Raw genomic sequence first — 288,358 nt, 5'->3', positions numbered from 1 at the left:
AGGGGGGGGGGGGTCTCAGTCTCTTGTGGCCCCTCCGTGTGCAAAGACAATCGTTGAAACTGTTATCCAAGTCAGGGGGCTGTCTTCACCCCCCCAGCTCTTGGATCCCCAAGTCACGTCAGCGCATTTCTATTTAGCTAACACTCATTTGTTTTGACTTATCTTAAGTTAAGATTCACATTATTAATCACTTTCTATCATCCAAGAGACCTCCTGTTAATTTTTAGTTTACAAAGGATGGTCTGAAGCACTTGGATGATATGGAGTGATTAATAATGTGGATCTTAGCTTAAGACTAATGATAATGACACTGACATCAGCATGGATGATGAGGTTTAGTCCATTTGCTCACATTCATTAGCATCGTTAGAAATAATGCTGAAGTTGAGTAATTGCTCCCGAAGCACAAATTATTGGTGTCTGGAAAAGTAAAATGTTTGCATTGTTCAACTTCAGTTCACAAATGACTTTATTCTCCCTAACTCATGATAATTACTGTTTGATGTCATTTAACCCTTTTGGCTGATGGATTATCTGCAGTAGTCAGTACCAGCAGTAGTATTTGGTACATTTCTGACATGCTATGGCTCTATAGTGTTCTCAGAGAACCTCCCAAATCAGACTCATTCACTCAACTTATCCTGGATCTGACTTGAGAGTAACCGCATTTTAGTCCGAATTTTAATGTGGCGACGCCGGCGAGCTAATTCTGGCAGGCAACTCGAGCTGCGCTGCGCCAATCATGTGACATACATCATGTGACATTGTGACATACATCATGTGACATTTCTCACTCTCAACCACCATCTATAATACCCCCCCCCCCTTATCAGGTGGTCTGTTTAACCAGAGAGACATTTCCCATCAACCCCTCTTGCTCGCACTGCTGCTGCAGTATTGCCACCAGTTGCTTCAGCCCCTCCACCACCCCAGCATCCACCTGTAGGCTCCAATGGGGGGGTTACAAGTATTTGCTCATCACTCCCATCATTCCTGTGTAATCATATGGGGGAGTGATTAAGTTGGAGCCTAGACGCCAAACACTAAATCTGTTGTAATAAATACATTACATGATCGAACGTGAGTTGTCTGACTGGACTGCTTTTCTTTGATATTATTTAACACTGAAATAATGTAGTTGAAAACGTTTGTCTTTTTCTTTAGTTTAATATTTTTTTGACTGTACTTCAATGCTGTACATGTGGCCGGTTTTCTTGCACATTCAACTCCATAGTGTCCTAGCCTGCATAATAAATGCTGACCTGCAGACAGAGCCCACTGAGTCACCTGCGGCTGTGCTGCGATCTGCGTCACAGACCTTTAGAAAATATTTAAATATATTGAGAAGTTAGTAGTGGGCTCTTCGCACGCTAAATCAGACAAATTTTGAAGTCGTTATACGATCATTTGTTTTTTCCATTCCTGGCAATGCAGATCTTTTTTAATTTAAAAAAAAATCTTGGGCTGGACATCGGGGTAGCGTTCACAGTGAAGATTGGGTCATTTATAAAGGTGTTTGAATGTTCTTTTGTATATATGTGTGTGTGGGTGTGCGTTCCCAGGACTGCAAATATTGTATTTAGACATTCTCTGTCATCTTCTTGTTTGCCCTCTAATGTGTATCTGCAACGCTTTAGGAAAAGGTCAGTGCTTCTGTAATGCGTTGTGACGTTACTGGGATCGATCTGTCTCTGAGCCCTCGCGATCCGTGTGTGTGAACGCAGATTCATCGTGCATACCGACGCTTTGTATCCAAGAGACCAGATTTGTCTTTATCTATTATTGTAACTCTCATCCTGTTGTTCCATGGCCGCTGCTGCCTCTCCACACCGTGTCTCTAGCTCTCTGGCACTCTGGTTCGAGAATCCATCCTGCAGTTGCCTCTTCTACCTCCTGCTATAAATACATCCACGGCCCACCAGCGGCATGCTGTACCAGGACTGCCTCGGCTCTGATGCACAGAGGCTGCTTCCTCTGTCTGCTGCTGTAGCCCAGCAACTCAGGAAAACCCGACTGATCTCTGGGCCAGAATCTATTCTAAACAGGCAAATCCTTGGTAAGCCCCTGGCCTCAAGCGGCCCGCGGCCATTTTCTACAGTCTGAAGTAATTAGGACCCCTAGATATTTGCAAAGGTATTTAGGGTCTAATTGAAGACCCCTGGGGTGGTTATTCCATTTGATGTTTTGCCCGGCACATTGCCTGTGTGAAATTCCCTCGACTGGTTTTGCTGATGATTCCTCCCGAATCTGTGTATGGTTTTTAGAGAGTGAGAGCTTTTTGTTTGAGCGAGTGAGTTTTTGCGGTTGTGTAAGCAGCGCACACACACACACACTTACACACACACTTACACACACTTCCCCAGGACTCCCGTAGGTGTCCCTTCTCTGGCGGGGAGCTGGATGTTGTTCCAAAACGGAGGAGGAGTTGGAGGAGGGGAGTTTGGGAACTCGTCCAGTGCTCTCTATCCTTTTGCTCACACTGATTTAAGCAGAGGATTACATGGCACAGAACAGTAAGGGAGGACACCTGGCCAGGCTAGGTGTTTGTCATCATGTTGAAATGGCCTCATTGGAAGGCAGACAAAACCACTTGGGCTCAAGGCAGTGTTGGGATTGTGTGGAAATATGCTACTGTTTTTTTTCCCTCTGCTTTCTTGCTGTTTTCTAACAACGCACACTTTCGCAATTGTTGCTGGTTGCTGTGATGTGTCTGTCAAATAATGGAAGCCGAAGCGAACACTTACTTAATCAGCAGAAAATGTCTCCTGCCCTCCCCGTCGTTTATTTCCCATCTCGTCCTCCCCCTCCTTCACCACCACCACCTCCTCTCCTGCTTCTCTTTTCACCCGGACCCCTCAGTTTATTTTCCTCAAGTTAATAGTCTCACGTTGGCTGGAGAAAGAGGATAGCCTCGAAAACCAGTAGAAAAGGAGAAAAAGGGAAAAAAAATTAAGAGTGGGGGGGGGGGGGTGGGGGGTAAAATAAAAAGTGAAGCTCAGTTTGAGATCGGCGTGGGATTTCAGAGAGCATTTTTTAAGAGGTGAAAAAGTAGGCCTGTACCCACCAACAACTTTACTTTGATATTTTTCTCCCTCTGCTCCCCTACCCCCCCAATCCCGGCTCCCGGCTCCTCAGAGAATTTCAGACATTTTCAACTTCTTGCAGTTTATTGCAAATTCTTGATGCATATGCATTTTCTGTATTGTATACAAGAAGAGAATCTGTGTGTGAACTGACTTGGGAGGCTGACGAACTATATGCACTGAAAGATTGTGTTTGATTAAGTATTCATTTACTTTAACAGGCACAGCCTTTTACATGTGTGTGTGTGTGTGTTTGTGTGAGTAAGGGCATTTTAAATCTCTGATTCATGTGTTTTTGTGATCATGTGATGTGACTTGCATGTACTTTGCGTGTGAATTACTTGGCCATTTGTTGGCTAGCTGTCTTCGTTGGTGCTGGAGGGGTACTGTAAATGGAGTTTTTTAAGTGTTTTCTTATGCTCTTGGAAATGAGGTTGATGAATCCGAGATTTGTTTTTGAACAAATCAAGAACAGTGAGTTTGAAGGTGCTAAAATATTCCATAAACCTGAGGAGAAACTGCAGGGTAGATGTGATCTTTTGACAACCATGACACATACAAAAAATGTTGATTTCTCCACCCAACCAGTTTTGAACAAATGTTGCACAATGCTTCCTCTAGGATATTGGACAATCAGATTTATTTAGCTCTTATTAACTGATACGAATTTGGATTGCTCCATTCCACTTTAACCCCAATGTCCTGCCTGTCCCTGTGGCAGGTGAACTGGTGCCACTGCAAAATGTACATAGCATCATTAAAGTAAAGGTCTATTTAAGAAAAGGAGAGATGGAGAGGCCACCTTAGTTGACCCAAATGCAATTACACCTCTTGTTTATCTTACTGGAAAATCTCTTACCTTGTCATTACTATTGCGGAGGGACAGCGTTGTACGTTTCATTAGGCAAAATGTTACATGTGTTGAATGATTGGAGAGATACAGATTAATCTCTCTGGCTCACTCTGCATTTTTTCTTTCAAGATGGAAACTAAGTGGTAGAATGAGAACTAAGATATCTGCCAACCAAAGAACTCTAATGAGAACACAGTGTTGGTCACACACATTCAGCACGGCCTGTAGCTGGTATTCATGTAGGCATGTGTGTGTGGGTGTTGTACTTTATTGTGCTAAAAAATCTTTGCTACATTCAGAATTAAATGTTTATCGCCGCTAGTCACTGAACTTTTGCTCTTGGATCCGGCCGAAGGGAACAAATGAATGTTTACCGTATCCCTGTCCAAATATCAATTGCAATATTTATCAGAATAATTGCAGTGATGTTTCGTTGCCCATTTCGTGCAGCCCCTACTGTGTGTGCTTTCAACCTCCCTCACATCTGTTTTTTACACACTCCACACACGCTCGCAGGCACCAAGGTTGTTTGAAGAGAGTGAAGGTTCTCTTAGGGTAATGTGTTGAACCCGACCCAAACGCTGATTCACTGACAAAAGTGATAGATCAGTTTACTGGCGAAGACAAACTCCTTACACACTACACAGTCTGTGTGTGAAATCCAGTGATTCAGCCCACCACCACACTTAAGGTGCCAATTATGGATGAATAACAGCACCGACAATCAGAGGGAGATGGCAGGAGAGCAGGAGTGGGGCGGTGAAATTGAACGAGGCCGAGCTTAGACTGCAGTAAGGTGTGAGGAGACAACTCAGTATGAGGCCTGTCTCTAATGAGGCGCTTTGTTTAAGCGATTAAACTGCAAACAGACTGAGCACAAAGAAGAGTTTTCTTTGTGCCCAGCCTGCTACTTATTTTTCTACTCTATCTCTGATTGCTGCCGTGCTACAGTTTCAACCTTTCAACCTGTGTAGCTCATTAAAGCTTTTACATTTTTTTGCTCCACACACCTGGTGTTCGGTAGATTCTTCTCAAAATCCCTCCTTCGGGCAAAGAGAGACATTATTATGTTTTACAGGAGAAACAGTTGGGTGTTATTCAACCTCTGTGTATTTAGCATAATCTTGCAAATTGCTTCTACTTGCAGCTCATGAGCTGCTCTTCATGGAAATATAAGGTGGCGATTTATCATCACTGGTGCAAACTGGTCCAAACATGCAAAAAAGACTTTAGCGTTGTGATGCCAACGTATCCTGGATATGAATGCTGCTATCTATGGGGCCAGAGTCTGCCTCGTGATTGGGGGATGCAGCCACAATCCCCAGGCCGATCCCAAGTCAGTCTCACCTGTCAATCATGATTTTTCACCCTGTTTTTGTCGCTTCAAATAACAGAAAAATTAACAAACGTCAGTATAATGAGAACTACCTAAAAGAGAAAAATGTATTTAAAAAATGTATTTGACGTGGACTGTTATTCCACAAACATGGAGGAGGTTTATGACTTCCATTGCAGACAGCCTCTTGGGGGCAATCTAGCTGCTTTGGGTTCACTTTTGGGGAAGTTGACCATTGTAAAAAAAACATGGTGCATTATTAAAAGCAAGACCATCACATGTAACCCACACACACACACAACCTCCTAACACAGACAAGTGATTATATCCACAAGCTCTAGCCACACATTTTTTAACAGCCAGCTCCTGCATTCAGTTCCCCCAATTACACCAGCAATCACCTGAGGAGTGAGCACCCTGTCACCAAAAATTAATGCATACGTATATATGTATACGTCAGCCTCACTGTAGCTAAGCGTTAACAGGGGGATAAGGCACAGTGTAAATATTGAGGGAAAAAAATGTAATACTGCTGGATTTGAGTTAAAAAAAAGAGGACAGCGATGAATATGATTTGACTCCTATAGTAATGATGGATGAAGCCCTGTGCAAGAGTTCATCCAACAAGTTTACCGTTTGAGACATGGCAGCAGGTTACAGATGATTTCACCTATCCCACATTTGTTCTTGCTGGATGCTATTTAGGTGTAGGCCATCTTTAATATGAGAATTTACTTTAGAATATGTAAAGCTAGATGTATGTAGTACCTCAGACAGTAAATCCAAGGAGAAAACATCCTCATACTCAAGACACTCATTTTGAGATGCTAATCAAGTGTTGTCAAAATAATAAAATCAATGGAAAGTCCTCAAGTGTGTCTCTGAAGAATCCCCCTGTCTATATTTTACATCTAGTGATAAACCTCAACGGACTGTTCTGAGCACAGAGTGATCACAGTACTTTGGATTTACAGTGGAGCTCTGCACACTAAAGTTTGCCATGTCCTCTGGTAAAGCTATTAAGGAGTTTCTGATTACCTGTGCAACATTGTTTCTCAGAGTAACCTGGTTACTTAACTGTGTGGGGCCTAGAGGCTGCCTTTTTGTGTGTGTTTTTGTATGTGTGCGTGTGTATGTATGTGTGCACGTGCGTCTGCGTGTGTGTGTGTGTGCGCGTGTGTTGGCAGAGGAGGACCAACTAACCTGATACACAGCCGGGGAGACTCTTGACACCAGTGGTTCAGGAGCAAAATGCAAACGCCACAGTTGTCTGCTTGACCGCAGCAGGAAGCTCTCTCACTATATCCCTGTGTGTGTGTGTGTGTATGGTTTTAAATCTTTCAGCCTGCGTAGTGTGATCACATTTGGACTGAATTGATGACTCTAATAATTGATACTATGCTTCCTGTGTGTGTGAGGAAGATATGGAACTGAGTAGAAAGCCTCAAACTGGCTTTTTCTTGCTATATTTAGCTGCGTCTCTTCATATTTCGTCCTTAACTCTGTGACTCTGGTGACCTAGTTAACACGTTATTTTGAGTAAAAAAACTCAGGCTGGCCCCCCCAATGGAGGAAATAACCAATCTGCAGTTTTGAAACATCCGCTAACTGCTTGTATGTGTGTGTGTGCGCGTGTGTGTGTTTGTTAGAGCTGTTGGAAGACTTTGTTGCACCAGTAACTCTCCTCTGTGATTTGAGATGCACAATCATGTGTGTGTCTCTACTCTCCAGACAACAAATTTGCCACTGATTGTCAATCAATTATTTGTACAGGGAGAACAATTAGTGCAGATAAAACCCAACAGTAATTACTGCTGCTCAGAACATGACTTATTAAGATGCATTAAAATAACAGAACAATGCTGTCACTGTCATCTGCAGTGAATTATCTGGAATGGTGGTCTAGTTTTATTATTGGGCCGGATGATGATTTATGGTTTGGTTGTGTGGCTGGCTGACTGGTTGCATTGGCTGAATTTTTTACTAGTTCGGTAGCCTGCGTGGTTGATAGCATGAGGAGCACAGCTACAGATGGAGTGGTGGGACGTTGACTGGTTGAAGAGTTGGATAGTTGGTTGGTTTGATTTTTGGGTAGTTTGAATTGGTGACTGGTTCAACTGGTAGGGTTGTTAGTGGGTAACTGGACATGACTTATTGGTAGATATGTGGTTTGGTTGTGTATTGGATTGGTTCATTGCTTAATAGCTGGTGGATTGGTTTCTGATTTGTTGTTTGACATGTGGATTGTTAATTGGTTGGCAGGTTAGCTGTCGATCAAGAGGGTCTCAACTAAAATGGAGCAAGGCCAAGTCCACTCAAAAAATATAACCACAATAATGTGCTGTTTGAGCCATTCCTCGACTTTTTCATAGAAGATGAAGCATGAAGTCTACAATTTCCTGCCAAAATCATTTATATATAATTTCAGAATTAACTGCAGAGCTTATAAAGCTAATCACCTGCTTTTACTGAACTGCTTTCACTGAACACTCTGTGCTAATATACTAGTTCATTATGCCACAGATCTGAAATTTTAATACTGAAGGTAGATCCATTTCACAGTCTATAAACAAATATAATACACGCAAAGGAATGAGAAGATGACCTTTCAAAGTCTGTCAGCATTTTTCTCTTTCACTGTTTTTTTCGTCTTCCTCAGCCCATTTCCATTTGGGTTGTTCCGTGAGATGGCTGTAAGTTTACATGGGACCAGGTCCAGGATTTTCCTGCCAGCTTTTTCTCATTATATTGTCAAGAACTTGTACGTGGCTGCACAGAATGGCAGCTGAAAGGTGGGGTACACAAGGAGGAGGAGGATGGGAGTGGGCTCGCTATACACTTAAGCGCCTAAATCTCATTAGGGGCCTGCATCTTGTCTTGTCAAAGCCAATACTTCTGTCGCTCTACTTTCTCCTTACCGCTAACTACTTCACTTCTCCTTCTCCCTTCTCCTCTTTTGATTCTCTCAATCCCACCACCTACATAGTTCCGTCTTCCACTTTATAATGCCCTATTTCCAGAAACATATTTTTAACAAATTGCTACTAAAACGAGGGGACTTGGTTTTACCGTCTTCATAATCTCCTGTTGTTGCTTTCCATTTTTACACTTATCCTTCCGGCTCCACCCTCTGCTCATAGTTCCTGTGATACCTTCATCTCCAGACCTTGTTTTTTCTCCTCAGACAGATTGATAAGTTGGTGACCAACACAGCTTGATACTCTGTCTGACAGACGCACCGTTTTTAGCCTCAGGGACATAGGTGGCGTTGACACACACCAGACCGGACCACTACCCTTATCTCAGTATCAACATACACAGTCACTCACACACACTCCTCAAGGGACTATCATGTAGAGCGTAAAATCAGCCGGCTTTCAACCCTGCCCACTGTGGAATTTACAGTGTTGTCAATAATTCACACACCCGCAGACACAACCTGAGATCCATCTTTCTTGTCCCCTTTTTTTGGTCTCCTGCTCCACCTCTCTCCTCCCCGCTCTCCGTCTCGGTTTTTCGATCGCTCTCTGTCAAGTCATCAGGACACCAATCAGGTTTCTCCCGCTGCAGGACCGGGGAGTCAGAAGAAGGAGCGAGGAGGAAAAAAGAGAGATGTCTTATTATAGATAACAAACGAGGGATATAAATACCTCTGGGGGCGGGAAGCTTATATAAGAGTCATGATATGTCCGTTGGCCTCTTAGCCTGCCTGTGCACGAGTGTGCGTCTGCATCTGTGTACATGTGTGGCTTTACCGTAGCCTTGTTTATCCGCAGCTCCATTATAGCCTTGCTCGCCTCTACGTACCACCAGACCCTCGATAAAACTCTCCCATTAATGTAAGTGTATTACTCAGGATAATCATACAGTAGCAGACTACTTGATAGTCATTCACTCAATTAGTGTTCACATCCTGCAGTATGCCTGAAGCATCGCTGAGTGGTACATTTTCAAGATGGTATTGATACAGGGGAGGATGAGGGGAGCCAGTGAATTTCACCAGCCATATCTGCGCAGTGGACTGACCTCCAGAAGGGGTGTGTGTTTGTGTTTATGTATGTGTATTTGCGTTTTCACTCATTATGTTGTGTGTAAATCCCCATGTGTGTGTGAAATTAAGAAATGTCTTACGGAAGCATAAAGACAACCGGTCTTTTAACCGGTTCTTGTGTATCGATTGCCATATGCAACGTGTGTAAGCTAGTGCCCTCTCATTGCAACCTGTTCCCTGGGCGGCGATTGTCCTGTCATATCATAGCAACTGCGGATTTTGGCGGGAATATTTTTTTTCTGGGGGGATTCAACAAAACAAGATAAAAAATGTTTTTCATGCAAGTCCAAGTCGGACTATTTTAGTCAGGCAGCCACATTGTGTCATGGTGGAATGGACCTCAGTATTTTAGCGTGGTATAATGTATGTAGCCTTCAAGCGAATAATAAAGACTCTTTTAACTCGGTTCCTTTTTGAGAATAAGTCAGCTGGACGCATTAAAAAGGTTCACTGGTTTCAGGGATTTCGACCAGTTTATGGAGCTAATGTTACAGCTAATAAAATCTGGCAGTTATGATTATGCTGGCAAAGTGATGATCACCGGCTAGAAATGAGAGGCCTGCTTTTGTCTTCCTATGAAATCAAGGACCCTTTTTTCCCATTATAGGGTGAACCGGCCTCTATTTTGTATGCAAACTCTGTGTATGTATGTGTGCTGTGTGGGAAAGAAAAGCTTAAAGAGCAACCTAAGGAAGGCCAGGGATTAATGAGGAGTAAATAATCCTCGTATATATTACTGCAGGGACCACCCACAGCCCTTATATGCAAAGCTATAGTGTACAAACAAATAAAGGTAAGGTGTATGTACGCTCGCGATGTGGAGCTGGGTACTGGTAGACTGTGTGTATATTGAGTATGTGTTGTCTGTGTACTTACTTTTGTCATACTGTAATTACACTGCTTTACTTCAGTGCCCTTTCGCAGCAATTTGTTTTGCTCAAGCAGTGCATCTGACATGACAATAGACTAACACGTACAAACACACACGCACGCCATCAGCTCCTCTCTCCCTCACGACGCTCGGCCCAAATCACTGTGACATTTACAGTTTTGCAGCCATTAGAGCTTTGTGTCCCAGGGGTGACTGTGTGATACTGGCTGCTCCAGAATCAGATCACAGCATTCAGAGAAGGTGGCCAAGCCTCTGCCTCCTTGTGAGACCTACACCTGCTCAGGAATCAGCTGACGAGTGAATGGGATCAGGTCCCGCGAGCCTGGAGCTTACCAGATTAAAAGGCGGTTACAAGGTCGTGTGGAACAGGTGTAATCTGTTAGACTGGCAACTAGAAAAATGACACAGATCAGTGCTGTAGCAGCTGATGATAGGGTCATCCTCGGGAAATGGCTGTGCAGTAGGAGCCTCTTCTTCCACTATCACATGTTCTTTGTGTGAGGGTGAAATTGAATATGTGGGTTTGTTTCTGTCAGTTGCATTATTCAGTGATAACAAATGGAAACGTTTGATTTTTAATTTTGAATGACATTCATTAAATTATTTTAGTGCAGCCCCTTCACTGTTGCTTGATGTGTTATACACCAAAACCAATAGGACATTTAATGGCATAATAGATGCTAAAATTCCCACCAGTTACAATACATCTGCTCTTATCTAACTGTGGAAACACCTCTGGTTTTACAGCAATGAAAAGTCAAAACGACTGCTTGGTGAATAGTAGATTTGGTACACGTGTCACGGTCCTGGTGTTGAGCAAGCTGTTTCACTCGCTTATCTTAATGGGACATTAAATGGAAGAGAGGCATCAATATGTCGTCAGTTACTTCTGTGCTTTACCTGCTGTAACAAGTCCAACTGTCTGCTGTAAAAAGTCTTATTCAGGCCAGGCAATCGTAATACAACTGCAAATGAAATATCTAATAGTAGCACTCAGCAAAACCAAATACATTTTGAGTTATGAATAGAAAAGTATGAGTGGCCATACTGACAGTTTTCTCTTTTTAGCAAACTCCATATACTTTTCCCAGACCAAATGCTGGTAAAATCCAGGAGAATGAGAGAAAGGTTTTAAATGAACACGATCTGGAGATGTTGTCTCTGAGAACATATCAAATTGAATGAAAAACACGTGTATGGTTCAACAACAGCTTTGTGACTTTGTTTAGGGATTTGCATATTCAACATCTTAAAGGATTTCATCAGCGATTGTACGTTAACATGGATGACATGGCTTGTTCCACTATCTGGAAAAATTGCTAAAATATACGGAATATAAAAGCTACCATATTGCGGAGTCTATTTGTTAGCAATCGGTGGATGACTTGACAAATCATGAGTGAGTCTCAAGGCAAATTTATGCTTCTCCGTTGTGACTGACACGGACAGATAGGACCGCCTTCTTTGCCGTGGAACCTCTTTTTCTCTGATTATTCCATCTACACGTCGCCATGGCGGAGAGCCTACGGATAGCCATTGGCTGTGATTGGTCCGCTAACGACAGCATTTCGGAACGTCATCATTTCCTGACCTCAAACTTCCTGTTTCATTTCCTATATTTAATTCCACGGCTATCATGAGAATGTTTCTCAAACACCGACAGGTTATAAGCAAACACTTGGTAGTAGTTAGTATCCGGAGTCCCTGCTGACTGTGTGTGGAAGCTGGGGGAGAAGCTAGCTGCTTCTGTGTAGCTTCAAGCTGTTGAATTAGCAACGGAAAACAAGACCGGGGAACCACTGCGCTAAGAAACGATAACATCAGCATTTTGACCCGCTGGGTTTCACTGTATGTGTGAAAAGCCGGGAGAAGGTAAATAATGTACGTGGATTTCTTCTGAGAACTCATGTGGTCGGCTTCTCTAAGCTTGTCTTCCGTTGCGCCACCTACTGTTCTGGCACCCAATTGTTTTCAGCAACGGAGAACCATAAATCAAAGTGTCAGTCTGATCCGTCCGTCCATCGGACTCGGAGAAGCATAAATTGACCTTCAGTTGTTAATCTAACCTATAAAGTGACAGAAACCAGAAAATGATTTCACATGTACTTTTCATTTGTTACATGTCCCATCTACTATCATGGCAGGGCAGGATTTCTAACCTATACTGCCGCCAGCCAACAGATGGCGACTCTGATGCCCTGGCTGTTCCACTCCGGTAGCAATCATGTTATCCATCTTACTGTTGATGTTTTTCAGCTGTTGTTGTGCGAAACAATGACGTTTTGTATCAAGTTATTAAGTCCTATATTCCCTCTCTTTTCCTACCGCTGTACCTTCTATAACAATTCTAAAAAGGAAATATGTGGCTGTTCAGCTGCAACATGCCTAATTTACTAGCATTCTGCAAACTTTGTCTGCCCAGCATTTGGTGTTGGGCAGGTGTAGGTTGTGTTTGAAAACGGCTGGATCATAGACTCTGTATGAAAATGGATGTAGACTGGTGACATAAATATAGACGTGATTGAAACCTGTATTGCAGAGGTTGATGCCGCTGGTTGAAAGACAGAAGTCTGATTCTCTAGAAGCCTGTGTGACAATGGCGCTGAAATCAATGAACATTTTCCTCAGGAGTTTATGGTCTTGAAACTCAGTCTCTATTTTCAAGTCTTGTTCAATACACCATGATGGTCTAATGAAAACTAAAATGGATGATATAGCACCGTAGATAACTTGTGATTGGATATGTGGTGGAAAAAAACATCTTGTAGTTTTAAGTTAACAATCACCTCAACATAGTGTTCGTTAAAATATGAAAAAGTATTCACACTATATTTCACTCACTGCACATGAATACTACTCACTGCTTCAGATGAAGTCATGCTAGATAGGTAACTGAACTGGCATGAGAGAAGTAATGAAAAAAGTTTGAGAAAGTAATAAAATTTCTATATATATATTAAAAGCCCAGCGTCTCACACAGGACCGACAGCTCAATAGAATATTCCAAAATATACAAAACCTGCATCCCACACAGACACAAATGATACCTCAATGCGAACAGCCCCGACCCTCATCCTCTTCGTCTTCATCGAGCATATTGCTCTCTGAAGCTCCCACACATTCATAAATGTGACAATATCATTTCTGGGAGACAAATGTGTGCACTCCACCTTAGGGTGCAGACCATGCCACGTGCAGGGTGAGGGAGAGAGCGAGCTCTGCTTTTTGTCTTGATTAATATCTTCTCTTCGTCACCACTGTATCATCCTCCCTGCTCACTCATTCCCACTCTACCCCGTGTGTGTGTGTGTCTATAACAAGTGTGCTTACTGTTGCATACTCTTCTCTAAGATCTGGTCTTTATTAGTCATCATGATACCATAGGCTAACACAGCATAGCTTGGTCTGATATACGAGCACATGGGGAGGTCTCACTGCTCTGTGTGTGTATGCGTGTGCGTGTGTGCACACTCTGCAGTCATCCATGGTTAACTATACACAATTAACAGATGTAGACTGAGAGGCAAACCCTGTCTGAGGTGTGTGTGTGTGTCGTAATGTGAATCAAGCTATTACTGTACATTTGTTTGCGCAGTGTTATCCTGTGTTATTGTGTGTGCTCTCTCATATTTATGCATTGCGTAGTTGCCAGTCTTTGCCAAATGTTTGGCTCTGGGTTTGTGTGTGTGCTGTATGCCTGTGTTTTCTCCATGTGTGTTTGTCAGTAGTGGTACGCTGGGCACACACACGCACGCATGCACACACACACACACACACACACAAAACACACAGAGTGCAGGGAGGGGAGCCTCGTTGCTTGTGGTGTCGGTGTCCCTCGTTAACTTGCTCTGTTCAGGATTTCCTACAAGATGTGGCTACAAAACCAGTTCCAGACTCCTCTGTCTCTTTCTTCCCCTCTCCCTCCAATTCCTCCTTGTCTTTGTCTTTGAGCACGAGAGAGAAGTCTGGTTCTAATTTAACGTACTCCCTGGCTGTCCTCTGGGTCCTAACTCCCCTCTGTGTTGAGGCAGCCCGCCAAGTGCCTCTTTAAGAAAAACACAAATTAAATTCATAAATAAAACCGTGTGCCTGTGGCTCACAGGGGAGCGCTGGCTGTTTGCTTTTATACCTTTCTGCTCATGTACTCCTTTTTCTTAATGTATCTAAATGTAGTTATTGTTCACTTGTACTGTTGACTGTCTTAGAGTGTGTTAGGTCCTTATAATGTTTTGTTATGCCTGCAGAGCAACATCTGATAAAATGCTCTGGATAAAATCAATAACCATTATTGAGTTTTGTGTCATGAATAAGGGATGGGAAGGAGATCAAATCCTCTCTTATGGTTCATGTAATTTTATGTCTTCATTGATAAACTGTATATCATACACTGTAATTTTATTACATATTAAACTGCTAATGATTTTGCAGATAAAACAACAGATATACATGTCTGTCTCTTGACAGAAGTAAATGCCTAATCGATTAATCCCTAATATTGATGCAAAAATCAATTATTATAAACAAGACCTCGTACAACAAGAGCTTTTAAATAGATACAGTGAATTTCCATGCAATGGATTACAGTTGCTTTTATCAGTTAATCCAATATCTTAAATATCATATCTAGGAGAAACTTGGTTACAGTTTTCCAAGTAGGGGATTAAGTAAACCTGCAGGTAACCAGCTTTCCTATAGTATCATAATAAGTACGAATGCAGAGTAAGCAGATCTTGTCTTTCTGTTCTCTTTCTGTCATCAGTTTGTTCTGACAGGCACAAACATGCACAGTTAAAATACTCGCTGCTGACCTGCTCTGTATTGACTTACAGAAAACAAGAGGTTACATTCCATGTAGCCTCTCAGTAACCTGGATCAATAAGTGCATACAACTGCAATAGTCAACAATATCCCCTAGAAATTCCATTTATTTTTTTAATATCCTCCTAATCACGTTTTCAAGATTGTAATGAAATGAAGAAACTTTTAATGACAACATCTGCCAAGTTGCAAACTCCTCTTATTGATATACCATCCATCCATCCAGTCTATCACACGGCCAACATATGAAGACAAACAACTATTTACACTCACATTCAAGATTCTACATGTGTCAATTTAGAATCTCCAATAACCTAACCCCAATCTGCATGTCTTTGTACTGTCGGAGGATACCAGAATAAACCAAATGTAAAGATTCCAGTCAAACTGGGATATAAACCATGAGTCTTCTAGCTGTCAGATGACAGTGAGAACCACTGCAGCATAGAAACTGCGCCCATCCAACACACAATATCTGCTAAATCCTTTCAGCTAATGGCAGCATGTTCCGGCTTTCATATCAGGACATCATCAGGTGTCAGACACAGGCCTCTGATGTCACATGAAAACATTTCAGGTTTTAGGAAATGTATTATAAAACGGCTTCAGAGAAAATATCCTCAATCAAATCTAATTATCATAATATAAACCTTATTTCTTGGAGACTGGGTTGAAATGATGTCTGATCGTATATCATTATATTTTCCAAATCTACCATCAACATTCCATTGTCAGATCAGTATAAGCACTCTTCACTGTAAATTCATCCCTGTTTCACACCTGAGACCACATCTCTCTCTCGTCTCATTTGCTTTCGTCAACATTTCAGCTTGTTACACTCAGTCAATGCTTTTCTCTTTGGCTTTGTTAAATGAGCCCATATAGATAAACTTGTTATTTCCGTCCGTCTTTGCCAAGTCAATCTGGGACACTCATCAACTACATTACGGTAGAGGACATGACCTCAGTGAAGCCATGGTGTCTCCATCGCCACCTGGTGGCATGCTCCAGTATAGGTTATTAAATCAGAGTAGTGGATGGGACATAGGTCAATAAAAAAAGTACATGTAATGTTTTCTGAAAGAAGGTTTCATTTTAGGAATTTCTTATCACACTATTGAACTGTATGGTCAGGTGTTAATTTTATCCAATATGTTTGGTTTTGATTACTTATTGGTTGCATGTATCTATGGGACCTCACAACGCCAGCAGCAGCTCAATCTCCCAATCGCTACTGCGCAGACTCCAAATGCCTAAGATGGGGCATGTTCATATACTGGATATTTTAGTTTGATGTCTAAACAGTGGGAGGAAGTGGAGACACATCGTCCATCTTTATATATGGTGACACACAACTATTACATGAACATGAGGTCAGATAAAAATGAACATGCATGCAGTGAATAAACTTGCTGAGTCTTCATTCCAGATGCTCATACACGAGTAGGCTGGGAAGGGTTCACAAAGATGTCTGCAACATAGGTAGCAGGCAAGCCGGGGTGGGCAATGAGCACCAAATTAGATGTGACTGACATGGTTCTTTGTACTTGTCAGGTTTTTGAAAGATTAGATCTAAACTCTCTTTCAGGCTGAGCTACCCCATTACCCCATTCCTCTATTTATCGTTGCACCAACCTCTTACAGCAAACTGCTGATGATTCCTTCTTTGGTACCCACCTTTCGTTCAGTTATAGGCCTTTAGTTTCTACCACTCTCTCAGGATGTTTTTATCCATCACACACCCATTGCTTTCTCCTCTTCCCTCTTACGTCTTTTCCTCATTTGTTGTTGCAACAACCATTGCCGGATTCGAATGGCTTTGATTGAAACTACTGAAGGTGATTGAGAGAGACTGACAAAGTCAGCCATGCGGGAAACATCATCTCGGTCAGCCTCCTTTATTATTTTCAGTCCCGCTGGTGAAACAATAATGTTTCTGGCAGATTTTGACACTCGAGGAAGAAACAGGGGGAAAAAAGGGGCTGCGCTGAGGGAATAGAGAGGAGATAAACGGGAAGTGGAGTTAGAGTTTATATAAATGTGATATTTGTGTTGCTCCTTCAAGGGGCCGGAGGTCATTTCTGGTGGTTTGGTTCAGCGGAGCAGCTCATTTCTCTATTAGGGAAGTTTATCTCCCAGCATAGAGTGAGGCCTCCACTGTGTCTTCATAATGTGGACTGCGGGGATTATGCCCACAGTTAATCTGTGTTGAAAAGCTAATGGTAATGCTGACCAGCCACAGACGGTCTGAGAGTTTGCATTATTGAGGACCCCAACGTCTTTGAACCAGGACTAATTGGACAAGTTCCATATGATCCCTTGACAGCAGAATGAGACCTTTATACCAAGTGTATCAACTTTGACGTCTGACACCTGATCCAAGCTGCCTGTCCGCACTGAAAAGAGCATGATACGTTGACTTCAGGATAATGACCTGCTGACATAACTTTACCATTTAATACACAATTTACTCCGCAACCCACAGAATGTTTGCTTAACAGCATGGAAATGATATTATCAGTCAAAGGTCACATTGCTGCAAGTTTGGGTTTTGGTTGCTGGGTTTATTTTTGGTTCCAGGTTGGAAGAACCGCATAAGTGATTAGCTTCGAGCACAAAAAGCCAGGCATTTTTGTTTTCACATTCATGTTTTCGGACAGATTATAAACAATGCTGATTAATCAAATTCCCCAGTAATTGTTGTAGTTTTTTCTTAACCTGTGATATGATAATGTCATGCTGATGAGCAAAAAGATGAAGTATTTAGTCATTCATAAAAACTCTCCATTCATATTCCTCATGTTAGGCTGACCGTCTGACGTTCCCCTCTAGAAGAAGACAATGCCTAAAATTAGAACTTTATTCTCGTAATATTATGAAATTATTCTTGTAAAATTACGACTTTATTCCATCAAGAAGGAATCAACTTTAAATTCAGAAGTAATACAATTCTCATCTAGGCTCAAGTCTGTTTTTTTTTCTGATTATCTGCCCATGTGCAATCGCTGTATGATTTTGACTTGGCACACCTACAGTACATCAGATGCATATTGAATTCAGCCTCAACCGTGTAGGTAGGGTAACAGTGCTTGTGTTTCAGAGTCATGGGTTTCTCCAGGGTCTTTGGGGGTGGCCCGGTATAATTATGACTAATTGTGCAATTTCCCCAGACTTCAATTAACTCTGAATTATCCCATTTAATGAATGCATGAGAATGTCTGTGGTAATCATGAGTGTCATCTTTACACCATTATCATTTCTTCACGTGCGTTGCAGACACTTACAGTTCAGCAATGCAACTTTTCTCATATGAGGGTTCTTTAGGGCAGAGCTTTATCAAATGGCCGACTGTTATACTGTTTTGGGATTCAGAACAAGTGTGATTGGAACGCTGCTTGTTATGATCTACAGAGCAGAACCAGGGGGATTTTGTCTAGTTACACAAGACCAGAAACACCTCAGTCAGCACTTCAATCACCAAATCTGGAGTTAAGATATTTTGACATGACAACGGTGAGAGATCTATCTCCCTGGGAATAACTGTGACTGGCTGTTTGACTGCGATAACAAACTGCAATGACAAACAGGGAGTCGGATCACAGCCTGTCGCTTGCAGCCACAGCTGCTTATAGCCATGTGTTGGAATCACACTGTGCTGATGTTGTACATCGGTTTGGAAACAACTGCTTATTATTGGAGATAAGGCTTCCGCAATGTTATTTGGTCATAATGAGCTGCCAGTCTGATGAGTGAGACTGAGGCCTCTGGACACTACAAGCACTCTTATGAATCAGGCCCTGTTCTGAATTATTCAGTACATCTTTACCCCAAGGACATGGAGAGGGAGGAGAAAAGGGGAAGAAAAGGGGAAAGATATAGAATGACCACCTGGGAAAAAAATGGAATGAAGAGAAGATGAAAAAGTGGAGGGAAAAGATAAAGGGCAGGGCAGAGGTGAGAGACGGCAACACGGAAAAGTGCTCGAAGCAAGGACAGGATGAAGGGAAGATGAGGAGATATGGAGGGAGGTGTTGGGGTTTTCCTCAGCATGGATGAAAGGTTCATACATTCTGTGATGCTTTTTGAAGCAGAACAGCCCTTATCCCTCACTGTTTTGGTTATGCAGCACTAGGCTCGAAAGACGATTGGTCGGTTCGCCACTGAATTCTAACAACTTGATGAATTGGCATGAAATTTGCACAGACACTCATAGTCCACACCCCTGCTGACACTGCTGGTCCCCTGACCTACAGCAGTACCATGAGGTCTTGATTCCCAGCTAGTGGCTGACTGTAGTATAGGTAATAGGATAGCCGTCTCCATGTTAATAGATGGGACATGGACCAAACTAAAAAGCCAAAGTACACATCATTGAAATAGGATGAAATAGGATATGAAAATCAGTTGATCAAGGAATTTAACATGACAACATTTCTGTGTATACCACTCTCACATAAATACGCTCTATTACACCCGCAAACATGTCTTAACACTTTCATGCTCATTGCATGATAAACCAGTATTTTATAGGTCACTAAAGACTTTTATTTTGAAACCACCCAATAACCGCATCAGAACAGTTTGGTTATCTGTACAATGAGTATTTCAACTACTTGTGTGGCTTTAAACTCACAGCTTGTTCTAAGAAGGCTCAAGTCTCTCGCTCAAGAACCTTTCAGCTTCAACCTCTAACCACTTCAGCCTTTTTGACCTTTGCTGACAAGCCGCAGCTTTTCTCCAGTGACCAATCTTTAAAATTGATCCTGAATCAATCCTATCTTTTCAGGCATTCTTATTTCCTTCTCTTTTTCTTTCTCAGTAGATTCCCCCCTCATCTTTCTAGTATGCTACCCTCTCTCCTCAGGCAGGGTTGCTATGGTGATGTGAGTTTTTTATATACCGGGAGCTTCTTCCAATGTTTTTTCTTTTCTCTCCTCCTCATCTTACTGGTTTTTCTTTGCTCTTTTTCCTCTGACTGGCTGCTTTCCTCTGCAGAGGATGCAGCCATTGTTTATCGGAAGAGGGTGGAGGTGTTTAGCTGCTGTGATTGTGTGGGTGTGGTTGGACACAGAAAGGACAGGTGTGTTTTTTTCTCCCTTTCTCTGATGTCTTCGAAACTCTTCCCTCACCTCCACACCTTCCTCTCCTTCTCTCCTTTCTTGTTGTTGTTGTTCACACCGTATTACCTTCCCCTTCCCTTAGCGTTGCACTTTCCATCTCCTTACCTTCGCTCTTTTCTTTATCTTATTTTCTCTCCTCATCCGTCCTCCCACAATGTTTCTCTCAGCAGCCAACCAGCACATTGACATATACAGTATGTGTTTGTGAAATTCACCAGAGTGCATGCAGAGGGGTCCAGCAGTCGGCTATCTGTGTATCCGTCAGGGCTTAGTGGGTGTGGCACACGGCACACCGGGAGACAGGGATGGAGCGAGGGGGAACAGCGAGGGTGGGGGCGCAATTTAAGAGAGTGAAAAGCGTTTTTTTTTAGAGGGAAAACCCCGTCTAGGGAGAAATGTAGGAAACAAAGTTTGGCATAGGCAATCTAAGATGAAATGAAGTGAGCTGAGTCATAAGAGATAAGATGAAGATGTAACTTAGTTATTCCCTTTGGGGAGATTTGGTTGCGGGCAGCGGTTCAAATAATTTCACTGAAGAGAAATTGTAGACGAATAAAAAAAAAAGCAGCAGATGAAGTACGCAATAGAACAGAACATAAACAATTTGCCAGATGGGAAGAGATGATTATATAAGACGAATTCACATTTATAGGTTTATTGCACCCACAACATAACGTATATAATATATTGAGTTATCATCCAGATTTAATGCTCAACTTGTGACTTTCAGATCTTGCAGCACAGAATCAACTTGTATGACTACAGCATTATTACACTTTTATTATGATCATGTTTATGCATCCACAGCATTTGATGGAGGTCAGTCTGAGACGGCAAGATTGTGGTCTGGTTTCTGGTTTAATACAGGGAGAGTTGACAGTGACCTCACAGAGTTAATTGCTACCACAAGGAGGTTACGTTTTCACCCCTGTTTGCTGGTTAAAATTGAAGGGTTTAACACGTAAAGGAAAGAAGACATTAACAGTTCTGATGTGGATCCCGATCATTTCACTTTCTTTAACATTTCATGATTGCACTTTTTTACATTTTGACCTCTGAAGTAATTTGTGGGTCTAAAGGAAAAGATATGAGATATATTTAGGAAACTGATATGAGTGTGAAATTTGGTGCAGCTGGATTGAAGCGTTCTGTTGGGCCATGGCGGGGTTTGTCCTGTAGTTCTTGTTCGATGCAAAACCCAGTCTCTAATGCTGACTTGATATTTCTGTCTGAATTTGTAGCAAATTAAGTTATTGTATAGCACTGTGTTTTGGTTGACATTGTCCCTAGTTTTTAATTTATAATTATAAGGCTCGGAATGTGTTTTTGCTGTCACAGCACTATTTGGCTACAGAGCCTTTGCTTTTTCATATATCATTTTACAAACCACAAGATTTTGATCATTAAAATTACGAGACAGGCTTTTAGAATGAAAACTAAATGATTATTATTGGCAGATGATCGTTAGCCTGAGCTTCCAGGTCCATTTTCCAAAGAGTGAGATAACCAAGACAGACATACACACCTTATAGCACAAACATCGAGCATTATCATTTGTTAAAGTTGAACACTGATGTGTGAAAAGGATGTTGCAGACATTTAAACTAGCACCAAAGAGGAAATCCTGACATAAAGTCAATTTTCTTTAGGGTGTTAATAGATGCTGACACGACTGAACTAAGCGTGTTTTACCGATAAAGGAATTCAATACCAGGCCTTTGATGTAACAAAGGATTTTTGAGGTGTCTTTTTCCCACGAAGAAAGATGCTCTTGTGAAGTATGACCCCAAACCAGTACCCCTGCCAAGTAGGTTATGTTTTGTTTTTGTTTGTCAATCTGATTTATGGCAGGATTACGCGAAAACAAGAGGAGGGATTTCCACCGAAGTATGGGTCAGCGGAGAAGCTTTAAATTTGGCTGCAGATCCAGGAATTTTGTTTCCCTTTTCTCCACAGCATTTCCCACAGAAGTCATTCACTCTTTGGCAGTAAAGGGGGTGCAAGCGCACAAACTTTGCTCTCACACGCACCAGATTCCAGGTATATAGACTAAAGAGTGAAATACATATTCTTGCATCAGAGAAAGAACCATGTTACATGCCACTTGCCTGTACGTGCACAACTGCAGCTGAAAATATGAGGGCTGTAAAAACATTATGGATAATAGCAAGCACAAGCAAATAGCATCCCACACAGCTACACACTAAACCTTGTGATAATGTGCTCCAATGTTGAAGAATCTTGTTCTTCCAAAGATGTTTTTTCCTTCTGAAATGATATTTCAACCTCACTATATTCATCACGGCTGCTGCTCTGCTATGCAGACAGCTGAACAACATGAAAGGCCTTTGCCCATAAGACGAACATGTGCGTGCACCCACGCTAGCACGTGTAAACACAAGCAAACAGACACAGGGAAGCAGTAGCTAGCCCTCTTAGAGCTTTGGATCAAAGCCTCATGGTTGTCTTCTTTTAAGCTTGTGCAAACATGGACAGGAGGTAAAAGTGTAAAATGATGGCAGGTACGGAAAGCGTACGTTCATCTGTACCTTCAGGTGATGCTAGTTGGTTTGTGTGTACATTTGTGTGTTTCCTACAGGAGCCCATTCAGCAACAATATAGCCCTTTAACCCCTCAGAGCCCTGAGTCAGCAACATCACTGTCAATGAGGTTGAGGAATATTAGAGCATGTGTGTGGGTGGATGGTGTGTGTGTGTGTGTGCTTTCTTGCGTTTGTGTAAGTGATGTAGGGACCACTTGTTTCATGAAATATGCATCATTGTCATGCGAATGTAATGAATGATTGAGTACGTGTTTGGGATGTGTCTGTGTGTGTGCGGGATTTTCTTCTTTTGTTCCTTTATTATTGATTACCCTTATTATTTGCTCCGCTTCCTTCCGTTTCCCACAGGCGCACACACACACACACACACACACACGCACATGCTCGCACACGCAAACATCATCAGAGCAGCAACAGACGTGGCAGCATCTGTTTTGGCATAAATGATGGTTCATGAGAGACAGAGAAGGAGATGTGGAGATGGATGCGAGAGGAGCTCTGTGTTAAATGAAAAGGAGGATTTGTGTAAGATGGATGACTACACACAGATTTTCACAAATTAGTCATCCAGTGAGAACGAAGCCTGAGAGCTGCCGTTACCCTCTCTGGCGAGAGGTTGAGCAAAAGATTAGAAAACAACTCATTTACATTTTTTGATGATGAAGTAAGATGCGAGCAGAAGGAGCTGCTTTTTGCCCTGATATGCTGTAGTTATTATATTCTTATATAACGAAGGACGTCTTTGGTTAAACGGTTGGTTCCGCGAAATTACAAAGAAAACATACTTGCATTAAGTGGAATGTAGCCATGCAGATTGTTCTGGTTTTAATTCTCTGGGTTCTTTGGAGAACAGTCTACCTCGCCATGAATGGAGGTGAATGAGTGGGACTAACTCCAATAGAAAAAAATCTGCATACTTTCCTTCCATGGTTGAAGGCCTGGACAGTGTAACCTCAGTACTTTTTATGTACCAAAACAAAATGAGCCTGCAGCAGATTATTGAGATATCAAGATTATGTGATTAAACATAATATCGAGTGCTGAAAATTGGCTTAAAAAGTCTGGTCTGCTGATTTGTAATCCTGTTTACTCGCATCCATGGATTCAGTTCCTGTCATTTCCTGATTCAAATCAAACATTTGCCAGTTTCAGAGGAATGTACAGAGACTCTCTCAGGGCTGCTTGACTTTAGAGTGGAGCGCTGAGCCACACTGGAAAGTCACATCGCTGCTGCATATTTAAACGGATCTGTGAGCACCACAAAATACGTTCAGTGGTAAGAGGCGTCCCGATGTGGAAACTTACTTATTAAACAAGTAACCATGGCAATGCTGTAATGTAAAGTCACTCACTTTAAATAAAGGTCATGCATTTTAAATCATTACCAGCAGTAGCGAGTATCAAGAGTTATATTGGTGTTATATCATTGGTTCATAAGTCATTATTTATGATGCATTAAGATTTCATCATGTTCATGTTGTAGCTTGCCCAGGTGGGGCTAAATTTAAAACTCATACTGTTAAAGGTGAAAATATTATTCAAATGTAAATACTTTAATAACAAAAGTAACCGTAACTAGTTTGTTGAAAAGAGGTAGTTGAAGGTGGAAGGGAAGTGGAAACAGAAATGTTCTGTATTAAAGTACCTTAAAGTACAGAGATGGATAGCTCAAAACATACTAGTATGATAATCTAGTATAATATAATGATCTGGCTTAATTTTTATTAACTTTAAGAAAAAAAAGCAGAAGATTAAGTTTTTGTTGTCACAGTTTTGTTTATACAAACATTTGTTTTTGTTTATGTATGAAAATTGAGATGTAGCTCTAGTACACGATTGTGCATGTCCACGTTTGTGTGTCCGTGTGTCTGTGTATCTACATGTTTGTGAGTGTGAGGGATTGCTTGTGTGAGATGACACCATCATTTACTGCCACTGAAAACCTGACACAACCAAGCTGTCTCCCTGACAAACTGCACAGGAGTGCTCTGTATGGATGGTCATTCTTTTTTTTGCTTTTCATTATACATATGTACAGTATATGTAAATGTGTGTGTTGTCGAGAGAGTGCAATGTATGGTGTGTGTGCCCTATCTTCTCCTAGCCTTTACACCCTTCTTCCATTGTGTAACGACGTGGTGTGTCTGTGTGGCGAGTCTGCCATGCTAAGTATACCTGAGGGAGCGGGGCTACACACACTGTACTGTGTATCCTCGCTTTATCATAGCTGACATGCTAGTGTTGGGAGAGATAGAGAGAGCGTATCACTAAGCGAAGGCCTTGGTCGACCCCTAACTCACTCGCCAGGCTATGAGTTCAGCGCTACTGCGGGAACACAGTCATCCATCACACTTAACTGCACACAAACTCAACTCATGGATACACACTCTTCTCATACATCAGTGGAGGGAAATACATATATCTTAAGATATACTTTTTAACCGTAGAGGGATACTCACAGACCCAGTGTAACATAAAAGTAAATAAACACACACAAAGGACACACACGTAAAGTATTGGAGATTGTGGCGATATTCATCTTGTCACCAAAGCAAAATGAAGAGTTGAAAGTTGAAATTCTTTCACTGTCAGCACTGGCTGGTGGTGTGACACCCGTGACTACTTGTGGTTCCAGCATGAATGTTTTAAGAATAATTTTTACCAGAATTCCGTTTGTTGCCCTGTGTGTCAGGCACCTGACGGGAAGCCAGGCCCCCACAAACCGCACTGGGCTGTGGGGTGACTTTGATGTAGTGGCCAGTGTTGGTATTGAAATGTACACCCTGCACCAATAACCTTTCCTCAAACACACAATCATTACAGAAAGAACAAGAAGCTTATTCTTGGAATTACCCACAGCCCCAAATGACTCTGGTTATCACCAGGGTTTGATCCATTAGGTTGAATAAATAAACATCTGTGGAATTCCACTTCAGGTGTTTGAATGCTACTTTTATGCTACTTTTATTCCCTTTACTTCACTGTTGAGGCCCTTGTGGTTTGGAAAGTAATCCCATCTTTAAAGAAATTCAACGTATTCACTGCACAAATGATTTGCATCAGTAAAAAATTTTTTTGTGGGAAACATAATTCTGCTCAGATCACTCTAAGGAATCATATGGCCGAATGACCATACGTTATATATAACTGTCAATGTGCTGCATTCATTTCCCCACAACATATAAACTCCTGACAACTGAATCACAGATTTTATGAGTATGTGTCAGAAAATCAAAGCACAGATCTACACAGATGTGAAAGAAGCCAGGCAGGGTTTTCTATATTTAACTCATTTAACCTTTGCCTGTTCTTCCTATCACCTTACATCACATGGGACGCAGCACTCCGGTGTCAAAATCCTATGCTTTGTACGCCCAGTCGTCCAAACTGACCTGCTGTGACTTCTGTAAGCTACAACAATGTCACACTTCCTTTAATGGAAAAAAAAAAAAACGTTTGGAACTTAATATGGGCAGCATCCACAGCAGATTAACTCCAAAATGCATTTGGCAAAGCAAACCAGACGATGTTTTTCACAGGAGGCAGGGTTGTTGAAGGACAAGAGTGGAAAGGTGGATGAGAGGACAATTGAGATGGAGATGATCTGTCGGGAGTATGAAGGTGAGAAGAGTACAACACTTTAAATATGGTGAGTTAGAGATAGCTGCTGCTGGTAGCCCACCGCTGCTCTGTGTCAAACAATAAAAGTCGATTCATGTCTACATTCCTCAGCTGCTTGTAAAACCTGCTTGCTTGCTTTAAACGACAGCGCTGCCTCTTTCCCTTCTCAGGCCTCTCCTTTCCTTCATCTTCGTCTTTGTATTCGTTTTCTCTTACCTCTCCTCCTAGCACCGCTTAGCAGATGTACACACACAGGTTGTAGGCTCAAACTGGTCCTCACAAAGACAGCTGTACAAGAGCACACACACACACACACACACACACACACATACAATCTGATCAAATCATACCATGATATCAGGAAATACCTCCAAGCCCAGAACGTTCCTCTGATAAAGTCAGTGTGCGTCTATATTTCTCCTTTGCTTTGTGTATCTTAGTGCATATGTTATGGTATGAAGCACACGTCTCAAGCCAGTCTGAGACCCTGCTGCGATAGGTGAAAGTATTGTTAAAGAAAACCCATAGTCCAAAGTAAGGGGACATTGAGTGGTTTCTGGCTGCAGCGCAAGAATAACAAGTCATTTCGGTGTTTCCTTGGCTGGAGGGCAGAACAAAGCAAAGGGGATCTAATCAGCCTCATCTCTGCTTCATTCATGGCCCGGACTGACTCATTTAACATTCTGCGCCTCTCTGCTAGCATGAGCCTCCCGTCGATTTTGGCTGAAGCGGCGCAGTCCGATAGAAGCAGCAACTGAAGTCACATCCCTGCAGAGGAATAAGACTCACTGAAGTTAGGAACTGGACACTTGTGCAGGTTGTTGCCCAGCCCTACTTACACCGTAATAAAAATGATTTAAGTCTATGCTGGTACCTTTAGTCACCCTTATGGTGAAATTGTTTTTCTACAATTTAGATGTGGCATTTGATGTGTCAAAAGTCAGTTTATCACCAATGCAGAGCACTTTAAAATGCTATTTGGTGTCTTTTGTGGATCTGGAGGAGCTTTTAAAAGTATTATCTCAGCTCAGGCTTAGAGATTGCTTCTTTTTTATAGAAAGCCTGGATTGCAAACTGGGGATGAAGAGTTTGAAATGCAGGTGTTAATCAGACAGAGCCTGATAATGTGCTGTACCAAGCCATTTACTGTGAGGTTGCACTGTGGCCCAGCAGTGCTAACCACGAATGTCAGCATACTTACATACTGGCAATCTCCACTTTCCTAATTTGCTATCACAATGCAGCTTAAACTGCATTTAAATATGGATGAAGTGTGTCTACTTCCTATTCACAATTCATTTCTACTTCTTCCTGTTGGTGTTGAGGTTCTGCCGATACAGAAGCTGAACCAATAGTGAGTCAGTCTCAACTATCAATCATGACGTTTCACACTGTCAAACCTAGCATACTGGAAAATGAGCACTTCAGAACTAGCTAAAATGACGGAAACCATCTTTGAGAAAACAAGTTCTTTTGACTTTTTAGTTTGGTCTACGTCGGCTAACATGGAGGAGGTGAGGGTTTATGACCTATACTGCAGCCAGCCATCAGGGTGTGGTTTTAGTTTATTTACAGTCTATGCAGTGCCGGCAGATTGAATGCAATGACAATGCTTTTATTTACCAATGATAAATGCAAAGGCCTGTGATCAGAGGGCTTTATGGCGTATTGGTAATTTATTGGTAAAGAACACCATTAAATCACTGATGTCCTGCACTGGTGCTCTGTACTCAGCGTCCAACCCAACAGAAAAGACAAACTTATAAAACATCACACGTCGGTGCAGAAGATAAAACTCTACTTTTTGCATTTTTACAATTTCTTCCTTCTGTAGCTTGGACAACCTGTCAAAGCGACATACTATCTTAGTGCAAGTGCCCAGTTTGAGCACAAGCAGAGCAGGTCTCTGCACAAGCACGAGCTATTTAGGTTCAAGTGCAGGGTAAGAGCATTACAAAATCTGAACATGAAATCAACAAGTCCTTCTCTCAAGCTGAAAGACCACGCTCTTTAATACCGATTGGAAAGAAAAGCCCCACACCAGCTCTGCAGAGATCCTTTGCTTGAATACTTGTCTATAGATTGACTCCCGTGGTGGTTTCACTTAGTGCTCTACCATCAAACGCATACAGTGGGATATCGAGCGTCTTTGCTATTGTTGTACGCTGTGCCTGGATACACTTCCTGGTTGACTGGTAGGGGGATTGGGGGGGGGGGGCTGTGCTTTGTCTGAGGGCAGCTCTGCCTTGGATCACTCTGTTTTTATTATGTGAGGAAAGCATAGTCTACTGTGTGTGCGTGTGTGTGTGTGTGTGTGTGTGTGTGTGTGTGTGTGTGTGTGTGTGTGTGTGTGTGCGTGTGTGTGTGTGTGTGTGTGTGTGTGAATGTGTGCATGCTTATTTTTGCAACATACACCCTCCGCCCCGCCTCCCTTTCTCAAACTCTCCTATGACCAGCCTTAAATTACTGTCTGCCAATATTCTCATCCTGTCCTCCCTCCAACCCTTCCTCAATTTACTCTTTCATCTTCCTCTCTTGCATTTCCGCTGACCGCGTTTGGTCTTTTTCTTTTTTTAATTCAGGACTCCCTCCTTCTGCTTTACCTTCCTTTTGATTCTCTCTCCTCTCTCCTCTCCACTCCTAAGATCCGTGGCGGTGCAGGAATTTCTTCCCAGCTCCAGTCCACTAATCAATTACCCCCTGACTCGGTCACTTCCCTTTCTCCTTCCTCCCCTCACATCCCATCTCTTCTTCACTCCCTTTTCTCTACCTCCACGTCTATTTGCTGTGCTTCATCTTCCCATTTTTGCACAACGCTGCAGCACATCCATGCCTCTCGCCTCAGCTGTCATTGCCTCCTCTCCCTGTCCAACTCTTGTACTTGTCCTCCTGCTATCTCTCTCATTTTCCCTCATTATGTCATTGTTATCTGCTGATTTGCTCCCTCCCAAACCTCCCTATCCCTCTCTGTCCCCACCTCTCTTTTTTCTCTTTTTTTCCTGCTGGCTGTGGGTTGTATGGGAACTAGTGGGGAGGCTGTGGTGGATCATTTTGAGTTATAGTTTTAGAGGCTGAAGGAGTTGGGGCAATGGGAGAGAAGAGTAGCTTGATGAAAAAAAACACAGAAGAGGACAGCAATATTGAATAAGTTGTCAGAAGATTTGACAGAGCAGACCAAGGGAGAAGACATAGAGAAGAGGAGGTGAATGAGTGATGGCTCACTTCATAACAGCTCCTTTTACCTCATGGTCAGCCCTCAGGACAACCTGTCTGAATGAATGAAAAGCAGATCTCCAGAGATATAGGGATGCATGAGGATGGAGGACAAGAGGAGAGGGAGGCAGTGCCACAGTGACACAGTGCCCTGTGTTGGGGAGATGGGGAAAACCCCGTAGAGGTCCCCGTGTGGCGTGAGAACCATGTGAAAGCTCCAGACGGCAGCCTGCAAAGATCCTGCTCCGAAGGCAACAAACCCAGAGGACTGATCTCTGGACATGTTTCTTTGCCATTGATTCATGGTGTGTGGATGCCACGATAAGGAGATGAATTGAAGTTTTGATCATGAAATAAGCAAAGGCTAAAAAACAACGAGTCCTCCACAACAAAAGATAAAAAAGGTTGTTTGTCATTGCTTTTTTAAGATTCCAATACTGTCTTTGTTTTTGACCTGGTGCCTTCCATTGCACTTGGAAACTAGAGGGATTACTTCCTATCTCACCTTGTTAAAGAAAGCCCCTCCAAAAAGACGACATCATTTAAGTCGTTTTTGGGTCATAACAAACAAACAGACAAACTGAAACTGATGAAAACATAACCTGTTAAAGCTTTAAGGTTAGGAAAAGACTGTCATGGTTCGAAGAGCTCAGCCCAACTGTAACAACAAACAGGTTGTGCCAAAGTCATAAACTTGGCGAGGCAACCTTTCTCCCATGATGCCTTGTGGTGCGACAATGCCATATTACTTCCACTTTTATTTCTGAGACTTGAAAGGCTCTTTTAAGCTCAATGCACAAACCATGTGCCTTTTAAATCAAACATGTATTCCCCCTATGACAGTGAATTTCTGCAGCTGCTCCACAATAAAAAACACCCTGTGTTTTTGCCGTTTGAATGCATTCAATGTGAATCATCGGCAGTAGGAAATATTCAGTTTTCCTTAACTTTCGTAACTCAACACAGCTCTGTTGTTGCTGTCGAGAGAGATCGGTGAACAGCGAGGCTTCGATCAGTGACACAGTTATCAGTGACACAGTTACACAGTAACGGCGATGTTAAAGCACGTCCATGCACTGTTTTCAACGACTTTGTGTGTGTATCTTTTGCAGGAATTGGAGACTCCGCTTGTGACATAGAGACATAAAAGCAAAAACAGTGGTCGTTAAAAGATCCTGAACAAAAGACCAATACTTTTCATTTTTCCTATGAGGACAATCACAAGCACACAGCTCAAACCTGCAACTTTTACAGGAATTACAGCATTTTCTGATCCTTTTCCACCTCTTCTGAGGATGCTACAACATCTCCTCACGATTAGAAGTTACTCATTTTACTCTACTTGAATAGAATTTGTCTGCGCCGAGCCACTAAGTTCATTAGGATTTTATTGACATAATGTACTTCTTTCAGATCACACTGGGTAATTATAACACATGTTGACTATTTTCCAGGAGCATCAACATTTTGGCCTCGTAGCTCTGGAGCCGTTACCAGCGAAGCGGTCAGTCAGCCAAGAACCAAAATCTGGCTTTACTTTGTGCATTTTGTAATTTGCTAAATTTTCCACTTAAAACAATATGGTTTGAACTCTTTCCTGTTTGCTTTTTGAAGTCATAAAAATAATTTCCAGCAACGTCCTGAGAACATTGTGGTATCTTCTTTGTACCTCTGCTCTTGTAGATATTTAATAGTAAGTCTTTCATAATGTCAGTAAATTGACTTTACTTTACTTGATTTTAACTTCCCACCACTGCCTCTTTTTCCTCCGTTTGCCCTTTTTATTCTCCCTTCTTTTTTTTTAGGTTTAAACAGTATCCTTCCCTCTCTGCCTTAACCCCTTCTCCTCTCTCATACTCCTTCTCTCACGGGCCTTGGGCAGTAATGTGACCCCCCTCCGCCATCTCTCTCTTTATCGCCACGCAAACGTTTTCTTACATTTTTCGTAGACCATATTGCAGCGATTTGCGCCATGCTCCCATGATCAAAGCGAAAGTTCAGTTTCATTCATGTCCCTAAGAGGGTCATTTGAATCATTGCCACTTTCTCTTTCATCTCCATGATCCTCCCACCTCTTTTCCGCTCTCTGTCTGGCTATTTAACTCATGGCCGCTCTGCTACTTGTCAGTGAATTTAGATTTCTGCACCCCATGTCGATAAATCTCGTCCCCCCCCCCCCCCCCCCCTCACTTCCCTTTTTTGCCTCTGTCTTCAGTCAGCTGAGTAAACACAGTCGGTTTATCTAGATTATTTGACGTCAGCGAGCCGTCCCACAACCTCCATCATCTGCCTCTGAGGTCACAGGTCATTATGTCTGGTCCCCCACCACCCATCCGCAGGACCTCTGAGGAGGGACGTTTAGTTCTGTCCCGATGGGAACGGCCCATGCACAACGGCAAAACAGCCTTAAGATGAAGTTGCTCCACTAAAGTGCTAAAGCAGTGTCCATGTTTATCTCTCAAACATCACATCACGCAAAACAATGTGAAGCTGTAGCCTGGGGAATATGAAAAGTGCTTTGATGCTGACAGCCGAATCTCTGATCCGCATTGACTTGATATATAAAAAAGGTGACACGCATTCCTTGATTGGCTCCGTCAGAACCACAGATAGAGGACAGCTTGATTTATAACCTGGGAGTCTGTATGAAGAGAAGAGATATTTTGGTCCAGGGGAAGTGTCACACAGAAAGTTTTATCTCCTTCCCCATGACTTTGGAACTTAAAATGCCTTCTTTGTCCTACAGCCCCCAAATTGTGTAAGTGGGCTGTATTTCATTTCAAAACATTTTAGGGTTTATTTTCTGTTGATGCAAAATCTAAACGCCAATTACAACCTTTAACCTCAAAGGCACATAAAAATAAGTTACTGCTGTTAGACCGAGTCTTGAGAGCTATGTTAGATGCTGCGCAGTTAAAAGGAAAGGGATTTTTTGGGGGATAGCGATATATCTTAGTGTGAATGTGAAGTGGACCTTAACCTTCTCTGCCTGTAAAAAGGTTAAAGCAGTGCGATGTGGCGAAGGGGTGCATTCTGTTGTCGTGCCTCTCGAAGTGTTATTGTGTGTCCCTCGGCTGCTGCTCTTTATCTCCACCTAATCACAGCAGCCTCGACTTCAGTGCTTCACTTCCAAACACTCACCACACTGTCCAGGCCTGAGAGGATCTGCTGCTGATAACACAATCACACACTCACATACATGCACATATATGCACTTAAGAATAAGTATGTCTGCACAAGGATACGCAAATATACCTCCAGACAAACACTTTGGTGCACATGCTTGCATGCATGGAGGTAAAAAAATGCCAACCACCTCTAAATGTGATACGTGTGCCCCTTGACACGTGCACGCACAAGTGCCAGAGAGGCTCAGAGAGGCTAATAAACTAACCACCTACTATCTGAGAAGGAGTGTGTCTGTCTGTCTTTGTGTGTGTGTGTGTGTGTGTGTGTGTGTGTGTGCGCGTGCGTGTGTGCATGAGTGGATGTCTGTGTGATAAGTGAAGTAGACTAGAAGTTCAGCCCTAATCAGAAGCCGTCTTTCTATAATGGCCCCCTTCACTCTCCACTCTGAGCCCCGCCACAACTCCACAACAAACACGCACCCTCTCCACGGCACCAGACAGACACACAAACACGCCCAATTGTGATTGGACAACAGATAAAAGAAGAATTCGACACACTGTTTCAGGATAATAGGGTAATGGGTTTGTTTTAACCATTTCAGACATCGCCTGTTGTTGTTAAGTTATTCGGTCGTTAATATTTACAGACTGATAGAAAATAAGTATTTTTTTTAATAGATTTGTGTATCCAAATCCTTCCAATGAAAATGGCAAATGTCAGTCTAAAAATAGAGGAGAGTGTCTATGTGAACCATGCTGCTGGACTGTCTATGGCCTCGGTTTTGTTGACTAATGTGAGCATCAGTTGATCAGTTGACAGGAGACAAATCAGCGATAATTTTCCAAATTGACTTTTTCTGTCATTATTAATGACAAATTACAAAGTGATCACCTCCAGAATTTATGCTTTTTCTTTTTCTTAACTCAATTTAGCAGGTGATTGATCAATCAGGAAAGTGTTATTTGCAGCATCACAAAAAGTATTGATTGGGCAAAAGGTCTCAATTCAGCTGTGTTTTTTTTATTTAGATTTGCCCATCATGCTATGCGTGTTGGAAAAACAAAATCACATGTGTAATTATTTCCGTACACCAATATTCAGTTACCCTGAGCAGTCTTCACAGTTCGGGCCTAAATCTGGTCAACCCAGAAAACAAAGTCAATACGTATCAGAGGAAAGAAAGGAAGGGTCATTGACCTCTTTGGGTAGATAACAAAGAAGGCCTGCTGAGCTGGCTACTTGCTCAACCTGTTTGCATTGTTACCATGGACTCGCAGACAACTGGATTCATTTAAGGTTCTGAGAGGAATCTCTAAATTTGATTATGCATCGCTGGAAAGAGTAGCTTGCACTGATTCCAGCAGCATTTGTATGACAGAGGTATGACTCTGAGAAGAGGCTCAGAGGGTTTGATTCATGATGGGTTAAGAGAACAAAACAAATAGACTTTTTAAAGCCCATGACCACCTTTAGAGGAGACATATTATGCTTATGTTCAGGTTGGTAATTTAACTTGGGTTATCACTGGAAAAGGCCTACATGCTCTAATGTTCAGAAAACTGCCTCTGTGTAAATCTCTTTGGATGTTTTAGCTCCTGTCCCTTTAAGGTCTGATAAAGCCCAGTCCGCTCTGATTGGCCAACTAGCCAACTCTGTTGTGATTGGTCCACTGCTTCCAGTGTGTGTCGGAAATGTCAGCCCGTGCTCCCACTTCACCTGGCTTTTTTAGAGGGTGTACGTTTTGCATATGTGTGGCACTGTGCTGACATGTGACATCACAAGGTACCCAGAAATTTGGGTTAAACTTCAGGAGCAGCATTGTCTGTGATGGAGAGAAGCTTCCTTTACCTTGGACTTTGGGCTTTATGGGTTACTATACTTCTATTTGACTATTACCTAAATGCAAGAAAAAAAAAATCTTCAAAGAATACTCACAAGACACACTTTTCGGAGATTAGATAATACGAAGCAACCCAAACTGTAACAATAACAGAACTATCATCCAAACTATTTGCTACACACGACACAAACACACAAACACACATACAGACTCACACAGTGTGGGAATGTTTGTGCCAGCACCGAGCGTCTTGTGCTGTGTTGATGTTGTGATTATAGGGGGTGTTTAAGGTTGAGGATGACTCATCTCACACACACATGCTCACGTACACACACTGCGCACCCACAGTCATCTAGATAAAGATCATCGCTCACTCGCCCTCTCCTCCTCCCTCCTGTCCTCTGACACTGCTCACAGCTCACTGGGATTTATACTTGGCATATCACTGGTTTGAACATCTTCATAGAAACGCTTTAATCCTAAATGTGACTCGGGGAGGAAACACAACAGTAATAGCAAAGAGTCAAATAATTGTAATTGTTATCAGCGCTAGTTTTAAAGTGGTATTTTATCTCTGAGCTATATATGCATTTCATAAGAACAAACTTAAGTCATGACTTGACTGAAAGGGGACTTTAAGTTTGTTCAGTTACCAAAAAGCTATCTTCCTGTTCGGCTCTTGTCCCCACATGTCTGCTTTGTTTAGTTTTCAATCCTGGGAGGGTTATTATTCACGGACATGCCTAAACTCTGTCGGAGGACTGTTCTCAAGATGGATCGCTCCTCGTGCTCGGCCTGTCCATTTGTCTAATGCTCCTGTTCTCCTTTGCTCCTCACAATTTCACTCCTAGGTGATCATGTATTTATGTAGGCATGTATACACACTCCACTTCACACCTCAGCCCTCAAGCCTGACTAAAGCCCCTGCTGATAGAAATCAAGTTAGAGTGTAGAGTCTGTCTCCCTGATGGATTTCACATCTTTTTAACCTTTTCAACTCTGTACGGAAACCAACAATTAGCCGATCTTCACAAACTCATGATTTCAAACGAAAGACGTTGAACAGGCTGAAAACAACAGTCACGGACATTTTTGATTTCATGTAACTTTGCAGTCACACAATACATGTGAAATGAATATTTCACTTGCTGTAAACATCACATAGTGTCAAAAGATGCCGGACTTTAATCCAAGATGTCATTGCTATTGTAAAAGTTCCCTCGCAGAGTTTTGGCTAATTCCAAACAGACATGTGAGGTCATTGCTTCCTATTCAAGAGGCCAGGGATTATAAGGAATGTACAGTGAATCTCATTCTGGCCGTGTTTCAGTGCAGGTATAATGGGACGATGTAGTTGCAGCTCTTTTTTTAAGTGATTGAAAGGCTTTTATTTATTGCCATGAAAACAAGCAATTCAGAACTTAACAGGCTGCATGCTGAATGGAAATCGATTGGACGAATTGCAACAATTAGGCATATGTGTGTATCCGGTTACCAATGGGACTTAGCTTTACCAGCATCGCCTTGGAAATTTTGTTTCCCACAACATTCGATTTAATTTGTGTTAGTAATGCACACTAGTACACAGGCTGTATTGTAATGCTTGAAATTATTGTAAGCTTGTATGTTTAGCCTATATCGACTTTTCCGTCTAATCAATTGCATGAGATAGTTTTTTGGAACCGCAGCTTGGATCATTGTTCCAGTTCCGCTGTCTGTCTTTACTCCCATCCGAAGCTGCAGCTCAAATCCCACAAGTCCAGTACACGTCACTATCATGCGCTAAATCAGTAGTGTTGCTCCTTAGATCCAACCAGGCCAGGAGAAACCACGTGAAAGGAACCAAGGAAAGGGAAATGGGCATTGCAGTGGACAGATAGAGGGGAATGCGCCACAGAGTCCCAAACAGTGGGAAAGTCCTCAGGGAGAGATTTGTTGTGCTCTCCACTGCTTCGCTTCACTTTCCCTGTGTCTCACTCCTTCCCTGTCAACTTCTATCCTTCCTTCTCTTGCTCCTTCTCTCTCTCCTTCTCTCTGTTTGACTTCCCCGGCTGGCCTGTGATTTGTTTTGTTCTCATCTAACGCTATCTGCTGCTATTCTCAGAGGCTTACTGCCTACAAGGATGGACGGTGTGTATGTACTAGCCTTGAGTGCGGCATCACATCAACACTGCCATGGCTGACTGTGTGTGTATGGATCTCTGTGTGTATGTCTGCTGCAGTATAGGCCGAGGGGGTGTCTTTGAGAAAAAAAAGGCCAGTGAGACAGAAAGCTGGCACGCAAGCATGGCTTCACTTCACATTCACAAGACAATTTTACTATCTACTTGTTGACAGGAACTCTCGAGGCACCCTGGGAGTGAAGGTCCGACTTGGAAAACAGTAATTGAAAACCCCTCCACTCGAGATGGTTTCCCGCTTGGAGAGTGAATGTCAGTTTTCAGCAGAAACTGAGAGCGGCTAAGAGTAGTAATCTCTTTCTGTGGCAGCCATTTTAGTGGCTCCTCTCTTCATGGTGGCATTGCGGTGCAGTCCCAGTTGATTAACATGTAGTCAGTAGCTGTGGCGGAGTCCCCCAACTGTCTGTGAGCCACTGTGCAAAGACAAGACACAAAATTGGGTAATATATGACTTCGGAGACCTGAGAGTGGTTAGAAGGCGGGGCTTCATTGCATGTTGAGAATACAGTGCATATGGTTTTGATTTGGGCTACATGTTGTTTTTTTTCCCCGGGCCGGAGCGAAGACACAGACGCTCAGCCACACACGTGCAGATGCAAGCAAGCAAACTTGGAGAAATATGCACACACACACATGCACACATGCGGCTATTCCACACACACTTAAACTAATCAGCCCCTCTAGAGCACCATGCTTGCCTTTGAGATCGCTGTATTCAGTTATCCCTGGCCTTTGGCTTTCTGACCCCACTCCGGCTGGTTCCTGATGGCTGCTCTTGCAGTTAATTGCAAGTCATGGTCAGTGTCCCCTTATTGAGATTCCTTGATTATATATCCTGTGCCTGCCATGGCCTCATTACTTTAATAGGCCCACATTGACAACTATACATTATAACAGAGCACTGAGGATCTCAGTGTTTTCTCTGACAGCTTTTGACTCTTCCTGGTTGTTGTAGTCCAACCTGAAAGAGGACTGCACTGGGCTGAAGTAGTGGAAGCTGTTAATACATTTTATCAATAGAAAAAAGCGATTTGTGAATAACAGAGATTTTTGAAGATTCATATTCTATTTTTTTTTTTTTAAATGAAAGCTAGGTGATAACTGTAAAATCATCTTTGCTGGATCAGAAACAAACATTCATTTCGATGATTTATTTTTGGCGAGCAATGGTTGTAGAGTATGAAGAACACGAGAATGTACTGTGGAGAAAACTAGGAACAATAGTGAAATTTGATAAGTAGGATGTGCACATTGACTGAGTATAAAGATGCACGACATGTCAGCTCCCCAAAAGAGAAGCCAAATTGTCTTGACTGCCACCTGGTGACTGGCTGCAGTATAGGTCCTGAACCATGCTTCCTCCATGTTAGTGGACCAGCCATGGACCAATCATAGATAACAGTGTTTTTCCATCTTTATTTACATTCTGTTAGGGCTTATCACTTTTTCCAAAAAAACAAGTTCGAAGCTCAGATATGACTTAACACGCAATGTTTTCTTATTCTTATTTTATATTTCGTATGCATTTGAATACCCTGATAACTCGAAATCTGTCAGCGATGCAGATTTTGATAGGCCAATCAGTTTAAAAAGCCTTGCAGTTGTTCGACTCATCACACAATGTTTCTATTGGATAATTCAGCAAAAAACATTATAAATAAATATAAACTATAAATATGGAACAATATATTTAAGGTTATGAAACATCACTTGGTTAGAGATCTATCGTTATGGTTAGGTCAGTGGTAGGCTTGGATACTCGAGTACAAATGAAAATATTAACTACAGTTGTTCAACAGGACACACACTGCACAGTGGATGTAGGTTGTGATGCACTTTATTTTCTGTCATGAATGAAATTCTGAGGTATATGTGTGGGTCTATAAACTTTGATAATAAATTTCACTTAAAAACAAATTTACATGCTTAGAAATGTGTGGAAAAGGAGACAGAAATTTGAACAGAGGCAAGACCAAAACATGAGGAGATATATCAACCACTGTGAAGAATTGTTGAGAACATCCTCTGGCTATGACACAAGGAGTTCAAATGATTGCGAAAGACAAAAACACAATGCAGACGTCATGGTCACTGTCCTGTTCTACAAAGAAAAGTCAGTGGTGGAGGGACATTACACGCCACAACTGAGCATGAACGTAAAGAAATGGTGCCCACCCAAACTGTTGAGAGAGATGGCTTAAAGGCAATGTTTAAAAGACTGCATTCACAGTATTCAATGCCAAGCCGCAAACGCTTCACACAAAACAAAATCCTGAACTTGTACAGCAGCTGCTGTGAGAAAGAGGAGCAAATGGCACAAACACACACTCACACACATCAGCTGTGCAGTGTGATATCTTCCACCAACTTCAAACTGCCTCCACAACCACTGTAAAGTATATTAATGTCTAATAACTGCAGGCAGTACATAATTACACAGTCTGGTATGCATGCATTTTAATGTTATTATTTTGAAAAGTGCAAAGAAAGTGCATCCTTAATCCTTAGTTTTACTGTAAAAATATCAAAAGATGGCTTACCATTCAAATTAACATAATGTTGCTTTGTTCTTTAGATTTTGACATCTGTTGAAGCTTTATTCCATTAAGACTCCTCCTTGATCAACTGTGGTTTGGATTTGTCCTCATTTGTATGTCATAATATAAGTTATTACTGAGCAAGAAGACAATTAGATAAAATAAATGGAAAAAACAGATCCATTAGCCAACTGGAATGGGTAAAAGTTCACTAAAGGAGTAGTGAATGAATAAACAGATTTAATTAAAGGGTAAACATTTTAGCTCACAGATACAAATATAGAATATGTGTATGTCATAGATTAACAGTTGAAATAGCAAACATTGAAAAGTTTGCTACTTGACTAAGAGATCGTTGAAAATGGTTTAAGCGAAGTATTTCGCTTAAAGAAATGGATAAATCAATTGAATGTTAGCTAATGAATAAACAAAGTAGGAAAAGTTCCTGGATAAATGTTGAAAAAAGCAAGTAATGAAATTATGGCTAATGGATATATTGAGTAAAAGTCAAAGATAAGGTTGAAAATAGTTAATCATTTTACAGATTTGTAGCTTTTTAGGTATAACTAATGAGACATGGTTGAGATAGCTTAAAATAATATCAAAATAGTATAAACTTTTCTAAATGTAATGGACAACTCTTTGAAACTGAAAATATTTTAATTGTTATAGTAGAAAAAGTTGGACTTGAAGTGACGGACGAGTGGTTGAAAGCTTCTACCACTAATTGTATGAAATTATAAAACAACAACCAGTGATGGTTTGGCCATGGAGTCAACCTTTGTATAATTAATAGTTAAAATTAGGTTTAAAATCAGCTTAGAAGTAAAAAAAATATGATGGGAAGTGCTAATGATGGGTAACCATGAGATCATATGTATAGGCTGTGGTGTATGTCCGCAAAAAGGGCCTCGGCCACTGATGTACAACATCAAACCACCACGGCACCAGAACACCCTCTTGTGAGAAAGTTAATAGAGTAGCACCGCCTCTTCAAAAACAACAGTGGGAGGTAACTGGGTCAACAATACACACACATTCAAACACTGTCTTCAATGAATTATTCATCTCTGCCTCATATTTAAAAGGAAAAGTTTTTGTTTACTCTACACCTGATTAGCCACAGTGGGGCTGAATTATTGGCAGCGGAAACTGTGACTACTCATTTAATAATGTCTCGCCCGACAACATTTCCTGTCAAACATCACACTTTTGTTCCAGCACCCAACAAAGTCAATATGATCTTAAATTATGCATTTGTGTCTGGATTGATTGGATGGTCGAAAGGCCTGTTCTTTTCACAGATTTTATTTAAATCCTACCGAGAAATGTGTGAATTATTCTGGAACATCAGTTTGCATAAAGAAGCCAGCGATATCCACAACACAATAATTAGGAAGAGTGGTTCGAAAGCCACATATTCATGGTTTGTTTATACAACTTACCGTAGATCTATTTTGGTAGTGATGGATGTCGAGTCTCGAACCTTGAGTTGGACCCTCAGGTCTGTGATTGAACACAAAGCCAAGACCAGTTGTGGCTTAATGCATAATGCATAAGGCTGGAAATATTCTGGCCTTTGCTCAACATGACTCGCTTTCTCTCACAACTGCTTGTTGACTTGTGGAGAGGGATTTGGACGATACTGCTGCCATTGGGTAATTGATATAGTTGAAGAGCCTGGCAAACAGACTGTAGGTTCATCCAAATTTCATTAGAGGAAAGGAATAGAAGCATAACGGATAAGGATCTATAGCATCGGCCATTTGGCGTAGATATCATCTTGTATTGTATTTAATAGTCCTCTGAACAGATTTGAAAGATGTCCAGTGCCTCATTCCGAATATTCTTACTGCCCTTCCCCTTCAGTTGAAACCCAGTTTGAGAAGATGGTTAGTGAAAGTCTGCTCTTTCATCATTCAGCCCATTTCCAGTTAAGGGTATTTCAAAGAACTGGTCACAGCTTAGCCTCAAAGTTGTGTGAATCAAAATGGCCAGACCTCAGTGATCTCGCAGAATAGGAGCATGTGAAAAAAACTATATGATAGTAAAAATCTAGCATATATGAAATTCCTCGTTTTTTTCACTTAATTCTCTTACTGTCATGATCCAGTCATTCAGATTGGACAGTACGAGTGCAAAGGCTCATGGGACCTTTAAATGACCTATAGCTAATTGTAGCTCTCTTTATTTTATTGATGCTGTCTTAATGCTCTGACCTGGTACATGTGGTTCTTATGCTCCTGAGCTCATGATTACACTGAACTGTGATGTTTACTGATAAGGTTGCCACCTTGGCTGCTGGGTAGGGTGTGATAAGAAGTTAGGTAGATGCTAAATAAATCAGGGAGCAGGTTCTGAGTGAAAATCATATTCTTTGTCTCGCTCCAGTTTCCTCCCCTCGCAGGGTCGCCACTATATTTATGCAGGGGTGTGCTAAGGCTTCATTGTTCAAGGAAGTCGTTCTGTTGTTTTTAAGAGGCTAGCTGTTCATTAAGAGGACGTCTTCAGTCCAACAGGACGCAGTGGGAGCAACACACAGAGTCTTACCCCTACATGCTCCTGCTCCACACCAGAAACCAATCCCCTGTCCATCACGTTTAATCTTCATAACTAGTCTCACGTGGCTCAACACAATGCATTCACCTCCACCCTCAACTCTTTGTCTTCGTTACCCCTTTCTTGTTTACCTCAGTCCCCTCCCTCCACCTTGCCCACTGCTCTCAGATCTTTGTTTCCTCGCTGCCTGCCTGCCCTCCGTCTGATCTCACTTGTTTACCGACCCAAAGCCTTATTATGTTGGAGGTGAATTTTAAAAAGCTGTCCAGACGCTGGTGCATTCCCAAAGACACAATATGTAACAATTCCTCATTAAAATGTCTAAAAACAACTAGACCATGGCTATGCCCGTCTCTGCTATAACTTTCGGGGGGAAATGACATATGTCAAAGGAAAAGGTCACAGCTAGCCAGTTAGCCAGTCTGCAGTTTTTTCCTTCCACTGTTTGTATTCGTCACTCAAAATAGATTGCCGGTGAAGACAACAGCTCCCACGCCGCTTCACCAATTCATCAAACTTCTTCTTTTGCTATTGATTTGATTGAGTGACCCCTTGTGGCCGAAGTTACATATTGTACATTTAAATGGAAAAAACATTCATATAGAAGTGCCGATACAAATTGTTTTTACAAAGGATCTCATCATCAGCCCTTGGGCAGAGTTTTCATCCGCTTAAAAAAAATCTGATTTTAAGATTCATTGCTCTAAAATAACTGATTGTATAAGATACTTATTTTTCCCAGTTGGATGAGGAAGCGTTCGTGTCTTATATCGTTCTTGTTTCTTAAACCGTGGTTCTGTCGGGGTGGGTGGCAGAAATAAAAGGCCTGAGCATTGTTTAGCATTTGTTTGTTTTTGTTAGCCGACAGGGTTGAAGGGGAAATCAGATGAATAAATAGCTGTTGTTTGTGTTCATAGAGCAAAGCCATGGGCTGCCATCGGTTCAATGTTTCAGCTTTTAATTCCTCTGTTGTTTTTCAGCAAAACAAGCACTCAGTGTTAGAGAGTCAGCCTGCAGCAGGAGAAGCTTCTCTGCAGCAGGAGAAGCTTCTCTATCTCACAAACACACACGCACACACACAAACACACACACACACACACACACACACACACACACTCTCACACACACACACACACGCATATACCATAATTACCCATATTTACCACTAACCTTACCTTTACCCTAACTTAAACATAACCATACTCTAACCTTGATGCATATCTTTACCTTTTAATGTAATAATTTACGTTATGGGTACTTGAGGTAACCACAACATAAATAAAACCTATAGACCATGCACATGCACACTCCTCTCCACCCTCAGGATCTTCAATTCTTCACATGTTAATACTGGAAATAATGATTTGTGTTATTTGGACTCCATTTAAAAAACCTTGATTTCAAATGTTTTTTCAATCCAGGTTAAAATCTAGATTTTAACCTGATCGCAATTACACCTGATTGTGTCCACACAAAGATCAGATTAAAACCTGATCGCTCTGTCCAGCTCACATTATAACAGCAAACAAAAAAAAGATGGAAGAAGAAGAGCAGAGGATGGTAACTGACTCTGAAGCAGCTAGATCGTGTTTGTTAGCTTTTCGATTGGTTTTGTATTAACTCCATCCACAGTTGTTTGTGGTTTGTACTATTTATTTTTACTGATGCCTGTTGGTTTGGGAGAATTGTGTGTGATAACCTGTGTCTGCCCCTGCTGTTGTGGGTTTTTGTGTACTGGCAATACAAATGTGTTTACACTCTTGTTATATGTGGTCAACCTCTTTTGTGCAATTTGATTATTATTATTATTATTGATAAACTTTAATATTAGGGGGTGAATGGTCTAGATAACGACGTTAGCTTTTTTCTTCGCCTGATTCATTTGAAATTTGTACACAAAGGATTTGTGTCCCTTTTTAAATCCTTATCCTGTTGTATTAACATTATATTAAATTCCCTCGGTACGCTGTGAAGCTTCAATTAAAATTCAGCTCAGCATTTGAAAATATCTAATTAGAGTGTTTCTTTATGGATGTGTGGTTTTCGGGAGTGGAATAAACACATTTTTTGTCAGTCTGAAAAACGTTTGAGATTCAAAGACACTCTTCTGTATAGTTCAGGCAAAGTTGAAATTGTTGAGATGCTGATTGGTGCAGTCGTGGCTGCTTTAGTTGTCAACAATCTTGATTTTGGTTCAGAGGTCTGGCTGCTCTCTGCTCCCTGTGTGTTAGTCTATGTATGTTCTGTATGTGTGAGTGTGGAGCCCAGGTGTGGCTGGGGAAGTGAGACCATTAGCATGTTCACACCGTGTCAGAGTTGCTCCCCTCTGGGACAGATGCAGGAGACTGCGGCCTTGCTCTCTATCTCTCCAAGAAGAAAGTTAGCGCTGCTGGCTGAAAACATCATTAGTTTCTTGCTGAAAAACTATTTTTCTTGGCATTTGACTTGTTTTTTATACTAAGACATCACTAGAGATGACCGTACAGTAATCCCTGATGGGCTTCTGGGACACTGGTGCTGTTATTTAGAAAAACTATTTCAGTGTGTGTTCTAAATCTACCAATGGGGAATGGGCTGTTTGCTTGGCCTGTGTTAATGCTGGGTGCAGTTTACTCAGGCAATTTACAATACACATGGCTGGTGTGAAGCCAACAAGATAAACTGTTCACAAGATATGCGTCCCACATACAGACAGGCAGATGTTTGAGGAATTAGTATGTATAAGTACTACAATCAATAATGGATTCCCCCGATTTAATGCATAGTTTTCTTTTTAATTCACCAAACAACACTCAGCTTGCAAACTGCCAGCATCTTTCAAATCTAGACATTTTACGAGAGTCCCTGTCAATCCCAAAGGTGCTCTCTTTTGTCTGATTACTGTATCATTAGTTACTCCTAATAGTTTTTTCTCTGATGTAAAGCGATCTGCTGCCTCTGCACCCAATTCACCCTGAGAGATCAATGAGTCAGCTTACATTACCTCTCTGTTGAAATAAACAAACAGAGAGAGGTTGCAGGCTATTGGCTGTTGGACAAATTAGAAAATTCACTAACCCAGTGGATTGGGGTCAAGGGGCGTGATGTGTGTCATTTGCACGGTCATGCTCGCAGCCCATCTGCTATATGAATCATTGTCACGTTACATCACAGCTGTGAGATATGTCTCTGTGTGACAGTGTGGGAGGAGAGCTGTGTTTTGGTATGGGAAAAGGCAATATCCACGCATATACAGTATGCTTGGCTGCAGGAACATGGACGAGTCTGCATCCATAAGGGGACATTTGCATGTACAAAAAAAATATGCACTCAAAGAAGAGAGCACACGGCAGCAGCTTCCTCAGGAAATTCGAAGTAAAGTCAAGTCTGACTTGACACGCTCAAACGGTGGAGTTTTATGTAAATCAAACTGGATAGAACACAGAGCTCCAGATAGTTATTTCTGCTCTAAGTATGCATTATCCAAAGTGATGAAGACAGCTTTTCAGGTCGCTCCCGCTGGAAAATACTCAAGACACCTTTGTGTGTGTGAATGTGTGTGTGTGTGTGTGTGTGTGTGTGTGTGTGTGTGTGTGTGTGCGCACACCCACCCCCAAAAAGCCTCTGTTCTCTTCTAATTGCTACTTCCCAAAAAGCTGCTCGTGACAGTTTTACACAGAGTTTGACAAAAGCAGCGGGGAGAAGTGAGGTAAGAAGGAGGTGGCGGTGCTGCTGCTGGAGGTGGTGGTGTGTGAGGAAAAAAAGAAAAGGAGGGTAGAAAAAGAAGTGTGAGGTTGAATCGCAACGACTGGACGTCAATATCGTTTCCTTCCAGGGAAGTGATGCTGGCTGCAGTTTTTCCCCTGAATATCCTGGTGCTCTGGCATCACATCACCGCAGTGGCCTCCTACATAAATGACTCTGTTCTTGAGCATTTTCTGATTGATGCCAGTTTTATACAACAGCCTCCCCTATACTGCGCCTCCTAGGTTTAAAGCATAAGCTGCATTAATGTGCCCTGTGGTCCACTCCTACGGCTAACCTACTCATTTGATGGTATAAAGAGCTTATAAGAGCAAATAAATAATACATCTGCTACAATCCACAAAGACTCAGTAAAGTCAACCTCAAACAGACTAGTTCCATTTTAGCTCTTTAAAACACTATCACATGTATTTTAAATTTTGAATACCAATAGATGTTTATACCCACATAAAAAAGACCATACCAAAACAGCTTGATATGAGTTCAAAATAAAGCACAATGGGGGAGATGATATTTGGTATATATACAAAATCTGCATTGGAAAAAGTTGTATAATGGAAAGAACCCTGGCTGCAACATAATTCGTTTGACTTTTGTTATAATCTAGTAGTAATCCTTGATGATCCTACAGAATAATACTAATTCTGTGACGGACAGGCAACAAATGCAAAGATTTTAGGATCGGGGTGATGGGTATTCTCTTTAACACATTTTTAAAGTGCAATATCACTCTGCTTTTTAACTCGTGTTTCTCCTTATGGATCATTTTCTAATTTGGTTTTATTTGCTTGTATTCCTCCTTCATCTGTGATCTAGTTGGCACTCGGCTCATGTCGTCCATCACAGTGTTTCCCCCGTAGCCCTCAAGGTTTGAAGACAATATGAATCCTTGTATTGCAGAAACAAAGGTCAACACTTTGTTTTTGATTTTTTTCCCCGGCCCATTTCCCCCCAGTTTCCCTTTTATCATCAATGTCCCAAGTGAAGTTGTAATAGTTGCTAGATTTATTAGCTTAAAGTAGCTGATAACAACTTTTTCCAAAGATACTGTCCAGAAGAGGACGGCTCCACACTGTCTTTTGTTATTTTGATTATATCTTCTGTTACACTCTGCCCCTTTCCAATTTTTTGATCCTTTTTCCTCACCCTAGTCAAGGACTATAGGGTATGTCGCACCTTGTACATATTCACAAATGAGGATTTGTGAATATGGGCAATACAAATTAAATTTGATTTATTGAGTACTGCACCCCAGAGGTTTGGAGAGTAACAACTTAGTTTTGACCTTTCCTAGCAATGGCTCATAAGTGGACATCAAGTTTATTTTCTTTAATGGTTAGTTTGTTCGGATGGAACACGCACCTCACATGAATAACCCGAAATCAGCTGTCACCCTGTTCTGTCGTCCGCTGATTCATGAAAACGCAGCTCAGTCTTCCCGCAGGTTTTCAACCCGGCTAGCAGTCTCTGTGTGTGGGCGACCGTCATCGATTCCGCCTGCGTGTGTTGAGGCCTCTCTGGTGACTCCCACCTGCACCCTCCCACTCTAACTACCAATGTGTAAACCCCCTTGTAAAAGGAAAAAAAGGGTACAGAGCAGAACAGCGATTAAGCAGTATGATTTGCAGGGGGTTTATTTGTTGTGTATATTTGCATACAGAGTTTTTATTGAAAGAACACACAGTACTAGGCAAAGGATCCATTACTGTGGTTTATGAATCAACTAAAAACAGACTCTTATTTTCATTTTTGTTAGTTATTCATTTTAGTTAGCGCTTTGTATTGGTTGTTCTGCACTAACCTGCTGGTACATTAAAACTAGGAGTCACAAGTTCTTTTTTATGATGTTTTCCCCATCATCAAGCATTTTAGAAATTAATTGTGCAATAGTGCTGAAAAATGGCATTTTATGGGGAAAAGGAGTGGCTAACAGCGTGTCTAAATGGACACAGGGACATTACAGTGAGCTCAGGACCGCAATTAACAGCAATACAATGGAAATCCAGGTTAAAGATTTCAACAGCGACACACACACACTTGTCAGAGCGACCCGGCCAATGCCAGCAGGCGGAGGAGGCGTGTCAACGAACTGAAGGGCAGTGAAAGAATTAATGGAGGGCTATAGAGGAAGAATGGAGGAGTGAGTGCTGCTTTGTGGTGGTCGGTGACTGACTGCACATTATCTTAATTATCCTCTGTCCCCTGATATGAATTTGATTCTGTGTAAACAGCCCAACTGGCAATAGTCGTCTGTTCCCTCCCTCTCCTCTCCTCTCCTTTCCTTCCCCTTTCCTCCTTTTTTCCTTTCCTCGTCTGTCCTTTTTAATGCATTCCTTCCCTTTTCTCTCCGCCTTGCCGTCCTTTCCTAATTGCTTATCCTCTCTTTGCTTTCCCCCTCTTTGCTTTCCTCTCCTTTCCTTCCCTTTTCTCTCCCTTTCTCGTTTTTCCTTTCCTCGATTTCTTCTTCCTCATCCATATATCTCCTTTCCATCCTGCTGTACTTTCCTCTCCTCTCCTGCTCTACTCTTTCCTCTGCCTTCTCTTCTGTCTTTTCTCCACACTCTTCTTTGTCGTGCATCCCTCTTGTCTCCATCACCTTTTGTCCGCCTCCTCCTCTGTATTTCCATTTCCCTCTTTGCTTTCCTCTCCTCTCCTTCCCTCATAGATATATGATTTGTATTTTTACGAAAACCCTATTATCTCCTGCATATGTTTGTGTTAACAGACATCATTCTTGTGACTGTGTGTGGGAATGTGTGCACAACTGACACAGTGATCTTGAGTGACAACAGGTGCCACAACCATTGCTGCGAGTTGAAGTCAATTCAGATTGATGACTGCTTGGCTACTTTATATGTGTTTAGTTGGTGATTATACAGTTGATTAGGCAAACATGAACGTTTGGACTGGTCTATAACCCAGTGTTAACATGAAAGGGATTTACAAATTGGAAACATAACAAGTGATGCTCACTCATCTATTTGCAGTTATGGTTTCAATGATGTTGACACAACTTTCGCTTGGTTACTTTGATACTTACGACTGAGAAACACAATGATTCTCAATTCCCACAATTATATGCAGGGTCTTTTCCTCTGATTTTAATGTGATGTATGGGTGTTTACTTGCGATGGATGTCAGGGATATTTAGAGTTGACTCAAAAAAGGAAAGAGCCTGGAAGTTCCCAAACTGTCGACCCAGCCACTGCTGCCGCTGACCGCCTCGATGAGTCTGTTTGATAATGAGAATTCTAACAGCTTGTCCTCACTGGTGTCTTTGAAGTTTGAAATAATTAATAATAAGCCATATTGCCCTGCCCTTTCCAGCTGCATTTTCCACTTCATCGTCACTTGTATTGGTTCTAATGGTGGATTGCACCGTCTAGCTCATCACATCAATCAGTGACATCCTGTGCAATATTAAGCTTCTTATGTGTGTATATAGTCTGGTGCTCAGTGGCATGATGAGGTGATCAGGATCAAGCTGTCTCCTGTGTCTGTGTGTGTCTGGTGTTATCTAAGCATCTCCTAATTATTCTAATGTCACTATCTGCTCCTGAGCTAGAGTAAAACTGTGAGAGATCCGGCAAGTGTTTACGTGATTCACACAATGATTTCCTTTCATACTGTCTTTGCATTGAGCATGATCATTGATACACAGACAACATACAACGCTATCTATGTTAGTGCAGAGGGACAGTGGTGGAATGTGTGTGCTCAGGCAAGACACCAAAGGGAAAGGGATGGGGAAGACAGGAACATCCGTACGTTGGAGCATCCACTGATGATGGTCTAGTGAGCATCAGACTGAGTCTTTCTTGCTTCCTGTTCTAAGGCAAACACATGTGTCTGTCAGTCTCTGGAGCCACTTTGGTTTGTATTAGCTCAAAATGTTCTTCTATTAATATTTTATGTGCTCCTTTTAATGCAGTCTCTTTTGCGTCCTACTTGTAAGGACGTATGATTGTCATGTTTTCCATCTTTTTTCCATTAGTGTTATGGTTCTGACCATATGACGGGATGGCTGCATTCTGCCAAGTTTGTGGCTGCAGTTTTTCATGTGTGCGTGTGCGCGTGTGTACACATCAGAATTAACGTGTTTTATTCCAAAAGTTTGATTGCCCATATTTGTGGCTTTATGGATGATCTCAGCATTGCGTGCTTTGTGGGCTTGTGTTGATGTTGTGTGTGTGTGTGTGTGTGTAAGTGCGAGATTGTGTATTTGAATGTGGGTGTTTGGAGAAAGCATGAGGCAGGTTTTGGGGCCAGCGTGTTGTGGTGGAGCATGGCCTTTCTCCAAAGCCCTGTGGCTGTTGAACTTTTATGGAGAGTCAAATGCAGCACAGACCTTTCACTCTATGCAGTGCACATCACACACACACACACATACACACACACACATACACACAAGCACGCGTATGAACAGCAGCAGCAGCCCAGCCTTCATTAGAAGTGCCACCAGTAGCCAAGCCTGCAGCCTGACACTTCAAAGAGCTCCCTCTCTGTTTCCCTTCTCCAGCCTGAGCTCGTATTCTCACTTTTTCGGGGCTTGTTTTCTTTCTCCGTCCCTCTGTGGCTTTCTTTATAATTTTCCTCTTTCTTCTTCCACTTTTTTCCTGCTTATTTTCTGCAAGGATTGTCTATTCACTTGGTGGAACCTGCAGGGAAAACACTTAGCTCTGTGTGATCTCTTAAAGGGGCACTTCAATGAAAACCTCTCTGTCGTGTTTTAAAGAGTTTGCTCATGTCTGCTTGAAAGGTGGCCCCTAAAACGAGTTTGATCCTCCGTGGAGGACAGTAGCTGTCGTCAGAATGGATTCACAGCTCTTTGTGGCCCCAACAGCGGGCACAACTATTTCATTTGCAAATTCTATGTGTTTTTACAATGCAGGAAATAAGGCACACAGTGACAATAAGGTCAATCTTATCTATCTCATTGTATCATAGTGAGCGCTGGACTGTCACTCAAAAGAATGCATTTTTTTCCATTCACTTCCTCCTCACATCTGTTAATATTGAAATTGGATGGTGCAACATCTATAATCTGACACCTCAACTCTGTTTTGTTATCATATAATGGATTGGTTGATCAATTAAACATTTGACACTGACTGGAACATACATAACACATGTTATATACATAATATATAACACATTTTATAAGTGTATACGCACACACACAACCACATCTAAGTTTTTGCTGAGAGTAAGTTGATAATATCATTCTTGGAATATCGCTCTTGTATGTGTCCATTAAATACAAAGCTATGGCCAGGTTGCAATTAGCATAGCTTAGCATAAAGACTGAAAACAGGGTGAAACTGCTAGCGTGTTTCAGTACAAAGGTATTAAAACGATGGGGAAAATCTGTCATATATATCATATATATATATATCTATATGAGTTTGTGAAATTTGGTACAGCTTGATTAAATTTAAGGGCACTCTTGGGTTATGGCAGAGGTATCTGCTCAACTGAGACGATTCTAGTTTTAGATGGAATCTTCGATAAGATGTGTCAGCTGTGTGATAGGTTGAAAAGGATGGAGGCTGACGGCTTTAGTTAGGATTCGTCAGCACTGACCAAGAATTATAACATCTTTAAGTATAAAAATGCAAACACACACAGAAGAGATAGAGACAGATTAAAACTCAACTCCATATATCTCTTTCTGAGGGATGAGCTGGGGTAACAGATCCCCACTTGGCCACAGACCAGAGACCAGATATTGATTAATTGTGCATGATGCGGTTAGTTCCCAGAGAAATACAGCCTCACACATGAGCACTGCGGCTGTAAGCGATACTCTAAGTGTTATTCCAGGGAGGGCAAGTTTCACCAGGAGTGTATAGACAAGTGGTAAGATAATGGCACGCTATGATTCTGTTAGCACTGGGCATTTCTGATGGATTTCTGCACTCAATTCTACGATGAATCACCGTCATGCATGATGGCAAGTCTGGCAAGACAAAGACTGATATCGTGGCTGTGTGTTGAGATGATGCAGTGATGTGGTGTAGCAGATGCAAGTTTAGAAATGTTTTTATGAGCAGAATACAGGTGATAGAATATGGTTGTGGAATTAAATCTTTCAAATGTTTTTTAGTGTTTGCATATGATCCTGGTGATCAGAGTTCAGCCAGTGGCCATGTGTTCTCCAACTGTGTGTAGTCAGCATCTCTCAGACCAGGGGGAAAAACTTTGGGTTTGTGTCAGGGAGATCCCAAATGTGTGTGTGTGGGTGTTTATGTGTGAGTCAGTGTAACACAGGGGGTAACCCTGTGATATGCCTGAAAAATGCTGCTTTTGTTGCAGTATCATTATTTGCTTATTATTCTTTTCCGCTTTTACCTCCTCTTATTCCGTGCTCCCTCCTTCTATTCACCTTAGGGTATTAACGGTTTTGCTAATTGTGCAGAATATTTCAGTTGAACGCTTGTGTCTGTGTGAGCAACACAAGGGGGGGAAAAGGGCTCCTAATTAGCTAAACTTTGAAACTTTGGCCACCATTCCCTCTTTTTTTACATTCCCCCTTGCAGCCCCTAGCTAGCTGTGTGTGTGTGTGTGTGTTTGTGTGTATGTGGGTGTGTGTGCGTGTGTGAGCATGAGCTTGAGGGTTTGGCACTAAGACGACCAATTAAAACCAGTGCCGGCAGCAAAGGACCAATGGGAGCAGGGCGCCAATGCACTTCCCCACCGTCGATGTGGTAACGCGAACCAGATGGAGCTGGGCAGTGTGTGTGTGTGTGCATTTGTGCTTGGTCTACTGTATGTGTTTTAGCAAATGCGTCTCTGCTGATACACACTCTCGCGTAATGAAAATTTGTACCTTTTTGGAAGAAGAGATGCCGAGCTTGCAGTTTTATTTATGTGAGAACCAAGGGGTGTAGGAGAAGCCCGTAGGAGGAGAAAAATGTGCTGAGAGAAAGAGAGGTTTCCCTTATCCCCCTCCAAACAACTTCTTTTCATATAGAATCTTTCCATTTTGGCTCCATACAGAGGCAAAAGGCTGCACTCTGTGTTTTTTAAGTCAAAGCATGGTATTGATGTAGTTAGCGTGACGAACCTCTCCCATTCTTTTTAAAGTCACAACTCAGTCAAAACAGGAACACACATCATAGTCATAAACATCCTGTTGAAATTAAAGGAAAGTAGATTCCAGAGAGTAGACAGAGAGTACCAGCCGGCTGATGCTTCATTTTCACAAATCTAATGACGGGTATGCAGTTCATGGCTTACACACTAGATCTTCTCTCAAAATCATAACATTTTGCCTTTTTGATTATTAAAAAAAGTGATAGATGTTCATGTTATACATCTGTGACCAAATGATCCCTTGCACAGACAAACAATGTGCAGTTTCTTCACGAATCAATGATTTCTATCATTAGGGGTGTGGTTCTGTAGATTTTGTCGGTCATTTGGTCTGGTTGAAATATGTAAACATATTGATTGATTTATATGAAATGTTGCACACAGAGTAAAACAAAATAAGTTAGATTTACAAACAAAAAAGTATTAATTGCGTCACAAAAATTAGGTAAACTTCAAGATATTGAGACTTGCAGTGTTTTACTTGTTTTTTGTGAAGTGATGAGTGTCAATTTGTTGTTGTTAAGAAGAATCAAATTATTTTATTTTACAGTGCAGATGTCAATGTGTTTCAGTGTTTGATTGTTGAGTCAAGTGCTCCCCTGACTTTTCATCTATAGCAGTTACAAATACTGGTTAATAGATATAAAGCTAATCAAACAGCTCACTTCTGTGGTTTGAATTTTATATCAACTCAAAAATGACCCGTCTATGTTATGAAATTATTTGTTCTCCCGTTTTGAAGCAGCAGTGTTTTTGGCAGGGTGACGGGCAGCGGGCGCTGAAGCCTGACTCTACCCTCCTACTTCATTTGCGTTGCTGTTCTTTAGCTTTGCTCAGAGTTTACCAGACGCCTGATGGAAATGTCTGACCTCCCCTCCAGACCAGCAACTTGAAGATGGTGTTTGGAGATGCTCTCAGCGCTGTCATACTTTGAGGATGATTAAGCCCTCTCACAGACGCACACACTGTAGCTCTCTGCTATATGATGAATCGTATGCTCTCACAGGGCAGCTGGAGTTGAGATATTAAGCTTAGTCTGTGTGTGTGCCAGTGTGTTTGTGTTGGCGTGAAGTGCCTGGCTTCTTTCTCTTAGCTGGTCCTGTTATAGACTGTCTGTGGCTCTCAGGCCAGTACTGAACCATTTCTCATTTCATCAACAACAGCAATCACGGTGGCTGTCTTTGGCGTTCATTACTTTCTGACTTTCATGTCTTTATTTCCTTACATACCTAAAATCTGCACGTCAAATCACAGCTCTGCACTCATCCTTTGACAGATATGTCACTCTAGTGATGAAAGACCTTAAGTCCTGACAGGTCTAAGTGGCCCTGTATGTCAACTGATGCGCCTTATTTGACTGATGGTGGCAGATTTCATTAGATGATCGATGGTTTGGGGGTCACAGGGGCAGGATGAAGAAGTCAGAGACGGAGGGAAGCAATGATGTATGCATGCTGGGGAATATCCTCAACCAGTCCTGCGATAGCATGGGAGCACGTGTGCAGACAGGATGATGCAGGGATGGATGGACAGAAAGAGACAGGTGGTGAAAAGGAGGGAGTGGGATGAATAGAGACGGAATGGAAAGGCTAGATGGAAAGTGACAGTCAGACAAAGGGGTGGAGGGATTTTCAACTTCATCATCCGTCTGTGGTTGCTCACGATGGATAAGACGTGAATACAAAGACTCACAACCTGCTAGAGTGCGGAAATTGTATCTATTTGCAGCATTATTACTTTAACTGGCCTCTCTGGGAATGTCTGTCTTCCTTTGTGAACCTATGTAAATGTGTTATGCATCTTGACCTTTCCCAGTACGTTACAGTAGATCAAATTCATAATTTTGTGTCATAGTTTCATTGAGATATTGCAGTTATCTTAACTTACGTTCTTGTGTGCACACAAGGTATTTGCATTAATTTGAGGCATTAACCTGTATGTAGACTCTTATATTGTGTCAGACTGTGTCAGCAAAAGTGAAGACACACATTCTTCACATGACTAGAGCCTGTGTTGTGGGCAGAGAGACCACCATGGCATCCATAGTGGCTAGGGCTGCTCGATTAATCGAAATTTAATCGTGATTACGATTATGGGGTCAAACGATCTTCAAACTACTATAATCGAGTTGAAACGATTATTTGGCATTTTTTTCGAAAGAGACGCGCATGCGCAATTCAGTCCTTCCCCCAAAGCATTCAGCGGCCCAGCTGATTGGCACTCACTCTCAAGCAGCAGTTAAGTTAAGGAGGCGAGTTGTTTGTGTGGTGATCGGCGGTGAAAAAAACAGCACGAGGGGAAAAGCAGGGAGGGCAGCAGCAGACCATGTAGCGGCCGTGCCGCCCACCACTATTCTCAAGCGCGCTCCCGCCTGGCTGTTCAGGCCGCTCAGCCGGTCAGAGAGTGTTAGGGTTGCCATCATTAAGGGTTTGAATAACCGGGCACCAATATATATATAGAAAGGAGGAATAAGACAGGCAGCCGTCCTCAGTGTTTAACGGAACCGGAAGTGATTAAAAGACTAAAGCATAGAATTCAGAATAAGGGCACATATTAATAATCGTTTGAATAATCGTGATTTTGATATTGTCCAAAATAATCGTGATTATGATTTTTTCCATAATCGAGCAGCCCTAATAGTGGCAGCATGGCCTCTTCCGTCTGTTGTGAATAAAGCACTGTCATGGTGCACAACCATTTAGACTCATTCAAGCTACAGGCTGATGATGGTAGCACCTTATTTGGGTGATTACACTGCGTCATTTAAACAGTTATTAGACATGAATTCTGGAGAATACCCTGCATTATGGGGTTGGGACTTTCTCAGGAGTTTGCCTTTCACATATGAACAACTCGGACACCTTCACAACAACACCAAAATCTCAGGAGCGTTCAGGTGAGGGGTGGCGCAGCAAGCAGGAGTCAGTACGTAACGTATAAATTCCACTGTAGAGATTACGTGTTTCAGTTTTGTGTCATCATCAACCCACCCACCTGCTTGCAGTTAATTCTCCGATGTATCTCCTGCTCTATTCTCACTAAGGATCTCTCTGACATTCTTCAGAGTTTTTACTAGTGGGCTAGAAGGAAAACGTCTGGAATCTTCTTCAGCTACTGATATTTAAAATAAACATTTATGTTTTCACATACAGCTCATTTCTGGAGATTATCCAGAGTTCAGTGCAATATCTGAAAGCAGCTTGAATTTATAAAGCTCACTGAAACTTGGTTTCAGATTGTAATTGTATATTCATATTTAAAGTTATGATTATGATCCTTAGGTATTATCCTTATGTAGCCAGTGTACTTGTGATGTGATTCGATTAGAGTGACGTAGCTGGCAGCATAAGTAAACATCCACATAACCTCCATATATACCTGCATTCTTAGAGAGCACAAGACATAAATCAGCCCCTGGATTAAGCTTTACAGACCAAGGTTAGAGTCGTAGCTCTCAAAACATCCAGGTTTGAAGAAGGTCCCGGACAAGGGGGAATCTCATAATGTTCCTCTGTAGATAATAGAGCTGCAGGACAGGGAGTTCCTGGGTTTGGTTCAATATTCAGTAACAAGAATGTTCAACCACAGCCTTGTTACTTGGAGAGGCTTCTGCTTAAAAAGCCAATCTGAGTTTTCCCAGTAAATGAAAGAAGGTTCCTTGTGTTTTTTTGCCGATTTCCAGAAGAAAAACTGAATTACTTGCAACAACAGAAAGAAACATTCAATTCCGCCGTCCTCCCCTCTTCTTGTCACATACTGCTGCTCGCTCCCTCAGCTTGTTATCTAGCACCGCTTCAGAGTTTCCAACAGGCCTGATGGTAAATCCTAAAGCTTTATGGGAATCCTCTGTTAATTAGGATGCACCTTTCTGTTAGGTGTATTTTTGATTTTTTACTCTGAATCTGGCTTTGCGTCGTGGAAATCAATTCTAGTAGAGCTCATGGAATGGAGAGAGTTTTAGTCTCTAAGCTTGTTTTATCCCTGCAGTTGAAGTACGCTGTGCGCCTGCAGCCCCTGCAGCTTCATACCTGCTGCCTCCACATCGCTGCTCCCAGGAGCTGCCCACACACACACGTTTGCTACCTTAGAAGAAAAGACAGAAGACTGATTGTTATGGTGTAGTGCTACATGCAAATGTTGGCAGGGAGTGACTTCCATCAAACAGTCGTAATCTATAAGCCCCTGGTTTTGGCTGCGGCAATGTAAAAGCAGCCTTGATGTTGTATCCAAAAGTAACCGATCAAACATGGAGTGGAGGCTGATAATTTAATGCACAAATATTGAGGTGATAAGTAGGTGTGCATGAATGTTGACATTTTGTATCGTAGTTGCTGGGTGTGAGAGGAAAAAAAGCTGTTTCCGCCCTGCATATACATACACACTCCATTTATTTCCTGAAATAACTGTTGCTACAGCATATCGAACTCCAAGTGTGTGTGTGTGTATGCGTGTGTGTGTGTGTGTGTGTGGATCAATAGCATCCACCTCCTCTGAATGAAATGATGCAGAGATTAAACCACTACTTGCTCTTTTTTCTAACCAGGGAAAGGGAGTGAAAGGAGGAGAGGTAGGGTGTGTGATAGAGAGATATAAAGTCCCAGAGGAGAAGAAATGGACCAGCGGTTTAATGAGAACCCTGGCTCTTATGCGAATGGGAATTGATTACCGCTGCCGTCTTGTCAGGGGACACTTAACTCTGACAGGAGGATGTGTGTCCGTGTGTTTGTTTGTGTGCTTGGGCATGGATGGCGTGTTTATCACTTGTCATTGTAAATGGTCAATCCACTGTTTCCCCCATCATCGTCACTTTACGAACAAGTTCTAATTAGACTTTTGTCAGCGCTGATGAATTTTTGATGCCTTTGCCAAGGTACACTTTCTTTTTTTAAAGTTCTTCCCACATCGAGGACCAGCAAGAAAAAATAGCCTTGTAATTGTGTGAATGTTTGTGTGCAGCCTAGTCAGTTAGCTTTGTCATCTCATGTTAGCACAAGCTAGTTATAGCTTTTGAGTTATGGTGTGTGACATTTAGACAATGCATTGGTCTAAATGCACCGGGCCTCCCTTGATTGATCCGCTCCATTGTGTCACCGCAATACACAGATCTATGCCCTAAGACCGTGACAGTGGGCTGAAGTATGATTACTCCACTACGGATAAACAGTCTTTACAGATGTAATCATGTACATAATTGGATAAACACAGTGATTGAATATGCACAAACAGTACCGATAATTGACAAAATATTTTGTCTAATGAGGCAGGGGTTCAAAAACGATTACAGTGAAGCCCCAATTAAACACCAGCATCATCTTGCAAAGATTCATGAAATTGATCTTTATGGAACATCCATTCAGTAAAAACAAAACGCCAATCCTCTCATCGCATTTTCCCCCCACAAATTGAACCACCCTTTAAAAGTTAACATAGTGACCTTCAGTGCTCATTTGCTGATGGATCACTCATTAGGAACCCCATTAGCTTCCGGTGTCTGTGTGATCCCAGTGAATTAGCTGCAATCAAGTCGTCTTACTGATGCTTATCTGAAACAACTTAATAGGTTTAGACTAGCTGCTGCCGACACTCCAATTAAGAGATGTGTGAGTATCTTCAGCGACCCTCGCCTTTAGAAAATGCAGTTGAAGCGACGATTTCTCATTTACATGAGGAAACTGGAGGCTTGGATGTTTTCATGGTGATATGCTAAAGCACCTTGTTGCAGGGCACAGTGGATTTGCATGTGGCCAGTTGTTTGAGGTAGCCAGGTGTGTTAATGTGAAAGGCAAGTAGGTGAACTAAACAATAACCCCCTTTTTTCCCTTGGGAAAATTAATATAAGAAAAAGTCGGAGGAAAAGTTTTCCTGCTTGAAAGGTAAGCCCTTTCATGGGGGTTTCTAGGTGTTCTGTGATCATTTGTTATATAGGTAGCCATTGCTCAATTTACTCACTTGCATTTTGCACATAGCCATCGACATGATGTGTATTTCCTTTTACATTCAAGGATAAACAATCTGCAGGCTTTTCTTTTAGGATTAAAGGTGATGTCAAATGTAATAATACACAGAATCATCTCTTGAATGATGTTGAGAGGCTCAAATTGGTTTTCTCAATGAATAATTTGAGGAAAATAACATTTTAGAAATACACCTATGCTTTCTGGGTAAGATTTAGTTGAGAAGACTGATAGTGGCTGCTGTGTGCGTTAAAGACTGAAAACAGCAACAAAATTCACCCGCCAACACCTCAAAGCACCTTAGATTATACGTTGTAGGTTGTTTGGTTAATCCATATAAAGACCCAACTGTGAAAACAACAATTTGCTGTTTCATTGGGGTTCATGTTCCGGACTATTACATGGCCGGAGCCAGTAACTTGTAGTCTCAGCTGGTTGCATGGCAATAAGTTCTGCTATTCATTAGTGAGCTTTAAAAGTGCTGGTAGGTGGATCGTTACCCTTAGACAAAGCTAAGCTAGCTAGTTCTCCCCTTTGTTACACACATGAGAGGAGCTTCTTTCTTAACATCCCTCACAAGCAGGCAAAGAAGTGCAGATCCCAAAATGTTGAATAATAAAACAAAGAAGGAAAAGCAGTGTTTCTCGGTCTTATGCCTGAAACGTCAAGTCTGTTGTAGCTCTGACCACCCCCAGCAGTGATGTCACAGTGTACCAACACACCCTTGAGTTCACCTCTACACTGCTGCCGGAAGATCAGCAGTTAAACTGCTAGAGGTGAGCAAAAAGTGGATAATCCCTCTTAGGCGGAGGTGGGGAATCTCGATCCTGTGGGTTTGATAATCAAGGCCTCGTCTACACTTCTACTCATAGTTTTTTTTTAACTGATATTTACCACTCTGTTTTTAACAAATCTCCAGCCACACGACCTTTGACAAATGGTCAATCAAGCATGGTCAGTAGTTGGCGATAAAGTGTCAACAATGATCCATCAAAAACCAGAGAAAAAAAATCTTGGATGATGCAGACCCCTTTGAGTATTGGCTAACCAAACGTATAGCTGCTATATAGCTGCCGTTGGTATTTCTGGTGCATGTTCATTACACAGACAACATCAGGCATCCACACAGGAAGCTGTGACGTCACTGTTTACCAGACTCTCTGTTAAAGATGTATACAGAGACACAAAAACATTTTTTGTAAAAATTGCTGTTTATGTGATTAAAAACATAATTTTTGTTTTGATCATGAGGTCCTACAGAGAGGAAACATTTTTTTTTTAAATGTCCCTTGATTGCTCTTATTTAATATTTAATTCAATAGTCTGTTTGTGGTGGTATTACTTGGTCAAATCATTCCTCCTTTTCGTAATTGCTTCAAGCTAACACAAGACTAGAATAAGAGTTAAGAGCCCAATCCTCTAAATGATATTTTTTCGTGTGAAACTCTTTTTCTATTTCCCTCCCTTAGTTCTTAACAAGCTTCAGCAGAGGGACAGTTCCCTTTTTCACAGAACAAGACCTCTATGGATTCTGCTTCCTATGTCTTATTTTGACATTGTTAAATGACTTGAAATGCCTGAAGCAAATCGTCAAACTATAAAAAAAGATACATTTTAGAGACATACACAACATTGCTTATCAAGTCAACATTAATACACAACAATGCGTTTGTACAGTCTTTCTATTTTTAGCCTAAACTGGGTTCTTGCAAGAGAACTCTTGGAAGAGTGGTCTCACAATTAAGCCTAAGATGATGTCTTGTCCTTAGGACAAAAACACTTTTATACACACACACACACACACACACACAAACACACACACACACACACACACACACAAAAACAGCAAATAATAGTGGGATGCTGCAGTTATCTGGCTCTTTTGTAGGACATTAATGGCTATTAGCCAACCGCTGGTATTTACTCAGCGCCCATTAGATCTGATTGTTAGCCTATGTGGCTAATTAGCATTCCCCAGCTGGCACTTTCCCTCTGTTATTAGGCTCTCTTATCCACCAGCCACAACACCAGCGAATCTAACTGTAATGTGCATCAAACCCCGCTGACATCCATGTTCGGCTCCACGCCTGTTAGCAGCATCGCTAATGATGTTCCACCCAAGCTCAGCCACTTTGACTCAAGGCTGCTTTTGATCAGTCCTGGTCGCTTACCATCCGGTTACATATCCGTCATGAAACCACAGCCTGTTGTTGCAATCGACAGGTAGGCCTGCATTCAAGTGCATCAAGCGAGCGGCCAACGCTCCAAAGTCCACGTGTTCAATCATGAATCCAAACCATCTCTGGTGGTGTTGAGACCTGTGGACTTTAACAGGTGTCCGCGCCACGTGTCTCAAATCCTCACAGAAACACTGCCAAAAACATAGCACCCCACATCAAACCAATGCAAATCAAACAGGTGGTGAACCGTTTGGATTGAAACCCTCTTGAGGACAATAGACCAAAATCATCGATGGTGCGGGAAACATCTGACACAGTCAGAAGTGTAGTGTTTAATGTAGGAAGCGAGTGTCATCTGAGGTGCTTCTGTGTCTGTCTCTGTGCAAAAGTTTTAATGGAAACTAAATCACAACTACAGAGACACGCAGGTGTAAGAAGCCACAAGAGGGAAGTGTGTTTGTTTCTCCCTTCAAGCAAGATGCAGCCTCATTAATTGCGTTTTTGTTATCGTTGCACAAGTGAAGTGACTGAATGAACCAAACTGGGTAGGTAGCAAACGATATGAGCAGTTTGTGTTTGTTAAAAAGAGGGTGTGCCGGTGTTTGTTGTGGAAGCAGAGAAGTACAGATCTGCTGGGCCCTAATTACGCCGTCTCGCTCATCTCGTCCTGGGCTCTTTGCTTCTGTGTGAAAGGCACATTGTTTGTGCTGCGCACACCTGTGAAAGCATCGGCCACTTCACACGGTGCGGCGCGGGGTCCCCGGAGGGCCGACAGCTCCTCATGTCTCTGTACTCTTTGTTTCTCCTGCCCCTCTGTTTACTGATGAGCTCCTGTTGCTCCTTTCCATCTCACCTGTTTTGCCCAGTGTGTCATTGTGGTGTAATATACTTTCTATTGTGCTTGCTCACAATGTTATCATTAAAAGAAAGTTTTAAATCAAGTTACAGTAAATATGGTTGACAACTTTACGACCTAATTTGCAAAAAATTTGAATAAAAATAAGGATTGTGTAGTTTTTGTTAGTCCTCGTTTAGTCACTGGGGACGTTTGCTGTATCGCAGCAAAGGGGACAGCGATGGATGCATGAGTAAAAAAGTAAATATGCATTAAAACATGAGGAAATACAGAAACAGGAATAATATATGTATACAGGATAAATAGAGAGTAGATGCTTGAAGCGCTGATAGGGGAAATAAACTACTGAATAACTTGGCTGCTTAATAAAAGCCACCCTGTATTTCTCCATCTTTAAATGTCAAATAGTAAAGTGTTCCATTTGCACTTGTAAATCTTGCAGTTCCATTAAAGTGCAAAAAGAGCTGGTGAAACAACGCTTATCGCATGCGTGCATATTTTGTCTTTGAATCTCGTCAGCTTGCGTTGGCCAGCTTTATCCAACAGAGGTATGGCAGACTTTACTGCATCCAATAATAAAACAACAACTGTTAAGTGGAACTTCACGCTTAGACTATTTAATTAAAAACCCAGGATGTTGCATTAGATGCAGATGGGTAACAGAATTGGTACACTTTAAATAGCATGTTAGTGGAATCTTTAAATGGCTAATCTAATTGCCCACACACGGTGCATGGACAAACTAAGTGTACCATTGGAAGCACTTTGAGAATCTTCAAAGGAGGCCTGTGTTTTCCTGTTAATCCCCTGCACCATTCTATTATAAAAGAGTTCAACTAACAGAGAGGAAATATCCTTTTCAACTTACATGCAAGTTTGGGTGGGAGAAACTTTCAGCAGGGTTTAGCCTGGGTTCCTGAAAACAGTTCTCAAAAACAAAGCTATTCAATATGGAGACAGAATATCACGCTGGTTTCACTGCACAAATATTGATTTCACTAACTGCATTCAAAAATCATTTTGGTCCAATTTTCTTCCCCTCTTTTTTTCTCTTCTCCCTCTTTCTGTCCATCTCTCACCAGAGTTGTTGCGTTTTGAGTCTCCCTCCTGATTTGTTCCCTATTGTTTGGATTTTCCTCTGTCGCGCTCAGCTCTCTCCATCCATCTTTCTTTCCATCCGCATCTTTTTCCCTTGGCGCCTACTGGTGTTCCCTCATTACAAGGGCTCGCCGGCAGCTACTTCCCGCTGCATGACTCTGTAAGGGCTGCACTTGGATTAGGTGTGTGTGTATTTTTCTGATTTGTTGTCAATGGAATTTTTTGGGGCTTATTTTGCTCAAAGAATATTACAGATCTTGCATTATTTCCATTAACTGATGTAACATTTGCACTCAAGAGCGTAAGCCCCATCTAAGCTTGTCCTAACCTTTATTAAATCCCATCCCAGTCTTTATAAATAGGAACTCATGTCGTTTTAATCAATCAGAGCACCCGCCGCTGCTTTGCAGAATAATCATTGGTCAAACTCGCAATTCAAAAGAACATGATATTCCTGCTGCGTCTGTGTGTGTGTGTGTGTGTGTGTGTGTGCTTGTGTAATCACGGCCATATGTGTACACATTCCTGTACTGTACATAACATCAACACAGTTGCAGCTTTCGATGCCCAAACACAGTGATGCCGACTCCGTCGCCATAGACACCGGATCTTGGCCAATAAGAAGGAGCTGCCTTCTCGGGACTGTAAACATTTTCTTTGTTGTCATGGAGAAGTGGACCCTGTTTGCATGCCGCATATTTGTTTTGATTTTTATACCAACCGTGTGTGTGTGTGTGTGTGTGTGTGTGTGTGTGTGTGTGTGTTTGTCTGATGCCCCAATGTGCACGAGAGAGCAAGAGAAGGTTTGGGGCTTCTAAGCGTATTAGTAAAAGCAACAATTAATGGCACTCACAGTGTGGTGCAGGAATGCTCCTGCAAACTCCACATGCGGAGGTTGTTGTTTGGAGCGTTCATGATCACAGCTTTGTGTTGGCTCACAGGTCTGGGGGAGGTTATTCGGGGTTGCTGGTTCAACAACTGTTTGTTCTTGTTTGGCTTTTGACGCATGCTTGAACTTCACGACAAGGACATCACAGCTCCAGTAGGTGAATGCCGTCAAAAGGAAGCTTATATTTGAAGATTTAAATTTGCTGTTGTTGCCCTTGCAAGTCCTTCTTTTTAAGAGTGGAACTCTCTCTCTCTCCTTTTTCTCTCTCTTTCTGATGTCGGCGAGAGCCAAACAACATAGACCGGGGGCTTTTCTAAAGCTACAGAGAAAGTTTGAAGTCATCCGACACTTAATATCCACAATGAATTCCTTTTCAGATTGGCAAAGCTTTAAGAGTCACTGGGGTTTACAGGCTCTTTCTCTCTCTGCAGTAGTCCTTGCCCACCTCGCTCTCCCTCTCTGAGAGGCCTTTGGAGCCTATAGCTATGGCTTATTTGCTTTGTATAATGGGCCGCTCAGTGCCAAAGGATTGGCTTGGCTTGGAGGGGAGACCAGAGGAGAGAGAGGGAGCTCTGCCCAGTGAGGACTGCTGGTCTGGGCCTTCGGTTCCCCAGACTTCTGCTATAATGATTCAATGTGTGTGTGTGCGTGCGTTTGTATTATGAATGAAGTAGTGGTCACATGCGGCAGCCAAGCGGAGATGGAGGGATACTTTGAGTGCCCTGAGAACCAGACAAAGCGCAGAATGCACCAGACATTACACCACCCTCACTGGCCCACTTATTATACACTGGTAGACAAATATATTTAGAGACTGTGGTCGTACTTGTGGTATTAACCATGTGGAGGAAAATATTTATTTATACTGTCATGTTAATGGGACTTTTGTTTTGTCACAATGCTTATCTTTCCTTTAGATTTGTTCTTATATTCTTATATTATTTATAATGTGATACTTTGCTGCTGTAATACAGGAACTTCCCTGTTTGGGATCAATAAAGTATATCCATCGATCAATCTATCATCTATCTATCCATCAATCCATCCATCCATCCATACATGCTTTGCAGTACTATATACAGAGTTAGGGCATCTAACATATGCATTAATTCATATAAGGGGATAAATAAACTGATTTATTTATGATTTCATTAGTTGATGATGGACACATTTATTCTATTTATCTATTATATCAGTTTTAATATGATTTTCTGTTGTAAAGCAAAACTTCCAAAAAGTCACTGTCTTCAGCCTCTGAAATGTAAACGCTTTAGAAATGTCTCAGTGCAGTTCAGATAAATATTTGGCTTTTGAAGTGCTGACAAAACCAGCAATTGATATAATTTAACAAAACAACATTAACAAGCTGTTAGGGTGAGAAACCCAACAAACAATGATGCAACGTACAAAAGCTTAAAGAAATCAGTTTTACATCAGAAGAAGCCTGTCAACAAGTTTGTGTGTGTAATTCTTTATGCAATCTGTTATTATGTTCCTACTACCTCATTGTCAAAAAATCTTAACATCTGAAGTGTATTTTAATACCTGTGTTAAAAACTGGCCTATTCACTGCTGCTTCTTATTGTCTGATGAAAGCGGTGGAAATCTCTAGGCTACTCAGGAAATCGATCATAAAATATAAATATAATATTATAATGTTTATAGCAGTGGTCAGTGCTCTCCACATTGATTTGACATTGACTCAGTTTTTGTCAGGGTGGCTCCGCCCCGGCCCCCATTGGCAGCATTGAGGGGCATTACGCCGCTGGTTGACAAGAGTTTTTTGCTTAAGGAGGACACTAGACCGTATCTTAAACGTGCGTCTGTCCTGATCCTGAAGCACTGATAAAGAGTCGTCCACGTCCGCGTCACGATGCATAAGACTCAGCTTTTATTTCTTCTTTTCTTTTCAAAAACAGGATGTGACTTTTGAAAGTGTTCAGATGAGAAAACCCCACTGGACAAAGATCAGTGCCAGAGTGTTGCTGTTCTGTAGCTGACTGACATTCGAACAGTTTGACCAAATTATCCTTACTGAACCTTTTCCTGAGCTTTTAACCATAACCCTTTTTCTTTTTCTTCAAGAAACAGGAGTAAGGTGTCATAATGCTCTGAGCTCTAATCTGCTTTGGGATTAAGTTATCACTATAGCCAAACGTAAAACAAAAAAAAATGAAAGTATGGAGAACTTCAATATAAACCCAGAATTATACACATTACCGACACCATATCTTGGCATTGGACTTTTTCCTCTGTGCGTCTTGAGCATGTCGTCATTGCTGGAGTTCCGACATGCTTTACCGACATTAGCGCTGATTGCTAATGAGCTTTTCTAAATATTTGAACTTCATCTCACGCATACATATCCTGTGTGTATGAGCGATTAAATGTGTGCTCATTAGTATTGTGTGCGTGCAGACTACAGTAGCGTGCCTCTGCTAACCTCCATAATATTAGCCTGTGCTCTGTTTTCCGGGGCCAGATTAGCCGCGTTGATATAACTGGCCTCCTGTTGATCATGCTGATTCTGGCTGTGCGCCGCATCTCAATTAGCATATTTCTAGTTATTTTTTACATCCCCTTTCTGAATCTTTTTCTTCATCACTCCCTTGTTATAGCATGCTGACCTCCTGCTAACCTGTCAGTGCGGCAGGAGGTGTGTTTTTCTCTCTCCCAAAAGGATTTAGGCCTATTTGTTTGCTGTGGCATTTAGCTGGATTTCTTCTGGCACGCATCTACTGTATGTGAGTGTGCTTCTGTGTGCTCCTGTGTGTGTGTGTGTGTGTGTGTGTGCATGCGCGCATTTAATGCTAATTTCTCTGAATGGAAGCAGGTCTGGAAATAGCTCTGCTTATGAATGAAATGGCAGTCGTGGCAGACTCAAGACTGGGCGAGAGAGGTAGACGGAAACGGACAGGGAGACGGAGAGAGGGAGCGATTCAGTAATTGCTTAATTAATGAGAAGCTTCAGGGAATTGATCTTTGCCCTCGCTCATCTCTCTCCTCTCTCCTCTCTCTCTCTCTCTCTCTCTCTCTCTCTCTCTCTCTCTCTCTCTTTTTCAGTGTCATCCATTACAGACACTTTCTGACAGACCAGTTGAGTCTGAGACTTTGGAGAAAGTGTTAATGTGTCAAACCTATAAAAGGTCAATCAGCCAGGAGCAGCCATTAGTATTGAGATCATATTCTGTGTTTGTGTGTGTGTGTGTGTGTGTGTGTGTGTGTGAGTGTGTGTGTGTGTGTGTTTGTCTAATAGTGCAGTGTTGTTTGGTTTGTGAGCTTCAGTTTTGAAGCCTCAAGTTTGACATACAGCATCTTGGTTTTTTGGAGGCAATAATTACTTAATTGGGATTAATGTTATGGTTCATTGATCTAACAACGTGTAAGTCACACTACTCAACCAGGCGGGGTTTGCTCTCTCTAGGTAAGCCAGTGTTAACACCACAACTTGATGATATGATGTGTTTTTTGCAAAGAAATAACCTCACTGTCTAAAGGAGATGTAAATGGGATTTTTGCCACTATTAATGGCACTATTAATTTGTGCTGCTTTCATTACTGGAGACGACCTGAGCAGCCAAGTTGGATTTTGAGGTCAGAGTTTCAACACCATTTAGCCTCACAGGCCCTTCAGATCAATTATTTATCCCTTATTTCTCTTTCCCGTCCCTCAGTGCTTTTAGCCTGTGTAATTGTCTCTCCTCCCACCTCTTTGTCTTAGTTTTCTTTGCATAGCGTTTTCTTTTTTCACGTCTTTGCTCTGTGTCTGTACTTTGCCAAGGACCACGCATTAGACACGAGATGTGAATGTGTGTGCTCCCAAAAAACGCACATCGTATAAGAGTGATTTCTGTCAGAGGTCGTCTTTACCTGCAGACAACTAATATATATATATATCCTCTCTGTTCCCCAGGGCTGTCAGAGATCACACTCACACATATTGTATGGCACCTGTATACACACTCACAGACACACACACACACACACACACACACACACACACACACACACACACACAGCCTGTAAATCTCTGTCAATTAGGATGACAGATATGTTGCTCTATCCTGTCTGACAGACAGACACACACACACACACACAAAGCACTTCCTGGATGCAGGTGTCTGTCTCTCTGTGTGTGTGGGTGTGTGTTTCAATGTTGCTCTATTTGAATGTGTAAAACAAACTGATTTCTTTTATTTAACATTCTGTACAAAAAGGTCTCCCCACACAATGACTGCTCTTTGGTCAGTTCAAACACAAGTCGAAAGGACAAAGTTTTCCTTCTGTGACGGAGCTAAAATTAACTTTTATTTATCATCACCATAATCCTCACACCTAACCCTTTAAACACTTTAAAATATATCAAATAAATGTTCATATAATAATAAAATTCTGTTGTTATCCAGCCTTTTAAAGTCTTTGCTGGGTCATACAGAATCATTGTGGTCTGCCTGTATGTCTTAGTGTGTGTGTGTGTGTGTGCCTGTTTGTGTGTGTGTGTGTGTTTCTGCTTGTTTGTTTCTCTCGCTCAACAGATTAAACGTTTCCAAGTGGTTGATAACTTAACTCTAACCTTGTTCTCACTCCGGTTAAGCAGTGTAATATAATCCCTCTCTTGTCAGCCTCCGAGCGTGAACAGCAAAGCAGTGTAATCGCTGCTAAGGAGAGCCATTACACTGGGCAATGAGTATAAATGGCATGCGAGAGGTTATGTTGCCAGTGCAGAGCTGCTGATCAGGCAATCTTACGCCCGTGCTAAGAAGCCTTTTACTGAGCAAATAATGTACATCATAAAACTATACTGCAAAGATTAGCATATTTGGGGCTGTAAATGGCAGCAGGAGCGACTGTACCAGTGTATGATATACTGTCGTCTTATCTTTGTGCCTTCCTGCTGACTGTGGTGGAGAAAGTGATATTTCCTACTATTACGTCACCCCAGCAGCTCCGACAAAAGTGTGAAATCTCTCTCCCACTCCCTTTCCCCCCCCTCTCTCTTCTCACCGCTCACATGTTGGCCCGCTGTCATTTAATAGGATAGCGGAGCGGCGTTCTCTGTGTGCTAGATCTTAGTCTTTTTGCCCCTGCAGGTTTAAGATTAACTCACAGTCACGCTATGCTGTTGCCTTCCCATTATGCACCAATGACCTGAAGCGCATCAGTTTCCAGGGAACTGAGGTGTGACTATAAGACAGCTGAGATAACAAATCAGGAGTTTTCAGCCGGAGCAGCAGGTTGAGAGGAAAAAGACACTTCTCTCATGGTTACTGACACGGATGTCAGACGTGTCACAGACTTTCAAAAGCGTGTTGAATCAAAGTTCCGCTGAGGAGCTGCGACAACTCTGCCCCATCAGCTCAGCTACAGACAGCACAGCAACAGACACGGGACTCCACAATACTTCCCAATGAAAGCCCGCGTTGCCTAGCAACTCACAGTCCGCAGTGGCAAGATACAGGGGAGTTTCCTGGCTGATGAAAGAGATGTGTGTGTGTGCGTGTGTGTGTGTGTGTGTGTGTGTGTGTGTGTGTGTGTGTGTGTGTGTGTGTGTGTGTGTGTGTGTGTGTGTGTGTGTGTGTGTGTGGAGGAACGGTTTGGTGTGGTCCCCCTTGGCCGCTTGCACCTCACATGTTGAACTCACTTGTGAAAGCACGAGGCAGCAGCTCGCTCGCCGACTGCGTCTGCGGCTGAAACAATGACTGGAAACTCAACCGGTATTTGTTTTTAAATATTGACGAGGCACCCGGCTCGTGAAGTCAGACATTTTTTTTTTTCTTTTGCTGCTCTCACATACAAATTGATCTCTGCACACAGTTCCTCCTGAGAATCCCCGTTGTGTTGGTGCACTGTACGCATCCATATTCATGAGCCGGGAGCAAGAAACAAAGTTGCTGCCTATTCCAATGGACAGCGTCTTGGAGTAAGGGCTGAATTTGTCAATAATGTAGGCTGGTAAAAGTTTAATGGTGTTTGCTGTCGTCAATACCCCCCCCCCCCCCCCATGGGAAATCATTAGGAAAGTCATCTAACACACACTCACATATTCACACACTGTGGTGAAATGTTTTTTGTAAGGACATTAAAGTGATTCGGATGCGTGTTCAGCTCTCTCTCTCTCTCTCTCTCTCTCTCTCTCTCTCTCTCTCTCTCTCTCTCTCTCTCGTGCATCTTCCTTCCCCTCGTCTTTCACATTCTTTCACATTTCTTCTCTCCGTGTCATCTCTCGCCACACATGCTCGGTCTCTCGCATATTCCTTTTTTTCCTGTTGCACCCCCCTCCCACTCTCCACCTCCCACCATCTCTCTCCCATCCCCTCCATCCACCCGCTTGGTTCTTGCCCGTTTCTTTTTTTTTTTTCTTCTTCTTCTTTTCCTCATATGGTAGGCACTGATACAGCTGGTGTAACGATATGCTGCCATTTCCCTCAGCCTCCTAACTCCCAGGCTCCTGACTCAGGCCTCTGATAAGCCGTGTCAGCGCGCGGTTGGGATATACAGCGTTAGGACCAGCAGGATTTTCCACGCCACGTGTCCGGACGCCTCCCTGTAACACGACGGCCTTCTCGCTAAGAGTTGCACCGCTCAGTGTGTCGCCGAGGCAGTTCATTTTCAAGCTTGATGCATATTCAATGTGATGAAAATGAACTGCAGTTATTTTGCTTTTGTGTGTCCGAGGAAATGTCCAGTATTGTCAGTCTGCATGTCGCCTGGTCTTCTTCCTCCCTAACTTTCTAGGTTTCAGAAGAAGAACACTCAAACATTTTAAAGACACAGACAGGGTTTCTATAGCAGCCAGTTAACCCTTAATATATGTCTCTAGTTAACACGTGGTCATAAGAATGAACAGTAATGAGGCTCAGGTGGATTAGGACCATCCTGTCTCCTAGAGGCATCAGCAGGTTAGGTGAAAGACAAAGAGGTAGAGTAAGGATAAACAGCTAGGATTTTAATGTTCACCTGCTCAGAGCTGGTAGAGGAACACGACCAGAAAACTGCCTGTTTATCTGATGATATGGCATTTCTTCATGGGGGGGCGGGGGGGGGCTCACCAACCTAGATAAGCCGATGTAATGATGTGAATTCCCATTCGTCAAGAGCATGCACACCACACTCACACACCGCACTATGACAGTGACGAATCGCACATTACAAAGGGGCTGCTGCAGTCGCTCTCAATATTTCATGAACATCCTTCCTCTTTCAGTTATCTGCGTCCTTTTTTAAATCATTTTATTCTGGCGTGTTCAGCTTCTCTTCCTCCGGAAAAAAAGTTTCATTGCTGTCAGCCCCCTTCCCAGAAAATCGCTGGTGTAAGGTTGTACAGACAGAATACTGAAAGAGGAGGGGGAAGAAAGTGAGATGGAGTTTGGTGAAAGGCGGGATTGATATGAGACGAGCAGTAAAGGTGAGGGAGCAGCAGCAGATGTGTCTGACTTGAGAGATGAACCTCACTTTTCACCCAGAGCTACCTTCCATCGTGTTTTGCACGCCTTCACATAGTTGCTGGGTTTTCCTTTGCTCCTTTGTAAAGTTTCCTCTCAAAAGATATGGAAGAAGGTTAAAACCTTCCTGTACAACGCAGCAGGAGATTTTCCGCTCTGACTTATTCTGTGAAGATCACCAGTGGCGTAGGGGAGGGGCCTGCAAGCGGCGCACTGCAGGGGGGGCCCCCGCCAACTTTTTGAGGGGGGGGAGGCCTGGGATTTTGCACTACGCCACTGGAGATCACTACGCCACTGTTGTGTGTCAGAAACGACATCTACCAACTCCGACTGAACTATCTGGAGAATCTCCTGTTTTTTTATTTCTGATAATTGGGTCGTTGCTTGGGGGCTGGCAGAAGAAACTCCAGAGAGAGCCCAGAGCATCTCACTCGGACATTTGCATTCTTACATACATGCACAGTCTGGACATTACAAATAATGTCAGGAGCATAACTGAAGTTCAGTGCATGTCTGAAAGAAGGTTAAGACAAAGAAAACACAGTGTCCATTTTATAATCGTTACCCCAATTATTTCCTCTCTTAGGACTAACTCCTGGCTGAATCTAAGTGTCCAGTCTCTCTCACAAAGTCCTGGCAGACTTGATCGGCACGTAAACCTGACCAAATTTCACCCAAGGAGAAAGGGCTTTTATTTTTTAACGGTGATTAGTAACAGTTTTGGAAGGAGCTGTCAAATGTCCTGCCAGCAGCGGTGGCAGATCAGGAAATTCTCATTCGGTGAGTAATCACAAAAAAAGAATTTCATCATTTTCATTTTGAGCAGCCAAATCACCAATTCAAGACCACCAAGGCCATCCAATGCATTTTCTGTGGCCTCACCGCTCTCTCTGTGTGTTCATTTGTGTGAGCCCTGATATTTTTGCATGAATTGCCTGTGCATGTGAGTTTCATGCAGAGCAGAAATGTTGAGACAATGTGTAAAACCATGGATAACGTGGTCTTACACAAGACTGGATTTGTGAGCTTGCAAAGCACAACGTCTCTTTGAGTCTATGGCACAGAGAAGGTCCCCTGCTTTGTCCAGTTGCTAGTTTACTGTTTGTTTCTAGATTAGTATCATTAAGGGCCCACAGCTTACTTTTGACCCTTACATGACTCTTTGGTCGTAGTTAGTGGTCTCGCTCATATCATTGGCAACGACTCATGTCTCAAGTGATGTTTAATAGCACGTTTTAGCCCCCCCACATGAGATGGAAGTTTGCAACAGCCCAGTTTATGTCTGGCAACTAGACTGCATCTTTTCTTGGGCCCCTCTCATCCAGTAAACAATAAATCTACTAAAACAGAAACCACACTCTTCCCACCTAAACCTGTTTTTCTATGTCTCTGCTTCCAGCTGTCCATATCGTCTTTCTGTTACAGCTCAGTCTACCTTATGCTTCAAGTCCCACTGACAGCTTTTAGTGAGGGAATGCGCACACACACACACCCACACAAACACAAACACTTTGTGACGTATGTTTAAATGTCGCTGCACCTGTCCCACCTCCTACTCAGCTTCCCAGCTGCTTCCCTGAGCCAGGGCACCTTACATTCACCAGCAGAGCGGGGATTGGCCTTTGGCAGGTTTGAACTTCATGGCAGAATGAGTTTTAATCATGAATAGACGCCCTGTGCACATCCTCTGTAAGAAATCCTCTGCGCTTTGATCTGAATTCCTTTCATGAACGTAATTGGGAGATCTGAAACCAGAATTTCCACAGGTTGCATCAAGCAGCCGGTCTCGGCTCCACACTGTACACAGTAGGCAGTGTTCCTGCCTTTTCTCCACGTTATTTTTTTTTTTTTTTACTTTAAGTTAACAATTAATTGCAGCTACTAATTGTGAGGACATGTTCAAATGGATAACTGTGGAGGAAATATATGAGTGACTGTGAAAAAAAAAAAAAAAAAATGACATGTAATGTGATGAAACCACATCTTTAAAATCGTGGATCAAGTGCAGCAGACGTGCTCTTTGTTCAGTTCTAAGGCTTGAAAGCCCTATTTGTTTGAGCTGAACTGTTTAACATTTTTACCTCAAGTTTCTTGGTCATTAGGACGCTTTCATACCAACCTTCTTTGAAACCGGCCTTTAGACCTGTGTGAAGCAGAATACCAGGTGTGAAGGGGGCCTCACACCACGGTCCTGTCCGATGGATCGAACTTGAGTCTCTCCAGAAGAGGTGGTCCGGATCAAATTGAACCAGGGTTTGTCTCCTATGTGGCACTTTTATGGGACAGTTCAGGCTCTCTTCCTTTTAACCAATTGCAGGAAGTTGAGAACAAAAAGTTTAATTTTAAACACAGTTCTTTTCGTTAAACAGAGGTTTGGGAACTACTGCATTTTGTATTAACATCACAGCACGAAGTGCCACTGACGGTCTTTAATGAGCGGAGCGGAAGAACGATAATTAACTTTAGAATTGGGATCCTGTGTTATGACAACGATATTGATTGACAGTTCTACTCATTTACTCAGAAGTGAACCATCTAAACCGATGCTTTTTTGTTCTGAAAAAACAGCTTTTACAGCAGCATACATTTCACCCACAATGCCATGCAAAGTGCACCAACTAACCATAAAAATATTTTCTGGTAATTTTACACTGTAAAAATACATGAAATACTAGTGGTGTACTGTATCTAACCGGGGAGAAATTAGATTTGCGTGTAGGTTTTCCACATAAAGTTGGTTATACATTTTTTTTTTCTAGGATGCATTTTGACAGTTTTGGGAGTGATCCATATTTTCATAAATCTGCTCCAGCTCTCAGTGCAGCTGTGCTATCCCTGCCCGTCTCTGAAGGATATTGATTTTGAAGAAAGAGCATACGAAAAGCCTTCATGTCGCATATGTGGAGATGGACTGAGCAGAAACTGATGCAGACCCACGTCCTGGGTTAGTTATAGTAAACACAATTATTAATAATATCTATTCAGAGAAGCGGGTCTGTATTGATCCCCCTTGGACCGCGTGCGCACCTCATCTCCATCTGCTGTGGACTCATCTCCCCACTCTAATGTAGGATATAATAAGGGAACTTGATGAGATGAGCCAAAACTTTTTGGTGTCAAACTTTATATTTTTTTGTATCTATTTCTGGTGCTTGTGTCCTGATGTCTGGTGTCAGATCATTAGTGGACAGTAGGTCGATAAGCAGCGTGATGCAGAGTGGCAGGGGAGGATATAGGGTTTGATATTGTTTTCCCTTCATTAGGCAAGAAGAAAGGGACCTAAAATGTGTTTGTGTGTGTTTGTGTCTGTTTGTCTGTGTGTGTGTGTGTGTGTGTGTGTGTGCATGTGTGTGTGCGTGTGCGCTTTTTTGCATGAGAGAGAGACGTCCCCATGAGGGAGGGAACACAGAATACTTTTTCAAGGTGTAGATGAGTTTGATATTGTTGGCTCTCTGATGAAAGCATTGTTGTGTTGGTTCGGTGAGTTTGCATGTGTGCGATTGTGTGTGCCTGTAGTGTGGGAGCAGGCTTCTTGCTTTCAGGCTTTTGACAGAGCATATCCGTGTGTATCTTTCCTCTAATTGAATCCATCCCTTAGGGCGTCACCGCTTGTTTATGTGCTGACACCATGAAGGTGTGTGCGTGTGTGTTTGCTGAAGGCAGAACACTACAAACATTTTCCGTATTGTTTAATTATAGCCCACCAGCTGTAGAGACGGAGGAAGAGAACGAGAGCAGGAGAGGAAGAGTTATTGATTAAATTAGTGAGATTATTCATATTCAATGTTTGGCTTTTTCTCCATCCCTCTGCTGTCCCTTTGATGACTTTCTGTTTTCTAAATTGTCGATGTAAGACCACAGTCAAAAACTTCTGAGGGGCACCGATTCAACTTGTCTGCCTTTTTTCACTCGTGCGCCGAGGGCAAGGAGAGTATTCACATGACTTTACTCAGCTGCCATTAAAAATAAAAAGTGTCCTTGCTTTGTCAGTTGGGAAGGAGAAAATCTACTTCGCCTTCTCTCTGACCCTGATTAAAAAAATCATGCTTCCTCAGCTTGTTTCGAGCTAATTTCATGCAAACAAAATTCACATTACGTCTCCCTCAGTGTATTAATTACCTGTAATGACTTCAATATATTGCTCTGTTTACTAGTCGTGTGTAAATTACTTCAATATTAGTGATGGCATCAGAGTGATACATAGAAACTGCAACATAATAAAGGTAAATTCTACCTCATAGAAACACAAGTGCAGGTGAATTAGGAAAATCTACTAATGCCGGCCAACGTGGCAACAGGGTAAACCAAGTGAGACTGTAGCAGCAAACCAGTGAGCATATTGAGTAAAACCTATGATATATTATTTAACAAAAAAGCATTCATTCATATTTCTTCTTACCAAATATGCACTCTCGTTTACTTCTGTTTTTGGTTTCCACAGATCTATAAAATAAATAGGACATTTTTCAGGAAGGCTGCTTACTGTCAGTCTGCTGGGCAGGTGGCGGTGAACAAAGTGTCTTTAGAGCCCTTTCTGCTAAAAAAAGGGGGAAAAACAAGTTTCACGAGAATATTTAGAATGAACGAAAATGGAATAGATCCAACTGTGAAATCCAAACAATGCGCCAAAGACGATGGCAGCTCTGTAGAGCCGAGAGGAATCAGGTGTTAGTGACTCCTCCCATATTAAATGAATCATGTTATTCACATAAAAAAAACATTGATTCAAACTAGTATAAGCAAATGTTTGTTTTATTGCCAGCTATCTTTTAAACAAATAACAGAGGATGTGTATTTTTCGAAGATGAACGTGGATTTTGATAGTGATGTGTTGTTGCTTCTTGTGAAAGTTCCGTAGTCCGTCTTTGACCGTTGTTTGTCAATCAGCTCACCACTCAGTTGTCAGTCATCCAGTTTTTCTATCTCCCCAAACCCCAACCTTTCGATTTCAACAGATTCCTGACTGCAGTGAGATAGCCGCCTTGTTAAATAACAGACCATGTGATGCCTCCAGTGATCCACTCTGTGCATAGCAGCAGAAACTAATGACGCTCGGCATCAGTATTTATGTAGACTCTTGACTGTAATGACTACCTTTTGTACCATGGTACTGAATGCCAAGAGAAAAAATGGTCATCCAATGATACATAATGACTTTGGAGAGTTTTTGGCATTCAGGTTCTCTCTCAGTGCATTATATCTGCCTGCCGATAATAAATATACAGGAAGGGAGCATCAAATGTCTGATCCAAAGTCTTGGACAACTCTCTGACTTTAAATCAAGGCACCATGGACTAAGTACAGAGTGTTCCCAATCCTCAGTGCAATCATTTCTTGTGTAATTCATTCCACATTCTACTGCTTTCCTGCCATACTCTTTACTTGAAATCATATTTTTTACATGTTTTATCTCTTTTAACTACATTTTAAATGAAGACAGCACAGATCCTCATATTTTCGAAGGTTCACACTGACTCTCCATAATCCCCCAAACTCTGTTCATCTGCTACACCAGCTCCTCCATCACATTCTGTCCCTCATTATGCAGTCTGACTCTGTACAGAAACCCAGCTGAACCGGCTGCCTCTGTACAATACACCCCTATTTCCTCGATGTCTTAGTTGTATGTGTTATTTAATGATTTCCTTTGAATGCTAATGTGAACTTGTTCATGCTGACCTGGTCACACTGAGGGGATAGTAAGCCATTAGGTATTTTCCTTCTTCTGGTCTTGTGTTAACACAGTTTGGGCAAAACCAAATATTGAAACTTGTGCATTCATTTGATAGTGACTCGGGACATGGGTTCTTACAGGCAGTCTGTCTCTGTAATAGCACTGTGGTGTGTTTCTGATGTGCTCATGTCACGAGTGTTCCACTGATTGTGTTTAGCTTTACTTTTGCATTAGTGCATTGCAGATGGATAACCTTGGAAAACATCCTATGGATAAACATATTCAGTGATCCTAGTTTACACGGCAATATTCATACAGTTTAACCGTGACATTAGAAAAGTAGGCCTGCTAAATTGAAAGTTAACATATCCTAAAACATTAATGTAACACAGATGAACTAACCCACTGTGCAATTTATTATTTTAGTCTTTATTGTGTTTCCATTAAAAGTTGGCTGTGAAGGCTAAGATATAGTGGCATTGGATTAAGATAGATTTTCACACAGAGCTGATGTAGATTAGAATATATATTCTGGTCTGTTAGTAAGAAGGAAGTGCAGTAATTTATCAGAAGTATTTATAGTCAAGTATTATTTCTGAGCAGGAACTACATCTTCCTGAATAAGCCTGTGAAGAAGTTGATGTTTTCCTTTTTTCTAGTTGACCGAGTGTTTTTCTGTCAGGTTTCTTTACCTCGCCTGTAGCCCGTTTCATGAACTGAAACTTTCCTGAACTAAAACACCTCAAAGCTCAGCTCGGGTGAAGGTTGATTCTGTCAGTAACTTACAAAGACAACCCGTGCAGCTCATTATTTTTAATCAGCCCCACCTTCTCAGCCCTTAACTGCCACCACTGTGTGTCGGCAACAGTTTGCGTCCCCCAAAACTTTCAGCGCCACCGCTCTCACACTACAGGTCCGATAGCCGGAGATTTAGTTTCCTGTTTAATGATCCCACTCTCCATACTGACTGATCTTTTTAATTACATCCCCTTGGACTCACAAAACTTTGTGCGCATCCTCAAGTGTGTGACATAATCCTCCGCTGCCATCTTTACCCAAATGATGCCACTGAGGTTGCTTCTGGTCACAGACTCGTATAGCCCTCCATCCTGCATCTATTATTCAATAGATCCTGTTCAATACTGTATTGAAACTCCCACCAAGTATCACATCTCGGCCCAGTGTCTCTTGGAATTACATTTTAATTGGATGACTCTGCAGCGCAAGATTAATGTCCAGGGCCAGTGTTCAGGGCCGGCACAGGAAGCAGTGTGGCCTTTGTTTCGCGAGGTACAAAGAAAACGTTTTGGGTTGGTGGTAGTGGATGAGCACTGACGTTCACAGAGGAGAGAGCTGGTTTATTCAACATTAACAATTGAAGCAGAAACAAAGAAGCTGAAGCCGAGATTTCTTTCTCAGGGTCGGGGTCAAGCCCAAAAAGTCTGAATGGCAATTCCGATTCAGTAATTCAAATGCAATTCAGTAATGCAACCTGACCATCCAGGGGTAGAGGTTTAACAGTAGGCTATCACACAAACTAGATGCAAAGGGAAGGCAGGTGCTCACGGCGCACACACACCCACAGGCCCCGGGGTTTTGGCCCTCTCTGCGATTGAGTGTGACCCCCCCCTGTTTTATGGTATTATGAGAATTGTTTACAGAAATTTTGTTAGTATGAAACAAGACTTTGGCGGGCCGCTCTAGGCAATTAATGGGAAACACGGCTACCTGCCTGGTTAGAGAACCACAAACAACGCACTTGCAGCATTTGCCAATACACTACGCCTCACATTCCCTTGCTCTTATTGGTTGTCCTCTTAGTGACCAGTGGCATTCAAAAGTGAAATGAGTAGTTTTAGACTAAATGTTAAATGATCTGATGATGATGTGTTTCTTAATCAGAGGGATCGACAAAGAGTAAGGACTGGGAGAGCTGGGGGATGCGTTGCACGGTGGCCGTTTCACCTCAAGTTCAATAGGATGATCCATAAATAAAAAAAAAAAATTTAAATTCCTGCTGTACATTATTAATTCGCCTAAAAGACCTGTGTCAAGCTGCAAAGTTACTTGAGGACTGATGTACAAATATGGCCCTGGCATTTTTTTATTCTCTGTTTTACCTTCTGCCACGATTTTATGAACAATAATGTCTGGTTAAAAAAAATAACTTTACAAATCATTACCTTCCCTGTTGCTGTTCATCCTGCTGTTATATATATAGTTTGATTGTGTCAGTTTGGGGACCATGACGACCCAGCTGCATTATGGGTCAGCGGGATGAATGAGCAAGTGGAGGCTAATGCGATAAAAGACGGACAGGTCGTTTGTCCTCACCATGGTCCTCACAGCCTGCGCACTTTAACACACATACACAGATGTTAAGCACATACACACACACACACACACACACACACACACAAACAGACACTCACACTCACAGAAATTTGGATGAGAAACGGCCTGTTGTGTGTAACATTGTTTACCCGGCGGTTTACAATGTGTTCACTGCTATGGACGGAATAGCAATCCATATATCTGTGCATCTATTAGTGTGTGTGCGTGTGTGTGTGTGTGTCTGTCTATTGAATAAATGTCAGTGTAATCTGTGTTTATTCTCAGCACTGATTAGCGTCACATAGCTCATCTTGTCGTTTAACTTAACCACATTAGAAATGTCCACTTTGACATTGTGGTCATTCAATTTCGTGCGCTTTACATCAATATGTCATCACACGCCGGATGTTTCATCCTCGTACTCTATGCTTCTGTCACATTCTCTTTAAAGTTTGAATTCAGAACCTTTCCCAACAATCTTAACATTTTCCAACAGGCCTCATTCTGTTATCCAGAAAGATCCAGGGTTGACAGGGGGTAATGAGAGCAATGGCTGTCACTCAGAACAGCTTCTTCCTGTTTGCCTCTGTACAGTTGTTTCTTAGAGAAGTTTATACATTTGAATGAGACAATGAGGTCACTAGAGAAAGAAAAAAAAATGCCTTTGTTCTGCTTGTTATATGTTTTCTGCCTCCGTTATATTCCTTAACTGCTGTCCACATGGTTTGAACGTGCGTCCATGTTGGTGATTCTGCTGAACTGTGTGACGCTGGGCATGTTCCATCCCTGCGAGGACAGCGACTGCAAAACGGAGAGGTGCAGGATCCTGCAGGTAAGACCCATCTTTCTTTCAATTCTGTGATTTTGTCTTCATTTCCTGAAATACAGAAAATCTGTGAAAAGGATATTTGACTTCTTCTAGAACAAGTGGTGACAATGCAAAATGTGTTACTGTCTGTACTCTGATGTGTAATCCCAGGTCAAGGGTCATAATTCTGGATTTTACACTTCCCACAATGCAACATGTCATGTCTCATGACTTTATCATGTCATGAGACCCTGCCTGCACCCTAAGCATCAACATCCATGCACCCGGTTTGAAACAAATGCTTTCGGCTACGAGTTTGCAGTCTATGCAAGCCTGAGCTCAGAAAACATAAAACCTCTGTTTCTGCAGAGTTTGCAGGGATCTTCTTATCTCCTAAATGTATTGGAGTGTCCCTTTTATGAAATATATGTTTAGTAGCGCTGTTGGTATCATAGTTGGTCTATTTCACCACTGAAAAACAGTAATCTTCCAAAAGTAAGCTATATTTGAGGTGTCCAGGGAATAAATCACATTAATTACTGCATAGTTTCTGTTAATCTGTCTTTACCTTTATTTAATAAGACAAGCACAACCCACTGAAATGTCTCCCAGTGTGACAAGGAACAAACACATTAGAGGAACAACATGCATGCACATAGTAGATAATGATAACAGATGCAGAGTAATGGTTGAAAGGCACAAACACTGTTTGCTTGTCAGACTATAGATGTTAAAGAAAGCAGGAGCACTGAATAACTGTGAGATGAATTATACAAAATATATTTTATAAAAACAACCAGTCTCAGAGAGAACTACTGAAACACATATCTGGCCTCTGCAGCTCCCTCCATTTGAGAATAAATAACACCATTGTGTGGAGGCGTTTCCATTAATTTATAGTCCTTCTTTAACCCAGCAAACACTAATGGAGGAGAATAGGTTGTTGTTGTTGTTTTGCTGTTGGATGGGGAAGTCAAGCAGAGTGGGGTGCGGTAGGATTCGTCTGTATTATCTGGCACCGCTCATCTTCTGGATAATATGTGATTCCAAATAGACTGAATCAGAACAAGGACCTCTTATTTTCTTGTTCACCGACTCTGTGGAAAAGAGTGGCTTTGTGCGTTTGTATGAATAGAGCCCCACTGTTACTACATGTTTTCTTATACTAAGTTCATTGGGCTAGATGTTTACAATCAGAAACATTTCCCCGTGTAATTAATCAAAGTTAAATTATCTCCAAGATGCATTTTGGGGAGAATTTAATATTTTTCTCTCATGTTATCAAAACACTGTTTAAGAGAGGAAAGCAGGCAAAAGGATAGGAAACGACATGAGGGAGGGGAGAGGAGAGGAAATTAGAGAAATAGTAGAGGAAAAGAGCGAGATTGGAGAAAGCATGTAAGAAAGGAAAGGGAAAACAAAAGTGAAGGAGAGGAATGGAAAGAGAGAAAAGAGAATGGGAGTGAGAGGAAGATATAGAACACGAAAGGAAAATTATGGAGAGGGGAAAGAGAGACAGTGAAGAAGAGGTGGGGGGAAATATGGGGCTAAGGGGAAAGACAAGGGAAAGGTAAAACCACAGGAGGAGAAAACATGAAAGCTACTTTGGAGAACAGGACGGCCTGAGATGAAAACCTGAGGAGTCGACGTTTGCAGTCTGCTGTTGCTATGCAGCCTGCGCCCATCGACTTCCTCCTCCTCCTCGGCTCCACATTATGAGATGTGGTTTAATCCATCGTCTCTCCTCTCTGCAGCGCAGATACATGTCGAGCCTCGAGGTTAAACGCATTTTCATAATTCCTCAGTGCCTCCTTCAATCTCGCCTACGGCTCCCCACATCGATATGTTTCGAGAGGTTAAAGGTTCACAACCTGCAGCCTTTATGGTCCTATCTCACGCTGTATGACAGATATTGACTCTTCACATATGTACTATTCACATGTTCTCATATTTTTTGGAGCTTCCTTTGAATTAATGACCTTTGTACATCAAGTAAATGATGGTCTTTGATAGCATGATCAGTGTTTCCCATTACTTATCTAGACTGTGGCAGCCCAACATATTCTACTTTGTCTCCAGTGTGTATACTGTGTACTGCACAGACTGGGTCTCACAAGTACACATTACAGTTCCTCTGCCCCAAAGTGTACAGGATCATCTTTTATTCTATTTAAACCTATAGATCATATTCACATGGCGGCCATTTCCATCTGACGGCACTGTGCCGTAGGGTTCAATCTAAGTTAATAAGTCATATATACTCAGAGAATCTGACAGCTGTTTTATTTTCAAAGGTCATTTCACAGATTCCTAACGGTGACCATTAGAGCTGCTTTTATTTTGAAATATCAATGCACATACACATTTTATTTAAAACTGTTAGCAAAAAATACTGGATGTATCCAAGCTAGAAAAGTAACATCTTTTCACCTGACCTCAGAAATATGCTTGTTATGCCAGTAGGGTCATGTCCCGTTATACACACTGGAACATGTTTCTGTGTATTCTTCATACACGTTACATTGATGCAAAAGTTTGTTTCAGGTACTTTAGCATTGGAATTAGCATTTAGATAACAAGCTTGCTTCCCATGCATTTTTCTCGGAGGCTTAAATAATTGTGTTTCAAAAGTGAATTATTATCTCAGTACTAGAATCATCACGTAACATATTAAAATTATGTGTGTTTGAGCGTATATCTATTGCAGTCTTAGAGGAAATAAAATGTAAGTAGGTAAAAGTTATTCATAGAGCATTTTGCACAGACATAAGTCACAGTCCTTTACAGCGTAGCATTCAAAGTTCAAAGCTAAAACAATATAATCCTATATATGTCCTATAGCACAACATTAATGCCACTGTGCTCCACTGTTATAAGGGCCTGAACTCTCAGATCCAACACGGCCATGCTAGCATCAGGGCTAATGAGGGAGCCCAGCCAGGTTCTCTGCTCTGCTCTGTGATACTCGCTAAATGAGCTCTCATCTCCCGACACAGGTAATGACTACTGCAATGATCACAGGCCAGTCGGAAGCTGCACGGTAGATCAGAGAGTTCACCCCCGCTCATTGAGTCAGTCCTGTTGAAAAGTTGAGGCCTTTTTTTTTATTTCTTTTAATGATATACTTTTAATGACACTCAAAATCCATTTGAAATGTGTCAGATTCACCAGTGCATAACATCAGATCTAATCTAATTGTGAGAATTTTGCCTGAGAGACTTTAATATTCTACTTTCTCCTCTTATAAGAGGCTTAATGTACTGGTGTTATTCCATTTTTTGAATTATGCAACAATCAAAAGACTGGGTGATTTTAAGGAAATGGAAATTACCTTTCTTTTTTCATTTGAGACTCTTATCCAGTATACACCACCACTCAAATGCTAGTTGTGTGTCTCTAGTGAGGTAAGTGTCTGTCAGATGATATTTCTATACTAAAATGTCTTCAGAACTAGTGGATGCATTGCAATTATATTTTGCATAGTCATTCCCTTTGCACAAAGGATTAATTCTAATAACCTAGCTGATCCTTTGCCATTTAATCAAGCACCACCATACGTTTATTTCACCCCCCCCCCCCGACATGCCACTAAATGTCGAAAAAAACTTAGCCTTTTTCCTTTTTTCCACTAACAGACATTAAAATGCACATTGCTACTAATTTAACCCAGCTAAACCAATAGAAAACAACATAATACCACATCAACTGGCATTTCATATCCAGTTAGAGTGAGAGATTAAGGAATAATTTAGGCAATGGAATTGTTTCTCTGACTATATAGCAGTTTTAATGTTAAATATCGACTCTATTTACCCCCAAGGAGAGAATTCATTAAAGCCCATTCTGCTCTGAATGCGACAGCAAGAACAAATTTAACCCTCAACATGCCCCCCAAAGCCGCTACAGTACAATAGTATGTCTATGGAGAGCTAATAACATTATTACCTGTACAATGGGAGCACTGGGTCATAGAACAATGCACAGAGAGAGAAAGATAGAAGGAGAGAGAGAAGATGGCCGGCAGAAGAATAGATTTAGATTCTATGTTGAGATGGAGTTTCCTACAGTTGTGTTCAGCCGGAGTGCTGCTGCTGTATGGATCTACTGTTGAAGCTGTCAGGTGTGAATGGAACACACACACACACACACACACACACACACACACACACACACACACACACTGTAGTTCACCCCCCACACACACACACTGTAGTTCACCCCTATATCAGCCTGGCATGTGTCTGGAGGATGAAGAAACGTCAGAGCTTATGTCTGTGTGGTGATGGAGCTGAAAAGTCTTTCTCACAATAGTATCTCCCTCCACCTGTGTAGAGTGGATCTCACCTGAATGGCAGATTACAGTCAGCCCGCTGTATTGTCCTCACCACGAGGCATGCACACCGCCTTCAGGGGCCTGTATGGCACTCCGCCTGGCTGTGTGCGTGTGTGATGAAAGCATCTGACCCCTGTCATAATGGCATTCAGACTTGTGACAGGCAAAATTAGCATACATAGTGGCTAGGATTTATTTTCAGGAGAGGGTGCAAAGCAAATGTTTTCACCAATGAAAGTGATGGCACCTGTGTTTTAAAACACATGCACACACACAACTCTATGTATAAGTTTCATTTATATCTGTTAAGATGCCCTTCGGTCCAGAACACAAGGGTCGACTTTATATGTTTCTATTTTTTGTAAAGGAGGGAAAGGAAAAGTCCAGGCACAGTGGGTTTCTGCTGAGAGGATAAATGCCACCATGTGTAGCTATAAAGATTATGATGGTACCGTATTGTCATTCTAATTGGAAAATCGTCTTGCATTACCGCAGCACCATTTACAACATCACATCAAATCTGCTTTGACAATTGATGATTACATCATAACACATTTTCAAGTTCCCCTAACTTAAATTTTCTAATTAAGGCTAATCCATTTAAGTTAAACATTTGGTTTTTGGTTAATGTTGTCCCCTCTTACTGTCTGTTGGTTACTCAGCTACCGGCCACTCGGGTCATACTGTTCCCTGGGTAAACCCAACACATATTACGACTCTGATCGTTGCATTTTTGACACAGTTGTATTGTCATAGCCTGAAACCTTCATTCATATATAGCCTTGGAAAACTCATTGAGGAGGAACTCTTATTGTCAGTGGTGCCAAGGTACAGACATATTATGATTGCACAAACAAATCAAATAGCCATTCAAAACAAGAATAAAGACTCCATCAATTTCAACAAGGTAAAACAACTAACAACAAATTAAAAGTGTATCATTCAATACTCAAATAAATACATAAAACAAATAAAAAGATAAGAGAATTAAAGGTGACAAACAATCAATTCATTAGTCACTAAACATTGGAATTGCATCAGCGGTAATCCAAAGATTTATTTATTAATTGTATTGAAAAATGACACGTTTGACACGTAAAGATGTGTTATGTCTGAAGTTAAAACTCGATGAGACACTGGTGTGGATAGCAGCCTGTTGTCAGTGGTGGTATTCCTCAAACATAACAGAAATCTGAGATATCAAGTGTAGTTCACTACAGAGCTATTCATGCTAAAATAATAATTTATTGAAGCTTATCCCGGATACGTTGTACATATTAACAAAGTGTTTGGCAACGGAATGTGTGCGATGTGTAAAACGGCTACCAAGTACCCCTGCTGCAAAAAAGCACGGCTGCAAGATGGGGCTACAAAAGCTTTATGAGTAAATGCTGAATGAGCAGTAAGGTTAAGTAGGCAACATTGTGATGTACAGTATCCAAAGTGTGTAACTGACTGTCTGCCCATTAATATCATCACTGTGCTCTTTTATGCAGAGGAAAACTGCTTCAACATGTCTTTTTCAAGTAAAGAATCCAATTTATCTCTAAAAAAAAAATCAATCTCAATCTCACTTTGAGTTTAGCACTCAGCATTCGTGGTGAAGTGCACTTGGAGCATTAAGGCTCCCCTCAGGAGGTGATGAGAGAAGCATCTTTAAGTGATTATCACCAGGAGGTCATAAAAAGTCAGGGTTTGGTCCAAGTCCCAATAAAAATAGTGAAGTACCGAACAAAATAATAAAAATATATACATTTTAAATAACTTTGAATTGGCTAAAGCTCCCATCCTCAAAGGACAAGTGGAATAGAAAGATGGATGGACAGATGGAGAAATGCATGGATGGATGCATGGATAGCCTTGACATAATCAAACTACCTGTGGTTGTTGTAAAGATATTTTGGAAGCACTTTCAAAATGTTCGGTCAAATACCAGAAAAGATGGACACATAACAAGTAATGATCTTTATCCTGAAACTGCTACACTGATATTACTCAGCATCATACGCTATTGGTTGACATTAATTCCTGCTTATATCTAATTATGGAAAACCATGAATTCAGGGGTCAGAGGCATTACAGACATCAGGGAACTGGAAGTCATCTCACTGAAAGCAGGGTGGAAGCCTTCTTGCAGCAATTTTCCGACTGATTGCTTATTGTTTACCCACGGCTGCCCGAGCTAGCTCGAGAACACATGTTGCCATGTGAATCATATGGAGGAATGTTTGGTTGGCCTGCAGATCTGGATTGTTTGTCAAGAGCTCTGACACTTCACGATTGGGCGCCATGCTGTATCACATAACCGCTTTGACACTTGGGGAATTGCGGGTGAGCCACGTCGAGCTATTAGGGAGTGTTCTAAGTGCACTCAGCATTAGTGATAAAATGCACTTAAGGCATAAAGGCTTCAATCAGGAGGTGATGAGAGGGCATGTAATGTTGGCACCTGCTTGACACGCATATAACATGTAATAGAGCTTGCTGTGCTTACTGATGCGTGTGCGTGTGCTTGCGTGTGCGTTTCTTCATCCTCCAGACACATGCCAGGCTGATATAGGGGTGAACTACAGTGTGTGTGTGTGTGTGTGTGTGTGTGTGAACACTCCTTGTTCGCAGGCAATATTAGAGCTAGTATGGCCGTTCACACACAGGACTGTTAAGCTGATGTGTTGTGTCACTATTAAAGTGGGGAAGCTCGTTGACATCAGGAGAGAACTTGTGTGAGGGTTTATCCGTGTCTGTACTCTGTAATTATGTTAGAGTGAGTCACACATATGCTTATAGTCATGCAATTGCAAATAATCGTAAAATGTATTTAGCAATAACGTGAAAAATGGCACATACACACAAGCATGTACACACTCTACCGCACCTTTACCCACACTCTCTCACATTAATGTTGGAGACATAACGGTAGTTATTGTTGTAGTGGTATTACTTCCAGTGTGAGGCAGTGAGAGAAAATGATGAGAGGGTGATACAAAGGAGTGCGATGGAAGTCAGTGCTAGACAGTAAGCGGAGGAGGAGGAGAACCAGTAGCTCACATACAGCCGGATTTTCATCCAGTTGTGTGCTCTTTTTTTTTTCACAGTTGCCATACAAGTGTAATTGTATTGAAAAATGCCCTGTTTGACACATAGAGATGTGTTATGTCTGTAGTTAAAACACGATGAGCCACTGGTGTGTATAGAAGCCTGTTGTTTTGGTCGCCTGTCGTCAGTGGTGGTATTCATAAAGCATAACAGAAATCAGAGATATCCTGTGTAGGTCACTGAAGAACCATTCATGCTAAAATAATCAATCATCACAAAGTGTTATAGCCGTGAAGTAACAAACATAAAATAACAAAGTAGGTAAGTGCTTTCCAAAATGACTTGTATCATTTATTTTCTATTCTGCTATCACACAGAGCTGGAGCCCGTCATGCAACACTTGATATTGACACTTGAATAGCAGAGGGAAACTCTCATCAAGCAATATTTTTATGTTAACTCAAAGTTGAATCATGCTATCAAAAAGTTTGCAAAAAAAAGCAAGATCATCAAACTGTCCAACCCAGAGCTTGTTAATTTCCTTAAGCACAGATTGTGTTGGACTGTAATTCATCAGGCCAGAAAACGTACTCTAATTAATGCTTATGTTGCTTTTTGCTTATTATGTAACAAGGTAGGCTTAAATTTAAGCTACCATGACACGTACAGAGAAATTCTCGTATGCTACATCTGCTCTGAAACGATATCGACTTTCTTTTGCTTTAACAAGCATGTACTTTATTCTCATTATGATCCTAACTACAGTAGCTTTGATTTGAGGACATGGTTTCCATATGCAACAGGTGTAAATAGCAGTTGATAGATGGACCAACAAATTAAAATAGATAGTTGTCATTGTGGATGTGAAGCTCATCTGTCACTGACTAATATGGTTATGTTTACTTATCTAATGACGATTTATTTAATATATAATGTTTGCAATGATAGTGGTACATACACTCTTTGCAACAATGAGCCACTGAACATACTAGCAATCCAGCCAGTGGGGGGAAACACATTTTTTTTATCATGTATAGTATAGAGTATTGGACTTTTGAGAGGCAATTTAATAAATTATACGTTCTTGCTAGGCTAACGTTATTTGTTTGACAGCAAACAAATAATCTTGTCATTCAATATTTAACACATTTACAATTCTACTATTGACCACACACTATAACTGTATGACTCGTATCTCCGTTAGAAATGCCTTCACTTCCTGTGCACCAGACAAACCCTGTAAAAACCAAACAGACACTTGTATTATTCACAACACATGTACATTCTTAGTGGTTTCAGATAAATTTAACATATTTATTAAGCACCCGTGTCATTATCTGATTTGCTTTAACAATATTTGTGCACATCCCTCAGTGTTTCAAAGTGTTTTAGATTGGACTGACTCTGTTATTTGTTGGCTCATTTCACACTTCTGTGAGTGTGACGCCGAATGAAAGACAATTTTGCGACGCTTGTCTGAGGCGGGATTAGGCTGGATGATATACCGTAATTAACTTTTCTGTCTTGTTGTCACATAATGCGAAAGTCTCATTAATCCTTGGAGACATTCCAAAAGTTGCGGACAAATTTCCGGTGGAGATAAAATACTCTGTCTCTCTCTCTCTTTGTGTCTTTTGCAGGGAGAGAAAGCAGCTGAGGGTAGAAATTAGGGAGTGTGTGATCAGTGAGCCATTCAGCCCAGGTCACTGGTGTCTGTTCCCTCAGAGGCAGGCGTGTGTTTGCGTTTGTGTGACTGTGTGTATTTGTGTTGAGCTTTTCTTGTCTCCACATGGAAATATATCCAGCAGATCCCAGTGACAACAGACCAACACATACAGTATTTCTGTTTTGGTAAATGTACAGCTGTGAATTGTAAGCGTAATTGACTGTAATCAGGCTGTAATTGATGTGGAATTTAAAGAGCTACTCCTGTATGTTTAGATATTAGATCTGATCAATGTTCGTCGGGACCATGCGTCATGTGTCACACTCCACTGATCTGCAGTACAAGTTTCAAGGAATCAATATCCTGATTACAGAGCTAGTGTTACACTATGGTGCTGCTGTGGGGAAGCCTCAGGCCAGCATGTCCTGTTGACTCTGTAGAAATATAATGTCTCAGCCATGCATAGAGTGTCTTTGCATGCACGTGTTTGTGTGTATGTGTGTGTGTGTGTGTGTGTGTGTGTGTGCGCCGATCGACATTTGCTCAACATCAGTTTATTTCCCCGGAGACTTGGTCCCATGTTGTATATGTTACAATGTTCATGTATGTGTTGTGTTATCACTGTGTAGACGTATGTGTGTGTTTACAGTACTCTGTTATCCATCATTCATGACCCAGTGTAAAAAGTATCTTTTGAAGAGGTGATTCCTTACATGGGGGGAATCACCTCTATGTAAGGATGGCTCATTGTTGCAAAGAGTGAATGTAAGACTGTCTTCTCGGAGTTATGTCAATTCTATGAACTTTTTTAATTCATTCAAAGTAATATTTACTTAATTTGAGTGGGCTTTTTACAGTATTGATTGAGATACAAACTTCACAGCTAGCATGATAGAAGTCAACTATTTGCTGTGACTGGTGTCTCCATGTCTGGACGGTAGCTTCAGTTCACTGACCCTCTCGTGCTTTTTCTAGATTTTGTTGTAACATATTGTAATTTGCTTCATTTGTTGTCAACATTTTATCAGGCCGAATATAATATGCAAAGCATTGCCAGCAGGCCAAATAAAATAGAGAATATGTTTTCCTAAGTGATTGTCATATTTTAACCATCTTACTTTCAAACAAAATTATCTTTCCCCCCAAAAAAGTATCATCTACATGTGTCCATAGATGCTTTCCCCACAGATTTCCCCATGTATTCTTAAATATATGTGAAAAACTGAAAAGGAGATGTTGAGTTAGCTATAAAGAGGTGAGCAAGACTGAATACTGTATGTTCTCTTCTACTAGTGTGGCTGAATTAGGCTTTCAAAGAAATCAGCTATAAGTTACAGTATTCCCTTAAAATATTCATAGTCTAGCCACACAAACAATACTATGTTGATGGTGGAACTTCACTTTATTACTTGATTATATATCTAATTTAAGTCATACAAATATAAATTGTTTTCATAAACGCATTTAATACTGGAAACAGTTGCACGAGGTCATGTACTTTGACGCTCCGGTGGCCTACATAGAAAAGTTAGTTCCAACACAGTCCAGATTAAATTTAGATCTTTTCTTGTTTGGGGATCATGCACCGCTGAACAATTTGCTTTGAGCTTCTTCCGTCTCTTTTGGAGTAAATGAGTAGTGTGTTAAACATCTGGAGCGATGCACTCTCCGGTGATAGAGCCAACCCGGTGCAGCTGTTTGCTAAAGACACCCTCTGTCTGCTAAGTGGTATGTCCTGAAAACAGCCAGTCCAATATGTTGAATACTATCTGTTGGGATTTCTCGGAAGACTCCATTTATGCTCTCCAAAGATGGGATGGATGAGCATTTTAGTTGTTCGTGCGCACGTGCACATGTGCACACACGCACACATACACACAAACACACTGACACAAACGAATACACATTCCCGTGTGAACCTCTACAATTTCACTTCAGAGCAATGAGGGGCTAGCGTCTGCCTAAGCTAACAGGATTTGATATATTTATACATTTTCTGTTTTCATGTTTGGATGATTCATCTATCAGTGGGTGTCCTGTGCCTTGATCTCCTTCCAGATTTTTCATTTTATTTTTCTTTAACTTTTTCCCTCCTCATCTCCAATTACTTCTCTTCTGCCTTTGTAAATTAATTTATTGATTTTCACATTTTGAGAAATAAGGTTATGTGGCTTTTAACTCCGGTCCAACTCCCATCCTCATTCTTTGTTCTTGTTTGCTTCTCCAGTCCAATCCAAGCACAGCCAAAAAGTCAGTTGAGTGATTCGTGCAATGAGCGGCTTGTTCGATGTTATTACTTTATGTGCTTTGGATGTGAAACCATTTGTCATTGAGTGTCTGTTAAAAACAGAATGATTGCAAAACCATCATTAGGCCTGTGGACCTGTGCTGTCAGCGAGCATCTGGTTTTCTGAAGTGTCCTTGAGCAAGACACTAAATCCTTTGTAGCTGCAAGGGGGCCCTTATCACTTATATTGTCTTTTTCCCACTGGGAGCCTGACCTTCCAACAGCAGGGCAAAGATAAAGAGGATTCATCTGCAGTGATTAATTAAGTATCACATCAATGACACATATTCTTAGTTGGCTTTTGAAACATCAAATGTGACAGATATATAAGCCCAACTGATCCAATGGCATGCGTATTAAAATTAATTAAATTATTAATTAATTGAATTAAATAAGCCAATCTCATAGACTGTTGCTCTATCTCCAATCTATTAGACTGATAGTCAAACGTTATTTATGTCCACAAAAACGTATACTGACATCCATGGTTCCCAGAGGATGTATATAAAATGACCAATCCTCCCAAGAGAAATAACTGTATTGATTTACTATTTAATTGTTTTATTTAATTTTAATGAAACCTTTATATAAATGCAGCTGTCATCCAAAAGCAGGTTAACCTTTTTTTTTGATAGCAATAGTTATCAAATGCTAAACTGAGATGGTGACCGTTAGCGTTCTCCTTGTGAGCATGTTGGATCTTAGCTCATCGCAGTGTGAAGCCAGACTATAGCTTCACAGTGCTGCTAGCATGGCTGTAGCTTCTTGAGCTTGTTCAACTGTAAAATGTCCTGCTGAGTACCAGCTGTACCTTGCTCTTTTTGTAATGTACAGCCTTTTTACATTCAGGTCCTGGATAAAATGTATTTTTATGTATGACATTACAGTTTGGAAGATAAAGATAGCGCAATATTTATCTCTATATACATTTTAAGCAATGGTAAAAGATAGTGGTTTTAGACTTTCGACAGCATACCTCATCCTTCTCATCCCGTGTGCTTTCTGTTTGAATCACTCTGCAGGATTTCGACGACTTCATCTTTGCGTTCTTCGCCGTTGAGATGGTGATCAAGATGGTGGCTCTGGGGATTTTTGGCAAGAATTGTTACCTTGGTGACACATGGAACCGCTTGGACTTCTTCATTGTACTGGCTGGGTGAGTTATGCAATTACACACACAATAACACATGCACAAACTCACAGGTGGCCAAGCATAACCATGCAAAAACACTGGAGGCTCGCACAAGGCACGATAGGCACTCACATCACACACATGCAACAAATTTCAGCAGTAATGTGCAAGTCAGGGAGTGCGCGGTCAGAGTCACGAACAAAGAGAATCCAGAGTGTAATAGATTTTCAAGCTTGTAAATGTAATTGTGTCACTCGCTTCCAACAAGCTGCAGGGGTTGTCATTAAAGACATTTACCCCAAATGTCCTGTAAAAGCCTTTGAAGTAGAAATTGGTAGCAAGTTTCCAGTGCTAAGAATCTGTCAGAACAGTGTGAGAGATCAGATTTTAAGAATTTAGAGTTTGTCTTTTTTAATTAGACCCTGTTCTGCACATATAAATCAATAAACACAAACACACACACACACACATACAAACACACAGTAATTTGATTAAACATGTTACAGAACATAGCCTGCTGGTTTTGATCTGACATTTTCATCACACTACATCCCCTGCTGGTTTTTAATGCCGTCCTTCTGCCACAGCTTCTGTTGTCCATCAGTGGGAAGAGGACACATTTCCTTCTGCGTGCGTGCCTGCGTGCGTGTGTGTGTGTCCTTAAGCAGCAGAGATGATACACTTCACTTACTTTTTTTGCGGTCATACACCTGTGAAGCATATCATATGGGTTTACTCTTAGCAGCACCTGTTTTCTATAGAGGCTGCCGCCTTGGTTTTCTCTGTGAGGGAAACCCTGAGCTGTCATTCATTTCATTCCTTTACTTCGCTTTTCTGTGCTTCTCTCTGAATCATACACAGTTTAAGCTGTTTCCACAAGAAGGGACTAGAGGGGAAATACCTTAATGTCTGGTATTCAGGCATTAATCTATTGAATTAGGAGAAAACTAATTAGAGGATGTTAAATGTAAGATACATTGTATGTACCTGCATATTGATGAAACTAATATATATCTGGGGGGAAACTGGGTAATTTTAACAGTGCAGAATAGGACATACTGTGTATGTGGATTGTGGATCAAGCCTAATTACATGAGGGTTCTTTAGAAACAAGTTAATTCTGACTGTAGCTGGTTGCAGTATGTTTCATGTTCCTTTAACTATGGATTTTTCTGCCAACATATTATGAGTTATAATTTGTTTTAAATGTCTGATAATAGTGAAAAATGCATTTTACATGTAAACATATGTATACATATATACTTTTGCTCGTGAAAATACATTACAAATTATGCTGGGTTCAGCTCACGTTGTATCTAGTGTCTACTTTTTAATGGAGGTAATTGTATCATTTACTTCAATGCGAGAGGGCTCCTGCAAATGAATGAATCTAACATCCCTATGTACATAATTTATCATTTGGTTAAACTATTATTTTAACAAATTAATATAGTTTTGTAAGATACCACATCACATTGACACAGACAACAGGAAACCACAATATGATATAGTGGGGGCTTGCTAGTCAGTGCAGTCGCTGCCTCAAGTTACTCAGTCACCAAAAGAGATTGGTGTATCAACTTTTACCCGCAGTCTGTACATCAAGGCATTTGTAAGATCAACAGTTGTGCATTCTCTGCCAGTAATGTGCCCATAACTGCAGATAGATGCCATGACGGTGTCTTACTAAATGGCTTCCTGTGTTTAATAGCACACTCTTTGATTTGTATTTAAAGACACTGCCCTCTTTATTGATTCAGTTTTATCGCGCTCATCAGGTTTCACATGCAGCTCTGTCACTTCTCGAACGCCCTTGTCCAGAAGAGGCCTGCTTGATTTGCTCGCCCTGATGCACGCAACCTCCCGTGTTGTGTGCAGCCTCGACAGATCCTCATGTCAACATTAATCCTGCCTCCTTTTTTATCACCAGCCTGATTTTTGAAGTCACACTTATGGGACCACATTTCATTTCATATCTAAAAGGTGTTAGCATTTGTCATTGAGTAGTGCAATATCCGCTGTGTCATGTGCAACTGAAAACGGCTTGCACATGTGTCAGAGGGTTCCGATCCCAGGTGAAGATATATGGACTAAAGCAATATCTATATCACATGCTTGACTTCAGAGTGTAACATTAATTGAAAGTTCTGCACCGTTGTTGCTGTTTCTTACGACCAGCAGTGTGTGCACCATGCAACTGTGTATCTTCAGATGGAGTAAGCCAGGGACTATTATTACTTCCTCCTTACTTTCCCCTCACCAGATTTCCCCTGTCACTCTCCGCTCTGTAGAAATGTCACAAAAATAATTTATGGAAAAGGGGGAGTGTGTGGGTATCAGTGCATGAACAATATGGAGCGTGACAGCAAACATGGCCGAGGAAATAAAGTCTGTGTGTCATGGGTTGCACCATGTTGCCATTTTTGAACAAATTAAAAAGAAAAAAAAAGAAACTCATCTTTACAGGGAGCCCCCAGCCACACGTAGACAATGGTTACCTTGGTAACGGCTGGTTGTCGAGCATTTGATACATCCTGGCAACAGTGGTTAAGTGTGCGGAGGAAGGCTCGGATGAACAGTTTGTTTGCTTCCAAGACGATAATTACAGCTAAGCTGCTTTTTCAGCAGGTCTCCGATCCTAATCACCTCTCTGTCAGGAGCCAGACAGAAAGAACTGATGGAGGGATGCCTGTACGAAACAGGTGGAGTGTGGAGAAAGAGATAGACTAGTGAAATGTGCAAGTAGGGATTTTTCTGCCAAATGAATGGTGGGAGGAGGAAGGAGGGATGCTGTGCTAGACCTACATGAAAAAGAGAAAATCAGTAGATAAGAAATTTTTCTTGTGAAAGATGAAACTCCCACTTGATAAATGAAATTCATCAATTCACATAGTGTTTAAAACTCAAATCATTTCGCAATTGCATCATCTGAAAAGCCCTCACTGGCAAGACCCTTTTGCCTGATTTTCTCATGTGGTTCACCTTATGTTTTTTTAATTCTTTCTCATCTATCGACTCACCTTTTTTGGTCTTTAGCTGCAGTTGTGTGAGGGGTGAAATAGCTAATGACATGCAGCGACTCTGGTTTGGATACGGTTTTCAAATTAAAAGGCTAAATCATCCGATTATTTTGGTCATATCAGGGGGAAAAAGCTGCCTGTACCCTGGGGTAAGTAAACTCAATTACATTTTAAGACTCAGTGCTAGATTGACTGACTTGTTAAGTGAGTGTTTTCATTTATTTATGTATTTATTTATTGATCGGTGCAGTGGAGCCCCAGTCAATAGCTGAGGGAATCTAAACAGCAAACTGTGCAGGCTTGCTGTAGCAGACAGGGGATCCTATCCCTCACACATCGATCCGCCTCTGCTCTCTTTCTCTCTGTGGCTGGATTCCTCCTGAAGAGAGACAGAAAGAATAATTGAGAAGGAAAAAGAAAGAGTGAGTGCGGAGTAGGAGGAAGGGTGACAGATTGACAGAAAAAGGCAGACAAAGAGGGAGGAAGAGAAGCAGAGACTATTGGGTCGATTCCTTCATTGGACTCCCTCAATATTTAATCTGGTCTGATATTTGAGGAAACCTCAGATGAAAATACTAATTTTGTTTGTATCGGCCAGCTTTGCTTTGAGGCTATGAAACATGTTGAAATAGGTCATTCATAGTAGGTTATCAATAAACCACCTCTGAGTCTAAAAATCTGCTTATCCAAGAAACAATATTCTATGTAAATTTGTTCAGAGTATTGTGATGAATTCTCATATATCACAACGAGCTGTTATAATTGCTGAAATTATACAGCGGCAGTCATTCAATACATCCAGTCATGACATATTACAGGCCTTCATTCACTACCCACTGTACACTGCATCCCTTACTATACATCTAACAGTATAATTAATCAATGGTTTAAGAAATCTAAGCTTTTGGTATCTGTTAGCGTTTTAGACTTATTGACTTATAGCTCATTCCTGTTGCCTTTACATATGAAGTGATAAAACCGTTCCAAACAATTTAACCATCACTTCACACACTTCCCTGCATCCTTTACGTTGGCACGGTTGTTAAGCAATACAAGACTATCTGATTATTATATAAATGGCAACGGTGGTAGTGGAGGTGTTGCATGTCCCAGTGCTAATGTAAAGCAGAATCATGTGAACCCCTGTAGTTGTTTTGCCAACTCTTTAAGGCATTTACCAGAACCTTTTGCTGTTGTTGAAATCCTTGTGTTTTATGGTCGTTTGCCTGAACTATTGGCTTCACTGGCCTTTTTTATTTGAAGAATCTTTAGACGCCAGAAGATATAACATTATTCAATAATTTTACAAGGAATTCAAAGAAAAGTAATAGATCTGAGTCTGCGGCCATACTAGCATCTCTATGAGGCTGCACTTAGCTTAAATGTAGATTTAAACAAATGCTGACATCAGCATGTTGTAAGGCGTATGTTAACCTTGAGTTTAGTTAAGTTTAGTTTTTTAGCCTGCTAATCTTTGATAGCATGGGGATGCACTAAACACAACGTGGAGCTAAGGCTGATGTCTTCAGTCATTTACCAAAAATACTGTTTAAGTAGTTAAAAGTAAAGTTGAAGAGCATCTGATGAAAAGTGACAAGACTGTCAAAGCTCATCAGAAGGATTCATCCCCAGGAGACCTTCGACTGTCATGACTGACAGTATATAATTTTATAATAAGTTCTTCAAGGAAAGTCAATCTATGCAGACACCTCAGGCATCTCACGTACTTCAGACCTGGCATACACAGTATATACAGAGTGTTCCAGAGATGGCAGATAAAGGTGAGAGGTTTATTGTTTGTTTATGTTATCTGCCAGTTTTCCTGATTGTGTTCTCTTTCTCTCTAGGAAGGAAACATATACAGGAAGCTTGGTCATGAATCTTGAATATTAGAATAGTCTCAAACAAGGCATAAACTGCACAGTGTATCCATTATCCTGACCATGAGCCCAGTCATGCAAGGCAATTACATGAATGTATCAATGTATCATTATTAACGTGATACATCGATTTTTTTAAATACAAGCTGAGAACCTTGAACAGGCTTTAAATATTCAACACATTTGATTGGATTGAGTGTCACTGAAGAAGGTGAGAGAGGAGCCTGAACCTAATCCTGAGCGTCATCTCTTCTCTTGATTTATTGATGAGTGTTTGGAGAAGATCCAGCCCAGTCTAGGGGACAACTGAAGGAAAAAAGTGAGTAGTGAGAGAGGATGAGTAGAATAAGTGATGTTAGGAAAGATTTGAAGAGGAGGGGAGTGAGAAGAAAAAAGTGTAACAACGGCTTGAGGTTAAAGTTTATACAGGTTGTGTAACCAAACCAAGGATACATCCATACAAACATGTTTCAGTTTTAAAACCGATACAAAAAAAAGACAATATCCGTCCATATGAGCTTTTATAAAAGAGCTGATGCAATGTCTCTTTAGCAATGAATTGACAGCTAGCATTGTCTGTTAGCACGAAAGCCTGTTTTGTTTGACCTGAGTATGAAACCAATTGTTGTCGTTATGTCGATTTTGCCAGCAGCAAGCGTTGGGCATGCCAACAGTCAAGCGATAACGCATCCAATACGTTAGTTGGCGAAAACAAGCACAAAGACAGAACATCACCCAGACATGCAGAAACTTTAAGTGTACTATTTTGGGGATTTAAGTAGAGTTTTATCTGTGCTCGAAACGCCAGTCAGGCAAGGTGATACATATCTCCCACTCAAACCACTTTTACATTACACATTTACTCACATCTCTGTTCTGTATAGGTTATTTTTGTCATAATTTTGGGACAGAAAACAGGCAGTTTACTTGAACGACCAACAATTCCTTTAATTTCAAAGCAGGGTCAGCAAGAGAGAGAGTGAGATGCTATTGTTGTTGCCGTCCAGACAGAGGGGACACAGACAGGATACAGCATCCATGAGCAATGATGGCCATTAAACAAACTGTCCGCTCTCTGTGAGTTCACAGTTAGCAGCACTAGAGCTGTTCTTGTCCTGGCTGTCCTTATCCACCCGGGCTCTTTTTCATTAGCTGGATTATCTCTGTGCTGCAAGTGGGTGAGCAGATCAGCCATGGATTATTAGTCGGGGGTGGTTGGTTGTGGTGGTAGCGGGGTTTCATGGGAGTGAGTGAGTGTATGTGTGGGGGGGGGGGGTGCTGGGAAGAGAGATAAAAGATCTTAAGCCCAGCTTACTTTCTCACCTACATGCACCTGGCCCCTACCTCCAAAGTCCGACATTGGAAATGAATGGATGGAAGCTATATGACCGCCAAACAAGCACTTCTGATGGAATATAGTGGCACCTTAAGGACACATTTTAAAGACAGAACAGCCTTTGTGTTAGTCAGAAGACACAACCCAGAACACACTACCGCCAGTTACTGTAGAACCCAGTTCAAGTGGCACTGGAGCATAACAATGACCACTTTAAGAAAGGCTTGTGAGGTTCATTTTATACCATTGATGTTTCAGAAAATGCCTTTTACAAGAGTTTTAAGACTGGAACTAAACTGGCCGGTTTCAAGATGATTCACGACTATAAAACATTTGATTCGGTGCAAAGCAAATATTGGAAAATGCTGCGTACAAAATAAATTTAAGAGTTAAACAATTTACCCAGTTTTATATTTATTAACAGCTTTTCTCGCACTTGCAGTAGTGCTCCCTGATCCTCGCAAACAGACTTTGATGTGTAAAATCAGCGAAGTTACCCTTTAAAGCCCATTATGACTGATTTCAAGTGGCCAAGGTATCAGCGGGATACCAAGCTCTGCAGCTTTCAAATAAAACATGCTTGTGATTCGTCGAGAACTGAAAGAGAACTTCCCTCAGGCAGAATCAAATTCACAAGAAAACTGGTTTGTTGAGTTTGATTTTGTTTGACCTTTTAACAATTGGTTTGAAAAGAATAAATCATATGCAGGGAACACCCAGCGGCTGTCGACTTTTGCAAGGATTTTTGAAGACATAACTTGCCACAGCTTCAGAATAACGACTTCCTGGAGGTAATGATAGTAAGCACAGATTTTTTTTTCTACAGTCAGTATTAAACATCAACTGCTTTCATTAGTGTCTTTCCTTTTTTAGAGTAAACTGTACCTCATTGCCCAATAGACAGACAAAGATAGAGGATGCAACAATGGCATGTTGTAGTAAGATGTCTTGTTTGGTCGAGTGTTTGTGGTCTTATCTGAGTGCAGTTTTGTTTATAAGACCTATGACATGTTTGTGTTTGGGGCGCAGGGAAAATGAGAATTCCCTCACAGTATCTGACTGTTGCAAGAAAAAGACAGATATTCTATAATCAAGCATGACTGTGAAGAACAAGTTAGTTAACATTTGGGTCAGATAAGCAGCAGAGTGGGTGGATGACAGGACGTGTTGCTGATGAAAGGGTTTCAATCTGATTCAGCACGAAAACACTCCATCTGTCTCCGCTGTGTTCTGTCCCCTCGCTCCACATCTCAGTGATGATACTACATACACGGAAATTAATTTTATCAGACTTATGTCCTTGTAGATAAAAGCAAATAATCTTATAAAGGGGGGGGGGGGGGGTCATCACTAATGTGAAGGTCAATAGAATGAAAGGACAAAACTTGATGTAGCAACAATCACTATGTCATTACCTAATTTGGTGAAGACAGTGGGATCAAGTGGCCTGTTGTCTGTGACCAAACTAAAAGACGCTGCAAGTCTTTGAATAGTTGAAGGACACAGACTAAGGTGGATTTATCACCATGACACATTTTTCATTGCACACATTTACTGATAATATAAACGGCAAAAAACAAATGCAGCTTTGGAAAACAGATTTAATAAAAAAAGTATATCCTTCAGACATTGATTTTAGAGAGTCCCGAAGCCATTTGTCAGTGTCCTGTGCAGCCAAGCTCAATGCTCATCTTATCAGTTATTCAGCAGATGTATTGCTCGTGTTATTTAATTCAGCAACTGATAAAACAAACACCCCGTCCTCCGATCGAGACAGAAGTTGTCGTATCCATTCTGCTTTCCTCAGTCCATCCGTCATGATTTGCATGAAAATAGTCAAATGTAAGACCAAGCCAGAGAAATGATGACAGAATAAACACCAGTGAGATTCCTTTAATAGCTCTCTAACCATTGTTTTTAGCTAGAATTAGCGCTTATCGCTTGCTCCTTATCCTGTTGTCAGACATGGAACTGGCAGCCACAGTCAACATTATAAATGTGCAGTGGCTGCAGGAAGATGGATGGGTGGAGTGACTAAGATGGACACAAGATGGACACACAGATAGATACAAGCGGAAAGGCAAAGGTTAGTCAAGCATTAGACTTGGGCTGGATAGGGTCAAATGTTAGACACTGTCAAACATTGCTGAAATGTAGTTTTTACTTTTTGCCCATTATAGGTCTGGGGAGCCGTGTGTGTGTGTGTGTGTGTGTGTGTGTGTGTGTGTGTGTGTGTGTGTGTGTGTGTGTGTGCTCGCTCCAGGTGTTCCAAGCTACAGTTGCCTTTGTTTTGGAGGGTAGTTTTGCTGGAATTTTGTATGTATACCATTCATCAGGTCCTTGGCTGATTGGCATGAACCCACACATTCACCCTCTGAGATAACAGAGGACGAGCTAAGAAACAAGCTGTCTACATGCCCAGGAGAACGTGTGTGTTTGTGCTTGTGTGGTGTGGTTTTGTGTAAGCTCTATATTATAGTGCTTTTTAATGCTTGACTTAAGTGAATATCATAACATTATTTTGCCGGTTTGACCTTGTAAGGATCTTTCCATATCAGGATGTTCACGTGTATCACATCTGAGTGTGTATGACAAGATTTAAAAAGAGTTTTTCCTCCTGGACTCCGTCCCCATGTGTAGATCTGCTTTGAGTGCTTCAGTTTGGGAATTCTCCTCACGCAAACTCTCCCTAAGGTTGGGCCTCCCCCAGTCCACTTCTGCTTCTCATTTCTTCGTCCTCCTCCCGCTGCCCTTACCCGTATCAGCATCATCAGCACTGGCATGGACTCTGACGAAAACAGCGCACGACTTCCTCTCGTTTCCAGCGTTTGTTTGATACACTCCATTTCTCCTAGGCTGTTTCTTCATTCCAGATGAGGCGAGATGGGTCAGTTTTCACTCGGCGAACCGAACTTCATCTGGCTTTCATCAGGGGCAGCAAGTGTTTTTGCATGGACTATTTTTCAACAGACATCATTCATCATCCGCTTTTGAGATTGTTTATGTGACTCTGTCCGATGAAAAATTACCCTAATATTTGTATTGTATTACTCTGGGGATTTATAGCGTGTTTGTGGAACTCAAACACGAGATTTCCCATTGGAATCCTAACAAAGTTACCATAAATTCCCCGTAGAGACTCTACTGCTCAGCACTGAAACTGACATTTATCGTAGCCTTTATCTTCTGCTGATATTTTTCAAAGGTTTCTCATGTTGTTCTAACTAATCAGAAGCGACATCATAGATGTTGTTAGCAGTAGCACGTGCTATAAGAAGATAAAACAGCAGCTCAACGTTTTGTGAAATGCACTTCTTTAGGTTCTTGCAGAGAGATGGCTCACATTTATATCTTGTTTATAAGACTTTATCGATAGTTTAGCTTGGCATGGCACAAGCAAATTGAAACCGATGTAAACAGCTAGTCTGACTTCATATGATTGTAAGACAACGTGCCAAGGTGCTAAAACTCAAATTTTTACACATTGTATCTTGAGTGGTTGTGCTTTACAAATCTCCATTCTATCTAATAACAATAAAGCTTATCCTGTAAGAGTGGCTGGTCGCATTTTCATGTTCATGTTTCTGAAGTGCCCCATTCAAAAGGGGATGGTTCGTGAATACTTCCTCAGGCTCAAGCGCAAATCTGTAGGAATCTTGTTTTGTTTTGGTAAAAGCTGAAAGTATTTCCTTTACAATAACATACATAATAGATACAAGCTGCAGATCTCTAGTGCCAAGACACTGGAATCATGGAATAGCTTTGAACTCAAAAGATTTAATGGTTTCCAAATTAGTTCATTAATAAGATTGATTTTCTGTGCTTGAATTATTAATGATCACCTAATAAATGTTGCTATAAATCTTTGATATAACCATTGATTATCATTGATTGGTAAATTATTTCTTTTCTCTGTGGTTGCTTGAACTGAAGCAATAGTGAATTAAAAGTGATTGCCATAGACGGACTGCAATCGCTGTAAACAAGATATCCTGAGCTTTAGAGATTACCTTTAGTTATCCTCAAGATCTTCCCTGTTAATGCAAGTAAGACATAAAACTGTTTGGTTCTTCTCTCCTTCTTGTGAATTGACCTTTTAACTCTAGTATTAGTGAAGTGCTCCTTAATGTTACCTCGATTTCTGGTTCAATAGGGTTTTTCCTATTATACTCTTGGTAGGGTATTAACATCTTTACTGGAGTATCTAGTTGTTTTTTCCTTCTTAGTAATTTGTTTTCATTCATTTTGAGCTGGACGTCCATGATAGCCTTTGCACAGCTCCCTGGGTTTGGATGATTAGCTCTCTCTACTGGTGATCGGGCGGCATCTCTGTGCTGTTCTGTTGGCTGTTTACCCATTTACCTTCTCGCTCTGGCCTGCAGGCCATTTGTCAGCACTTTCTGTGTGTGTGTTTGTGTATCTGTGTGTGTAAGGGATAGAATGTGTTTGCCTGTTTCAGTACTGCTTTGTTGTAGTAATGTTGAAAGTGTTCAAACTGTATTGGGACACCCTTAAGTTTTAAAGGGAACCACTCACACGTTTGAACATTCCTTAGAGGAGTTTCTTGCACTTAAGGTGACCGATAGGCTGGTCCACACACAAACACACACTCACGCATACACTGTCAAACATGTGTTGCGAATTTGTCAGACAGACACACTTGGGGTCGGTGCGAGGAGGGAATTCCTTCATCTGCACGCCCCTGCACATGTGCTCAGCATCTGCTCCACACACACAAACGTGCAAACACACAAAGGAGAGAGAACCATTGTGAGAGGAGATGATGATAAATACTGATCAAGAAACAAGAGAAATTGTTCTTTTTTTCTGGCGTTCCACAGTCTCGCTCTCCAAGCGCTGTCCTTCTAACCTCCCATCACAGCCTGAGAGAGTCTCCAACGAGCTGCTGGAGAGGCCGTTAAGACTAAGCCGTCTCAAGGTTACGATGCACACTGATCCGATGCTTCTCTTTAATGTACTGTGGAAGCCAGTCCTCCTCTCAGTGACGAGTGATTCGCCCGCTCTTGACATTTTAAAAGGGGATGCATGGATGCCGTTTGCTTCTTTGAAGGGTGATGAAGGAAGGGAACATGTGAATATCAGGCATGTTTGCCACACAGACATTGTTGTGCTCTGCATACAAGCACATGCAGAACCTTCTCTGAGGTCCTGGTTAAGGTTAGGGCACTGAGCTAATTGAACATAGACCTAACGGAGTCAGGACATTTTGTGAAAAGTGAGGACATTTTGGCCGGGCCTCATTTTCTGAGCGATGTTTAAGGGGTTGTTTGGGGATTAAGACTTGCCTTAAGGGTTAGGATTTGATTTGGGTATTGGTAAGGGTGGGGGGCTTTGGAATGCATGATGCCAATGAGTGTCCTCACTATGGTAGAGGTACTCTGTATATGTGTGTCTGTGTGTGTGTCGTTTCTCCAACTCTCTGGACCTGTAGCTCAGTTAGCTTTGGAATGAAAGCATACTGTTTGCCAGAACACAAAGAATGTAAATCCGGGACTTCAGAGGATTAATTACCACTTACCCAGAAAGAGAGGCAGAGCATGTAATACATATGATATATAATTAGGTACATGATATTGCCTTTGTGTTTTTTGTGTTTCTAATCCCAGATGATTAAGCAGGTTCTGCTGTGTGCGCTTTGGTAGTAATGAAATAATCAAATTAGTTGTGTTTACACATGTTTTTTCTCTCTCTCTCTCTCTCTCTCTCTCTCTCTCTCTCTCTCTCTCTCTCTCTCTCTCTCTCTCTCTCTCTCTCTCTCTCTCTCTCTCTCTCTCTCTCTCTCTCTCTCTCTCTCTCTCTCTCTCTCTCTCTCTCTCTCTCTCTCTCTCTCTCTCTCTCTCTCTCCAGGATGTTGGAGTACTCCCTCAACCTGCAGAGTGTCAGTTTTTCAGCAGTGAGGACGGTTCGTGTGCTGAGACCACTGAGAGCCATCAACCGAGTGCCAAGTGAGTGCAGACGTACTGGCCCCTTCTTGCTGCAGCTCTCTAAACAGCCTCAGGATCTGAGAACACAGTGTCCTCTAATATCACAACACTTTTGGCTTCCTCTGTAGCCAAACACACGTCTTTTGATCTGAAACTAATGCCAGACTGTGTTTAACTTTAAGGTTGGCTATAGATGTAAACCATTGTGAGTAATTCTGGGATTCATTTTATGTTGTCTGTGCAAGTTTGAGGTGATAACCATTGAATTAGTGCTGTGCAATCTTCGAAAAAATCTGAATGAGTACTGTGCATCAATTATGTAAGACTTTGCAGATCATACCCTGCATCTTAAGTTGGGATCAGTAGCTTAAAGCCCACGTTGTCCACGGCTTTGAAGCACACCATGTTCTAATCTAGACAGAATGTGAGCACCTCTTTTACATTGTTTGCTGGTTTGGTCATATTTTTGGACTGCTATAATGTGCTAGTCCAAAAATAATCTGTATAAGTGTATTCGAAAGAACGAGTTCGCAAAAACAAGCCAGGCCAAAATGAGCTTTCCCGTTGGGTTGCTGCGCTCACTCTTCGAGATACGGTGAGTCATCCTGCATCTTAGCATCTTAATCATCCAGAAGGGGCTGGAAGCAGGTGATAGGGACATTTGGGATACCCTACTTGGCCGGCTACCTCCGCAACATGAGCCTGGTTAAGCGGAAGATGATGAATTAATGGATGGATGGATGGATGGATAACTCAGGCATTGAACCTCATAAAGAGAAAAGAGCCCAAATAGGCAGAGACTGCAAAACTTTTTGACTAGTATTGACTAGCTGATCCTGTTAACTCAGGCTGGGTTGCAGAATATATCAGCTGCAAAAATGTACCTTTTGTAAATTTAGGTGAATTCCCTTCCTCTGTCATGGTACGTGCTTTAAGTTGTGATCATGCAGGTGGACTGAATTCCCACACATACTTGGAATGTAGGTCAGGAACAAGCTGATCCATATTTGCCGTCTGACTATCTCTGTGTTTTGGCTGTCCCCGGCCACACACTCAGAATTATATGCAATTTTCCAAATGACCGCCTTTTATTAAAGGACTGTAGTTCATAGCTGCAATCACGCACACACAGGCCACCCTGCTCATTCATCACGATGCAAACACACAAATCCCTGAGATGCTTGCTCCATCCGTCATCCATAACACATACACACACACACATATTTTCCTAACCCCCCCAACAGTTACATACTCTTCCCCCCTTTTCTAAAATCAATCTCCATTAGTGTGTAGAGTGTAATCAGCACAGCTTGAATTTCCAGCGTGCACATTAATGTTTAAATAAATCACAAGAGTTTTTGTACCCACCCAACAGTCCACTCAGTGCGTCCGTCCTTACTTGAGTCCATCGACTGCATTGCTTTACAGTGAAATGCAGACCCTAATTAAGTCATTAGCTTCTCATTGAGGAGATGCGAGCCGAGCGAGCAATGATCAGGACGTGTGTGTGTGTCTGTTGGTGTGTGTGTTTGTGTGTTAATGCAATTGTTTATCCCATGTAGTTACATCAACCCTTCGACCTTCTCTTCCGTCCTTCTTGCGATGACCCTTCCAAACCTAATCCGTAATCTAAACCTCTTGCCAATCAAGGCCATCACAGGGGCCTGCTGACGTTCATTAGGCATCAGCATCATCAGTGTTACGCACACACTGACTCGCTCTTGAGACATCCAGCCATTGCTCAGACTTATCACAAGACTAATGGTGCCATTCATGTGTGTATGATTTGGTGTGGTTCTGGCCCCGTGGCAGCAAATGTCATTGGGTAGATTTTAGGTGGTGGTGAGGAGGGGGTGCTCCATTGTATTTGGTGCGGTGGAAAATGACTTCCTCAACCCCTTCATCCCTGTAGCTGCGTTGCTCTGCAGAGGGGGAGTTTATTGGAGGATCGTTAATAATTTAAGGTTCATACCACAGGGATTATGTGCTAAGATTTAAATAGTACGATTCAAATAATTGATCTAGTTCATGTATGTGTTATTTCGTTAAAGAAAGTGTCAGTATAATTATAATATAATATACCATAATCTTTCATTCCATTTTCAAATATACCTGTTTTAATCTGACTAGTCAAAATACAACACCATAATGACGATTTCAAACTTAATTTAAGGTATCTTAAAGTTAGATAAATTTAAAACATTATGAACCTGAAGTCAGAATAAATGATAGGTATCAGCAACTGAAATTAGACTAATAATTTAATTAATTCAATTCCAGAGTTTAAAATTTGAAAATCATATCTGGAATCAATTTTGGGGGAATTTCTTTGTTTATTTTGTTTGGACATACTGCTCAGAAACCCAGTTTATTCTACACTCCTCTTCAAACTGATGAGGGCCTAATACTTGGTGATTAAGTGACATTCAGAGCTCAGGTGTGAAACAGCTGGACACTCCAAGGGTTGAGCCACTTGGCACATCACCAGCAATTAGCAACCAATCTATGTAATATAGCCACTAGCACAGTCCACTGAAGAGACATGAATCAATAATGCTGTCATCCGTCTGGATACCTGCAGATAGGATGTCAAGATCTATAGGTGGAAACAAAATATGAATAGATTTGCTTTGATGTCAATGTAGTGATCTAAGTCATTATCAACACAATACAGATATTCGGTACATATTCATTTAAAGACAACCAAGGCTTATGCCTTATCAGTTCGTGTACAGGTCAGCAGGTTCATTCAAACAATCAGTCCAAGGTGGTGTAAACTTTCCACTTGAGATTCATGTTGATATTCGTCCACTGCTGCCAAAAATGTAAGACATCTGATCCCGGATCAGCAGATATATAAAGTGTAAACTGTTAGTACTTACATCCCTCTGCTTTGTCGTCTCCAGCGCCCCTCTCTCTCTGTCTGTTACCTCTTACCTTAAGTCTGTGTTGGACAAGAAGGCTGGAGCTTATCTTAAAACTCTATCTTTCACACACACACACACACACACAAACACACACCATCATACACACAAACACACAGCCTTAGAGTTGCGTTAACGAACACATTGTTCCTGGCCCTATGTCCACGTCCTGGCCTCTGACAGTGATTGATGCTCTATCACAGGCCATCCGGCTAGTGGAAGTGACAGATACATTTTGCAGGCTTCATCCACCAACTGCCGACGAAACCCAAAATTCCAAACTGTGTCACCATCACATCATGGCCCATCCTCTGCCACCCGATTGGCTGTTACCCTCACATCTTATTTTGGCCCAGCCGGGGACCGTGTACCGGACCTGTCATTGGCCTTAAAGCTGACATGACAACCAGTGACATGGCTCTGTGTTGGTCTTGATATTTAAAGACTGCGAATGGCCACTCCTGTGTCCACAATACAGTATGTTTTTCTATATGACAGAAGAGGAAGGAGTCATTTGTTTATTGAACACTGCTCATTGCTTTGAAACAGATATGGTGATGCGTTGAAGTTGTTTGTATGAGTTTGAATGGGTAGGTGTGTGTCTAGTACAGAGCTGAAGAAGAAAGAAATCTAAATGTAGATTTACCCAATTACTGAGAAGCCAAGCCTTATTTTGTCTTCCCAGAGTAAACAGTGCTTCTTCTAAATAAAACTGCAAACTTCAACATTTAGAATATACCGTCAGCAACTGCAACTTAAGTAACCTTGATTCAGCTCTAACAATATGCAAATAGAAGTGAGGAGCTGCTTTAATGGATTTTATTTTCAGGCCTCGAGGCGCTGAAACCTAGAATACCGACTTAAACCTGCTGATGTATAATTTCAGCAGTAAAAGTGCCATGTTATACAAAGAGAAGAAAAATAAAGTTTGTCTTTCATCCTGAGGCTAGAGTCCCACATTTAACAGACACAATTTTGTTCAAGCCAAAACTATTTTTGGAAGATAGAGGGACCTCAGGATGATGGCTGCTCATGTGCCAAAGTGTCTGCTTTGGAGGCCATAGCAGCCAGCTGCAGTCTGTATTTGCAATTCATTACTTGCGTCCTGGCTAGCTTTAATGTGTTATCCACCCCTGGTGTTAATAAGAACTAGGAATGAGTTCCTTAATGCTAAGGCCAGCTGGTGTTAAAGAAGAACTCAACTGACTTTACACATAAGGTTTCATCTTGGGCTCGGAGACTGTACATTTGAATCAGAATATACAAACAGTACAGTTACTGCATCTGCTACCATTATTAACAGATACTGCACTGATCAGTTAGCATTTCACATCTGTGTCTTGAGGTTGATGTGAAACTCGGAGCCAAACCTATCTGGCATATATCTCTGTGTCGCTAAGATTTGCATTTCAATCCAACCCAGATCCCAAATTATGGCTTATTAAGCTTTATATCACTAAATAATCAGTTAAAAGGCCAGATAATGCAGTGCAATGGCAGTTTTCTTTGATATATGTTCTTCTTAATAAATTAAATAAAATTGACAACCTGAGCACAAAGCTTTACACAACACATTGACCTAAACCAGATATTTTAAGCTAAAGGTCTCAGAGTTCTGTTATTATCCCTCAAACTTATCAGGGGGCTCGCTTGAACAGGAAGACATTGTTTGGAAGTTTATATATCATTATCTTTTGAAAATGTTGTAATGATTAACTTACTGTTACACACCATGAACGTGAAGCGTCTTTATTAAGCATATGTCCATATCAATAGAGGAACATTACTACACTGCTGCTGTTGCTGGTGTATTAATGCCAGCAAGTGGTTGGTGGAAACCACGTGATTTGGTCATGGTGGTCATGAGGAGATGTTGGGTTGCATGATAATAGGTTTGCGAAGCTGAATGACAGAATTGCAACCAGACACTGACTGGTAAGGAACGTGGCCACAGAGATCATTGGTGAGGGAGCTGTGAAAGTGAGGGTTCTGACGTTTGTCTGCATGTTGAAGCAGTGCTGATGGAGGGAGAATACCTCAAAGGGACGAAATTAAAAGATCTTCCCTGCTGAACTTAAGCCACAGCTTCATTGTTGGGTGACTAAGCGATAAAGGAGGCTATGATTCAACTGTACTTAATTGAAGAATCTGAATATGCTGCATCAAGTTGGAGGGCAGTGGTGACACGACAACCTGCAGGCCCTCAAGTGAACAACAGACACAGTGGAAACAAACAATAACATTCTGTCTCGGACTGGATGAGTCTTGATGACACATTCAATACTGTGAATAATGTTTGAGCGAGGCAGTGTTGATTGACGAGCCAAAGGCAGCGTTCAATAGGTGATTATCACAGATACACACACTGAAACTTCTCTGTCTCAAAGAGACAAAATCCAGAATTCTAACATGCCGTTATCACAAACAGCATGCACCTACATACACATAATTCTTCACACACTTTTGTGCACGCAGTTCTGCAATGCATGCTCGCTCACGCTGTTATGTTCACTCATGTGTCAGTGATGCAGAGTGTTTCATCCTGTTCTCCACTCTTTGTTGTGTTTGAGTAGCTCCAGGTTCATGTACACTGTTTTGTACTTCCGCCTTGATGAGCCCTAAAGGCGACGAGAACACAACAACATCACTACCTCCCAGCTCGTGCCCTCCTACTTCTACAACACATTATTTTCCTAACCCTCACTGCTGCAATTAAAGAGCTTATCTTCTCTAAGCTGTTAAGAAAGGGTTTTATAGCAGGGACAAAAATCACCACTTGACTTCTGCTGTTTTATTGTGATGGAAGGGCAAGAGGGAGAGCCCAGAGGACTAATGCGTGATACCGGGGCTCCTTGTTTTGTCAGCGGTGCAGAAGAAAATTAAAAGCTAATAAGTTTAAAACAAGATCAGAGGAGGAAGCTGCTTGCCAGAGAATTTATGCAAAGAATGTTACGGAGTAATTCTCGCTCTTCAGTCTTGTCAGTCTGTTTAGAGCCAAACACAAAGGATCTTGTTAAACAAACTCAATATGACAAGACCACCCCCAGCAGCTGTTGGCAGAAAAGTGACATTTTGTTGCTCACGGAAAAGCAAAAACTACTTCTGTTCACAGTCCAAATTCATTATCAACTGTTTTAAGATGTGGCATTCTATTAAAGTATCAAAATTTTTTATCTAATCACTTGGAATCAGTTTTAAACTAATGACTAATGTGTAATTGTGCATTATACAAAATGTAAAAAAAAAAAGCAATTTTCAAACCTAGATAAATACACGTTAGTCTTTCTGTCGCCCGTCAATGGTTTCATACCTCTTTGTGCATTTGTCAGCATTGCCGTGGTCCAATTGAAGTCACATTTTGATGGTAAAACTTTTACATCTTAGGGGTTCATTTAACCAGACAAAGGATTTTAAGGACAATTTAATCTTTAAATTGTTTGACATTTTCTGTATAACAAAACAAGGTAGTACAGTTAAGCCATTTAACAATTGAAATAAACCCTCCAGAAATGTCTGGAGCAACTGACTTGGACATTATTGTACTCACATACAGCCCCTCTGGATACTTTCAGGAGAAAATCTGAAATTTAGTCCAGCGTCCGTAGTATTGAAGCATCTGAACATGATTGAAAGATCTTCTGGATCTCCCGTATGGAGAAACAGGTGTAAAGGTCTACAAGATGAAATCATTCTTCCTTTCTAGTTTTTCTTTTCTTTACATGGAAATTAATGCTTTTATAGTTGACAATTTATTTGTTATGCTCAGTGTTTGGTAAGTGAAAGGTTTGTGTGCCTATTATTTCAGAATGACTTGATCTGTTTTTGCACCTGTGTTTCATTGTGGGTTTATTGGATGAACACACATTCTTTAAAAAAAGACTTGATGAATCAGATCTATTGGAACAGAAATAAGTATATAAATGATTTAAGCACAAAGCTATACTTATTCATGTTTGATAAATAAGTCAGCACACATAAGTAGATCACTTTCATACGAACTGGGGAGCAGAGAAATTGGTGAACTCGCTTGGGCAAATAAAACAGCAGATCAACAAAGTTCAGATGAATTGTCTGCCCTCTTTTCTCTCCATCAGTTTTCATCTCTCTCCGCGTGCTTCAACTTCGGGTGACACGGCTCGTTTATGCAAAGGCACATTTCCATTTCAGGGACGTCAAGTGATCTCTGTGTGGAGTCTCTGACATAGAGCTGGTAACTATCCATCCACTCAGAGCAAATAAGAAGAGAAGCGGGTGTACGCTGGCCCTCGGCTCACAGAGCCCATTAGCACACAGTACACAGATTACAAAGCTGGTTGGGCTCGACCTGGACAGGAGAGCCGGTGAAGCAGACCTGATCTGCCTCCTAACAGATGGCTCCCCAAATCACACAGAGCCACCCGCCTGCCAGCCATGTTTGAATGGAGTAGCCGCCCACAGTGAGGTTGGAGAGGGTGCACCGGCGGAGGAGGAGATGACTGATATTGAATATGAAATGTCGATCACTTGGAATGAGCACTCTCCTCGGGTGGGGAGAGGCCCAGAGGATTGATTCTCTTATCTCTTCAGAAAAACAAGATATTCAGGTTTGCTTGCATCACAAAACAATGACCTGATATGTGTCTCACTCCCCGGTGATTGTGTTTATTTGATGCCTTGATTTAAACCACCCTGAAAATGGAAAACGACAGCCACAGCAAATATTATACGCCCACACAACTCAAGACCTCTCTGTAACTGCCATGACTCTTACTCATGTATTAATATAATATTCAGTGTTCTCCCAAAAGGCGGACCTCCCCCTTTTGCAGCAGTAGGTAGACTAGAGAAGCTTCAAGACATATAGTGACATTCCTTGTGAAATTATCCGGAGTGGCTGTTTGTGAGAGCTTGAATGTCCGAGTCAGATAATCTGGGCAATATCTGGAGATTTTCCTGACAACCCCAAAGTAAAAGCTCCATGTGTGGATACATATAATTCCAGAATTAATCGATAGTGGGCCAGTTGATGTTTCTAGCACACGATTGAGAGAAAACTGAAAACTGTTTACTTCACCTCTGCCATCGCTCTGGGTCCGAGCTCATTTTCATTTGGATCTCATTGGGCCACTAGATGATGCGCATGTATAATCTTGTCAGTGTTTATTTGCTATTCCAATAATCAACAGTTGTTAAAAGGAAATTAATGCAGCAAGAAAAGAATCAATCTGGCAGCAAAGAGAAGTCGTTGGTCAAATGGAATAAGTAATGCAGGGAAGAAAGTATTAAAAAAGCATGGCTTTACAAATGTAGGAGAATTAATTGAATGTGCTTGTCGCCTTCAAGGATGCATTGCTCTTAATTTGGGTAAACATGAGTTTGTTTTTAAAATCTATGTGGTACCTCAAAAATATTATCCTTAAAATGATAGTGACAGCTAGTCAGAGGAGATTCAGAGGACTGTCAAATTCAGACCCTACTCCTCTGTATGATGAATAGGCAAAGATGATGGGGATGATTCATTGTGTGCACTGCATGAGTGCAGCTGTCACAGGCGGGAAGACCGGCATGGGCATTTTTAGTATTTAATTGTTATTTTGCAGCTGCTTCCTTGCTGTGTATGGCAGCGTATGGAATCAGTCAGTGGTTGCTGGTCCTGCAGCAGACACAAATCTGAGTTGCAGTCTCTGACTCAGGCAGCGCTAAGCGGCATCCTAACAGCTCAGCACATTACGCTCTTAGGGCAATCCCTCGAAGGAACTGCTGCTTAATGTGCGCACTTTGTCGAGTGTGTGTCCATTTTCCGTTTTGCCTTAACGGTCAGGCAAGGATTTGTGTTTATGTATGTGTGTGTGCGTGTGTGTGTCTGCTTGCATTGCTCATTAATGACCCAAAAAAAAAGAAAGGGAGGAAGAGAGATGCTGTCGAAGTGTGTGAGCCTCCACACGCGAATGTAGCACCGTGCACATTCTCTGTGAGTTCAGGCAATTCTGTTTAACAGGTTTCCTATCGAAGGGCAAGCTGCAACAAATTGCCACCGGTAGTGACTCACAGTTTCATTTTTACATAACTCCGTGTCCGTCGCTTGTAAACAGCCCTGTTACAGAGCTTTTCATATCTTTTTCACAGTGGGATCATGAGAGATAGGAGAAAGCTTTGTTATAATCCACTTGGGATGCACTCTGGGATCATATCATTGATTGTAGTTAATGATGGCTGACATGACTGGTCCCCAAAAGTGAAGCCAAAGCATCTCTATCACCTCTTGGTGGCTGGCTGCAGTGTACGTCATAACACTCCTCTATGTTTTTGAATGGGACATGGATCAAACTATAAAGTCAGGGTACACACAAAAAGCATATTTTCTCAAAGAGGGTTTAAAGGACAAATGGTTTGAATGAGTTCCATTTTTGTCAGTTCACCACTGTTCAAAACATCATTGCATCCCCGTGAGACCAACCTGAATAATATTTTTGATGTCTTATCTGCTCAATCTTATTGCACTTCACCTCTCATATCCTGTTTGGCCCTTGTCCTTGACTTAACTGTCCGTCTGGAGTTGAACTAGCCCCTTACCCAGGGCATTGCTTAAAGGCAAGTACCTGAGTTTAGTTTTAATTTTGCTTTTCCTAGCTAACTACCGTCCTGTTTAACTTGCTAACTGGTCAGAGCTTCTCCACCACTGTTTCACATAGCTAACGGGAGATTGTTTCGCCTGCCAACAATCAACACAGTTTTTAATTAAGCCAGGGGTATAATTGGTAATGCTCACTTTAGTGATGCTGGGAAAACAAGGATAAAAGTTACGACTGCCAGCTGAGACTGACTCATGACTGGTCGACCTGGCCCCTGCAGTTACATCCCCTGATCCCTAGTATGCAGACTACAGCTCAAAACAAGCAAGATGGCAGCGTTTCGTATCCAGGACATTTGGGCTCCATTGCTGGGTAGTGAAACATGTCATCCATCCGTCTTTAGATTGTATTATGCCAGTTTACTCCAAGCGCTGTGTGCAGTGAATATTATGGCAGCTTTTACACAGTATAACTTTAAAACAGTGTTTTTCCTGAATCTTGGATTCCATTCAAAAGTTTCTGTTTTCGGCACTGTCACTTTCCCTGGGACTCCCTACTCACATCTTTCCCTTTGCAAAGATGATGGGTAAGTAACAATCCAAACATGCATGTCATCCCGTAGATGCTCCCCACTGCCAATCATTCTTAAATCTTTCAGCAGTACCTCTGCACCACTCCTGCCTTTTGGCTTCCTTCCGTCTCTCCTGGTTGTCTTCTTCTCATTTCTTTTCCATGTCGGAGCAAGTCAGAAAAATCCTCCCGCTTTCCTTTCCATCTGCCAACACCAAAAGTCTCCCTCTCATTGTTTATCTACAATAGAAAAAAGGAATCTACCACAATCTCTCTGCAAATATGTGAGGTTCTTCATGCAGATTGCATAGCACAGATGAAATATATGTGGATAGAATTTTACCTAGCATTTTAAACATACCATGTCAATACATGTCTTTCCTTTGAGGCAACAACTCTAAACCAGGGAGGATCGCAATCAATGCCTCATGTAAAATCAAACAAAACACTTTCTATCCTCACGATTTGTCTATCCAGAATAATGTTTGCAAACATCCATGATTTTGTGAGAAAAGCACATGTTTGGTCCAAATCATCGCTGCTTTGAGGGCCAGACACTTGCTTTTTTTCACACAACTTCATGTATTAATGGCTATTGGGAAGTCATGAAGATTTCAACAAATGGTAGAAAGATAATAAGTGTTTCAGAAATAACTAACCAACCGTAACTTTAAGATCAGATGATCAGAAGAAAAAAATCATGATGATCTACCTTCAGACTGAGATCTTTGAGTTTTCAAAGAAAAGTATTGTAACAGTCACTTCACAGGCTCTGGCTTGGGGTCCCTTTGACCCCTTGGAGTGTGCCTATTGGACTCACTCAGTAGTTAGTGTGTTTGATGCAGTAACAGGCCTCTATTATTCTCCAATTTTGGAGAGCAAATTACTTTTTCATCCACTCTCTCTGTCTTGCTGTGTTTCTCTCTTCACCTTCTCTGTATCCATGTGACACCTCTACAGATAAACGGATAGATTGATAGATAGATGGATAGATGGATGGATAGATGGATGGAGGGATGGATAGATAAAAATATAGCAATTAAGGAGATGTGTGTGAAGATAGGAGCAAAATCTGCGATGTAACTACAGAGGGACATGGTCAGATTTTGCAGAGGGAGCGTGTGGGTGGTTTGAAGTGTGTGTGTGTGTGTGTGTGCGCGTGTCACTCAGAAAGTTGGGGAATCACTGTCCAGAGCTGAGAGAGTCAGTGATGTCCTGTATGAAAGGTGAAAAACCAGGCTTTTTACTGTGCTGTTAATTCAGAGCAAACTGTAGGAGTCCTGCAGATACACTCGCTCACTGCTAACAAATCACTGCTCTTCCGCTTGACTCAGGACTCTTGTGTCATATCCAATTATATATTTTTAACCTTTATTCATCCAAGGAGGATGTTGACGCGTGATCTCTTTTTCTGCAATGGTCTGCTTGATATTTATGCACTTACACACAGTCACCTCCAGTAGCAAATTAATTTAACAACATGCCATCACTGTGCACTACTAGAGTCTCTTGTGCTTTTCAGTATCTTGCTCCAAAGCGCTCATTGCAATGGTGCTTAGATTAAATGTTGTCTCATCGTATTTTATTAGTGACATATACCACTTTCAATAGTGTTATGTAGCAGACTACCCCTGGTGTTCATCCTTCATTGTTTTACTGTGGTGTGTCCCTGCTTCATGAAAATGATACGTCACTATTGTTCAACTCCAACTGAAAACAGTTCAATGTGAATTCTGGATTCTGTGTTAATTTTGTCTGTATTTGTGGAAATTTTCAGTTCACGGATACGAAACAGACAAAACAGAGCAGCACCAGAGCAAATCATGGGGCAGTGCAGCCAATAGTTCAAGCGAGACAATCAAAGAAATATGGAAGACATTTCAACAATGGCCCGTGCAGAGGGACAAACAGCCTTATTATTAATGCTGATATTAATATTCCCTTCTCCACCGTCGCCTTGTTTGTTGTCAGAAACTCTTGACTGTATGCTGTACTAAAGTGGATGTATTGCAATGCAATTTAAAGGGGGCAAGGAACTATGTCGGACAATTACATCATTGGAAATGAAAGTAATTATCTTCACTTGAGTAACAGCAGCATAAATAAGGGCATAAGAGCATAACTCCCATAGCTAATGTTATTAAAAATTGTTTCGCTTTAGCTATTAATGTGGCGTGGTGTCCTCCTGTGTTGCTGTCCCTGGGTTGACTGAAGTGAATTCTTTGTTGTGGCATACCTCTAGTTACAAACATGTATGTCAGTGGAGAGTAGTATCTGCCAGTGGAAACATGTTGGATAAGCTGTTTACCCAAGCTACACACCACAATTAAATAATAACTGTTTGATTAAGAATTACCATATGACAGAGGATTAGAGTGATTTTCCCAGTAGTAGACCAGTGGAGCTGCAGCAGCAAAAGCCAATGCCAATGAGGTTTGATACAAGGCACTGGAACAAGAGGGAGAGAAAATAATGTCATTCCTTCATTGTATTAATTTAATGCCGTAGAAACCTTCCCACTGACAAGGAATTTCATTCTGACAAAATGAATGTCCCTCATTAAGCTCTTGAAATACGAAACATAAAACACTGAGAGGCTACTTTCAGTAAACTGTGATGGATGGAAGGCTGATATCACCATTTACTGCAATTATGTCTTTGTCATTCAGCTATTAAAAGTGTCATACATTTGCTTGAATGAGGCATGTTACTGAAATGTGCACTTGTCCCTGTAAGTGTGCTGTAATAGCCCTGCACTAGGCACCGTGAATATCTGTAAATTGAGAGATTGGAACTTGGATCAACTGGTCTTTTGAATGAAATACCCACTTTTAATGTCAGCTTTGAAAAACCTGTTGCACCGCCACTTGGAGTAAAAGAGGTTTGACTTTCAAGTCAATCAGTAATATGCATCTAATCCTGACAAGCTCTTATCTGTGTGTGTGTGTATGTGTGTGTTGGCATACTGTGCTCTCCAGCTGTTTGACCCTGTCCTTGTCCCTCAGGTATGCGTATCCTGGTGACCCTGCTCCTGGACACCCTGCCTATGCTGGGCAATGTGCTGCTGCTCTGCTTCTTCGTCTTCTTCATATTTGGCATAGTGGGCGTCCAGCTGTGGGCCGGCCTGCTCAGAAACCGCTGCTTCGTGGAGGACAACTTCTCCTTGTGAGTTCCACAGTCTCTGGGTTGATTTATTGTCTATATGTGGCATTGCGTTTTAAGTTAGTGACAAGAATACATAAACACACACAAACACAAAGACACATACACACAAACATACCGTATATCTAGATACGCATAAACACACAAGCCCCGACCTTGAGTGTTTTGCCACCTCATAATCCTCTACATTTATTTAACAGCTGTAGATTTTACATATAAAGAATCATTTTCAAGCAATGTTATAATTTTAACACTTACAAGTGTCATTCTGCATAATGAGCTTTTGATACTTTCAGGCCCGTTTGTTGCTACTATTGCTTATACATTTTATTTTTTCCATCTCTGATTATTGATCAATGCAGCAACTTATGAAGCATTCAATTGAAACGTTATTGTATATTGTATATTGAAAATTGAAAACTTTAGCATTGATGATTGTAAACATGTATGTGTGGATGTTCAAACTCTACAGTAAAAGCAATTTTAATGGTCCCCAACACTACAAAAAATGACTATATAAATGCAGACTATTCACTATTTGGCAAAGTAACTGCTTAGATCAAATCTGAAGTGACAATATCACGAAGAAAAAAACAGCTGAAAAATGCCTTTACTCTCAATGGAGGGTAGTAAAGTATTATACCTCAAGTACTTATATTGATCAAATTCGTATTTACTTCAAGGGGGCACAAGGTGACGGGATACATCTATGTATGTATGTCTTATTTTACCAGTAGAGCCCAGGTGAACAGCTGAGATTGCCAACAGGTCAAGGCAAAACTATCAAGCAAACCTTAACCCTGCACACTAAATTAGGTCATGCACCAGGGTCAATGAGGTTGGTGATTATAGTGTCTCATCACAATGATGAATGGGACAAGGACAGGCCCTGGTATAATGAAAAAAGACCCCATGGTATGTGGAATATGGACACCCATGACTTATTCATGTTCATCTTGGCTTCATATCTCTGTAGAGGATTTATGACAGCTCACAGCTGTAATTTAAATTCACGCATACTGGCGATGGTGAGGTAGCACATTTTTCGTCATCATCATCATCATCCGTTTTCAGAGCTACTTCATAAAAGTGGAGTTCTGTGTCAGATGAGTGTCATGCAGGTCTGGTTTAATATCTGCTTCATTATATCACCGCACCATGTTCTAGTGCTTTGGCAGAGTAGTGACCTTTGGCTGTTGGCTGGATTCACATTAATACTGTATGAGACTGATGACATGTGAGAGCACCATTTAGCATCCACAGTCCATGCAAACACTTTATTATTCTTTGTATTTATTATTTTGAACAGATTGAACCCAATCCTAAACAACCTTTTTTTTTTTTTTTTACAAAATATCTCTTTCCAGACAAGAACACTAAAATGATTACGAACGCTCAAACAATAGCCGTCAATAATGACTCAACAATTCATCAATTACCAGAGAACGTTGTGAGCCTGCTAGTGAGGTTATTCTCCTGTCAATCTATTTAATGCTGATTACTAAAAAAAACAATGGGGGGGTGTGCAGAGTAAGTTGTGACGCCATCGTTTCCCAAACATTCCGTTTCACATGTACACACAGATACACAGGAAATTGAGTTTTTGAAAATCTGAGGAAAATGACCAAAATAGTGTGGACAGAAAAAAAGCGTTTGTATAGATCATCCCTACGTTTGAATTAAAGAGCTTTTAAGAATATTTGAAGAAATTAGTAAGTGTGAGGTGACGTTGATCTCTCTCACACACACACACACACACACACACACACACACACACTCACCAGTTATTCTCAATGGATGAGTGCACTGTAGCAGATAAGCCAAACAGTTGTGTCCACAGAACATACTCATTCATCCAACTCTCACCACATACAGAGAGGTCTCTCTGGCTCTTTGGCCTCAGGTTTGTCAAGACGATTACAGCTCTGCTGATTATAGTTGCTGATTGAAAGAAAATTAATTTGTGAAATCAGCTGCTGGACTTTTGGATGGAATTAAAACCTGCAGAATTTTTGGGGCTTCAAACTTGATCGATATAAAATTCTGCTCAAAGTTTGAATAAATCTAATCAGGAGCATTTCGACTTGATTGGTTCAATCTGTCTGCAGAGGCAGTCTGCACCTAATCAGTTGGGCTGGTCTCGGTATGAACAGTAGCTTTAGATAGATGGTGCTTTGTAGTAGGATTGTCGTGGTAGTCTTGGTTACTGATGTAACAAAGTGTTTCATAGTGTCCCCAGATTACATTTCTCTGCCACCATTTTCTTTCAATAAACATAAAAGCAGTTCTGGTTCATTTTCACTCACCAGCATCTGGAAGTAACCTTTCCACACAAACACACACACTTCGAGGGCACTACTAGACTGAAGCTGCCCACAGCGAAAAATCTAACGTTAAAGATCAAAGTTAGTGCTGTACTGATATTCAGCTGAGACAAGTCATTTCTCATAAGTTCAGGTCAGGCCGCCTTGGGATCATGTCAAGTAAATCTAGACAATAATGGACAATTAAGCTTTAATATTTTGTCTGGTGTGTTCTGTAATGACCAATTGGTGCAAGAGTGAGATAGACTCCTTTCAGACCTGCTTTTAACATCCGTCATCAGCAATCCCTTCTCAGTGTTTTTCTTGAATTGGTAAATCATTTTTTTATAGCACAGACGCGGAATCGGGTAAAAACATAATTATTTGGTCTTTGTGATTATCATGTCATGAGATCCGATCTCAAATAATAGCAGGAGACACAATCGGGATGCATATAAATGTCAGGTGTGAACACACAAATATAACGCTGGTGTCTTGTGATGGATTTCGAGGGACGGATGTTCACACCAGAGCTGAACAGGGTATAACAGTCTGTAAAATATTGTATGAGTCAATTCAGGCAGATGGAAAATGTTTTACCTTGATAAGAACATTATAGGTCGACCAATTTGTGGTCAAGTATAAACTTCCAGAACTTTGTCTGGTCTTATGACCCAGACAAACCAGTAATCCTTGCAATTTCCCCTGTTCTGTCTCCTGAAAGCCCTCTGTCTGTGAAGTCGGAGAAGTTACCTGAATACTACCACACTGAGAATGACGACGAGAACCCCTTCATCTGCTCTCAGCGCCGGGAAAATGGCATGAGGGACTGCAACTCCGTGCCTAAGCAATATGAGGGAGGCCTGCAGTGCAACCTGGACATGGACTTTTACAACAGCACCGACAACACCACTTGTGTCAACTGGAACCAGTACTACACCAAGTGCACTGCTGGTCAGGTCAACCCTTTCAAGGGAGCCATCAACTTTGACAACATCTGCTATGCCTGGATCGCCATCTTTCAGGTCAGACAGCTCATCAAGCCTCCAGAGTATTAGGATTTCAAAAGAGCATATGAAGTGAACAGTTTCTGCTGCACATACAGTTTGGTTTAGGTGGAGCAGGCTTGTAATTCAAAAGGGGGAGAAATCGCCCCAGTGGCTGGTGTATCAGAGGAATGGGGCTTACAGGATTAGCAAGTTACCACAGCCACACCAACAGACCGCAGTTTCATTTTTCCATGCCATTTGTTTGCTATCTCCACATCTTGTGAAAAGCCTTTTGTTGGAGTGTTCATTCATTGCTGTCCAGCTGAAGGGGGTAATTTTGGAGGATGGAAGCCATATTAGAGATGAGTTCTCCAAGTGAAGCGCATAAGAGACATGTTGAGGATGAGTCCTCCGCTGAGTCTTGGCATTCGCAACACTGAACTGTGAAATGTGGTGTTTTTTAAACTATATTTTAGTTTCTGTCCAGATTGTTTTATTGTGTTTATTTTTTTTGTGTTGTTTGATAATTTATTATTATCCTTTATCTTCACTGTACTGTGTTTCTCTTCAGGTGATCACTCTGGAGGGCTGGGTGGACATCATGTACTTTGTGATGGATGCTCACTCTTTCTACAACTTTATCTACTTCATCCTGCTCATCATTGTAAGTGCGGCTTTATGGAGCCACCAGCTGTGGGCTAGTGATTGAACAAGTGGGTCAGTGGGGGGACGGGTGTGAGAGTATCTATCTTGAGTGAATAACAATGTCAACTGCTCCCCCTTGTTCTCAGATTGGCTCATTCTTCATGATCAATCTGTGCCTGGTGGTCATAGCCACTCAGTTCTCCGAGACCAAGCAGCGGGAGAGCCAGCTGATGAAGGAGCAGCGGGTGCGCTTCCTGTCTAACGCCAGCACTCTGGCCTCCCTCTCCGAGCCAGGCTCTTGCTATGATGAGCTCCTCAAGTACCTGGTTCACGTCATCCGCAAGGGGGCCAAACAAGTGGCCCATATCTGCAGGCTCGTGGCTCGCCGCGCTGGGCTCAACATAGCTGCCTCGCCCCTAGCCACGGAGCCACAACGTAGCCAGAGTCGGAGAAGGAGGAAGTCCTCCAGGCAGGGATCCATGTCTATTCATCACATGATGCACCATCATCACCACCACCACCACCACTACCACCTGGGAAATGGCAGCGTGAGGGGAGGAGTGAGCCTCCAGTGTATGGAGGGTAGGGATGTGGAAGCTGGAGCTCATAATAACAACGGAGGGGCTCTTGTTGCAACAACTGGCAGTAGCCATCTTGCTTTGGGGCCACCATCTACTTTGACAGCAGCCACTTCTGATTCAAACTTAGCCACTTTGTCCAACCCTGCTGCAGGTGCTGTCGGTTCAGCTTCAGTGTGCAGTGTATTCAACGTAGAAACTCTTAGCGTTACCCCATCGCCCACATTCATGGGGCCAACTCCGTGCTCCTTCACCCTGGCCCCCGCTCCTGCATCAAGGGCCATGAAAAGGAATTCCGTTCCCTTCGCTGCGCCAGGTCCTAAAAACTATCCCACCCTACAGGCCCGGGTCCTAGCAGAGTCCAGACGAGGAAGTCTTGCAGCCAGCACTTTGACAAACATCAGCTTCAACCTCAATATCCCACCCATGCCCCTGGGGAGACGGCCATCGACCCTGGTGGACACACACAACCCCACAGGTAGACACCTCGACACAAACAAACAGGGATGAACTCCAACAGCACAGTCAAGCAAAAATAAGTACAAACGTTAAAAATGGTTAATTAGCCCCCATCAGTAGCTCCATTTCCTTTGAGTTGGCTGCGTTGGATAGGGTTTGCTTTGCCGAGCAACTGTCATTAAGAAAAAAACCTGGAAAGCATAATGGGGTTTGAAAAAAACAAAGAGTATCTCATTAACTCAGAGTTAGTGTTTAATTTTTCAATTTCGGTGTTGGAGTAAGTCAAGTGACACACAACTGGAAGTGTTCCGTTTTCTGCGGTTGAGTTGTCGTGATTACACTTCAAACTACAACACAGTCCAGAGTTGTTGTTTTGTCCTTTCTGAGAAACAGAAAGAGTACTAATGAATATGAATCCCTGGTGCCCGAGCTCGCAGGCAGCTTTATCTGCCAAAAGGCCAGCTCTGTTCAGGTTGTGCAGATGGTAAAAATAATGACTCCCTTCTCTGTTAAGTTTCAGCTTCTGACCTCTGTTGCTCTGCTGCAGCCCAGCTCTCCTGCCAGCTGTCGGCTCGTGACCTCAGCACCACCAGCAGCACCATAGACACCGCCGCTTGGACATTGGACCCCGAGAGCTGCCCCTACTGCGCCAAGGCCCTGGCCAACGAATCGGAGGGCGGCATCGATACACAGGGCGACTCGGACAGCGAGGGCGTCTACGAGTTCACACAGGACCTCCACCTCAGGGACAGAAGAGACAGCCGTCGGCCCAAGAAGAAGCAGTGCAGCCTGGGCAAAACGGCGGGGAAGGTCGTCCACTTCTGGAGGCTGGTGTGTGACACGTTCAGGAAGATCGTAGACAGCAAGTATTTCGGACGTGGGATTATGATCGCCATTCTGATCAACACTCTGAGCATGGGGATCGAGTACCACGAGCAGGTTAGTGTGCATACGTGTCTCATTATTAAAACTGGCGAAGTTGAACACAGCTGTTGGATGACGCTTCACTGAGATGGTAGCACACGCAAATGATTACACACAGTTTCTAATGAGAATATACAATGATTAATAGATGTTACGTATGATAGATTGTTGGACGGTACCAGCAGATCATCTGTGTACTATTGTGTAATTCTTTGTAATTGGGATTGTGTAAGCTACACTGCTCCCACAGGCCCAACTGGAATTCCTCTTACCTCTCTCTGGTCTCTTTTGTTTACACAAGCATGATTGCAGCCAAGGAGAGAAAGAGAGAGTTTGTGAGGAAACAGGGAGAGACAGACAGAAAGAGAGACAAAGGTGATTCAAAGGGTGATTCAAACATCTGTTAAAGATTTTCTTCATTCACACTCTGCTGTTCTTTCCTCCAGGGATTTTTCTCTTTCATCCCAGTAAAACCTGATATTAACCTGCAGTCCATATCCGGATAGGCTCTCTGGAGTAACAAAAATGGCAAATTAACATGAGGTGTCAGTGCACGGAGAACACATCGGGATAGGAATGCTATCAGATCAGCTGAACCACATCTGGAGGTCATCTGACACTTATTGTGAACACATCTCATCAGTGTGTGAATGCAACCTGTACAGTCTGAATTACTAGTCTCAATATCTGCCCAACCGTTGGGGAAGTCACTGAACTCGCCTCTATCATAGAACGATGACTGTCTCAGTAGAATAAAAAGGTACAACGCTTGTTGTAACATTGTTTCACCTACTTTGCCAGCTTCTCCTATTGCACATGCAAATACAAGTGTGTGTTTAGATACAGATGGCATACAAGGTGTAAATGGACTGTGTCCATCCATCCATCCATCCTTGATCTAAGGTGATTATCCCTTGAGGATTTCTTGGGGAGCCCGAGGCAATCCCAGCTGACAAAGTGCAAGAGGCCAGGTACACGCTTCGCCTCTGGCAAGAGACAAAGACAAACAACCTTTCACATTCATGCAAACTCCACACAGAAAGACCAAGGCCAAATTGGCCTGTGAGGCAACAGTGATAACCACCGTCTTTGTTGCATGACAATGCTAATTTGGCTCCAACTGTATTTGGTTAAACACATACATCGCCACACTATAACGTAATGGTCAGAATCTAAAGTCAAAAAGTTACATTTGACACAAGAAATGACCAGACATGGAGCACAGCGTAAGTTCATGCACAAAGTCAAGCTCAACCACAATCAAGTATGTCAGTTGACATCAGCATATCTCTGTGTCTGACAGCTCAGCTGATCCCCTCCTATACATTCAATAGGCAGAGCTCATATTGCACGCTCTATTTAAGCTGCTTATGCTCTTCCTGTTCCCTCTGCGATCCACTTCACAACCCCCCTCCAGCCCAGCACCTCCTTTTCATACTGAATCTGACCTAATCAATGTCATGTGTCGACAGTGATGCTCTGTTCTGCGTTGGGGTGTTTTAGATTCTGCTCTCCCAGCATCACTTTCATTTAAGGCTCAGGGTATTGTGGGGAAGTTTGCTCTCCATACCTCAGGCTCCCTGCGGATGCATATGGAAGAGCAGGGAGGTTCCTGAACAGAGCTCTACAGCCAAATATAACTTATTTCAATTATTTAAATAAAATTAATTTTGACAGCCTGTGGAGGAGGAAGTACTCAAACATGTTTCGAAGTGAAAGTACACATAAATTTATAAAAATGAACTCCAGTAAAAGTAAGTCACCACTTTAAATTTGCTACTTGAGCCAAAGTACACACATTTAAAGTACTAACAGTATAAAGTGTAGCCTAATCTTTAATGCCACAGTCTACTGCATCAGTATGGTTGAGTCTCGGCCACCTCAGAATCTGTTTCAGGTGTTTCTTCACCAGTGATGCTGCTGCAGGAGACAGGGTCTTTGTTATTGATAACTTTTAAAAATATAAAAAAGAAAAGAATGTGAACATGTGTATTGTAAAAATATAATGGAGCAAAAAAAGAGTTGGCAGTTCGCTGTGGAAAAATAACTAAATACTATAATGAGATCGAAAAAGGAACTACATTTAATGTGGATCAGCCCCGTCAATGTATGTGTATTGTAGGAGACAGGGCTGCTGTAGTGATTGAGTTTGTTAATTTGCAGGAAACAGCCTTTGCTATCATCATTGCTGTGCGGGAAAGGTGTGTGGTAAATTTCTCGCAGCGATCGAACGTTACACTTTGATTTGTGTACATACCGATCATTCGTGTTGGCACAGTTCAGTATTTTTGTGTAAGACATCTTGCCAAATGCACGATTATGGTTTGAGGTGAGCTGCGTTATTGTGTCGTGTTTTTGGCACAACACAATGGCGATTGTGTATAGAGTTATATAACGTAAAGTGAGTGACAGATGTGTGTGTGTTTGTTTGTGAATGTGTGTGAAGGTGTGTAGTAGGAGATTGAAACCTGGCTAGATTTACCAGGGTTATTTTCTGATCCCTGACCTGTTGCCTGTAATCATATCCAGATGACAAACATCCTCAGTACACACACACCACCTTCTTTTTATTGCCGTTCCTTATTCCCCTTTTCCTCTTTCCTTGTCTCCTTCCTCCCAATCTTTCCCTTGACCTTCCAAACCTCTTTCTTTTCCTTTTTTTTATTCTTTCTATCCCTCTCACCTCTTTTGTCATGCTTGCTTCCTGAATCCTCCCTCTTGTCTCCATCTTCCTCCTCCTCCTCTTCATCTCCCTACTTTAACCCCTCTTTCTTCTCCCTCTACTGTTTTCTCCCAGTTTTGTGTAACATTGATCCCTCAAGCCTCCACACAGGCTTTTAAAATATTTTACTGAGTTGCTCTATTGATTGTTAGCCCATCGCCATCCCAGAGAGAGGAGGATCACCAAGCCTCTGTATGTCTCTGTAACTTTGTCCGCATGGATGAGTGGCTGGGTTTAAATTTCCATACGTCCTTCAGCCAAGTTTTTTTATTGGAACTTTTGCACACAGTGTATATATACCCTGTGCAGCTGCCACTGCCACACAGTGCTTTGTAGCTCCACTTGCTGTGGTCAGCATTACACAGCTTGAATATCGGATTACTGTCATACTCAGTGCATCAGATTTGTAATGCTCAAACTAACGGTGGGGTTAGCCTGATATGCTAATGGTGTCACCCAAACAAATCTTTAAATAAGCCCATACTTTGATGCAACTGGCCATTGGACACAGCAGTATACTGTAAGTGCTGAGGGGTTGTAGCCTTCCTGGCAAGTTAGCTAAGGGTTTGATGAGGTGGTTTGCTGTGGCTCAGGGTCGTCGTTTAACCAGAGGGTCGATGGTTTGATCCCAGTGTTATCCAGCATTCTGAAGTGTCCTTTGGCACGATATTGAACCACCAAATTGCCCGCGACGGCTTTGTCGACAGTGTAAGAATGAATACATTTTGATGGAAAAATTGAAGTCTATAGTAGAGCTGACTGAATGTGTATGTGTGAATGCAACTTGGCCCTTTAAGCACTTTGAATGGTTGATAAGCTAAAGTGTGACATAAATACTGACCATTTTCCCTTTAAATGGGATGTGATGATGTTTTCCCAGTCTGTTTCGTTGAACAGCTTTGATTAAGCGTCCCTGTGATCCAAAGCTATGAGGAGTTTTGGTTTGGAGCAAAAGGGGATTAACTAAAAGTGACGCATGGTGCTTCAAAGTGATGGTTTGCCCTCAGCAAGCGCTTGTTTGTTCGACGATGGATGTAAAAGTCTCGCCTGCATATAATAATTCAAATGAACACTGTCAAAATATTGTGCTTAAGGTTACCAGTAGAATAATGGTGAGGCCATTCTTTACATATTAAGTAAAATACCAGAGTGAAGGCTTATCAAAAGGGTCATTTTTTATCTTGAGCTATATAAAGGAATCAGGAACCTCTGACCTTTTAGCTTCACCTCTTTCCTTCTTATTTGACTTTGCTTCCCAAAAAATCCGACTACCAAAGGAGAGCCTTGACTTCTTCATGATGTACTCATGCAGCAAGTTAGCCCTTAAAACTTAAATCATTAAGAAACTACTCCCTGTAGCCGCCTCAGAATAAAAGCCTTCCAGAGTGTTTTATAGGAGCCTAAACCTCTTTCAATTTTTTCTCATGGCTGCACAAATTGAATTTAACTCACTGTCCACTCAAGTTTCAACCATTGTTGTGAAGCATATCCTGCTGGTTCAGACACGTTTAACTCAGATAAAAGGTGAGAAACTGTCTACCCTATAACATGTCCAGCACACATGGTGCAAGATTAGCCTCCTTTTGCAGTTGTGTTTACGGCCAACCGATCGTTTAATATCACAGTTAATTGTGCTTTAAGCTTTGTTTTGGTTTCCATTTGTTCTTGAAAAAAATATATATCTGGCCGCTTTATTTGCTGTTTGCTGTTGCTAGACACAAGGGTGATGAGGGAGTGAGCGTGAATCAAAACAGTTCATTTGTGGGCTGTAAAACCAAAACATGCGGGATATGAATGCGGCCATATTGTGTTAATAACATCATTTGGATCCTGTTGATGCACTCGACCACTTGTGAGTCTTTTTATTGCACCAAATAGCTAATTAAAACCAAACTTACTGGGAAAATGAGCACTTCAAAATACATCAGTGTGCTATCAAAAACCTAAAATTACTGAAATCATCTCTGCGAGAAATTCATTTGACGGGTACTTTGAGTTTTTTAGTTTAGTACATGTTCCATCTACTTACTGTTGGAGGCGGGGTTTATTCCCTATCTGCAACTAGCCACCAGGTGATGATCAAGATGCTTTGGCTTCACTTTCGGCGAGCCGTCATGACACCTATCCTTATATACATCTATCGTTACATACATCGTTTGGAATCTATTCTCTTATAAATATATATACAAAATAAATGTGTTTAAGTTCAGATTAAATAAGTCCCTTTTTGGAAAGGAATAACAACAAAACACAATTCATCATAACAACACCAAATATTAACATTTTATCAGCAGACATTCTTGGGATTGGCACTCAAATACAATGTCACATGTACCTGTTTCCACTTTGCATCTGCGATATAAACTTGACCATAACTGTTACTGTATATAGAAACATCTGTGACAGACATGTCTTATCCTGATAGCCATCCGTTTGTTTGCAGTTGCAGGACCGGAACCCTCACTGCACATGATACTTCACAGAGCACCCTGTCTGCTTCCTATCTCTTAAAAGCACACTAACAAATACGAACACACAAACACTCAAACCTGCACAGGAGACTTTGCTTACATGCCCCCTCAGCGAGGGCAGCAGCAACTGCAAATGTAAATGAGCGACACAGGGATGGAGGGATTAATAGATATTGTTTTGAAGACAGAGTCTAAGGACTTGAAGGTGAAGGGGCAGAAGGGACACTGCGTGGAAGAGTGGAGGTGGAAGGGTTTCACAAGTGAGGAAATGGCGTCTGCTTTGTCTCTCTTTGCAGTTTAAGAGCATTTCCATCTATGGTGGGGCTGATGGAATAGTTGTCGTTATGCCAAGTATGTGACACAGCCCATAGTCTATTTACTTGGGAAGGTCAACCTCTCTCTCACTTTATATAAGAAACTTCCCCTTGACTTTAAGGCAACAGAGACGGCCTGCTCCTCTTTCTTGCTTCCTTTTTCTGAAGCTCTCCTGTCAGCCTTTCCACTCCCTTGGTGAACGGTGCTGATGCCAAAATAGCTTGTGGAGAAGTTAAGAGGCATAGAAAAGACGGAGGTGTCAAGGGATAGGTGGGGTGAAATGTAGTCTTCCTGTTTTGGAAATCGTTGTTGCTGCTTTACTGGAACCTTTTCAGCACCGAACATGAATGTTGATTCAGTGTGGAGCTGTAATGTGGGCACAAAGTGGTAAGGAGTAACTTTAGGGTCACTTCTTCTACACATTTCCCACAGGTAACTTTTGACTTGTTAACCTAGAAAGATATTCACTTGAAAAGAAAATGCAGCTAGTCTTGAAACCTCTGAGTGCGGTTAAACAGGGATACCACATGGTACTGTTCAGTATAGAATATATTTCTTTGAGCCTTTCTCTGAAAATGGGATATTTTTGGATTTAGCTTAAAAATTGACATTATGGGCGCAAATACACTCACCCCAAGTGATGATATTTGTAATACTATGATGTACAGAATCGATTTGCGAAGCTCAGACACTTTGACTTGCTTTGTGTCTTGCAGCAAAAACATTGAACAATAAGTAACAATGCAGTAAGCCAACCCTGATGCAAAACATCATGCTCTTTTTGAAGCTACTGGAATACGAGTGGTATTCAGCGGTGGTTGACTGGACTTGAACCTCAGAGAGATTTCCTAAAGAACTATGCTCTAAGGCAACCATTAACTATGATACATGAAGGAATAACTTTTAAATTTATGAAAGCTGTTTAACCTCCTGTCTTGCATCAGTGTTTGTAAAATGCTGCCTGGTGGAGTGCATCAAATGTCGGTGGCAGTTGTTAACAAAGAGACGAGAACCAGTTGTACCTGAAGAGTCAGCCAAGCTACTTAGGCTGAACTAAAAGCTAATACCTGCATGCTAACATGTATGCTCAGAAGAGATTGCTGATGTTAAGCATATTATGACCACATTCAGCATCTTAGTTTCATGTATTACAATTTAAACATTTGCTTATTATAAATGTACCTACTGAAGTAAATGTCAATCGTTATTAAGGTATATGTCCATGAACCAAAGCATTGGATTGATACAAACAGAAATCTTTCCCTACAGAAAGCTTGTAAACTTGTGATGCCCAGAGACCAGATGAAGTGTAGCATAAAGATCTTGGATCAGATTTGTCAGTGAGGTCGATATGGTTTGATTGAATGCTGTTGTTAATGGGAACGGCACGTTTTCCTGTGGTTCGGCCACTTTTCTGCCCCTGGTTGTGTCTCTCTCGAAAAGTAAATGCGGTCTGACATTTATAGAGGTAGGATTAGGTTTGGTTATTGCAAGGAAATGATGTACATGTTTAGTGTGTTTATACTAGGGCTGAACGATTTGGAGAAATAATCTAATAGCGATTCTTTCCCCCAAAATTGCGATTGCGATTTAATATGCGATTTTTTTCTCCCAAAAAAAATATAATGAATGATTTAAATATGAACAACAAAATATTAGATACATTTACTGTACAATATTCTTTCCCACATTTTTATTTAACTACTCATTACAGCAACAAGAAAAACAAATCAGTGTGCATTTAAGTAATTTAATCAAAGTCATTGTAAGTATAAACACAAGGATTGCACTTTCTTTTTTTATTGTAGGTGTCTTACTGCTCCCAAGTCAGTAACATTTCCAGTGTTGGGAAGTTTGAAAACGTATTCCGTTACAGAGTACATGCCCAACCAATTTGAGTAACGTATTCTGAATACTTGGATAACTTCCACATTGAATTTATTTTTATAAGTGTTGGAAAGCGGCGTTGTTATAGTCAGTGGAGCAGAAGCAGTTTAAGCTCTGTGTCCGCGGATGCGGTGGGCCAGCTGGATGCGCTGGAAGGGCAGCTTGCGGATCAGCAGCTCCGTAGATTCCCGTTCATGTCCGGGTGGTCGTGCAGCGGTATGGAGGCGCCGGGCCTCAGCAGGAACACCCCCATGCTGAACACCTCCGTCTCGCAGATGTGCATGTATGTGACCCGGGGGCTCTGGAGCCCCGCCGCTCCGAAGCACGGCTTGCTTTTCCGCGGAGTGATTTTCAGGTCCGCCGCCCGCACCGTGGTCAGCAGTGGCATGAGCTCGCTCTGTGAGTCCGCCACGTCGGCCCATCACTTTTGAACCCTGGTGAAGCAGGCTTGCTTCGCTATCTTCTGGATCAGAGGAGTTTGTGGTCCCGCGGCACTCTTGCTGCGGGTGAGGACAGCAGCCCAGAGCCCTACTCTCTTTCGCACGTTTTAATCGCGCACACTGCGATTAGAAAATCGCGTTTTATCAAATCGCGATTTTATCACAAATGCAATTAATCGTTCAGCCCTAGTTTATACAGTATGTGTTTATAGACCATTTAATGTGTTCTCCTGCTGTGTCATGTGCACACAATCACACACACACGCACATGTGCTTCTACCATTTGCCAAACCAAGGGAGACAGCAGAAATACCGTTTTGCTTTGCTTCTTGCTTCAACCAGAGACAATATTTATTCAGCTTTTATCCTGCCTTGCCTGAGGAATACAGAGCTGGCAACAGAAGACACTGGCCCCCCTCCAAGACTGGCATAAGAAAAGGGTTTTTCAAATTTGAACAATGGTGAGACGTAGAGAGCAATACAACAGCTCCTAATCCTGGTTTATAGAGGGAGGGCTTTTCCAGTCCAGAAGGCCATGAAATCAAAAGCGGAGAATCAATGAAGTGATCAAATGTTAGATTCAGTTATTTCTTGGTTCAGTGAGATGTCAAACATCATGCTGCCTGCACGTAGCAAGTTCCACTTTTCTAGCTCCAGCTGAGTCTCCCATTTGTATTCCTTCTGCGTTGTCCCTTCACACAATGGTTTTATCCTATCTTAATTTTTTTTTTTATTATCTGGGTTTACTTAATGACCCTTCTTCTCTTTGTAGTTATGTGTGCTGTATAAAATGCAAAAAATAAGTGCCAAAGACAGAAGGGATTGTGGTTTAAAATCATAAAAATGTACGTCTGTTGTTGATTAAAGCTTTTTTCTAAAGTTTAGTAAAAGTTGAACTCTCGTAGTCAAACACAATAGATGCACAATTTAGTTGTGCATCAATTTAGTTGTGCATCTATCGAAAAGGCAGTCTGTTTGTGTTGTGGTGTTATTTTTATATAAGATAAAACTATCAGTACCTTAACTATTTATAATAAAATATTGTATGGCAGCTACAAACATAAGTAAGGTCATGTATTTAATTTGTAAACAACGGAGGCCATAGCATTGAGTCAAGTGGCACACTTTCTTACTTTCTAGAGGATTGTTAAAATAAATCAATTCTCACATTGGAATTTGGTTAGATTTGCTTGCTATACAGCAAACTGACATTTTTACTTGTTTTTCTGTTTTACATTTCAGTTTAAAGCTCACTTACCCCATATATCTTGTTTGTTTTAAAAAATGCTTACATTATTATTGCATTAGAAGATACGATTGTGTGAAAATAACAGATAACTGTTTTACATTGGTAAATGTGCTCAACTATTTATTGGCAGCCTGACGTCTCCGCTGGCCAAACTATATCTCAGTGCATTCAGAATCAGAATCTGAATCAGAAAGGATTTATTGCCAAGTAGGTTTACACCTACCTGGAACACCTAACCACCCATACAAATATAATTTTACCTTGTTTTTGTACAGTTTTATCAATGCATTTAATAGGTCATTAGCATTCTTTAGAGGTACTGGTCAGTGGATTTCTTTACCTTTGGCCAGTTAGGCTAGCTGTTTCCTTGTCTACCACATGTTATTGCTACCTTAAGATCACTAAGCAGCTTAATTGAGTTTGATGTTTATCAGAGAGATACCATGGTGGTTAGGGTTAGGGTTAAGCAGGGTTAAGCAATAAAGCATATAACTGTATACCAATGTATTAATTTAATATTAAGAAGGGCAAATGATAATTCCTTGTTATGTAACAAATTAGCTGTGATCATCCTCATTGTAGCTTTTGTAACACCATGGTCAACTTTGGAAATATCCCAAAAGCCACATTACAATCTTGATTATCATCAACCATTAGTAGTCCTTCCTTAAATTATTGGAAGGTGCTGATGCAGACAAATCACGCAGTCATCTGCCACGAATCATCATTATTCAATTAAATTGTATTTGTATAGTGCCACATCAAAATACACATTATCTTAAAGCACTAAGGTCAAGACCTTGAAAAAAAATATAGAGAAACTGAACAGTTCCCACCATAACCAGCACTTTGGTGACTGTGGAGCGAAAACACTCATTAACTTGAAGAAAACTCTAGCAGAACTCTGTGGTAGGCCTTGACCAGTTGGGCTAGGCAGAGAAAAACGGAGAGGAGAGGAGAGATGGGTGGAAAAGAGGGGAGAGAGAAAAGAGAGAGAGAGAGAGAGAGAGAGAGAGAGAGAGAGAGAGAGAGCAGGAAGAGTTGTGTTCCTTGGTGTCATAACTGAAACAATAAGAGTAATAATTATGGATGTATAGATGTTATTAATGATAGCAGCAACAGTTCATATAATAATAATAATAATAATAATAATAATAACAATAATAATAATAATAATAATAATAATAATTATAAAGATTACTGTTCATTAACATAAAATCAGAACCAACCAACCAACCATAATGGGGAGTGAATCCTTCTCCATTTCCTGCTTGAATTGTCCTCTTCCACAGCATGCAAAAGCAAAGCTCTTGATTAGACTAACACACACACACACACACAAACACACACACACACACACACACACACACACACACACACACACACACACGCAAACGCACACGCACACGCACACATACCATGGTGCTGCATCATTGACAGTCTGGAGCAGAGCGGGGCCGCAGCATCCCGTTTAGATTAGATCAAATCAGATTAGGTGACATTACATTAGGGCTAACCAGATTACACTATTCCTCATCCAACACACTTTACCTCCTAATGCTCCTTCAGCCTCATTACCCAGGACACAACCATCGAAGGAACCAATTAGAAAAGCGAGAACGCCTTTCTCACTTATGGACACATTCATCTCTCTCTAGGTTGTGTGTACACCCCAGTGGTCATCAGTCAATTAAGACATGTCTCCAGTTTGATAAGCTAATGCCTGTGGATCTTTGGATGACAGTGCATGTGTGTGTCTGTATCTACACAGTCGGGTGTGTTAATTCTCCTCTGTTAGTGCTTTTCTAAGTGGGCAAAAGGCTTTTATGGTCTCACTCTTTCGCAGTATTCTTGCATGATGTCTGAGGAATGTCCATTATACAAGCTGGAACAATAGCAGAGCAGAAACTGCAGGGGGGAAATAATGACCTGATCCTGAGTCTTAAGGCCAGATGTCTGCAGTCCAAGTCTCACCTCATAAAAAACTGTACTCCTTGTCCTGGCTAATCAACTGCAATTAATATATGGCTTTATGTGTGTGTCTACACTCGTGGTTTCGTGCGTGAGGTGGTGCAGAACTTATTTCTTACTGTATGTATGCATACATGGTAATGAGTGTGGAAGTAGAGCTCAGTGAATAAGTTTCTGTGTGTTGTCTTTGGATGTGTGAGCTTACATACTTATTAGTGGGGTTTTGGGTCTTTGGGTACACCTCTATGTCTATTTGTGGAGTGTGTGTTTCTGCACGTGAGGGCATTCATCTGACGGCATACACACAAACACCCAAGTGCCCCCTGCATTTGTTTACCCTTTGAACTTGTTTTAATGGCACAATCAGTGTTTGCACATATGAAGGATTTGCCGCAGCCAAACCGACACAAAAGAGCTGTGGGATCAAACAAACAGATTTGTCTGTGTCTGTGAATCTGATGACAGACACAAGACACACTGGCGACGACAAAGAGGGGAGATGAAACCGAGCAAAGCTTTTTTTTTCAGGGTTCACTGACAGGAGCTGAGCTACAGGCTGTGGGCAAATTATTATTTTTTTAACAAGGAGACAAGAGGGGGAGATGTCTTCCCCTCTACATATCCTCCTCAGTGCTTGTTTAACATAGCAGGTGTGTGACGGTGTGTGTGAATAGCAGTGGCACCATCTAGGAAATTCCTCAAGTTTGGAACATTCACACGCCCTGACTTACAATGACCTCAGGTTTCATGCATGTATCGAGTTTGCTTTACTCTGTGCTTGGATAAGTTTTTTCAGTCAGTAGTTTAAAGTTCGTCAGCTATAGTGTTGAACATGCTATAGTGTTGAACATGTCTCTTCACTAGTTCTGATATTTAAGGTTAAGGTAAGACCTGGCAACGGCATTAAGCCAATGAATGTCCTCACTAATACAGAAGTACAATAGTGTGTGTGTGTGTGATTACTTAAAAGCACTGTGTGATCTGTTTCAGATTGAATTTGAAAGTGTCTGTATTAATTACAAAGTATCCTTACATTTGGATCTGGAACCAAACCGCCTAAGGGTATTGGCGATCCACACCCATATACCATGTTCTAAGGCAAATGATATTATGATTAATGTTGTTTAAATTCTGATAAGCTGGCAGTTTCAGACACTGCATTAATCAGGACCTCAGGTATGTCCTCAACATAAAACAACCAGCATTAATCGTTAACATTTACATTTTCCTGACCAGTGACCTGTCTTGTGGTCGTGTGAATAATCTCCTCGCTCAATAGCAAAGATGGAAGCGGTATAATGCTGATGTAGTGCTGCATACTATTTTAAGGTTTTGGCTCTGTGGATAAACTGGACTGCATACAAGTATTTCATTTCAGATAAATTCAATAACTTCAATTATTGCAAACTTTAAACAGTACATACTGTATAAATTACCCCTTAAGTGGATCCTGCTACTTTAAAATGATGGATCAGTTGAAAAAAGTATTTTTAACAGTTGAATTTTCACTTGATATTGTGCTCACATCAGTAAAGAGAAGTGGGATTGACTTAATTATTAGTAGGACTTAATCTGTGCCTCAATTCAGCATCCTGCGTAAAACCCGGCAACGGCTGCATCCTCCAACGCCAACATGGACCTCTTCGACCAAACCGAAATGAGGCAGTCTAGTCTTAAACATCATATGTACAGCAAAGTTAAAACAGGTCATTCTGAAAACCCAGCCGTTTCAGGCTGTGAGATATGGTGTAATACTGGGCTTCAGTGTTGCTGGACTCGTTGCCTGAGGGCCTAAAGCTACATTCACGTCTTATGGGAATAATAACTTAACACGAAGCAACAACTTGAAAGTGCCGACTTACTCAAGCTCAGTTAAAACTGTCAGACTCTCTTATTGAAGTACTCCATAGGCCGTGGCTGCTTTTGACAATGTAACACATGGACTCAGTCAACGGCATCAACTCTCAACCCCAAAGCTCCAAAAAGTAGTTGCTTTGCAGCTGTGTCACTTTTGTGTTCAGTTTCAGTTGTTTATGTTGGCTTAAGGTATTTCTTGCTTCTGAGCAGTTATTTTGCAGCAAGGGGGAGACTCTTCTGCAAAATGTCAACACTTCAGTATTTATTAACTACTGCAATTTCAACAAATTAAACCAATGAGAAGTATAATGTATACATTGAGGTTATGTTTACACCCCTGGCCATTTTTTTGTTGGTTGCTTTGTTTGTTGGTAAGCAAGATTAGAGATTCCCCAACTTTTGGTAGAAAGAAGGATCATTGAATTTAGTGGCGATCAGGGTTCAGGATTAGATTATTATATTACATTACATGTCATTTGGCTGACACTTTTGTCCAAAGCAAATTTCAATTAGTACACTCAACATTTATGAGGGGCCTTTTTTAGGGGTTCCGCATCTTGCCAAGGAAGCTTCAGCATGCAGATGGGGAAGAGTGGGGTTTGAACCGGCAACCTTCTTGTTGGAGAACAACCACTCTACCCCCTAGGCCACACCGCCCCACGCAGATTATACATTTTTTTTACTTTAAAAGAAAAGGCATTTTTCAAAATGTTCACAGTTTTCACAGAGAATAGGAATGAGCTCTATAGTGCCGTTCTTTCAATGTTTATCGCTGCCGTTTTGTAAGCGCTGTCTTCTCCCTTAAGACATGAAGGCAGCAACGGGGACACCATTTCATCATAACTGACTCCTCTGTCACCGTAATTGGGAAAACTGGTGCTGTAATGCGGCAGAAGCAGCTGTAATTCAACTCCATGCCAGCGTTGATTAATCACTTCTCAAACAGTCGTGGTGTATAGTGATTAGAGGCAGCCCACTTGGACAGGCTTAATGACACACACTGTGTTTACATAACGTTACTTTACCTCGCGGTTCAGCCGGGGGGTAATGTTTCTGCTGGAATGAATCTTCTATCGAAAAACACATGCGCGCACACACACACACACACACACACACACACACACACACACACACACACGTTCAATTATATGACAGAGCACATGGAAACACAGATCAGGCCTTCAATACTGTCCTTTCAGTGTGAAGTGTGTGTGGATGTGTGTGTTTGCATGTGTGACACCATGATTGAGCTGTATAAACTGTTTAATGCACAGAGATGATAGGCCTCATGATGGCCGGGGTTTCCCACAGTCCACTGGCACACAACCCCATCCCTGCTGGCTCTTCTCTCCTCGCCAATTATTAAAGATACTCGTATTTGGATACGCTGCTTCTTTTATCTTTTGGATCTTTTTCTTGTCTGTCTGCTTGTTCTCATTGCCTGTTTTTCTCGCGTATTCTTTCCCCCCCATGGCATACACCCACGCTCAAATGCTTTCTCTCTCTCTCTCTCTCTCTCTCTCTCTCTCTCTCTCTCTCTCTCTCTCTCTCTCTCTCTCTCTCTCTCTCTCTCTAACACACACACAAACATGCGTGCACCCACGAGCCAGTTGTTTGATGTGGATGTGAGTGGCAGCCCAATTCTCTGATGAGCTCTGAGCAGACGTCCCAGGCATATTCAGCTGCAGCATTGTGCGATTGTATGTGACAGAAAGTAGCTGTGTGTGAGTAGACAGATTTGTCAGACCTGAATTGAATTTAGTCATTGCCATATTGCTTTGTGCACATGTGACACTGCAGGTGTTGTTTGCCGATGCCGGTTGAACAGCTTGCTTCTCCCCCGCTCTCGTGATTTCCAGGTTTTTGTCGTTAGTGTGGATCAGACTCCTGCACTGGTTCATTTTCTGCAAACCTGCACACACAGAACTCAGTCACTCACCAAAAATAAGTTATGTCCTCCTTGTCCTCCCATTCTGGTAGTTAAGCTGTGTGGTTTTGGGTCAACACAGCTGTCAACATGTTTCCTCAGACAGCGTTTGTAGCTTGTAGCTATCAAAGGCTTATCAATTGTTGCACTTTTTACAAGCAACAAAGCAACAAAGAAAGTATTAAGTATTATATTTCCAGTTTATTGTAACTGCTACTTCAATGTCAGGTGTGACAGTTATTTAAGTGTAGGTGAAAAGGTCAAATTTGACTTACGCATTAAAATAATTCCTTGCAGCTGACTATAGGTTTTTTGTTTTAAATCTTTAAATTTCTCCAGAAAAATTTATTTGAGTTGTTACCTGAAGCATGCAATTCATAATTTCTTGCCAATATAATTTAACCCGTTTTATATCTTAATTGTTGGTTTCTCCTTCGTGACTGGTGCAGGACTATAGTGCACCGTGTACGATGCTATAAAAGAACTTCTCCTTCTTTTTTCTCTTTTTTTGCCTCCAGCCTGATGAGTTGACCAACGCTTTGGAGATCAGCAACATCGTGTTCACCAGCCTCTTCGCTCTGGAGATGCTGTTGAAGGTTTTGGTCTATGGGCCCTTTGGCTACATCAAGAACCCCTACAATATCTTTGATGGCATCATCGTAGTCATCAGGTGAGTAATGATTTGTTGCTGCTTCATCCTTGCCTCCCTACTCATTGTTACTGCTTTTAAAGTGTTTCCACTGGGAATACATATCCTGATGATCTTTTACATACCATGGTTATTATAACACATAAAAAACATATTGTACTTTTTTCCACTCGGTTACAAGTTTGGAAACAAGGTAAATGCATGGTCAGTAATGTAAATAATCTGTCAGGTTAAAAATATGATTAAATTCATTATAACCATTGAACAAATATGTAAAACAATCTAGTTTATAAAAAAGTAATCTTATTTTACCTTGTTTACGTAATTCTTTGGTGATAAATGTAAGCATTAACAGTTGATCGCTTCAGTCTCCACTCACGTACCTCAATGTAGTAAAAGTTCCCTCTGAGGAAACACATCAAACGCATCACATCGCTGCCACACTTCTATTTGGTGTAACACATAAAGTTTAAGTCACATTAACTTCCCATCCAGCAAACTTTACCCAAACAGCTAGTAAAAACAATGTGATATCACCATCCTGATGGGGGTAGTAAACAGAGTGGTCAAAAGCCATAAACAGTCTCTTAGTGTGATGCTGCAGTCTGCAGTGTGGTGGTGCAATGCCGTGGTAAACACAGCGATGACACACCACTGAAATAATGGCTTCCTCATTTAAAAAGAATGTGAGCCATTATCTGTGAATCCAGAAACTAAAGTTCAGTCGTCAGTTTCATGGGTTTCAAGTTGAACAGATGGATAGAGCTGGTATTAACTTTTAGTTCCATGTTGTTTGCCAAATACACAGAAGCACTTTGTCCCATATATGCCTCATCCCTTATTGTAGCATACACTGTATATAATGATGGGCAAACGTCTCCACTTCCTCCCTCTATACAATACAAATGATCCCATCCTGCCCATTTGAAGCAAGACTCACAAGTCTGAACTGTAGCGATCATAGGATGAAGCCACAGCAGTCACTTTTCACATTTCACTTTGTTTTTATATATACTTGTGTGTGTGTGTGTCTCCTCAGTGTTTGGGAGATTGTGGGTCAGCAGGGTGGCGGCCTGTCGGTGCTGCGGACGTTCCGGCTGATGCGGGTGCTGAAGCTGGTGCGCTTCATGCCGGCCCTGCAGAGGCAGCTGGTGGTGCTGATGAAGACTATGGACAATGTGGCCACCTTCTGTATGCTGCTCATGCTCTTCATCTTCATTTTCAGGTAGACCGGGGAGGAACAAGCTACCTCACATTCTGTCTTAGGGCCCGGTCCCACATACGCAAATACAGGCAAATATTGCGGTCAAAGTTCACCCATTGCGCAAATGTTTTATTCAAACCCTCACTCTAACAGATTGTAAGTGAACAGGAGCCAACGTCTCAAAGACAGTGAAAGAAAACACACAAGTTTAAACTAAAGGGAGTTTGATCAGTGACCATGAAGTAAATTCTGTAGATGGGATTGAAAGCACAAAGGTGTGAAATGAAATGAAATCGGTTGATCGGTACGTGGTAACTTCTCCAGAGGTCGTACAGACATGTGACAGGAAGAATGAGATCAGTCGAGGGGATGACAAGACTAAGTGATTCTCTCTTTTCGTCAGCATTCCTCTTTTTCTGCCTGGTTGGACAGAGCAGCTGAGCTCAGCAGAATCAGAGTTTCTCTTTTGTGAGCCCAGAGTGATGGTTAAACACAACAAATTCTCTAATACTCACAGATCTGAAACATACATAAAAGGTGCCAAACGTAAGTCAACGCAGTCCACATCAGTGTTCATAAACCTGACAGGGACTAATGGAAACCCTGACCAATGAGTGTGTTTACCGTAAAGACTGACCTGTTCTAATGACGTAACATGCACCAATGTCCATGTGTATGTGGATTTAACTTAATGTAAGCACATTCTAAATATTGTATTAGGGGCATTAAAGTTGAGCTGCGTTTTTACATGTTGTTAGTATGACCTATGTGGAGTGGCTTAGTATTTATGTATGCAGGAGCAGTGAGAGAACAGAGATTTGGTTGTTTCCAGTGTATACACTAAGATGAGCTAACGGCCTCCTGTAGCTCCAGCTCCATGCACATAACTCAACACACGTACAGCTCAGTCTCCTTAAGAAAGCATGCATGTGTTTTCCTGTGATTAGAGGAAAGCAGTGGAGATGGAATAGCTGTGGAAATACCGAATGTCATTGCCAGGGTTTGTGACGCTCTCCATGGTGCTGAACTTGACCTGGCACAAGCACTCCACTCCACTTCTGTTAGTTGGCAACATTTGTGCCTCTGTGCATTGTGGGCCGACAGTTTATGAAGCAATGAGTTAATTGCATCACTGACTGGGCTCCATTCATGATGTTCTACTTTTCTTCGTACTTTAATTTGATAATAAGTGTTTTGTAAATACATCTATACTTCTATTTGTTTGTATGACAGTCCATTATGCCGTAATTACCAGCAGTGTTATACTGCCAGAGCTATTTTTGCCATTATCGTCAGTATGATGAGTTTAAAATAAAAAAATGTCTGCAAATATGATCCATTTATTTGCACTGTATTTAATGAGACAGCCTGTTGTAAATATTTATCCCTGTATTTCCTGTTGTGTTCCCTGCTCTCCCTCCCTCCTCTCGTGTCAGTATCCTGGGGATGCATCTGTTTGGTTGTAGGTTTGGGTCAGAGAGCGAGGAGGACACTCTGCCGGACAGGAAGAACTTTGATTCTCTTCTCTGGGCCATAGTAACGGTCTTCCAGGTGAGAAAGGATCCCCTTCTCTTAAATACTCATGTTTCATCACTGTATTATGGCCTGTTAAGCTGTATCTTCACGCTATGATGAGTTTATGAAAATACAAAGGCAGGAGGACCGAAAGGTAGGGAAGTCAACACATCCATTCCGGTAGCTTGCACTTCCTGTGTGATCGCACCAAACCTGCTGAAGTGCCCGCAAGCGACTCTTCTTGTTTCACTGCTGCTGGCTGAGACTCTCTCAGAGGCTGAAAAGACAATTTCCTCCTTATTAAATAAAATATATCAAATCAAATATTCCTCTACGCTCTCATAGTTCCCTCTCTTCCTCTCCACCTGATGACCTTTATTTATTCCTCCTCATTTTCATCCACTACTCAAATTTCCATGTATCTTACATAGATTAAGCACTTAGGTTTGCTACTTGTTTCACATCACCTTGGATTAGCAACTCTGTGGTGTCCTACCATCCATTTATTATCCTCGCATAAAACGCTGTATGGTATCACCCCCAATATAGTAACCATTTATAATTCAGTGACACATATCATCAGAGACCATGCAGCGCTCCAGCATGTCTCTCTGTGCAGAACATTGCACTGACATGTCTGTCCTCTTGGCGATACACAGAGAGTATAATGTATCTTTATTTCACTGATTCAACCCATTGCTTTGGCAGCTTTTACATTGTCAGTGCTGCATCACAGGAGCAGAGAGTTGATAACCTGTTGATTTTCTGTTTTGGACCAAGAAATAGAGGAGACAAAAACTAAAAGTGGCCTAAACTTACTACGATACAATAATGTTTGATTGTATCGATGGGAAACTTGTGTTGACTTCCTCCTGCTATACAATAATGAAGCCAAAAGGTACTCAATATTGGGGTCTCTTTCTTGTACTTTTGTCATGTTGTGATTGTGGTGTGGGGCGACGGCATCCAGATCTTCTGATATATACACGTGGCCAAACTCAAAGCAGTGTCAGCTTTTATTGTAATATTAAAGCCTGTGATTATCACATCAAGTCAGTGCCCGAGCAAGTGCTAAGAACTATCTTAAATGACTAAAACCGTCTTCGTAATTTATTTAACGTGCACTTTTTGATTTGGTCCGCATCCCCTCCACTAAAATCGATGAGTCAATGTTCGGGACCTTAAGGATTTGGCGGATTATATCCAATAAGCCATTGTCCGGTGTATTTTACCACCAGAATTACTGTAAATTGCTCAGTTACCAAACTAAGACTGCTATAATACCATGCACCTTTTTCTCATTCATGCATTTTTCTACTTGCCTCTCTTCCAGATCCTCACGCAGGAGGACTGGAACAAGGTGTTGTATAACGGCATGGCCTCCACGTCTCCAGTGGCTGCCCTCTACTTCATCGCACTCATGACCTTCGGGAACTACGTCCTCTTCAACTTACTGGTGGCCATCCTGGTCGAGGGTTTCCAGACGGAGGTAAAGTCTTGCTGGTCACACATGCAATAAACCGATGCATAATGCAGCTTAAAAAAAAACATCAGGATTTACCTTTGACATCAGTATAAGTTTGCACTGCTCTGATCCAGGTTCATAAGTCATATGAACATAGATATTCTGATATCGGATATCGGATATAGGATAATTCAAATTTGAAGGGACATGAGACCATGTTTTAAGGTTGAACAACATATTTGAAAACTCATTAGCTATTATTAGGAACAGCTAGAAGTGCCATGCATTCAACCCTTCCTGGCCATGAGAGCTGAATTTGTATTGAAACATTAAAGCGAATTTGTTACACATATCTAAGATTGTAAGTGAGATACACTCGTTGTAATGAAGCTAGCAGTGTAACGCTATCCGTTGTCTTCTCAGCTGACCTCAGCAATTTTCTGGTTAAACCAGTCACCTCATACTCACTGGAACATACAGTATGTCTGTGGATTGTTATTAAAGTTCACATCAGCACAGGATTGTATCACATAACAATATTAAAGAGTGATTTTAGCAAGAAAGTGGTTGAATGCAAACGTTAGCTGTTGTCTAATGGTAGCGAATGATCTATCAAACATGTTAAACACGGTCCCCTGTCCCCCCAGATTGTCTTTTCGGTTACTGATCAGTTCGGGACCAGGAAACAGTTTGTCACTGTTTATCGTCTTTTGTTTGGAGCTACCTTGTGCCATCCTTGCACAGTGACCTGGCTTGCTTCCAAGTCTTTAACACGAATAATGGTTTTTACTGCAGAAGCTACTCTTGCTAAGGTACTTATTTTTGAGTGCAGGCAAAAACAACACTCTCAGATGCATGTTGCCACTCACAGATACAGAACATGCTCATTAACATGTCTGTACATGATACAAATGAACCAATGTGTTTCCTTGCACTCTTTGCTTTGGGTTAGGTGGGGACATGGGATCACACGCACTAGTTGCAGTGTTTCTCTTTCCTCTCCTCTTCTCCTTCATCTCGCTGTCAGCCTCTTCTCCTCCCACTCTCTCCCACTATCTCTGCAGTCATCCTCATTATTGTTACTGCTTATTTGCCAGTACAAGTCGCGCCATAAAGCACATCATACGAAAACTATGTCTGCTCGACTAGACCGCGCATTGGCCCGCATCACCCACATCCTCCGTTTCATCTCTCCCCTCCTTCGCACAACTCGTCTTATGTCATAAAAAAAAAGGGATATATTATTCACTGCAGCACTGATTCCTCTCCAAAAGAAAAAAACTAAAGACAGCAAAACGAAGAGCGAGCGAGAGAGAGAAGCGAAAAAGGTGGATTAATGGTCATTGTTGTTTTGAGACAGGCAACTGGGAATACACTTTTCAGGCCTTTAGGGAGTAAAGGAGTTGAAACTCATTCAGCAACCTCTCTTCACGTCTCAACCACCCCATTTGTAGTGTACAGGGCTTCATTCGAGATGGATGGAGCGAGGGAGAGAAGGGAATAGTTGGTGAGATGACATGGAGAGAATTAATCACAGGCATGTTCAGTGTGTCTCTGGCTGTCTTTGTGTCTCCCCCCTCTCCGTCTTTGAGAAGTGACAACGCCAGTTCTTTGATCTCCGATGCTCTTTGGCTCTCCGCCTGTAAGGAGCGAGGATAGATAGAGGGGTGGCAGACAGCGGCTGACAGCCTCATCAAATATGGATTAATTAGAATGGGCCTCTGCTGCTGTTGTGCTTATCTGCTGTGCAAATATCAAGTGCATGACTGTGGTGAATGGAATCCCATGCAGGGTTTTTGGTTCACCCTCATCCAGCTGTCTTACGGCTTCGGATTTCCAGTAAGAACAAAAGTCTAAAAACCAATTTCATGCAACCTCTGCTCCAATCAAATGACATGTTCAGACCTCTTATTAACACATGTCCTGAGAGATCCAGTCACAAGTGGGATGTTCACACTTGGTATTAAAATGTGTCCTGAAACAAATAAAATGTGTTCAAAGTAAAGTAAGCAAGTTATACTAACTTCAACTTCAACTTTAAGTACTACTGTTAAGCCAACAATTGATATTTATTGTTAAAACTTTTTTGTGTGATTTCAAGTTTCATTTCACAGGAGCTCCTCCCACATGCTGCGCACATTGCTAATGATTGACAGCTAATGCTGCGCCGGCACTACAGCTGTTGTGTGGTTTTCCTACTTTTCCTTTTTGAATGTTTGTTTGCGTCTTTGTTGGGAGCTCTGAAAGAAGAGATACTAACAAACCTTCAGAGACACATACGTACACAATCTAAATCACACACACAATCTAAACCCCTGAGGTTCACCAGCCAGCCGTCCTCTGTTCTCCACCTCTGTTCTCCTGTAATCACAGAGCTGTGAGCCTAATTCTCCCTCTCCCTTCTCAACGTTACGTCCTCTTCTGCAAACATTACGTTTATTTTTAGTTGGCCAAACTTTCTCTGCGTCAGGGTTGCTAGGTAACGGCAGTGCTTGAATGAGGAGGGCCAAGTGAGGAGGGATGTATGGCTGTGGAGCCAACACACACACGCACACACACACACACACACACACACCCACTCACACACACACACACACACACATTGCTTTACTTTTAATGTCCATCCACTTCATCCTCTACTTCTTGTCCCTCTCTCTCTCTCTCTCTCTCTCTCTCTCTCTCTCTCTTTCCTTCTCCCTCCCTCTCTGTCTGCTTGCAACAGTGTGTGTGTGTGTGACAGAATCCAATATCCGCTGCAGAGGGTGCAACAAGACCAAACTAATGGAGGAAAAAAGTCCCAAAATGTTGTCATTATTTCCCTCTTATCAGACCTTTCCCTGTGTCAATAAACACACATACCACACCCAAGACACTCACACACACTTCACATGTCAGAGCAGAGAGAAAGTGCTTCCCTGCTGAGTACAACATGTCCTGAATGATCATTTAATGTAAATGTCGCGATCATTGTCCTTTCTGAGTGTTATCCCTACAAACGTGTCAGCGGACCAAGTGAAGGGTAAAACCGTGGTCGTGCTTCTCTTCCACTCTCTGCTGTCCTGACTTTGTCTTCACTCCCGGACAGTTGCTTTGACATGTTCTGCTGCATGGTGGAGTCCAACTGTTTCCACAGGCCGAACCCAGTTTTAACAGTCTCCTGTCTCCTCAATGTGGGTCCACCTCTCACCTCTGTGGCTCTTTCCCCCCCTGTCTGCACCTCCCTCTTCCTGTCCGGCTGCACCGTTCACTTCCGCTGCAGGAACCGCCCAAGCTGGACGACTTGCATGTCCGGCCGAGCCTCATTCCGCTGCCTGTAGACTCGGGGGTATGTACAGCACGGCAGCCCTGCCTTTCCCTCCCTCCACTGAATCTACTAACCCCTCTGCCCTTCCTCCCCACCCCTTCGCCTCACTCTTCCTGTCGAGGATTTTTGGTGATGTCACAAATCTCACATATCTACAACTTGGAGGTTTATTACAGAGGTACTTCTAATAAATGGACACAGCTGCTTTTTGGCATCATATGTCTAACTGACCTTTAAAATCTTTTACCCAATAGAATAATGATACTTAAAGGGCCAATCCACCCAATGTGCACAAATTTGCAGATAAAATGCAAGTCTTATCCACAGAGAGTTTGAGATCAACCAATTAAGACATTAAACCCTCCTGGGGGTTTCATCTGTACGAGAGATGGAAGGCTGTGTTAGAACATACCTGGCTCTTTCAAAGTAAGAAGGTGCCAGGCTTTGCAAATTGAAAAGGAAGCAGAGAAGTCATCTACAGCTCTCAAGGTGCTTTTTAATAACAAACATTTAATTACCAGGCATAAAAATTGTGTTGCATGCATGAACCATTGATGGTGGTACCTAAGGTTGCACGGCCATTAGTTTAGCCCTTGTACAAAGCTGATAGTAAACTCATCATTTAAATATGTTCCATTTTTAATTCAAATTCAAATTAGGTCATAGCTCCTTAGTCTCATGGGTTCTGTAGTATTTAACAACTGAGCACCAAGTTCGATTTCAGGTCAAGTTTAAACATCAGGTCATAACAACCTAATGTTAAAAACCCTTACCCAAGTTAAAACTTAGGTAGTTTTAACCATCTCCTAGATACTGGAAAAGAAACCGATTTAAATATAACTGTGAATTTTCATCTTTTGTTTTTTGTGAACTGGTCCTTTTAAACGGGCACTGATGGAAATCATCGTAAAACAAGATTGTGTAGAGATTCGGTACTGGGACTTTTATCACTCGGAAGTCCCTTCTAAATGAACAGCGCAGTGATGCGTTGCCTCCAACATGGCTGCCAGAGAATGTACCACATCATCTCACAGTCCCCTAACCTGCTTCCTGCATGCTGCCCTCGCTGCTAAAACTAACCACGGCGTGGAATGACTGTTTGCGGGGGGGTTTAGGAGAGACGACGGAGGGCTTCAACACTTCACTTTGCTGTGTGTGTGTCTGGGTGTGTGTCTGGGTGTGTATGTCTGGGTGTTTTCTCTCTTTCTTTTCTCGTCCTTGTTTAAAAAAACAGACTCCACGTAAAACCTCGGTCTCAATGCTCATCTTCCACCAGCCCTATCGTTTTTAATTATTTTCCAGCCCCGGGGTTAGAACACTGCACCAGTGCTGCCCAAAACTCTCCCCGTCCCAGTCCCTGTTTTATCTGGCGGGGGCATAGAGATGTGGTGTATGGGAGGGGGGTGGTGGAGTGGGGCTTTGTGAGAGGCCTCACCAAAGCCAGGATAAATCCAGCCGGACTATGAGATGAGAGCTAAAAAACAGAGCGGGGGAGATCGACTGCATGACTAAGGCTCTTCAGGCAAAACCAGCGCACTCTATGAAATTAGTTCTTTGAAAAGCTGATGGTTCTAAGTGTTGTCCTCATGCCCTCCAATTTTACCCAATTGAATGCCGATCCAGGACTTTTACAATATGCAAATGTTCCGAGATTTGTTTGTTATTAGGTTGAAATACAGTGGGCTACCGAGGGGGGGGGGGGGGGGGGGGGGGGGGGGGCTGAGCATGAGTGCGGTTGTTGGACTCATGGTGAAATCAGGGTCTGTAGATGAAAAAGTTTTGCACTAGTTATTATACTTTATTCTGCTCTATGTGTCGTGTTATATAAAAATTCAAAAACTGTTTAACAAAGTAAGATATCTCTAAGAACGTTGGATATAATTGCTTTCTGAAGAAGAAATTTAGGCCATTTTGTCATTTTTATCCAGCACAAAATAAATAGTGATAACTTTATTGGTTCTTTTCTGTTTGATCAGGCACGACCATTCGGTTCAATTTGTGATTTGTCCAATACTTAGCTTTACAACCAAACATCTGCTAAACGCTCACACACTGAAATAGATGGTTTATTTCAGAAATAATACACATGATAAACATAAGCATGTTGTGGGCATGTCAACAGGCTAACCTTAGCATTTAGTATTAGCCCAGTTTCACAGAGCAACTAGGGTATACTCTAGTAATCAGCCAAGCTAGTAGCTCATGACCTACTCTCAAATTTTCTCTTGAAAAGATTTGAACGGATATATTTCAAATGTATATTCCAAAAATAGCTATTTTATTTATTTTTAAAAGAAGAATCAAATGAGTTTTTAAATTAAATTGAATATTGTCTTGTGCAAACAGATCTATATATAAATGAAACCGTGCACATTTAATAATTACATCCCCGGACTTCCATGGGTACCTCTATTATTGTGGATGTCATTAAAGACTTTGTTAGTTTAGAGGTTTTCTGTGACATCCAATTCTGGCTGGTGAGGCGCCAATGTACACAGACACACACAACAACGCACACACAATAACCCCCCCTTCCTGCTATCAACAGCCACCCTCCGTCTCCCATTTACACCCTCTCTGAAGCGATGTAATTGAAATTCCCCGGTGTACTGCTGGTGTCTATTATTGTCTGGCTATCAGCAGCAGGCCTAGTCTTGCCCATCTCGTGCCCCCACAACCATGCCCAAATTGGGGTGACAGAGTATAAACAAGTTATCTAAACAAACCGGTTATTTCAAGACCAGGGATTTCCCTCGAGTCCTGTGCCCCCCTCTGCTCCAAAGCTATCATCTCCACCTTTCCTTTCTCTCGTAAAATCTCACTTGTCCATTGCTTGGTGAGAACACTTTTAGCTCTGCAATCTTTACTCAAGTCCCTCACACAGTGTGCAGCCCCATCCTACTGTAAGCACACAGTCAGAACAATAATCCTTTTGGATTAGCATTACAACCGAATGTAGACTCTTTGGGCGATCGGTCCTCCCACCAGTCCTATTTAATTTCGCCCCCTCCTGAGATGCATTAATCCGTAAAAAAGAAAGATAAGCAAAACGTGTAAGTATTGTTCAAGTTGTAGCTGCGCAGCAAGGTTTCTTTTTTTTCCTTCATTCCAGCTGGATACATCTTTTAGAGGATACGTTTTATGACGAGCAAATAACAAATTAATATCTGCCACAGATGTTGTATAAACTTGAAGGTGAAGAAGAGACACTGAGAAGATGATGCAGAACGCCATTACGAGAGAAAAGAGAGGTGTGAGAGAACAGAATCAGAGAGTATAGAGAAGGACGGGGTGCTGATCAGATCCCTTACAGTTCAGCGCTTCCAAACTGCACCACACACCGCTGCCCATGAAGGGATTATGGCTGAGGAGATCTCTAGAGTTTGTATTGCTCAGTCTGTATTGGCCAGCTCGTGCTATACCTATATCAAATATTTATACAACTGCTGCATGCATATATAGGACCAGGCTGGAGAATATAGGTTTTTTTTGCTTTTAGTATTTATCACGTTAACCATAACCCATCTGCTTTAACACCTTACCCATACAAGAGAACGGCTCATTGGGGAGCTGGAGCAAAAGTGGTCTCTTAAATGAAATGTCTGCTTCTACCGAATACCACAAACTGCTGCAGGAAGAAGAATTGGAAAAAATGATGATGAGCTGCGCAGATATTATTTTATTACTGCACCAAAAGATTAGCTTGATTTTAGACTCCATATGCAGGTCCAATATTCTGGATGCCTTATTATCTGCAACATGAAGCTTTTTCTGTTTTGCTTGATTCTAACTGCACCAGAGATGTGCCATATTAAATGGACATCAGTAAAAAGTGATATCTTAACATCATTTGTACAGACAGATAATTTACAGTTTACAACACTGACGCTGCACATCCACAAAACGTCCCTGATGATGATTTGACCCAAATCTGACATTGTTTACTACATTAGGTCTTTGTCCACCATAACAAATGAAGAAAGATGTAACTGATCCTCCTATAAAATGACTTGCACTAAGCAGTTGCTGGAGGAAGACTTTGCCTGCCTCCCCACACTACAGCTGGGCTGGTTGAGCCTAATGAATCACAGGGAAGCTTATGATGCTCAGAAAAATATATTTACTGTTTTACAGGTGCTCCTTTTCCAGTTATGGGAAAAGGCTTTTTGGATAAGCATGGAATATGTAATATCCCTGTGCAGCCTAAAAGTACAAATAAAGTACATTGTCTTTTTGTAGATACATAAAATGACAAAACATGATTGAACAAGCATTGCAGTACATTTAACATTGAACATATGATGATCTCACCACAACAGAATCAGTGATGACCGATGCAATTTCAGTGAATGTTGTGCCCCAGAGGAAGCGCTTGTCATAAAGAGAAAAGGTCCAGACCCAGAACATTGAATCACACCATAATGTAAGGGAGAAAATGAAGAGACATAGTCGTTGGCACTGCTACTATTACTTGTTGCTGTCCTTATCATTATAGTAACAATGGAAAACCAAAGCTTAAAGAAAAAAGCATGGCTGACGGTCAATACATTCCTAGAAAAAATCTGTTCTTGATTAATCAGGTAGCCTCAGGTACCTCGTGTTTCCTGCTGTGAGCCAAGATGTTAGAATAGAATGAGTCACTGTGATAAATAAGTAGCTGCAGGAACGTGATGAGCACGGCAACCACAGCCCTCTCCTGGTAGCCCTTGAGATGATTGGATTGTGAGTTCATTAGCATTCGCTCCCTTATTCCAAATTTTGCCCTACTTCACAGGTCGGGGGAGATTCAGTCCGGGGCATACAGATTGTACCTTTAAGTGCGAGACAAAAATGCAAATTGGCATCCTAAACCATACCCAACATGCCTCCAGTAAACTAAAGTACAATATGCAGCCCATCCACACCCACTTTGTCTTCCTCTTGCACTCGTGAAGTGCCACTAGCAAGAAAGTCATTTGTTAGTTTAGAAAGTGGTGCATGCTGATTAGGTCCCGGGGCTTTTCGGCATACATTCTATTCACTCTGCTACAACACAGATCTGACTTCACCGGGTCGGCACTCTATTCATCCGGCATCCACCTGGATATTTATGGAGTCTGCAGGCTCTGGCATAGCGCAACACACACAAGCAGGAATGCTGAGGTTCACTGCAGTGGGTTTGCGAGTGGAAGCCAGCAAAAAGCGCGGCTGCAAGAGGGGAATTAAGAGCTGGTCAAATGTCTGTCACATATAGGGAGAAGGGTTAGAAATATGTCAAATTTGGGATATTGAGACATTTCATATGATAGAGAACATGATGATTTACACATCGCCTCTCACCACTGTGAAGTTTGTTTTATGGTGTGTCGTGTGTTTGTGCATGCGTGAAAATGGTAGAGCTAGAAACCACACTGAAGCTCCTCTGTAACTGTTTATGGGTCACGGCGAGTTAGAGCCTGTGTAACGACAAAGCCGGGTCAATACACCGGCCGTGTTCTGTCAGAAAAGTGCATTTTACTGATTGTGTTTCCGTGTGGTTCCACATTCTCACTCTCCTTGCATGCCAACACTTTACTTAGTTGTTCTTTATCTCTCTTCATATGTGTCCTTTAACCTTTGAACTCTGACCGGGGAGACCACGCCCTTCGCCCACATGCCCACAGAGAAAGGTTCCCTTTAGGTCAGATTTGGGCTGCGGCTGATGTGACATGCGGATGAGGACGCAGCCGAGCAGGGATCTGTGTTTAGAGGCAGCTTCAGCCCACCTGCTATCTGTTTACCCAGAACCCAGAAAAAGGACACCTTCAACAGGTGTTCTCCTCTAACACTGTGTGTGTGTGTTTGTGCATCAAGGGAGATTCCCAGCCGGGTTCAGAGATCGGTTCCATCGCACGTTTGGAGGATGTGAACGACAGCAAGAGGGATTCATCGGCTTCTGCAGGTGAGACACGTGCACACACTGTTTGTATATTACACACATTGCAGGGCTGCACTACTTTATTGACGCTATAACAGGAACGTGGAGCACTGACCTCAACCCTCTGGGATTTTCAAAGCCCCTTATTACAAGCATTTGGCAAAACTGCATTTGCACAGTTAACTGCTGACATTTTCCCTCCCTTGTCTCTGTTACATCCCTGCACACTGTGGCGTGTTTCTTTTCAAATGCATGTAAAAATGGTTTTACGCAGCAGCAAGTTACAGTACAGGCCTGAGGCATGTATAGTCAAACCCGTGCAAACATCACCCCACTTGATCTATGGTTGCGAGTCTCCTGGTCTCAGTGTTTCCCCCACTTGTCTCTGAGCTCACTCCGCAGGCACGTGGCTGGCTGTGTCCTAGCGCAGCATCAAACGAGTACAGCAAGCTCATCCATAATTCCTCACACGCCAGCTCCCATCCCCTCTAATTACTGTTCAGGCTGAAAAGCCCAGTGGAAATACTACTGTATGGAGTGCAACCCGCAGACAGACGGTATCATCTCCTCCTCAGCCTTCACATGCTCTGTGTAAAACTGCTTACATAGCTCGGAGAGCCTTATATACATGTTCAAGCCCCGGATAAAGGTTTAAAGATGGCTGAATTAAAGTTATTAAAGCTGCATTCCCCTCCGCATGTCATTCATTTGTGTTGCTGCCAAACATAATATTCTCTTCTGCACATCCCAGAAGATTAATGCCCTCCTGAAATATTCATGTTGCTCAATAACAGTATGAGGCATCCATTTTAAATACGCTGCGCTGAGTTACTGAGGCTGCACTGTACTGCAACCCCCCCCCCCATGCACCACCTCTCCTGCCTCTTCTTCTCTTTTTATTTTTTCAATGAATTTAGCGCTTTCTATTTCCTCTCTTTTGTTCCCAATCAACTTTTATTTTGTTCCTCTCACCTCTGTTGTTTTCCTTCTCAACGCCGTCATCTTCAGTCTGTTCATCTTATCATTATATCCTCTCTTCTTTACATTTTACTCTGTTGTTTCTTCTTCTTCTTCTTCCCTCTTTTCTTTACTAGTGGTGCCTGTCAATGGTCATGTGGACCTGAAGACCAGCCTGACACCACCTCTAATTACTCACACGGCCGCCACCCCCATGCCAATACCCAAGTTGCCAGTCGGAGGTGATCCCATCCTGGGGTACGAGGCCCGTCGAGGCAGCAATGTGTCCGTAGACCCAGCCTGCTATGACAAATCACAGGTTAGTGCATTTATTATTATTATCCATATATCCCTAAAGCATGTGGCAGTTCTCAAGTGTAATATGGGATGTCACAAAGCCAACATTAATACATGTGTAAGGAGATAAGTGCCAGGCATTACCCCCAGCCCTTTCTTCCCCCCCGCTGTACCGCTGAGCGTCTCTCTGGATTCATTGTATGTGTCCATGATAATGTGATGAGGTCACAGTGATTGATGATGATTACTGTGGCATGCCAGTCGGACAGTCTGCTTACCGCTGCCACTCTTTATTTGACAAACTGATTAGCAGAATAAAGACTTGGGGGAATAAGTCTGGTTCCCTACATCTGCTCCTGTCTGTCTGTCAGTGTAAATCTTAATTCAATTGAGCTCACGTCATGCCAAGGCAATCCAGTTCCGCTTGGGTATTTGCATGAAATAACCATACACGAGTAGTAAGACACAAGATCAACCTTTTTTCTTCCCTCTCCTTTCACTTCCTTCTCCAGACCAGTGCCCGCAGTGCTTCGCCTCACGCCCCTTGGACCGCCGGCAGCGGCTGGACAAGCCGCCGATCCAGCTGGAACAGCCTGGGCCGCGCCCCGTCGCTCAAAAGGCAGAAGCGGCAGTCTGGGGAGCGCCGCTCGCTCCTCTCCGGGGAGGGCGGCTCCAGCTCGGAGGATGGCGAGGGTGGAGGTGGGATGATGGAGGATGACAACACCTCCCTGGCCAGAACGGACTCCATGTCGCAGAGAGGTCCCCGACATCGGAGGATGGAGTCGGTGGAGACTCGGAGCTCCATGGATCTGCCACCTGATGCTCTCCTGCAGGTAGACGCCGCCCCCGTCCGTCCGTCCCCTGTCCCCGCCTATCAATCAGCTTTCACTGAATACTGGAGTACTGTGGAGAGAGTGACTCTTGACTTGGAGCAGTAACCAAATATGTTGGCTTGATTAAGCTGCATAAACTTGCAGGTTTTAGTGTGCATCTTTAAATTATATTGTCTTACATTGACTTTTATGGCATTCTTCTTCTGTTACTGCATTGGTTTCTCCTATTAGTCACAGGGCCACGCTAGCAGCATAAGCCACAAACACAAAAAAACACATCACTGACAAATATAACTCTAGACTATTAACATATTTAACAGTGATATGACAGAAAATGTAACATCCAGTGCCCATTCAACATGCCGAAGTTTTCTTGGCCAAAATAACCCCTGACAGCTGATTAATGTTTTAAGAGAATACGGCACATAATATATGAAAGTATGTGAATGGCAAAACCACTATAAATAACTTTGAGTGCTGAGAAATATAGACCTCTCTGTTTTTGTTTTTTTTTAACTATAACTGCTGTATGGCAGTTTTCTCTTCTCTTGTGCCAATACACAACAATATTCATGCAGGTTTCTTTCTCACAACCAAAGGCTGCAGCAGACACATCTTTACAAAATAAATCCTCCCTCTGGCTGAAGGAGTGTTTATCAGTAAACCCACCTGCTGTCATCTCTGGCTGGAAAGGGAATCTGCATTCACTCAGTTCCCGGTGATTCATCAGGGGAGAACCCTGCTATATGGCTAAAAGGGAAATTGCTTTATGGCGCTTCCATGATAATGCTGCGCTCCCAAAGTGGTTATTGTCTTCGCAAAGCCAAAGACAATAAGGAAACAAAGAGACAGTGTCACGTTGGCATTTACAACCATTAATGTATGCGGCATATATTAAGATGGCAATATTTCCTTCCCTTTCTCCTTGTGTAGGTGCCCTTCCTGTACCGCTCAGCAAGCATGCACAGCTCCAGACCCCCCTCACTGGGCGCCCTGCGGCCCCCCGAGCACAACGACTGCAACGGAAAGGGCTCTCTGTCCGCCCTGGGCCCGACACATGTCTCGCTGGAGGAGAACACAGAAGATGACAACGCAGAGGAGGAGCCCAACCTGGTCAGTATGTGTGCATGTGTGCTGTTTCGTTTATGTCCATCTTTGTGAATGAAGCCTGTTTTCACCTTGGTTTAAAGGAAAGAGAGAAAGAAACCGAGGAGCTGTAACAGTCTAAAAGTTAGTTTTAACCAATGGCCATACGTATCATGTGAAATATTTCTTAAAATCAAACTCTCTACAGTATTTTGTATATTAAAAGTTTGATAACAAATTCTGAGTCTCAAGGGGGCATCTTTTCGAAATTTAATTCAGATAATACATTTATTAATAATCTCAGCTGAGATATCATAACATGTGCATTTTGCATTAAGCTGAACTCCCTTCGTATTTGTCTGTAGGTGCCTTTTTTAATGAACCTTGTTTGAACCATATGTATGACTTTGTATCCCTGAATGAAACAGAGTCCGGTCCAATCCAGCGAGTTCTGTCTGTGGGTGTGATTGTAGGCTCACTGTCTGAAACAGGGGAAATTGTGCACTCATGAATAATGAACGCACTGTCCACTTTTAACTCTGCGCAGGGTCGTTTTGCCAGATTGGTCCTCTGGCTGGAGAAGAAGCAGCCTGAGTGGTGTCGACAGAGAGACACCTGGTCACTCTACCTCTTCCCTCCAGAGTCCAGGTAGTATTCACGCCTCCGCTCGCTTTTTTAGTGTTCTTACAATATTGTTAATGGAAGTTTACGGGTACTGGTAGTTATGAAATTAGTTCAGTGTCCGTTCTAAACCTGCCTGTTCTGAATGGGCTGTTAGCTCGGCCTGTGGTGATGCTGGTTGCAGGTCACTTTCTGAAACTGGAAAAGGGGCCTGCAGTACTTGAGCCGCTGTAAGTAAAGACCTGCTGTTGGACTCAGTCTACAGAACCCTGGTACTGCTCCACCCACCGCTGCTGCTCAAAGAGCTGTTCACCTGTTTATTCAAAGTTCAGTGAAGCTGGACTCACACATGACATACCTCTATATGTTGGTTATCTATATGTTCCAAGTGTTACCTGCATGTTTTCATGAATTTAAATGTGCTTTATAAATGATTAGTAACCATTGGCCCAGGACTTTTCAAAACATAGTTTTCTTGTAAGAGTACATAAAAGACTGAGCCATCTTATTTATAGGGAAAGACTGCATTTGACTGACATCCCATGATGCTGGATGTAAAGGCAATTTGTGTCCTCCTCCCTCTCCTGTTCCCTCCCACGTTCTCACTTCACAAGTCTCTTTTATCGGCACATTTCTGCCATGTCAGGGGTGAGTAAGCAGCAGCAGAGCGAGGAATGGAGTTTCTCCTGCTGGGTGCTGCGTGCTATCTCGGCCGCGTGCTGCTGAATCCTACCCCCCCACCAACACCACCTTTTTCCCCCCCCTTCGGTCGTCCTCCTCCTTTTCCTCCTCCTTCTGGGTCTTTGATGCTCCTCATGCCGCGTGCCTCTGAGGATGCTGAGCAGAGTGCCAGCCCCCATCCTACCGTCACAGCACTGCATGCTAATTAAACATCAAACAAGTAGCCCCCCACCAATCACCACTCACCAATTGGGATCTTACCATCAGCCTTCACCGTTGTTGCAGTGTAACCATTCCCACTGTGGATGTTTGAAATATGGTGGCTCACACACAGTCCAAAGTGCTTCTGTGTGCACATGACCTGCTTTTGATTATAAAACTGCTGCATATTAAACACACACATATTGACTTTGATCTGGCTTCTCTGCTTATTCGGTCAAATGTGTTATCAGCACAATAATATCGATGCTTACAAGTTCATTGGTGCAGTATCTGTGTGGGCGGGCACAGGCAGTTAAGCAGCTGAGGGCTGATGTTGATTCAACCATGGTGTCTTGTCCACGTCCTTGGATATCTGCTGCAGTGGTGGACCGCTGGCAGCCTGTGGCCAATAATATCTGTCCTGCCAGATCATTTTGATGATTTTCATCTTACCATATCAGTCCCCAGACATTTACAGGAGCTGCTTTCCTTGATTTCTATCAGCATCATTGATAGAATCATATCCTGTTTGGCAATTTGTCTTCAAACATCAAAATGTTTGTTAAATTGCTGCAATGCATTAAATTTAGCTAAATAACAAAGCTTTATTTTGAAATTTAAGAACTTTGGTCTGTAAATGACTTTACATACCTCTAAAATAGATGAAATGTATTGTATGAAAACATAAGAACAGATAAATAAATCATTTAAATTGGAATATAAACCACACACGTAGACAGCAATGAAGGAAATTCTGTTTTATTTTATGAAAAACTTTGACTATAAAATCCTCTTTGCAGAAAAACAGGTAGGATGAAGTTTTTAACTTCACCCTGAACCACATGTTGTTTATGAAAAGCTCTGCACACAACATCCAACACACAAACAATGAAAAAGTGACTAGTCTCACAAAATTGAGGTGAATAAGTCCTATAGAAAAAGTAAAATCACTGGGATCAAGCCAGCAGCAGTGTCAGCATTAATCCTCTCCCTGTGGATTTCCATTATTTAAACACAGTGCTTCTGTCAATTTGAGCCCTTTCCAAACTTTTTGACGGTTCTCCTCTCTGCTTCTGTATTACATATTTGGAAAAAGGTTAATAGGAAAAGCTTTCTGTAACGTGCTGTTGTTCTGAGTAAGAAAACTGAAGGTGCTTGGCTCAGACGGGGCTTTTAGCTGCCTTTCAATCACAGCGAGCTCCGTGGTTTGGCCGTCGCCGAGAGTGACACTGAGGACACAGGCTCTGCTTGGCTCCCACCGCTGTCCTCGAGACACGATGGACGCCCGCCCGTGCTCACAATCACATCGAGACACAGCAGCGTGGTGGGAGGCCGGAGTCCAGCGGCTCTCACACAGTAGAGGGTTCACCGCCTCAACCTGTCTTTGCGCTCGCCGTTGTAACCGCTGCTGCTGCTGATTACTGCAGGGGAAGTTTTTAACGAGCCGAGGAGTGGGCGGGCTTTGTCGCCTAGCTGATCCAGTGGCTGCGATAGATGTGTTCACCTGCGACAACGGGCTCTGTAAGAACAGTGGTCTGTGGGGACCGGGATGTGGAGGGGTCGCTGACGGTTGTGCATGTTGTCCCCGTTTCCTTTGTGTACAGTGCATGATTCGACCCTGTGCAGCTCCACTGGAATTTGAGCAGCAGATAATAAGAAACAAATAAGAATAGAACAAAGAGACAGCTGGGGGAAGTTTCAGACGTACTGTAAACAGTGAACGTAATGATCTGTGGCGTTTTTTTATGTCCAAACTTTCTGTGCTGCTGCTTTTCCAAGTGGTGAAAGTGATTCAGCCGGCATTTGAAGAAAACATCAACTTCTCCCCACATCTGTTGGCTCTTTTCTGTAAAAGGCAGTCGTCCCAACACACAGGAAGTGATGCCGGTTGTGTCTCTGGATTGTTTGGAATGCACAGAACAAGAAGTGTGGTAGCGAGGCGAAGAGCAAAGACATCAAAGATGCCAACAAATGTTTTGTATATGAATATGAAGAAAAAGAAGTTGGTGGACTGTTCAGACTTCAGATGAGAGAATCAGTGTCCAGAGAAAGTTTGTGACATTTGTTTAAAGTATGAAACTAAAGGATATTCAAGTCCAAAAGGTCAGTAAATATCATCAGAAGGGGAAAATGTCAAACCTTGTCACTTGACTTTTTTTGTTTGCTTGCGGTGACTGAGGTTTTAGTGTGAGTGTTTGAACTCAACCTAACAGTCCCCACCCAGACATGGGCCCTTCACATTACGAAGGAGGAGCTGTCACAGGAGGTGCGTGTGTGTCTGTGTGTGTTCACCATGTGTCCTCCCTCCCTCACTCATTTGTCTGCTTCAGGAAACCACCCGTATCCTTGGCAGCTCTGGCGTGCAGATATCAAAGAGGAATTAGCTCATAGAGTCTGTGCAATGTAACGCACAAAGCGCGGCTAGTGTTGACACAGCACTTGTGTCTGTGTTGCCAAATTAAAAACAACAATTGAGAACGTAGTTCAGTCGCTTCCGCTGCCATAAATAACAGGTGTTTCCACTTGTCCCCGTCCTCGTGAGCTAAAAGCCTGGCAACCTTTTTCACGTTGGGTGATGAAAGTCATGCATAATTGATGACACTTTATTCTACTGCGGTTCATTACAGAATTACAGCGTGTGAGACAAGCTCTAAATAAATTGAATGAGATCCTTCATTACAGTGTGTACAGTGTGTTTCAGTAAATGTCCCTGTACGGTATGTAATATTATGACAGGTTTTATGCAGCAAGCTCGGTGGACAATGCTTTATTATTAAACCCATGCCATAACAGCTGAGTGGGACTTAATGACTTTTTTAGCCCAGCTTTCTGACGGCTCTAGCTGCTAGTTCAGCTACTTTACAGATTAACATTTTACATACAGAATGAGATTATGAAATATGATTCAGTGTAGATTAAACTACCCCACAGCATATAGAGCGTAAAATTAGTTCCAACACAACCAGCTTCCACAGTAAAACCTTGATCAAATGAATGCAATAGTACGTATAATCAAGTTATTCATTATCTAAACAGTTTATCCTGAAAGGGTCAAAGCGAACGGATCCCAGCTGGCATTTGGTGAGTGGAGTGAACAAGCAGTAAATTATGAAATAATACAAATATTAACAATATTTATATATCATTTTTCAAAATAAAGTAATGTAGAACTTACCAAATAAAACACGCAGGTAAAAATACATGAAAAATAAGTCTAAATAGTTATAAATAAAGAATAAATAAAAAAAATGTTAAAATTGCATCTTATAATCCTCTATTGTTAGGAAAATGTAAATGCAAATACTTTTCACTTCATAAGTTTAGCAGCTTGACAAGGGATATCTCTGTACGTCTCTGTTCTCACTGTACATGCAAGTTAAAGTCTCTAAATCCCACTTGAGTATGTTTCTCAATGGGCTGCCGGCACATAGTGGACGCCTCCTAAAAATGAGATTCACAGTGAGCACAGAGGACATTTCCTTTCATACAAATATGAATACAATCCTCCACAGTTTTCAAACTCTCCTGGTAAACATCACTCCGCACTGTGGAGCTCAAACATCAAAAAGAAATAACAATGGAGAAAAATACCATTTTCAATGGAGGGGGAGGACCTTGACTGAAGAATCTCAAGGCTCACACCAACAATAATCAATATGCACACTGGATGTATTAACCATAGTGTTTCCATCACATCCCCACATTCTGGGTTGTCACCGTTCCTGCTGAAATAGTTTTATAGTATATGTCTGTGTGTGGAATATGTGAACTAAAATCTAACTTTTTTGTTCTGAACTGGTTCTGAACCTGTGTGTAAAGCTTTTTATCCACTGTCACTTACATCTCTGCGCTTGTTGTTTTTTTTGGCAGGTTTCGGATCCTGTGCAAAAGGTTCATCAGCCACAAGATGTTTGACCACGTCGTTTTGCTCATTATCTTCCTCAACTGCATCACCATTGCAATGGAGAGGCCTCGCATCGAACCCTCCAGTGCTGTGAGTCTCAGACACAATCACTACGTTTATTAATAGGTTCCTAAATGTGTAGAAGTTTTTGTTAACCCACTAACAAAGATCAAAAACAACTGCCGCTCTTCTATTTTGTGTTAAGGTACCTTTAAATGTATTTATTTTGCTTGAAATATGTGATGAGATAAGCTCCATCCAGGGCACGAGCCTTTTGCAGGTAACGTTGTCCCTTGGCTCTCTCGTTTGCTGGTGTTTGGCTTCAGTCACCTAAAAAGGTTCTGGTAGCGACATTCCTTTCCCCCCCGGGAAATCAGTGGATAATGTCCAAAAATGCCCCATCTCGCAAAGTTAAAGAAAGTCGAAATAAAGTATTGCTGGATCCGCCTCTATGTCTGGATCCACACCATAATTAAGGTTTTCTTTTTCTTCCTATTCATCACTAAGTTTCAGAAATCTGTAGAGTAGTTTTTTGCTTATTCCTGCTGACAAACAAGAAAAAACGTAGGAAAAAACTCTGTGTAAAATCACAGTACAATAAAATTGAAGATGCTGGTAACAAACAGTAACTAAGAAAAAGGCAAAGAGAGTTAGACGGGCAAAGAATAACACATCACCCCCCCACCCATTGCACTGTATGCACAGTCCAGGCACAGACCCCCCTGAACTGTGTGTGTGAAGAATGAAGAAACTCACTGCCTGCTTGAAAACACTTCAAACAGAAATGCATGAATGTCAGCAGCTCCAAACTTGGTGGCGGCTCATACACACACACACCCACACACACACACACACACACACTCGCACACAGAGTTACCGCTGTCGTTTGCTCGCCCCAGAGAAATGGAGCGGAACATTGTCCAAGCAGGGAACCACTCCTGGTTGACTGTGATCCAGCTTTGGGTAATGTGTGATATACCCCTGTATCCAGCGCGATGCATCAACACCATGCATCATCTCCGTACCTAATGCACCATCCATAGAAAGGGGCTGTCTGAATGCCTTGAAGGAGCAAACACACAACACATATTGTTTCCTTTCTTACCTGCAGCAATAGCAGCAGAACACAACCCCTGCTTGCATAAACACGATCATTATCACCCTTCTCACAGAGTGAGTAGTTCTATGGATGTACCTAATTGCAGTTCGGTCTCACTAGAACGCTCTGTCCTGCTCTTTGAGAGCGAAACACGGAGGATAGGGTGGCGTCGAAATTGATTCAATTATCTGCGGACATGGTGAATGGGGCTTATGTCCAGGAAGTAGATGTTTAGCAAATGAAGGCTGCCCCACAGGTCAGCCTTTCTCATCAGGGCATCACTTACAGTTCGGAGGATTTCTTCTCTCACCTCTATCAAACACACACACACACACACACACACACAGTCATGTCTCCATGACTTCAGAGGACATTACCTTGAATTGCATCGATTCCTTGAAGACATACTCAAAACCTTAAAGGGATAGTTCACCGAAAAATGAAAATTAACTCATTATCTACTCACCACTAAGCCAATGGAGGGTTGGTTGAAGTGTTTGAGTCCAGAAAACACTTACAGTAGAATCCAATATGATTAAAGTCAATGGTGACTACTTCTTCAGGCCTTATAAAACAACAGACAAAACATAACATCCCTCAATACCGCTCGTTTGGTTTCATCCTAGTGTCTGCAAGCTGTATGTTAACCCTAAACGTTCACTGCGGACATATAGCTACACGATGGTTCGTCTGACCCTTGGGTGACACAAGACACAATTAGTATGGAGGCATGTTACGTTTTTTATGTTGTTTCATTACTTCTAAAGAAGGATTCACCATTGACTTCAATTGTATCGGATTCTGCTGCAACACCCCCAAGACTCCAGAAGTGTGTTGTGGACTCAATCACTTCCACCACCCTTATACTGTCATAGTGCTCAGTAGATAGAGTTACATTTTTCGGTGAACTATCCCTTTAACCGTAGTTAGTACTTCACTAACCCTACCTCTTATTAGAACTTTAACTTAAACCTTGACCTAAGCTTAATCTTAACCATAGCCTAACCCTTAAAGGACCCATCGTACGCCCATTTTACCACAGTTGATATGGTTCCTTGGGGTCTTAGTGAAATGTCTGTAACATATTCTGGTCAAAATACCACAAGGATCATTTAAAACGGCAACTCGTTTTACCCTGTCTAAAACAGCTCTCCTTGAAAGCTGTTTTGAGAGCTGTTTTAGATTGACCTTTTTGAGTGCCCCGCCCTCCCTCTCCCCTCCTCCCTCCTTCACGAGATACAAGCGCCCAGATCTTTTGCTATCCATTACCTCTTTAGAAATATGGTTACGTGAGACGAAGCTACAATCTTGCAACCATATCGTTTTGAACCAGAGTCAAGTGGGCCGAAGCCTGTCTGCGAGAGCCCCCGCTCACCAGCGCAGCCCCACAGTGGGAGCAGTGGGAGCTTGAGCTGGCTCAGCAGCAGCATCCTTCCACACTGTTGAGTCAACGTTTAGAGGTTATTATTTATGTTATAGGTACCTATATGGTAGAAGCCGCTCTAACTCTCACTTCGGAAATCAGAGTTTTTATCCGATGCACACGTATTCTTTCAGCCTGGCCTGCCGTGGCGGTCGTGTCCAGTCGGCAGCCTGGGGTCATTACTGTAATGAGATGGAAATGTGTGACACAGCAAGCAGCCTGGAACAAGAGAATGGGCGGTCATTACAGCTTTAGAGCTGTTATGCTTATCGCCGTGGATCTCTCTGGGCCGCGTGGTCAGTGCGCAGTGCTATTTGTGTCTGTGGCTAACCCTAACACTTGAATTAATGAAGCTGACTGTGAATTGATTTCCGCTCGCCGATTCTGTTACTGTCTGTGTTTCACAATCAGACGTGTGAATGTTTGCTCCGCTGCTACTCCTTTGAAGAACCGCCATCACGTCGCCTGTGGTGATATCCCGACGTGCGATGTGTTCCTTAAAGAGAAATGAAGTCACTGCTCAAGAGATAAAGCCTTACAGTCTCAACATTTTAGTGAGGAATGCAGGCTGAATAATTATTTTGTTGTCCTGGAAGTTTTGTCAGACACTGGGTGTTTGGCGTGTCGTCCGCTGGTGTTTTGGTTGGGTGCTGGAGGTTGCCTGGATACCGTCTTCCTGTAGCTCGGTGGAAATGATTGGGAATGATTGTGCCGCCTATTACGATTTATTACATCTAATTGAGCTAGGGGACAATACCTCACTGTCTGGAGCTCCAAATTGAATTATATCTGCACCAACAGAATAAAATGCCATGTATCTAAGTTTTCAGCAGCTACATCATCTATTCCATACAAATGAGAGCAATCGCGTCTGGTTTTCTGTTGCTCAGGAACACAGGAAGTGCTCGCAGTCATAATACAGTTGTAGGATTTTGTGGTCCCAAAACTGCGGCCAGGAACCAAACCTCTTGGGTATCTGGGCTTGCCAGAGTGCAATGCCTTGTGGAGCCTCGCCACTGGAAATAAGCTACTGGAGGTGTTTAGGGTTGGGTATTTGTTTTAACTGGAGCATGATGAAGCAAACTGGTTTTCAGTTCCAGCCTCTGCCTTTGTGCTCAGTGTTACTTCAAATCAGAGTGGGCAAGATTAATCTTTTCAGGCTGATGTCTCACTCAAGAGCCCACTTCACTGAGTTTATGTAACCCTGTGCCTCACACCCGTAAGAAATGCTGGAGTATCTCACCTTTACATGTACCTGCCCCACCTTCACCTCGTCCTGTGCTTCGAGTGGCTAGAGTTGACTGGATTTGATGCTGACTCCAACTAGATTTCCAACAGGCTGTTATATTCAAACTGTAATGTAGGATTTCACTAAAGATGGTACTGTGCTTGAGTTGATTAGCAAGCTTCAATGGCTAAAGCTGCTTTCATTTGCAGACCAGTCACTGGCAGCTAGACCTTGAGTTGTGAACAACAGCTGGTAATGTTATACACATCCAATTCAACAGCAAATTCAGGCAAACTGAACTGACCAGGGAGTCTTTTTCCCCTCTGTCGTTCTCTACCACATAAGTTTGTAATGAATGACAATATGAAAACTTGTTCACAGAGGCCAGGAATGAAAAACTTCTCAACAGCAGCATTCCCAGTGATGTCATGCCTGATATTCCCCAAAGATGCTTGTGTGTGTGTCTTGTCAGAGGCCGTGGGAAAGGCAGCCACCTACCCCCACTCACAGGGATACACGCGCACACACTCACACACACATGCATTACATCGAAATTCAGTGGTAGGGCAGGGTCGTGTCTCGTCAGATGGAGGAGAATTAGGGTAAATAAGCAGTCACAGAAGGGATCTTAATTCTTGCTGTGCTGCTTGTTTTCTATATCAGTCCTTGTTTAGCTCTGTAAACAGGCTCCCATCCTCTCCTGCGCAGACACAGACCACTGAGCCATGCTGCCTCCGGCCACAGGGAAACATGGGAGTTCAGTAATGTGAACTTGGTAGATGGAGGTCCTGATAGCCTTGTGTTGGGTGCACGCTCTCAAAACTAAAAGATGGCAACCGTTTTTTAAATATACGGGTTATTTGTGAGGAAAAAAAATAAAGAATCGAATGCAACATGCTTGTTTTATGAGAGGGAAATTGCAAAAGCTGGTTGACAGGAAAGCACATGACCTCAGACGATAACATGTAAAGTAATACATACAACAAATCCGCGGAAATGGGTCTATTCATACATTTGAAAATGTGAAGAGGGTCCAAGCGGTTAATGTTGGACATTTTTGTATAACAGCTTATAAGGGGTACTTACAGGGGAAATCTTATAAAGTTATAATATTACGAGAATAAAGTTTGAAAAAATGACTTGTTTCTCAATACAAACGCAGCATTTTGACGAGTGTAGGTAATATAGCATCACTTATTCTCAGGGCAGACCAATTGATTATTGTGCATTTGCAGTAAAAAATGTAGGTCAGTTTTGGTATAAAGTAAAAAAAAATACTCAAGCATAAAAACCAGATCAGAGGCCTTGTTTAAATATTCCCTGCAGTGCTCATAAAGAGTAAACTGTAGCATTGCCTGCCAGCCATCATTAGTGAGTGCAGTGGGAATGTTTCTAAAGGTTTTCTCACCATAAGGAAAAACAGTTCCCTCATACATAATTCAGCTGTACACTAGATTAATGTGGAGGCAGAATGCAGTAGAAAACATACTCATCACAAAAATGTGAATTTTAAACCATTCAAACTTGTATATGCTTGTGTGCTTCAGCTCAGATGTATGTGCTCTTTTTGTTCTGCAGGAGCGGATCTTCCTCACGTTGTCCAACTACATCTTCACGGCGATCTTTATAACTGAGATGACAGTGAAGGTAAGACACTCTGGATTTCCACTGATACGTAGCATTAGTTGTAAATTATTAAATCATTACAATGCAGACCATGTGTGAGCATTCCTCACCGCTCGTTTCCTAAAGAGCAGAAGATGGTGGTCTGGAGACGCACTTAGTAAAGTGCCTTCCACTGCCAAGGCCAAACAGTCCCCTTAAATTCAATCAAGCTGTGCCAAATTAAACACACTCATAATATTAGTCTCCTTAATATGCCATCATAATCTATGAATTATTCCCTGGGAAATCAGTAAAAATGTTTTAGAACGCCCCATATCCAATGACCACCCAATCCAGACGCTTATCAAAATTTGAAGGATTCTTCCCTGAACCATACCACATCCAGGCAACAACTGAGTGTGTACATCTGCCAAGGCTCCCGACAGCTCCCTCGTGTGACCACATTTCACCAAATAGCGCACACTGATAAATAACCGTCCCCTTAACGTGTCTGATTTGTTTCATCCAGATTCATGAATTATTCTCAGAGAACAAAATGAAAATGTTGAAAAAATGCCCTTTCTCACTTTGTTAGAGTAAGTGGTTCTTCCTTGCCCCACCCCTTCACAAGATATCATTAAAATTGGGTTGGTACTTTTTGCATAATCCTGAGGACAATATCTTGACTTCCTACCTGTGCTTTGTTTCATCCTCTCCAGAAAAGTACATGTGTGTTTGGTAAATGGAGTGGATTTATATCGCTCATTTACCATCTTATCAACCACTCAGAGCGCTTTACAGAACAAGCCTCATTCACCCATTCACTCACATATTCATATAGGGCTTCTATACGTATCACCCATCACTGATAGACTGTGGGCAAAGCTATATCACGGGCAAGTTGGTGTTCAGTACCTTGCCCAAGGACACTTCAGCACTAGAAGCTTGGGGTTTGAACCATCAACGCTCTGGATAGTTGGTGACCCGATCTACCTCCTGAGCCATATAGCCGACTTTATAACTTCTCTAAAGTCATCACCGACCTCTGTACTTACCCACTCAGCTCTTGATGCCACTATTTATAGTCTTTGGTAGAAGAGAAAAACTCTGTTGGCCTCACATCGAGACCTCTCGTTTCTCCAGAGCTTCAAGAGAAACGAGATGTGACACATCTGTGTTCGCTCACAATGTAACAGAAATTGTGTAAGATGGAGAAACACGGCCCAGACTCCAAAAAAAACTCTCAGAGACAAAGCTGTGGAGAAAATAGAGTCTGTCTGATACTCACGTGGTCTGAAAGCCCCCAAAACACAGAAAAAATACTTAAGAGGGAGGGGAGGGAGTGGAATGGAGGGGAGGGGGGTTAAGAGATTGAGCCTCTCGCTGACAGTGAATGCACACAGGCCACATTCGCACACTTTCAGGGCTGTTTCATAATGCTAAGAGGAGGATAGTCTTGCCTGTATTCAAACGGCCCAGCTTTGAATGGAGGTCCATGCAGGCGTGGGCGACAGCGAGCGGAGGCATGGGAGAGGAAAGTTCATGGGTGTCACTCATTCTAAGCCTTTGTCTCTATTTTTGGTGCCAGCTCAGCAAACACACACACACAGATGGACACACATTTTAAGGATGTGTTTAATTCCACTTTCATAATATTGTCAGCAGTAGCAATCTACAAAATATATCATAGGAATTACCCAATATAGAAAGGAGAAAAAGTTTAAGTCAGTGGAACTAAGAAGTTGTACTTTTTATTCTGAGGCACTTGTACTTTACTTGAACTTTTCCCCAAAAATCAACATGACTGACTCAACCCAAACCCAAATATCATAAAAAAAATCTAAAAGAATAAGAGGTGTCAGTGTCTGGTATCCCCACTGTGTTATGTAGCCCACTCTGCTCATCTTCTCCCAGCACGGTATGGATCCACTCATTCAGTTTTACTTTGATCTGGTATGAATTCTGAAATAGCTGTACCGCTCATGTTTAAGTAGTGAAAGTGAATTTGAATGAACTCTTAGATCAAATCTCTCCAGAAGAACGAGGTACGGTGATCTGCAGAACTAGTCACTGTACTCAGGACAACTGCATAGACACAGATGACTGCACACTTTTGCACCTATAATGAAAGGACCAGGTTGCATAATGGAAACAGGAACATATTGTAAACTGACACAACAGTATTGCTAGGGAGTAATGTAATCCTTGAAATGATCTTGCAGTGACCCGTTGGATGCTCTGAATACTTGTGTTGTTCAAAGATCAAACATTTTAAATGCTGGAATTGTACTTGCAGTAGAATTAAACTGTTCTCTAGGCACTTAGGCTCTAAATACGTCTGTGTTAGTATCTGAGCACATTTAATGAAAATGGATTTTTTCATTTATGATGTACTCTCTTTGAGATACAATGTAGTCAAAGTGCAAAGTGGCATCAATCAAATTAATGTGATGAACTCCATGGAGCTGTTTGTGTCCATATAGTTTGATGTATCCCATTATACACATTATATATATATATTTATATATATACAGTAATTACCATTATGCATTGATTAGCATCAACTAATGGGATTGATCTTCTATATCCTCTATCTGTCGCTCTCTTTTATCAGGAGGTGTTTACACATGCATGAGGAAAACCTTGTTTTTCTTTGCCTGATTGAATAAGTATGAGCTAGAAAAACAAACCAAGCAAGCCAGTGTCTATTATTTTCTGGAATGTTAAGTGATTTATGGGCAGGATAAATGATGAGAGGAACCTATGGAATAAGAAATGAGGTTAGGGAAGCTGACGGCTTTTATTATCCTCACAGCCGAGCTCCAAAGTTGCTCTGCAAAGTGAATAAGCTGCATGAGGCACATGAAGCATCAACTCCTGGTACATAAAAAGGAAAGATTTATAAACAATCTGCAAGGGCACATGCAAAAAGTAGATGTAGAACAATGGATTTATGTATAATTTCATGGCATTTATATTTGTTGTATTGGATTCGAAATATGCTGACCTGAATGGGTGGTGCGAAGTGTTATCTGGCCTGTAAATAACTGTATATTTCATGCCTCTCTGTCCCTGTCTGTGTCCAGATCGTAGCTTTGGGCTGGTGTTTCGGGGACAAGTCCTATCTGAGGAGCAGCTGGAACCTTCTCGACGGGATGCTGGTAATGATTTCTGTCATCGACATCCTGGTGTCCCTCATCTCCAACTCGGGTACCAAGATCCTGGGCATGCTCAGAGTGCTGAGGCTGCTGAGGACCCTGCGGCCGCTACGGTAGGTGGCTCTCCCAGGGACTCCAAGATACACAAGCAAACAAACACACTGATAGGACAAACCCGGACAGAATTTTTTTAAGAAAAACATTAGGATATGATTCAAACCATTCCCGTCAGTATATAGGTTAGAATCTCTCCATTTATCAAACGCATTGGATGATAAATGCTTTTGGGAGATGTGTGTGTTTGTATTGGCATTTATTTTAGAGTCCCTTCATGCTTGTGTTATTGTGAGCATGTTCACAATTGCAGAGTTCTGTTTATTTGAGGGGAAATGAAGCGGAAACCACCAATTTGGAGAGTGTTTTTCTATTCCTATCTCCAAGAGTGTGTGTGTATGAGAGAGAGAGATAGAGAAAAAGAGAGACTGGGAAAGAAAATTACAATTTGTAAGCAATAATCGACAGGGTCTAAACACGTCTGAAAATTCCACTGGTGTGCGTGCGTGTGTGCATGTGTTTGTATGTGTCTGTCTCCATTCTTGACTTGGCTCATGATCACATGCTTGTCGTCTCATCTCGTGAACGGGGGCTCTCCAGGCTTTGCCCTCTCTTGAATATTTATCATGTCTCTCAGAAAGAGCAGAAAGAGTAATTTTCTTTCCTTCCAATTTTACCCAAACATCACTGACCTTTTTTTAACCATTTTCTTTTTGCCTTTTTTACTTTCACCTTACTTTGACATTAAATTTAAAAAGATTTATTGTTTGGTATTAAGGCTTTGACCGCCAAATCACTCCCGACAAAATATCCCCCAGCTCAGTCCAGCAGGGAGTGGGGTATTAGTATCTTCTAGACCAGGGGTGGGCAAACTTTTTGCCACAATGGGTTCTAAAATTTGACTGAGGGGCCGGGCCAAGACCAGATGGATGGAGTATTTTGGTGAACTAACATAAATGAAATGGAAAAATCATTACATGAAAGGATTTGGCCTTTACCAAGTAGCCAAGCATTTATTTGCAAGGCAATTTAACAAAAACTCGCCTCCGGAGAAAGGCTTGTTAGCCTTTGCTATTTCGAATACCACCAAAAAACTTGCCTCGGTAGTTGACTCTTGAATCGCAGTTTGTCGGTGAAAAAAAGTCTGTAAATTAGCCGCCAACCTCTGAGCCGTAGCCGCCCGTTCTTGCGTTGACTGCTTGCTAGCGTAGTTAGCATGCTTCTAAGCAATGTGACGGCTGATGTTGTACTCAATAAAAACGGCAACAATTTCTCAGCATATCAGGCACACAGCCTTCGATTGGACTTCAGTGAAAAAGTATTTTGTTCTCCACTCCGTTTTAAACACTCGGCACTCATTGTCAACTTTTCGTTTCCTTGATCTGTTCATTTTACAGACGGGCTCACAGGGCAAAGCGAAAAAGAAAAGGGAGATCATATGCCCTTTCGAGCCCTTTATACCACACTCCCGGTCAAATTGTTTTTTGCTGACACATTTAACCAAAGCCCCTTACAATAAGGGCATTCAACCCCGAGGGTACAAACCCAGAACAACAAGAAGCAAAAAAGTACAATTTCTTCAAAAATGAAGCAAAACTACAAAGTGCTATAAATAAGTGCCATTCAAGTGCAAGTTTGGCAGGCCGGATTTAAAAGCCCAACGGGCCGTGTACATATGCTCTAACCCATACTTAAACATACACAGAGGGTAAGTCAACATCAAGCCACATATATTTGTAAAGTCCTGTTATTATTTACCCAGAAAAGGAGCTTTTCTTTAACAGATTGTACCTGAAAACACCAGCTTGGTTCCCCAGTGTGGACAGGTTCATAGCTCTTCCAAATTGATTAATTAAGCCCACAGCCACACGATGAAGTTTTCGGTTAAGATTTAGAAACCTCCTAATGTGCACCAGCCCTAAAACCAACAAATTTGGAAGCCCTGTTTAGATTTCAATCCCCCCGGGGTGCACTGTAACACACATGTATGGGTACAATACTGCGATAGACTGAAACTGTTTGAATGATGACATGTGTGGAGTATACATTAATTGATGAGTTTCACTACATGGTCTGGTTGAGACAGGAAGATTCTTCTTTCATTGAGCGTGGTGGACGTCATTGTGATAATTATGAGAACAATAAAGGCAGAAGTCAAACCTTCTTGATGTAGCTTGGATTTATTTACTGGGACAAACCCTAAGGGGAGGGTTCACAGGTCAGGTTGGTGATGGTTGGAACATCTGTCCACTCTTGTTTCTTGCCTTGTTGATGTCCAATTGCGTTTAAATAAAAAAAGTCGCCTTGCTTGTTACAATGCTACAACGTATGTTGAGTAAAGCCATTTACAACACATTCAAAACATACACAAATAATTTGGTTCAGTGCTGGTCAGTTTTTAAAAGTACTTTTAAAAACTCGCAAGTGAATGTGACATTTGAGATTTCAGTTTGTGTCCCTCAAAGGGTTCTCTAGTTTGATCTGGTGACAAACAAAAGACTTGAGACTAGTACCTGATGCTCCCTGATGCAGAATTCTGTCATTCCGCCGAACACCTGTCCTAGTTAATCCCCCAGGCCAGCAGGGCTGATGCCATATTAATGTCAAGTGGGAAAGGTTTTTAAGTCAGATTAGAAATGTGAAGCAATTACAGGAGGAAAATGTGAGTTTAGGGGTAATTTTCTCGGCAGCAAAGGTCAGCCATTTCTTTGGTGAAGCCTTCATTTTGAGCAAAGTGTAAAAATGGCAGAGGGAGAAATAAGATTAGGGAGGCTGTATGGAAGCAGGCAGAGAGTGAGTGAGGGAGAAACAGGAGATGACGTGGAGGAGGGAAGAGGAGGAAATAAGAAAGAACTGTGTCTGGCAACTTGGCTTTTTCTTCCACAGAGGCTGTGGACTAGTTACTGGAAAGCTAAACTGTAAAATCATATTTTACGGTAGTTATTAACTTTCAGTCCAAGAGGAGGAGCCCAGTGTTAAAGGCTGCATCACATTAAGCTATTCGATTGCTACTCTGGGTATACAGTATGGCCTCCTTATGGTGTACTGCTGCTACTTAAAACCCTGTAGGAGAAAATTCAGCACATAATCTGACTATTAGGAGAAAGGTTGGATCTGTTTTTAATTTGCCAGTTTTGGGCTTTACTCTATTTTCTAGTTGTCATTCCTTTTACATAATGTTTAAAAGGTTTGATAATTGGTTCTGACATTTGTGGGAAGTACACAAATGTACCACTCTCCATCTCCTTTTGGGAATTTCTTCAAATTTGGTACAATTGTTCAGTTGGACTCAACGATGAACTTATTCGATGTTGGTGGTCCAAGACCAAAGTTACGCTGCCCTCATGTGCTTGTGACAGGATATATCAGGAATACCTGTCCAGCATAAATTATACTGGTCGGCAGAGGCATCCAACCACAGTCCGGTAGTTCCTGTTCATCAGTCCAAGCATGTCTCAATGTCCTTGCAAACTAGCATCACTATCTTTGCTCTTTATGTCCATTTATCTCAGAAAGTGCAACAATCCACACGTTATTTTCCCCTACAGTTACCACAACGCTTGTGATGATCTGTAAGAGGTAGGTGTGTTATCCCTCCACCCTACCTGGGACCAGACAGGCATACAGCCAGAAGGGACCACCCTGAAGGACACGTTATAGTCTTGCACAAGGCAGACGCAGCATTGTCATCCACAAAGCTTCTGTGTTAGTTCCAATATGAGCCTGTTGTCACCTCACTTCGACTGTGGTCGACTCGCGCTCGCTGGGTGTTAAATTAAATATGAGCCTGGCTGTGTTTTCCCCTCTGGCTACTTAGTGCACATGGGGTTCACACAGGCGGCATCGGAGCTGCTGGCGCTGACTTGGGAATAACAATCAATCCACAGTCATTTATGTGCTCACAGGCTGAAATCCATGGCAGCTTGTCACTTAGTGAAGCAAGTTTTGAACAGTGTCTTCTGTAGTTTATGCAGTGTAACCAAGTGAAGAGTTTGCGCTTAGCTTTTGTGGGCATTCTTGCAGTGCTTGCAACATGGCTAGTGAGTGAGTGTTATTGCAACAAGCAGGTGACTTTGTATTCATGACCTGTTTTGTGTGGAGGGGTCCATTTGTCTTTCCTTCCCAGTAAAGATATTAATGAAGGCACTAAATTATGCAAGGTAGAAGGGGGTGTTCAGGAGGGCACAATCGTTTTGTGTTGTGTGTAAATCTGTTAGTGTGACAGAATGATGCATTGGCTTTGTTAAACAAAGTCAATGGGGCACATACACACTTACACACCTCTGCACCTCATTCCTCAAGCCCCCAACCTGAGCTGGAGTCCAGCTTCAGAGTCGGAAGTGAAGTTAGCACCCTTTGTCACTACCCAGCACCGCCTTCACCTCATTGACAATTCAACTGCGACCTAGAGAGCCGACCCCCTCCCCACCACCCATCGATGTGTTCATTAAAAGTGCACGCCACACTCCCGGGACCTGTTGCAAACAAACTTGTCTTAACTGCTTTGCATTGTTTGTGAAGTCTTTGCTTGCCAACAGGGGGTCAACCCCCTCAATGTTGACCCCCTGTTGCCTCAGCCTTCGAGCTCATCCATCACCTGACGATGATGTATTTACCTCTCGGCCTCCACGTCGGCTGCTTTCTGTGTGCCATTAGTGTACGCATACCCCCTGTACCGTGACAGCGCAGATTGACTCAGCAATTTCAGTAATTACTATTCTTTAAGATGTGGTGATAATGTTTGTGTGACACCTTCACTGGTGGACCCACAGCTTACGTTTCCTTCATTAAGTGATGGCTACAAGAATATTTTGTAGGAAAGTACACAGTTGGAGAGGAAGGACAGGTGTAGGTTCAAGAGGTTTAGATTTAGACAACAAGGTGGAGAGAGAAACAAGTTAAGACCAAAAAGCAGAGAAGCAGCTGCCTCATTTTTGTATTCCCTATATATCCCCTCAACTCCCCATCCCTGCTCCCCACCCTCTGTTCCCTTTTTCTATCTCCCAGCATAGTTTAACAACACCCAGTATTTATACTGTGGGAACATGCTTGCCATTTAATGCCCTACTTGTTGTTCTCTTTCCTTGGAGTGAGGGATATGCCGGTGAAGTAGGGAGACGAGTGCTGTGTGTGTGAAGGTGTTGTGCACCGAAGCACAATCCTTCCCACTTTTCATAGCACACATAACAAGGATGCTCTGCTAAGTGCTGCACAATTACGCAGAGGTGTAGATTAGAAGAAGCGAGAATTTACTTGTTCTCCCCCTAGCTCTCTTCATCCAGCTCCTCATCATCCTCCTTTCGGTATCATGTGCAAATAGAAGTTACGACAAGCAGCCTCACTGCAGTGTGTGTCCTTCACACAACGCATCATCAGAGTGTATTGACTCATATAAAGAGACCGATGTTTGCCGGAGTGGAGCTTAAAAGGACACATGATGTAAAGAGGTAGAGAGATTGGCTCGAAGTTTTCATATGCAAAGCAGAAATGTGGGGAGACCTCTTCCTTGCAGGTTATTTACAAGATAAGTTGCTGAGCTGGGAAAATTGAAATGGTTTGATGGAGTCACGGGTTACACAACACAGTGTACTTGTTCTTTTCTTTATTTCTTACAAAGGTCATGCTTATTAGTAAATTTTTACACATTAAAATTATTGAAATGACCAGTCCATTAACTAATTTAAAGTGTAAGTTAAACCCCAGTTTTTGATTCTACCTGCAAATTCAAAAAGGCAGTCCTTGGAGGCGGGGCTGAGAATTGACTGAGAGCAGTCCCTGGTGGGGAGGGGCCGCCCACCTTAAATCAGAGGGTGTTAGCCTTTTTGAATATATATAATTGTCATGTTGAAGAGACGTCCAAAAGGGTTGAGTTTACATAAGTATTTGTCCTGCAAGATCTAAGATGATTTCAAACCCATATATATAGACTTTCTATTTTTATAAATGTGTATATTATATTACATTAATGTTTTTTTGTCTCAAAGTACAGTCACATAATTTAGTTCACAGCTCAAAAACACATGTTTTGTGTAATAGTGTGTTTAAATACCTGTGACACATCGTCATACATACATAATCAGTTGACTGGACAAAACTAGTTAAATCAGCTGCATATCTGTACCTCGTCTGCATTAGTGTATTGTTTTCAAGAGATATTTAAAACTACACAAAAATTACGTTTGCCAAATGAATCAATCACCAAAGCAAGCGGATGGAGCCATTGAACACTAGCGCTCTCTGTAGGCCACCAGCAGCAGTGCATCACAATCTGGTTTCAAATAGTACAACAAGAGAGGCAGTGAGGTGCAGAGCGATGAGCTGCCGCCAATGAGCTCGTTATTCTCTGATCAGGGATATTGATCTGTGGCCTTGGTCGGTCCTGCCTCCTTATTATCTCAAGTCTTCTCTTAATGTGCTATTGAATCTTCTTTCACTCAACTGTCTGCTCGGGGGAAAACACAAAAAGACAGATAGATAAGGAAGAGCAGATTATCACCTCGACAGACCCTTTGACTGTGTTGCATTTTTTTGTCTCTCTTTCAGGCTCTTTCATGTGTCATCTTATCTGTTACCTCATATTGACTTTGTTGTTTGCTGAATTTGTGTTTTAAGTGTGTGCTCGTGCCTGTACACTTGTGTTTTATGTGTGAAAGTATATACAGATACGTATCCATGGTAGGTCTTATGTAGCACGTGTGTTTGTGTTTCTTCGCCCGGAGAAGCTCAGCTGCAGCACAATACAGTGCTGGGTGTCATGCTGGCACTAATTAAACATCCTCGTCAGTCTATTGGCTTAATTAGATGTGTCTATCTGTTTCCTAGACTGCGTCGTCAAAGTGAAGTTTATCTGCCTGTGAGCCAACAAGCGTTTTGGTTCTGAAATGTGCACGCGTGAGCTTTTTGCTCCGACTATGGTAAACAGAGGAAATAAATAAAATAAAAAAAGATAGACTTCACGTGCTTCACTCAAATAGCTTCTGCTTCTGCTTTGTTGAGCTCTGCTTGTGCTAAAAATGTGCACAGATTCCCTGCTCTTCAGCTCTTCTCCTCATGCTCACGCTGCTTATGTGTGCATGAAACCTCTGCACTCTGAATTTTTCTTCTGCACTTGGATTGTTTTGTGCTTTGAGTCGGTCAAAATCACCAAACCAATAGAACTTGGCTATAATATTGACAGATAACATTCAGTGCAAGCCACATTTTGAGCGCAAGCAGAGCTCATATATCCACAAGACAGGGCTATTTGAGTGCAAGTGGTTTTGAATAGGGACCTTACAAAATATGAATGTAAAATCAATTATATCTTTCTCTCAAACACTTTTGAGTTAATGTGTGTGCACAAAGGGTGAGTGGCAGAGGGTTGGAACGGTGCAGGCGACCTGCTCCCTCTGGTCTGTACCAAACTGTTAGTGACCCTGCACAAACACACATACACAACACTAATACTGTATTATATGCTGTGTTCCAGAGTGATCAGCAGAGCCCCAGGGCTGAAGCTGGTGGTGGAGACTCTGATGTCGTCACTGAAGCCCATCGGAAACATTGTAGTCATCTGCTGCGCCTTCTTCATCATCTTTGGCATCTTGGGAGTACAGGTGAGTAGGTAGAGTGAGGAGAGGGAGGATGCAGACAGACCATGAGAAAACGAAATGGGCGTACAGCTGCAGTCCATACAACCACGACACAGATGCATTATCCTCCTCTCACCACGCTGTTGGACATGTACCATCCTGGCATCGCAAGCATTATGAAATCGGAGTTAAAAAAGTACATAATAACTCATGCCAGGAAACTTATCTGGTCACAATTGAGATTTTAGGATAGGCTCCGTCCTTGTCGCGGTTCAGGCTCCTGGGTCTTTGGTCCATCGACTATCTGTCCAAGTTAAGTTTTTTTATGGAGGGTCAATAGAACCATGAAGCAACGATTAGATGCCATCACTTGTTGAAAAGTCACCATAGACACCGCTGTTTCCTTTACCTCTGCTGTCGAAAACGTTGAAAATGTTGGCAAGACAAGCTAGATCATTCATCTATCGATCCATCCATCCACCTTATCCTTGTCTAGGGTCTTGGGTGACTGGGCAGCTGGAGCCAATCCCAGCTGACATTTGGCAAGAGTCCAACATAGTGCAGGGCCAACATGCAGAGAAAAAAACAACCACTCACATTAAGGTCTATGGTCAATTTAGATTCCCCAACCTAACCCTAATCTGCTAGTCTTTTGTTTGTGTGATGAAGCCTAAGTACTCACATAAAACACACACAGACATGAGGAGAACAGGCAAACACAAGGGCCCTGCTCAAATTGAGACTCATACCAGGAAACATCTTGCTTAGAGCACCCCCCCCACACACCACCACCACCATGTTATATATGGATGTTGGTGGTGGACATATTTTGTGCTAAGTAGCCTTTCCTTTATTTTGTATTCTAGTTCCCATGTTCTGGGTAAATGGTTTATTTCACTCCAGTCAATATCGTTTTTTGATAAAGCTCTGGTAGACTAACTTAAGTTTTGACTCCAAAACACAAAACCAACATTAGACACCCGGAGCAGTGAGGTATTGGTGAGCTGAACCAGGGTAAACGGTAGGGCTTGGGGCCGGCAGAGGGACCTGGAAAATCATTTTGACAGGCAGTCAGACTGGGCGAGGTGGGGAGACTTGAAGCAGCTGGGAATGATGAACCTGAGGCACAGAAAAAAATTAGAGAAGAACAAACTGGAACTTCAGTTTCTCAGTAGCCTTTGCATCATGTCGGTTAAATTATCAATCTGGCGATGTCTGGAATGCAGAGCAGAGGTATATACTGTCTGCTGCAGGAACTGATTAGTGTATGAGTCACAGGGGCGCTGGTGAATTGGCAGCAGGAGGGAACTGATGCCACGCAGACAAACAGAGACAGAATCAAACAGGGGACAAATAAGGAACACAACGGCAGGAGAAAAGATCAGAAACAGAAGGAATGGAAGAGTCCCAGCTGGTGTCATGACAATCCTTACAAAGCTTTAGCAGTAAGGTACAGTGCCCAATTCAATATGTATACAGCTTGTAACCTAAAATAGAGGTTAACCAAAGATCTCTTAGTACAAAAAACTCCCTTCTTTTCAACTGCAGCGAGGAAACTGTCTGGAGAAAGAAGTAGGGCTGATTACATTGACTGCTTTACTTTTGTAACAAATAGATATTATATCAGTATTAGATTCACGCCCTGTCCACACTTTTGTGGATATTTCTGCAAAACAAACTAAGTCTTCCTCTTAATTTATCCTTGAACAGTAATTCCAATATATTAGACCACTGCTCCTGTGGAAAGATTACTAGGAAAATTGAGATGACTAGTTAATTATAATATCTGCAGGGATTTGGGAAAAAACAACATCAAACGGTGGCTAATGTCAAGAACAGTTCGGACCCCAAATTAACCTCAAACACCATAATGTACTTTGAAGAAAATGTTCTGTTTTGGTTCACTCTTGAATAAAGAGCATATTTATCGATTTTCTCTCTCCAGCTCTTCAAAGGGAAGTTCTTCTTTTGTCAAGGACTAGAACTTCAAGTAAGGAACATCACCAACAAGTCAGACTGTGTGCAGAACAGCTACAAATGGGTCAGACACAAGTACAACTTTGACAACCTGGGACAGGTACGATCTCAGAAATGCCTTTTTATCAATAAACACAGACGATCTGATGAACTGCTTGAATTAGAAATCTGTACAACCCTCATTGTAGGATATTTCAGCAATTCTTCACTTTCTTTTCTGTCGCAGGCCTTAATGTCTCTATTTGTTCTGGCGTCAAAAGACGGCTGGGTGGACATTATGTATAATGGACTGGATGCTGTAGGAGTGGACAAACAGGTAAATCTGAAGAATAGGACGCACTCATAAGTGAGTTTGGGGCAGCTGTCATTACAAATCATACTTTAGCCAAAGTTAATCAATTGGTGCGATCCTCTCAAAAGTAGTCATTGAAAGTATCTGTTGGAAGTAATTTCAAAATTGGAATTCTGTACATTTTACCCTTCTGAATATCTATAAAATTCTCTGTTTCTGTGTATGTTTCAGCCAGAATTGAACCACAACCCATGGATGCTGCTTTATTTCATCTCTTTCCTGTTGATTGTGGCCTTCTTCGTGCTCAACATGTTCGTGGGCGTGGTGGTGGAGAACTTCCACAAGTGCCGGCGCCACCAAGAGGCTGAGGAGGCCAAGCTCAGGGAGGCGAAGAGACTGAAACGCAGGGAGAAAAAGAGACGGAGTAAGGAGAAGGAGCTGGCTGGTCGGTAGTCTTTCCACATCTTTCTGAGTCCTGCTTGATTTGAGCCTGAGCCTCTTTTTTTTTTGCTTTTTTATTTGGTTTGGCCGAATCCAAGAGAGCACAAATAGTGAGCTAGTACCACCTATGGTCGCTAGTCTGTGGTAGAACCCTCCCCCCTTTTTCTTTCTCCATTAGCAGACCGGCTGGTTTTTGTTGCAGTCTGGTGGTCACCTACTTTTACTCTGCAGACTGCTGCAGACTTTGGAGGCTCTGCTTCAACTCCAGCTACAAATTGATCAAGCTGGATGTTAAGAAAAGCTTCCACAACTGGTCAGTTTACAGAGCGAGGATAGTTGACCACTGGTGTTAGCCCCTTCCGCCCTTACCTTGCCTGGTCTTAGATCCCGTGCTTGGGATGGCCCCTTGGAGCATGCCCAGTGAGTGCTGACAGGTGGGGCTTGCATGGTGTTGGGTAAACAGAGCTAGAGGGAGTGGGAGTTGTTGATCATTTTATCGCTCAGATCAAAAAGGAGATGACCCCCCTCCCTTCCTCTCTTCTGCATGTGGTTTAGTACAGCCGCAGGGGCAGGGATAGACCCAAACCTGGGAGGGGGGTTAGGAAGTCTTTCCCATTTGTTCTACTGTAGTTAAGTTCTCAGATCACTTTAGATTAGGTTTATAGGAGTGAGACCTAATTCCCTGCCGGTTCCCCCTCCCCTTCGGCTGTATAGGAGTTGGTGACAAACTGTTTGGTTTGTTTTTTAGTCTTTCCACTGCCTCCTACACCCAAAAACACAACCACTAGCAATAAACTTCCCAATAATTTGGTAAAAGTAATTTAGCCACTTATTCTAAACGAGCAGTGGACTCGATTTTTTTCTTTTGGATATTTTTTATTCAATAACCGTAATGTTTCTGTCCAGGTCTTGAGAAAAGCAGATGGCAATTGATCTTCCTTTTTCAGGAGTTGTCTGCAAAGGGTATATGACCAATCGAGAAACCCCCTCAGACCCTTACGTACCTTACAGTTCTTATTTAGTTAATTTATCAGTTTTTGTTTTAGTTTTTGCTCTTTTTTGATTCGATACTCTTGTATTCTTTTTTGCCCGGTACACCTTTTTTGGGGAATATGTTGGCCGTTTAGCAAAATAGCAACACAAAAAGGTTGCTTTAGAAAGAGACATCTTACAGGTGTGGGTCAATAGAATGTAGGGATGGTTGCGAGTGTCTGCTTTGGTTGGAGAGTCAATGGCTTATTGATCGTTAAAAACAAAAAACACAACTGGACTCAGAATCAATGGAAAGACAAAACGTAGGAACATAAAACCAGCTTTATCTTTCATTGCTTCCTTCTGGCCTTACTCCATCCCTCTTTCCCTCTTTCTCTCTCTTTGACTCTCTCCTGTTTCTAAGTCTCCAGCTCTTCCTCCCGTGCTTTCTTCTGCTTCTTCCTGACTAACACAGTCTCATTCCTCTAGATTTATTGGTTCCGGGGGTGAGTTGGGCTCTTTCTGAAGGCACTTTGAAAGGTACAGCGTTTCTAGCATGTTCTGTGTGTCCCCTTTGAACCCACCACCACCACCACCACTGACCACGACCACCCACCTTGGTGGCTAGGGTTCTAAGTTCAATGGTCACGGGAGGTAGGGCCCCATCCTGCGTCCCCGCCCCCCTGCCTCTCTCCCATAAGCCCTCAGTCCACTGGACATGCTGTTACCTGTTTTCTCTGTCGTGGCTTTGTCTTTCACAGCTCTTCCACACTGTGCGCAATCCATCCACTGTCCACAGCACTGCACCGCTGCACTACGACCACAAGAGAAGACAATTTTTGGTCTTGTCAGGTTGGCAGGGAAACTGGAAATCAAGATGCAGTGAGGCAGGGAAATGTACTGAAGGGGAACAAATAGGACTTCAAGGTTAAGGGGTTCCTGGTTGTCTTTATTACGTGTAAAGCAAGGGAACTGTGTCCTATCAGTATTCTCACTATAGGTTGGGAACATGGTGATATTGCTACAATGAAGTGTGACATGATTGTTGAGCAATACATCCACTGGAGGAGCAAACAGGTTGTAAACAGGCAAGGTAACATCATATTGATGCCTGCAATTTCTTACTAACTGTCCTATCATGGGCTCGCTTGACCTGTTGGCCACACTGTCCCCCATTCCGGAGTTGCGGCTCCGTTTTGTCTATTCATTATCCATTATCAGTATCCGTAAGCTTCGAGAAGACATGCACTAACGCTGATGAAATGAATGCACATGTTGCTCTGTCTGTTTCAGCGTAAATGAGCCTTAAGAAGGCTAAATAATGTCCTTCATTAAAAGTTACTGGCTTCAATTAAAGGGCATTGGAGCACAGAAATTAAATCAAGAATATTCTTATTTTCCTTAGTTTAGGTGGAGTGAAAAGCTTAATCTAAGACAACCAGGGTTATAATATGTAAATTTCTGAATTAAATGTTAACAAATTCTGTGAGAAGATCTCACTTTTCCACCTGGTGCCTCCATATGTTACGCTTCAGAGGTTTGTTTGTTTTTCACTTACAAAGAGAGTTTAAATTGTTTATTGGGTGTAAAACAAACTATGTCTATTGCATCAGATGTGTATCAGTAAGATCCCATTATGAAATCATGATCTTAAATAAAAGAAAAGCTCTTGCCAAACTGCATAAATTACTGGCTGATTTTGTGCAGCACGCTGTGTACAAAGGTTAGAGCGGTACAAGGTGTTATTAAGTAGGAACACAGCAGGTCTGTGAACAGCAGTTGGCTCGTGTTGGGCAGAGAGGTCGTTTCAAAGCTGTCTGACAAACTTTGACTGGTTTGCTGTTGGACATTGTTGAATTGTCGCAACCCGTTACCATGAGAATCTGCTTAAGGTGTTGTTAATGGGTGGGAGCTTCAGCATAATGATAACCGTTTCACTACCTCCGCATAACTTGACAGTGTGTGTATGTGTGTGAGCACACTTTGTTTGTTCATATACCACCAGGTGCAGTGTGTGTTAAATAGGGGCACTTTTCTGGTAAGTAGATTTGCTGGATTTTTTTTTTGTCTGTGTGTGTGTATCCATGTGTGTGTGTCAGGCAGCAGATGGCTTCAGAGCAGGTTGTAAAATATGCAGGAGCAGCTCTCATCCACACGTCCCTCCTCCTCTCAGCCTCGATGTCTGTCTGTGAGGGGAGCAGGACCCCGACACTCCTCTGTTGCTCCTTGTTGCATTTTTCCTAAGGATACGGGGGCTTGCAGCATTTTTATATTTTCACCCAGGTAATTACAGAAGTTTCTGGAGTGCAAAACACACACATATAATAGAGCATCCACACAGTTTGGTGCTTGTACTTTTGTGTTGCACAATCAGCAACCAGAGAATAATGTGTTGATGTGTGGGTGTGTGTACTTATCGTCAGTTTGCACTGCACTGGAGCTGGAGGAGAGGAGGAGGAGAGGAACAAAGGGAGGAGATGATGGAAGAGGCGCAGTGAGATTTTGACTAAAGATGGAAGGAGGAGGAGATTAAGTGGAAGGGGAGGGAGGGGGGTTAAGGATGATAATAATGCACGTATGAATCACATACATTCATGAAGGAAATTGATTGAGGACATTCACTTGAGATTACTGCAAGTCAAATGAAAATATCAGAAGTAGAACAGTAAAGGTTGATGAGAAAAAAACATAAAAACATTAGACAAATTAAATGAGACCACATGGTGCCCCTGGATATAAAGTCAAGGATCACCAAGCCATCAAGGGGAGACATGTGTGTATCAGATGTTATGGTTTTAGCAAAAACCTTATCATGAGATTAGCGGAAAAGTCACCAAGGTCAACTGGGTTGAATGTCTGTAAAATGACATCCATCTTCTAGTTGAATTCTCAACAGACCAAGATTACCTCCCTGAGAGCCGTACCACTTGTATGGCTTAAAATCCTCAATATCAACACAGATTTAACATATGGGTAAGAGGGTTACAACCTCTTACACATTATTCAACCTGTTTAAGAGGTTGAAGAATGTGATGGTCATGGAGCCACAAACAGAGGAGCCCTCCCATATACAGAGGGAGACACTCAAACACTATGACGCTCATTGAGCTACACACTCTCGCAGTCACTAATGCACCTATCCAGGACGCCCTAGTTCCCCTCTCAGGGTCACTATGAAGTGTCTCCTTGTTTGTGACGACTTGTTCTGTTGAGTCATGCATTCTGCCACGAAAGTCAGCTGGTTGTGACAGACACATCAGACCAAGCTACAGTACAATGCACTTGATGTTATGCTGTGAATTGTAAATATAGTTTCGTATTATATCCCTCCCCTGTTCCGCCCTCAGTCAGCTATCAGAGATATGGCATGCTGGGTGTTTTGACAGACAGTAGCATGGATCAGGGTAATGATGCTCATACTAGTCTATAGGCTGCCGGCTGCAGTGTGCAGCAGTGGCAGTACAAGCAGCGACAGTTACTCAGAAGTAAAATAAAATAACCCCTGCATCTGGACCCTTTGCAGGCAGCATTTGAATAATTCATTATATTCATTAACGTTGTTTTGGCAGTAGGTTTTAAAGGGGACATATTATGAAAATTCCACTTTTATAGTGCTTCTAGACGTTAATTTGGGTATCTGGCATGTTAACCGTCCCAAAAACTCTATACGATAACTATACGATAGAGTGCGTCGAATCGTATTACAACCAGAGTTGACGTCACAGCCTGTCTACATGGCGGTGATCTGGTTGATGAGGAGACCGGGTTAAGTTATGAGCCACAGCACCCTCCTCACCCATTGGGTGGCTGGCTCCATGTCAGCAGCTTGCTTCTGGGGGACGTGTCTGTGTTTGTTTACGGTTAGCAGCAGGGCGCTACACTAGCAACACTAGCTTGCTGTTAGTTTGTGTTTAAAGTTGCAGCACTTTCTGGAATGGCTGCTTGTGCACGTTTTTACAGCTGTATTGCATGTGGCGGCCCAACCGGGAAGCAGCGGAGATCTGGCCGAGAAGCAGAGCCTGCGGTCAGGGTAAATCACAAGCCAAAGCCCCCTCCTCAGCTCGGGCTTGCTAGGTGATATCGTCGGGCTGCTGGCTCCATGTCAGCGGTTGCTTCTGGTGGACCTGTCGGTGTTTGTTTGTTGTGTCTGACTGATCTCCCCACGGACAGGGGAGCATTGACAGTGCGTGTCTCGTGTCGCAGTGAGTGTCTTCAACTAGAAAAGCTGTTGTTTTGTTTCGGTAATTGACGTGACATGTAAGCTAGGTGGCGTTAGCCTCATAGCAATCAGTGCCCATCTTGCATGTATTTAGGGTGACCAGACGTCCTCTTTTTCCCGGACATATCCTCTTTTCTAGACATAAAAAATGCGTCCGGCAGGGTTCTAAAAACGTCCGGTATTTTGCCTCGTCGCAAAAAAAATATTAATAATTTTTTTTTTTTTTTTTTTTTTTTGCCTCGTCGCATATTTGTGTTTCTGGGTCTTTCACATAGCCTACAAGTTATTTCGGCCTTCCAAGTTCTGGAAACGGTACCACCCTTACGTTCCACCTTCTTGCGCGAGCTGACTGTAGAGAGAGTCTGTCATTGGGCGACCGATCTCAGGGTTGCCAGAGCCACGATAATTATCCTCCAAATACGACTATTTTGAGCCTTTGGAACGTTACTTTGCCATTTCCAAACTGGCAACATTGAGCACCTTGCCGCTTCCACTCCGTGCGCTGTTTACAACAGCACATTACATCTGCAGCCATGCCTAAACGTAAATGCAAGTTCTTCTTCTAAGTGCTTCGCGAGCTGATTGCATGACATGCAGAGCAGGCACTTACGTGTCAGTGGCAAATAAAGGTGGCAGCGATTTGGAAGCTCACATACACTCTGCAAAACACAAAACTGCAGCAAGAGGAGAGAGCTCGTCGAGTAAAGTGACAGACTTTTTTGTGAGTAAAACCGATACTTCTGTTACGGCTGCAGACGGTATTTTAATATGTGGCCATATAAAGAATTTATTATTTAGAATGTTGTATTTGTTATCATTATTGACACATTTAAATGCCACAAAAAAGATTTGTTTTACATTTGCACTTTGCAAGTTTGTTAAAGTTCAATAAATAGATGTTCATAGTCATTTGTGTCATTTATGTCATTTCATTTGTGACATTTGTATGCATTCACATGGTCATGGTGCGGCATGCTATACACTACACCTCCCCACGCCAACCCCCCCCCCCCCCCCCCCCGCAACGAAGTGTCCTCTTTTTTACAAACTCAAATCTGGTCACCCTAATGTATTTAAATAATGTTTATCTTTATCAGAAGGTTTAGTAAAAAAAAATTGTAGCTTCCATGAGGAAACACAACAAATGGATACAGAAATATATGTGTAGGACAGTGACTTAAAATGATTTTAACAACCTTAAATATGCTAAGGCAATTTAAGACGTGAAACTGGATGTGTGTGTGTGTGCGTGTGTGTATGTGTGTGTGTGTCGGGGCGGGGCGGTGAAGGGGGTTGGGCTGTTGGTGAGAGGGGGGGCGGGGCGATGAGATGGGGGGCGGGGCACTCAGAACAGGTCAATCTTAGGAGGGCTGTTTTAGACAGGGTAAAAAGGGTGCTGTTTTAAATGATCCTTGTGGTATTTTGACCAAAAATGTTTACAGACATTTCATTAAGACCCCTAGGAACCATATCAACTGTGGTAAAATGGTCATAATATGTCTTTTTAAGGATAATTGAAATAAAGACACACCAAAAGACACAAGATACAACTATGGAAAAAACAGGGAGAAGTTAAGTCTATTTTCAAATTATTGTGATCATGACTTATTATTTAACTTGACTACAATCTTTGTCAAAACCTTACCCAAGTGCCTCAGGTTTCCCTCAACATAATTATATGAGAGTTTAATTATTCTTTCGTAGCTGGAAGCAGGTATTCTGTTGCAAGACGTTGGAAAACAAATGCTTAGTTTATTAAAGGCTGTTTATGTTTCACCACATAGCTCGATTAGAGCCACAGGACAGAGCAGAGCTTTTAATGATAAATAGAAGAACAGTAGCACTGATGAATTTTGTTGTTGTACTGTTTAACACCATGGGCTCTATATTTAATTGATCTAACTGGGCAAGTACATTTAGTCTTTGTCCAAATCCTCTTTTGCAAGTTCATAAAAGCTCAAAAGGAATGTGCTTTTAGTTTCTTAATAAATCGTTGTATTGTGCCACAAGTAAAGCAATTGATAGAAATAGCTAAAGGTAGTTTTTGTTTTTTTAAAGCTGAACACTAGATCTGCACGGGTGAGATCCATTCAATTATTATTTATTATGATTTTGCACAAAGTCCTGACTTTTGCATCACAGCAGCAGGGGGGAAAACATGTTTGTGTAGGTAGACATGTGTGTGTGTGTGTGTGTGTGTGTGTATGTGTGTTAAATGTGTGTGTGTGTGTGCTGTGCTACAGTTCCCCCTGATATGTCCGTCTGAGAGAGTAGTGTCTCTGCCATGTTAACAGATGGTCCTCGACTTCCCAGACAGGCTGAAGCCCAAGCAGCTCTGGTTGGGTCAGCCCCCACATGAATTCACGCCATCATAACACTCTGTCATCACTTCTCACCTCAAACAGTGACTTTATCGAGAGGTACAAGTGCGTGGACAAAATAACGATACACCTCGAACACTGTGAACACAAACAATGGGGGTTATTGTATATGTATTCCTTATATTTACATATAAATAAGGAATACATCCGTCACATCGTGTTTTTTTGCCGTTCCTGCATCTGTTCTATTTTGTCTTTGTTTGATTTAAGTTGTGATGATTTTTAAGATGGTTTCCCTTGACTCATTTTGTTATATTCGACCCCCTTTTTTTCCCCCACCACTCTCTCTGTACTCTTGTTGCTTTGGAAAATAGAGCCCATCTCAGTGACGCCAAACAAAATAGTAAGAGCATGTCTTTTGTGCTTATTCATTTTCAACTGTTGTACAAACTGGACCAGCAGTGATTCTTGCAGCTCTGTAAATTAGCCTCCCACTCTGAGTCCAGCTCTTCCCTGCTGTTCTTCCACTCACTGCTTCTGTCCATCACCACTCACTGACCTCAACTGACGGTTCCCTGTAGAGGTATTTTAAATAGACCAATGCATTTATTTCCTCATAATATATTTGAAAAGCTCCATATCATAGGGTATATTATAAAAAATGATTGCCTGGTCAGTCACATTTAGTACTTTATATATATATATATATATAAAGTACTAAATGTGAAACATATTTATATATATATATATATATATATATATCAAAGCTTATAACATCTAAAGTCTTGCAAATTGTCAAATTTATTGTTAGTTTTGACAATTTCTTTTTTCAAACTACTACTTTTAACTACTGGCTTAGCCCCGCCCCTTGTTCCACCCATACTGTAATTGCTGGTGGTCAAAAGCTCTAAGGCTCCTTATATCCAGTGTTCAAAAACTGTGTTAATAGTAATAATAATAATGATAATGATGTGTCTGAATAAGTGAAACATATTTTTTTACTTAACTCAACTTGAGGGTTTGCTAGCTGGAATAGTTACATTAATATTTAGATATAACATCTTTGTAATGAAATCTGTCAACCTATACATTTTACAATGAAGGCACTCAAGAGGAAAAACACAGGTTTACATCAGAAAATGTATGTTAAAATTGCACTATTCAAGAAAATCCATCAACTGAGTTTTTTAAATCTTAAGAATACAATGTGCTCTCTTTATTTACAAAAAGGTCCCACATGACACTTTTACCCCCCCCCCCCCCCTTAATTTAACCTCTTTAATTCAAGACACATGCTGCTCATTGGCCTCGAACCCCAAAACTACCTTTCTTTGATGCCACATGTTTTATAGTCATGTTCCCTCACAGAGAAGATGTGTTTTACATCAGTTGTTTTTACATTAATTCAGTTTCCCTATGCTGGTTAGTTTGTTTCAATATTCAGGCTAGTGACGGATTCAGAGTTAAGACTTCACTGATGTTTTCTGCTTTTGAAAAGTCAGCTGCTCTCAATTCCAACAAGCAGTTTATGTAACATACTTACAAGGGAGGAATTATTCATCTCTGACACACTTGTGATTGCATTTATTTTTCTCTGCCAGTGCGTTTTGACCCTAATGCAGATGACAGATATGTATATTGAAGAAAGTGAAAAAAGCTGATGTAAGTGTTAATGTACTTAAATATATTTTGTATATATCTGTGCAATACCTAAGTAGATTTGTTTATTACTTTTACTCCATTACATACATCAGCAAATATCTGGATTTTTCTACTTCATTACATTTTTACAACGTATTGCATTACATGTAACCATTTTTTTTCTATATATTTAAAAGTTATCAAAAATGATAGGAGAATAGATCCACTGATCAAATCAGAGAATGAGGTTAGCATTAGAGCCCGCCTCCTGCAGCAGCAGCATCACTGGTGAAGAAACATCTATAATGGATTCAGAGGAGGCCGAGACTCACCATTAATTATTATGACAGTGCACATGTATTCAGTAGCATCATTTGCAGCATTATTCATTAATATAGCAGAATATACAGTTAGCAGTTAATAAAGTAGTTGATCGTTGCATTATGGAACAGGCTTATTTCGGCAAGTACTTTTATTTCTTAGACTTTAAGTATATTTAAAAGCAAGTACTTACTTTTACTCAAGTAAAAAAAAGAAAATGCAGGAACTTTTGATTTATTTCATCCACCATTGGATTGAGGATTTATAGGTGTTTGAGTCATGGCTTGGAAACAACATATTAAACCTGATTGATTCATTTACGCTTTATCATAATAATAGTGCACATTCACTCAGTTTTCTAACCTATTCCAACAAAATACAAGTAAATCTTAAGCTAAGCTGTCACACAATGGAAGCCCCTGATTCTCAGGTCAGTCAGTTTTAGGGTAAGAGGGACTTCGGTTTCCTATATGATGGTTTTCCCATTTACAAAAGTCGAGCGTGCAACCGTGCAGATAAAAGAGCTGACATGACTGTTGTGTTCTCCGTGTAGATTCATAAATCCTTAGCACCTTGTGCTGGGTAAACACAGATATTTCCTATGTTGCAGCGTTAATCTTTGTTGTCAGTACACGGCCAGGAGGCAACAACGAGACGAGGATAATGGGATCATCCCCTCACATGTCGTTTACTGAACACACACACACACAGACAAACACGCACGTACAAACACAGTGTCATTCAAAAACACAAGTGTGGGTATGTGCAAAGCAGCAATACATTCCATGAATGGCGGTTCTTCATGTATTGGCACTTTCATACACAAATACACACACACACACACACACACACACACACACACACACACACAAACACACGCACACACACTGACAATCCCAAGCTGTATCTGGGTCAGAGCTAATGGTGATGAATCTAATGGAAGTTCCATATTGCCCCTCTTTCTTTCTTCTGTTCCTCTGCTGTAGATGTAATTAATAACACCAGTCCTTCAGGGAGAGTGGGGGTGATTGGGAGGGGCAGATCTCAGAGGGGAGGGGGAATATAGGAGGAGGAAGTGAGGTTAACAGGAGGGGAGCGAGGGTGTCACAGTGGAAGTGTCGGATGTGCAGATCAGGGGTGTAAAAGTTTGATGCCACAAGGTGTAGGTAGCAGTGCTAAGTGATGTGTTAAAGGTGATGAATCTTTCATAACTGTTGAGGTTTTGCAGCGACAGGCGTGCTGTGTTACTGCACCTGCTTGGGGGGGGGGGGGGGGGGGGGGGGTGTGGTGCCAGTGGGTTTCCTCATGTTATGCACCCTACTTTCCACCCAGCAGCTGACACCCTAAGATGTGAAAGTAGAGTCAGACTCAACCACATGATGAATTAATGCCGCTTCATCTGGTAAACTAGCTAATGAAGCTCATTTGCCTCCTGGAAACATTAAATATCTTTGTTCATCCATTATCTGGAGGCAGGTGTGACTGATGATGAATATGCACCGAATAGGTGACAACAGCCATTGATGGATTGCTGATATTCCGGAGAAGGAGAAAATCAAAAGTAATATAATTAGTAAAAAGAAAACATTGTTTATTTCTGTAACATTAATAATTTTGTTAACTGCTGCGAGGGAACAAGCAGTAATTACTTCAGTTGACTGAAAAGCTGTGAGTGATTGGTGGGAGGAAAAGCTGCCCTAACAACACTCAGGATGAATGTTTCATGTTGTAAACTTTCTTGATGAATATTTCATCGCATATCAGCATGGAGCAGAATGGCAGACAGTCTCACACTGTGGTGCTGCCCTGCTGCATTGAATGTAATGATGAGAGAGACATGGTCTTTACTCTTCAGGGAGATGTTCTCTATGCAGGTGTCCAAAACTGATAGCTGCATCTTAACTTTTCTGTGAGTATGCATGGGTGGTAAGTTCAAGGACAGGCATATATATAAAGTTGCAAACGGGCTGTTGAGCTCTGCATGTACGGCTGCAAGACATACAGTACACTCCACTGGCACAAGCATCAGAGGGGCGATGCATACCCTGTGCACACTATACCCCAACCAGGCCATGCAAACCTTTTTTATCCTGTAATCATGCCATTTCATCACAACATCTTCATGACATTGTTTATGTCATGTCAGTGACAAATCCAAGGTTGCTCTGGAGGAACTCAATAGAATTCACCCTCTGAGGCCATGACAGCTACATGTTCAAATGGTAAGACTTCCATGGTAATATGTTGAGTAACAGTGGACCCACAAACCAACAGGCTGGTTTTGCCATTCACAAAACCATGCCACTAGCATAACTAACATTCTTGGTTCAAACTATCTAACAAATGGTAGTGTAAATCAGTCAGTGAGATCTGACATCAGGTTTCACACTCTGTCTTGTATGCTCTTCCTTCTGCTCTACTGGACAAATTTCTGCCTAAATCAGCAACACAAATATTTGTTGGGTTTCAGGGGATACAGTTTGTGGGAACGAGAATGCATCATAATTTGTTTTTAAACACAATTTCATAAGTTGCCTACATTTAACTATAGTCTAAATTTGGCCCAGTGAGTTTTTGTCTCTACTCAGTGGGTTTAATATGTGCTAATCTCTGACTGTCAGGGCTAAAAGTGAATAAACTGAAACAGTCATCACAATTGCTTTTAGCTGCTTGATGTGTATGTTATGGTTGTATGGAGAATGGTTGTAGGCTAAATCGTAGAACATTTAGAAAAGCTTGTATCCAGTTGGTCCAAATCAAAGTCACAGGAATTGAAAGTCAAAAGTCTTTGCAAGGAAGGCTAAGACATTGAGACATTGATATCATTGATCCTTTCAACCCCCTTCATTTCACGTGTAGTTGTTTGGGGGCTGTTTTAGTTGTGTGGCTCTGGGTATGAATATGGATTTAACAAAGGGGGAAGGGTAAAAGGCTTCCCATCGGTCTGTACCTCACCATCACTGTTCTCCCTGTTACTCCACCCTCCACTCACGCTGTCCAATCGCTTGACTCCACCATTCAGTCCCCCATTCCAATTGGTCCATCCTGCTCAAGTATGACTCAGAAAGGTGTGTCAGTCTACTATGTGAACCAGCAATGTGTGTGTCTGTGTGTCAATTAGCTCAGTTGAGTGTGTGTGTGCGTCTTATCATGCCCAGTCATTTTGGATGATGTCATGTTTTCTTGTTTCTTTGTCTATCGTTTTTCCTTCTGGGGTCCTCAGGTTGCTCTGCTGCTCCTCTCTGTTATCCCTCAGTTTGATTAATTTCATTTTTTTCCTTTTATCAGAAACCCCGTCTTTGATATTTAAGGGAGGCAGCAGAGCATTCAGGGATTCCAGTTTAAATACTTTTTGGATTGTTTTAAAGTAACTGTTTATGTTGTCCCTTGTTTCTTTAGACTCTGTGTTTGCTGGATTTTAAAATTGGACGTCCCGTCTCTGACATTAAATGTTGACAGATTTCTTTTTCCTGGCAGACACTGAGTCTCAAGGTTTACTACTGCGCCATTCAGCATGAAGGACAGGGGCATAAAAGCAGCCGCCGCATCCAGCCAAGCTGCTGCTTCCCAAATGTGTAAAAAAATATGAATGTTTCTCTCTCATGTTTTACTCCTTGCAATTCATGTTTTTAGCCTCTAAAAGTGCATTGTTGCTGCTTTTACATCCCGTGCCCTGATCTTCCTTCACAACCATTCTTTTTTTATCACCCAGGATCCAAACTTTAGTCTCTACATCTCATCTATAGCTTTGCTACATCAATCTGCATTTCATATCCCACAACGAGAGAAAGCCTTCAGGCATATTCAAAGGAGATCCAGCAAAAAGGCAGCCATTGCACCAGTGAATCAAAATCATATTAGTGTCTCTTGTTGTTTTGAGTAGTCGGAATACAACATCCTTTCCACTTCCCAACCTCCTGAACTACCCACCACATTCAGGACAGCTGTAGTTCAACCGTGTTCCAGACCCATACTCAACATATCCAACCCAGTGTGCGCTCGCCCACACGGTCACAGTATATCCCATAGTGCTGTGCCGTGGTGTACTTACTCATCGGTCCCACAAGCCAAGGATCCTGATACTGTCTCAGTATTTCCCAAAAAAGGCCGCCTCGGAAATGTATTGAATATGTTTTTGAGCGTGGCCACGTCCAAAAGCAACTCCCAGGCCAAATCCTCAACCTTTAAGGCTTAGAAGGCGAGGAAAGGGTTTCATGAAGGAAAAAGGTGAGTACACAATAGGAGGAAAAAGGAGACAGAGTAACGCTCTCGGGAGTTGTTATTGGACAGGGAATTCTTTATGTCTTATTTTATGCCTTCTTTTGTTTGTCAGATCTCGGGCAGATGTTCAGCAGGGGCTTTAGATCTCCTTACAGTCAGTGAAGTCATGCAGGGAACCTAATGCCAAGTGTCCACAGGATGTGGCTGCTGCACGTTCCAGCTGCGCTACAGCTCAGTCACTGCAGTGTCAGTGTCCTGCAGTAGCCAAAAATCTATCATATTTCATGATAGACATGTTTTGAATGTGGTTATAGATGTTTTGTGGTTACTTTTGTGGCTACTAAAAATTACTGCAATTACCAACAATGGAACAGTCTATAGAAAAACAACCTACATCGACATTAGGCATGTATGAGATTTATAATTGCAATCTTTCTCCCAAGCTCCAGTCCTGCAGTGCAGCTTAGGCATGACTGATTAAAATGTAAACGTATATGTTAGCTGCAAATAAATAACTACTTCATACTCTCCCCATTGTCGAACAATAACAACCGAAAAATATGTAAATGAGAAGAACTAGCCTATAGAATTCGACAGTGAGGTTCTGAAATAAAAAATCAGATTCATCGTCTGAATAGAGATTTTGATTATCATCCATAAAGGTAGACTTACCACAAGCTACGAGTTTTGAAAAGGATATTTTGCTACTATAAAAACTAGACTTTCTGAGGACACTTGTATCTTTCCTATAAGAGAAGTTTCCCCATGATGCCATCAATCTTAATCACTTGTACCTTTTATTTGGTCCAAGTAAAACATGAGACGTGGTGATACAAAACCTTTTTTGCATCTTGTCAGAGTCACACTATCTCCTGTCAGGCCCCTGAAGTGGTGAGAAATACTGAATCTGACCGTTAGTATTTTTCAGACTCTTTTACTATCTTATTATCTGTAACTTTTGTAATTCTTGGCTCCATGGACTTGAATGCAATTCCTCAAATGTAAGACATCCCCCAGTTTTCTTAAAACCTAATATTTTAGCATAATTCAGAACGAAAGGCCAGTGCGGGATATTGTGAATTCTTCTGTATTAAAACACATCATCGGTCATAATAAAAAGCAGGAGGAGGCTGACATTTATTTTTTTAGAACAGCCTGTATCTGTCCCACTCTACTGTTGGCTGTGATCAGGTTTTGTGTTTTTGCTAACACAACATTTTGTGTTAAATGATTTGCTGTATAGGCTTCGCTGTAAGGACACATTTTATAGCACAGGGGCGGATCAAAGGGGAGGCACTGGCCCCAGCTGAAATCTGAAGTGCCCCTTTTCTCTCAGTGGTCGTTTTTTTTCTTTCTAAATCTAGTCACTTACTAACAACAATATGACAATACTATAAAATTGTGGCCCCTTCATGGCCCCTGTTTTAGAACAATCTTAGATCCTCCACTGAAGTAAAAAATCACATACATCTCTGAATTTAATTTCTCTTAAAACGTCAAACATATTTTGTCTTTCTTACAAAACCCTTAAGTAATTGTTAAGCTTAAAAAATGCAGGTTCTGCACTTTAAGAGTGAATGAATGAGAGCCAAAGGGGATCATATAGCAGGCGTGACATAGCTGGAACGCAACAGAGCTACATCTGATGGACACTGGCAATAAAAGAAGATAGATTCTGAAAAATGTTGGTTTATTCTGAGACCCAACTTGGACAGCTGTTTTTTGTTGGGTAAAAAGCCAAAATGTATTCCATTTTGGTCACAAACAGACAAACAAAACACCTCAGATTTAGAAATTCTCTGTACTGCAGGCATAATGAGATCTAAGTCCCCATGAGATCATGGTTCTGAGTGGTCTGTTTAATGTACAGTGAATTTTGTGACGATGAGGATGCAGAGGCAGGGTGGGACCCCTCTGTTCCTCCACACCCATCCTTGTTCATGGTCAATGTGATGTCCGAGCTGAGAGAGGAGGCTCCACCTGCCACATCAGTGAAGTGCTGGTGACGAACGGGGGGAGAAAGGAGAGCAGAGGCAGTAGGAGAGGCAGCAAGAGCTAACTTCGTTCATTTCTTCATATCATGCCACACCGTTTCTCCCTTACTCAATAATAATAGAAAGATATTCCATTCCTCATTAAGAAAAGCTCACCTCTTTCCACTGTGGAGGAGAAAAGTGAGAGCTGCAGAGTTGCTGCAGTCCGAGTAATTTCACTTTCGAACCTTTCACCTTTTCTTCTGTAACTTAATTCCCTCCCTGCTCCTCTGGAGATTAGTTGAGCCAGAGCCGAAAGGGTTTCTGTCTATCTTTTCCCCTACCTCGTGTTCGGTCTTGCCCTTTCTGCCTCATACATAATATTAAGACTAATGCTTAATCATTTCTCAAATTACATTTTTATGGGTAGAAGTCAAACAATCCTGCGCATTCTCTGAAGCTATCGCCCATACTAATCAGATTTCCTCTGCCTGGTATTTGTCTACATAGGAATGTAAATAGGACAGATGCTATAGAAAAGGCTGTGTTGACAGCCTAATGAGATGAATGAGGGAATATAGGAGGGGAAACAAGGGCACTGCTGCTGTGTGTGAGTGCATCTGTCTGCCTCAGCTCGTCGTGCACCTGCACCTACTAAGTAGAGCAGAATAAAAATAATGTTTGTTTATCCAAACATGATGGAGGATCTCGTAAATAGGAAACCCCATCTGAATGAACCAAGTTGGTGCATCCCTCAAGGGCCATACCTATATGTGCCCAGACTTACCCAAGGCACTGTAAACATGCTTTATCCCTGTCTACTTAGTTAAATGTTCATAAGACTGGTGTACCTCATTCATTAAAAAGCGGCTGATAAGACGAGGGACCGTTTGGTGCCAGCGCCCGAGGTGCAAAAGAGCCGAACAGGATGTCAACCAGTTGCCATGTGTTTATGCGCCGAGGCAGACCAAGCTCACCAGAAGCCAAATTTCATCGACTTTCTGGCACGCACATCTCTGTAGGAGCTCAGGAGCAGTCAGGCTCTGTCACTGGAAGCCCTGTGGTTCAGCCAGCACCACAAGCACTCACCTTCACCTTCATGTCACTATCAGTCGTTACCAGCAGGCACAAAATAGCAGAGATGACCACTGTGCTCATATAAAGAATAATTAACTTGAAAGCACTCAGCAGAGAACAGACCTTGGCCGAACCCCAGCGACTCACCACTTACAGTGCTGCAGGTAGACAGTGGCATTATTTACTTGATGCAAAGAAAATCATACCTTTAGTCTTTTCCATAGACTGAATGTCAAGGTGGACGACATGACTGCTCCACAAAAGTGAAGCCAAAGCAACTCGATTGACCCCTGGTGGCTGGCTGGAGTATAGATCATTAACCCAGCCTCCTATGTTATTGGATGGGACACTGACACTTCCAGATGTTTCACCTTAAAAGCCTGCCAGCAAATCAAAGAATGTGATCAATCCTTGAATATACATTAATTATCATGTGATTAGTTGTAGTAAGGGTAATTTCCCTGACCTCTGTATCTTAGCCTTTATTGATTGACAACGGACATTATTTTCAATGCAACCTTTTATATATGACTTTGTGAAAGTTTATTTTTTCCAAAAACATCAACCATCTCAATCCTGTCAGACTTTTCCGAAAGCATTTGGACCCACTATAATTTATTTGAGCTTTATAATAACTATTATATATGAAGGACTTGAGTTGCAGGTCAAATCGATTCAATTAATTTAAATACAAAACATTTGATCTGTCACCGGTCGGGCAATTCAATTCAAGGCAAGAGCAAATAAAAGTGCTAAAGACTTAATGCTGACGAATCTGAAAATAAAATACAAATGTAGAAAGTAGACAAAAAGGCAAAAATTGGTCATCAATTAACCCAGAGAGGAAATCCTAGGGTTGCTCATAGGACAAAGCTCTTTTTCTACTTTTAAAGATAACTTGTAGTATTGATCTGGTGTTTACAGGGCAGCCAATATTGGTGATTGGCCAAAAACTAAACATGTTCTACATACATGAGAAGCGATATAGCTTCTTAAATTAAATACACAACAGGAGACTGGGTTTCTCTCAACGACACAAATTTCATTCCCAAAAGATGCAGATGTATATTTAACATTAGGGACAGACGGGTATATTCATTTTCTTGCTGCACTGCCCCCTCAGCACTCCTGTCTTATTCCCTGAGGTTCTCCAGTGGGAGAAGGAAACCACTAGATGCGCACCATGAACTGCCCCCTTACACACACACACACACACACACACACGCCGTCTCGGGAATCAGCCCAGCACAGCTGCAGCCAAAGCAATACACCTGGGCTAATTGGGCAGAGCTGGAGTGCTCACAACACCCAAAGTTTTCTTGGCTTTTTCAGTGTGTGTAGTTGTCTGTTTCATTTGCTTTCCCATGTTACCTATAGCGCCTCTTTCACTGATGGAGCGTTAAGGCGATAGATAAAGCGAGCCTCCTCTCTCCTCCTCTTCCTAGCCCCCCCAGCCCATCCATCCATCCTCTCTTGGATGGAGGAAGGAGGTGAGGAACAAGGTGATGGATGAGTGTGGAAACTTTCTCTCTTATGTATATTTTTTTCCTCAGCCGAGAGAGGTGGAAGAGATCAGGGGAGGCTGCAGCCACAGGGCGATCAGGGAGGCAGAGTGAGAGACGACCAGATATCCAGACCCAAATATTCCAACAGCAGGCTCCTCCACGGAGACTCTGCCTCATGCACACAGAGACATTTAGCAACGCTGTTTATCTCCCATCACACTCACTCAGGGGAGAGTCAATTTAGATAAGTGTTGATCAGAGGCGAGGAGATTTGATTTGATTAGTCGTGACTGCAGACCACAGGAGAGCGTGGCTGGAGTCCGTCTTTCTCTCTGCCCATTATCTGATCTGCCTCCCTCCTATTGTAATCTCTGCACATCTCTTTACACGTTTCTTTTCTTACTGTGAGTCAGAAGTGGTCGCAAAACATTCACAGTGTTTATAGTGCACAGGGAGGTGTTGTCATGTTCCACTAACCACTTCTTTTTTTGAAGCAGCTTCGGTGGCGCCGCTCGTCAAACACAGCAGGTCAATTGTACGGCGTCCCAGTGTATATCCTCCCATCTCACTTTCTGAACACCCCCCTCCCTCCTCCTCCTCCTCTTTTTCCTCCTCTCCCAAACCCCCTGCAATTCCCACCCCCACCCACCTCCCCCTTCAAACAGAAGCTCAGAGTAAGCCTTACTATTCGGACTACTCCCCCACCCGACTGCTCATCCACAAGATGTGCACCAGCCACTACCTGGACCTGTTCATCACCATCGTCATCGGGCTCAACGTCATCACCATGTCCATGGAGCATTACCATCAGCCCCAGGTCAGAGGGAGGGGAATCATGGGCTGTTGGCTTCAAATGTTGATGCACGGATTATAATAATTACTCAACATGAATCCCAGAGGTTGTCTTATTTTCTTGCAATCTTGTAGTAGTGATTTAATGGCACCTATATTTGCATTTGATAGCAATTTTAGTGGCCAGCTAAATAAAGTAATAATAATCTAAAAATGTTTCAAATTCAGGAGAGCCAATATGACAAATTATCGTTTGGGTGCCAATATTCAAAAAAATTTTACTTACTTTGTATAGAGCCAAATCACAACATACATTATCACAAGGCACTTCACATAGCAAGATCAAGACTTTACAAAATTATAGAGAAATATGACAGTTCCCACAACAAGGAAAAACTTGGCGACCGGTCCTTATCGCTTTTGCGGTATTGCAGTTGGACACTGCGAGAAAGACTTAATGCCCCTTGGTTTTTTAACATGTACTGTATACCATTAGCTGAGCTGAAGTCCGATACTTGTATTCAGAAGTGGAATCATTGGACGTTTTCGTCTCGCCACCATTATCTTGTTGAAAAGCTAGTTTTTCACGAAGGTGCAATGAATCCTTGGAAAAGTTTCCCTGAACAGGAGCCACCCGTTGGAGCCGTCATTGCTCTGGCCTGAAAGGACTCATTTAAAGGAGCCTTCGAAGCGGGACAGCATAGTCGTGCCACTGCAATGCAGTCTTCAAATGCAGCCTCTGAGAGGAGAAACAAGTGAAGAGCGATTTCCTAGACAGCCTCGAAGGTTTCTGTAGAATGTTGAACACAGGGTTCTTGGTGTGAGTATCACGGATAATGATGTTGAACAGGTTGTTATGTTGTAAAATAGTACATTAAAGAGATGTGTCACAAGCTGGTAATAGCCGTAAGTTAGCGGATGGCCACCAGTGAGGATTTGTGAAATCCCTGCAGGCTACCAGTTCTCTCCATGTCTCTCAGTTAAAGGTCACTTTTTACACGCACATGGGCACTGTTGAATTCTCCCACAGGCTAAAATGGACACTTTGATTCTAATGGCCTTTTCATGGAGAATGAGGGAGGGCGATATGAGGGATCTATTAATGGAACAGCTAATTTTGGAGAGAATGACAAAGTTTACAAAATTGAGTCTGTGCTATTCCGTGGGAAGAACGTAAATACAGGAAAATTGTGTATTTACATTGAAAAATATAAACCACAGTGTTAAATCTAAGTCAAGTTGAGAAATGTTTTCGGTGCAGTTCATTGCAAATTTTAATAAAAGATTGATGAAAGCCACAGCTCACTCTCTGAGAATAACACAATATTGAATTCTGGGTTTACTGGCTTTTTAAGAAGGATACTGGTGCAGTGGTTTTATATGTAACATTTAAATATTTTCTCTCCCAGGAGTTGGATGAGGCATTGAAGATCTGCAACTACATTTTCACCCTCATCTTTGTCCTGGAGGCCGTCTTAAAGCTGGTGGCTTTTGGTTTCCGACGCTTCTTCAAGGAGAGGTCAGTATTTACATGACTGCTTCCTAAAGTGACAGTGTGACCTTTCCTGAACGTCTGTGACCTAGAGCATCCCGGATCCCGGATACGAAGATCCCGGATAAACATTTCGTCTCCCAGTTTAGGGGTTTGACATTTTAGCAGCCATGGCATTCAAATAGATTTGTTTAAAACGTACCGTTCTATAACCCCTGGGTCATGTGGAAAATCTGAGGCAGCGTTCGGAGAACTCAAATGAGCTTTCTTCCAAGGTGCTCAGTGCACGGCTCTCAGCGAGGCCTGCATGAATACAAACAGCCTTGTTAAACACTCATAAAAAATACTGCCTTAGATGATTTCATAGCTTCGAAATCTCTGGCTTCCTGCTGAAAACCACACAATAATGCAGAAACACAATCGCATTGGCACAAACATATACACAAACACATCACACATACATGAATACACACACTAACACACAAACACCCCCTCATAGTTTCTGGACCAAAACTGACCACCAAGGGCTCCATGATGTCCATTCTCTCTGCCAGAGCAGACCATTATCCTTTTTTTCTGCTTTTGGCTGCGATGCAGTTTGATATTACCTCAATACACACAGATTCAAGCAAACAGATAAACACAACATTTAGCCAAGTCCCCCAGAGGACAAATTTTACAGGCTCGTTGAATTTTAAGTTTTTTTTTGTGTTTACTTGTGCACTTTGAGTTTCTAAATGTGGACATGAGGGATTGAAACAATGAAATAGACAAACCAGATTAATACGACCAACTACAACTATCTTCAGATTTAATAAATGTGCTTTATTACACATTTTCTGCTCATCCCACATTCATTGCACAAGGAAATAAGATTTGTGAGTGTCCCACTGATCTGAGCGCACAATTTCTCTCTTTACGATACTAAAATGAAATGATACCACTGCTGCTTTGTTAGCTGGCTTCATAACATTGAAGTAGTCTGCATTCTCCTGTGCACTTTCATCCAGAAAATGATCGGTATCCAACCTTATGAGTTTATGTGATCATTAATTGTGGATGACTTAAGTTGAGTGGCTTATTTCCGTGATCTTTGCACCATTAAGAAATCCCAAATCTCACACATTCCCAAATCTCTTCAGAGTGTTAAACACTTCACCGATGCAGGGTTGAAAAGTTGTAAAAGGTTGTTAGCACTGCAGCTGCAGAAACACACATCATAATGTCCACTATGTGAAAAGTCTCCCTTTTGTGTGTCACACTGCACATCCTAAAAATGGCAACTGTAGTTATAGAGGTGACATTTTACATTGCAGCCTTCTAGTCTTACTCTTAAAACCCCAAATGCCTCCAAATTGTTCAATTGCAAGTGAGCCCCTTTACTTTAATACCTTTGTGTCCCATAATTTTCCAATGTCCTTGAGTGTGGCAGCTTGGAAACCTGTTGAGCCTGTGTCTGTCAATCAATGTGAGATGGATAGAACAGAAAGAGAGAGAGAGAGAGGAAACACTGAGAAGAGTATAAATACTTTTGAATCATTTGAAACTGTATCAGACGAGGACAGTTGAGTAGGCAGTCCTTCATATGTGGTCCAGGATGCAGTTGTGTTCACACAGCTGTAAGGATGTGGCCGGGAGGAGATAAGATAGTAAATAGCCTGTTAGTGGTAAGACGACTTCTGAATGGGTGATCTGGTTTTGGATCAGATTTCAAGTGCGTCCTCAATGCCACTCGTGTACATTGACACCTGAACTTAGAGTTGTCCACTCGCATCAGTCAGGACGGATGTTAAAACCAGGCCTGAGCAGAGAGTAAGTGATTAAAATCAGTGTTAGGGACTGATCAGTCATTCTGTGTGTGTGTATGTGTGTGTGTGTGTGTGTGTGTGTGTGTGTGTGTGTAGGTGGAACCAGCTGGACTTGGCCATCGTGCTGCTGTCCATCATGGGCATCACTCTGGAGGAGATTGAAGTCAACGCCTCGCTGCCCATCAACCCCACCATTATCCGCATCATGAGAGTGCTGAGGATCGCACGAGGTATGAACTCCTCACTCCTCCCTCCTCTATCCATCCATTCATCCATTCATCCCTCCATCCTCCTCTCTGGCACAGCCTCTCTTCACACTCCAGTCCCCTTTACAGTGCTATGCTTTTAAGATGCCTTGTGAAACAGCCACATCCCCGGGACTCCCCTCTTTCGTCATTTTGCATGGCAGGTCGCAGCAGGGTTGGGGCAGGGTGTGAGCCGACCAGATGGCACCAAACAACACTGTTAGCTGACAAACAGCACTGAGAAGGAACAAACAGTAAGACAGCAAGAGGGTGAGCAACATAGAACTTAAGGAAAATAGCAGAGGGAGAGGGAGAGACGCATTATGACAGTAAGTGAATTAAGCTGCAAGACTAGGTATGGAAGAGAGGAGAGAGATAAAAAGGAGGAGGTAGTGAGCGAGTGATGAATAACTTTGGACCCTAAAATAGATTATATAAAGATGGAATGAGGTCGGAAAAGAGAGGCAATTGATGGCACAGTGCAAAAAGAATTTGTGATGGAGGGAATAAGGAGGAGATAAATGAAGAGAGGACAGGTGTGTAGGTGGTTGAGAGACAGAGGAAGAATTCGGCGTAGCGAAGTAAATGGTGGAAATGGATGGAGGAGGTGGAGCACGAGGAAGGTGGAGGCCTAAACTCCCTGTGTGCTCGGTGCTGATTACAGTGGAGGACAGCACGGAGGGGGCAGAGGAGAGGGGAGCCGGGAGGAGATAAGACAGGCGGGAGGGAAGCTCATCTGTTGTGGCTGATTACTGAATGTATAATAGACGAAGTAGCCAGGAAATCATTATTGATTAGTGTCACACAGCAGAGCCACAAACTAATACTCCCGGGTGCTATGTGGATGCAGTTGCATGGCTACTTTTCCAGTTGGCATATATCTCTATACATCTCATATCCAGACTGAATTTAGATGTTACTAAGATGGATTGCATTTTGGAGTTGATGGGCACTTTAGCAAAGGACAGAATGAGCTAAGCTAACGACAGAGCTTTATCGTTTGTTGAAGTAGCCTTTGTAAACGATAGTAAATAGCCTGTTAGTGGTCTTTATATATATATATAGCCCTTTTGCAGTCCACTTGAAGACTACTGAAAGTGATGAACAGTTCAGTTTTTCCATTCACTTTGTCACACACACATTCATACAGTGCATCTCTGTGCTTCACTATCTCTATAACACACTCACACACTTTCCACTAAGCCGTCAGGGGCAATTTGGGTTTCAGTATCTTGCCCATGGATCCTTTGGCTCGTGGAATGTTGGAGACGAGGCGAGAGCTTTAACCGCCGACCTTCTGGTTGGTGGACGACCCACTCTTTGGTTATGACTGACTTAGCCCACCAGGCCAGATAGTGCATTAGCTCAACGATTATTGCAGTTTTCAGACTAGCCTAGATATTGCGTCCAAAACCCAGGTGAGAACTTATTCCTTAATGCAGAGTTCCAAATCATTATGGCTGAGTCTCAACAGTGGCGTCTACCGAATGAATTTGAATGCATTGTTAAAGGGTAGTGGAAGGTACAGATATTTGCTGATATATGTAGTCGAATAAAACTGTAGTTTAGTACTTTTTTAGTGTTGCATGAAAGATATTCTGAAGTACAAATGTACTTGTTACATTCCACTACCGGGGCTATCAATCATAAAAGTTTGTGATAGGTCATATTAAAATGTGGATGATATTATACCTAGGGGATGAGTGCAGAGTACAAACCACCATCAGGTTGCTGAAAGAAACTGGAATCCATGGACAGGCTCTGCGACAGACCGTCAGAGCAGTTTCTCAAGCAGCTGAAAGAGGCAGCCAGTGGATCTGGATCAAACGGAAGGACCCTGGCTGGGCTATAACTTCATGACCCCCCCATCCCCACCTGAGAACTCAATTCAGATCCCTCCAACTTGAGGAGGGAATATGATGTATGTGGTCAGCTGTAGGGCTGGCTCAGGGAAGAGGACGCCCCTGCCTTGCATAGTCCCGTGGGAAATCTTAATTGGGCATGGGACACAAGCTAAGGCTTGATCACCCTTTAGCTGGCCACCTTTGATGAGAGTGTTTAGCGATTTAAGGCCGAAACACCCACTGATTCGAAGGCACACTACTGAGGATGTGTCCCAAATCTTAACCCAGTTTAAGAAATACACCTCCCATGCCACTCTGTCAACATCATGGCAAATCATGTGAGAGCATACCATCTATTGGCACAATGGACAGTTTTAACATCTCGTCCCGTGTTTTATGATTCCATATGCGTAAGTGAGAGAATAAAGATACAGCTGGTGAATTTGTAAAAACTCAGTATGTTGACTGGTGATGTGATAAAATATCTTTGATCTTATCCTAGGAGGCATCAAGGTTTGATATTTAGAAACAGTGTTTACCTCGACTTCTCCCTTCCATTTATATGTATTACCTCAGCTTTGTTTTTTTCCTCATCGAAACCCCACTCTCATACAAGGATATCTTTGACTCCACTAATAGGATCAGGTTCTAAGTTAGCAAAATGTGTACTAATCCATTCCCTGTTCTATTATGTAATACTGAAAAATTGTGCTATTGGTAACCCAACTTGTTTGTGTCCCCACAGTTTTGAAGCTCTTGAAGATGGCGGTGGGGATGAGAGCTTTGCTGGACACGGTTATGCAAGCCCTGCCTCAGGTACACGGTCAACTCTGTTAAATAACATCCACTGACTCCTCGTTTCCTTCCTCACGCTGCTGCCATGGATCGGATCGCACACATCCAAACACATCCCACAGAAGCTGTACCTAAAATTACATCCCAGCAGCGTGTCTTTTTTTGGGACCTTTTCTTCAGTTTCGGGGTGTTGTCTTTTTCCCATGAGCTTTGCGCCAGCTCTAGAGACCCGTATTTGCATTATCAGCCTCCCGCAGAGATTGAGAAGCGAATGTAGCTTGAGGTTTTGTTCTGAAGGATGGTGGGTGGATTTGAGGGTGACGGAGATGGTAAATTAGAATGAGTTCCAAAGTGTTTGGATTGAGTGAAAAAAGCACACACTGTTCTCAGCATTCTTTGATACCACCTCTGTGTGCCTCACAGAGATTGAGCGTCATTCCAGGCTAATTCCTCCTCACACTAGTAAGAAATGTTCATAAATAATAAATCCATTTGTGTGTGCAGGTTTTCACACGCTGATTAGCAGTGAGAGTATGAAAAAGCAACAGAGAACCCGAAAAACTTTCTTTACCTAAATTCACAATTGTGTCAAAGTTCCGTATTATCTTGTCCTCTAAGTTGGACGTAACAGAATAGCATGTTCTTCGAAAATCTTAAAATTAGAATGGACTTTTGGCCGAGGAGCAGAGGAAGAACAGAGGAATTGCTAGTTGTCTTTGGGGCATACTTCCACGCATGCCTTATGCTGGAATGGTTTTTAAGCAATGCATCAACTAGAGGGCAGCGCATAGTCAAGTGTCTGACAACAAACGTGGCAAAGGTCCAGGTTGTAATAATGTTTCTTGACGATGAAGTTCTTCCCTTTGCCCGGGCGAAGTAACATCATATCATATAAATATAAACTTTCTTCCTCGTGTCAAATGGTTGTCTCACCTGAACCCCTGGGTACAGCACCCCCCCTCCACGATTTCTGTTTTTGTCTGTTTCATCGGTATCATTGCTCGTTGAAAGAAGTTCACAAATACCTAGGGGATGAGTGCAGAGTACAAACTGAAGCTCCGTCCATTTCAATATAAGCATCTAATGTTGAGCCCAAGTGAGCCTTACCCCAACCCTTTCTACTCATTTTGTTACAATTTTGCCTTTTGGTCTTGTAGATTGGTGAAAAAACTGATTCAATGTGCAGAGAAATCCACAACTTGCCTAGTTTTGGTTTGTAAATTTAGTTTGAACAATTGCTATTCAAGGGAGGGTTTACGCACTTGCCACAGCATGTATTTCCCTTGGTGCTTTGCAGCCTTTTATTTCTCTCTGGAATGAGCGGTTTGTTGTCCCTTGTTATTGGTTTATTTTTCTTAGAATATCTGACTAATCCCTCTTCCATCCTGTTGTCTCTCTGCAGGTGGGGAATCTGGGTCTTCTCTTCATGCTTCTCTTCTTTATCTATGCAGCACTGGGAGTGGAGCTGTTCGGTGACTTGAGTAAGCACACGTGCCACAAGCAGAAAGGCATTAGGGCAAAGAAGATAAAGCTCATACATGGTTACTTGGGAGTGCTGTGTTAAATTCTCCCCCTCTTAAATCAATCTGGTGTTAATTGCTTTGTAGAATCCTTTTGTTAAAATACCATATTGATCTCTTTAATTGTCGCTGGTAGCTTTCAGAGTAATGAAGGAGTATTAGAGATATTATCACTTCATTGCAAAGACCTGTGCTGTCCATCTTTCGGTCTCTCGATTCCTACCTCACTACTCCTCTCTCTCTCTCCGTCCCCTCCTTTCTTTCCCTCGTCTCCACAGTTTGTGATGAGCTCCACCCATGTGAGGGTCTGGGCCGCTACGCTACATTTAAAAACTTCGGCATGGCGTTCCTGCTGCTCTTCAGAGTTTCCACCGGAGACAACTGGAATGGAATAATGAAGGTGAAACTAACTTTGGGAGTTTGTGGTCATAAGCACCTACGTAGACAAAAGCAGGTTCAGGCTTTGATATGTGCACACATGTCAAGCAGAATAACAAGAGGCAGATTTGGTGCTGATGAGTTGGTATGTCATCAAGACAACCAACCTCCCTGCTGCACATGACCAGTAATCAGTGATGAAGGTACCAAATGTCATGGTAATCCTTTGCAGGACCTACTAAAAACTTTTATGAGTCAATGTAATTCCGTGTTTATAATCGTCCTCCATCTACTTTTTGGCTGGTAAAGCTTTAGCCAATGTATTAAAGTTGTTTTCTTGCTTCTTCCAGGACACGTTGAGAGACTGCGCCCAGGACACCAACACCTGCTACAACACTGTGGTCTCTCCACTCTATTTCGTCTCCTTTGTCTTGACTGCTCAGTTCGTCCTGGTCAACGTCGTCATTGCCGTCCTGATGAAGCACCTGGAGGAGAGCAACAAGGAAGCCAAAGAGGGAGCCCTGCCTGAGGCAGACTTGGAGCTGGAGCTCCAGACAGATGGAGGAGACCTGGCAACAAGGTCCCCCCAGCTGAACCCTCTGGCACTGGGCATGGACAGGTTGAGCTCTGGTGGTTCGCCCCGGAGGTTCCCCGGAGCAGGGGACAGGGAACAGGAGCGGGACGGACCGATGGACTCGCCCACTGCTGACATAACCAGAGATTCAGTCAACATCAGTGCAGATCCCCCTTCGTGTGTTGATCCCCCACTGGAGGTACGAAATCGTTTTCATGTTGTTTTTAAGTTTTGTGTCACGTGTGCGCCTTCAACGCGGCTGGTGTTATTGGGTTGAGACATTGAAGGCCCCTTAGGGCTTCTCCTTCATCAGCTTCCCAAGTTGACATGGTTTGGTTATGTTTGTGCATAATTACATAAATAATGGATTTTAGTCATATCAGAAAAGGTCAATCATAATAATTGGAGCAGTTGAGGTAAGATGGAGATGCCAGTCAATAGTATCATTGTTGGGTTTGTAATTTTCCTTTGAGACAATTGCATCAACCTCATTTCACATAAAGGTCACATTATAGCTATATGCCATTACCTTATTCCCAAAGTCATTACACATATGCAGATGACTTCTAGGTCAAAACGTTGGCTCCTCGTCAGTCTGCACAGCATCCTGTGTCAAATGACAGATGTTCTGCGGCCACTTCCTGCTACGAGGCTGTTCCCCTGACCCCCATGTCTCTGATCATTAATACTGACTCTGATTCAAACCATTAGTTAATTCTCTGGCCCATGCTGGGGGACACTGGTCATACTGGATAGTATCTGAAATAATGGAGGAATGTCTGCTTCTCACTATCTTAATGTAATAACTATAATATTCCATAAGTAAACAAATTATAGTGGATGTAGCCATATTAGGAATTACTCACAGTCGGGACACTCTGGCATACTTTCATAATGTAAGCAGATTAATTTATGTGTAATGTATCCAAAGTCAGGGTCATATTTATAAGTATATCCCTTGATATAAACTTGTGGGTATAAAAAGCTTGTTTACTGTTTTCTCTTTAAATTAAAAATGTTCTTCCAAATGTGTACACATATTTTTCAATATTTACATTTTGTCGTCACATGCTAGACATTGGAATGTGATTATGGTTCATGACAAGTCGCTAATTTGTCCAAAAAATGCAGAGACTTATACCAGCATGGCTTACATTTCTGTGTGTGTGTGTCTCTGTGTGTGTGTGTGTCTGGCCCGGCCCCTGTAGAGGACATGCCAGTCATAGATAGGTCACGGTGCCATGGGAAAGCTGGACCACGGGGTCTTGTTGTTCACTTCAGCAGCTATTTCCAGACAGCAGGGATGTTTCTGAGGATAGGAAATAGAGGCCTTGCTGCTGTTATGTTTACCCTCTCAGAAGTTATCCGTCTTCCTCGACTGCTCCTCCTAAACATGTGTGCTCAAGCCAGGGCCTCTTCTCCTTCCGTATGTGGAACTTTGTCTACTGCAGAGCTGTATTGCCCCCTTGTGGGTATGAATGGTAACCCATGTGTGCTTGCAAGGGATCTCGAAGAGGATGTTATATATAAATTCATATAAATATATTCAGTAAAACACTTTTTAATGTTTGATGTATAATCAAGTCTTCCTACTGTGTTTTTCTTTCTCTTTTTTCTGTTTGTATATGTTTGTTTCTGCCTGATCAACTGCCTTTTCCCTTCTCTCCTTTCTCTGTCCTCCATTCTTTCTTTCCACATTTATTCACCTGTATCTGTCTCGACTTCTGTCTCTTTTTTTTTATACCCTGTCCTGGTCTTTTTTGTTTATCTTTCACTCTGTCTCTCGTCATTATCCAAGTTTGTCCAGCGGAGAGTGCCGTTTGACTCGGTCTCCCTGGTCATCCAGGGTTCAATGGAGGGAGAGTTGAGTCAGATGGACAACCTGTCCGGCTCTATCTGCCACTACTACGCGTTGCCCCCCAATCCCAGCAAGCACAGCACCGACAAAAAGGTCAATAATCACCAGTAACACCACTGATAACTCACCTCCTCCATTTCATATGTCAAATTTCTCTTCAATAAGCAGAACTCTACAAGTAATCATGAGAAAAGGAAAGGAGAATTAAAGTGAATTGCCTTTAGGATTTCTGCTTATTTCTATAAAAATACAAAGAGTACACAGATTGTCTTTTTTTTATTAAAATGTGGTGCATTCACAATGCATCATCATCTGTGGCATACTCCTTAACACAAGTAGAATCATGCTTTTAAAAGGGTCTGTTCCCTCAAATTACAAGAAACAAAGAAATCAGGAGATTCTTTGCAGGTAGAGTTTATTTGTCCAGTTTCTGAAAAAAACGTATGTAATAAGAAAAAGTAAGACATTTTATTGTAACAAATTATCTTGACTTCATTGAGACATAACAAAAACTAAAACAACCGCTGAATTGGTACAAGTAAGACGGCCCTCTAGTGGCTGTAGCAATTATGACAGGAACAGAGATTGAAGTGATTTTTTAATAAGGCGATATATTTTGCATTGGAACCAACCTTTAGCATAGCACTGTCATGTCATTAAAATTGTCTTGTCAATCAGGGGTTTATTAAGTATTTGGATGAACTGACCCTTTAAATCATGATGCTAAAGTGAAGCGCTGTCTCCACTTTTGGCAGAATTTGCTCTTTTTTTTTTTTTAATGAAAATAGAGTTGAAAGATGGATGAGTTTAATAGTCTGGTTTAAAAAGTTCAGACAGTCAGACAGATCATACTGTCGGCAGAACTTAATTTCATCATCCAGTGTAAAGGCATGCAATGTGATGATTGTTGAATGTCCTGCAGCCCCGTCAGCTCCTCTCCAGGCATTCCTCCTCACTGGATATGTCTTTTCCCTTTCCAACCAGCTCTGTTGCCCACCACAGCACGGTCCATCATACCCTGCCTCAGCCATGATCTCATCCCCTCACTCACATCTTCACTCACTTACCCTCACTGAAGCCTGGCAGGTTTCTGGCAGCCTCAGTGACATGGTTTGGACTTCGCTCTGTCTCCCCCTCACTGCTTCCTGTCTAGTGTGTCTGCATGTCGGTGTGACGTGATTGTTGTGTTTACATGTAAACACCTATCAGTCGCTGTACATTGAAGACCCACTGAAAGCATTCCTTATAGCTCACAGTCTCAGACAATTAAGTATGCAAAATGATTTTCAATCAATAAGCCATGGATCCCCGAGATCACTGAATAATGCATCTGGGTGCGTAGATTCCTGATTTGAAGGCACATTTTGGGGCAATTGCATTAGCATTGCAAAAACCTTAGTCTCTAAAAGCTTTCAATAGGTTTGATGTGATTACCATGCTCCATCTCTTTGACTCATTCACATATGTTGGCAGAGACGTTTTCCATTGACTTTCTGCAGAGATGGCTCATTTGCCTGTCAGAGAGGTTTTTTCCCCTGTTGAATCAGTGCCAGGCCAAATCCACAGCAGATAGAAACAGTCAAGCCTTTTGGACATTAAGTTAACCCTGCGGCCACAGAAAGGGGACTTATGGCATTGTTTTAACCTGGGCCCTATGTTAATATGTGTGGATGTGTAAATTAATGTTACTTACAAAAATACAATCCAGTCCAAAAAATGTCCACTTAACATGTTTTAGGTGTTTTTTTTAACCGAAAAAGGCTCAAATTCTTATTCTGGGTCTTCTCAAAGAGACTTACTTACCCAGCGAAACAATTTGAGCCTTTTATTGGTGAAAAAAATACTTTGATTTAATATTTTGTAGACTGTTGCTGTTGCCCCAATAAGTTTACATCGTAGCCAATGCCCCCAAAACGTTTTTGTAAGTACCATTCATTTACCCCCCACATGTATAGACATAGGCAAAGCACTCCCCCTTTTACCATTGAGCTCTTATTTTGAAATTACCACACATATACATGGAATGTTAATTAATCTCCTTCCTACTCGTTAGTTTGACTGTGTAACATGCTGGTGTTCATCTGTCTTTGCAATTACTATGTGTGTGTGTGTGTGTGTGTTTATATGCGATATTTTTGTGTTGTTGAGTCCAAAATGCAGTTTGACATTTTGAAGTTAACAGTTCTAATGCAGTTTTCCAGTACTAGACTTCCCTCTGCCTTTTTCTCCTTTCTGCAACATTATTCTGTTTTTTATACGTTATTTTATATATGTATTTTTCAGCTAGCCACAGGTTCTAACCGTTTGTAGTGTCCTTATTTGTGTTGTACAAAGCGTTTCGCCCATTTTCTTTGCTCACCAGCCATTGTCTCTTCCTGCCTAGATCCCTCTAGCGGAGATGGAAGCTCTGTCTCTGGGCTCGGAGAAATCATGGTCGCTAGCTCTGACAGACGACTTGGCCCCTGACGATTTTAGCCCCCTCTTTCTAACCAGTCTGGACTGCAATGTATTGACAGTTCCTCTCTCTCTCTTTCTCCATCCCTCTTCCTCCCAACTGCAGTATCTTTAGTGTGTCCTTTCGCCAGGGCCCTTCCAAAGCCACTTGTCCCCAGACTACACTCACAGACTGTGTGCCAGGCGGATGCAGGGGGAGAAACCAATTGGATTCATAAATCAGCTGATGATTGTCCCAACAATACTAAAATCAGATAAAAGCCAGATACAGAATCTGTAGCCGCCTTCAGACCAGTAGTGACACAGCGGTGACCTGTTTTCCAAACAAACAATTTTGAGTTGTTTTAGCCAAGATGTTTCTACCTAACAAACATAGTAAATGCATTTTCAAACTCAAAACCATCAAACATTTGCAAAGGCGGTTTCAAATATATTGTTTTCATGTACGTTTGTTTCCTTTTCTCTTTCCTTTGCTGGTACATTGCCATGCTCTGTGGCACATTATTTCTTTAGAAAGATAACAAAAAGGGAGGTAAAGTAAAGTACAAATGGTGCCTTTAAGTATTTCTTTTCAGAAGTATTTGTTGCGTTTAGGACATTAATCTAAGCATGTGTCCTTCTTCTGATAAACACGAGAGGGCGCCAAAACACCATGTAATCATTTTTACATTTACATTTTTTACAAATAACTGCTTTAAAGTGAAATGTACTGACCAAACACAACAAAATCACTTTACATCACACCACCTTCTTTTTTTTTTAAATCTTATAGTTTCTTATAATTTTTGGTAGGTGCAGACATGTCAGTCTAAATTGAAAGATGGTTGTTGGAGAAGGAAGTGGAGACAGTACTGAATTGATCCAAACTATAACAACACAATAACAGTTAATTTCCTGCTGGGAGTCAGCTAAACATGAAACATGTTGCCCAAAGGAAGGCAAACAATTACACAGAGTATATGAAAAATAATATCCAATTATAAACAAATTTATTTACTAATGGTTAAATTTAGTTTTTTTTTTTCTCACGAAAATTGTGCTAAAAATCATATCTCAACTTACAACACTCCATCTACCCCTGCAACCACCAGCTCCTTTATATCGCTGAAGTAGTTTTTTTTGTGATTTCAACCAATAAGCACATAAAACTAAGAATTATTGTGAATCAGAATCATTTCGTTATCTTAGAATATCCTAGAATAAGACCCTTTATGTTTACATCGCTAGCAGAGCTTCTTCCACCGTGTTGACCATGTTGGTTGCAATCTGCAACTTCACCACTAGATGCCCTTTAATCCTACGTACTGATCCTTTAATGGTCAATCACCTAACCACCAGTATGAATCACATACCATTGCAACAATGTTTATTTAATATCCACCTCTAGTTAATAGAATTAAGTGGTCATGGTATAACCACTGTTACACACTCTGAAATATCTTAAATCTAGAAATGAATCGACTCCACTCCACTCACTACTTCCATTATTTTCTCATAGCAGGAACCTTGGTCATGCTATGAGGCTTACGTCTGCCTCCTCACCAGAATCAATCTATACATCCATCCAAGACGCCTCTGTCATTGAGGGAAAGGACATCCTCTCTCTGTAAATTGAAAATGAATTAAATGTCATCACCGTGTCAGTTTATAATTAACCACCGGTTTGGCTCCTTAATGATCACATCACCTCCCAGTAGCCACGTCCTCCCCGGAGAGGGTCACTGTAACCTTGGCCAGATGTGCAGAGGCATCGATTTATGCATCATCCGTCTTAGACGCAGAAAGCCGCAGCCAGCACATGACATGAAGTCACTGGTAATTAATCAATTAGCTAACACTCTGCTGGGACAAATACAAGAAGAGCTAATAAAAGAGCAAGTCAGTGCAGAGGTAGAGGAGGACGAGTGGCGTGGAAAGTCCCTGGTGAATCTAACGATGTGCCCTCCGACTTTCTCATTCCACCTTTCCAGCCTGGTGTGTGTATCTCTCCAGTCCAGTCCAGTCCAGTCCAGTCCAGTCCAGTCCAGTAGAGTAGTGCGCCTCCTTACCTGCCAGTCTGCAGTTTTCTCTCCTCCATCCCTACTCTTATTTTTCTTTCTCCTCTCTCTTAACTTCCGATGTCTTGTTTATTTTCCTCTTCTGTTCCTCTGTATTTTTCCTATGTGCTTTACATGTTGAGTCCATGTCTCCCCTCACAGTCCTCTCTTATCAGTCCTCTTCTGTGTTTGCAATGTCCCGTGGTGAAGTAGTAGTAGTTTGGGTTGTAAGGTGTGCTGGAGCTTGAGTGGCTCTGTGATGAATGTGAACTGGTTTCTGTAACGGGTCGGGCTGAACAGTTTCTGTGATTTGTAGCAGCTCTGTGCCAGTCAACTCCAATGTGCAAAGATCTTCCATGTACTCTGACGGTCACTCTTTGTCCACATTGTGTTGTAGAGAACTGTCAGTGTGAGTGTGAGTGTGAGAGTGTGTGAGCTAAAGACTAGCCCCGACCCTTCCAGCCCCAGACGGACCCTGACGCTCTTCTCTCTTCCACCAGACAGAGCAGCTCGATCCTGGGGAGCCACGGGGGGATAACCTGCTGAGCGTCAGGAAGCCCACAGTGGGACGCACACACTCCCTGCCCAACGACAGCTACATGTTCGCCCCCCAGCAGCCCTCTGACCACACAGCCCCGGCTCCAGCACAGCTTCTAGCACAGGGGCCCCAGCACATACAGGGCACCCATAGGTCCCAATCAGGTAATGTAGGAAATGTATTAAAATTGCAAATGTTACCCTGTAGAGCTGTTGTAGCAATGAGGACAAGAAAGTCCATAAGGGTCAAAACAACTAAATTCAATTCGAGAAGAAGGGCTCTGGAAGTTGTTGGAAAAGGATAAATCGCAATATTTTTTGGATTTGTTGTTCCTGCACAAAAATAACTATGTACACAATTGTTTACCTTCACCTTTTATTCTGTATTTCAATATGTTTTTTAGCTCTGAATCAAATGTTATATGGTCAACGATTCATCTCGACGGCCTGGTTACAGGATTAATAGACTTAGATTTTCTAAAACACCAATGGAGAAAATGAATGGTTCTAGAAGTGGGTGGTAACTGTTTAACTTTAACTATTTGCTAAGACACCAAAGTGGCACCCTGGTAGCTTTATTCATCAGTTTTGATCGGGAATCCATGAGATGTGATCAGAATAAAACATATTTGACCAGGACAGTAAGACACAGATCATCTCCCATGACATCTGCATAGCTGTACCTCTGAGCGCTGCGTCTGTTTGTGTGCAGGCTCCAGGGCCTCGCTGCGGTCGCAGCCGGAGGACTTCTCCCAGCAGCTGACCGTTCCCACAGACCTCTTCAGACCCATCAGCCCCCACAGCCACTCAGACTCAGAGAGTATACCACGCCTACCCCCGCCCAGGCACACGCACACACTCAGCCGCACGCTCCGCAGACAGGTGACTAAATGATACTGTTCAGATTTTACTCATGAATCTTTTTTTTTGTCTTTTTCTCTTATTCTATTCAATATGTCACATGACAATGTTTCTCAACCATCTGCGATTAATGTCGAGCCATTTTTCTAGTCATCCAAAACATTAAAGGGGCAGACGCTACCGATTAAAGCACTTTCTAGTCGTGATGAGCAGCTGCTGGAGTGTTAGGGTTTGGTGCCAAGAAAAACCTTTTAGTGTGACCATAGGAAACACTGTTAGAGGAAAAAGGATGTCTGGAATTACATCACAACATTCTGAGTGGGCAAAAGTGTTGCTGTTAGGGAAATAAAGTTATGATGATGCTTTGAGGAACAGGTCATAAAGAGTCAAACTTGTTTTTAAAGTCCTGATACTAATGATAACGTGGAGCTGCTGAGCTAAAAGATTTAGTATTTCATTCTTTGTTAAACCTATAAAAAAGTATAACTTAACAAGATTTTCCTCATTCCTTATTTTAATGCAGCCAACCGGCCGATTTTCTCAATATTACTCAGCCTATAATAACTATGTTTTTCTTGTAATATGATATATAATTCTTGCCAAATTACAACTTTATCCTCATTAGAATTACAGTTTTTTCCTCATAATAATGCAACTTTATTCTGGAAAAAAAACTATTTTTATAATTCTGAATGACAAAATGCAGTTTCAGGTTAATCTAAGCTTTGAGCTGTATTCCTGTCCGTCAGTTTGATTCTCTTTGGATAAATCTGATGATAAAAACATCAAATTTAATGCAATGTGATGTTAAGTGCAGCTACGGCAGCTTCATATTGAAGAGTGGCCTCAAAAACTCCCGGGTTAAATGTTTCCATGTCTAAACAGTCTCACTTCTTTTCTTCCTTCTTTCTCCTCCTTTTCCTGGTACTCCTCTCTTGTAACTAACTGATCTGCCGTCGGGGACGCTCTGATCTCAGCTCAGTTGGTCCCAAAAGCCGCCCGACCCTGAGCTCCTCCTCAGACACAGATACTCGTGTTTCTGAAAGAGCGGCGAAAAGCAGGCTTTAGCCGCCACCAGGCTTTTTCAGAAACACAGGACTCCATTTTCATCCTCAGAGACACAGACTAACACACACACAGGCTTCCCGTCTTTTTCACTCCTTTGTTTCTCATACGCCAGATGTTTGTCTTCTGCTAACCATCAGCCACAAAGCAGCTGAAACCCTCTGAACAGGTAGCTTCACCTGTGGGGACTTTTGATGGGACTTTATTAGTTTACTTACTAAGCAGGAGCTATGTTAAACATTGCTTCTGTGGATTAGCTGAGTGATCAAATGGAAAGGATGTTGTTTAGCTGAAAAATGTATCATACATCACTGCAAAATGTACGACTCAGGGAAGTGCTGACCATACGCATTTGGCCATTTTGTACACACAGGACCATAGTGATAGAGCACTTGTGTATTTTCTATTGTATAGTTAAGTTCTTAAAGGTACATCATTATTAACCAGAGTATGATAGTATGTACTTTATTTTCTCATTTTGTTGGTATTGCTCCTGTGTGCACTCTTATAGTCCATTATACTGCTGTGGCTGGTGATTGGTCTGGCGTGGTTGTGGCCTCTTTGACCACTAGGGGTCTCTGTGGTCACACTTGTCAGACTCATGCAGGTTATCCCATGCTTCTAAATATCTTTTTAAAGACATTGTGCCATTAGACTCATTCATGCCTTGACTCCCCCATAGATTCAAAAACTTTATTTTATTCCTAATGAGCAAATTCAACCCATATTAATTGATCTGTGAGGAACAAGTCATGAGTTCATATTTATGAGTTTTACTAAGCCTTCCTGCAGTAGTGACATACTGTGTTTACCTTCAACCTGTTGGCTCTCACACCCAGTCCCGTACAGAGGGAAGGATGAAAGCATCGAAGCATTGATTAGAATTAGGGTTTTGAATTCAACTCAACCTCAAACTGTAGCGTAGCCGTTTACAGGGATTTGTATGAGAGGTCAAAGGTTAAAGGGTCAGGTGGTCTGGCTCAGAGTTCACTGCGTCCATCAGCTGAGTCCTTCTGTCCCACTGGAAAAACATCTGAACACTCTCCTGGGCCAAAAGCTTCATGGATATGAGCGTTTTATTTAAAAGTATTAAACTGGTGCCTTTTATCATTGTAATGATCCCCTCCTGAAGTTTTATGACAGTTAAACTAATCAGCTTTGAATGATTTTATTAGAATTTTCTTCAAGAAATTTAGTTATATTTACTGGTCAAGGTATTCAAAACACCTTTGTGCAAGTTGCACACTGAACTGGGTTTGGCTTCCCATGTAGCTGTGATGTCACAAAGTCCTGGCGGTTCCAGTAAAACTGTTTGAGGGCGTCTTCACATGCGATAGTCCGAGCGGAGATCTGACAGCTCATGTCTGTTACATTGTAAACATTACATTTTTTTTTTTTTCTTTTTCCGGAAACAGACCTTGCTGTGAATTCGGCTGTTGTATTCTGTAACCCTTTTTAAATGTTCCATTTGAATGGCGAAAATTATTGAACCAGTTCACTTTGTTAATCTTGTGGTCACTGTAAAATCATTATGTTTTTATTTAGTTTGATCTGGGCTGAGGCCTTTCTCTTTTGGTCGGACCAAATTTCCGTACATTTGTCAGGGCCGTGGACGCAGGCACCTTTCACACGTTGCTTTTGTTCGGATGTGAACTCAACAGACGACGCAGGTGTGAAAGCGTCCTGACTGGGACTTCAGGTGAACACTGGGAAACTGTCCTCAGCAGATGAATGTGAAAACGGCCTGGTGGCCTCACACACTCTGCTCGTAAGTTATTCTGCAAAGTGAAGCTCAGACACCCAGCTAAGGAACAATATCGATAGTTTATTTAATGGAGGGGAGACTTTAAACAAATCAAACAAAACCTATGAAAATAACCAACAATGTTAAAAAGTTGGATCTTTAACGTAGTCTTGACAGATTGTAATCTAACCTTCTGCCATTGGGCCAGGCAGTGTAACCTCTGTGCTGGGTGACAATCTAACGACTCTGGGACTTAGCTGGTGAGACCGTAAACTCTGAGCCAAACTGCCACGTCTCATCTTCATCACCTCATACTAACTAGTCTTCCCTCTCATCTTCTCTGACCCCTGTACACTCCTCCGCCCCCCGCCCCCCTTCCTCTCTTCACTCATTTACCTCCATCTCCTTGTCCCCTCTCGACCCCTTACCCCCCTCCATGTCCCGTCCTCCAGGTTGCGGTGTCTACCGACTCTCAGGAGGCCCTGTGCCCGGGCGGAGGGGGGAGCAATGAAGGACTTGTGAATGTGGCTTCTGTGGGCCTCTCTACGTCTCCCTCCTCCTCCCCTTCCCCCACCCGTCCCTCCCCCTGCTCCCATCACCCGCAGCAGCAGCAGCAGCCGGCACTCTGCCTGGTTCCTGCCACGCCAGGCGCCTCCCACAAACCCCAAAGCTCCGGCAGCGTGCACACCCAGCACCATGACCAGCACTGCCTCGCCTCTTACTCCCCTTCCTCCGTTTCCTCCTTCTCGCCTCCTCCACTTCTACCAGTGGGGCCGCACCAACAGGAGGCCTCAGTGGATCAGGAAGTGTCCCTCATCACCTGCGCTGCGTTGGCTGGCAGGGATGAGGTAACGGCGGAGGACAGCGGCGATGGTCATGAGGGTTACAGCTCCTACGCAGGCTGCCAGGAGGGTCGAAGTCCGTGTCTGAGGCAGCTGAAAAGGTTCCACAGCGCTGACACGCAGGGCCGCAGCACCTTCCTGTCCCACCCCCGCCCTTTCTCCTGGCTTGACGACCCTCGCCGCCACTCTGTGGAGGTGTGCTCCTCAGTGGAGTCCAGTCCCCAGCGCAGCACCACCTCCACCTCCTCCGGCTTTGTGTCCCGGGCCAACAGCCTGCAGATCCACAGCCAGACCCCCACTCAGACCTCGCAACCCTCACCTCGACGCAAGAAGAAAATGAGCCCGCCCTGCATCTCCGTTGACCCCCCTGACGGACTGGAGTCCCAGTCTGGCCACTACCCGGGCCTTGGTGGGCTCGTGGGGATAGGGATGCCCCCTCCTCTGCCCAGCCGGGACACCTGCCTGAGGAGGAGAGCGCCCTCCAGTGACTCCAAGGACTCCTTTGACCTGGGAGTTGGAGAGGGCTCGGGGCAGGACGGAGGCTCGCCAAAACCCAGCCCCAACCCCAAGCTATTGACTCTTCCCAGTTTCTCCTTCGAGAAGACAAGCTCGGAGCACTGAACAGTCCGACACACACAGACACACACACACACAAACATAGCTGGAGGAACCCTCCACACACACAAACACACGATGCACTGTGTGTCTGTGACGGTGATAGTTCTAGTAATAATGCTGTAGAGAGTAATAATGGTGAAACTACAACAAACAGTCAGAAGATCCTTGGTTACATAAGGAGTGCAGTACTGTAGTAGTGTGACCATCCCTTGTCTTTGTATTGTTACTTTCAAAACAAGCCAGAGAAGAAGAGAACTCATGAAACGACAAACTGGACTTCCCCTCTCTTCTGCTACGCCTGCATGCCACCGGCTGCAGCTCGACCCCATAACCTCTGGAGCGACATCAGCGCTGGGGATTCGGCGCCCCCTTGTGGTCTCTGTCCTGACTGCCTGGTGTTGTACAGCGTGGACTTTGGTCGGTGGAGGTACAAAGCAATATGAACGTTTTAGAGACACTATTTTCTTAAATTATTGGGCCATAGTGTTTGTACAGGATGTCGTTTTTTAATTTCATTTCGATTGTTATTTGAATGTTTTTGTGATGTTCTTTTTTTGTGTGTTAAAAATGGTTTGTCTATGTCTTTTTTTTCACTGTAGGATATTTCTAGCTTTCTTGGTTTACTGAGGAAAGTGAACGTTTTTCAAAGTGCTGAAAACCATGTATTTGTAGGAATAATATATAAATATATATATAAAAAAAGGAGTCATTAAACTGAGCTTGGATTTTTAAGCACACGCATTAGACAGTGGTGGTTTGATTGTGAAAAGACAAAGGGGGGTACTGTGTTCCAGAGAGCTTTCAAGTCACTGTCGAAACCTTTCATGTTCAGGTGTGTGTGAGAACAACCCGGCTGCAGCGGAGTCACATCACTGCAGACGTCACAGATCAATCCCAACTCCTCACATTTCATCTCAGATTGAGTGAATGACTGTCACTACAGACACACAACACACATACACAAACATGAACAATCTGACCTCACAAGACCCCACCCTCTTGATCTGTCCATTGGTGTCTCGGGTAAGTAAAACGTCATTGCTTGTCATTGTGCAGCCATTAACATGACCACTGATGTTGGGGTTCAATGAAAAGACTTAAATAGAAACGTGGTCTCTACTGCTCACCTGATCCCAGCTCCCTGTGAACATGGTGTGTGGCAGCAAGATGAATCTCTTCTCAGCACCTTCCCCAAAATCTGCTGAACCCCTGCAGAATCACTTAGTGGAGATTAACGAGGCTATAAAGACGCATGGTTTAACAATGTGGGTGCCTTGTGTCAGCAGCGGAGAGTTAAAGAGCTTCGTCTGCGGATTGAATCAATGTCAGCCAAGACAAACGGCATCTCGAGGGGATGTTAACATATCCAACAGCAAAGGTTGATTCTCTGACACCCGGCCGGATAATTGCATTGACGCGCAGCAGTGAGACCCGAGGCAACACTCGCTGTCCTCAGAGATCCCTCTCCAGTTTTGTGACGCCATCGCACCGGGAGCTATATGTGGTCGCAGCAGAAACTCTCTACTCTCCTCTCAGCCCTGACAGACAGCAGCAGACTGTTCAGACATGGGAGAGATGCAGGAAAACAAACAGACTCTAGGACTCAAACAATCCTATATGACATTATTTCTGCAGTATGAACAAACAACATTCATCACTGCACACTTTTATTTACATTTTGTATTCGTGATATCGTCCCCAACTTATACAGAATCTAAACCAGTGGTGGTAAAAAAATCATCAGCCATAAACGGGCCACAATTTGCACAGAGGAGCCATTTTTCAAAACGTAGAACAAGATGGAGAATATTCCTTACTTATTAAGATGCCAACCACCAGCAGTTGTTAGGGACATACCTTCAGTAGTGTGCCTTTGCGTCATTAGGTTTTTCCCAGCTTAGAACATATGACAAGATGAAAATATCCGTTGTATGTTCTACCGCACTAATTAAGATGCCAACCACCAGCAGTTGTTAGGGACATAGGTTCAGCTCTGCACCTTAGCGTCATCACCTGTTTCTGCCTTATAATCACAAGGCGCCCTCTTCTAAGACAGGCCCACCACAGGCTGATCAGACCTGGGTGTGTGTCCCTAACATCTCGGGGCCCAGTTGGGATCTTTCCTCCTGATCCAGAGACGTTCTGCAGTACCTGAGGTTTTTTCCACGATCTGATGCAGAGGTTGCCTGTTGGATTCCCGGGTCTCTGGACAAACTGATGGTGGAGGTTTAAATGAAACCCCTGCAGTCAACTTCTGCAGGGCACAATTACATGTCCAACATCCATTCTCAACTCCTGATTGGGTAAGGTACACATTCAACAAGGCTGGGGGCAGTGCCTCTCTGGCCCCACCACTGGATCCGCCCCTGATCAAAAAATGTGTCAAGGATAGATACTTCATTCCATCTGAAGCGTTCCTGGGCCACTGTATCATCGTTACTGCTCTTTAACATTTCAACATTTTGTCTGACTTGTCTGCATAAGAAAAAAATGTATTCATCAATAACATTATATACAATTATAAAAGTGCAGAAGACTGTGCAGGAGGAAATGGAAAAAATCCTGAGGTGTAATAAACTCAATCTAGTAATGTGAGCATGAAACATACAGAAACAAATCAGCTTCAAACAGCCATTATCACAGAGACAGAGACAATGGAGCCACAAGCACCGACCTGTAAGCAGGCTGCATATAAATATGGGCGACACGTCTCCGTCCAGAAATTAAACCAAAACATCCCACTTTCATGAAACGTGATGTCTCACCAAGATATTTCACTTCATGTTAATTAGCCTCATGTTGAGGTCATAGTTCTTAAATATGAACGCGTCACGTCCAGAATAGATTGAGGCTGCACTGCAGGGAATTATGCTGAATTTTACTGGAGCTCAATTACTAGTGATGAGAGATCAAATCTACAATCTGTTTGTATTTAATTCTTAAGCGATGGATCCTTTCAGAGGAAAATACTTGACTTGCAGCCAGACAATAAATATTGTGTGCATGCTTATTCAGCCTTTTTTAAAATCATGATACACTCATGTACATTTTGTATTTCTTTACAGATATTTATCGTATTTATCTGGACTTTCAGCTGGTTCCAAGTTCTTCTGTCAAACGGAAAACATTAAACGTGATGGTGGGGGAGGGGATCATCTAAGAACACATATCTGTACAAACAATCAATCATTCAGCGAATGTTTCAGTCTGGACCAAGTTTCTGGATCCATAGACCAACACTGACCTCAAAGAAGTTAGAAGTTAGAAGTCTAGAACTAAAGTTTGTGAAAGTAGTTTCAGATGTATCCATGCAAAATTTTATTTTGAACTTAAATTATTTAACTCAGCCCCGAAAGTAATAACTGGTGTACGAAGACGTGTGCCAACAGAAATCTCAGATAATTAAAGACTTCTATTTTAATATTTCAATCCCGGCTCCAACGTGTGAAGATTTAAAACCGACTTCTACTTTTCTGTGCATACGAATGAGCAGCGCTCAGATGTGAGCGGCTGCCGGACGCAGACAGCTCAGGCCATCACCAACTGGGTCTGGAGAATACATCAGAGGATTTGCAGTGTAGAAGCGTGTTTCTTTTTTATTCTGCAAGCAGCAACAGTGTGTGAAAGAGTGTTTTTTTAGTGTGGCTGCTCATGAATGATGATGCTCCCATGTGGTCTGTGGAGGGAGAGGGCAAGATTTTGTTGATTTTTTTTGTTTAAATCCTACATCCCCAGTAGACACAAGAAGAAAATTGGGTTTAATAAACTTTAAATATAAAGTTTGAATAATTTAATCACATTTTGAAATCGTGGTGCCTTCGCCGAGGAGGTTCAGGTCACCCCCATCTGTTTGTTTGGAAACAAGATTACACAAAGACAATTTGATGGATTACTAGGAAACCTAGTAAACAAGGATGCATTGTGGGTCAAGAAGTAACCCTTTACATTGTCTTGTGGATCTGTATCAGGGGGCAGATCCAGTATTTATTTTTGTCACTTTCTCTGATATTGAGAGATTTTTCAAAATTTTCACTGATTTCCTGTTAAATATTTCCTGTATTTTGAAAAAGAAATCTGGTGCATTTAAGGAACTGATCTCTCTGACTGCATGGTCCACGATGAGCCAATTTAAAACGTTTGGAAAAGTGTGAACAGCAAGTCTGTTTACATGTAACCAGTTTTCAGGTGACAATAACTACGAGTACATAGACAGCAATATTTAAAAAGTGATGACTTCTGACTTTATTCTGAATAAGATGTTATTTCCATTATAATGTTAACATGAGTAGCAAGTATGAATTTAATATCGCACCTTTCAAAGAGCAAGATGGAAAATGCTTCACAAGAGTATTGTTATAATTAAACGATAATAGAAACAGACAAAGCATTTGTACTCACATAAAAAAGCCTAAACGGCCAGTTTTAAAGTACTTTAAACTTCAGAACCAGATGTCAGTGCCGAAAAAGGTTTTACCAGATTAAAGTACACGGGTAAAAACCATCAGGATCATAATGCAGCATAAAGATTTGACTGACAAACTGGAGGAACTCGTCACTTTGAAATAAAGCGCTACCGATAGATTATTCTCTTCTTATTCCTGTTTCCATGTAACAAAGCATAGCCAATGTCACATGTATGAAGTTCTTGCAATAATCTTAAAAGCCCAACTTTGAAATAGTTGAATGGACGATGAGCTAATCGTGTGATCGGGCAGTTGGTGTGGGCCATTTGTCGATGACGCAAAATGCTGTGAAAACTCCAGTTGGACTTTAAAACGTATTTAAAATGTGAAGATGTCAACAAAATGCGATTTAGATCAGAATAATCCACATATTTGAATGTGATTGTCTCTTATTCTGAGCATGACCTTATTTTAAGGTAATAAGAAAAATGATGTTTACATGGAAGGCAAGTTATTCAGGCTTTTTCTTTTTAATGTGATTATTGTTGTCAATGTAAAGGTATCTAGTGAGGTGATCTCGACTGGCATTTACGGACTAAAACGTTTCCTGGAATCAACTCAACGCCTGCCTGACACAATAAATCCACTTCAAACAAAACTTCAGTCACTCTCACTGATCCCCCTCCTTTTTCATCTTACCACTTTTTTCCTCCTCTCATATCCCCCCACTGCTTTTTCTCACACCTGTACCTTGAACTGTTAGTCTTCTCATTTTTGATATATTTTGGCTGACACCTGGGAGCCGGAGCGTTCTGAGCAGCTGCTCGATCGAACTTGTTTTTATGATTCCAGCGTCCCTGTCTGACATCAGGTTTCTGACGTCAAACTTCCATCCTGCTTTAGGATGGACACACACACACACACACACACACGAGCCAACAAACCAAATGGGATTGCTGATTGCCTCTAAATACCCGTCTCTCTCCTGGTCAGCAGGATTGTAAATTTTAAACCATCACAACAATGTAGGGAGAAACAAAAGAGCGAGGGACATTAACACACAGTGTCCCTGTTTACCGGAGTTTGCCAGTGTTTGTCAGAGGCTCCTGGGACGTCAGCCAGCGGAGTAGAATGATCAGAAGAGGGACAAGTACACCAGAACAAGACAGATCCAATATTTGGCTTCTCATCTAGATGCCAAGCTGAAGCCTGAAGTTGTGCTCATACACATGATAGAATGATATGGGTTTAACTTCCTGATTAAATCACCATTTTTTGCATTTGACATTAGATTATGAAATAACATAATTTAATACACAATATACGTCAAATATGGGACAAAGGTTTATATGCAGGTGTTCAAATATTAGTAAAGCAGCCAGAGACAATGTTTTATGTACTTTCTAAGTGGAGTTCGTTGTGACCTGAGCTCCTCTGTTCAATGTGTTGGTAGCTGGTCCGAGTGTGTGAGTCGGCACAGTGGAGACTGAGTTGTGGAGCCACTGATACTCACGCTCGACCATTCGGGGTTTAGTCTCAGCTGTCAATCAAGATGATTGGTTTTTACAGCATCAAATAACTAATTAAATCCAAAGTCCCAGGAAAGATGAACAGTGGAACAAACATCAGTGGGATGAGACCCACCTAATATGAAAGAAAGCATCTTTGTGAAAAAAGCCAAAATGTATTCCACTCTCCACAGAACCAAGTAACGGTAATTTGAGCTTGAGGATTTGCAGTTGCTCCTACGTTAAGCCTGAAACTCACTGGGAAGAGGATTGCTGTGAAACTCTCACGTTCCAGAGAGAGAAGAGCTCTATCACCTCGTCTTATTATCTGGGATGGAAGCCCCTGCTGTGAAATCAGAGCATGTAGTGAACAACTCACTGAACAATTACCACAGTGCACTTTTTTCTAATTCCTCTTAAATAATGATCAAAGTTACTTTGACGGTCACACACACCGGGGCTGTGAGGCGACTGTGTGATGAAACCAAACCAGCCACACAGCTGTCTCCACCGTGACATCGGTGCCACCTCCATGAAATACTAACGCTGCTCCCCCAGCATCCAATCAGCCACTAGTGATACTCTGTCCATCGATTCCCACACAGTTGGGGAAACCGGCTCCATTCACAACCTTTAAACCCCCCAGAGGCTGCGCTTTGAATTTTTTCATCTGAAATCACGCAGTGTGGAAAATTGATGTCAGAGCGGGCCTGTGCGGCACGAGGACAAGGGCAGAGTGGATGTGTAAACCTCAGTCTGATGGAATGGCACAGTTGAAACAGGGCTGCTGTAGATTGTTAACTGTGTGCTCTGTGGGGATGATGCTGCATCTGTCACACTGATGCGTGATCGTGTGGCGCAGTCCTGTCACAGAGGTGAGCCGCAGTGCAGAGCGAGAACCGGAGGCTGTGGGGAAGGTTCGAATGATGAAATGCTTTGTTTAAACTGAGCAGCTAGAGAAAAAGACTGAGCCGTGGATTGTCGTCTAAAGTTCGAAAACGTCCTCTGGTTGTCAGAGGGTAGAGATGTGTGTCCCAGTTAAAGGGTCAGTGGTGAAGCAGTGACTGGTGCTGCAGCCAGGTCACCTGCTGCCAAACTGTGGACTGCTGCTGATATATTTCTGTGCAGCTGGTTTGTGAAGTGTTTTTCCTTCTAGAAACAGAGACAGAGAGTGTCTGTGAGAGCAAATGACTGATGAAGTGCTGCCTCTGCTTCTCTCTGGCAAACTTACACGGTTTGTTTCATGGTCGCTCTGCACTTAACTGCAACATAGAAACAAGGATGAGTTTGTGCATTTAAAGAGAGATTGCATAAAAAGGCAGCTGCAGTTTAAACAGACAACACATCACAGTGTGCAAAGTATTGGACTAAAAGGTCAGTGAAGGTGTAAAAGCAATCCAATCATTTATAATGCAGAGAGAAGTTTGTGATTTTTACCTCTGTCAGGGAGATTGTGTTTTCACTAAGGAACACATCACCACAAAGCTAGATGGAAGGATGGGAGATGGGCAGAGAAAGAAAACAATACATGTTAGCACAGATCTGCACAAAGGGGCTGATCCAGGAGTTTTTCATCACTTTCTTTAACATTTCATTTAAATAATCCAAGAATGTTGAATAAATCTTAAGACTTATTAAAGCTGCATATATGCTTGTTTCCTATAGGAGCACCCCTTGGGGATGTACGTGCTTCTTTGCCTTGATAAACAGGTTGTGGAGGATTTTTCATAGTTTGCTCTCACATCTTTACCTAGAGTCCCTGTAATCATCCTCCAGGAGCCGTCTGAGAATCTCTGTGCTCCCGTATTAACGAGGGGTCACAGAGAATTGTGTAAAGGCCGTGCACACATAGATCACAAAGTTGGGAGGTGTGCGACCAGCTATAACAACACTCTGGAATGATCTCTGGTAACCTACAATGTGCAAGGACAGGAACAGCCAGCATGAAGTTTAAAGAACTCTTATCTATGAGTTTGTGCAATTTAGTGCAGCTCGATTGAATGGAACAGGACTGTTGGGCCTTGGCAGAGGTGTCCGTGTTCTTCTGAGTGCCACTCCAGTTCCAACTCCCCTGTCCTGCACTGGGTCGTCCTTTGAGGACAGGAGAGGATGAGCTGCCATGTTCGAACTGGACAGTAATCTCGGCTGAGGCGAGGTCACCAGAGCAGCGGAGTGGCACAGGCACTCTTGAAACGAGAAACCGAGCCGAGGCGAGCCGAGTGTCGCACACCAAACACACCTGTAATTACAAGAGTGAAGCCTGGTACGTTTGCCTCCAGCTGCAAAAACTCTGGGAGATACTGTCTCACTGAGTTCATCGGTCGGTCTGCGTCTCTGTTTCCCCTTAAATACACTTAATCTGACAGGGCGCTGAAATTCATTCTGCTTTTGTTGCCACGTCTGGTTTACGTGTGTATTTTTTTTATTCCATTTTCCCCTCAGCTTTATCGAGAAATCCCACTTAAATTATTCAGTTTTGTGCAAATACAGCTGTAGCAGAATGAGGGCTGATCGCTTCTGTGCTCAGCGTATAAATAATACAAGTAAATATTCAGACTTTGAGCTGTGTTTTCTCCCGTTAGGTTATTTCACACAAGCAAAACAAGCAGCCAAACTTTCAGTTTAGTCAGATATAGTTGTGTGTGCACAGAATACAAAGCTTTTTAACATGTGATGCCCTCAGCTCAGGTACCGGTCGCTAACTAGGTGCATGTCCTGCTGAGGGATGACTTGAAGAGAGACCAGGGACACAAACCTTACAGGCTCGTCCCCAGAGCTCAGTTAGATCATCACACAATTATGTTTTCATGTGTCTGGAAAATAAACACTAATTGAAACCTTAAAGTCATGATTTTCTCCTGACTACCAGAGGTAGTCAGAGTTCAGCATAATCAGTAAATTTGTAAATGTCAGAGGATTGAAGAGGTGGCACAGGGTCAGTGTGTGTAGTACAATGTGTGTTATTATGATATCTGAACTATATGTGTCTAATTGCATCTAAAAAGTAAAGGAGGCTGCCTTTATATAGAGTAATATGAGAAGATGTATGACACAAAAAACCCATAACATAACATAACATTATTTCAAATCTAAAATGATATATTAAAGCTGCAAATCGTTTTCAGATAACAATAGTTCAAAGCTGACATGTAATGCTTGGGATGCCAGTTCCAGACTCTGGGTTTGTGCTTAAGACTGGATGTGCAGAGACTTTTGTAAAAAAAAAGTAAACACTCAAATTTATTTTCTGATTGTGTGATATCAGCCACATTATGACTTTGAAGCAGAAAGGAGCAAGTAAATGCATTGAATAATCCTTTCTACCTGCACAGGGGAAGGGAGGAAGGAAGACAGGGAAGAGGGGGGAGGGAGATTACAAATCAGGCTCAGCTGCAAGTTAGGACAGACAGACAGACATTCAGACCAGCAGAGCAGTTAAATCTATCTTAGGGACACATTTCCGAACACAAAAAGACTAGACAAACAAAAGTAAGCCGAACTAAACCACTACACACGCCTACGCTGGGAGTTCGCTGATCTCTGGAGTGGGTAGAGATCCACCCCTTCCTCTGGACCTGCTTGGAACCACTGATGAATCCTAGGTCTGCAGTGGAAGCTTCTGAGATCGGAGAGCTAAGTCTTATCTCCTGCCTCCTGTCACCCCTCTTCCTCAACCCTCCTTAGAACTTGAAGCTCCACATATGTTCATGCACATGTATGGGTGCATTCATGCTGTTTTCAGCCGAGTGTGAACGGACATTGTTTGGAAGAGAAAATCTTTAGAAAGTAAGACAAGATGGTGAATCTCCCTTGTATGTGTGAAGGTCTTCTTTATTAGCTTGATGTTGAGTTGCCCACCACAGCAGATCTGAGGGATATGAGCAACCACCAGCGGATGTTAGGGACGTTTCTCCAGTTGTGTACTTTAGTGTCAACGGGTGTTTCTGCCTTTACACACAAGACACCCTCCTCTAACGCAGACCCACCACAGGCTGATCCGACCTGGGTGTGTGTCCCTGACATCTCGGGGCCCAGTTGGGCTCTTTCCTCCTGATCCCGATTCTTTGCATGTTAGACTTGTGGATGTAGCTGCACATTTTCAAATCATTCTCAGACAGACTCTATCGAAGCACTGAAAATATAGAACAAGTTTACAGCTTAATCTTTTACTCATTCAATGAATGCATTAAGGCAAATAAAGAGAGAACATGATTAAATATATGAAACATTCACCACTTGTCAAGGCTTGAGGTCTCAGAGGAGGATTTGAGTGCAGGAATGATGAGAATCATGTGATGTGATCTTGGCAAAAAACAGATCTGAACCAAGCTGCAAACATGTCAGAGTTTGAACCACATTATTATCATCAAATCACCAAACAAGGGCATGGAGCTCTGTCTAATTCACCAAGAACCCAGACCAATTGTTCTTTTTTCCTTTTTCTTTCATCTATATTTACTTTCCTGCTCAGCTATGAGCCCCCTGAAGAATTCAGAGCTCCTCACCACCCAAGCGGCCCCTGATCATAATATTTGGTCATGTGTATCTGACACTCTAGGTTCAGCTCCAACCAATACAAATGCAGATCGTATTTCCTTTCAGCTCCGTTCAGAACTAACTTATTCTGGGAGTAAGTCCCAGAATTGAAAAGCTCATTTTTAAGGGTTCGGGGGATATTTGCCAGACCTGCATTTGCCAAACTGGCCTGTTTGTCCTTTTCCTTGAAGCCTTTTCTCTCCTGTTCGGATTCTGATAACGCATAGAGCTCATTATTGTTGTGCTTGTCCATGTTTGATGTCAACATAAAATAAGCTTCTGTATTTAATTTAAATTGTGTTGTTCCACATTTTCACAAAAATGTTATTTCTGGGAGATTAACAATGATATTTACATGAAGTTTATCCTCTGAAAGGGTAATTTTACCCAAATCATAAAAAATTTTAAAAAATAAACCCCAATGCCGATGAGGGGTGGGTGAATTCGTTTGGACTTTCTGGGATAAACAATGTTAAAAACATACATTAGATATAAGCTAATGAACAGATAAAATCAAAATATTAATAGATATTTACAAGTTCATAGAACCTAGGACTCTATGTTTTAGTATTTACATCTTCACATGTTGAGGGAGGAGGAGGTTTTAGTGAGTTAGTCCTTGTTGTCCCTTTATCCTTCTGGTCCTGTCCTGGGCTACGTGTCTCCCCCTGTCACACACATCTCTTTCAGGTCTGACGTCAAAGCGCCACCAAGTTGTCTTAAGCCGACCTTGTTCGAGTTTTCCAGGTGGTGCTCATCTTCGGGCAGCCTTTTTTTAACGGCTGTGCAGACCATTAATTTTGACATAAAAATGCAAATGCTCAAATCTGAAGAGATTTCTTCAATTTTTGGGGGTATTTTTAGCACATATTCAGTTCTTAAAAAGAGTCACAGACGATTTTCTGGTCAATATGTTTTGGTCGGGTCACGCACACACCTATACAAAATATTTTGTTTACCAGCGTTCTTCTCGCCTCATTAAATCAAGTGTGAAACTAGAATACCATTCATTAGAGCACATACCTCCAGCCAAGCCCCAATCAGGCAGCACCAAACATTTTATTATCAAACTTTACTATCGCCTCCATCTGTCGCCTGAGGCAAGGGCCAAACAAGGACAGAGACTGTAAACCATGTGTTTGTGAGGACACTCCCTGACATGTTGCACTGCCAGGGCTTTTTACCTAACCCAGTGGTTCTCAAAGTGGGGGGCGCGGACAATCTCCAGGGGGGGCGCAATGTCACAGGCAAATAAATAAATAAAAATAAAACAAAATTAAATTAAAATAAAAAAAAAAAGACCAACCACCTGTCACTGGTTAGTGAAAGCTCCCTTAGTGGGAAATGCTAGGGGCTGGACTGATACAAACAAATCAAATATTGGTTCGTTCCTGATCCACCAATCAAAAGAGGAGTGTTATCAGTTGAACGCGAGTTGCACGTACGCTTCCGAGTATAAAAGTAACTGCAGGCATGGTCAGCGCTCACCCTCACTGAGACGACACCCTGCAGAGTTTGTGCGATTGCTCTTGTTTCCTCTATCATTCAGGTATTCATTGCTTTACAAACAGTCTTTTTAAAGACTCACTCCTTCCTTAGTAATACCTTCCTGCACTTGCAACAGGCCTATTCGTACCCTAATCTAAGGATTCATTTGCTCCACAGTCTTTTTTAGAAAGCTCATAGCCCCAAGAGCTAGCCTTCTAGCTAGCTAAATTCTTCCAACTGCAGCTAGCCCTTTTTTCCTTAACACCTACCTTTACATTTTCAATCATCCACCATGTTGCAACAAATATTCTGTGCTGTCCCTGTTTACATTGTGTACTGTTCGTTCTGTTAGGAACCATTGCCTAGCGCAGCCTTATTCATTATTCATGTGCAAGTCGCTCACAGCCACACATACAAACATACTCACAAGACCACGACGTTGCAATTAGAACTTTATTAACATCACACACACTGTATCAGCAAACAAACACAACTATGGAAAAGTTTCTGATTTGTAAAAGTCAGGCATCAGATGCGCCTGTTGCGAAGAAGCCAAAGCTTTGCAAATATGACGAGAGCCATTTCCAGTTTGGTTTCACCGTCGCTGGCACGACTGAGCAACGTCCTCAGTGTGTTTTGTGTGCCAGGTGCTGGCTAATGACATGGAAGCCATGCAAATTAGAAAGGCACCTTGACACCAATCACCCTGACTTGAAAGAGAAGCCTGTGGACTTCTTTAAACGTAAACGTGATGGCCTCCAGCAACAACAATCCACCATCTCCAAGCATAACACTGTCTCCAGGCTATCTATCTATCTATCTTTTGTGGTGTAGTTGAGAGCTGGTGGCGAGCAGCTTGCAAAAGTTTGAGAACCCCTGACCTTACCCAACAACAACCCGTTACCATTACCATAAAACAAAGTTTATTCAGGAAACAATTTTATTTGGCTTTGAATATTAGTAGCAAAACATGGTGCTTAACTGCAACTGTATAGCTCAATTTAAACTGTTTTTGAAATTCGTTTTAGAGCTAGACCCCAAGGTAACACTAAAATCAAATCAAGGCTAATCCCTTTAACCCCTTCGTGAAATTTTGGACAAAAGTGTCATGTCGATCAAGTTCATGAAAAGTCAGTGAAAGTGATACAATTATAAACCATATATCAGTCCCACATTGAGGAAATCCACAGTGTTACAACAGCAGAAGGGGAAAGTCAAAAACCGAACCAACAGTAAAAAATAAGAACTAGGGTTGAAGAATAGCAGTAATGCAAACAGGAGGATACGTTGACAGATATTGAGATCGCACACAAAATGTAAATCTCGCACAGTTCAAATGAAGCTACACCTGAGTGACTTACTATTGTGGGGCAGTTGTTTGTCAGAATCCTGGTGCTTGCGGTGTTGTAAAGTGTGAATGAGGTGAATGCAGCATCATTATTCATTTTCTGTGGCCCGGCGCACCCTGCCTGACCTGCTGCTCTCTGTGGTGAATGTTAAGTGGCTGCACTTTGCTCACACTCTAATTATCTCAAGGATCCCAAACAGTCCCAAGACAGTGAAATGCAAACGAGTCCGGGAGCATGTTTTATTTGTATCTAACTTTTATTTACCCAGGGACACCACACTGCAATAAAAAACAAGATTTACAAGAGAATAAAAAAGCAACGGCATTAATTTGCTGACCAGCAACGTAAACTCTACAAGAAACAAACCACAAGTGCAATAAAAGACTACAAATTATTTTCCGTGCATTATGTTTAATAAAGGATATAAAACATGAATTAAAGTAGCCCACGAAAAAAACTCAGCGGAGGTGTTCATCAAACAATAATTCATGAAGATTATTATGTCCACCCTGCAGTTATTCCAAATCTCATCAAATGAGCATACAGGTTAAAGTTGTGAGGGAAAAACACGTTCACAGAGTGTGTATCATTTCAATACGAATTTCAACATGTGACAAATCCACGGGGGGGGGGGGGGGGGGGCAATGTATACACTGCACAGGTGTTCTAGGCAGCTAAATACAATCTGTACAGCTGCACAATGATGATCGGCAAGTGTTGTGCAAACTGCAGCAATTACAAGTCAGCAAGTTGTGTAGTGTGAACGCCACCCTCTCCATCATGCACCTGCTCCTCTAACACTGGGCCTTTTAAATGGTTTTCACATGACCAGTGACTCATCTGACATCACTTGATGAACATTTAAAAAAGTTCAAAGTATAGGCCAGTAGATTTAGTGGTGGGCCAATTGTTTTCAAAGCCAGAAGATGACGAACAAGGACACAATCAAAGACTTTTACCCATATGAGTCATGAAATTCCTAATCATTAGTTAGTCCACCTCAAGCTGTTCTACAATATACTGTTTTAGTGTTTGTGTGCAATGTCTATGGTGATGTTAGAAATATTTGTTCACCTGGTTTATCTGCAACGCAGCCATGATCAACCGGATTTTATATCACAAATTTTCATAAAGTTAAACTAATTTACTTTACTTCTGTTCATGTGAGTAGTTAATATACAAGTTTGAATGATTTACTTAATTGCTGTTATTTTTTCAAACATTGCATGTCGGCTGTTTCAGATTAGACTTCAGGACCAAGTTTAAGACCTTCAGAATAAAAGCTCTGTAATTCAGCTCTATATAAAGCCTTTCAGTGACAAAACATAGATCGTGCTTTTAGTTTGTAGAGGAAATGATTCTGCGAATGTTGATGGCGTGACGGAGATGTGCAGCCACATGCGGTGATAAGCATACAACACTACTCATCACTTTAGTCAAGATCCAATCGAGGACTCCAAAACTCTGACCCAAACTCCTCCATTTCCTGTTTGTCGCTGCTTGAATTTGCCCTTTAGTGAATCTCCCTGGTAAAACTGCAGCTGCCTCTCTGCAGTGGCTTTTCAAACCCCATCGATTGACTCACGGCTAGACAGGAAGCCCATCGAGACTGTAACTCCAGACAGGATATACCCACTTGTCGAACTGAGCCGACCACTGTTCACAACAAGTGCTGCCAGCGGGCCTGCGGGATCGAACCGTAGGGAGGGTATTACTTGGAGGAGACTCTTATCCGTCCAGAGGAGAGCTTTTGAAAGGGATGAGGGAGTCGCTCTCACCCTGCTGCACTTCAGAGAATTCCGCTCAGACCATATTCCCACTTCACAAGCACCCAGCACCGGCTCGTCTCAAAGAAGAACAGCCCTGTTTGTGATCACACTCTGCTTTGAACTGTTTCCTCTCAGGTAAACACACACACACACACACAGTGAGGATGGAAGTACTGGGTTCCCAGAGGAGAGAGCATCAAAGAGGAGAGACAATCTTTTTAACTTCTCCCCGCGCCGTCTCCTCACTCTCTTATTACCAGTCTCCACCCGCAGAGCCGTTCAAGCCCCCGCAGCCGATACGCTCCGACACATCTCATCCACCGTGTGGCGATAGAGCAGGTCATGAAGGGCCTCTGCTGCAGGGACTGTTCCGGGACAGCGACCACGGCCCCCTGTCCGCTGCTGAGTGAATACAAAAATAATACAAATGAAACAAAATAACACACTAATTCATGGAGCTTACTCTAAATTCTAAAGGGGTAAAGTAAAGAAATGATGATGGTGTGTGTGTGTGCGTGCGTGCGTGTGTGTGTGTTCAGTAGGATTACCCTGGGCGTTGCAGATAGAGTTCAGCAAGACAGCGATGAGTGGAATGTGGGGAACGAACGTGATCATTAAAATGTGCATCTGAACAGTTTGTCGCCCGGAAAAACAAGATGTGGAGATCTGGTTCTGCAGGTTCGCTGCTGCAGAGTCACTCCGAGAAATAAAGGATGCAGCAAATAAACATCGACCAGAAAACTTTGTCATCATCCTGAACACATCTTCAGTTGTGTGCATTATATTTAATTGCACATGGCTGCTTTTTCATCACATTTGAACTTCCTTTTTGTTTAAAAAATATAACAGTTGCCCACACACACCACAAAGCCTGGACAAAACATCTGTTGTTATTTTTTCAGATGAACAGCTCTTGCAACAAACAGAGAGTAGTGTACCCCCCCGCGCTCATTAAACGTGACATCCTCCTCTTCCTGCCCACTGTAACAGAAAACAAGTTCAGAAGCACAGGGACGCGTAAACGGTTCGACCATATCTTTATCTGAATCGATTCAAAGCACATTCACGTACTTTACACACAATAACAACACGTGATGCTTCATCCTCTTGATACCCGGGTCCAATAATGTCACAAGGCCAGAGGGGGCAGTCGAGGCCTTGCCGCCTCATGAAAGCCCATTGTACCAAAGAGCACATCAATTACTGAACATAATCCCTCATTCAAAAGTCAGTGAACCCTCTCCGTACCATTGCCCCTCTACCTGGTCACTGCACAGCTCTTTGTGTTGCTTCTTTCTGAGCCTAAAATGGATCCACATACAGGCAGCCTTTGTGTTGTGGATACATCACTGAGACAAAGTAGAAAAGACTAAACAAGGTCCCTCACGGTTAGTGTCCAATGGTGGTCCCACAATGACATGAAGTCAATGGGATCTACCTGGAATAATGCAATATACTGTAGCATTTGGAACATTAATACCAGAATCAGTTCTTCACAGGAGGAATCTTACCGAGTATTGAGAATGCGCAATAAAGAAACATAGCACCTAGAGAAAAAGATAAAACATAAAAACGACCTGCAAGTCAAGGAGCATGAACAAAAATCCTTTGCTTTCTCTTTGCCAAATGACAGTCATTTGATCTTTGCAGAAGCGGAAGATGTGCGTTTTCATACCAATCCTGGCATTGAGTTGAGTGCATGCAATTATATTCAAGGACATAGAAGTTGTAGCAGAAAGCTCACGTAATGTGTCTGCTGCACAGACTCACAGCAGACAGACCCCCCGTGAGCAGACGCACAGCAGGCGCTGCAGCTGAACCCAGTGTAATAATATCACATTCAGTCTGATGGCTGAAATACTTTTTCAAAAATCTTCCTCACTGGATTTAATTATGACAAATCCAGAGTTTGTCTCTGTGGCTGGAACCAGGACTCTCTTCTTACATTCTTTAAACTTGGAAACTAAGATGTTGTCCTCAACTGAACTCAGTAAGACCAGGATTGAAATGGATCAGCAGCATCACAGCCTGCAGCACGTCTTCATGATGAGACTCTGTGGCTGCATCCGTGTATGAGGACCTGATGCCATACTGAGCAGTCCACTGGACCAGAATCCATTTCAGGAGTTGCCTCTGGTTTCGATCACATCTCTCCTTTGCTTTAGCTGCTGACGTGAGACCAGGTTTCAGGGTGTGACTGTGCGTAGAGGTCCAGTGTGTCAGATTTAGGTGAGAGGGATCTTTTGACAGAAATCAAATATAAAAGGATCCTTGTGATGTTTTCACTGTAATAATCTAAATTGAACAAATCTTTACCCTTTATATTTAAATATTATATATATTTTATTTTATTAGCTTGATCCTATCATTGGCAATAACTTATTTGCACAAGAACATGTTTGTTCATGATATGTCGTCCGCACAGGATTATATATAATAGTATAGTTTTCCAATTATAATCATTTGTGATGTAAACATGATAATATGATTTTTAATATGTTTTCAAAATGCAGTTTATTTAATATTTCAATGATTATTGTTACTTGGGCTCATGTGTAAATTGTTTCTTTGCATTTATTTGGAACTAAATGGAGGAACTGTTTATGTTTGCATTTCATTTTTCTACATAAACTAGGATGATGTTTCGGCGATACTCGGGCTCCACCCACAGGTGGGATGCTTAATTTTGCCAAAAATGTATGAGTTGTTGTCTGAGCTTCCCATTACACACAACTGTACACATGTGCAATTGTTGACAAGCTGACAACTTCACTTACGCAGCCAGACATCAAGCAAAACAGCAATTCTTCCTTCCTTTGACAATGTCTTCCAAACTGAGAATGGCGAGCTAGTCGTCTTTTCAAGCTAGCTGCTAGCTCAGGCTCTGGCTGTTTGCCACGTTTGCCATAAAGCAGCTCGCACAGTTCCAGCATGGTACACCAAAGCTCCATAATGCTGTTCTAGGCCTCCACGGAGCGCTGTGGCAATGATAGACATGCCATCCTCCCTGTTTATAAGTCATTTTGAAGCTGCTATTTTAAGGATAAAAAAAAAAATTGTAGTGTTATTTTACGTCAAAAAAGTACGTATTGTTTCTTTTTAACAATGTATCTATTCTCATGATTATAACATTTGTTTTTAGGAGTATGTTTCAATGACTTCAAAAGTCTTCTCAGTGACTGTGGAACTTTAATTGCCTTCATACTTTAAGAGCTTAAGTCGTTAGAGCGTCACACCAGGGGTTCATTCATTGGAAACTTACCACTTGTTTGCCCAAAACCAAAATAAAAATCTTTCAGATCTTTCTTTACTGGATTAAGAGATCACACAACGGTGCCTGATCTCTCCTGATGTACTACTGCTACTTAGTAAGATTAGAAGTTCAAGCTTGGTGATTCTGAATGTAGCTTGACGCCTTAAAAGTTAATACGAATTTCATAGTTGACATTTTCTGTGTATTGCTTCCACCTCCGTTATTTCCTTAGTGTAAGACCGTTATTTTTTAAAGGAAGGGGTCATGTTAAAAACTAGAATGGCCCTCAGTAGAGCGATTAACCCCCAAGGTCCTACAGTCAACATTCAATCAAGCTGCACCAAATTTCCCTCATAGATATCGAGATCCATTTTTCTGGAGAAGTGGCTGAAAATGCTGGAAAATGCAATGTCTCACAATGTAAAAGAAAATTAAACAGAAATGCATTCTTCCTTCATCCCTCCATCACACAGGAGAGTGTTTGTCTGTTTAGGAGTTTTTATGTATTCTTGCCTACAGATAAACAAACGGGGGGGAAATCCTCAGCAGAGGGAACGAGGTTATGATCAATCATTTGAGCTTCTATTGTGCTCACCAGTCATCCTCCTGCATGAATCTGTATAATTTGTCTATTCAAGGACACATGCACAAAGCACAGGACAGATGGTGGCGGTTGCTTGTCACTACGGGCCCGGCACTCGTCTCCTGCACAGGCTGGGATAACAGTCATGAGCAGTCTTAGGCTACAGTAGCAGGCTTGGGTTGTCGTGCATTGATTCTGGGCCAAACTAAACCATCGGAGAAACGCTGTGACTGTCTCCTCCACAATTATCCTCCCTGGGACAACTCTGTTCCCCCTGCTGACTCAGTCGTCTACCCCAGCACATGTACACACACATGCGCAAATACAAGCTTTGCACATAAATAGACCCACACAGCACGACCAAGCTGTCATGAATTCTCATGTTCTTCCAGGTTATTGCTCTTGGACTGTCTTGACATGGCATTGAAAGGATTCCTGTCTGTACGCCTGACTTCACTGCTGAGGAGAAAGGGTCAGAGAGAGGTAAAGGAGGGAGGAGACTCCACATGGACTGAATGTACTGCTGAGCCACAATCTACTGCAGAGGAGATTTTTATGGTTATAAATTAAGCACATCCACCTTAAAACAGCTTTGACCGTAAGCAGGGACAACTCCCATCTAATTATAACGATTAACGCAAATTTATGTTTCTTCCTCGATATCTATAAACGATATATCCTCATGATTCATGATTTTTTTAATTATACATTTTCGTAGCCCTGCATGGCAGGATTTGGAATAATACATTTAAAATAAAGGCTTAATTTATCACTTTTTAATCACTTAATCTGGATTTAAGATTTGCATTAAACATTAACAAAGATTTTCAAGACAAAAGCATCAGGCCATGGGGACACTGCAGAGGGAATATAGTAGAAAAAAAGAGAAAAGACAATTATTTAAACACAGTGAGTTTGTCACCACATGTCTCCCTGCCGAGAACATTTTCTTCACAATGTCCCCAGGTTCCAATACCTGTGAAGAAGCATAATTATCCTAAATTATCGCAGTTAAGAGTCCCTGGATCTGCAGCTAAATTTACACAACACCTGTTGCTAGTTCACAACAGAAATTCTGTCTGGTATTTAGCAGGAGATGCGCTCTCTGCCAGCTGTCCCTCTCATACAGAGAGGACACCTTTTCGAAGGAGCTGATTGCTTTTGTTTCTTTGTTTAAGGATTGTGATGTTTGTTTGAATCAAGGAACAGCTGGATTGTTTTATCAGATTCTTGTAAATTCAAAGCACTAATACCCACTTATAAGAGGATTAAAACGCAAAAGACGGACACAATTGTCATGTACTACTTATTCATAACTGAACAACACCTGCATGTGCGTTTAATGGGGGTTGGGATGTGTGGACTCCTCAAACAGGGAGATATATTCTTTGCATCACCTTCTAACTTATTTTATTGGTTTCTCTCACATTATCAACTTACAAACCAAGATAAAAAAAAAAACAGATACAAAGAATACTAAGCTATTACCAGGCACCCAGATCTCCTGTAATAAAAGTGGTCTCTTGCGGACGGTGAGTCGCGACCAAAATGTCACAACGAGCTCAAAGAGAAACTGAACCAAAGTCAAAGAGGCACCAACATCGTACGAATACTGCTTTGTTATATTGTTTAGCCTTGCAATACAATACCAGGCCACAATTCGGTGTAAGAACCATTTCCATGGCCTATGAGGGACTATGATAATAATCACATTTACCACGATGTACTGTTTAATTTGTCAGAGCTGTGTTGAGACGGAGCTCAGGACAGACCTTAACAAACTGACAGTAGTGTGGACAGATCCTCCCTCGGGGGGATACAGTGTATTTTAAAAAGCTAATGACTCGTGTCCCTGTAAGCAAGGACAGTGGCACCGTGCTGGCAACATGACAGGCCCCTGAAACTGAAGCAGCTAAAGATAATTCAGCCATTAATCATTTAGTATTTACCACGATGAATACTCTGACGTGGCAATAAGGTCAAACCAGACTTTCTCTCCCCTGGTTGAACGCCTCTGTTGATTAGTCTGATGAGTCAAAGTTGCGCTTCATGTCCATGTCTGTCAAGATTCATAATAAACATAGTGAATACTTTGTAAAATGTCTGCATTGTCAAATTAAGCACATTAATTATTGAGATTTGTGGGTTCTAAGTGACTTTGGCTGATTCTCAAAAATCGAATCAGTCAAAGCAAACATTGGTACAAAACTTGATGGGATATCCTCAATATGGTTCGGTCAGGTCCTGTTCTCTATTGTGGGACAAACCTGTAGTGGATGAACAACCTGAAAACACGAGGCAGTTCTCAGCAGGACTTGTGGAGCACTACATGCAGTAGACAGGATTAATCTAATGTTAGTACCTAATTTTCTGTGTGGTGTTACTTTTTCTTTTCGATGAGGAATATGCAACAAATAAATTAAATCACTTTAAATGTGACCTGCTGGCTAAGGACAAAATTAAGCCCCGAAAACCCTGGAAACAATTAGTCCTCAGAGGAAATTACAGATGGACTGACATTTCTTTATGTCATTTTGAATTGTAAATAAGTTATTTGATGCTATAAAAAACGTGTTGAAACCTTACGAGTGAAAGCTGAGTCTGACTCACCCATGTCCCAGTGGGACCTTGATACCGTGGCTCCACTCCTCGATCACCACTGTGCTGCCGCAGGCTCCAAATGACGGTAAGAGTGTCAGATGCCAGCATTTTCACTTTCCCTCTCATTTCTCTGAGTTCACGGCAGCTTTTCCACGTGCTATTATTAGCATCCACTTAGTGTGCTGCAATACCGATCTTTACCTGACGCAGCAGCTCCATCGACATGAGGCACCATGAACACTTTGTTCCACTGAAGTTTCAACTGTCAGCGTTACAGCCCTGCTGCTGCACTTCTAAAGCCTGTGGTGTTCTATAAATCTACTATTGTGTTCTGTGCCTTGTGTGTCATATACAAGTTTAAGTTGATGGATTGTCCGTCATCCACTATAATGAACAGACTTTATATTTCTATTTTCACATGACTAAATTCATATCTGAATATAAATTAGGTCGTGAAAGGCAGACAGAGATGAAGAGAGACTGAGGATTTAAACATATAAATAGGTATTCATATATAATGTGACTCAAATGGCCTGTCAAAAAATGCTTTTTGATTCATGAGTCATTTATGTTCTTTGTTAATGTATTTAATTATATCATCTTTTGTCTCACACCTCAAAGGATCGGAGCGTCATATATTTGCTGCAAATGTCTTGCAACTCTTGGGTCACTGTGACCTAAGAGTCCATATCTTTAAGATTTCTGATCGAGGAGGCAGCAGTGAAAATAAACCATACTTTGCTGCAATCTGCCGTCGGAGCGTGCAGAAACACCATCTGCAGCTCGGGGGGATTCACAATTACTGCCTGTACGACTCCATGGAGCTCACAGTTTGATAGATTTGAGTTAATGGGATTCATCTCTGCCCTTGAACACACTGCTGGGTGCAGGTTTGACTAAAGTGCATCATCAACTTCGCCAACTGACAAACAAATCACATCCCGGGTATTGAGAGAATGTCAGGCTTTAATTACAAGTGCAGAAATAAAATAAAATCAAATTAAGTTCCCGATTAACCTGATGTGCAGTCACAAATGTTAAGCTCAGGTTATATACGCAGCTGCTTACATGTGTGTGCCTCTGTTCGTCCACCTGTCTCCAGGCTATTCTCTAAGGAACGCTTCCAGAGAATTTCAACACCTGCCACAAACATATGGTTGTAAAATATTAGAATCTGGTGGTTAAAGGTCAAAGATCGAGGTCACTGCGACGTCACATTCTTATAAAATATATTAGGCACGTCAAGGAGGGATTTTATTACATCTGGTCCTCACGCTCACTTGGACTCAAAGATGAATCGATCAGATTTTGATGTTAAAAAAAAAAAATTTGGCCTTGTCAACCAGACACATTAGGATCGCCTTGAAGAATATTGCTTTTAATTTGCCTGGACCTTTTACTTTGGCCATAACTTTGGCTTTCTCACATATTTCCAGAAAATGATGAAATTTTATGGCCATAAGGTCAAAGGTCAATTACAAGTGGCACTGTGATTTTTCCGGTAATTATTTCACACCATAATAGAAGCAGACCGGGGGGGGGGGGGGGGGGGGATACCTGTCTTCTTTTCCACAGCAGTCTTCAGCCTGTCTGCACCAGAAAAGGAGTGTGTTAGCTTTTATCTGCTGCTCGTGACTGCTCCTTGTGGCTGCACTTGGACTTTGTTTAATATTACAATATATGCTTGCGAGCTGGTTCAGGAACCCGTCTCATGTGACATACCTCTCCCTTCTCAATCTTTAATACACACCATCTCAATTTGGCGTTCTACTTAAGCTGCGAACATTTCCCATCACTCCCTTTGCTTGTTCTGCTGCTGCGTCAGAATAGCTGCCAGTTGCCTCAGCTCCTCCATCACCCCAGCATACACTCGTAGGCTCCGACGGGGGGTTGTACATATTTGCTCATCCCTCCCAGTATATCTTTGTTATAATATCTGGGGGAATGATTAAGTCGGAGTCTAGATACCAAACACCAACATGTTCTGATGTTGCAATAAACATTTGAAGCGTGAGTTGTCTGACTGAACAAATAGAGGAACACAACATCTGGAAGAAGATAAGACATGGGTCCCATGGAAACCTAAACAACATGTCAAACATTTAATTAGTAGCTGTAGCAGTTCTCCCCCTTGAATTGGCTTGAATCGTCTAATTACTGTTGGAATCCTGGTCATTATGTGCGGGTTTATGTAACTATTAAATAATGATATCATTCAAAATAGGGAGTTTAAACAATCATTTCTCCAACCAAATGCAGAGCTATGGAAAAATATGTCATGTGGTTGTATAGAATTAGAATTAGAAAAGTTCTTTAAATATATCCAGTATCAATTGTAAATTGCCAAAGTGTTTGCTTGTTGTGGGAACTCTTGGGTTTCTCTGGAATTTTGTAACCTTAGGATGTCAAGTTGCTTGAGACTTATGCAGGTTGAGATTTGGTGCCATAATAATACAATTGAAATCTGGATGACATGCACGTCCCACTGCTGATTTAAGATAATATAAACGACTATCGTTTTCTTCGGGAAAGATATAGGAGAATTATGGCATCTTGAGCACAGCATGAAGTCACATTTTGTTTTGGTAACTGGTCATGTTCATGTATGTGTGTCACTACCTGTGAATCCATTGGCCCTCTCCTTGTCTACAAAGCGAAATGGCTTCGTCTTTGATCGGCACGGATGTCAACATGACACCCGAGTGAACCTCTACATCTTGCAGTATGTGAGTGGTAGTTCAGGGACACAAATGGAGACTGATCCAACATAAAAAAGCTGCTGTGAAAAAAAACTCGAAAGTATTTTTCTAACTTCAGTTTTTCCATTTCAACCTTTTCTTTGAACAATATCATCAATGTCACTGAACAGCTGTGTCTGGATAAGTTAACAACCCTATCGGACCATGTTTGAACCGACAGCCTTCTTTACTATTCCTCATTTCAGAGGGATCGTGCTTTGTCTCTCATTGCGTAATGTCGGGCGCCTCATTAGAGCGGGAATAAACTCGAGCCTTGACCACGATCGCTTCGGAGAAGAAGCCAGTCGGGTGTCGGAGCAGTAATCAAATCAAAATGCTTCACTGCTGCGGTGACAAGCAAAAGACGCTAACGTAGCTGCTGAGTTCACTCAAACCAGAATATCAAAGTTTATCTGTTTTTCATCTAAGTAATCCCAACGGAATGTTTAACTTGTTGATTAGATGCACAAAAACACCTCAGGAGGAATCATATTTCAGTTCAACCTTGCATGTATTTACATGCACGAGCTTGCGAGCTTTTATTAAAAGCATTAACGAATAAGATATACATTAAGCAGCTGACCAATTGTCAGTGGGCTGGGAATGATGTCTTCAACACCCAGATCCATTAATGAGCCGGAATTACTAAAAGATTTTAATTTCTGATAACAGCTTTTTCCATTAACATTTTTTGCAGACTGACAGTAGACTTGCGTCGTCTTTCATTCATCTCACATTTTCACTTCCAGTGGCCGAGGCTTGCATCCAAATGTCTCTTTAAAAAAGACATTCCCCTTATCAGGGTAAATCACGAATGAACAGGAGCTCTATGGGAAAATTCATGGGGAAGTGCCAAAGATAAAATCCGGTTCTTGCATGTCCTCTGTCCATATTTCACCATCTGTTTGTGTTCCTCTCTGCCTCTCTCACACTGAGCACACAGAGTGTCTGGTGGTTTTATCTGGCTGGAACTTTTCGTGAAAGACAGGAGTTTAAAGTTTCCAGACCACTTCCCTCTAGCTCCCACAAACCAGACTTCCCTGTCAGGGACCTGGCAGCGCGTATCTGACAGCCCTCAAACCAAAAACATTAAGCCATTATGCAGAATAACAGCAACTAAGAGAGTTTGAATAATATTTAGATTTCACTAACTGGTTGATAAGTAAGTGACGTCAAATGAATTAAAACCACAAAATTGAGTTTTCAGTAAGATTATACAAGAAATAATAAAAACATTTTTACATTACATGTCATTTAGCTGACGCTTTTATCCAAAGCGACTTACATTTTTAGAACACTTAGCATTTATGAGGGGCCATTTAGGGGTTCAGTATCTTGCCAAGGACACTTAGGCATGCAGATGGGATAGAGTGGGATTCGAACTGGCAACCTTCTTGTTGCAGAGCCCCCACTCTATCCCCTAGGCCACGCTCTCCCCGTCCCACATTTGTGACCACCACCTGGAAATATCAGAGGAAACTAATGCGGCTGACAACTTGTAGGTTTTGTCTTGACTTTCATTTTGTTATTTCAGTAATAAATCCAACAATCCTCCTTGAAAAGAAGTTAAAAAATGTGGAGTTATTGCAGAGCTGCTGACAGAGAGTGATCTGTATCTCATCACAGCTCCACCACACTCTTTCAGTTCATCTGTGACTCTATAGGAGGAGGAATCCAGCAATTTACTGTATGACTAATGGATGCTGATGCCGTTTGTGTTAACAAAGTCGAAATAACAATGTCAATATGCTGATCTTTATCCATGACATTTTAGAATGTGTTGGAATACTGGATGTCCGCAGTAAATTTCATGGCAATACCATCCAATAGTTTTCAATCCATTTAACCTAAAACCACAATAGTAAACCTAAGAGGTGGCATTCAATAGAAATTAAATTCAGGGTTTAGGCCAAACTCCTCATGGTTCATCCTCTTGTGACCATTAATATACAACCTCCCCACCCTGTACTACACCACTATTCCAATCTAATTTTAACAGACATTTATATTCCCAAGAAGAGGAATTCTAGGGAGGTTTGGTTATTAAACTGAATTTGTATTTACAGCCAACGGCAGAACCTATCCTCACCAGGATCCATTCTCTTGGGACCATGAATGTCTGTACCCTTGCTATCTGGTAACATCCTTTTTTTCAAATTCAGCGCCTAGCATGGTCCCAAGAAAATAAATCCTAGTGAGTTTTGGTGATGCCCTGAAGTTTCATTACAGCCACTAGCAGCCACTCTTTTTTAGAGTGCATCAAATTCACAGCCGCTTTTATGTTAATAACCAATGTTTTGTATAGAAAAAGGACAGACCTTTTTCTCTATTTACCCATACCTATAGTAAACTATAAAACCAAGTCTGAGGAAGGATCGGGATAATCCAGAGTCTGGGGGGATGCATAACAGAGTGTGTCCAAAGGGATAGAGGGGATTTTCGAAGAAACCAGTGTGGTAGTGTGGTAGAGGAGCTGGCTGAGCATGACAGGAAGTGAGTGTGAGTAGGAGATCCTGGCAGAAGGAGAAGACCGGCCTAGTTGGCAAGGTGGGAGGCAAACAGGACACTCTTCCGAGATCCAAAAGGCTCCTTAAATTCAATCAAGCACATGGACTTATTTGCACAAACTACATATCAGTTTAATAAATCTGTTTGATGTCATTAAGTTCCGTGAATGATTTTCTGGGAAATTGATGGCAAAGTCCAAAAAGTTCCTTTCTTGCAACGTATTCCTTTGTTCCCTTTGATGTTTTCGTGGCCTGTGTCCCATCTTTCAATTAAGTTTCTCAAAGTTTTGTGGAAATCTGTTTAGTAGTTTTTGTGCAGTCCTGATCCAGACTAATTAACTAATGGACAGGGGCAAAAACACAACGTCCTTGGGGGAGGTAATCAGACTAGCGAGCAGGGGTCAGCCAAAGAGTGAAGTCCACGAGGTAACACGACATTCTGGCAAGGATGTAAAGAGCTGACTGGATGTCGTCAGGTGTGGAGTTGATTACTAAATGAATATGATAGAGGTGTGGAAGAGGAGTGTAGGGAGGAGACTGAACAGGGGGTCACACTCGGCCGTCAGTACACACAATCAGAAAGGGTCTTAGAGGTGCTGCCTTAGCCAGCAGTGAGAGAGAGAGAGCACAGGAGCAGGAGAGGATTGGGGGGGGGGGTCTTCTAATTTAAAGTGATGTAGTTGTTCAGGGGTTAGCATAGATTTGAAAATGAGTGCAGCAGTCCAGATTTCCACTCAGGAGCACTAGGCCACCTTTAATTAAAGGGTGCTCATAGTTTTTTCAATAATATGATTAATGAATATGATTTTACCACCAGTCATATAATTTAGTGTGCAGCTCAAAAAACACATTTAAGTCAGCAGTATCCAAACAATTAGCAGTGGCTTAAAACAACTAGACAAATATATTCAACAAATTGACAAATTAACCTGGATGGCGGAACAACATAGTTTTTTTCTTCTAAAATGACTGCTTATAAATGTGACGAAGTCAACAACACAGGACATTTGGAAAAATTGACCTTAGTGAAATTCCGTCAGTGATGTAAAAGCTTGCTTTGACTGGATACAGGTTTGACAAACATAAACATATCAATTAATCGCGCAGAAAACATCAACACACATGTATGCAAAGACCTCGAGTCTGATTCACTGCAGGATTACCTTCAGTCGTCATCTTTCCAATAGAAGTTCTGCCGTGTTATAAAAACATCGACCTGGACTCATTTTCATCTGAACACATTTTATATTTCAGCTTTGGTTTGATTTCACACATGTTCTCTTCTTTGTGTCCTTTTCTGTTCAAATCACTCCTGCAGAGTTTATTAAACTTTGATCCTACTACTTTATTTATATTCTAATGCATGACACAGCAGCTGAAGCTTTCACACTTTCAGGCGTAGAGTTTTGCACTAACTGCGATGTCTGCAGATGAAACGCAGCTCCAGCAGAGAGGACGTCTGTCTTTCAGAAGAAACCAGGGTTTAGATAGATAGATATAGATGGATACTTTATTAATCCCGTGGGAAATTTAAACTGGTTCTTTGTTTGTTTACATTGACCACGAACAGCGTGTGTCCTCAATCAATCCCTGTACATCCTCAGTCAGTTTGTCATTGTCTGTGTGTGTTTGTGTGTGTCTGTGTGTGTGTGTGTGTGGGGGGGTGTAAATGTGAGACATGCAGCTAGTGAGCGGCTGACAGAGAAAAGAGGCTGAGGAAAATGCAAAGGAGGCTTCTCTCAGCCCGCTGTTTGTTTCCTTATCACATCAAGTTGTGGTCGTCACCAGCTGTGAGGTCTGTGGTCACAACTGTCTGCAAACACACACACACACACAGAACCAGGAAGACCTGTGATGTACTCAATGTAAGCTCAGCGTGAAATCAGTCACAAATCAATGATCTCTCTCTCACTCACCAACATACACACTCGAGCAGCCTCACCATGCACCAGTTTAACTGTTCAAGTTGATTCAGTTAGTGGGTCCAGACCAGTGGATCCCTACCAGCTCCTCCCCTGCCTCATGTTTCCTGAACAAACTTTGTCACTGCAGGTGACAAAGTTTGTGTTGACCGGTGATAAATACAACAAACAACGCTCACATTGTCCTCTTAAATATGTCAGTTTTTAAAATGTTTAAGTGTCAAGTAAAGTAAGTCATTTGTCTCTTAACATGCTGAACATAAATTTAATTTAAAAAATCGGACCACAGATTGTCATCACAGACGTCATTAGTAGAAATGCATGTCGTTGTGCTTTGCTCCGTGGCGTGACAAACTCAGAAAGTATATTTTAAATTGCTTCACACTGTCTTTGTTCTTCAATCAAAAGGACACATGTTGCTTAACAGATGAGATAATTGATCCAGAATTTTAAACATTCAGGTGACGAGATCTTCAAAGACAGACTATTGGCAAAAACTGATCAACATAAAACTTAATGAGAAACATGTTAAAGAATCTCAGTTTTTATTATTTCCCCAACTGGGCCTGCTATCATTACTTACACAATTACACAACTGTTTCTGGTCTCCCTGCTCCCTCCACCCTACTCCTGCACCCCCCATTTCTCTCCGCTCTGCCGATTGGGCAAGGCAGATAGCAGCTCATATTAAGGGCGCTTCAAACCCTGTTTTGTCTGAACCTTTGTGAAAGGTGCCTTGGAACCACGGCCCGGATCATCGGAAAGAAATTCAGTCTGACCAAGAGAGGTGGTCTCGGTCCAGATCAAACCGAGCCACGGTTTGGATCAATTGCAGTGTGAAAATATATTTTGGGATAGTTTTCAGACCAGTTGCAGGAAGCTGAGCCTGCATTGAACAACTGCACAAACACAAGCTGAACCTTCTCACAGGAGTGTTTGTAGTTTTTGCCTCTGGTAGTATAAAGTTAGAATAATAAAGGATGATCATTTAGATGGTAGTAAAACCATAATAATAATACAGTGGCATAGACATGAACAAAATTAACCCCTTCATTTATTTTCTTTATTCAAATAGACACATTTTTTGAATGCACTTATTCCAAAGAGTTGGCGAATATACAAAAGCCGAACAGCCCCTTAAATTCCATGAAGACGTGCCAAATTACATATTGCATTATAAGAAATAAGTTAATCTTAATATGCCTGATTCAAAAAATAGAGATCCCATAATTTTTCCCTGGGATAATGTTGAAAATGTAAAAAAATAAACCACCTTGTTTAAGAAAAAGGGAAACAAAATTCTTGGTTCCACCTCCTGACCTGGAGCTCCACCAGTATTTAATGGGAACCATACTGCATCCTTCCACCACGTTTTGTGGTTGTCTTGCTCACAAACAAACCAACCGGCACAAAAACAGACAAAAGTGAAAATACAACCTCTTTGTTGAAGGTAATAAAGTGATGTGAATCGATGGAAATTGATCTTTTCTTGGGTACAGCATGATTCATTCCTTTTTAATAAAATTTTGAATAACCCAGTACGAATTCATCAGACACTGTGTTTCCATTTCAATAGTGTAACAAAAACATTGGTTTTATATTTATTTGCTAGATATTTATATTTAACTTCGGATTGTGTCTTGACTGCAAAGATTGTGAGAAATATGAACAATATGGGATGTTTCTGTTTGACCAAATGCATCTTGGCATTCATCCTGGCATTATGGGCTAATACAAGCTGCACTTATATGACGTAGAACAGATCAAATGATCAGTGAATCTACCTGCTCCTGCATTATGACTTCCCCTGACTTTGCATTTCAATGGAGCCTCCTGATGTTCTGCTTTTATATGGAGGAGTAATGAATTGCAATGTGATTGGGTGCAGATGTGAATTCAGACCCAGAGGAGAACATACCAATCTGTTGTGCTGACTTCAAACCCTGTCTCAGCCTGGAGGGATGATCTAGACACAAAGCATGACAGCGGTGTCTAATGTGTGTGTGTGCGTTTGTGTGTGTATGTCTTTATTGAGACTGATCCATCTCCGAGGATTGACTGTGTCTGTTTGGCAGTGTAATGAACATTGCTCACTGATCTCTTTGTTGTTTTCAACTTTCCGTCCTGAAAGCAGCTTTGATGTGACCAATAAGTCCGATCCAGTAATGAAGCACTTGGCGTTATTCACACTGGACGGAGAAAAGCCTCATTTGGATGTAATAACCCAGCCACAAAGAAAAGTAGAGCGGCCTGAAGTCAGGCTTTCACCAACTCGTCAGGAAGTTCACACTTTGGTTAGAGTATTAAATAGAGCTGTGCTCATTTCACTGCTAATAATAGCAGATTTAATAAAACTGAGGTCCTATAGTTTGATATGCTGTCCATCATGTTGATGTTCTGAATTCTTTCGTTAAACCAATCTAAGATAACTAATATATTCTCAACTGATTTTAAAAGCATGGGGACCACAAACATAATTTTCTTTCATTTTTAACCATTAGAGCGTAACATTACAGTCAAGACAAAGGACCATGTGTTAACATATTATTTCTGAGCAGTGATTCCAGACACCAGAATCTGATAGAGCATGACTTCAGAATGAAAGTAAACATGGAGGCAGACTGCTGACGTCAGCTTGTTGCACTTACTGTGTTTACAATTACAAACCCTCCATCCCTTAGTAGGTGCATCAGTGACATTAAGCTTCATCTTGAATTGGAAAACATCAAACTCACTTTGAGGGTGAACAAGCATAAGTTTGAAACAAAGCCAAACTAATTCTGTAAATCCTGGTATTTTAATAGGAAAGGCCTGAACACAGTATTACATGTTAAACATTTACATGAAAGAGTGGTGATACAATTACGAGTTACTTTTGTGTTGTATTTATTATACAACGAACACATGAGCGTATTAAATATGACCATGTTCATACCAGGCATTAAAATGCATCTTCAGCTCCAAGTAGGTCAGTTGACATCTGGCATCAGACTGCGTCTCCACCTGCATCTCGAGTGACCACTTATAATTGGATCTCACGTCCCTGCAGAATATGCAAATAAACACGGAGGCCAGATTATTGCCGGGTGCAAACACCAAGTCCGACAATGACAGACGGGTCTGCTGTGTTTGTGTGTGTGGGAGAGACAGAGGGAGAGAGGGTGGTGAGGAACTCTGGGGAGTGAATGTAAATCTTTCACCAGCCCCGACTCGGATATAAAAAAACAGAAAATCAATATGTGGTTGTCAACGTTCACATTGTGGCCACAAATAAATCAATGCATGTGAAACACTGAGATGTTTTAAAAAAAACATGTGATGTCTGATCAGGGGACGTGAGTTGAACATGGCCCAGGACAGATGTGCGTACATACTCTTGTGAATGTGGCCCCATGACGGGCTGACCACCTCAGAATGTGGTCCGAGCAATCACAACTGAAATGTGTCCTCAATGCATCTTGGCTGCATTCACTCATATACATAGAGCAGTGGACTCACTAATGTATTGTAATGTAATGTTACAGTTTAAACTCCCCATCAGTATATAAAGCCTTTTAGATAGCAAATACGTACTATACAACTACTGGTCTGAACTTGTCCAGACTTGTTTGCTCCAGACAGGCTTGGGTCGGGTATCCGCACTCCAATTCACATGAAGCAACTAGTGTCATTTAGAGTTGATGCCTCATTCAGCTCAACAAATTGACCATAAAAGTCCATAAAAATCAAGGTTGAAGTGATTTAATGGAAAACAGGGATTCAGTGGAATGTGACTTATTGTTGATAACAGGAACGTTTAAGCAAGGAGATGTAAAAGTTCAGACAATTGTAGCTCTTATATTCATCATCCTGGTTATCACTGATTAGGAAAAGGCCATGAGTGGAGTTCGGGAGAGAATGGAAGATTCTCTGGGACTTGGCAGTTATCATTTGGGGTTTTATTATTTCAACAAGTTGAACAGAGCCAGCAGGGAGCCCCTCTATCAAGAGATGTTGTTAGGGTCTTGCTGAGATTGGCGTCAGAAGAAGTAAAAAGCTTTTTAGCTGAGACAATTTGTTTTCAGTTTCCTGATCCCTTTCCAATAGAGAATAATATAACCTGTTGTTCTACTCAGGTTTTGAAGCCATAGATGTTGTAACATTCAGATCCGCTTAAGTGGGAATTGGTCCAGATGGATCAGTGTTTACCCTATCAACAGTTAATGGCAAATATTGCTGTTCCAGCTATACAATAAATGGTGAACTGGTGTATGAACTGCACTTACAAAGTGCTTTTCAAGTCGTATTGACTACTCAAACAACTCTGCACTGCAGAGTTGTTTGAGTGCATGTATCTATTCATCCATTCTCACAGTGGTTCAGCTTTAAACCCAAGGACACGTCAACATCTTGTATGGAGGAGCTGTAGATGAACCTCCGACCTTCTGATTACTGTGCTGCTAACTGTCAAGAGAGCTCCGTTCTGCAACAGTACACCCCAACCCCCAGGACCTGGCTACCTACTATGACTGCAAAGGGTCCTTGAGGTCCATTGAGAGAAACACTTCTATACTTGATTCCTTGTCTCCATGAACACAAGCAGTAAACAGCTCAGTAAACACTGTCCAGTCATGTCAGAACTAAAGTATGATAATAATTTTTTTTGCAGGCTTAACTCCAGTCGACAGCCGCTCTGTCATCTTCTAAACTCATTCCCTTATATTTTCTGTAGCAATCGTAAACCTAACCCAAATACACCACTTCCGTTGACATAGAAGCCCCTGTTACATCTCGGATGTGCACTATTTACTTTATGTGTTAAAGGCATTCTAGAGTAGCTGGTTCAATGCAGCTGTTTTTTCTCTTTTTCAGTCATTTCCCCCGACAGTCATGATGTTTCGACCGCCATGAAGGGATTTATAAGATCAAAGATTGGCTGGGGATTGGAGTGTTCAAAGTCACCAATCAAAGAAAGGAAGCATCGGCCAGTTGCGAGCGTGCAATTGCGCAACTGCAATTGTGCTAGTGCAACAGAAATACTTGCTGGTGAGAACAATTCTCTGATTGCAGATACAGATCTGTGCACTTGTATCACAAGCAAGGACGTGGTTTTTACTTATGACACTTTTGAGCGTAAATAAACGCTATAATCAAGCTTGTGCCTCTAGAGGTGTGCAGTACTTGAGGTGGACGCGGTGTAAGAGGTACTTAATGGAGTGCCGCTCTGGATGCACACTGTGTTGTGATAGTGTACTTTTACAGTGATGGTGTTACTTTTACTGAGGCAGGCATCTGAACTCCTCCAGCTCAGAAAGGTACGGATGTGACTTCCATTTTATATTTTTGACTGCTCCTGATATTCTTTTAATCTTCACTTATATTTGGGGGATTTTCTTCACCGTTTTTGATGTGCTATAAGTTTACCTCATTTGTATTCCTCCGCTGCTCTATCATCTCCTCTCCTCCTCTCTGTCTGCTGCAGTGACAAACTTCATCCTTTCATCCACAGAACGAAGATGCATTATGTATGTTGTGAGCTCTTACAACATCAAATGGCACACCTGTCCTATACACCCACCCACACACACACACACACACACACACACACTGATTCTTGGCCAACACAAATGTTGATCGCTGCACTTTGAAAATGTATTCATGCATTCAGGGAAATTCCTATTTACCACAAGCTTAAGGCCAATGTGAAGAAGTGTATGTTTTTCTGAGCAGCTGAATGATGCAACTGCCACATGGCAGCTGGTAGTGTTATAGTGGGCTAAAAGAGGATAAACACAGTAACACGTGCTAATACACACACACATATGTATGTAACAGCTGCCAGTTTCGTGGAGAAAATAATGTGGATGTATGTGTTTGTGAGTGTGTGGGTGGGTTGGTAGGTGGATGAACTCATATCTTTGTGAGGACCATTTTGAGCATAGACCCTATGGAGTGAGGCCATTTTAAGGATAACGGTTAGAATTAGGGAACGATATACTCAAATGCCCGCAGCTGTTGAGTAGGTACAGGCACAGATTTATATATTTGTCCCTCTGATATGTGAAAAACCCCAAAGGTTACGGTAAGGTAGCAGGGCAGGAGGTTAGGATATGAAAATAAGAACATAGAAAGGAGGAAGTGAATTAGCAGGATCATATGCAAATTGGGCGGGGTTAGAGAGAGTAAGGGTTAGGCATTTAGACTAGACTGAGTATGGGTGCATTATTTGTGTGTGTGTGTGTGTTTCTGCTTAATGAGGTGAGTGCCATTATGTAAAGTTATGTAATGTCCCTTCTCTGGCACTAGCTTGTCTGTGGCCGGCAGTTTTGCTGCATCATTTACTGGGAAAGCTGCAGAGATCCAGCTCTATGCTCTGGTGGTAATAGCTGCTCATCAGTGCTCCCTCAGTCCCTTTACGCATCGCCCCTAATTGTACGAGGATGACCTCTAAACACACACACACGTACACAATGCAGAAGGAATTTGACCCCTGCTGTGATAAGATCCCATAGGCATCCCTTATAAACTCTAACTACATTCCACATAAAACAACTTTGGACTCACACACACAAACCCTCATTACAGGAGAACAGTCCATTACATACCTGCCCGATAATTTATTTGCTATTGTTTGTAAAGAACGCACAGGGAGAAGGCCTGTTTGCCTTTCAACTGACATGTTTACATCCTGTTACAGCTGCTTCGCTCTGATAGGAATACTTTGACATTTAATTCCGTCATTAAAGCAAGTGCACGCTGTCAGAAAGATTTGTGCCTCGCTCGTGCATTTGAAGTGTTTCTACCGGCAACCGTACAACACGTCAATCCGACCAGTTTGTTGGAGTATTATGAATACTGCACGGGCACAGGTTGAAAGTGGGAGCAGTTTATTGGCTTAGTTGTGTGGGCTGGATGGATTGACTTGAAACAAAAAGAGGCTTTATTGTTCTGACTGACATTCTGACCTGTGAGGTCATAAGGCTACAGCAGTAAATACAGGAGCATAAAAGGCCTGTCTGGGGATCTGTTTCTGTAGGAAAGCTATCTACGTGGAGGCCAGCTCTGATTAGATAAGTGACAGAATGTGGGATAAAGCTGTATCACATCAGGCTGAATTAACTAATCACTAACTGGGAGAGGCTGTTCATGTTAGACTCTCGCTGGTAATAAGAAATAAGAGCGTTTGAAAATCATATTATTCTCCAACTTTACATTTTTTCTGATGATGAATATCCTTTTTTTCTTTTTAAATAAAACACCAACTTAATCCATCAGCAGTTGAAGATGACCAGTGGTTTTCTCTCAAAGAGATTCAAGTTTTATCTGAGAACGGAATTTTATCTGCTGCAGTTTCTTAGCATATGATTTGAAATGAATAGAATTTGGCTGTTGTGTTAGGTACTGCTTGGATGTTACTTGATATGGCAATATCAGCCTGCAAAGAAAAGGACAATTTGATTGACTATGATTGCATGAGTCTCCCATAACTGCAAAAAAAAAGGCTCGGAATGTTTGAATTGGATTTAGTTTCTTCTACTTGGCATCTTTTTTTAGTGTTGAGTTTTTTAAGAACAGGCATCCATGTACTTGGTATATAAGGGGACGGAATTAAATCTACACTTCTGCTGATTTTAGTCATTTCTTCGATTTCAGTCCATTTATCTCATTAATCAGCATTCAAATGCATTTCAGTACATATATGAGTAAGTGAACCCATCGCTGTTAATCCCTTGGTATTTTGTGATTCAGACTGTTCTCGGGTCAGTTTGTTGCAAAACTCAGCAAGCACTGTGTATTAGGTTAACACTTATGTGACTCCTACACCTATCGTGGTTTGTCCCAACCTTTAAACTTTTCAGTTTAATCCAAACCAAAATAACAGGTGTAAAAGACGCCTCTGACTATAGTCCAGATCAAACGAGCCATGATTCAGATTATTTCTACCATTGAAAATATGTTTGGGGATAGTTTGGATTATTGGAACAATTGCAGGAAGTTTAAGCGGCATTAAACAATAGAAGAAGAAGAAGAAGAAAGCAGCGGAAGCGGATAACAGGATTGCTCTGACGATATAATGTTTGGATCGCAAGGATGTTCTCTGTGCTTGTAGTAATAACAAAAATATATTACAGAGACAAAAAAAAATAATGAGGCGAAAGGCTCCTTTCATTTCCTCCATTCAAAGAGAGATAAATCTATCAGCTGAATTGAGAACAATGTCGACATCAGGCAAACACTCGTTCTTATCCAATCAATGTCAAGTGCAGCTAATGACAACAGGGTGGACAAGGGACACCAAAGTCTCAAGTCCCTTCCCTAGATTTTCAATACGAGTCCAAAACTAAGTGGATTAAACGTAAACAATGCAACACAGACTTTCAGGTGTGAAAATTGCAGTAGAGTTATCACATCAGCAGGGTTTGGGGTTGTGTGAGATGTGCATTGGTGTATGCACTTTAATCTGCTGTGTCCGTGTTGTGGATCTCTCTCTTTGTTTGTCTCTGCTGTGGCGCTTGTGTCTGATGTGTTGCAGGTGTGTTTGGCTAAACGACTGACTGAGTGGATGATTGACTGTGAGGTGGAAGGTTCGTATCCAGGGATCTGATTGGTTCCAGCCCCCAAGCTCTGCAGGTTAAGAGGCCGGCTCCTGCGGTCCCTTCTCTTGCCACTGACAGCCAGAATTGTTTCTTGCAAACTGTCTTTATTAGTAACACCATCACTAACGCCGGGTACATTTTACCCGATATAATATACCCGATAAAATATACTTCTCATCAAAATATATTAATGTAAAACAATACATGGCAATTTGAAGTCCTTTTCTTTATTCTCCCCAATACAATATATAATAAAACGAAAAATAGGTATCTTTGGGGGACCCTATAAAAAGGCTCTAAAATTTGTGAAAAATCAGGGAGTCGTTTAAAGAAAAATTCCCAAAAAATGAATAATAGAGCTTGGAACTTGGTCCTCGTTCCAGTGGTTCCTGGGACATTTCCGGTGAAGGCACAGTCTCCCTGAATCATTCAACAAATATTTTACCCTCTATCACTAACATCAGCTAAAAATCACCCGACTCAGACAGCAGCAACATAAAGAAAATCCCATGACCACACTCGCTTGGGTTAGCCTTTTTGTTTAACCCTTGTTTTCTCCTGTTTTTGGATTAGGAGGTAAGTTGGCAACACGTCTGTTTGTTTCTTTAATTTGAGTAGGTACGTTTAGGTTGCTTGCCTTAAGGTTGTTTTTGTGTATTGTTTTGCTGTTGGCCCACCCTGACACAAAAGAGTTTTAATAAAGCTTTCAACGGGCTGTCATAATTTGGTGCTGGTAGTTCTTGGGAGCTGAGAAGAGGGGAGACTGGGTCACATCTTGTTGTGGGTTTGACTCGGTCAGTGATGATGACGATTCAGTATATTTAGCTCAGTTTAAAGTTTCATTCATTCTAATACCACACAAAGCAGTTAAAAACAACTGGGAAACAGTGAGTTTGTAACAATAGACTGCAACATAAGTGTGTTACTTTCTTCTAAACTTGTGTCAGACTGAATTTGAAGTACATTCTTCTTTGCACACATGGTGTCTGCAGCTAGGTGGAAACACTGACCAGCCATGTGTTGCAGGTCTGTTGCATGAGTCAGGCTCACCTAAAAGTTAACAGGTACCTTCTGATATTCTTTTCCAGACTACTCTTTCCTTTATAGGTGCTGATACAAAACAATTGTATTGGTGCAGATGTGAATTAGTATAAATTGCATGTTTGAAAATTTGATGTGTTCTTTATAAATCCCCGCTGCTGATGTGTTCAGTCTTCAAAACAATGGCCTCAACAAATTGCTGGTCTTGGATAGAATCAAAATTGGATTTGTTCAAATTTTATTTGTATAGCCCATATTCACAAATAACAGTTTGTCCCGTAGGCCTTACCAATCTGTAGAAGGTGTGACATCATGCCCTTAACCCTCCGCTAGAGTGAAGAAAAACAACTTATAAACAATTTTACCAATTGGAAAAACTCAATAAAAAAATAACAAGGAAAAAAAAGGGTAACATACCTTTCAGTCACAACTGAGGCATTAGAAGAGCAATAGATAAATAAAAGAGGGACTTTTACAACACTGCTGAGTAAAGAGACTTTCTTAACTCAAACCTTTATAATCATAAGTCTTCACCTCAGGTTGAACCGCCCAGCATCAATCTACCAAAATTGTAAAATTCGTGCCACTGAAATTATCTTCATCCTCAATGTGGACCCACTTTAAAGCCATAAGAAATATTTAGAATTAAAATCTGTATGACACATCAATTGATTATTGGCTTGGGCTCAGGGAAATGAGCTGGTCGTCCACTAAACAGAATGTCGTTGGTTTGATCCCTGGCTCCTTCATGCCACATGCCAAAGAGTCCTTGGAAAAGACACTGAAACAAATTGCTAGCTGTCGACGGTGTGTGATAGAAAACGCCCAGCAATTGAGCCTTGTATTGTGTGTGAGTGGGTGAATGTGGCTTGTGCTGTAAAGCGCCTTGAGGGTTAGATAAGGCTACACACACACACACACACACACACACACATAGATAAAGACATTTCTGATGATTTTTCATTTGAAAAGGCAAGAAGAGCACTAACAGCCAAGCCTCCATTCCAGTAAATAACCTCATGAAGTCATTGTATTCCTGTTGGAGCAGCAATTGAAGGCCATAGACATTGTTGAGCGTGGATCAGCCCACTGCAGCAGATGATGTTTGATGACTGTGCTCAGGAGGAAAGCCGCAGTGGTGGGTGACATTGACTCTGGTGCCATTTACAATAATGGATACTGGATATCCCGGATCCCGCTGGACAGAATGGGAAGAGTTAGCTGTCTTTTTGATTTATCCCGCCTGTCTGTTTGTGGCAGTTGGGTCAGTGTTGCATATCAGTTGGTGGCACACGCATGCATGGAAATAGATGGCACAGGGGTTAAAGACCGAGCGCAAGCTAAACATATCTCCTGCATAACCCTCCAGCCCCCCCCCCCCCCCTTACTCGTTCTCTCTGACTTCCCCCTCTCACTCTGGTTTACAGATCGCGAGTGCCTCAGCAGCAGTGCACTCCTCTCTCTCTCCCTCTATCTCTCTCTCTCCCTCTAGCCCTGTGTCTCCCTCTCTCCTTGCTTGCTCTACCCTCTCTACCTCTCTACCACCAGCACTCTCTTACTCACTCAGTCAAAGGGGGGGATTCTCCGTTAGCAGCTGTAGCTCAGTGTGAGCCTCACTTCTCATCATCATTTCATTGATGTCCTCTTGTTGTTTTTTTTCTCTCTCTCTCTCTCTCCTCTGAATTAAATTTCTCAGCAGCCGATGTCACAGCTGACATCCAGAGTCTGGATGCTACCGAGGTGCACAAAAGGTGGAGGGAACGGAAAAGAGAACTTTAAGGTTTAGAAAGAGTGCACCTTTCTCTTGAATCCAGAAACTTTGGACAGGTTTATTCACTGTTTTACTCAACAATGGAAGGATTTTTGTTGTAGTGGATGTCTAATATTGGTTGTTCTCTCCCCCCTCGAGACTCCTGGATATAGATTTCTTTTCTTCGTCTTTGGTTCCACCTGCGTGTTTCGCCCCTGAGATACTCCGCAGAGTCTCTTGTTACTTTTATGGAGCGTGAAATATTTGATGTAAGTGTGAAGTTTTGGAGGAGCAAAGTGAGACAAATCATGGCTGATGGAAGTGCAGCTGTGTTGTGAACCCTCCAGTCCGTGCAGGCAGTCCAGGTAAGACCATATGTTCTTATTCTAATGCATGCCCAGATAGATGTGTAATTGTTCACATATATAAATATTAAATGCATAGGGGGTGTCGGGCTTGTCTGAGCATACCAGAAATGTCTATTAGCAAGAGCTGTAATGTGATGTTAACCTCATCTAATTTCATCTCTGCCCTCGATGATTTGGAAACAACTTCAGTTGCAAAGGAAGACTATACTTTTCGGGGGATTTCTGTCTTAGCAGCTTGTGGACAAATTGTGACTGATTAAGCAGACTAAGCAGTTCCCTGTGTTCCTCGAACAGTAGCATCAACTTTGCGTGTAACACAATAACTTGCAACATTCTGCCCGTGTGCTCTCACAGAGTGACGGCCCATTTCGTCATCAACCCACTAAATTCTGCTGACATAATGAAAATGCTACACAAACCTTTATTTGAATCAAACTGTGGCAGTCGATGTGTCATACGCCATTTGAAACTCTGAGGTTAGGAACTTACTGTTTAAGACTTTGCCAACATCCTATCTCATGAATAATCTGGCAACTTGTACTTTGTGGTGTTTTATATTATTTTTAATAAAACATTACATTGAATTTTGCATGAGCTGGACGATTTGTTTTGCACAGCTGCTCTCTGAGTCGTGACTGAAATTAAGGATTTAATACTCAATGTGAGTGAGCTGGTCATCAGGTTTAGACCTCTACAATCAAGCAAGGTTCTTCAACGGACAGCCAATGATTCTGCAAATAATTAGTACTGATGGAGTCTGATGGAGCTCTGCATTGAAAGCAAGCTGATTAATGTCTCCCCTAAAGGCTCGCCTACTCCTCTCACAAATGCAGAATATGATTAAAGACAAACAAGCCAGTACACCATATTTGATCCGTATATAATATTATCTATATATGCAAGATTCACTTAAGTGAAATAAAAGTTGAAGAAGGAGTCTAAGTTTGAAGATAAGAGCTGGTAACCAATCTTAATTTTCTGCAATCTGATAACGTTCACCACTAACATTTATGTTCTCAACCATCCAGAGATGACCACAGTGTCAATGGAGCCTGTCGGAGTCCTCGTTGAAGGGGGCGCCAACGCCACCGACCCGTCTCTGAACTCACATGAGGACACAGCAGCCACCTTTACCATTGGCACCATTCTCTCCATCATGTGCCTCGTTGGAGTGTCAGGGAACATCTACACCCTGGTGGTCATGTGCCAATCCATGAGGACTTCAGCCTCAATGTACATTTACATCATTAATTTAGCTTTGGCAGATCTGCTGTATCTTCTCACCATTCCCTTCGTGGTCTGCACACACTTCCTGAAGGGCTGGTACTTCGGGAACACCGGGTGTCGCATTCTGATCAGCATGGACTTCCTGACCATGCATGCCAGCATCTTCACACTGACGATCATGAGCACAGAACGCTACTTTGCAGTGCTCAAGCCGCTCGACACGGTCAAGCGGTCTAAAAGTTACCGGAAGGCCATTGCTCTGCTGGTGTGGGTAGCTTCTCTAATCCTGGCCCTACCAATGCTTGTGGGCATTCAGCTAAAGACCGTGGGCAAGAAAGTCATGTGTCAGCCCACCTTGTCCCCACTCTCCTACAAGGCCTACATCTCCGTCCTGTTTTGCACAAGCATCGTCGCTCCAGGACTGATCATTGGCTACCTCTACACCCAGCTTGCCCGCACGTATTGGGTTTCACAGACGGAGACCTTCAAACAGACCAAGAAACTACCCAACCAAAAAGTGAGTGCATCACAAGATAGTGTATTTTATGAGATATAAGTGGCTATAATTTACACACTTTATAATGGTCAATTTATTTCCCACTTAATTTCAAAGATGTATCATTTGCATATGTGCATGTCTGCGTTCAGCCATTTATGTACTTGTATATACAGAACGATGACCTCATGTGTTCCGAAACCACTACGACCATAAAATGTTACCCGGTCTGATACCACGGTTGTTGAGATATAGGTTTAGGCAAAATGAGAACTTTGTAAGTGAAACAGTTTGGTTTGTGTAAAAATGAATTAAGACTAAAGAAGACTTAAGAATGAAAACAAAATAATTGGCACAAAAGAGGAAATACAAATGGAAGTTTAACATATTATTTTACCCGTCCAACCATCGCAAACTCATCATTGTGTTATATATATGTATAAGTAGGATATTCACTACAAACCAGTCTGGAACCCTGTTGTTATTTGTGGGCAGCAACCAACTAGACCTCGTCTTCCACATCTTACCCTCTCTAGATCTCAGCGGGTGATGGATCCAAACGCATCCATCAAATCGAACCTCATATATTTGTAGGAGGTTTGTCCTGACTCTGCTGAACAAACCCCCACAGATATTTGTCTCACAAAAGCAGACTCAGTTGTTCACCTTATGGAAAGTGTATGACTCCTTTAGGGCAGGGGCCTATCCTGTAGCTCATGGGTTTGTGATATCCTTTCCTAGAGTTAGTGCAGGTGCTTCTGCTTGGTCCTAGTTTTGCCAACAACCCTGTCATCATTTCTAATAAAAACAGGTGTTATTTAAGTGTGTGAGCATCATAGCATCCTTTTGGCTCTCAGCTAGACGGTTTCCATTGTCAATCCACTCCCTACTGTTGTCGATTTTGTATTTTCCATTCTCCTCTTGCTATTTGTTCTTTGCTCATGCTGAGACAAAAACAGTTCCAGTTTTCTTCATACAAAGGCTTAAAGTGGTTCTGTTTTGCCTGATCAATGTGATGAACAATGTTACGAATGCTGCTCTGCAGTCGCATTGAAAGGATATCCATAGGGTTCACTTGTACCTTGGAGCTAAAGAAAATGCAGACTGTCCAACTTGTAAGGGCATGGCTTCTTGCTACAGGAATAATTTATCCTGTGCTGTGTGTTACGTAGTGTCCATTAGTGTCATCATGTGAGTTTTGATAATACAACCTTTGTGGATAGTACTGACTGGTAGGGCGGCTTAAAACCCAACTAGAGCCAGATATCAGATCTGTAAAGGTTCAACCAGATTTTCTGACGATAAGATTTTGCTTAAAAAGAAATTTCAGTGTATGCGTAACAAAAACCTAAAAGACCAGTACAAATTCCATGTATGTCCACAGCACCAATGCTATGATATGTTAAACAAAGAAGGTGGTGTTAATTTTAGCATTTGAGCATTAGCAGTAGCTAGTACTGGCAATTGTAGATACCAGAGTCTTGGTTCCGATAAGTTCATGAAATCTACAATGAATTTACAACTCTATCAGTAAATAAGGTAAAAGAATAAATAACACTTCTTTTCCATTTAGTATATTGGCGGGTGGCAACCAACTTCAAAGCACATAACAGCCTTCCACTTGTGTTTCAATATCCTACTTCTTATTCCCTATTCGGTACTGTATCTCTTATTATCCTTGATATTTGATTTGATTCCTTGTTTGGTATACTGGTAGGGGGCAACCTTCTTTGTTGGCACGTAAATCAGAGTTATCTAAGCCACCTTATATTCTTCTCTCCCCCCTCAGATAAATGAGCATATTCCCTATTCCAATGGTAAATTCTATTTCCAATCTCAGCTATTCCAGTCCATGGTTTCCAATTTCCCTCGTTAGATTTTCTCGTTCTCTAACATACTTGTGAAGCATTAAATTGGATTCACATAATCCTGTTTATTATGTGCAGTTTATTATTAAGTCCAGTATGTCTGTGGCAATTGACCATGCCACCAGGGTCTACCACACAACGCCAGCGATGAAAGTGTTGCTTTGCAGCATCTTTACTGATCACTTAAAACACGTGAGGAAACATAAAGTCCAAACCAATCTTAAAATCAGTAGAAACTTAGAGGAACAGCGAAGGTGTTGTTAACAGGACACTAGGGATATAACTTAACGACATGTCTGTTGCTGCTTTTATACTGCTCCAAGCTAGGGATGTCACAATATACAATTTTGGTGCCACGATTGGGACATTTCAGTGTTTCCGAAGGAAGAGGATATGGCAAGCAATGTACAGCTAATAATAAATATAGTGAACTAAAATATTTAATACAGTCAAGTTAGATTTTATAGTGTAACATTTGGCTATTTAAAAATTATTTATGGAAGCATTTTTATTAAGTTGCCTTATTGTGGAAGTTTTTCTGTCATAAGCAGATGTTCTGATTTCGGAGCGAAGTGTAGGTTGGTGGTGGAAAAATGAACGGGCATACTGTCCTGGTTCAAGCAAAACAAATTTGTGAACCGACTAATTGTAAAAAAAAATTGAGAAAATATGTTAATTCTCATCAATGTTTGCCAATATGGCCATGCAACATTACACCCCGATGGGGCTATTTTTTCCTTTACGCCTATCAAAATGACACTTTACACAATGAAAGCACCTATGAAAAGTAACAATTTTAGTCTTACAAGTACCTTTGAAAATGTATTTTAATATGCAAATGAGCTATTCACTATGCCCAAATATTTCCTTTACTCCTACTACAATACAACTTAGTAAAAGTATTTATATAAGTAACTTTTTTTGTATAACATGTTCCTTTTGAAATATATTTCAATATGCATATGAGCTCCACACTTATTGAATATGTCCTAATTTGCATAGGCAGAAACACCATTCATTTGCATGACAAATACATCGGCCCAATCTTCATCCAATCATCCCACTGCCAATGGGTGATGGCAAAGCTGCTTTTAGAGTGGCCTCTAACCTGAAAACCCCCTGGCTTGGTAGTACCTGCCAGGGGGATAATTCCCGCCGGTAAAAATAGCCCCATTGGGGTGTTTTGTTGCCTGGCCTTATTGGCTCACATTGATGAGAATTAAACATATTTCCTCAACTAGGATTTCTTAGGCCTTTTAGTATGTTGTTCTGGACCCCTCATAGAAATGATCTATGCTGAAAAAAAATATTTTACTATCAGTTTGACTTTTGGCTCCAAAATGATTGACTTTGCCTCGACTTATACTATTACCTAAATTGTAAAGGTGAATTAAGCTCTCTGCCGTATATATAATAGTTAATTTGAATGGGGGGGTAGGGGGCTGTCAGCATGTCAGCCCCTCATTTGTAGCTGGTCAGAAAAAATGATTTCTCATACCATTTTCCAGCATATACCTTACTGATAAAGCTCACCCAATCCTTGCTTGAATAAACCTATCAGATCAAAAGTCTCTGATCAAGTTTTATATGTCCTATCTACTATCCCATCATGTTTAATTCAATCCTTAAACCCCATATCATCTGCCTTTTTCTACATTGGAAACAACGCCATTACAGACTCTTAAGTCTCTTATTCTGTTCTTTCTTGACCTCTGTTTCCAAGAATATGGCCGGGTCGATGGTCTCCAAAAGGCGAGATAAGATTCCTGCGGCTGGGTTTGCCGCAGTTCCACTTAAAGTCGCCATATCTTTGCCGATCAGCTCGCAGAGGAAGTAACTGACTGAAGGCGAATGTACCTGAGATGGCATCGAGGGTCGTTCGATCATAAAAAACATAAATCAATCCCAATTGGCTGTAAATAAAAGTGGGAGTGTCTGGGGCTCAGAGGGCTGCACCCTTTGGAAAATCGGAAACAATTAGTTAATGAGCAGCCTCAGGTCCAGTGGTTGCAAAAACTTTAAGCACTTACATTCATCTCATTTAGCCGGCCCCCCGCACCAGGAAGTAGGTAGACAGAAATTAACCAAATACAATTCGGAAACAAATCTATTCAGTGGAGCTTCCAGTCTACTGGGATACATGTAAAATATTATCTAATTAAATGTTTTACATGTTTAAATAGGCTTTATTGTTCTCAGGATGTTGGAGAGGCGGTGCCCCGTATTAAGGAGTTTAATTAATGGTTCCACCCTCTGTTCCTTTCTCCCTAAAGGTTCTGTACCTGATCTTCACCATCGTCCTTCTCTTCTGGGCATGCTTCCTGCCATTCTGGATCTGGCAGCTGCTGGGTCAGTTCCACGAGTCACTGACCCTCTCCACCAAAGCCAAACGCAACATCAACTACCTGACCACGTGTCTGACGTACTCTAACAGTTGCATTAACCCTTTCCTGTACACGCTACTCACCAAGAACTACAAGGAGTACTTGAGGAAGCACAAGCGCTCCTGGACGGCAGGCAGCTACTTCAACCGGAGGAGCCGTTTTCAGCGCTCTCCTCGCAGGTCACCATCTTCCAGCAGTCAGCAGTGTACCGAGAGCTTCATGCTCTCCCATACAGCCTCCCTGCGAGCTCATAACAGCAGTTTGTGAGGTAGGAGCAGCTTTCACTCACTGACATATGAGGTTTTCGGAGGTCATGCGAATATTAAAATAATTCATCCTCAGTATTTCCTGAAACATACCATGGTTCTGCACCAATTTCCTGTATTTGTCCCGTCCTTATACTAACAATTATGCAGCAGAAGCCTATGAGCCAATGATATAGCAGGCTAGGCAGCAGTGTTAGAGGTTTCTATCGGAGGAAAGCCTGATTGTGTGACTACAGATGGCATTGATTTCTGGCTCCCTGAAAACAGGTTTGTTTAGGATTCCCACTTCCTGCTGTGCATTGTAACATGTGGGAGAAGTGCCTCCTGTTGTTTATGTATGGACTTGGCATGCTTTGTGAAACTTGTTCAAAAATAATAAATATTCACGAGCGTTTGACATTTTGAAGGTTTGGAAAAGGAAATAGGATTTTTGTGCCATTGGGTTTCTGAGATGTATGTACTTTGTCAAGTGGCACAGAGCATGAATAAGTCAAACTCCTATTACATAAGGGCCGGTCATAGAGTTCCACTTACATGTGTCAAGAGAGGCAAAACATTTCCATACACAATTACATATCTTCTCTCTGCATTCATACTGGCACATATTACAATGTATATGTTGATTGAAGCTCCACTTACTGACTTTTCAGGGATTTTACTGAATAGTCTTCTTTGAGGCACAGAACAGTAAGGGACTGAAAAAAAAAAATGTCTTTCATATACAAATTGCATCAGTTGTAATGTTGTTATATATACGTTTCAAAACACCAAAAACAAAGTCTTAGCTGTTGTGTGCTTATGCTGTCTGCCTGTAACTACTATGACAAAATGTGGTTTTGAAGAAAAATGATATACTAAATATTTAAAAAAAGCGTTTTGTATAAATATATGTGACTCAAAATCATTATTACTGCCACTGCTTAAGGATTATGGCTGCGGCATCCTCTCATCCTGTTTACTGAGCTAGTAAACGTTTTATTTATTCAGGATATTTAAATATTTCTTATTCTATTTCAAATGTCAGACTGAATATTCTTAAGAATAAAAATGTCATTGCTCTTTAAAAGGCTGTACTTGCTTTATTTTACTATTATATTCACATTATATCTGTGACATAAAATGGTCTTAAAATGATAATGGTTTCATCAAACAAAAACTATTACATCAGAGGCTTGTGACAAAATATAGTTTTGAGGAATCATATTTAAATTTAGGAAAAAACAATGGCAGATCTCCTGTCAGTTTTAATAGAATAAGCTGCAACAAAGCTCATTTGGCAATAGTAAATATCTAATGAGTTCTTGAAATGTACCAGTTTCATTACAATGAAAGCTATGCAATGAGTATTCTGAGGGTCTGAATGTTGCATATCAACTTCAATTCAGCCGTTAACGAGAATGTTCAGAGTGTGAGAAAGAGATAAAATAAGAAACGAGCAGAGAAGTTTAAATGATTAAAAAGAAAACCCTTGCAAGTCATGCATAAATGGTTGGAATATGTAGCTTAAAGTTATGGACAAGTGGTATTGAAATAGCCATAACAGTTTGTGTTTTCTCACTCTCTTTTTCCCATAATAAAAATACAACACAGGTGGAACCTCAACAACGAGAGATGGGATTATTTTGTCTAATTAATTCATGTCAAACATTTTGAAAATATTAACAATAATAGATAGACATTGACCTCTTTTTAAATTCCTAGAAAATTAATTTTTCGCAAATAGTTTTTTCTCAGATCATTAATGACCTCTTAACCTCAATGCATCAATTACTTTGTTAATTGCACCTTCTGTCTTGTTGAATGATTTTTCTGTTGGTAATCATTTCAGAACATTACTATTTCCAAAGATAAGGAAATGCATTATTAATGGGGCTCTTCATTCTACATGCAAAGTATTCTCCTTCATTTATTTTATTTTATATCGCATCAAGGATCCGTACAAATTTTTGTGTCCTCTTCATTTTACATTGTGGAAACCCTGTTTCTTCAAACTTCAAGGACTGATCGATGGCTCTTATTTGGAACCTGTATCAACTTTATATATATCTCAGCAATGTACCATCACCAGGTGTTCCACTTTTTGCAATATCGTTTTTGGGGGTTTATTTATGAATGTGTGAAAGTCTGCTTAACTCACACATACGTCTCTCACATTCGATGTTGGTCACAAATTTTCTTTGCAGAGAAACTTACAGCACTTAATCATAGTTGAGCATATGGGGAGGGAGGGAGAAGAGTGGGGCGGTGAAGGATGAAGGGCGGGTTGGGTGACAGGACACACACACACAGACACACACACACACTTGCCACTAACTTTCCACCCAGTTTGGTAGCGTAGCCGTATAAATGCCACATAGTTAGAAGCCAGCTGAGACACACAACACATTGGATTCATAGTTCCTCTTCAGATGCCAACATCTGCTCAACTAATACCTAGCTAAATATTTTTACAATGTGGATCAAATCTAAATCCAAAATGGAAGACTACTGCAGTTTACTTTGAGTAGTTATTTCTCAGGGAATTGTACATTAATAAACTTGTCATAATCAGCATTAAAGGTGATGATTCAACTGTAAGCACAGGCCAGGTGTGTGCTTGGTGAAGCTAAAATCAAGAAACGTGTTTAATACAATAGTTGAAATGTAAAATATGTCAATTACAATAAATTTAGAGCAGAACACAGACATACTCAGCAAAATAAAACAGAAAAAGACCTAGATATGACCAAAATAGACACAGCAAAAACTAGAACAGCACTCAGTAGAGCACATGCCTCCAACAGGCCCAACCGTCCCATTAAAGTCAATCAAGGTGCACCAAATTACAAACACTAATAGATATTAGTTCCCTAAACACTCTTTATATTTTTAACCAAAACATTAAAGCAGTTCCCTGGGAAAAAGATGAACATGGTTAAAAACAACCACGTCCCTGCCTTGATACGGATCCACACCAAATTAAGCTGATCCTTACTCGTTTAAATCTGATTTGTAGTTTTTGTAAAATCCTGCTTCTAACCAAACCAACCAACAATAAATGGATAGGGGTGAAAACATATCCTCATTGGCAGAGGTAACAAATATAACAACAGGACAACAGAAGCATCGAGGGTAAGTTGAGGAGCAGAGCAGTGTAGCATCATGCAAATAGTTTATTGACGGAGATTTTTGGACGATGAGAGTTTGCAAATTTTAGTCCTGACAGATTAAGTGGTCGGGTAGCAATGTTTTTAACTGCCTCTGATTGCCAAAGTCCCTGATGTGCAGTGGTTCAGCAATCCATTAATGTGCGCCTTAAACTGAAAAGGCAGATTGATTGAAAGCAGCAGGAGAACGCCATTTCCTATCGTGACTCCTCTTGTCATCTGATTAATATTTATTTGTTTTTTCTCACAAGGAATCTCAGCTCGGAGGGAGCACGCCAGCAACAAAATTAAAACATATCAGGTTCTCTCACCTTTAAAAACAAAAGAGATATTTCCAGATGTTAAAGTGCTGAGAACTATTCAATTTCCTACCATTGGTTTCATGATTTATTGAAATAGGGATTCAAGAGGCCTGTTAAAGTTGAACTACTGCTTGTGACCGGCTTGTTAAACAGTGGGTCAGGTGAAATAGGATCCTCAAAGAAATATCCATTCTAGCAGATATGCAATATCTTATGAATCTGATTGTGATTTGAAAATTTGCTAAATTATACTTGACCATTGAGAGTTGAAGCTATTACAGACCCAAGGTATTTGAATTCTTTGACAATTTCTAATATGAGTCCCTATTGTGTTTACTTTTGTTCCTCATAAACTATTCAATCAATCTAGAACATTTTATTTTCCACTATAACAGCATTTTTCATTCCAAATCATCCCACAAGAGAATACAAATCTGATCCCGTTCATAACTTTGTACTGAGCTTCAGCTATATATGTAGTGCTTTACCTTTGATTACAGTGTGGTGTATGTCCAGGCTGTTTGCAGAGGGAGTAGCAGCGAGTCATATATTACCACTGTCTGCCTTTGAAATACAAAGTGCTAAGTGACACCTCCCATTATTCACAGGGACAGAGAATATGGCTCCATATTTGCACCAGCACACATGGAGACACACAAAGTGTTGGTGTACAGTCCAGCAATGTTCATTTACAAATTAACATCAAAAGTACAATGACTGGTTCTCACACTGATTTTGTTTGGTCAACATCCCCTTCCACTTTTTATTGAGTTTACATCGGAGCCAGTCCCCTTTACACTCGTTGTTTTTCAGTAACGAGTAGTGTAAGGAATTACCTTTGGATTTTTACGCCCTGTCCACACTAATGCCAATTAAAATGTGAAACAAAACCAACCGCTTTCTCTGTGTTTTGGCCTCTCATCCACAAGCAAAGACATTTTAAGTCACTTAATCAGAGAGTTTTACAAACAAAGCGTTTCTGTGTATTTGTGTGTACATGTTAAAGGGAGCATTTGGGAATGACATCACGGCGTACTTCGCAAATTGCTCTATTTAAGACGCCTGTGCCAGAAACAACAACGTGGCTTTACCCAGTTTCTCTACGTTTGGTTGGCACTGTTGGGTGTAATTTTGCAGCTAAATTTACCATCAGTGCACCACATTCACAGACATCTGCCTCGCCCAATATTACTTGGACACAGCTTGTTCTCTGGTATTTGACACATGAATGATGTAAATTTTATCACCAAGCACTAGCCAGGCATGGCTGTTAGAGAGTTCATAGTAATTTTTTTGTATTCTGATCTGGACGGAGATGTTTTAAAAAAATAAAAGTTGTGTGGATGGAGATTTTGGGCCACTAGGGGTCTCTCGATGAAAACAATAACAAAACATCTATCTTGATGACTTTGTGAAAAAGTGAGCATCATGAGTTGTTTTCTTCACCACCTTTTTTTTGTACCATAATCTTCTTGAGCTTCAGAGCCAGAGTGTGGGATTCATGATGAGATGCCAATACAAAAAAACAGCTGACGGCTGACTGGCTTGCTGGCTAGCGATGTGTTTTTCCTTTCTCATGTTGTTTGCCCCAAAAGGTAAACCAATAACAGGACAAAGCAACGAGTTAAAAGGCAAACAAATTGCAACATGCTGTTTGAACCAATGTTCAGACCCAGAGAAATGTAATGAAGAAGTTTTAAGTATTATAGCTTTATAATAGTGCTGTGGCTCGGGAGAGAGCAGACATCTGCGCTATATAAGTAAAGACCATTTACCATTAAAGTTTGGTGTGAGTGCATTTGCTTTGAAAACAACGTGGCCTGTGGATGGGAAATAAAAAATCTGTTTGTCTGAAACTAGTAAATAGTTTTTTGTTGCATTTGAAGGATAGAGGCAGCATTTAAAGGCACCATTGACTAAACTGGTCCGAATAACATAACAACACATATGTTACCAAGCATATAATGCAGGTAATTCAACTCCCTTTTGCGTCTTGTTATCTTTACTCAATCCAATATTACTCATTGGATTGAACATAAACAGTATTAATGAATGAATATTTGATTATATTTTCTACAATGACTAATGTCTCATACAAACTGAAAATGCAGCATGACTGCAGTGGCTCTGTAAAGCTCATATGTCAGTCTAAAGATGGTCGCTCAGCCCTGTCTCTCTGCCAAGTGATCCCAGTCTGCCCTAATGAAGTTTGTTACAACCCAACCAGTAGGAAAGTATCACAAAGCTTATTTATTTTACCAATAACAATATACAGAATGAGCTTCTGATTATAATGACATATAAACAGTTATTGTGCCCAGATGAATAACAGCGTGATTTTACCGCTATCACAAAGTTGGCGACCGACCAGCTGGAAAATCTTGTGCTGCGAGAGGATGAATAAAAAATTAGTAGTAATATCACAGAGAGGGGGGGGGATTGATTTCATATACATCCTGCTGTGGAAATACAGACCCTGAGAGGAACAGAAGCTCAGATCCAACCACATTCTTTGAGGATGATTTCGTAACAGCTTGTGTTCAATGAAAAAAAGATTATATAAGAATATTGAAATGACTATAATAAAAAGTATAAATCCAGGTTAAAACGATTCTATTCTGCTTCGACATTTTGTGTATTTTAAATTTCTCCATGGTTTATAGCCACAGCTTCCCTTCCCTTGCCACTTAATACTTGTTTGAAATGTTTGAAATAGTTTAGGAACAAGTGAGCAATTGGAAAACTCTGATCATGAAAAATGGCGTAATATACTGTATATCGCTCTTAAAACGATATAAACTTACACCTTGATTTCTCTTTTTTATTTGTTTTATGGGATCCACATGACTTTTATTGCCCTCAGTGGATTTTTTTGGGAGAAAAGAGAAAATTGTGAAATGGCTACCAAAAGTTTCCTCAATAAAAGTCTGCAGTGACGGCTGCCTGGCAGGCCTTGTGAAAGTGCCCTCAACTCCCAGCACACGCTGACAGCATCACGTGTTTACTGCGGCGCAGGGTCACACAAGGAAGCAGCCAGCAGACACAGGAAACGGTAGGAAGGAGGCATGTTTAGCTTTTGGTTTATGTGGAAAACAAGTGATATACTGTATATATGTCCGTGTATAGCAGTTTTATAGAGCTGTGGTTTAACATTCACCGCAGCAGCAAGTCGGCTTCCCCTTTGACTAGTTTAATAATACCATACACATAAAGAATGAATATTCCCACACTCTCAGGACTGAGATTACCCTGAAATGTTGCCATTCAAGTGTCCCCCAGCAATTGACGAGGATAAGAGCGGCTGAAGACATAGTTTGAATTGTATTGCCTTTTCCCATGAGTGGCAATTTTGTAGTCTGTCATAAATTAACTACACAGTGAAAAGCTCACACGAACAGTGTCCAGACAAAAGAAACACACTTACTAACCTGGGTAATCGTTAACAACATCCATGTTATCCGTGCCTGTATGATTATGAGTCACCTTCACTGCCTGTTGCAAGTTCAAAAACACACAACGTAATACATCTAATGTGAAAGTAGTTTTCCCCTTTCCTCTCAGCTTGTGAGAGGAAATTACTCAGCAAAGGAAGTGGTGATTTTAATAAATAGAGATTTTAGAATAATATTTCTCTCTGCATCAGAATGTCAATAATTCATACAAGACCATAGACAAATTACTTCAATAAAACCTTGTGTACATCCACATATAAAGTGGTCTTCAATTATCTTTAAGTGCAGTCTTACAGTGTATATATATAGGAATTATTGTGGGCTATGGAAAACACAACACTAAAGGGACAATTCTAGAGAAACCCAGCATCGCATCTAAACCGCATACCATTTTTACATCTACTACCGGTAAGAGCTAGTTTATCAACAAAGATGAATTCACTTAATGTCCCACCATGCTTTCCACTTGCACTTTACTGCACTGAGCACTTATAGACCTGTGTGGAGCTAGAGGCAGAGAGGAAAGTCTTTGATCCATATGTATAACGTACATACACATAAAATAACATCACCTAAAAAGAATAATATTCAAATATTTGTTTTGCCAATTGTGTTAAAAGGGAAGATTTCCAGTGTAAACATGATCAGATCTATAAAGTTGAAGTTAAAAATCTATATATAAAAAAAAGTCTTCAGTGTTTGTCAACATTTTTAAATGTTGACAAACACTCATTAATTGTTGTTTCACACAATTTTAAATCTTATTTCTCACATTTCCATCATCCAACACACATTTGAGCATAATAATTTGCCACAATTGCGTTAAGCCTGAAACTGATGTCAGGCAATGAGCTGAAGATAAATCATTTAACAAGAGCTGATGTGACCCGTCATTTTTTATCGTTTTTAGTTTAAATGGTGGAAGGAAGGAAGGAAGGAAGGAAGGAAGGAAGGAAGGAAGGAAGGAAGGAAGGAAGGAAGAAAGCAAGCTAGAAAGAAAGCAAGCTAGAAAGAAAAAAAGAAAGGAAGGGGGTTGTGTCTTAAAGGAGCTACGATAAAGAATCCTTTTAGTTGACACAAACATTTACAAGCAAAGACGATAGTTATATTGCAACCATCTTCTTTTCTTTGATAGCATCTTCTTTCAAGTGCAATTTTTTTGTGTAATGTTTGAGTTTTTTGATTGAGGTTGAAATGGTAGGACATCATACAAGTAGCAAGCAAACACAGTCATCACCAATTTAACGAGTAGGCCACCAAAACCAATCTCCTGCTTCAGTGCCAGTGTTGGGCAAGTTACTGAAAATTAGTAATTAGTTACAGTTACTAGTTACTTCTTTTAAAAGTAATTGAATTATACTTTTAAAAGTATAATTCAATTATACTTTTAATATAGTGTATATCAAAAGTAGTTAGTTACTAGGGAAAGTAACTTTTAAGTTAATTTTATGTCTGCTTTTTAAATGTAATGAATATGAATAGTACTGAACAGTTAAACACAATAACCATCTTTTTTGTAACCAACAGGGCAACAGGCCTTCAAATAAAGCAGTAGTACAAAAATCCCTTTTAATACTTAACTTAATACAAAATAACTGTCTCAGTCATTTAACAGTGTTTTTTTTACCACATTAGGCCCAATGAAATAAGTGAGGAGAAGCTTCTCAAACTTATGATCCGAGAGCCTATTTCCTCTTTGGAAAAAAGAAAAAAGAGCTGTTACGTGCGCCAGAGCGTCCTCATGACTGCCTCTTGTCCAGTGCGATCGACCCACACTTCCTTCGCGGTCGACCGGTAGCTCGCGATTGACGTAACGCGAGTAATTAACTCATTTAAATTTCAATAATTGTAACTGCGTTACTTGATTTAAAAAAATACCTCGTTACATGCTCGTTACAGCTAAAAGTAGTGGAATTACAGTAACGCGTTACTTTGTACTGCGTTACTCCTAACACTGCAGGTAGCCCATAGGAATATGATTACAGGGTAACAATCAGAATAGTATTATCATAGACAGACAAGCACAAAGAATAGGAAATGAAAAACAACATTTTTTAAAAGAGGGTTCTTATTATTACATCACATCCAGGCTGATATTTCCTATAACTAAGTCTCTGAGCTTTTATTAACTAAAAAGCTAATCTTAGCATGCTTACCTTCGTGAATTAAGAAAGTGAACACTATCAACATTGTATTGCAAAACATCAGCATGTGTTTTCTTTTGAGCATGTTTGCCTGCTAATGTTGAGGTTTTGGCTTAAGTGCAGGCTACATGCACTAATACTGATCTGCGTCCATACAAGCCTTATGCATGAGTAATAACTCCAATCCAAGAAACCTTACATATAGAAAATGCTACATATTGGTGGATTGGGAAAAAGTAAGATGAGGTATTTATTTTCTTGGACAAACAATGCATTGGAGCTGGTACTGGCAGTAAGTGTTTTCAACATTTTGCCGTCATCGCTGGTTGTGAAGTCATGACTGAAGAGTTAATCAGGAAGTCTAATGCCATTGTTTTTGCATGTCCAGACTACAACTCAAGTTTTTCATATTACAATGGGACTGGCAGCGCTTCCAGAATCCTCAGTTTTAAGATCTCGAAAACTCTGGCGTGCAGCATGTGTTAACAAAGCAGCGTTGATTTGCCCTAACCCTATGGCTGCAAGCTCTTAGACTATTCCAAATCATTATAAAGATAAATGTCAAAGTTAAAAGAGTATCAAAGAAGCATAGAGGGTAGATTGTTGGCATTAATCATCCAGACTATCAAATCACAGAGATTTGTAAAGTGTCTACAAGCAGCGACACACAAATCCTGCCCCATAAAGTCCATAAAGCTTAAACGGGGGAAGCTTTGACCACTATTAGAGCTGGCTATGAAAAATCATTCCCTTCATCTTTAATTATAATTGCTTTAATCCCATGTCTCGAGCTGCACATGTCAGCGCTGCTTTCAAGCCATCCTCATCTGTCACAGCCTGTTTCTGACTTTACGCTATAGAAACATTGACAGAGGACTCATTAGGTTGGTTATCTTCTTATTGCCTTTTTCACAAAGAGCTCGCAGCGGCCCGTTGGACTGAGAGGTCACCTCTGGAAAGGTCACCCTCTGTCCTATCTGTCATGACGGTAAAAGGAATATTGATCTTCCAGCCATGTATCTGAAAGCTAATTGCATTGACTCGCCTCATTTTGGGAATTGGACACAGGAATTGCGGTTCTCCTTCCGTCAGAGGTGATGAGGAGGCTTTGTCTGTAATAGCTATAGGCTACATTGCCTGGGAGAGTCCCCATTGTGATCAATACTCACCTTGACTCACACCCAATGCTGTTCTACAAGATTGTATAGACGGGGATTGATGGAGTGTACCTTTATCTTACCTGGGTTAACGTTAATGTACCAACCTGCGCTTAGAAATGTCTGAAGCTGATGAAAGGCGGAACATTTACTTTTATTTCCCTTATTCCCATGAGACAGCTCCCAATCGGTAAGATTTAATGAGTTTGTGCAGATTTTAGCAAAAAGAGGCAGCCATGGAAGTGATGATAGGAACCTCCAGCGGGTGAGAGCTTTTCACTTTTCCTTTTTTTGCTACGAGCACTCCAGTGTTCCGAGACAAGAGCTGCACGTTTGACATTTAAATGATACCTAAGAGGTCACAGCCCAGGGACTCACACTGCAATGTCCGGCATCTCCTTACTATGCATGTGGTTTATTCAGTGGCCTATACCTGAATTGTATGAGCTCTATACATTCAGTTTGTAGCTCATTGTAGTCCCAGCACAAACACTTTCCCCAGGGACCTCTGGATGGATCGGCTGGCAGGCAAAAGAAAAATATTGGGCCCCTACTTGTCCAACCTACATCCCACCCTGTCTGCTGACAGTGTTGTCATGTCGCCCCCAACTTCCCATCAGTTACAGTGCAGGCAACTCATGGCAGTTCTGTAACTCTCCCACGCAGCTAGACATCAACAAAGCCCTGTGCCAGAACACTATGTGGATTTTTGTGTCAGAAATCTTGAGTTATTTGTCTCAACTATATGTAAAAGTAGGTAAACTAATTAGTTGTCTCTTAACTTTGGTATGTTCTCTGTCAGTTGCAGCCATTCTAGTTCATAGTATGTGTCTGAAATAAAGACTCAGGAATGCATTGATCCTCATTAATCCTTCCCAAGTTCAATTTTACATAAATGATTTCCAATGATTGTTTCTGAAAAACGAGCAAGGCAGGGAAGGAGAACGAAGAAAAAACTAAGAATTTCCAATATTAAAAGTCGCACATTTACGACTTCCAGCCTCATTAGTCTGCCTGAGGCTTTGTTCCCTGCTCTGCTCATTCTCCAGTCCGGCTCATAGCTCAGCCTCACTTGGCTCCATCCTGCAAACCGCCATTCCCTCTTTGCCATTAGCCTGCATCTGCCAGGACCTTCAGCTCCTCCTCAATAAATCTTGACTTTATCACTGGTGGCTGCAGTCTTCATTTAGTTTCCACAATATCTAGTTCTTGGCTACAATGAGGTATTTCCTTGTTACTGAATTAAAATGCAATGTATACAAATAAGACTAAGTTAACCAATGCAGGTGGTTCAGTTACAAAACAAGAATTTAGAAGAAAGGTTTTTCAGGCACCTTAATAGGCGGTTTGTTGTCCTGTTATTACGCTGTTTTTGTTTTTGTTGGTTATTGTAGCTAACATTATAATGGTCTCTTAGGGGACAAACAGAACTATTTATTTGCAGTAAAACAGTTATTAATTACAAGTCCATTTAAAGCAGGATTGTTTCTTAAGCATTCATCTACATGCATATTTTAACACTAGGGGTCACATGCTCGTGTCTCTGATGCTGCACACTGGCACGTTTGTTCCTTTGAGCTTAATGCTGATTACAGGGCACATGCTGATCTTTAGCACGTTTCCCACATCCACCATGTTAGGCGTGTTAACATGTTTAAACACACTGATTAGCAACAGAAACAAACAACAGCTGGGGCATATGGGTACATTATCTTGTGAGACGTCCTCATGCTGGCATTACTCATCAGCTTCCATTTAAATCTTTATTCCAAAGTCGAATATGTGAAAAACAATCAACTACCAAATGTACATTTAATGTCCTAGTCATTGTGCCAAAATGTTTTGAATTTAGATCTCTATTTTTGGGGTTTATGCGTTTTATTTGTATCTCTACTTTGTATCTCTACAGTCTCTCCTTGTGGTCATTTTGTGTCTCTTTAAGATTATTTCATTGTCTTTCTGCTGGCCGCCCCTCTTGCTCACCCCTGTTTAAGAGACTTGTGCTGCTTGTGCAATGATACACTGTGTTTCCAGAGTTGGTTGAAATTGTATTTAAACAAATGTTTTACAAGAAAGAATCATATTAGGAACTTAAGCAGGACCTGTCATACTTGATTTTGTAGTTTGTGGAACAAAATCTTGACAAAACTCTTTAAAGTACATACAACTCATGGACACTGAATGATATATATTGTACTCTATAGTATATTATAGTAATCCAATCTTGTGTCTTTGGGGGCCAACAGGGAGCTGTTAAATTTTCCCAGTTGGTAATCTAGTTTTACAGTGGGGGTATAAACTCTGCTGTATGAACCCAGCCGACTGTGTCACGACTGTAATGAATCTTGCTGGAAAACCTCTGCTGTGTGATGGCATGGGAACAGAATGAAAACCCAACACTAAAGGTAACCTTTTTTTTTATAAAAAACATATTTCTTATGGACATGTGGCTGAAGTGATATGAACCATTTACTAGCACTTTAAGCCCTGTTTCCCATGCCTGATTTTGACATGCCCATAAGCACTTCTTGAGGTGTAATGCTCTGACGTTTCCGAGCACGGGGGAAGCAGAGATAAGGCTGAGGAGAGGAATGATAGGAGGATGAGAATAAGTTACATTTTAATAGAAAGATGAGGACATGTGAGAATTGTCGTCCACCCTCTTTTTTTGTTCCGCGGTCCTGTCATGACAAAGAAGGATGCAGAAGGAGTGGAGGAGGCAAAAAATAGATTCAGTGGGATGAAAAGGAAAATAGATGGAAATTCTGTGTCGGTGAATAATAGAAAAGCTGGCGTACTATATTTATACGGTGGATGAGCTTAGGAGATGTTTCAGAGGTGAAGCTAAGCAGAATACGAATTAAGATTGTTAGAGAATTGATGTGTGTGTGTGTGTGTGTGAGTTTGTTTTTGTGTGCTGAATAATGTGACTGACCCATAGGGCTGTGTGTGTTTATAGTCCACAGGTCCACATGGTTGTAAATACTTCTCCTCTGACCCTGGAAAAAGTGTCTGGCATCTGCACACAGTTTGGCAACCTGCACAAGGAATACATTACGACACGTATGCAGGCAGCACCCTCACATGAACACCCAGTCCTGTGCTCAATTCAGGTTTAATCACTGTCTACTGTCTTGAACACCTCTACATCCTTCTGTTTCCCTTTATTTCCCTGTTCTCCAGTTGTAGTGGAAATGTTTGTGTTTTCACAGAGGAGGACGGCACCGCTCCGTGTAAATAATGCCACGAACCGCGATAGAAAATTAGCACCATAACAGTTTCTGTGTTGAATTGTGAGGATTCTCGCTGCAGCAGTGACAATCAATGTGATAAATTACTGCGTCTCATAACTGCAGTAAATAGAGCTGCAGCGCCATCAGTTTTCCGTGGGCTGGCTGGTGCTCTGCACGGACACTGACCTTGTGAACGGAGCAATATGCTTTTAAGATCAGCTGAGTTCGATCGACCGAGCAAAAGTAGAGTCGCTCTGACAGTTAACATTTGTAGTGGCCGGTCACCTCTGCTCTCCCAATCCACTGACCAAACGTGTGCGGATAGAGTGAATCAGCGTTTATCATGACTGTGATATTACTTACATTATGGTTGTCTATATCCCGCTATGAATTAGATTATAAACTTCTAAACTCATCTTCCATTTATGTTCTTCTTAATTTCTTACACCTAACTCAGTTATGCCATTGCAACACTGCAATATGATTTCCAAATGGCAGCCAGATCCACAGGAAGCTATAGGCATAGTTTCACTCACGTGCTGATTTAAAGCACCTCTGAGAAGCCTAACCTACCAAAAACGTAATTACATATCTTTATAAAAGAAAATAATACTGTCATTCGTTCTACCATAGCCGGTCACCATAGTGACATCCCATTTGTCTGGCCACACTCCGTAAAGAGCACAACAGTTCCTCAGTATAGCACTACAAATATGAAATGAGTTTACACTTCATTACTCAAAAGAAAAAGGCTAATACCACTACAGAGGTATAAAAGGCATTCAGGAGTGTCCCCTGTGTTGAATTCATGTTCCATGGTTAATTTCAAAGTTCCATAACCATACATCTATCTTGTATCCAGGGCTTCTGTACCACTTTCAGAACACTTCATAGCTCGTATTGATTTGCTTTTTGTAAAATTCAAGAGATTGATAAAAAGTCAAGCAGAATTGGCTTTGGGAGCTCCTGTTTGCAGTGTGTCATTGAAGGTACAGACCACAATCACTGGGTTATGCAGATAAAGAAACATGATGATTCTCAGGCACCCTTTCTCTTTGATTTCTAAGCAGATTTGCTTATTCACAATGGACAGGGAAGTTAATTATGTCTCCAGAAATTGCCGGTCATACCGAATCTTGGGTCTCATGTCCGTTTGTCGACTGTGACTCAGAAGATGAGAGCGATTTCTAATGCAAAGAGTTCCAAATTATATATTACTGAGTGTTTGTTATTGGTTTAGTAGGGAAGTGGGGATTATTTAATATTTTGACGCAGCCCTGTTCAGGTAAAATACATCATGGGCAAAAAAAAAGTGCTTAATTCAGAACATAAATTGAGTTTCCAAGTAATTGAATTGTCCCTCTTAGCTATATCAGGAGTCTGTAACCCTATTGGAATTCAGTCATTATTGATATTACTGGTTAGGCTAATGCTTTCCCTGATGTGAAAGGTCCACAAGCTGTAAAAAAAATCCTGTTGTCCTTGAAAGTGCGGATAGGAAAACTTCTCAGGGAGACTTGTCTGCTTGTCCGTAAGATATCACATGGTTTGGTACAAGTCCAAGATTTTAAAGTTCCACTGGAAGCACGTCACGATGGATTAAATATTCATCATGGGGAAGGATTCGTCTGAATCCTTGTGCATACTGCTGTAATGACATCCCTGAGGCCAGGCAGGGTTAAGACCTGACACCTGGATCCCTCAGCGACAGCCTTTTTCCTGGCTGCAGGAGCACGTTTGATCCTCTGTTTGAGACCAGGGAAGCTCCAAATGAGGAGGATTCATTATTTAAAACCGACCAGAAGCAAAATGCTCCCTGTTCCCTTTCTTGTCGTCCACTGTTGAGGCTTTTCTGAATCCCGTTTTACTGTTTCTGTTTTCTGTCTGTGTCCTGTGTCCTGTGTCTCCATCTCCCTGTTTAAACACAGAAAATCAATCAGGCTGAATGAAGGACAGGTTGAACAGGGAAACCAAGAAGCTCCACTTCACGTATGAAATTGTGTCCTTTTGCTTAACGAAGGTTGAACAGGGTTCAAAATAGAGCTTCCACTAGAGTAAACCAAGCTGTATCTGAATTTGTTTTTGTGTGGCTGTTTGCTGGGGTTTAGCTATTTACAGTTAAAAAGTAAAGCAATAAATAGATGTGTGGTTAAAAGTCTCTGTGATTGAGAAGATGAGAAACTTGATTTGAGTGCTTTTAATGTGAAATCTAACTTTTTCTCTGTTGTGTGTCAGTCATTCAGTTTCTGTATTTCTCATTGGGTAGTAGCAAATTCACAGCCAATCCAAGTCTGGTATGGGGAGGGACATTAAGTGTAGGATGAGGTTCAGCATGTTTTGAGCAGGTGAGTTAAAGAGAGAGAGATTGTCCGGAGTCCTGAGGAAAACGTGTAGTGCTGTGGGAAACATTTAAGAGGTGTCATCGAGGTCGACTACTTGTGGTCCTGTTATATTTCTCTTCTATGTAACCTGCCAAAGGTAAATATAATGTGTATGCCTTAAATTGTGAACGTTAAGTCAATACGATTTAGCGTGATGATATTTTGACTCAAAGAGTTCATGTAATTAAAGGAGACGGACGTCTGTGAAGAGAGGGAGAGAGAAATTGAGATGGTTGCTGGTGGATGGACCCTGCTGTTTATTCTTCCCCGGATTTGTCGTTGCTGTGTGCTGCCTGTGTTTGGATTGTGACTGCCATCACCCCTGTCTGTGACTGTCATTGCCCTATTGCTCCTCGTTTGGACCTGTGAGTATTGAACTGATGTGACAATGCACGTGTTTTTATTTTATGCTCTTGACTGAGTGAAGTGGCCATAATAGTTTTCAGGCCTCACCGAACCCGAGCATCACTACAGGCCTGCAACTGAGTTGAGTTTTATCATTTCTGGTCCGCATGTGATGTTTGTGAGTTAATTTAAAGTTGATTATTGTTTTGTTTTGATTCAGAGACCTGTGAAAGGTAAAGATTTTATTTAACCCTTTTTCAATGATTTAAAGAGTGAATTGAGAATTCGTAGGAACGGGTTAAACAATTTAAAGAGACCCTGTATTTTATTTTGTGTATTTGAGAAAGGTTATATTTCATATAACTGTTGTGCATTTATTTTATTTTGTAAATATTTTACTTCCTGAGAGAGGAGCTCACAATAATTTCATTTATTTTATATTGTAAATAAACACCTGTGAAGGTTTTGACTTTTAAAATACAGTTGTGGTGGTCTTTCATTTTAATTAGAGGAATTAAAACAAAAGATAAGTTTCTTTTCAAATATTCTTCTGAGATCATATTCATTTTTTGTGTTTAAGAACTCAGGCCCAGGAGATCTGGGTTACACATGTATACGGACAGCTAAAGCACTGTAAAATAAAGACAATCTATTTTCTTGAGCGTGTCAAAGGGGGGTGGATGACTTGGACATTATTACATTAAATAGTTGCCTTGCTCTGACAACTCCTGATAACTTTCTGAGTTAAAGCAACACTGTGCAACTTTTGCCCTCTGCACCAACACGTGATGGTTGATTCTGTTCGGCTCCATGTCTTGTTGTTCAAGTAGTTTTCATGTAGAGAAGAGTCAGAAATCCCCCCTGTCTCCCTAATAATTTACAGACAGTCCCTGACTCATGAGAGTAAGTTGCCCTGTCTATCTGCTTTCTTATAATGTTTTGCATCTGTCCTACGTGTCCTTTTCACCCCGGCCTTATCGACCTCCATCACATCATGTGTCTATCCAAACTTGGACCATGCCCCTGTAATCCTTTAGTTAAGTGATGTGCCGACAAATATAGCATCGGCCTTCTTTGTCACCTTAAGTCAGCAAATAAAGGGATCAAGTGATCCATCACATGGGAAACGTGCTGTTATCACTGAGGGTATAACATTTACTCTTTGCACTGTTTAATCTGCTTTGAATAAAACCCCTCCACGGACATTTTGAAGTTTACCCTATCATTGGCACCAGCAGCCATCGGTCCCTGCAGTTGAGGAAACCTTGAGGCATGGGGTGCTGGAGCTGTAGCACAGGAATAAAATCAAGCCACGCTGACCCAGTATCATGGTGCAGTATTTGTCGATCATGCAAGAAACATGCTGCTCCACATCCCAGAGGCCTTTGTTGTTTTTTAAAATCCGAGGATTCAAACAGGGATTTCAGGCATGAGCTTCTCTTTTGAGCAGCTTAGCCGAGATGTTCCGCTCATAATCACATGAGAGATAAAATGAAAACTGATGTTAAAATAGATGGCCCAGGTAATAAATTGGCAAATATAATATGTAGACATGAAATTGAAAAGATCATGAAGACTGGAAAATGAAGTTTGAAAGCGAACAGTAAAATATAAAGTGGTGCTCTTTGTTCTTACTCATTCTATTGTGTGGAGTGCTGGCCTGATTTCGCTGCAGAAAGCCTCCCACTGTGAAATCCAGGCATCGTTACAATCACCAGGCTCCCATACAGGGAAGCAATCATGAGTCGATACAGTATAATACATACAGTCTGGTTGATTTCAAAGTGGGATGGAGGGTTTGAGCGCCATTTTTCTAAATCTAAAAGAAACCTTATCAAAAAACTTCTTTAAGACATAATAAATACTTTATTTTCATGTATTTAGCATCTTAAAAAGGCCACAGCTAGTCCTAATCGGGTGAAATGTCTTTAAAATGAATTGTAATCGCCATGATTAGTGGATTCACTTGTGGGAGGAAGAACACTTTGATTTTAAATGCCATTGATCAATAGAAGGTCGTCTTGACTGAGCTGCGAAGCTTAGAGACATCAACAGTAAACCCCTAGAGAGCTTGTGAGCTTGAAGAGCTTTATTTTCCCTCTGCTTTACACTTTTTGTTTTGTTTTCACAAATCAACTATTTCGAATCATATTTCACCCAGAAGTGACTAATGCTGACGTAACTATAGAGAGCGCTCCATTAGACTTTGACACCTAATGTACAATGGGCTAAAAACAACGTGGAGCATCATATAACAAGTATTTTTGCGGCTAAATAAATGTTGACATTTTATTTTTTATGCTGAAAATCCTGTGGATCCAGACAAGGTTGGTTGTTAACCCTCAAACCTGCTCACCTGCAGTGATGACAGTGCTGATGAAGTGATATCTCCTGTCATTCAATTACTGTTGTTTTCCATGCTGTGATAGTATTTGACTGAGTTAACATTAAACAGTAATATAATATTAATTATATGATGTTTAAGTGAATTGTCTTTATCTTGTACTGTATTTTGTCATTGTCTGAATAGCAGCTCTGACAATCTGTTATACTTCCTCAATTGTACTTTTTGAAGCTTTTACAGGACTTCATTCTAGTTCTTCCGCTCCCATCTGTCCCTGTCACTCTGCTAAACTTTTCTGAACGGTACAGTGATCTTCGCCACTCCTTGAAACTCTGATGAATCATTGGCTATAAAAGTTTCAGTGAACATCAGAGTTGGCCAGAGGACAGTGAAACAAAAAATGTTGCATGAGTCTTATCGTTCTTTGAGCACATAAGCCATCAGCAAAGCCATTTGGCAACAGGCCTTTAGCCCAGGGATATTAACTCCACCGTCCTGTAAGAGCAAGCTCGATGTGACTGGAGGTTTATTTTTAGAATTTTTCATCTTCTAAAAGTTAGGTTTCATTGCTTTTACTTACATTACTGCGGTTTACAATAGTTGTTTTTGTGGGTCGTATAAGTTCATGGCCTGATGTTTCTTTAGTTCTTCCTTCATCATCCTGTGAGCAAATTCGCAGTTGAGAGAATCAATAAATCCCATTGCAATTCGTGAGCCTCTTATTTACCAAAATCAATGGAGGCTCAAAGCCTTGTATTTCCAGTCTCCCTCCATCTATTCACGCTGCAAGCTTTTTCCATACTCATGCCTTATTTATGCATGAGTCACTGTCTGAGGGTTTGAGCTGTTAGAATATATTATTAGATTTGCCTAATTAGCAGTTACTGAGTGTGCTTTAGTGCTAACTGTACGCTTTGGTCCATTACAACATCCATTAATGCAATGAAGCAGAGGACGTGAGGACATGATATTTATTTTTGTTTCGGAGGGATCAGTCAACTAGAAAATAGTCAACTAGAAGATCAATTGTTGTATTTTAAACTATAAATCAAGCACTTAAACATTATCATTGAAGCTGTAAAAAACAAGACGAAAGACAAATTGTGGAAAAACTGTGATTCCCAGGTTAACACGCACAATTACAGAGCTAAGACCATGTTTTTGGCCAGAATATTAACGCTCACTATCTCAGTTTATCATGTTAGGATGCTGCCATGAATACAACATGTCACGGCAATATATCTAATTGTTGCAGCAGCGGCAACGGAAAGTTACAAAGACTATCAAACTTCTATGTTAGTCTTGGCCCATAAAGAAGCTGGAGGTGGTGACATTGAACAGTATATGGTTGGATATGTAAGACAAAAACAAGGTTGAGGGCAGAGCAGTGAGCTTCGAACAAAATACACTCGGGGTTTGTGTTTTTCTCCTGTGGCATTTGAACCGATCCTGACGTTGTTTAAGGTCTTGGAGGGATGTGGAAACCTTATATGTGAATGAACACACACTCAAACAGGCTATTTCTCTTTCACACACCCAGCTGCCTTTGACATTAGAGCCTCCAGAAAGGCAACACTGATAGATTGGGCTGGAGCCAACCGGTGAGAAGATAAATGATGCCTGAGCAGAAAGCGCTCCCATTGAACGGACCTTTTAACCTCATAAAACACACCGAACACACACTCACACAATTAGCCCGCAAAGTGGGGACTGAAGGAGTAATCGAGACATCTGAAGTGCAAAAGGATAGAAACAGGAATATCTGGCAAAAAGTCTACAATCTGTTACTTGAGAAGTAAATGTACAAAACAGCTAATAAACCCCCGGAAGGAGCGGCCACAGAGTTAAATAGAGATGATTAATAATGCTGAATATTTTAATGTTTAACATCCATCAGAGTGTGAGATTAAACAGGTCTCAGTAATAATTCTTACAGACTAATTGTGCCAGGAGGCTAATTTCCTCGGAGGCGACTGCGGCTGCAATTAGTGTGCCATGTATACAAAAACAACCAGAAGGCTTCCCGGGGACAAGGGTAATGACTTGTATGGTCACGTACATTTGCAAACAAACCAGTCATCCTAAGTGTATGTAGGTTGATCTTGAAATGCACTGTCATTAATCCATTTGAGTAATGGGAAAACAAGGACCGGGGAACGGGAAACTGTTCATCTAAAAATGTTTTTAGTTTTAATTTCGAATTGCTTTTATTAAGTTTCATTAAGTATTAACTCAGCAGGGGGGAGACATGTTTTTGCTCTGTTTCCAGCACAAATAAGAGATTTCATGATATTAATTTTTCCAAGAAATCCAGTTGAACACGATGTGTGTGTGTGAATGTGTCTCAATTGTGAAAAAATCCCAATTTGTGAGAGTATGGCCTCACTTTCCTTAAATCAATATAAACACTGGCTTAGAGCTCAGAAACACGACTCCCAACAGTCGCCAGGGTATACACACGATTAAAACTTACAGGAATTTTCCTTTTACTTGTCGTTAATCCAGTTTTAAAACACGATACTGTAGACTTTGAACGGGTATTCCAAACCATTTGTTACTGGACTTATATAAGACTGGATGGCTTTAAAAGAAAGATTAAAAACCAAGAAATATTTCGATTTGTAGGCTCTAGTGCTGGTTAAAGGATAGAAATTTTGATATTCTATATTTTTCTCGATGTCAACAAATACAAGATCAAAAGCAGCAGTTAATGGTTCCCACTAACAAGGGCTGTGTGTGCATATCTAAAGCCCTCTGTGGGCTCCATTCTTGTCCAATACCTCTCTGTCGTGGATTTGTGGTCTTGAAGCTCAAGCCAAGATAAGCTCCTCATGATGTCATCGGGGGTTATTTTCTTTGGTTGACAAATCAGCCACAGTGGACATTACAAAACAGGCTGAGTGGAACTCCTAATGATGAGGAAACTGAGCTCAGAAGATGAGAATGACGAGTTTCTTCAACTATTTTAATATTTTGTCTTTTGGTTTCCAGGCATATTGCATGTTACCGGTGCAATATCACTGCTGCTTTTCATGTGGATTAGATCAGTTCATTATTGAAAACTTGTATGTTTGAAGTATTTATTACATTCTTCAGACACTGTGTAATTTTGTACAAATGAGCCAGGGTTGTTTTAGAAAGTCGAGAAACACTTTTAACCCACATGATATCTGCTCTGATGCCCTGTGAAGAAGCTGCAGTTAGCATCATATTTTTCTTCTAATCAACCTTAAACAGCCAAAAGCCAAATTTTCACCTCAGGTTTAATAAATGGCAAACAGTGAAATAGAGAACAGCACAAAGGAGCCAGAGCCCAGTGATTGATGGCTGTAAACATGCATTTTAGTTTGCAGCTTTGCAATCAGAGATTTTAATTGGACAAAATTAAGATTCTTAAATTAAAGCCATAATGTATTTATCTACTTTTAGACCTTTTACTCACCGCAACAAGTGACAGCGAGGGATGATGGCATTCAACACAGTGTGTGAAGCATAATTCAAAGGACATTTTAAGTGCCCCCCAACCACCTTTGCCTCCTTGGAAGTTCAATGGGATTCAGACTTGCACCCCAGTGACGCTGTATAAAGTGTATGTTCTT

At 41.7% G+C, this 288,358-nt stretch overlaps 2 protein-coding genes across 2 annotated transcripts; both read left to right on the top strand.

Annotated features, from left to right (window-relative positions):
• Positions 1–104,428: 104,428 nt before the first annotated feature.
• Positions 104,429–220,340, top strand: cacna1g (calcium channel, voltage-dependent, T type, alpha 1G subunit). Its single transcript, XM_062378738.1, has 32 exons — positions 104,429–104,525; positions 117,555–117,714; positions 120,739–121,039; positions 121,575–121,667; positions 121,795–122,704; positions 123,233–123,624; positions 138,967–139,118; positions 140,137–140,322; positions 141,738–141,852; positions 143,150–143,305; positions 152,418–152,505; positions 153,576–153,757; positions 154,248–154,568; positions 155,502–155,681; positions 156,202–156,302; positions 161,028–161,151; positions 166,390–166,458; positions 169,503–169,687; positions 177,097–177,223; positions 179,145–179,276; positions 179,403–179,492; positions 179,700–179,892; positions 198,825–198,976; positions 200,361–200,470; positions 202,348–202,481; positions 205,086–205,156; positions 206,538–206,616; positions 206,934–207,055; positions 207,384–207,806; positions 214,456–214,657; positions 215,205–215,374; positions 218,615–220,340. Exons 1-32 carry the CDS (start codon positions 104,429–104,431, stop codon positions 219,623–219,625), a joined length of 6,828 nt encoding a protein of 2,275 aa, XP_062234722.1. The 3' UTR covers positions 219,626–220,340.
• Positions 220,341–259,422: 39,082 nt separating this feature from the next.
• LOC133976229 (urotensin-2 receptor) lies at positions 259,423–267,315 on the top strand. The gene is made up of 3 exons (XM_062414377.1): positions 259,423–260,011; positions 261,043–261,758; positions 265,879–267,315. Exons 2-3 carry the CDS (start codon positions 261,045–261,047, stop codon positions 266,254–266,256), a joined length of 1,092 nt encoding a protein of 363 aa, XP_062270361.1. The 5' UTR covers positions 259,423–260,011; positions 261,043–261,044; the 3' UTR covers positions 266,257–267,315.
• The last annotated feature ends 21,043 nt before the right edge of the window (positions 267,316–288,358 follow it).

This window comes from Platichthys flesus, chromosome 20, assembly GCF_949316205.1.
Source record: "Platichthys flesus chromosome 20, fPlaFle2.1, whole genome shotgun sequence".
NCBI lineage: Eukaryota > Metazoa > Chordata > Actinopteri > Pleuronectiformes > Pleuronectidae > Platichthys > Platichthys flesus.
This window is presented reverse-complemented; position numbering and strand designations above follow the sequence as displayed.

Bases quoted from the DNA above. Each gene is read 5' to 3' on its own strand.
- cacna1g (XM_062378738.1), top strand. From the start codon at position 104,429: ATGTTGGAGTACTCCCTCAACCTGCAGAGTGTCAGTTTTTCAGCAGTG. The intron at 140,323-141,737 runs GTAGACCGGGGA...CTCTCGTGTCAG, and splicing joins CTCTTCATCTTCATTTTCAG to TATCCTGGGGATGCATCTGT. The intron at 215,375-218,614 runs GTGACTAAATGA...CCCGTCCTCCAG, and splicing joins GCCGCACGCTCCGCAGACAG to GTTGCGGTGTCTACCGACTC.
- LOC133976229 (XM_062414377.1), top strand. From the start codon at position 261,045: ATGACCACAGTGTCAATGGAGCCTGTCGGAGTCCTCGTTGAAGGGGGC. The intron at 261,759-265,878 runs GTGAGTGCATCA...TTCTCCCTAAAG, and splicing joins AGAAACTACCCAACCAAAAA to GTTCTGTACCTGATCTTCAC.